General features: G+C 38.6%; 1 protein-coding gene across 2 annotated transcripts; it reads left to right on the top strand.

Annotated features, from left to right (window-relative positions):
* Positions 1–50,901: 50,901 nt before the first annotated feature.
* Positions 50,902–211,596, top strand: CSRNP3 (cysteine and serine rich nuclear protein 3). Of its 2 annotated transcripts, XM_059704237.1 has the most exons (6): positions 50,902–51,045; positions 75,544–75,630; positions 146,170–146,340; positions 199,551–199,810; positions 206,886–207,182; positions 209,239–211,596. In XM_059704237.1, the coding sequence occupies exons 2-6, from the start codon at positions 75,618–75,620 to the stop codon at positions 210,292–210,294; spliced, it is 1,797 nt and encodes a 598-aa protein (XP_059560220.1). In that variant the 5' UTR covers positions 50,902–51,045; positions 75,544–75,617; the 3' UTR covers positions 210,295–211,596. The 2 variants fall into 2 exon arrangements, with proteins under 2 accessions (XP_059560220.1, XP_059560221.1); XM_059704238.1 differs by lacking the exons at positions 50,902–51,045; positions 75,544–75,630 and adding an exon at positions 131,803–131,914.
* Positions 211,597–253,082: the final 41,486 nt, after the last annotated feature.

Raw genomic sequence — 253,082 nt, 5'->3', positions numbered from 1 at the left:
TTTATTAATTGATAAAGCAACATTTGTTGAAGTTGTATCAGGAATAAAATAACTAGACCATAATCTCCCTGAGTTTCTGTGGCCTGGGGTTTTAACAAAATAACTCAGGAAGTATCATGATTCCACATAGGTGGCATATTTCTTTTCAGCTCCAAAACCATTCAATGAGTTACTCTTCCTACAAAGAGAATGTCCACCTTGTACTGTATATAAAAAAACCCATTATAACAGAGAAAAATTAGCCCAGGAAAACATGGTCCCCAAAGTAAATCTGATCCAAAGCATTGTGATTAGTACCATATCCTATCTAATAAAAGAGAAACATGGTAATTGGCGTATGACCGCTACCCTTCCCATTGGCTAATCAGTGAGATATGCAAATTAACTACCAGCCAAGATGGCGGCCAGCAGCCAGGCAGCTTGAAGCTAACATGAGGCTTGCTTGCTTCAGTGACGGAGGAAACCAACGTTCCCCGCCTGCCTTGCCGGCCTCTGAGCTTGCAGTTTAAGAAACATTGTAACATATAGAAGCTAAACAAAACCCCAGAAACCTGTTTTCAGCGAGCTCAGGATCTCAGAGCTGGAGTTGATACAGAGTTTCGATTATAGAACCGAAACAAACCAGATACTTTCTTTCAGCAGCAGAGGCCTCAGAGCTGGAGCCAGAGATAAAGCTGGCCCAGAATAAAAAAGAAAAAAAGGAGCAGTTGGGAGTTTCAGTCGGCCTGAAAACAGCCCTCAGCCCCTCACCCAGACTGGCCAGGCACCCCAGTGGGGACCCCCACCCTGAAGGGTGTGTGACCAGCTGCAAACAGCCATCATCCCCTCACCCAGGCTGGCCAGGCACCCCAGTGGGGACCCCCACCCTGATCCAGGACACCCTTCAGGGCAAACCAGCCAGCCCCCACCCATGCACCAGGCCTCTATTCTATATAGTAAAAGGGTAATATGCCTCCCAGCACCGGGATCAGCAGAGCCGAGAGGCCTCCTGGCACCGGGATCAGCGTGACAGGGGGCAGCGCCCAAACCCCCTGATTGCCCTGTGGCTCTGTGTGTGACAGTGGGCGGGGCCACAACCTCCCTATCCACCCTGCTCTGTTGGTGACAGGGGAAGGTGCCCCAACCTCCTGATCAGCCCTGCTCTGTGCCTGATACGGGGAGCTCCCCAACCCCCTGATCGCACTGCGGCTCTGTGTGTGACAGGGTGCAGCGCCTCAACCCCCTGATCGGCCCTGATCTGTGTGTGACAGGGTGCTGCTCCCCAACCCCCCCACTCCTCCACCCCCCATGGGCCCTGCTCTGTGTGTGATGGGGTAGAGCCATAACCTCCCCATCAGCCCTGCCCTGAGTGTGAGAATGGCGGCGCACCAACCCCCTGATCGGCCCTGCCCTGAGTGTGACAGGGGGCGGTGCCCCAACCCCCCAATTGGCCCTACCCTGAGCATGACTGAGGGTGGCATCGCAACCTCCCAATCTGCCCTGCTCTGTGCATGACAGGGGAAGGCACCCCAACTCCCCAATCAGCCCTGCTCTGAGCCCAACCAGGAGCTGCACCTAAGGATCGGGCCTGCCCTCTGCCACCCAGGAGCAGGCCTAAGCCAGCAGGGCGTTATTTCCCGAGGGGTCCCAGACTGTGCACCGGGCCTCTAGTCCTATATAATAAAAGTATAATATGCAAATCAACTGAACCACCAAACAGCAGAACGAACATCCGGATGACCATCGGGACCACACTGTGACACCCTGGGGCCAGGCCCGGCAAGGCAGGTGCGATGCAATTGGTTAGAGGCCTGGCCATCGCCCCATGATTGCCCCACAGAGGGAGGCTCAGGCCTCTGGCCGGCAGGGTGATCAATCGGGAGGCTCCATGATCACCCCAAAGAGGGAGACCCAGGCCACCTACCAACTGGCTGCTGCAGGCGGGTTGGGCCTCCCTCTGTGAGGGAAGCCCAGGTCATGGGTGCCAGAGGGAAGCTGGTGCTGGCAGCCGGGGGAAGGAAGGCCTACTCTTGTAGAAATTTCGTGCGTCGGGCCTCTAGTAATGGTACCATGGTGTAGTCATTCTTGGGTTAAATTATAAACAGTCGGCATTTTCCAAGGCACACATATCTACTGTATGATTCCACTTACATAGAATTCTATGAAAGGCAAAATTATGACAGAAAGCATAGCACCAGTCACCATCCACTGGAGGGAGAGGGGAAAGGTTTGACTAGAAGGGGCATCATGGAATAGTATGACCCCAGAGGCTCACTGTCCTTTAGACCTTAGCCTTATACCAAACAGCCAAGAGCCAAAGTCTTCTACGGACCATTCAAAAGTTATGAGTTTTATGACTTTATTTTCATTAAAGCCTCTCTGCCAAAAAGAATCAAGATTTGTTTTTTTTATTGAACAACTAATTGAAATTTTTATAGAGTAAGGTTATTTTGAACTGGATTGATGACTATAAACAAGAAACAATGCCTTGAATTCAATGCATAGATGAAAGAATAATACGGAATGCAAGCCCACAGAATGCGTGCCTGCTGTGAAAAGCAGATGGTCTCTAATACTGCACCTCCTGGTGTACATGTGTTATTTAATCCCCTCCTCTTGAGTGTGGACAGGATTAGTGAATATGATGGGAAAGCATTCCAGTGATTAGGTTCCCAATCAATTGACTCTGAGTTAATAAAAATGGAGAGTAATTTTCTTGGATAGGATCTAATCAAGGTGGGCCCTTTAAAAACAGGCGAAGAGATAAGAGAGCCCTTCTTCTGATGGATGAACTCGAAGAACAAGCCCCCATGAAGTCTATAGGTGCAAGGAATGAATTCTACCAACAACCACATCAGCTTGAGAAAGGAGATTCCTGAGACTCCAGCCCTGGCTGACACCTAGATTGCTGCTTCGCTGGTGCCTGGACTTTGATCCTATAGAAACTGGATAATAAATGGATGTTGTTCAAAGCTGCTAAATCTGTGATAATTCGTTACACAGCAGTAGAAAACTAGTTAAGCTGTCTAGAGGAGGTGCTCAAGTTCCATGCTGCTAACTATGATATAAACTTTCAACAAAGCATTTCTTTGCTGTCAGTGCTATTTATTTCTTTGTAGTGGTGAGAACTTGTCTCAATACCCACAGTGTGTGATATTCTTTTCATTCAAGTAAAACAATATGTAGGGTACAGTTTTATCTCTTACCTTTCCAAGTAGATTGTACATTCCATTTGAGGGAAGCATGCGTGGTATATCATTTGTAACCATTTAAAAAGTAATTATATGGTATATTACTATTCAGTGTAAAATAAAAAAAATCAAATGACATATTTTTCACCGGTGAATCTTTCACTGATTTCCCAAAGATGGATAATACAATTTAGTTAAAATATTTATTTAGTTGTTACAGCTTTCAGTTTTATGATTCTGATAAATATCTGCTTAACTATAATAACCTTTTCTGAGACTAAACACCATTTACTCAAAAAAGGAATAATAAATCTCAGTTACTTTTAGCCCAATAATTATGGAATAATTACAATGGTCTTTAACATCTATTATAGGCAGCATTAATACAGTGCTTATAATACCCAGATAATGAATATTCTCATTAATATCATTAAAATAGTACATATGCCTAATTCAATAAGAAAAGAAAGGATTTCCAACTTATTGACTAGATCTGTAAAGAAAAATATTTTCTCTAGTCCAGTTTTTCCAAAGCCTGATCTGTAAATCAGTAAGATATTTCCAAACACCTACCTCCAGTACATGTATAGTTATTTATAAGTTATAAAGAAATATATTCCTATATCCCTTACATTACAAAGATTGCAATGGAATTTTTAAAAAATGAACCAAGAATAATATAGACATTATTTTTATGACTGTTTTAATTTATAAGGTAACAAAATGTCTTTCCTTTTAAAATAAATAATATACATTATGTCATAGGAGATCAAATTAATATTGAATATGCCTCATTATTTATAAAAATAGTTTGGCCTAACACGTTATATTACAGAAATGTGTAGATCTGAATTTAAGCTCAATTTAGAGATACTTGGATTTAGTAGCCTATCTTAGCTGACAAAATAAATGCAGATCTGCCGGAAGCCAGTTCCAGCATTCATAATTGCAAGAGTTTCATCAAAAGGTTGATGGAACTTGGGGACTCAACAAGGGTTGAGTCACATATGTTGTTACCTGTTGGGAATAGCTGAGGGCATTTCCCCAAACCTGAAAAGGATGACTGCTTGCTGCCAGACAGCTAAGGGCATCTTAATCTACATATTATTGCCTCCTACTGGCCAAACACCTGAACAGCCGTAGGCATTTTCCCAAATCTGACAATGTTTCTGTAAAGGAAACCTGACCCTTTGATGTGTATATCTCTGCCTCACCTTAGGACAAAGCCTATCTAATAATAGACAAACAGGGTAATTGACCATTCGTTTGCTACGCCTCCCATTGGCTAGTCAGCATGATATGCAAATTAACTGCCAACAAAGATGGTGGTTAATTTGCATACATAGGCTCCAAGCAAAGACTGAAGATGAGCAGCAAAGATGGAGGACGGAAGGCAGCTCCGGCCAGAGCGAAGGCCTGGGTCCCAGGTGCCGGAGGAAAACCGGTGCAGGCAGCCAGGAGTAGGGAAGGCCTATTGCATGAATCTCTTCGTGCAACAGGCCTCTAGTTGTGTTAATAAAAAGCAAGGAGTCCTGAGACGAGGAGATCTTAGTTTCTTTAACTAGGCTCCTCTGACCCCCAAATGCCTTTCAAAATTATGCTTTGTCTCTGGACTCTTTATTAAGTTACACACAGCCCTTCTCCAGATTGCTGAACCCTTCTAGGTGCTGGAACAAGAACCCTGGCACAGATCCAAATGGGAAAAAAATTTTTAGTTTGCTTACCAAGTCATTCTACTCATTTCTCTATGTTGTTCACTAAAGATTTTTGTTGAAATTCAAGCAAGTTTTAATCTTTCCTCAAATAAAACCTAATCAAGTGTTAATTATATCTTTAAATAATGGTTCAAAACCCACTGAGATCCTGTGAAGATTTTTAATCAAGGTAGAAAATTTGGTTTTCATGTTTTTAAGTGAGCAGATTTTTAGCAACAAAATTATATGAGAATGGAAATATCTATTCTCAAATTGCTCTTTCCATTGCCTGTGTTTCTTTCAGAAAATTGTTATTTTCTTTTTATTGATCAACTTCTTGCATCTTAGCTTATTCTCTTAATTAGGTTGGGAAGCATTTTGCACTGAGAGTAGGAAATGTGTCAGCTGTGCCATTTTCAGGTGGCTCACTTGTGGCTTCATTATTTGTAATGTTCAATCAATCACAATTCTTTTAAGCCACTACTCCATTATCCAAAGGCTTAGGTCAGTGAAAACTAAGGGGGAAAAAATCCATGAGTCCACCTAAGTGATTCCCAATGAACTGCATTATAATACTACTTGAATGAGAATGTTGCCGTCAGCCCCTCCTCCATGTTAAAGTCTCCTCTTCCCTCCCATAGCAGGTGACCCACAACTGCCCCGACCATGGACTCATGGTGAGGTCCAGAGTAAGAGTAAAGCTTAATGTCTTTCTTGGTTTTCAGATAAAAACTAAACCACAGAGAGAGAGTGAGCGTTCTAATATTTTCTTCCCCCATCTTCTACAGATGTCTTGAACAATTCACTTTTTAAAGACTAATGTTTGTTGTCTCCTTCACCAAGTCCTTGTAGTGCCTGATAAAATTTACATTTCTGTGTCCCATCAAGACCCACTGAATCTAAGGAACTGGGGCAATGATCAGAGTTTTCAAACAAGCCTTAGAGGTTATTATTATACACCGAAAAGTGTCAATGTATCTTAAATCAGTGATTCCCAAGCAAAGTAAAGCAGGCTTACATGAGAATTAATTTCGGATGCTTGTTAAAAATATCCAGACACTGGATTCCATCCAAGACCAACTAAAACCAAGTCTCTGAGGGTAGGACCTGGGATTTTGTATTTTTTTAAGTGATTTCTCATGTGGGACCAAGTACAGAAACCTCTGCAGTTTATATCATTGAAGTGAGCTTTGTAGTAAAAACGGACATTTTTCTTACTCCTCTCAACATTCTATTGCCGGCAAGCTTGTCTAGCCCTTTGAGGTTTTTGGTTTAGATCTGTGGTTCTCAAGTTGTGGGTCCCAGGCCAGCAGCAACAGCGCCACTTGGGAACTGGACAGACCAGTTCTCAGACCCCACCCTTAGCTATGGAATCAGACGTGGGGGTGGGAGGGAACTTTATAATAAACAATTTCATAACAAAAAACTTGATCCTTGAAAGCTGTATTATTGACAATGAATAAAACCTCACATTTTCTCTCTGTCTTTCCCTTTATGCTCGGTGCTGCAGATGTTGACAATAATAAAGCACCATTTAAAATGCTTGCATTGGGGGAGTCTGAGATTAGAATTGAGGAAATCTTTTAAGGTGAAATTCTCTCAAGTACTTCCTTCCAAAGACCTTGTGCCAGTCCGTGATTGTGATTTCCTGGCAGATGTTTTCTATTATACTGTTACTGGGTCATGACAGACTCCCCACGGTTTGCAGTTGCCATGACAACCGTGTCTTTTGGTCTGCAGAGCTCAGAGGTGTACGTTTTCTCTTAGCAATGGAAATGTTGATCCATCAAATGAATTGATGAGGTTGACAACTATACACTTGATAAATAAGCAGTGCATTTGAAGGATCATATTTATTACACATGCTCTACCCAGTGGACTGTATGCTGTTTCCACTAAATTTTCTAGATAAATAAAGATTCTGTGGTGAGCACACCAGCCTTTACAACTATAAAAAGCTGGGGGGAAATATTTTATTATTGTTGTAAGCCATATTTTTTATGAGGGAGGAAATGATTTCAGGGAAAAATAGACACAAATTTTAGTGATTCATATTTACTGTTTTGCATTCACATTGAGCTATTTTCCCCCTTGGTCACTTACCACAAAAATGAGAACAGCCAGTGTGGCTCAGTGGCTTGAGTACCAGCCTGCCCACCAGAGGGTCCCAGGTTCAATTCCTGGTCAAGGTCATGTACCTGGGTTTCAGGTTGGATCCCCTCCCTTTTCAGGGTACATGTGGGAGGCAACCAATTGATGTGTCTCTCTCACATTGATGTTTCCCTCTTTCTCCCCTCCATCGCTCCCTCCTTTCCACACTCTCTAAAAATCAATGAAAAAAATATACTCACCCTTCAGGTGAAAATTTAAAAAAAATAAAGAAAGCAAATACTAATTTGCAAAGCAATGATAATGTAATAACATTATAGACTTGAAAACAATGTATGTAGCATCACATTGTTTATAATTTCATTTGGGAACTTATTATCTAGGGTATCATTAGGTTTTACATACATGAAAATGCTATGGCACATTTTTTTCTGAATTAAGGTCCTTTGAGAAATGGACCAATTATCATTTTTAAATTAAATCAAAAGAAAGGGTTTTCTCTCTCTCTCTCTGTCTACCAGTATATGTCTGAACATAATAATTTTTCTCTTAAGTATTAATCATAACATACTGAAATAATTTTCTGGATGGTTTATGGCCTATATGAGAATGGAAATCTTTCAAACAAAGGTATTTTAAATTATGGTAATTATTTTCAGTCCTAGGTCCCATGAAGTCTTGGTCAAAGCATAATATTCATCTAGTAAGCTATGAAATCTAATTCCATTTCTTCTACTACAACAGTGATTAGGAATGGGTTCCCTTTTTACTTTTTTTTTTTTTACCATATTGTATTATTTTTTTGTCTTGGATAACTTTTGATGAAATATAATTATGTATATGCATCACTGATAGGTGATTTTTCCATTTTAATTACTCCTTTATTTTTTGAATTACATTATTTGTTATAACTGAAACATTGAAAATGTGGATGTGTCTTTTTCTTGGAAAATGTGAAATTCTTTATATTCTTTCACTGGAAAGCTTCTGTGAGTTACAGACCTTGAAATTACTATATTTAGTATTTTTCTTTTACCAGTTGTATATTTTTGCTTTTTATCAGTTGTGTATACACTTCTAGTATTTCCTCTTTGTAGATAATGTGCTTCCAGAAGTTCAACATTATTTCTTCAGTTAATCTTGGTATCCCTTTAATTACCTAACATACACATAGGTGCACAATAATTCTTGTTATAATTAATTGAAATAAAATATTTTATCTCCCTGTAGATTAAAACTAAGTGGATGTTAATCTGGTACTGTTTTATACATAACTGAATTTTTCAAACAGGCTAGAATTAACATAGGCTATTTTTATAATCTGTAAGGGAACTAATCTAACTTTTAAAATAACAATGGCATTTGGCAGCAACTTTTCTTCCTCTAATCACCACATCAGCTGGTAAATATGACTGTGGTGTTTGTATGTCTTTCTCACCCACCACTCCTTCTGAAATTATGGATCACAGTTTTTAAGGGATTAAGTCTATTTTTTTATCAAAGAGGATTTATGCATTCACACTCAGAGGGGAAGCCAGAGCCCCACTTCTTCCTCATTCTGTTCTGTCTCTTTCCATCCACCTTCTTTTTTTGTTTGTTTGTGTTTTTTTATTGTCTGAAGTTTTATATGTCTCCTTTTCCCCCAATTGACCCCTCCCCCATCCCTTTCCAGCCCCCACTGCCCCAGTGTCTGTGTCCATTGGTTATGCTAATATGCATGCATATAAGTCCTTTTGTTGTTCTCTAACCCCCCCTCCCCTATGATTTGTCTCTAGATCGATCTATTCTTGTTCATCAAATTATGTTGGTCATTCTATACCACAAATGAGTGAGATCATGTGATATTTATCTTTCCCCAACTGGCTTATTTCGCTTAGCATAATGCTCTCCAGTTCCATCCATGCTGTTGCAAATGGTAAAAGTTCCTTCTTTTTAATAGCGGAATAGTATTCCATTGTGTAGATGTACCACAGTTTTTTCCATCCACCTTCTATCCTCTTCTGCTCCATGTGTTGGCCTTTTGGGAAAAGAAGAAACATAGACTTTCAGAACTGGAAGGGACCTAAGAGACTATTAAACTACAGATTACAATTGCTAAAACTCCTGGAGCCAGGCAGCGCAGCAGTGGGTAAAAAGTGGGCTTGCTGGGGACTGTGTTGCATTAGGAAACACAGATCCACCTATAGGGGGCAGTGCAGCACACTCAGATCCAGTGAATTACTGCCAAGCAAGAATGTAGACCAAATCTGCCAAGAAAACTTAAAATATGGACCTTTTTGTAAACATCCCAAATGTTGGCAACTGATGCACACACATGCACACACAAAATGCACTGCCTGTCAATAGAACACATTTGCAGGCCAAAATTAGGGCATTAGCTGCCAGTCTTCAAAATGTGGTCTCCAAACTCCCATTTCACAGATGAGGAAACTAAAGTGCAGACTGATATGAAAACTTGCCTAAAACCATCCTGAATCTCAGACGATAACTCCAGTGCCCTTTAACCATGCATATTGGTGACTTGATATAAATATTTCCTTTACAAGCCAGAAAAGACATTTGTAAGCATGTCCTCCATGGGGATGAAGTATCTCAGAACAGCCTTATATCTTTGCTCATGGGGCAAAGGGCATTTGTGTTAGTATATTAGGAAGCAGCAAGAAGACTTTGTTTGAGTAAATAGTATGGTCCAACATTTGAGAGGCAGGTAGGGTAATAATATATAATTTTTGTTCCTTTCAATTTGTTTTTACAACTCCAAGCTCTTTTGTGCAGAAAAACATAACAACCTCTGAGTTTCAGCTAGGGTTTTGTTAAATCAAGGAAACTGGTACATTAAATATTACTTCCACTATATTATTATTTTGACTAGGGGCCCGGTGCACGAAATTCATGCACTGGGTGTGTGTGTGGGGGGAGTGTCCCTCAGCCCAGCCTGCCCCCTCTCACATACTGGGAGCCCTCAGGCGTTGACCCCCATCACCCTCCAATCGCAGGATCGGCCCCTTGCCCAGGCCTGACGCCTCTGACAGAGGCGTCAGGCCTGGGCAGGGGACCCTCATTTCCCCCCATCACTGGTTCTGCCCCCAGCCCAGGCCTGATGCCTCTGGCCCAGGCATCAGGCCTGGGCAGGGGACCCCCAGACCCCTCCGATTGCTGGCTCTGCCCCTTGCCCAGGCCTGACGCCTCCGCCAGAGGTGTCAGGCTTGGACAGGGGACCCCCATCTCCCCCTGATCACTGGCTCTGGCCCCCGCCCAGGCCTGAGGCCTCTGGCCCAGGAATCATGCCTGGGCAGGGGACCCCCATCTCCCTCTGATCGCTTGCTCCACCCCCCACCCAAGCCTGACGCCTCTGACCCAGGCTTCAGGCCTGGGCAAGGGGACCATCATATCCCCCCAATCCCCGGCTCCGCCCCCCGCCCAGGCCTGATGCCTCGGCCAGAGGAGTTGACCCTCATCACCCTCCGATCACCAATCACCGGATCGGCCCCTTGACCAGGCCTGAGGCCGCTGGCAGAGGTGTCAGGCCTGGGCAGGGGACCCCCAGCTCCCCGTGGATGCAGGCTCCGTCCCTGCCCAGGCCTAATGCCTCTGGCCTAGGCGTCCGGCCCGGGCAGCGGGGACCCACAGCTGCAGCGGCCCCGCGATCGTGGGCTCCGCTTTAGGCCCAGGCAAGGGACCCCTAGCTCCTGGGACTGCCAGCTTCGACCGTGCCCAGCTCCCATCGCTGGCTCCACCCCTACTTCCTGTTATCACTGGCCAGGGCGGTAAAGGCGCCTGATTCTCCGATCATGGCTGGGGGGCAGGGGCCGCCTTTGCCCTGCCCCCCAGCTCTTAGCTCCCCCCTGGGTTTCCGATCACTGTCAGTGGCAGGGGGCTTCTTCCTGCTTTCCCTTTCACCTCCCTGCATTGTGCCTACATATGCAAATTAGCCGCCATCTTGTTGGCAGTTAACTGCCAATCTTAGTTGGCAGTTAATTTGCATATAGCCCTGATTAGCCAATGAAAAGGGTATTGTCGTACGCCAATTACCATTTTTCTCTTTTATTAGTGTAGATGGATGTCTTAGGGATTACTTGTAATTACTTGAAGAAGGAGAAAATTATCTATGAAAATTTCAAAAATAATATTTGCCCCCAAATTTATATTATTACATTGCATTTTATTTTCTACATTTAAAGTGCCCTTTCTATAAAGCTCAAGAAATTTCCAATAGATCTTTGACTAAACCATTCTTATAAAAAAGTAAGCTTTCTATTTCCTTATATGAAATGGCCATTTATGAGATTTTTATATTCAGATGGCCCCCTTTGCATTGCTCCTTGTTTCATAAACTACACAGGGTTGGAAATAAGATCAACCGGATCAGAAGTGGCTGAAATCTAAATAAGAGAATATGGCTCCAAAGATTAAGGAAGGCCTACATCACAAAAAATATCACAAGACACACTTTGAGTGTTTAGTGAAGATGATTCTCAGCCCACATCATATGGGCAACTTAAAAAAAATACCAGTGCCCAACCAGGGACTCTGATTTTATGGAGCTGGGAGGTGGGCACACCGATATTTCATCCCAGTCAGTCTCCATGTAGTGAATAGTAGTAGCACCTGGTTGAAATAGCAATGGATCCAGAAGTAGGGCAAATTCTCATCTGAATCTCCACATCAATCCCTTACTGCTTCCCAGGATATCCAGAAACAGTACCTGGAAAGGAGTGACAAACCCATCTCAGTTCTGTATTGATCTGCTGACTCCTGAAGAGGCAACCTAGAGCCCTGGTGAGTTGCATCCTAAGTGCTAAAGCTGATTAAGTTCATGATTGCCATTCAGGTTTCAATGTCTCTGGCTAGTGGAGGGACTCCCAGATAAAGTAACCGGTCTCTGTAAAACTTAAGATGCTAAATTCTCTGAAGGCTCAGAAGTAAGCAATAGAGGAGATTGGGACAGTGGTGGAACTAAGCATCGCTTGCTGGACATGCTCAGGCACATGGTCACAGTCGAGTCCACTTAACAAAGGAAGATGTCAGAGCATTCCAGAGGTAGCACCAGAATTTCTGCCTGGGAGATAGAACTTTGGCTGAAAGGAATGGGAATAGCTCTTGGAACTTGCCTTAAAGTGGCATTTGCCTAACAGAAACATTGGTTTTGCCTAGCAGTATGTCTATTTGCAATACAAGAAGTTATAAAGCCATAGGAGGCTGATGGAGATTATAGAGTTAACCGCATATCCAGGCCATCTATTTGTGATGCCCGTGATACCATTGTAAATAGTTAGTTATTAATAATAGGAAAGGAGCAAAAGGGAGGCCAGACATTATAAGCATGACCATCTGGGCAGTTTCACCAGGATGCTGCAACTTTACACTCCACAGGGAACCATTGATCCATTCCATGGAGATTTCCGGGGGAAGGGACAGGACAAAGGGGAGATGGGCACATGTTCAATGAAGTTGAAGTGACATAGGGAAGGTACCTGTCAAGCAAACCTGAGAACCAAGATAATTGACTAGAAGTGGTGGGGCCAATACAAGCCCTTGAAAATTTGGAAATACGTAAACCCCCAGAGGAGCTCTCTCTCTTGGCTCTTGACACTCTTGGCTCTCTAGTTTCTGGATTTGCTCCTGCCGGTGTTCCCTCCATAGCCAGGTTGCCCTCTACATGCAATGGATGGATGGACTATAGCTGGGAACTAAAGCTAAGCTTTCCTGATGCTGGATTGTGGTGTGTCAATATGGAGCAGAAACTCCGGACACTGGCTTTGATCTTAGCCCTGCTCAAAACAAAATAGGACTTTTTCCTTGGTGGGATGAAGGGAAATGGAACCTTGGAAACTCAGGGATTTAATTCCACAAAAATAAAGCTTTCTGCAATATCTCATTCTCCCATGTGAGTCTCAGAAAATTATTTATCTTGTGACATCACAAGAGTCCACTTCCACCAGCAACAGGTGGGGACTAGGAGAGATCCATACTAATAACAAAAGCAATTGTCAAACACAAAGGAAGGGAGGTTTAACCCTCTAGTATGGCCAATGCCACAGGTCTTCTGAATCACACTCAGAGGTGAGTCTACATTGCTGACTAAATGTAATCACAGAGGATACAATTCTTTGTGTTAATTATCTTCAAACTTAACACAGTCAACTCCCAGGGTGCTGAGTCAGTCTTATTCCCAGTGTGTGCCATTATGGACTCACAAACTTCATCTTCTACTTCCTCCTCAATGTTCACTCTAATAGCTATTTTTCTGACCCTCAAAATATCAAAATTGTAATTATCCTTATCTACAATACAGCTGGAACAAATTGCCATGAACTTGCTCTTCCAAGTGAGACTAACCTCAGATTCCATGTTACTTTTCTATGCCAATATTTAAAGAGCTGCCACTTATTGCTTTAAGGAAGACAGAAAACATGGATTTATACATTTATTTACATTTAGGCTTTGAGCAATTCTCTAATTTACGCTTAATCCTTTGAGTGCCTTCAGATTGGGGTTTATACAATAGATAATCAAGTTTTATAAAGTTTAATACTTTAAATTTTGAAAATTTAAGTTTTAATACTTAACCTCAAAAAAGGTCTAGTAGCACAAAACTTTAAATCAGTATTTACCAAACTGTGTTCTGCAGAACTTGAATTTTATGATTTATCAAGAGTTGCCACAAATGTTCATGTGTGCTTGTAAACACAGACATACAAATAAAAACACACACATAGAATTTGCTAGATTGGGAAATGCTATCTTAAACAATCCTAAACTGGCTTATTTATTCTAAAACTTCAAAATGTATTCCAATTAACATTAGGAGAATATATCTGAACATATTTTCAAAATCCTTCAACCACCCTAGGTGGTATGGCTCAGTGAATAGAGTGTTGGTCTGTGGACTGAATGGTCCCAGGTTCAATTCTGGTCAAAGGCACATGCCTGAGTTGCGGGATTGATCCCCTAGTAAGGGGGTCCCTGCAGGCCTCTAGTATATCAATAAATATGAATTTACTCCTCCCCTTGACTTGAGAGTCTCCTCTGATGGCCCTTTAAGCACAGGCATATGTATTTATAGGACCCTAACCAGGTATCACATATGGATCTTTTTCTTACTCACTGATTTATTTATTATAAATATGGGCCCGTATTAACATAGTTCATATAACTTAACAGGCCAGCTATTATTTCATGGTATTAAACACAAGTTTCTTTGGACAATTGCTTATTGTTGGACATTCTAGTTATTTTCAAATTTTCCCTTTCATAAACAGTTTTGTGTGAACAGCTTGGAACAAATTACTTATTTGCTTTTGGATTATTTTCTAGGAGTATATTCCCCAAAGTGAAATTACTAGGTCAAAGGAAAGAAACTGTTATGTAGCTTTAGTCACAAATAGCTCTGCAGAAAATTTAAACCAATTTATTATACCACTTAAAATATATAAGCATACCTTTTTACCTTAACCTGTCACTAATGGATATGTATTGCTTTTGCTAGTTTAATGGGCACATATCAGTGCCTTAAATTTGCTTTAAGGCTATTTTATTTAATCTCCAGAATGCTGTGGTTTTTTAGTATGCTGGTTTACTGCCTTTCTTTTTATGTAAAAGCCTGAGCTGTTTATTCTACTTCTTTGATATTTATTGACTAGAATCTGGATATCCAGGTTATAGGATATCTAGCCAACCTCGTGTTTTAGGCTGACTAGCAAACTTTGTCATGTGACTCCAACCTTTTGCTCCCCCACAACTTTTCTTTTCCTATCCTCCCTCTGAACTTGACAGAGCATAGTGGCCCTGAAATAGCTTTAGGACAAGAATGATATCACAAAATACAGTGTTTAAATCTCTGCTTATGGTTGGCCAAGAGTGTTTGTGATGTCAATGGTTCTCTTAAGCCCTAGCCTGTGTGGCTCAGTTGCTTGGAGCATTGTCCTGTGCATAAGGGTCACAGGTACATACCCAGGTTGCAGGCTTGATCCCTAGTTAATCCCCAGTCGAGGTTTGTGCCGGAGGCAACCAATTGATGTTTCTCTCTCACATCAATGTTTCTGTTTCTCTGTCTCCCTCTCTCTTCCTCTATCTCTAAAATCAATAAAAAAAAAATATCCTTGGGTGAGGATGAGAAAAACTCCTCTCTGAAGAACCATGATCTCAAACTTTTATCAATAATTTTTATGGGCAAGTCTTTAATTGAGATCTTGATAATTTTATATTAACATGGAGGACTAGCTAACTTATACAAGATAATTAGAGGACTACTTCACATAATATCAAGCTCTGCCTCCAGTATTTTTCTCCATTGCCAAGGTCACTTGGTGACTTTCTTCCCTTTTGGACCAATCCTAACTTTAAACTATAGGTTCCATCTCCATAACTATAGTCAAACCTTGGTTCTCCAACATCTCCCATCTGGAACAATTGGTGTGTGTGTGTGTGTGTGTTTAACATATTTTTTTATAGATTTCAGAGAGGAAGGGAGAGGGAGAGAGATTGAAATATCAATGATAAGAGAGAATCATTGATGGGCTACCTTCTGCACGCCCCCTACTAGGGATTGAGCCCACAACCTGGGCATGTGCCCTGACCAGGAATCAAATCCTGGACCCTTCAGTCCTCAGGCTGATGAATCTTTATCCACTGAGCCAAACCAGCTAGTGCTGAAACAATTGGGGTTTTGACCAAGTTGTTCACACACAAAATCTCAGTTGTCAGACAAAAATTTGGTTCTCAACTTCAGGGGGTCTGAAACAGATTAATTCAATTTATATTATTTCTAGTGGGGAAAAATAATTTGGCTTTCACACAAATAGCTTCTCTAACAACCTGGAATGGATTAATCCCTGGTAGGGGGTATGCAGAGGGAACCAATGTTTCTCTCTCTCCTCCCTCTACCATCCTCTCTCTTTCTCTAAAAATCAATAAAAATATCTATTTTTAAAAAGTTACAGGTCCTGCTAATTCAGTCGTGGTCTTTCACATCAGTATTAATAACTAGTTTATCTGTGTTTTTACCCAAGGATTAAGGTACTGCCTGACTTTGCCTCTATTGGCACCCTACAGGGATAGTTGTCTGTTTCCCCAAATTCAAGCTTATCGGTGAGGGGAGAGTTGGTCGGTGAACTGTAGTCTGACTGTAGGCACTCAGTCCGTGCCTGTCCTAAGCAAATATGGCACCAATTCTTAACTGTGAACAGATGTAACACTAGGTGAAACTTAACCCCAAATCTGAAGCTCTACTGTTGTTCTCCAGAGGGAAGAGTGTGTGTTACTCACATGCAAACGGAACAGGCTCTCTTGCCAAGGTGAACACAATGAGGAGTCACTTACAGGCATTCGCATGACTCAAAATTTGCCTTCTCTGTATTCAGGAAACATGCATGCTTTATGAGAGAGCAGATGTCAAAGACTGTGCACTAGGAGAAAAGAGGCAGGAGGGGGGAGCCACAGAAGAGAAAACCAGCAACTGTCTGCAGGAACAGTTCACTAGATGTCCCCACACTTGAGTCAGGATTAATGGTTTTCTTATAGAGCACGCTAGCCGGAAAGGTGCCTTCTGTTTCTTGGCAACAACCAACCAACCAACCAAACAAACAAACAAAAAAACACCTTTTATTTCTCCCCAAACTAAACTGGTGAAATATCTGTGTGTTGAGAATGATTTCAAGTCATAAAGGTAACGTTTGGCTTTAACCACAGAGTTTTTAATGTCCATGAAGTTTTGCCATTTGAGCAATGATGTACTATGCTAACTTATTATGTAACTTTCTATAGTACATAATTATTATATAGAAATTTGAAATGCAAACAAAAGAAAATGAAAAGAAAAAACCTGTATGATATGACTTTACCTCCAGAAAGAAAATTATAAACATTTTGATATATTCTTCTAAAATTCTTCCTTTATATTCTTCTAAAATTCTTCCTACACAAAATAAAATGTTTGATGATAAACTACGTTATGAATTATTTACATGTCAATAAATACATTTTTACTGTGAATATACAATATAACTTAAATGGAATATTAGTATTCTATTATTTATTAATCAGAGCCATATCCTCAAACATTGAAACTATATCCCTGAGAGCCTAATATGTTGAAAAAAAAGTCTTAATGTATTTTTCTCATGTTTTATTTCAATGTGTATGACATCATCAAATCTTAAACCATTTTAATATTTCTCTTTGAAATAATTGTTTAGACTTTTTAAAAGTTTTGACAGTAAGCCAACTTGTATCCAAGTATTCAGTATAGAAATGTGTTTACTAGTAAGTTTTCAATTCTGAGGAAGAAGAATGATGACTTGCTTGATGTGAGTATTCTGTCCGAGGAAGCCTGATATGGCACAGATTTCTCATCTGTTTGAGTGGGGCTGGGAAGATCCGTGAACAACACTTTGCATGTGTGTATGTCTTTTACTGGCAAGAGACGCCATAGATTTCAAGGTTTTTCCAAGATGTTAGTGATATATTTCTGAGAGCCAGATGTTTCTGTGTTTAAATTCCTTCCTGAGTTAGTTCAGGCAATTTATTTAGTTTTTCTGACCTCATTTTCTAACCTGTAAATTGGAGGTCATGATTTCTTCCTTGAAGTCTCATTGGAATTAAATGAGATCATGCTTTTAAAGCTCTTAGGTTCATAAAAGGAGTAGGAGTTTATTTCCTATTTATTTATTTATTTTCAGAAACAGAATCCATGATTCCTCACATCAGTTGAGTGTATGAGTAAATAATACACGTTTGACTTGGTAAAATATTTAAACACATTTTTTGAACTGCACAATTACAAGTAACCCATCTTTGTTGCTATTATTTTCATGTGGCTTTTATCAATATATGCTTTTGATCTGTTAACTTTAAGCACTGTACATCCTCACAATTTTTGTCTTTCTCTGATGTGGTATTGTGTGTGTGTGTGTGTGTGTGTGTGTGTGTTTCTCTTCACTTTTAATCTTTCCCTACCTGGCAGACCAATTAAGTCATTAAGGTCATCCTGAAATAAGCCCTGTTGGGTTACAAATGGCCTATTTCAGTTCTGTTGATATTTGGCATGTGCTTATGGGATACACGGGGTTTTGAAAGAAAATAATCTGATACTCTGGCAACTCATCCTCCACACCCTTTCCATAAATAATGGGAAAGATGTCGTTCTTTGACAAAGCTTTTTGTCATCTAACCAGGTCCGGAAACACAGGTAAGTTAGCACCCACCCAGAAAGTGAAGTAATAAAGCAGGAAAACTCCTTCTATACCTCCTCTGTAACCCCCGTGTGTGCGACACACACACACACACACACACACACACACACACACACACACCTCGTTAACAGTTTTCCTAAGAGAATATTGTGTCCAAGGAATGCTATATTGATCCCTTATATTACTTTTACCAGAAATGTGTGTTTTTCCCCCCAGTCGTATTCACTAAATAAAAAGCTCCACCGTTCTAGACTTAACACAGGAGCAAATGTGTGTGCCTCGTGTATGGGTGTACATGTACATATTTTTACACACAAAAAATTTAGTTCTGTTTCCCTAAATTTCTCCAACTTATAAAAATATTAAGAAAAGAAGCCCCAGCTAGATGAGAATACTAGAGAGTTAAAATCGATTTGTGAGCACTTTTCTTCTACTACCAGGCATTTTCTTTCTTTTTCCTTTCTTCTTTTTCCCTAGGTTGGCTTGTCTGAATGTTTCCAGAAGTTAGTAGGTGGCGACTTTTATCTACGCTTTCTGTGCTCAACATGCCTGCTTTCACCTTGGGTACTGCATAAATGGTGGTGCTCACACTGTTTTGCTATTTCGGGCTGCACTTGCTCAAGCTGTTTTACTGTTCACTGTGCCTGGAACATCAAGACCTAAACATTTAAAAGCTAGGTCAGAATAAACACGGCTTGCTCCTTTACTCAGTGGGAATTTATGGAGTGCTCTATATGCTCCGGACTCTACTTGTGCTATTAAGCGCTTATTTCTGTTTTTAAGTTATTTCTAGTAGATGTGTTTATTCTCACTTTTAGAAAAAGAAAAGCTTTATTTAGACTATTGTATTATATTCAATACATACTTGAATTCAATTGCTGCTCATCGTGTCTGTTTCATGAGGTTTCTTCTGGCCCATCAGGTCTACTGGTTTCTGCCTCTCTGTGAACTTTGACAGAAAAGATGTGAGCATTTGGACTGTTTTCCATCATTTTAAAGCTTTGGAAGGATATATTTTAAGTTTACTAAAGTAGTCAACATAATTATCCCTTTCACCTACCTACTCGCATTGAACAAATTCCCATTTCCTAGAAATTGAGATAAATTGATGGGATTAAAAGTATGTATTTGGTCTTGGACTCGAGTGTAAACTGACATGTTATTTACTTATATTTTGGAACATCTTTTTACACATCTGGCATAGTGATGAGCAATGGAGGCATGAAGATAAATAAAAGTTCCTGTCCTCAGGGAGCTTCCAGGGCTGAGCAACATACTTTCTTCCATCTGGTGAAAGAATGATAGGAATGTCTATGGACTTTCCTTATTATATACTAGAGGCCCGGTGCACGAAATTCGTGCACTGGGTGTGTGTGTGTGTGTGTGTGTGTGTGTGTGTGTGTGTGTGTGTGTAGTGTCCCTCAGCCCAGCCTGCCCCCTCTCACATACTGGGAGCCCTCAGGCGTTGATCCCCATCACCCTCCAATCGCAGGATCGGCCCCTTGCCCAGGCCTGACGCCTCTGACAGAGGGGACCCTCATTTCCCCCCATCACTGGTTCTGCCCCCAGCCCAGGCCTGATGCCTCGGCCAGAGGCGTAGACCCCCATCACCTTCCGATCACCTGATCGGCCCCTTGCCCAGGCTTGACGCCTCCGCCAGAGGTGTCAGGCTTGGACAGGGGACCCCCATCTCCCCCTGATCACTGGCTCTGGCCCCCGCCCTGGCCTGAGGCCTCTGGCCCAGGAATCATGCCTGGGCAGGGGACCCCCATCTCCCTCGGATCGCTGGCTCCACCCCCCGCCCAAGCCTGACGCCTCTGACCCAGGCTTCAGGCCTGGGCAAGGGGACCATCATATCCCCCCAATCCCTGGCTCCGCCCCCCACCCAGGCCTGATGCCTCGGCTAGAGGAGTTGACCCTCATCACCCTCCGATCACCAATCACCGGATCGGCCCCTTGACCAGGCCTGAGGCCTCTGGCAGAGGTGTCAGGCCTGGGCAGGGGACCCCCAGCTCCCCGTGGTTGCAGGCTCCGCCCCTGCCCAGGCCTAACGCCTCTGGCCTAGGCGTCCGGCTCGGGCAGCGGGGACCCACAGCTGCAGCGGCCCCGTGATCGTGGGCTTCGCTTTAGGCCCAGGCAAGGGACCGCTAGCTCCCGGCACTGCCAGCTTCGACTGTGCCCAGCTCCCATCGCTGGCTCCACCCCTACTTCCTGCTATCACTGGCCAGGGCAGAAAAGGCGCCTGATTCTCCGATCATGGCTGGGGGGCAGGGCAAAGGCGGCCCCAGGGCCACCTTGGCCCTGCCCCCCAGCTCTTAGCTCCCCCGTGGGTTTCCGATCACTGTCAGTGGCAGGGGGCTTCTTCCTGCTTTCCCTTTCGCCTCCCTGCATTGTGCCTACATATGCAAATTAACCGCCATCTTGTTGGCAGTTAACTGCCAATCTTAGTTGGCAGTTAACTGCCAATCTTAGTTGGCAGTTAATTTGCATATAGCCCTGATTAGCCAATGAAAAGGGTATCGTCGTACGCCAATTACCATTTTTCTCTTTTATTAGATAGGATGCCCATGGGTTAGGTTACATGCTCAAAACTGGGTTCCTAGGGTTCCTAAACTAAGTATTCATGAACTAAAATCAGCACACTATTATGATGTACTGAAGAATCTATATCAATTTTTTTTATTTATTCTTTCAGCAAAATTTATTTTTTAAATATCTACCATTGTGATATGCATTGTACTAGATATACATAGGTCTATGGGTATTTTAAATGTAAATATTATCTCTTCAAACACAAAAACCACTCTATAAAGAAAAGTAATGAATATTACTATTAATCCCACTATACCAAGAAAGAAACAAAGGCTTAGAGAGGTTTACCTAATAAAGACAGGACTGGAATCAAGGTTCTGGATCTGAAACCATTCTCTAAAAAAAAATCTTTATTGTTGAAATATTACATATGTCCCCTTTTTTCTCCCATTGACCTCTTCTAGCCCACCCCCACCCTCCACCCCAGGCCCTCATCACCCTATTGTCTGTGTCCATGGGTTATGCATATATGCATACAAGGTCTTTGGCTGATCTCTTCCCACCCACCCACTCTCCCATGCTAGAATTCAATTGCCTCTTTCTTTCTTTCTTTCTTTCTTTCTTTCTTTCTTTCTTTCTTTCTTCCTTTGTTTTGGTTAATCCTCACCCGAGGATATTTTCCTCCATTGATTTTTTTAGAGAGGAAGGGAGAGGGAGAGACAGAGAAAGAGAAACATCCACAGGTTGCCTCAGGCATGGGCCCCAACCAGAGCCAGGGATAGCCAGGATTGAGCCAGAATCTAACCTGCAACTGAGATACTTGCCCTTTATCAGAATTGAACCAGTGACCCTTCAATCCACAGGGCTGTGCTTTAACCACTGAGCAAAACCAGCTAGGGCTAGAACCCATGTTTTCTGTTGTTGTTGTTGTTTTGTGGTTTTTTTTTCTGTTTAAAGTATGACATATGTCTCCTTTTTCTCCGATTGAGTGCCCCCACCAGCCGCACCCATCCCCCAGGACAATCCCCCACCGCCCCAGTGTCTGTGTCCATTGGTTATGCTAATATGCATGCATACAAGTCCTTTGGTTGATCTCTTACCAGACCCCCTTCTCTCAGAGGATGGAAGGTCTGTTCAGTGTTTCTTTGTCTCTGGGTCTATTTTTGTTCATCAGTTTATATTGTTCATTATATCCCACATAAGAGTGAGATCATGTGATATTTACCTTTCTCTGACTGGCTTATTTCACTTAGCATAATGCTCTCCAGGTTCATCCATGCTCTTGCAAATGGTAAAAGTTCCTTTTTTTTTTTTTATAGCAACATAGTATTCCATTGTGTAGATGAACCACTGGAACCCATGTTTTAAATGACAAATTGTACCACATGTTGGGGATTGAATTGTGAGCACATCAAACACCTCCCCTGACCTCAGAAACCCTACAGTATAGTTACTGAGACAGATATTAATTAAATCACACAAATGTATAAACACAAATAGTAATATGTACTTGGAAGTGCAAATACAAGCTATTAGAACAAAACTATAATGAAGAACCAGATACAATCTGACAGAGCAAGAAAAAACAGTCCTGAAAGTTAGATTTGAGCTACTTTCTGAAGTGTAAGCAAGCATTATATTGAAGGCTTTAGTGAAAAGGAACTTGGAGAGTAAATGAAGCATTCGTAGATGGAAGGAAAAGCCATGAGGCAGAGTATGGTGGCACAAGAGGAAATCCAAAGTAGCTGTGACCCTCTAGCAAGGAGACTGGCATGAGAACGATAAAGTATTAGAGGCCCAATTGTCCTGGACCATGTAGGCGGTGTTAGGAATGTTTGTCTTTTTCCTAAGAACTTTGAGAATCCACTCGATGATTTTTAAAATATGTTTTTATTGATTTTGTTTTTAGAGAGGGGGAAATGAACAGGGAGAGAGAGAAACATCGACATGAGAAACATCGACTGGTTGCTTCCGGCAAGAACCCCAACTGGGGATTGAACCTGAAACCTGGGTATGTGCCCTGACAGGGAATTGAACCAGAGACCTTTTGCTGCGTGAGAGGACGCTCCACCAACTGAACCACACCCGCTGCTCTACTCAGTGACTTTTAGCTTTTAAAACTTCTATCTACTTCCAAACTCTTGGCAGTTTTGCAGACCTACTGCACATAAACACAAACATATTTGAAATATCTTTAATTTTTGTGAAGAACGTTTTGTTGTAAGTATGTCTTGAGTTGTCTCAGGTTTTTATTTGAAGTTATTTATTACTTTTAATTGCTTCCACTTTCTCTTCATAGCTTATTAGTTGGCTGTAGAATATTTAGCTAAGCCCACACATCTGGAATGTCCAGTGTTTGTCTTAGTCTGTTTGGGCTACTATAACAGGATACCATAGACTGAGTGGCTTATACAAAAAAAAAGAAATGTATTACTCACTGTTCTGGAGGCTGAGAAGTCCAAGATTAAGGCACAAGCCAATTCAGTGTCCGGTGAGAGCTTGTTTCCTGGCTCATAGAAGGCTGTCTTCTTGCTGTGTCCTCTGACCAGGTCTCCACACTTCTGACATAATTACCTCCCCAGGGCTGCACCTCCCAATACCATCACCATGGGAAGTAGGGTTTCAATCTCTAAAGGGGTGGGGGGAGGCACAAACCTTTAGTCTATAACAAATATGTATAATGATGCTTACCCATATTTCTATAGAAAATATGTATGTAATTCCACCCTCAAAATTTTCTTAAAAGGAGTCACTTTATTGTTATAATCAGGTACTGTTTTGTTCTGCATTGAAATGTGGGCAAAAGTAAATGATATCTTTCTTTCAGTGAGTCAAGTTCAAACAATATTTGAGAGCCATATACGTATGCCTTTACTACCTGGGTCATTACTACATAGTAACACCATTTTTATAATGAAGAGTGGTACAAAAAGGTGCAGGCAGAAGGAAAAGAGACACCCCTACATGCCCATCAAGTCTATGTCCCCTTGAGAGAAATAGGAAAGGCTTCAGACCAGGCAGGGTCTGTCTGGTCCAGGGCTCTATGGAGAACTGGAATTTTGCCAGTTTTTTTTTATGGAAAAGGGGAAAGGAAATAAAATGTAGAAAAGCATGGAAATGAGACATAATTACACAGTTGTGATGAACTTAGAATTTCAGAAAATAAAGCCAGGACAGATGATAAGACAGGACCAGTATGCAGCTTGTGAGACTTGGAGATGGAAGTGTGGCATTTGCTGATTTTTGAAATAGACTTTACACAGAGGCAGATTTTATGGCCTCTAACAATGGAGGACCTACAACCAACAGAGGAACCAAGGTCTGCATTCAATCATGAGACGATTTTTTGAGAATGGTAAGTTATTTGACTCTCACGTGAGAAATTACATAAAAATACTGTTATTAATATTGTTACAAGGGAATACACATTGCTGAGACTCATCAAACTTTCTGTTTTTATGGAAATTAGTAGTCAGGAAAAACACACAAAAAGGAGATGATTAATATGTATGTACAGAGATTTGGCTCCTGATAAACACCCATGTGATAACATCAGGTCTACTCAGCACATTAGTAAAATTTGGCAAGAATTGTGAATTGTCTTAGCAACCTCCCCTGGAAATGAAGTTTGGCTGATGCACTGCCATCGTAGGAAAGGCCAGATCTGCATAGCATTAACATTTGTGTTGGTGGGTTCCCAAAAATGGGATAGTCTGACCCAAAATGAGTGTTATAATAAAAACCCCTGCTTGCTATACAGGAGTGAGAAACCATCTGAGGGAGGCAAAAAAAATTAGACATTTCTTCAAGCACAAATGTCTGGTGTCAAAACTAACTGCAATAGTGCTATGCTCAGCAGCTGCACCTGCATGGCAGCTAGGGAGCTCTCTGGCTCTGCATGTTGGTTTCACACATCAGAATTTAAAGCAGAGGGTGGAACTCACTGGGCAACATCTCGTGAAAATGGCGTCGAGTTTTCTTCCTCCCTCTGTAATTTGAGCCTGAAGCCTTAAAACAAGCATAAACCATGACATAACGGTGTTTTATCTGTGGAAAAATGGGGCTAATGGCATTTAAAAAGGAAACATGCCTATTTGGCCACTGACCATTCCCCCATCATAACTATCTTGGAATTTCCTTTTTAAGCAATCTTTCCTAGAGACCCAGTGTTGGCCGAAGACCAATTTACTTGATGCCAAAAGTTATTTCTCAGGCTCAATTATCTAGGAAGCTCATGAAATGTGTGCCTTGGCAGGCTAAGGGAAAAAAAATTAATCAGGTTTTCCAGAGGAACTCTCAGAATTTCCAATCCAAGATCCCATTTTGGTTGAAAGAGGGTACAAAGATAGAAACATTAATAAAGAATAAAAAATGAGGATGTTTATCTGTTGTTCAGCTTTGGCGGATTTGTTCTATCAGGTCCCTCTTAGTAGACATGAAAGAAATGGTTAAAGTGAAGGGGATGATTAAAGGATCTAGAACTTAGGATCTCCTAAAATGCCCATTCACAGCATGACAACATAGGTAACTTTAAGGAAGGACCTAGAAGTTGCAGGCAGGATAAAAGTCTCTTTTTGAAGGCATTTAGGCCAGATGAGTATGTCAAAATCAAAGAGGACCACGAGGTTAGTCTTGGATCCTTATCAGGTGGAGCTCCAGGAGATGAATGGTGACCTAGGACTTAGCTTATTTACACCCGGTTGTCCAGTCATGACACCAGCCAGGTGCTGTTTAAAGAGGCTCCAAACATACCTTCAGCTGTTCAGAAACCCCGCTGGCTCCCTTCACCTCTGCTCCCTTATTGCTATAGCCTCAGAGGAATTCCCTTTCACCCCCAAACCCAAGATCCACTCTCTTCCATTTTTCTCCCTAAGGAAATTGGTACTCCTTTAACAAGGAAAAAAAAATCCAATTTACTTAAAAAGAAATGGGATTTGCTCTTTAGATTTTGCTAAGCTTAGTTCTTGTCATTTATTTTAATTAGCTTCTTCCAATGTCTGCCTTTGAACAAATCTCCCAAACTCCATCACAGAAACCAAAGGCATCCTCTATCTAATTCTACTTAAAGTCCCAGCACATACCTCACCTCTTTCAGGAAAACAATCACAACATACTAGATCTAATCATGTATTGTAAATTCTATATTTAAATATTTAACATTTTATTGATCATCTATCTAATTGACAAAAATTCAAATGTTTGGCAGACTACTGGTGGCAAAGCTGCAAAACACTTTAAATATGGCTACTGGTAATCATACGAAGTATGAAGTTTCTAAGTAAAGAAATTGGTTAAACTTTGGGAAAGTGCATATTCATATAATCTTTAACCCATTAGATCATTATTTTGAAAAATGGTAAAAAAAAAATTATAAAATAAGATTTATCCTGTCTTTCCTATCTGAACTGTTAATCTTCAGTAAATATTGAAGAAATTAAATTTCTTAGTTCTAGTCATTAAATTTACAAGGAATGATAAGATTAGATTATCACTAATCTATATATATGAAAGGCTAAGTGTCCATCCTTCTGACTGGTCACTATGATGCGCACTGACCACCAGGGGGCAGACGCTCAATGCAAGAGCTGTCGTGATGCTCACTGGCCATTTAAAAATAAATGGCACCATGGACATGGCGCGGACAAACCAACACTCAGCTTCCTCCAAGTGGGACACAGGCCATGCCACCACCCTGGAGCAACACCCCACCAAATCACAGCCAACGCTGCCAAGACCCCATGGCACAAAATGCGGCCCACAGCCCAGCCCAGTCCAGGAACGGTGGCTGTGGGCACTGTGTAATGACATCACATAGCAACGCCTGGCTTCCTCTCCCTAGCAACTAGCCTCCTTGCAGTTTCTTCAGCCCAGGAACCCAACTTGGTTTATAGCCAGGTGCAAACATTTTACAGTTTAACCAAATATTTGTGAAGTCTTTTCCTGTGCCTCATCTCATTTGATCCTCACAGAAGTCCTGGAGTAGGTAGATAGGAGAGTCAGTAGAGTACTATTTTCTTTTTATTAACAAGGCACAAATAGCGATATTAAAATATTTCTTCTAACTAATTTCCTTTCAATATGCACGAATCCGTGCATCAGAACACAAGTAAAATAATAAATCTAAGTTGTTAAAAAACAAAATTCAAGTGAGTACATTTTAAAGATTTTGTTGGCTTCCTTTAATGATTCATGAATCAGGCAGCATCCAATCTAGCAGATAGAAAGAAGCTCCAAGGAGCTGTAAAAAGATGGAAGACTTTTATAGGCAGAAGAGAGCATATACAAGGAAGTGCTAGACAAAAAAAATGGATTAAGGAAAGCTCACCTTCTTTAGGGGATAACAAGGGTTTATCAGGCAGATTACCTAACTAGTGCTGATGAGGTGATTTCTTATAGACTGGTTTAAGATTCTGTTTCTGGTAGCGCTGAAACTGTAATTATGTTTGTCTTGTTTGGGTGATGTGGCAGTTAGGGTAAGTGTCTCCATTTTGGTCCTTTTGTATTGTTTTTAACAATTATGAATGCAAAGTATCACACACAAAAAGTCCACCTAAACTTATACTGATAGAAGTACACACAACCGAGGAAGTAAAAGCCTAAAGGTAATCAAACTTCTAGATCTAAGTACAAAAGGAACATGTTAATAACACCACGGGGATGCAATCTTCCAAATTGGAAACTCTTATTGAGTATTCTCATTTTCATGGCAATATAGCTATTTGCATAAATTCAATGAGAATCTCTTCTCCTTATAACAGGACACAACTAGAAATGTTGGGTATGCTACCAAGATTTTGATTGCAATACCATATTTGGGAATGATATTCATAGAATCAGATGTGATCAGACAATTTTAAAGAATAAAGTATCCTGCCAGGCTGGCGTGGTTCAGTGGTTGATCATTGACCTAGGAACCAGGAGGTCATGGCTCAATTCCTGGTTGGGGCACATGCCCAGATTTCAAGCTAAATCCCCAGTGTGGGGCGTGTAGGAGGCAGCCTATCAGTGATTCTCTCTCACCATTGATGTTTCTATCTCTCTCTCCCCCTTCCTTCCTCTCTGAAATATCTCTCTCTCTCTTCAAAAAAAATGCCTGGTCTTTTGCTATCAGGGTTTGTAGAGCCCTTGGAGGTGAATAAGGAAAGTCACTTCCTGGTAGGCTCAGGAACCTCAGGGTTTTGGGGACCTTGAGAAGAGAGGAATTCACCCAAATCTATTTGTATTATAGGTGACATCTGATGGCAAGTCCTTGGCTTGGCTTCTTAGCCTCAAGAGGCTTTTAAAAGTCCAAATTCCAGAAAAGGAGACTTAAAAAGAGCATATATGGTCATCACTATCCTTGCTGTACTTGTGTAAATAATCAGACCAAATTTATTTTGCAAACAAATTAGTGTTACTGTGATTATCTTTGACAGGAATGGGGGTGACTATAGATAGGAAAATATGTTTTCATGGAAAATTATTGAATACCCCTGTGGATATCCGTGTCTAGTCCTGTGCATTGCAGTTGCGGTTTTGTTATCTACCTGTATGCTGTACTGGATCCTGAATTCATTTCCTTTTCTCAAATATCTGGCTGTCATGATCCAAACTAAAGTTTCAAATTTGGCCCACCTTTCTGAAATGAAATAACTAAGTTTATTCTCAATCCTCGCTTTAAATAAGTTCACACTGCAAATGATCTTTATCAATAATAATAGTTTTAAAAAGAGAAATAATAATAATAATTATAAAAAAGAGGAAGAAGAAGAACCTCACAGCATCTACTTTGACAGGATCAAAGCTTAAAATCTTAATGTAATTTTGTTCCCTCAAATGGAGATTTGGAGAAAAACTGGGAGAATGAAGTAACTTCAGAATTATGTGTGTGGGAGTATAAGGAAATGCAGTGATTTAGAGTGAACTGGTTTAAACTGGATGAAAAATCAAACTGCAGTGAAAAATTGGCCAGGCATTCCATTACCCCCTATGGATTGCTTAAGAAGTATCAGAGCTGCAATGGGAACCAGCTGAGGCTTTCTTATACTTCAGGACAAAGGAAAACCAAAAGTTAGTCTTTGCAATTTAACAAAACACAGAAGTAGCTTTGAACTAATTAAGAACACTTCTAAAAACTGTATTAGGATTTTTAGTTTTTAAGGCTATTTTGAGAAAGAGAAAATTCACCTGAAAACATTTTATGCCAAAGTCTGTCAGGATGCTTGCTGCCATTTCAAATATTTGAATTCTATAGGAAACATTGGCCAAAACTCATATTATTGTGTAACCATGGCAAGATTTTCCTTTTTTTTTATTGTTTTGCAAATAAATCGCTTATGTTTACAATGTACAGCTGTAGGTACCATTTATTTCTATAGGAGGACAAAACAAAAGAATTTCAAATTTATTTATAAAACATTATTATTTCAATACTTGCTTCCTTTTACTTTCTAAACATTCATATTTACATATTTTTAAGTAAATTTTAGAAGCAATTTTTTGTCCTCATTTTTATATTTAAGATAAATAATCTTGGATTGCTATAATTTCTTGCTATGATCATTCCAGATTTGTAATAAATATCTGTTTAATGATAAGAATGAGTGCCTACCTACAGTAATATCTGGAAGAAATGCCTCCCTGTGGGTTATGGCTGAGATCAACCTGGAGGTAATAAAATGAGAAAGCATCTTTCATTTCTATCATTCCCTCTGAGATGACGACAGAAGAACAGGATGGATAGTCCTGTAGTGCCCATTGTAAAGATTTACACAAATTGTTCCTTTCTTTCAGATTGCTGCTACTCTCCTCAGTGTTGCATACTGTCATTAAATCCTCCACCCTCACTATTACAGCTTCCATTACCACCCACATGGCACTGAGGCTTTATCCATGGGTGGCAGATGTTATCACCATATGTCATCCGATCAATTTTCCATTCAAGGGTAATGTAATGTTTGGGGGAAAGCCAACTCACACTTTAGTAAAGGCTTTCTCTGTAGTCTTCATGAGCCGTAAATGCAAGCATCCTTTCAACTTCTTGGCTCTGATAGCTAACCAAAAAATCAGCAGGGATCTTAGAGATGCTTTGCATGTTTCTGTGTTAGCCGGGCTCTCTCTCACTGTCACCTGCCAAATTGTTTCCTATTAAGGAGCTTGGCACTATTTTGCTTTTGTCTACTTTCATCTCAGAATATTCCGGACAGAGAATCATTAGATCGATGAATACCCGGGGAGTGTAGCAGTTTCAGGTTCTGGTTCACGAGGCTGTTACTTCTTTTGTATTTCCAGTATCTCTATTTTACCTCCTTATTCCAGACGTTGGCACTGCTCATAGTTGGAAATTCTTACCCCATATAATTATGAAGGGTAGTTGAATTGAAGACCTGATCAATTTATTTGTGCAGTTTTGATTTGTGCATGCTTGCTCGCTCTCTTCTTCTTTCTCCCAACTCTACTCACACTCTTACTTTGGATTTATATCTTTCCACATTTATTGATCTATTATTTGCCAGCTACTGTGTATACTCTGCATACCTAAGTGTTAAATACAATGTCATGCTTCTGAGTTTTTCACATCACAAAGAAAAACCTTAGATTGTTTTGAAACCAGTCTAATCTAAGTCATTGCATTTCCCATCCATGTTGGGTAATTAAGATGTGGAATGTTTGGGAAAAGAGGAAACAATTACTTGTGTGTGTGTTTTGTTTTTAAATATATTTTTATTGATTTCAGAGAGGAAGGGAGCGTCAAGAGAGATAGAAACATCAATGATGAGAGCAGATCATTGATTGACTGCCTCCTGCACGCCTCCTACTGGGGATCAAGCCTGCAACCCAAGCATGTGCTTGCGCCCTTGATCGAAATCGAACCTGGAACTCTTCAGTCCTCAGGCTGGTGCTCTATCCACTGAGCCAAACCAGCTAGGGTAGCAATTACTTGTTTTTATTATCATAAAATGATCTCCCTCTCAGCTGAAGCTGCCTACAATTTGGCATAGAAATTTCTGTTTACATTATCCACAGTCACCAATGATCACTGGACTTGCCTTTCTGCAGATATTTTCTGTTATTTTATGTCTTTCTTGATCTGTGATAACTGAAAGGTTAAAGTTGGTGGTGCACAGGTCAGCTAAATAGCAATTTCAGATGGTGAATAAAGAAAAATGGAATTTATTTAAAGAAAAGGGGATGGGGAATGGGGATAGCCAAAGGGAAGGGCTACATAACACTGAGCCAAAAGGTACTGGGTCCATGATGGCAGCAAAAATATACTTAGGACAGCGAAACAAGGAAGGGCATAGAAGAAGCAATAGGAGAGCCTACGCTGGGCTGCTTTGGCTCACAGGGAAGTCAGAGAAAAAGGGTGCTGGAGGCAGGTTCAGGGGTTAGCCTGGGACCAGCTGCCACTGCCCATTGTTCCCCTGGTTGCAAGTCTCATGGGGTCTCTTAGAGAGGAAGGGAGATGGAGCTGGTGTGCTCCCATTGGGTCCTTTGTCCTGAGCATATTTATCTCTCTCTTGCAGGTAGAAATCTTAGAGGAGGCCTCAGGGGGTTGTCTCAATAGAATATTCATCAGCTTTCCAGGTGTGCTCTTTCAGGCTGTGCTCTGCACTAACTGGTTGGTGCCAGGGCAGGGGCACATTAGTCAAATGTAGCTGGTCCTTAGGCAGCCATGGCATCCCTTGTCTGTTTTTGCTGTTTCCCTGGGCCTGGAGCTGAAATACACCTGAGGCCTAGATGTTATCTGTAGGGAGGAAAGGTCAGGGGTCCAAACCACAGGACCAGCGATATGCTAGGGGAGGAAAGGTCAGGGGTCCAAACCACAGGACCAGCGATATGCTAGGGGAGGAAAGGTCAGGGGTCCAAACCACAGGACCAGCGATATGCTAGGGGAGGAAAGTCACCCTGAGGACAAGGCTCTTGTTTTCCCAGTTTGGGCCCTGGCTAGGCCTCTGGGGCTTTCTGCCCTGGGCCCATCATCTTGCTCTGCTCCTGTCTGTCTAACAATAACCAGTCATTCCGGTGGCATTTCAAGTACAGACATTCTGCACATTTTCATAAAATAAATCACACCTTTGAAAAAATTTCTTACTATGCTTCCAGAAGACAAGTAAGTTTGTGAGTATTTGGGACAGCATGGAATAATGCCTTTAGAACCAAAGTGATATCCATCTTTTAATGAGTTACAACTCATGTTCAAACATCATATAGTTTAAGGTTTAAATTACTTGTTCTTAAATTAAAACTTTATTTTAATTTAAGAAAAGCATCTACTATGTTGTTTATTCATGCTGACCTATAAAGTTTTCTATTGCTTATTCTCATTTATTTTATTAGGCACTCCCTAGGGAATGTGCATAGAAGCAAGACACTTGGATATGTTTTATGTTTCTCAGAAATATTTTATTAATATCACTTGATTGTTATGAAATTAACAACCCTATCTGCAGCTATTTTCAGTATGAATCCCTAAGGAAACCATGTTACCAGTTTTCTTTTGATTGAGAGTATCTCCTTACTAAGAAAAGAAAAAGTGATACATCATTTGATCCACAATCTTCTTCTAACTTAAATGTCATATTTTGTGATAGTTTTGGTGTTGCTCACTTCCTCCACCCCAGGAAGGTCATATATATAGTGGCCAACCTTGAGCAACTGCACTTGCAGAACAGTAGTTTGACATCACCTGGTATTTTCCTATTCCTGGGCCCACGTCCATATACTGTCTCAATATCACTTATATGTGGAATTTTAAAAAGCCGAACTTGTAAAAACAGAGAACAAAATGGTGGTTACCAGAGGGAGGGAGTTGGAGGGGTCAGTACAGATATTGTTTAAGGATACAAACTTACAAACAATAGTAAATAAGCCCTGGATAGCTAATGCACAGCACAGTGAGTATAGACAGCAATACTGTATTATAATCACCAAACTTACTAAGAGATTAGACTTAATTATTCCAACCACTAAAAAGAAAGGACGGTGATGCAACATGATAGAGATGCTAGCCAGTACCACAATAGCTATCATATTGCAATATATAAGTGTATTAAATTAACATATTTTACACCTTAAATTTACACATTGTTATATGTCAAATATATTTCAGTAAAAAAAATAAAATAAAATAAAACTTAAATGTGCATGGGACTCACTTGCGGATCCTGTTGAAATTGTGATTTAGTTTGCTGGCGTAGGACCCAAGATTCTATATCGCAACAAGCCCTAGGGGCCGTTTGACCTCAGTGAGCTGGCAGTGATGGCGAACCTATGACATGCGTGTCAGAGGTGACACGCGAACTCATTTTTTGGTTGATTTTTCTTTGTTAAATGGCATTTAAATATATAAAATAAATACCAAAAATATCAAAAAATTTCTGTATGTGACACGGCACCAGAGTTAAGTTAGGGTTTTTCAAAATGCTGACACACCGAGCTCAAAAGGTTCGCCATCACTGTAAGGCCATAGACCTCGCTGTGACCTTTGATGGGGCCTTTTCTCGAAATTCTCTATTCCTTTGGATTTTGCTACACCAGTTTTTTGGGGGGACTCCCCTCCTTGCTAACTGTTCCTCTTAAGTATCTTTTCTTTATAGGACTTCCTCTGTTTGTTCTTTATGAATGCAAGTCATCCCCAAAGCTTCATCCTCAATTTACTTTTTTTTCTAGAGTAATGATCCCCGAAGTTTAGTACACAAAGAAAGTTAGCTTGGAAATTTATTGAAAATGGAGCTTCCTAAACCCCACTGCAGAGCCTCTGATTCAGTGGTGTGGGGTGGCGTCCTAGTCTGTACTTCTAATTTTTAGAAAGAAGTTTCTTAGGCCACAATTTTGAGAAGATTGGCCCTAAGGACACTCATTCACTTTTCATTGCATTAACCATACCATAATCTCCAAATTGTACCTAGACCTCAGACCTATCCATGATTTCAACTGAGTACATAATATTCTAATCTGGATATTAAAAAAAAAATCAAATGTCCCAACTAAGTTTATCTCCCCCAACTCGACCACCTCTTCTTTTTCCTTTCTCTAAGATAATGGTGCTTTAATCAAACCAGAAATAATCTGGTTAGAGTTTGTGTCCAAGCAACACTTGTCTACTGAGTCGCTGACCTAGAATAGTTGGCATAAAAATCCCCTGGGGTGCTAAGTCACAAACTCCTCAAATGCTAATTCCTTAAGTGGGGGGGGGGCGGGTAACAAATCTGCATTTTTAAATATTTATTTTATTTTTTTATTTCAGAGAGGAAGGGAGAGAATGAAAGACAGAAACATCAATGATGAGAGAGAATCATTAATCAGCCACCTCCTGCACAACACCCCCACACTGGGGATCAAGCCCACACACCCGGCATGTGCCTGACTAGGAGTTGAACCGTGACCGCCTGGTTCATAGGTTGATGCTTAACCACTGAGCCACACCAGCAGGGCAGATCTGCATTTTTAACTTACTTCCCAGCAATGATTCTGATGCAGATGACCCAGGCCCCCACTTTTAGAAATGTTGTTCTAGGGATATTTTCAGCTATTCCTAGCTGTAGGATGACAGGGCCTTTAAAAGCATTTTCTAAGGCAGAGGGCTTAGGATGGAAATAGGGATGGTTTAACTTTCCCCTTATCTCAAGCAGAGCCTTCCAAAGCTACTCCAAATAACTGCGCATACAGTAAAAATCATTACCCTTCTATCTACAGTCAGTTTCAGGTGAAGTTACCAGCCACTCTCTTCCTAACAGTATTGACACCCCTAAACCCTTTCATACAGTTATTTCTAGACTATCAATATTTACCCTCATGACAGTTACTCTTGAGAATATTTCCTTGCTATTTCTCTCTCTTCTTTTTTCTCTTAGTCTTATTTCCTTTCCATATTACTTATTTAAGAAATTAAGTTGCAAAGTCTATACATATCTCAGGTAGGTAGTAGATACCTCTAAGATAGAAATAACATCCATTGTTTAATTTACATCTCCACAAGAAAACATTATCAGACTACCTTGAGAAGCAGAAGCTCAATTAATAGTTCTTTTTATCATAAAGAATTATGGTTTGTATTATATTTTGAATATCTATAATAATAAAAGCATAATATGCTAATTAGACTGGACAGCAGAACAATCTTCTGGATGTTATTCCAGACATCCTTTTAGATGAAGGTGCAGTGGCAGGGGCCAAGGCAGAGGCGGTTAGGGTGATCAGTCAGGCAGGCAAGCAGTTAGAAGCCAGCGGTCCTGGATTGTGAGAGGGTTCAGGCTGGGCTGAAGGACCCCTAACCCACCCCACCATGCACAAATTTTGTGCACTAGACCTCTAGTTAAGAATATACTGTGTAAATGTAGATAGATATATAGATATGGATAATGATATAAATATAGATATATAATTTAGATAAATATAGATATGGATATGGATATGGAGATAGAGATAGAGATAGAGATAGAGATAGAGATAGAGATAGAGATAGAGATAGAGATAGAGATAGAGATAGAGATAGATATAGATGATATAGATATTTTGAATTCTTTGATAGTCTCCACCTAACATCCTTTAAGCTGTGGATGAATTTGTTTTGTTGCCTTAAAGAATTCTAATGTGATGTTTTCCCCCATTGTTCTTTTACACATGTTATGCTTTCTAGTTCAGACATGAGATGATTTTGCCCAAGGTTACTAGAATAAAATTGGAGTTTAATTAGTCACTTTGAGACATGGCAACTAAGTGCTGATTCCTTTTTAATCTTTAACAAGCTCCATTATTTACATAGACAAATTGATGCCAACACTTAAGAAATATGAAGGAATGCAAACCACACAATTTTGAAATATTTGAATATTCTAACATTCAGGATAACATATATTTTTCATACTGATTAGGCTTTGACACTGGTTTTAAATGGAAACAGTGCCAAACAGAGGTTGAAATGCAAATAGTATGATCTATCAATGTACAAGGTCTCAAGTCAGTTTAATTTTATCTCTTTGCAAGACTCTAGATGCATAATATTATCTTGATGTTCAGCCTCAACCTGGTCTATCTGCATATCAAAATGTGCAATGAGGGGATAAATTTTTTCACTGGGAAAAACAGCGGGAGCTGAATTAATAGGCAATTTACCTCAGTTTCACTGTGTTTTGCTTTGATTTCAGCTGAGTGAGGATTGATTGACCCTGTTTTCCTAAATCCAAAGCAAGACATTTTACTTCAGCTGAGTTCACCTACAGATATTTTTCATAGGAGCTGTTCTTTGAAATATCTTTCATCTCTTTATTCCTTTCTTCTCCATATTCTTTTTCTCCACTTCCTTTCTCTCTCCCAGCTGCAAGGATTTGTCTTCCAAAAGAGTGGGGGTGGGAGGGAGTCAGGGAGGGAAACAGAGCGGAGCAGGAACCAGAGAATGCCAGGATCTGGCTTTTGTTATTGGTTGGCTGCTGCCTGATGGATAGAAGAGGGAGGAGTGAAGTCTTCAGTCTGATCTGACGGAGCAGGAGTACAGAAACCATATTTACAGGTAAGGACAAACAAGAAGATAAAATGTTATTTTTATTCAAAAGAAAATGCTTCTCAATTCCCACTAAAAGAATTTTGTAATATGAAAGTCATTCTGAAGACATTTCCTGAAAGTATGTCCTTTTCATTGCTTGAGGGAGCTTTGTAGTGAGTAGTTCTTTCTCCCTGCAGAATCCTTAGCGGATAAAAACACCGGAGGCTTGTCTTATCCCGGGTAACTTTCTAGGCATGCGTTCCTGAAGCAAAATTAATTGATAAAATGAGTCATCGTGTGCCTTTTTTGCTTTTACTTAAGCTTATGTTGTTCGGAATCAAAGGAGAGCTCGGGAAATTCCACAGGTCCTGGGAAAATGGACCTTTCTCTAAATATACAATGTATAATTTCATGTGGTGTCTTCTAATATTTACAATATAGCGAATGGCATAGAAAAATAATTTTTGCTGGCTGTAGACCCTTTCAGCACTAATTTAGAATGAGTGATTTATGTGCATCTAATTCCTTTTAACTTTCTTTATTGATAAATCTTATGCTATTGAGTAGTTGCATCATTTTATTTAGTAAATTGTAAGCGTATGTTATATGTAAACTCTATACTTGTCAATATGCATGGGACTGCTTTCATTTTAAAAGCACAGAAACCTATTTGGGAAAAATTAAACATTACCATAAAAATTACATCATAATAGCCCAGTTTCATTGCTAGTTTCATTTATCAATAAAATATATCTGGATAAGAATTCCATCATAGTATTCATGTTGTTGGGAATATTTCTAGGCAATATTTTTTTAAAGCTCAAAAGTTAAGATTTTACTTTATCAGTGGCTTATATATGTTAATATTGTCTCCCCCCCCACCCCCCTACTTAGGGAAAATAGGAAAGTTCCAGATATGTAGACTGACACACTTACAGTAAATACATTGAAAAATTTTATTCCAAGTTATTTTATTTTATTCTTTTCTTAATTCATAAATATAGGTCAATAGGGTGGGGTAACCTTTGAAACACTGAGCTTTTTTAAAGAAAGATTATTACTGACCTGGGTCCATTGGCAATTAATTAATACTTGTTGATTGGAATAACAAAAATAAAAGTCTTTCAATGATGTAATTGATTACATCATTTCAATGAAGTAATATATTTTTAAAATACTTTTTTTTAATGAATCACAAACTAATAGGAATGAATATAAATAATTTCTAAGGTTTTGGGGGGTCCTGTTTTTGCTTTTTGTAATTTAAAAGATAAGTTTTATCTTTAAATATCAGACAAAAACAACATTTCTTGCAAAATTTTATAAAGGGGAGGGAAACTACTGAATATTGGGTAACAATTATCTAAATAAATGGAGAACTATCTTAAACTTCCTAAATGTACTAAATACAGAGAGTAATACTCTCTGTATTTAATACTCTCTGTATGTAAATACTTACATACTTAAGTGTCATATCGACCCAAGCAAACACTCTTGCATGGTTTATGTTAAACTATTTCTGGATTTCAAAAATTATCATATGGTACTGAGCCATTGCCATGTTTCTCATTATTGATTCTTTTGATCATGGTTTCTAAAACAAAATGATAATAGAAATTAATCTACCCCCTAGGTTGGAATTTAGGATGACATATAAGACCAGATATTCACTGCCTGATATGTGTTAGAGAAAATAAGCCAAGGCAGTTATATTTTTTGGCAATTAAAAATTCCAAGTAAAGCTAACTCCAGGAATGAAGGAGAATTGATGAAAATGAGAGAGCAGAGTTCCACATGCTTTTAAATTATTCTGTTTCCTTGGAAACCAGCTGCTGCAGATGCATGTTGCTTTCTTTGGCTAAAAATATCATCCTTTTAATAATCACTAAGGGAAAGGTTCTGAATAAAACCAGTGTATTGTTGCTGCTTTTTATAATTTCCGTAATGGTTCACATATTTTGGATGAAATGTAGATAAACCCTTTCTCAATAAGCATCTGCTGTTACCACTGGCAGACGCCGGTGTGAGCTATCTCCATGAGATAACTATGGTAGTCTCTACTGCAGAGACTGAGAGAGAGAGAGAGAGAGAGAGAGAGAGCTGAAGTGGAGGCATATTAGATTGAGAATTTTTTTAACTTAAATATTCAGACCATGTTTCATTAATGCAGTTATTTCTTTACCTTTGTGATCCATCTAATATATAAAAAATTACACATTGCAACAATCTAAAAGTGGTTTAATATTATTAAACATCACCTAAGACGATTTTTTGTTATTAAGGTAATATATTTGAAACTTAATTGAAATTATCATAAATTCATATGTGCTCTTTCTTGTTTTATTAGAAGCCTTTTGCTTTTACAGAAATAAAAATTTATTTTATCTAACTTTTCTTTATTGTCATATTTTACCCTAAGCAATTTCTTAAATTAAAACACTTTGATTATATATTGTTATTCTCTCAGTTATTTGGTGAGGAAAGAAAATTATCCTAAAATTATTACTTGTTTCCTATTTTATTGTAATTTAGATGAGATTTCTAACTCTATTTTCTCTTTTGTCAGTTGTTTTTGACATACACTTTATTTTCATAATATTAAACTTAGCCTCTTAGATTTAGTGTCAGCAATGTAGCAAATAAAGTATCATGTAATTAAACCATGTTTTAATGTATTTAGTATTTGGCCAATACATTACTTAAAGTTAAATGAATTTGGTATGTAAGTATGTTATATTTTAAAAAGAGATAGTATAAAGGGAAGTATTCAGTTTTTATCAATTAACATGAGCAAAACACTTTAGTGGCAGTACTTTCAGCATAAATACAGATGACATTAAAGAATATGCTGACAAATTAGGCTAGTAAATGGATTATGCAACCTGTGCAAAGAATCCTCATTTTAAGGCACAATCAAAATTATCAAGTATATTTTAAGCTCCTGAAAATAATGCATTTCATAGTCTTAATCTTAACTGCAGATATTTTTTAATTACTGTTTATTAGTAGTATCTCTTTACTGCTTTATGCTTCTCTATTTGCTAGAAGTAGCTTGCCATATTCATATGTGAATTTACAACGGTCTTTTAAGTTTCACAAAATGTATTCAGGAAAATGAAATATTAATAGCTTCCTCTTTAATATAGCTAGATAACTTAACATCTATAATGAAAATATGCTAGTTTGGCAAGTAACCCTACATTACTGGAAATGGAAGGCTGGGATTTAAAAGAAACAGAAATTATACCAAGGTGGAAAGCTTCGGTCAGGTTTCACACTGTTATGTAGTTAAGGTACAAACTAATGAAAAGGCACATTAACAATTGTACTATGGTAGGTCATAATTGAAAAATATTGATCAGAAGTTATTTTTGACTTAGTACATATTTACTACCTAATAATATAATATAGGGCTTATGTTAAGTATAGAATGGGGATTGGTTCAGAGCAGCACTATTACTCTTTATTTACCATTTTTGTGAATCAAGAAGCAAGTAATGGATTTAATTATCAAGCTAACGATCACATTTGGATGTTTCACACATCTCCTTGAATCAGTTGACAGATCATTGGATTTCTGTCAATTGTTTTGATCTCAGTTATATTAGACTAACTAGTTTGACATGAAAATTGTTGAATACACATACTATGAGAATACAGACTCAATGTAGCTTTTGAAGCATTTAATTCAAGATTATGATGACCTTGATAAATGTGAATACTAATTCTAAGGATCACGCTTTAGCAAGAAATGCACTTGACATGAGATAAAATTTGCCATTCATTTTAGTCTCATGGCTAAAAAAAGTAAATAGTAGCCATATGATTTATTTCCAAAGAGTCTTGTATTCTAGTTAGATCAAGCGCTTAACATATCTTTCAGTATAACAACAAAGGGTGGTGCATACAATATATTACTATATTTCTCCTGACTCACATGCACATTTACAACAATATTATTTTAAACAAAAACATCAACCACCAGGTAAAAGTAATTCTTATGTAAATGTTTGTATCTTTATATAATGACTATAAAGTTTATAAAGTTATTTGGCAAATACTCATTTGATTTTCATTATTTTCCTTTGGATATTTTAGCCTTTCATTACCCTAAGAGCATGGGAGTGGCCTGTAGAGATAATTCCTTCCTGGATTGCTCATTTTCCTATGAAGGAAGTAAGATGCAGCTTCACAGTGATTTTTTAGTGGGAAGCCAGATAATTTGCTTAGGCAAAAATCACAACAGCCAAACACAGGCTCAGTCATCCTACCCTTTTCTTATACCCTCCCAATGACAGACACTCATTATATTTGGATCTAATGCATTCATTACTGGATGAAAGAAAAGCAGAGTTTAGGAGGACTTTGAAAAGTGAAAAATCATGGCGTGGCCAGATGATTCCCAATGCATAACAACACAGGAAATGTGGAGATGTGCAGAACGCTCCCCTTGGTATTCTGTGAGCCTGATCGCTTTGACTTACTGTCATTGTGCCCTTGACCTTCTGTGAGTATGTTGTCAATGTGAAAATGCATTGCAGCTTTGTTTTCTAGTAAGTGTTGATATAGTTAGTTGTCATGTTGTGGATATATCACATTACATTTAATAAATGACACAAATAATTTCCTAAACAGGACTCCTGAATCTATTTACAAAGATTTTCATTTCCTTTTCTATCCCACTTAGGTTGGCCACAGAAAATCAATATTTGTCATTCAACCTCACCCAGGTTATACTGGTTGTAATGCTGTCAGAATATTAGAGCAGAAGGATGATGGGAAAGGCTTTCAAATGTTATTTTAAAAAAATTCTTGCTTTGCTTTCTCAAAATTTCTTTTTTGAAACTCATAAAGCTCATATTTCAAATGTTAGATTGTTTGGCCACTATGATCTGAATCAGTAAAGGGCCACGAGTGGACACTCTCATGCTGGTCCCTGAAGTCCCCTAGGACTGAGTCACATGGGTAACTCTGAGCTTGAGGACTCCAGTATAAGCTTCTATATTCAGAGATCTTCACACATCTTATGGGCTGCGCCAATGAGAGCAGCCTCAGGGTCACCTGAGGCCTTTCCCATGGCCCTTTTGTGTGGTCATTACAAGCACTTCCTTGACCTCTCTATAATCTTTTATTCAGCGATCTCAATTTAATTCTTAGTACTAGCAGCTTCTTTTTCTTTGCATCAGCAACACCTCATATAATGTCTGATACATACTATGTGGTCCCAAATTGTTTTGCTGACTGAATAAATGAGTGAATAATCTTGTCAGTCATCTTACCCTTTTCTTATGCCCTCCCAATGTCAGCCACTCATTACATTCTAAGATAGTCCCTTCCTTTCATGTGCTTCTCTGTTAATGCTCTTCAAAGTGACAACTTCCATGTCACTTAGATGTCATTAGGCCATGGAAAATTTTGTATTGCAGACTTTTTATTGTATGCACTCCATTTGAGCTCTCCTACTTTACAGGGAATTTTGTCCACATTTCATGACTCTCTGCACTGTGCTATTTTGTAATACCACTATTCTCTTTCTGATATACATATACACACCGGTCATCCAATAGTACATCCATGGATTGATTGTATACTAATTATAATTTTTATATTAACTTGTAATATAAATGTTAAATAACACAGTGATATTGTCCAGCTGGTGTTGCTCAGTGGTGGAACATCGACCCAGGAACCAGGAGATAATGGTTCAAATCCTGGTCCAGGCACATATCTGGGTTGCAGGATCTGTCCCCAGTAGGGGGCATGCAGGAGACAGCCGATGAATGATTCTCTCTCATCATTGATGTTTCTATCTTTCTCTCAGTCTCCCTTCCTTTCTCTGAAATCAATAAAAACATATTTTAAAAAAGAAAATATAGTAATATGTATTTTACCTGTCTCTGAGTGTATATATATATATATATATATATATATATATATATATACTCTTATTTATTGAATCCCCACACCTTTGATTAAAATTGTTCAGAAATATTGTTCTGCTCTTCTGCCATTTATATTGTGTTCTGATGAACAATTCCAAGCCATAATGCTTGGCAAGTAACAATGCTGAATCAGGTACAAAGAAGCCAAGAGTATATGCTGAGAGTTAATACAGCTATTTCACTGGAGTTTAATATGTCAGAAGGTAAAGGTAAATGTAAGCAGATAATATGGGACATGAAGAAGTGTCTACCGCAGCCAGGTAGAACTGATAAAAAAAAAAGTGGATATATGCCCTGATTTGATATCTGGGAGTCTGACGACAAAGAGTGATTGCTAATATATCACAAATGTGTTCAGTTCATTTATATGGGAACTGTACTGTGGTATACATTTATACTCTTTAAATGGATGATTCAGTCACCCAGCCAGCATGCCTGTTTCTAAAAATGCTTTTTCTGAGCTAATGGGGTCTTGTAACTTGGCTTACCTATTAGTTCTGTAGGTGGTGCAGCATAATGATTGATGGAATGTGTAATGGACTTTGCAATCATACAGACTGTAGTTCAGCTCCAGACATGGCATCTTACTGCTGGTGTAAATTTGGACAAGTTATTTAAACTATCTGAGCCAGTTTCCTTTTCTATAAAATCAGCTATCTAACTATGTGATATTGTAAAGATTGATAGGTCGGTGTAGAACATTTTTTACCACAGAATTTGGGCGTAGGAATTGCATGCAATTTTAGTTGTTATTGCTAGTTGTCCTTTTTGTTTATAAGCCAAGAATGTGAGAAGCAAAATAATCCTGAAGGTTTTCAATAGCTTCCTAAATATTATTTCTCATTAAGGAATTACAAAAAAAATAAAATAAAATAAAAATAAATAAAAAAATTCTTCTATATTGGCTAGTTTTTCTATTTTTTTCATATTTCTATAGTTAAATCATTGGACATCAACTGACTGGTTAAGTTAGAATTGTATGAGATATTAGAATTGTGGGGGCAATTCTAGTGGTGAAGAGTCAAGAATCAAGGGAAAATGTGCTGATTAAAAGTATGCTCATCAAATGCCAGAATGCCTTAGTTCGAATGCTGCTTGTAGCTATTAGCTGTATGACCTTGGCCTCATTATCTAACTTTTCTGTGCTTCAGTTTTTAATCTGAAAATGGAATGGACCATATGGGCATGATGAAGATTACATGAGTTGATATATGTTGTATTAGTTTTCCACTGCTGTGTAACAAATTACCACAAACTTAGCAACTTAATATGATGCCCACGTATTAGTGTATAGTGCTATAGGTCCTGCGCAGTGTAGCAAAGTTCTTTGCTCAGAGTTTCACATGGCTGAAATTATGGTCAGCTCAACTGACCTTTTGTCTGGTCACTCTGGAGGAAAATCTACTTCCAAGCTCTTTTTGACAAAATTCAGTTCCTTTTGGTCATGGGACTGTGGCCCCTTCCATTGTCAAAGTCAGCCACAGGGTATTGCACTGAATCCTTCTCACCCTTCATATCTGACGCTTAGATTTAACGTGTTCATGTGAATAGGTCAGGCCCACCTGGACAATCTACCAGGTCACTGATTTGGGACCTTAATTACATATGAAGATTTCCTTTGCCATAAAAGGTGTCCAGAATCATGGGAGTGATATCTTACCATATGTGTAATCTTGGGATTAGAAAAAACATGCACACTTAGAGGGTCAGGAATCTTGTATACAGCTTATGCTAGAAAGTTCCTGGCACATAGTAAACACTGTATGTGCATTTGTATCTGAAAAAATAACAGAACTGTTTAAAAATAGCAATGTCAATAGTAATGGCAAGTATATGACAATGTGATATGCCAATCCACCATTAAATATGTAAATTGGTAGAAACTTTCTGCCAGGTAATTTAGCAATGTGTATTGAAAGCTCAGTAATTCCACTTTTAGAATTCATCCTAAAGATATATCAGAGGTATACACAAAGACAACATGAAAGAAAATATTAATATATGATGATTTGTAATAATAAATACTTTAAAAAACCCACACATCTCCTTTAAAGTGTTAGTTGACATTATGGCATGGCTACTCAATAAAATGCTATGTAGCCTTAAGCACAAAAATAAAACTCAAATAAGACAAAAACACATAGTTTTGAAAGTTATTTAATGAGAAGGAAACATGCTCATGTTATAAGTAGAAAAATCCTAGGTTACAAAATTGCATATATGGTGTTAATCAATTCACACTCCTTCCCGGAGTGTGAGGTGGCATTTTGGCAACACAAGGTCACTTGACAAGGGAGGGATCTTACCCTACAAGTCTCCTCAGATTGCTTTAGGTAAAACTGGGCTTCTAGAGACTTCTTAGGGAGCCCCAGCATCCCCATGGAGTTTGAGGTGGGCTTTTGGCAACACAGGATCACCTGACACTGTCCTTCTAGTCATGCTCATTCAGCAAGGGTATCCTCTAAAGACGTTATCTCCCCTAGTTTTCTGTGCTGTTGTCATCCATTCAATGCCTCAAAGTGCAAATAGAGTGTCTGGTCTCTCACTCCTAATTCATAACCCTCCTTTATACTAATCTGGCTAAATTATATTCTCAGCCAAGATTTTAGAGAATTGTTTTTGTTTTGTTTTAGCTATACTGCAAGGCATCTGGAGTATATAATAGGTATCCATGGAGAATGTAGAAGTTAACGATTATTAGGAGAGCACCTGCAGTGCATATTCTAACACTGTAAAACAGCTACTCAAAAATCCCATGTTACAGGTAAGAAAATATGGCTCAGAGAAATTAATTAGCTTGCTGAAGAACTATTTAAGAATTGGTGAAAGCAGGTGTTCAAGCAACTGGCTTCACCCTCTTCACCATTCCAGTGATTCCTGGGACTATATTTTTTTAAATCTCCCTAAGAAATTTTAATGATTAGCCTAGTCTAAGTTTTACAGCATTACACATCACCACTTTCCTATACCTAAAGGCAAATGAGTGGTAACAGTGCAGATTGCTTTTGTCTCCTAAGCTTTTTCTAGCTCCAGCCTCTCAGATCTTAAACTTCTAATTAACCCATGTGCTATTTTTGTTGTTGTTATTAATCCTCACCCAAAGATATCTTTTCCATTGATTTTTAGAGAGTGGAAGGGAGAGGGAGAGACAGAGAGAGAGAGAAAAACATTGATGTGAGAGAGACACATTGATTAGTTTTCTCCCGCACGCACCCCAACTGGCCCTGAGGATTAAACCTGCAACTGAGGTACATGCCCTTGACCAGGATTGAGACCCTTCAGTCCTTGGACCAAACTGGCCAGGGCGATGGATGTGCTTTTAATTAGGGAATGCAGTTAACAACACAAGTTCATATTAAAGCAATTCTTCCCATTTGCCTCTCAACACAAAGGAAGATGTACCAAATTCTCTGAACTTTGGAATGAGCATTTCTCCATAGATATTATAACCCAGGCTCACTTCTCTACCTCTTACTCTTTCTGTGACTAATAAGTTCTTGATAAAAATCAATGCCGAATCTCTCAAGTAACAAAATGTCCATCTTTGGGGAGTTCCCTCCATCCCTTTCTGACTTTCCCCCATGTCCTACTTTCCCCTCCAAATTCCAATGACCATTCAATATACTTTCGCTTTTATTCACTTTTATTCCGCATCCATCACTAGCTTTAATTTCCTGTCCCCATTCTTACTCTAATTTTTACCTATTAACATCTGGTGATCAATCCATATCCATGGGTAACTAATTCTTCATATTAGAAGCAGTATTGAGAAAATTATTTAATATAGCTTTCAAAAAGAATTATTGTATATAGGAGTAGTAATAATACAGTATTCCCATCAGATAAAGAAAATCTGGGAAACACAGAACCCTGTTAAAGGATTCTGAATAGAATTCTAAAACTTTTGACTTCTAACAAATATTGTAATCTTAAGTGCCAAAAAATATAAATATGCCATATGTACTTCGCTATTTGCTAACAGTTTCTTCCAGCCATGTATTCTCAACAGCATTCTGTGTTATAGGGTGACTCTTAATATTGTTTAGAATTTCTTTCACTTGATATGTGGATGGAACAGTCTCAATCAAGGACATTTGCAATAACTGTTTTCTCCCTCAGTCGCTCTCCTTTCCCACCTATTACTGCAGACATCTGAATAGGGGTAGCATCTTAAACTCCCACATTTTAGCTTCTCCTGCCTGATCTCACCAACTGTTGCCATGGCAATAATTGTAGCATTGCAATTTTAGTACTACAACCAGAGTACACGACAGTGAAATCAGATTGGCAAACACAAATGAGGATGAGTCTCTCTCTTCCAACAAGTGTCTATTATACTTTGGGATATTTCTCCCCTACCCTTTCTCTGTGTTTACTCAGATGTCTAATTATATAGTTCAGTCTTTCTCTAATGACTTAGTGCAAGATTCTTCAAGGTCACCAGAAACTAAAAGCATAAATAGGAGCAAATTCATGCACAACTTATTTACATGGATTTCATAACAGCTAAGGAAAATTTTCCAAATAGTTTCCTGTTTCCTTAAAGACTTAAGGTATATCAATATTTTTTAAAAATCTATCAACAGTTCTCAGTCTTTACAAGCAATTATTCTAAAACTTTCTTAAATCAGTTAAAAATAAGAGCAATCTCTTCAACCAAATAATGGTCATATTAGGTCACCAAATGACTTTTTAAATTGGAGATTGTCTGGCTTTCAAATAGGGTTAACCCAGATCCAGGGTCCTAGAACCCTGGCAATAGCAGGTAGTGGCTGTGTATTTGACATTTAAAAAATCTTGAATAAGAAACTTTAGGGAGGATGGTGGGTAAAATAATTATTAACTCTTTGCCTTCATTTTCCTACAAATAAGTAAATCCTTGATAGTGGTCAGTATCCATATATTTGTTCTTATGTACCAAATTAAAAATGTATTCCTTTAGCCCTCTGGGGTGATAAAGGAAAATGTACTTTTTCATTGTTAATGTTATTTTAAAAAAGGAACACCACAGAGTGGTACAATGTATCTGAACGGATCCTATTTGAGACCTAGCTTGTAAGGTGGCCTCCACAACCTATCTAATAATAGGGTAATATGCAAATTGGTTGAGACACCATCACAGCAATGACTAATCAGCAGGCTGCATGAGCAGCAGGCTCGGGTTGGTGGGGCCTTGCAGCGGGAACAGGGGTGGGGCCACAGCGGAGGCCTCCCTCTCTGTGAGCCTGTGGCGGGGGTTAGGCAGGCATGCACAGAGGGAGGCCTCTGCTGTGGTCCTGCCCCTGGGGGTCCACAGGCCTCTACCACGGCATGGCCGCAGGTCTCCCCCGGCTCTGGCCTACCTCTTTGGGGCGGTGGATCACAGGGCTCCCACACTGTGACAGGGCATAGGCCAGGCTGGGGGATCACCCCCCGCCCTGAGTGCACGAATTTTGTGCACTGGGCTACTAGTTATAAAATAATTGGGAAGTCTAGAGACAGATGTGGTTCTAGGTAAAATTAAGTAACCGCATTGCTTTGGGAAGCACGTTGACCTTTCCTCCTCTTCTAACATTTTCCTAAATTATTTCCCCTCAAAAGAAACAAATAACGTTTCCAGCCCTCACACTCATTAGGTTTTCTGACTTTAACTGCTCATCTCAGCCACTAAGTCATATATTTCTTAATTCATTTTTTTTAAATATATTTTATTGATTTTTTTACAGAGAGGAAGGGAAAGGGATAGAGAGATAGAAACATCAATGAGAGAGAAACATTGATCAGCTGCCTCCTTCACACCTCCTACTGAGGATGTGCCCACAACTAAGGTACATGCCCTTGACCGGAATCGAACCTGGGATCCTTGAGTCCACAGGCTGATGCTCTATCCACTGAGCCAAACTGGTTAGGGCTCTTTCTTAATTCTTAATCTTTTTCTTCTCCTGCCAAATTTACCTTTCCCTTTACCACAGGCCTTATGAAACGACAGGCCAATGAGTAGTCCTTTGACATTATAAACCAGGCTGTCACTACTATTTAAGCCCATAGTGACCTCCATCTCATCTAGAGTAATAGCCCAAATCCTCACAGGCTCTACTCACTATAGCCCCAATACCTGTCTAACCTCATTGCCTACTATGCCCAGCCCAGGGCCTTGGTACCGTTCCTTTGACTCTTCCCCCAGATGGCAAAATTGCCAGCTCTCTCACTTCTTCCGTGTCTCAATGCTACTTTCTCACTGTGACATTAGCTCATCAAAAAGTAGAATGTCCTGCCCTGCTGGTGTGGCTCAGTGGTTGAGCATCAACTCATGCACCAAGAGGTCACAGGTTCAATTCCCACTCAGGGCACACACCCAGGTTGCGGGCTTGATTCCCAGTAGTGGGTGTGAAGGAGGCAGCCGATTGATGTTGATGTTTCTCTCTCATTGATGTTTCTTTTTGAACCAAACTGACTAGGCCTTTAAATATTTATTGTTGTTGTTGTTGTTTAATTGGCTTCAGAGAGAGAGGAAGAAAGTGGGAGAGAGAGATAGAAACATGAATGTGGGTTGACGCTTAACCACTGAGCCACATCAGCCAGACTCTCATCCATGTTTCTGTCTTTCCCTCTCCCTTCCTCTCTCTCTAAAATCAATAAACACATAATATATATATATATATATGTATATATATATATATACATATATATATATATATACATATATATATATAGTTCTTTATTGACCAAACTTGTAGTCACTATACCACTTACTTGCTTATTTTTCTCCATAGCATTGATCTCCATATGACATATATTTTAATTTACCTACGTGTTTATTATTTGTTTACCTCTTCACCAAAAAATACCCAGTAAGTGAGCACCATTAGAGAAAGTTTTTTTTTCTGTGTTGTACTTTATTCTCCAGCATCTAAAATAGTCATTGGTACATGATGAAAGCTCAATCAATGTTTACTGAATAAATAATAAATGGCTCCTAAACAAAGGGCACCAGACAAACAAATATTTTTTCTGTTGAATGGCATCAATGACTGAACAACATTTGGATTCCCTTTTGCAACAATCTGAACTGAGATAGACTGAAAGAATGAGTCAATTGGCGTTCAGATTTGAGACTTTCGGGATATATTGAGGTAGAGGCAGGTCTGTCAGAAACCAAAACCATATGAGTGTTAGGAATATGAGGAAGCAGAAAGCATAGAAGGACCCCAACAAATATGTCCCAAGGAAATGTAGCTACCATCATTGAAGGAGACTGTGATCTGGACTTGAGTACAGGTACTCCCTTTGGCCTAGACATGCATCTCTTGTTCACCACAGTTCACACTACTACCACCCACTGTCTCCTTGTTTGTGAGAGCATTCTCTATTGTTCCTGTGCTATGATTCCCCTTAGGGTGTAGAAGTAGTTCTTCATACCTTTGTTACATATAACAGTAGATGAGCCTTAGCTGGTTTGGCTCAGTGGATAGAGTGCTGGCTTGCAGACTGAAAGGTCCTGGGTTTGATTCTAGTCAAGGGCACATGCCTGGGTTGTGGGCTCAATACCCAGTAGGGGGTGTGCAGGATGCAGCTGATTAATGATTCTCTCTCATCATTGATATTTCTCTCTCTCCCTCTCCCTTCCTCTCTGAAATCAATAAAAATATTAAAAAAATAACAGTAGACAAAAGAGAAAACTAAGATGACTGCATGGTTTTATTACATCTGACCCTCTTCACTCATTGAGGTTGCCTGCATTGCAGAGTTTGTGTTTGCAAGTGCTGGTCACCTGAACAGTTACTCTATGGCTATGAAAAAAATTATTCCTCTCAGAGATTTAATGACTCATCTAAATGGATATTAACATTTTTTAATGCAATGGGATACCTCTGCCTAGCTTTCACTGATGTGTTGATACAGAGAGTGAAGAGACTTAAATAAATATTTTACCCAGTAAAATATTTAGGGACTGTGTTTTACCCTATATATATATAATGTATTGCGCTAACCTCCTTGGCATAGGACTCAAGTATTCCCCGTAGCTCTGCTTATTTGACTGGAAACATGATAAGGCATCTAAATTCTGCAGGTATAGCCATTCCTAACAACCAATTTGATTTTTGATGGACAAAGAGGCCCAGGAAAGTAGATGTCTTTGTACCTGAGAAAAAGGAAATTCCAAGTAAGATAGACGTGCCCTAATCAGTATGCTGTGGGTATGACAGCATGCAAGTGAGTGATCTATTTTGTTCTGAACTCTGGCTCTGTCAAAGACAGAACACAGTTTACTAGAACAAATCAAATAAATGTATTTGACTCCTGTTTTGACATTTGAAAACACTAAAACATATTGCCTATGCAACTCTCTGATTCCACATTTTTAATTTTGATTTTTTTCTTATAAAATACCGTTGTCAGATGAGAGTGCAAATAACAATCAGGGTAGAATTGTTTTCAATGCTTTCAAACATTATGGACAGGATAATTTCTGCATAGATATGATAATGTGGTAGATGTAGTTCAAAAAATTATAGCCCCGAAAGATTCATGGACATAGACAACAGTATGGTGATTGCCAGAGGGAAGACAGTAAAGGGGGGGGGGGGGTAAATGGTGATGAAAGGAGACTTGGGATGATAAACACACAGTACAATACATAGTACAATGTATTGTAGAATTGTATTCCTGAAACCTATATAATTTTATTAACCAATGTCATCTCAATGAACTCAACAGCCACCCAAACAATTTGGAAACCATGAGTATGAAATCAGTGGTCAATTATTTCAATGCTCTGTTGTCCCTGTTTGTGTCCCAGGTACATGTGACAGCGCTACAGCTATGAGTGGAATTTTAAGGGGGAAGTGTGAAGAAATTGACAGATCCTATTCCTCTGTGCAGGAATCAGATGATGAAGTTTTCATCTGTGACAGTGCTGACAGTGTTGATAGTGTCAATCCATCCACCTCTAATCATTCACTGGTGAGTATCAGAAGCTGTATTGCAGGTTGTACTTCAAATGGTGGTGTAGGGTTGATTCTTGGAGTTTCTGTATTTATCCACTGGCTTTTATCTGCTCCAAAGTTGTTGTTTGTATCATACTAGACTTATTTCCAAACATTATATCATTTTGGTTAATATAGTCTCAGTAGTATACTTCTGTTCATCTCTATGGAGTAAGTATGAGAGGCAGAAATTAGTTCAATCCAAGGTAAGCAGATAGCAATTGAAAATGATTTCATATGTGCCTTCAGCTTTCTGAAATAGATCCATCCTTTTGAAACCTAATAAATTGAGATCCTTTGAACTTCTAATACTAATCTACTTATATAAAAACCCTGGGTATAACATCACGACCAGAACCGCCACCAACTGGAAGGAAGTCAGTCCTGCAGGGGTCATCTTGGAAACAGCTGTGCCCTCCCCCAGCTGTTTCCTGGAGGGCGAGGATTCAGGCAGGAACGGCCCTCAGGGTGAGGTTTCAGGCACGAACCCGCCCTTAGGGCAAGGTTTCAGGCAGGAACCGGCCCTCAGGGCGTTTTCAGGCAGGAACCTGCCCTTGGAGCAGAGTGTAGAAGTGAAATGATTTGTAATGGATCTATTATTGAAGCTACCTTTGGAAATACTATATCTATAGATCAGTGGTTCTCAACCTTGGCTGCACATTAGAATCACCTGGAAATCTTTTTAAAATCCTGATTTCTGGGCCTCATTCTCCGGACATTCTGTTTCTTCGTTACTAATGTTGTGGCCCCACCCCATAACAAAGAAACAATTTCCGGAGGATAAGGCCCAGAAATCAGGATTTTAAAAAGATTCCCAGGTGATTCTAATGTGCAGCCAAAGTTGAGAACCACTGCTATAGATACTATTAAAAATATATCTAAACGTGCAATTCTTTGTCCAAAAAATGAGCATGTTCAAAAATTAAATGAAGACATTTTGGATATACTCGATGGAGATTTTCACACATATTTGAGTGATGATTCCATTGATTCCACAGATGATGCTGAAAAGGAAAATTTTCCCATCGAATTTCTTAATAGTATTGCTCCTTCAGGAATGCCGTGTCATAAATTAAAATTGAAAGTGGGTGCAATCATCAGGCTATTGAGAAATCTCAATAGTAAATGGGGTCTTTGTAATGGTACTAGATTTATTATCAAAAGATTATTACCTAACGTTATCAAAGCTGAAGTGTTAACAGGATCTGCAGAGGGAAAGGTTGTTCTGATTCCAAAAATTAATTTGTCCCCATCTGACACTGGCCTCCCATTTAAATTGATTCGAAGACTGTTTCCCATGATGCCAGCATTTGTGATGACTACTAATAAATCACAAGGACAAACTCTAGACAAAGTAGGCATATTCCTACCTGAACCCATTTTTGCACATGGTCAGTTATATGTTGCTTTCTCTCGAGTTTGAAGAGCATGTGACGTTACAGTTAAAGTTCTAAATACTTCATCACAAGGGAAATTAGTCAAGCACTCTGAAAGTGTTTTCACTCTTAATGTGTACAGGGAGATATTAGAATAAGTTGAATCACTTTATCAGTCATTGTTTGCATCACTGTTGTTTTTATATCATGTTTCTGTTGTTTTCATATCATGTTTTTGTTGTTTTCATATCATGTTTTTGTTATTTTTATATCATGCCTCTGTTGTTGTTATATCCGTTTGTTACTGTTTATTAATAAATTTATATATTATTTTCATATATATTTTACTAATTTCCTTTCATCTCTCACACTTCTATTATAAAGGGCAAATAGCAATATTAAAATATCTCCACTAATTAATTCCCTTTTTTAAAAAATATATATTTTATTGATTTTTTACAGAGAGGAAGGGAGAGGGATAGAGAGTTAGACACATAGATGAGAGAGAAATATCGATCAGCTGCCTCCTGCACACTCCCCACTGGGGATGTGCCCGCAACCAAGGTACATGCCCTTGACCGGAATCAAACCTGGGACCCTTGAGTCCTCAGGCCGATGCTCTATTTGCTAAAATAGAACTTATTTTTTATGAACTTGTAGAAAGTATAAAAAATAAGAAGCAGATAAAGGAACACTTGGGAGAAAGAGAAAACAGTAGCTGTTTTGAGAACAAGATTTTCTAGTTACATTAAAAAGGCTATTGTCAGTCGGTGGATTTGGGGGAAGAGGGTATAAGTTTTGTTTGAGATGTATCTATAGCCTTCGGCTCCTTCCGCTAACTGACTGTAGGCTTGCAGAGGGCACACATCTTGCTGTCACCAGTGGTGCTTAGAAGAGCACTGAATGATGCTTAGATTTCTTTATTGAGTAAATATATTATTTTTAGATAATTCTCATTTTTACACTTTTATTGACAAATAAAAATTAAACATATTTAAGATGTGCAACATGATGCTTTAATTTAAATTGTATTGTGAAATAATTACCATAAGAAGCTAATTAACACATCCATCACCTCACAGTTACTTTTTTTTTATGGTAGTGGTGAGAAAACTTGAAATCTATGCTTGTGGCAAATTTCAAGTGTACAATACATTATGTTTATAATTTCAGATGATTTAAAAAAAGAAACTGGAAACAACAAGTCCACTGGCTGTTTTTATCCTTAGAAAAGCAACAGTATACATTTAAATCAAGAGCCTCAGGAACACTCTATTCATTGCATTTTCCATGTACCTTGAAGAGCGCTCCTTCTCCAAGCCCAGGAGCATTGCAGGAGCTGCCTAGTATTTTTCAAGTATTTCCCTGTAGCCACTCCTGAAAAACATCATCAATCTAGACTCTGCTGCTTTGAGATACCACCTCAACTAGTGCAGTGCAGCATTTTTCACATACCTGTGGGTTTTTTTGTAACCTCCAGCATGCTTACAACTTCTCGGGTGTCTATGACTCTCCTAAAGTTACGAATTGACTCTGCTGGAAAAATCAATTGCAAGACTTCTCTATGCAAGATGCCTATTGATTTCTATAGCTGTGAGTTCACAAAGTACCTATAATGTTCATTTAAACACCATCAGGTTTTATAATTGTGGCTCAAGATTCTTTCCAGATGAAAGTGATGTTCTGGTGGTTTAAAAAGCTGTAGGTCAGGCGCTTGTAATAAGCACCTGAACAATTCCCTGTAAGGGCAAAAGATGGTGCAGAGAGTGGTTTTATCTTTATAAAATAAACTATTTGATAACTATTTTGATATCTCGTCATAACTTTTTTGGTTCATCACCATTATGAGAGTCTGTGGAGGAGGTGACATCTTGTGTGTATGGAGAAGTCAGGCTAGCAAAGAAAACAGCTGCAACATTTGATTAGCTTTTTCCAGCACTGATGCTAATGTACATTTCTTTGTGAATTTTCAGAGTTTTGAGGGAACCATTTGCTGATACTCCTCTATAAGGAAATGAAGATAAGCATCATTGAGCAACTTGTAATTTAATGTGTGCTCAGAACCGGGACTGGGAATAAACAGTAGGGAGGAAGAGTAAGGAAGAATAGATAGATGAAAAATGTCATCTATGGGGAATTTCTGTGACTGTGGGCTATTCTTAGCCTGATCTCCAATATAAAACCTTATTAATTATTTTATAAAGTTGGACAAATTGAGAAAGAAAACCAATTTAATTATATATTTTGAGAAGATCCAATGCTCTATAAGACAAAGTAAGACAAACAATAGTAAAGCATCAACCCTCATTTTGAATTCGAAGAATGTTAGAGATAGTAAGGCCTTTGAGAAAATCTAAGCTGACTCTTATTTTACAATGTGAAGACCTAGGTCCAGAGAGAGTAACTTGACAAGAATCCAAATGTGAGCTAGCAACAGAGGACTTGATTATAGATCCCTATTGTCTCTGATGGGCCTGTTACACCACTGACTACTAAGTGAAGGGACCCAAGTCATCAATGCCTGTATCTTTTGGCCACCTTTTCTTAGAAAGGGAATGAATGAGTGTATCTTTTGGTAAAGGTAATGGGTATCTTATCTCCTTTTGCCTTTTTTTTTCAGTTGGTTTCCAGTGAAAGTGCTGATATCTCCTGGATGTAATATTGTGCCAGTGATAAGTTGATGAATAAATTCAATGAGCTAAAGAAATAGTAGACAGAGAAATTAATTGAGTGTGAATAAACAATTTGCCTTCCCCTTTCCGTAAGTGACAGGGCAGACTGTTGAGACTTCCCTTGTATGTCACTGACATTGATGGAGATATCTTACAGCAAACATGTTGTTTTACATTTACATGAAGGAAATTGGTTTGTCTTGGTGACATAATGCTACTCGTAATAAAGTGAAAATGTTACAATGAAGGGAAGGTGAGGCGAAGTATGCAACGTGCATCTTTAATAGCAGCTAACAGAGGGTTATTTCATTTGCTTTAAAAGTAAAATGTTTTGTACATTCCACTTTTTGTCTGAGGGGTGAATGGGCATCCTGGACTCTCTGGAAGAACAGATAATGATGTCTTTCCATTCTCTGAACTCCAGGATCCTACTTTACTTGTTCAATAATTCAAGACCTCAGAAACACACTTACCTTGTATTTCGATTAGAGTCACTTAGTCACAGCTTCTGATTGCATGGAGTAATTATATTCCATTTGCTGGCTAAGTACAGAATTGGCTGTTAATGTTTGCTTATTTGCTTTAAGCCATGGAAAACTTAAATTTGGCTTTAACTTAAAAATGTAATTGGATTAAATTTCAAATAAAATTTTATATATCAATATAGTGAATCTAGGAAAACATTTATTGCTTGTGGATTTTTAAAAATATATCTTTATTGATTTCAGAGAAGAAGGGAGAGGGAGAGAGAGATAGAAACACCAATGATGAAAGAGAATCATTGACTGGATGCTTCCTGCATGCCCCACACTGGGGATTCAACTCACAACCCCAGCATGTGCCCTGACCAGGAATCGAACCTTGACCTTCTGGTTCATAGGTCGATGCCCAACCAGTAAACCATCTCAGCTGGACTCAGCTTGTGCTTTTAACTCTCAGCTTCACAAAAGAATAAATATAAAAGTAGTCTTGGTGATGTTAATAATATTGTTTCACACATCATTCAAGGGATAAGGCTCTATTATTATGAAATCTGAAATATATCATAGAAAATCTTCCACTTTCCCACATCTATGATTTACTCAGGATATTCAAGGTGGAATTGATATTGTGGCAGTATTTTATAAAGAACACAAGAATTAAAGTTGTTATTAAATATCAAAGACACCATCTTTACTTTAGTCACCAGAATATTTTCATCTTACAGTGTAATGTATTCACAAATATTCTGAGAGCATTTGCATTTTCTAAACATCTCTATAAGAATCACATTTTTATTTTGGAGTCACCTAGGAGTGGCCATGGCAATAAAGAAATAATTCCCCAACTGCAAAATATCATGACTTGAAAAATGGATCCAAGAGAATTCAGATGATTACAATTCTACTAACCATTTCAAAGTACCATTTGGCTTTGGTTTGAATACCAGAGATTGGTTGGCTTATACTTGTTTATGATAGTGATGATGAAACCATAATGCCTGAAGCAAATGTCCTTGTGTTTCTGAAAAGATTTTAAAATTCATCATGCAGATCAGGCAATCTGATGCTTTCTGACAGCTCAAGGGAAGTATATTTGTAAGATTGTAACACAGGAAAGAATTAAACCAGGTCCTGCTTTAAAGAAAGATAGAGGAAAAGGAGCCAGTTAGTGCTATTTCTGCATTGGCTGCAATGTTTAACCATTTCACTCTGGTAAGTTTGATTATACTCTAAAACTGTTCCTTCTCTTTTGCCTGAGAAGTTAGGGAATTAAAAGGGCCTTGGAATTGTTGTACAATATGTTTTATGTGTTCAGCTATAGTGATGATCTGGCATGAAATTAAATAATTAAAGGTCTCAAATTTACTGAATTCCACTGAGAGTTGGGTTAGGGTTAAAAGTGTAGTTTTTTAAATGTAATGAAGAAAGAACAATCATCATAATATAATAAAATATAAATATTTGCTTTTCTAACACAAGCCTACATGTAAAAACTCGAAAGTCACTTTCTTTAAATGGTATTTAATGTTCAGGTAGGAAAGTGTTGCAGTTAAACCTGAAATGGACACTGAATTTGTTGCATTTGCTTTTATCTTATCTCACAAATATTATACTAAAGGAGCAGTAATAAAGATTGATTTATATAATTTATAATTCTAGGAACTTGAATGAAATATTATGAAACTTGTTTTATACAATGAACTATGAGGTCACTTTAAAATCCTTAAAGTGGATGGTAGCATGACTACCCTTCCTTCCAAAATATATCCCAAACTCTATGAAAACAATCTCCAAAGCACTGTGAAGGCTGGTGAAGGTTGCTAGCCAGAGGGCTTAAAGCATTAGGTATTTCTTACTGAAATGTAACAGTGGGTCCCATTGATTTTGACATTGTGGAGATGTGAAATGAATGTGACACTATACGTATTTATGCCATGATTGGATGATAATGTTAGTGGAAATATTGTAACATGAAAATGTACAGATTTTAGTTTTAAATCATATTAATAAAATTATTTTAAGTATTCACAATAAAAAAATACTTGATATAGTTCATCTTTAAATTTTCTCTAATACTGTAATTTCTATATTATGAAAAATATATATACTCTAAATCTTACCAATGACAGAGTTGGTGGTATTTAATTCCATCTTTGAGGACTTGAATTTGGAAGAAATGATAACTATTAACTTTAAACATAGTTAATTTTTCTAACATAGCCTTTTTTATTTCATGATTTTCCTAAAGATGTCATCCATTATCATGCTGTGATATCTGACTTTCTACTGTTTGCTGTTTGTATGACACCATCATTTTATATGAAATGTGTACTATTCTCTTCAAGCCAAAATGATGGTGTCATACTATATAGTATACATGGTGTCCCCTAAAAATGTATCCATACTTTAACTGCTGATAGCTCAATTGATGTTTCTTTCTTTTCAGATTTAAATCATTGGAATTAATAATTATTCAAAGTGTGTATACATTTTTGGGATACCCTGTAAATTATATGTAATATATATACAAGACATACACACATTTTAAGGATGTTATACTACCAAAAGAATTTATGAGCCAGGCCAGTGTGGCTCAGTGGTTGAATGTTGACCTGTGAAACAGGAGGTCATGGTTTGATTTCCAGTCAGGACACATGCCCCAGTTACAGGCTCGATCCCCTTGGGGGGGGGGGGGCATGCAGGAAGCAGCCGCTCAATGATTCTCTCTTGTCATTGATGTTTCTAGCTCTCTCTCCCTCTTCCTTCCTCTCTGAAATCAATAAAAATATATTTTTTAAAAAACAATAATTGATGATTAGGCTGACAATTGTGGTGGTCACAATCAGTACTAAAATTAAATGTTATGCTAAGATCCTGGCTAATAAGATATGTATCATATATCAGGCCTAGATTTTTTAAAAAATGCATCAAATTGGAGAGACTGCAAAAGAATTCCTAGGGAATAAACTTGAATAAATAATTTATGGACACTAATAAAGAAGCATATATATTATAAAATTCCCCTCAATATGAGATCAGCAAATTGTTTGATGAAAAATCAAATAATAAATGGAATAAAAAAATGGTAAGCACACCATAAATAAACATTTTTATTTTCAACAGAATAGCTCCTCCTTTTTTTATTTTTTAGCATTTACTAGCTTTGCAGCTAGAATATAGAAATGGTTGAAATTTATAATTACAGTTAGTTTAAGCTTCTTGATGACAAGGACTGTGTTCTATATTTCCCCTACATTACTGAATGGTAATAATCATAATAGCCATCTTTACTGTATGCAATAATTTTGTCATCTGCCAGGCATTGTGCTAGATGCTTTAAAAAAATTATTTCATTTGCTTCTCACAACATTAGGTACTAAATAAGTTTATTTTGATTGGCATGTTCATGACTTTTTTTCCAGAAGTTATTTGACTTAATTAATCAAATGATTTTTGTCATCTTAAAAAATGACGAGTGAGCTGAAATAGGATAAATGTATAGAAATTAAAATTGTTGGATACAATTAAAATCTTCAATAGGCACAAATCCAAGGAAAAAACTTTCATGTCAGATATTCATGAAGTTCCCAATTTTTGCATACAATATTGCCAGTATAAATAAAACCACTTTTTAAACTTTCTGCATAGTTTTACCAACCTTTAAATTTATTAAATTAAAATTTAATATTTTAAGAATGGAGCATTGAGATAGGTATTTGAATCAATATATTAACACTCATTTATTACTTTGAAAAGCTAAATGTATCAAAAATTTTAACTATATTGCCTGGCTGGTGTGGTTCAGTGGTTGAGCATTGACCTATGAACCAGGAGGTCATGGTTTGATTCCTGGTCAGGGCACATGCCCAATGGAGGATGTGCAGGAGGCAGCCAATCAATGATTCTCTCTCATCATTAATGTTTCTATCTCTCTCTCTCTCTCTCCCTTCCTCTCTGAAATCAATAAAAATATATTTTTAAAAAATCAACTATAAGGATGAGTGTTTTGCAGTATTTTTTCTTATGATGATAAATTCTATGAAAACCAATACAATAGATTTCTATGTTGCCAATAAAAACAGTTGAGCAAGTGTATCTCTTGCCATAAAAACATGTTCACATTAGTTATATTATAAAATTATATTACAGTATTATCCCATTTGTAGAATCTTATGTATAAGATATAAATGTAATAAGATACAGAAGTACTAGTAAAAAGAGAAACATATTTTCTACAGAAATATAGAAAACAAGAGAAAATTTTTATGGAGAGTAGAAATATGAATAATTTTTGTTATACATATGTTATTCAATATTTCAAATATCTATGTCTTCTCAATTTGTGTTCATATATTTTAGCCTAACAACACTTATCATATCCATTCATTATAAAGCTTTCTAGAATTTTTCACTAATATAATTCTTGCTGCCTATTTCTCTAACAGCTTCTCAGATTACTCTCTCTCTCTCTCTCACTCTCTCTCTCTCTTCCTTCTCTTTCCTAGTTTCTGTGTACATATATATTTTTTATTTGTCTTTTAAATCTATGTTTGCCATAGAAATATGTTTATGTGGTCAAGTATATCATGGATTTGGCCATTAGGAAATGCTTTAGCAGATCTTCTCTGCTCCCAAAAGTAATTGCATACAAATAATCTTTTCTAGAACTTTCATAAGTTTGTATTATATATGTAAATCTTTAGACCATTAGAAAATTATGTTGGCATATTGTGTGAAATAGATTATTTTTCAAATTTTTAAAAAATCATGTATTGAATAATCAAATGTTTTCTACTGATTTGAAATTCTCTTCTTAATCTTAAACTAAATTCTTACATACCATAGAATCAGTGTCTGGTTTCTTTTCTACTTCATGATCTGGATGATTTTCCTAATCTAACAATAGTGTTATATGATGGCTCTCTTGTAAGTTTTATTGGGAATAGGAGTTCCCAATTTTCCTAACCCACTACTACAAATAGAAACACAATACGCTACCATACCCTTTAAAGACTCTATAAGTTATTTTCACATGATTATTTGAAATTTAAAAGAATATTCTCATGTTTCCAAACCATTTCTATGCCATTAGAATTACATTAAGTTTATACTTTATTTGAGCCACAGGGCAGATTGACATCCTTACCATATTACCCTTCCGTTCATGAATGCCAGCTATCTTTCATATTTAACTGATATTTGACCCACAGTAGAGTTTTGTGCTTTTTATTTGCAGTACATTTTCCTTGCTGAGTCCCTAACATTTTATTTTTTATTTTTATTGACTTTTAACGAGAGAGGAGGGGAGAGGGAGAGAGAGAGAAAACTATCAATGTGAGAGTTAAACATTGATCAGCTGCCTCCTGCAATGCCCCCTGCCAGGGATGGAGCCTGCAACCCAGGCATGTACCCTGACTGGGAACCAAACCTGCAACCTTTTGGTGCATGGGACGACACCCAACCAACTGAGCCATGCTGATCAGGGAGAGCCCCTAAGTTTTAAAAATATTTTGTGCCTATTATGAATGATATTTTTTTAAATATGAGTCCTAGCAGATTATATTTGGTACTAGACAAGGCATGTTTTTTTTCATTTCTTTTAATAGAAATGCTTCCTTTAATTTGGCTGTAGGATACCCTTTATCTTACTTAAAGAGCTATCATATTAAGAGTTTTTAGTTGATAATGAATATGAAGTTTCATCAAATTCCTTATTAGTACATATCAGAATAATCCTATTTTTTCTTTGACCTGTTAATGTGATAAACTGAAGAAAATGTTTTCTAATATAAAATGACTATTGCCTTTGACTCTAACACAAAGTAATTTATTTAAGTGCACATGAGGGTCAACTGTGTGTGCATTAAGGGATCCTTAAAAATGTTCAACATTATTTTAAAATCCATTTAAAAATATGCTTCATTAAGAAAGAACAAAGCTGGAGGCATCGCTCATCAGATTTAAAGTATTACAAAGCTATAGCAATTAAAATAGTATGGTTCTGGTATAAATGGAATGGAATAAGCACCCCTGAAATACATTCATGCATATATGGTCAACAATTATTTTAGAAGGGAAATGAAAATGCTCAATGGAGAAAGAAGACACTCTTTTAATAAATTTTATAGGAAAACTGGTTGTCACAAGAAAAAGAATAAAACTGGTCCCCTGTCTTACAACATTCACAAAAATTGACTTGAAATGGATTAAGGACTTAAATGTGATATCTGGAACTGTAAAGCTCCTGTGGATGAAAATAGGGTAAAAACTCATTGATATCTATCTTGGCAATGCGTTCTGATATGACACTAAAAACACAAGAAACAATAGCAAAAAAATAATCAACAAATTCTGCACAGCAAATGAGACCCTCCGCAAAATGAAGAGGCAGCCTACAGAATAGAGGGGATATTTGCAAACCGTATATCTGATAAGGGGTTATTATTCAAAGTATATAAGAATCGTGTGCAACTCTTTAACAAACAATCAATGAGAAAATGGGCAAAGGACCTAAGTAATATAAATTATATGAGAAGATGCTCAACATTACTAATCACCAGAGAAATGCAAATCAAAATGATAACAAGACATCCCCTCACACCTGTCAGAATGGCTATTATAAAAAATACAAGAGATAACAAATGGTGAAAATGTGGAGAAAATGAAACATTTATTAGATATTGCTTGATGTGAAAGAGGGAGAATTTAGAAACATTAGTTTTCAGTACAAATAAATACATGCAGGGTTGATCAGGCCTCCTTTAACTTTTTTGCAAATGGGTTAAAAGGTAATCATCCATTTATTTTAAAAAACACAAAACTTTCCTAGATTGTTGAGGTAGATTAAAAGAGGATAAAACTGCTGTTCACCATTCCACATATTGTAGCTGTAGCTTAACATTAAATACATTTTTGTTTCTTTGTGGCCAATTCTTATTTGATAACCTCCATCTGGCATTGATCTGTAATCTTTGTAGTCTGATTACCAGACATAAATCAAAGAAATCAACTGGCTCCTCTATTTTAAAAGGTTGGGAGAAAGTATTTTATATTTACATTTTTTAATTTAAATTTCCTATTTGAGTTATAAGAGATAGTGTATACATTTCTATGATACATTTCTATGAAATGTACACTTGAAACCTATATGATCTTATTATTAATGTCACCCCAGTAAATGTAATTTAAAAAAAGAGAGAATTTATTCAGTATTATAGTAAACCAAGACCAGTCAACATAACCACATTTGCTTAATTTCTTTTATTGGTAAAACATGAATATACCCATTCTTTCATTTATTTTACTGGTAATACTTGGCATTTGTCCTAGCACTTCTTTAAAATGTTGTTAATGATCAAGGTTATGTTAAGACATTTTTGTTGCAAGTGAAAAAAGCCCTACACAACCTAGCTTAAACAAAAAAGAGATATCTTAGTTCATGTAACTGAGAAAGACAGGGGTGAGGTCATATCAGGCCAAAATAGATCTGGGATTCAAATGATGACTTCAGTGTTCTCCCCACCCCACCCACCCCCGCAGGACTTGGCTCTGCTCTCACTTTGGAAGGCCTCATTTTCTCCTACTGCATATGGAGTTATAGCTTTCCCCAATGATCTGTGGGTGATATCTGCCTCCACATAGTCATATACATCTTCCTAGCTATGTTCTTGAAGTTAAGATGCAGCCTCTTTTATCCCTGGCTCCAACAGGTTAGGTGGTGAAATATCTCCTGCCTTTCTGAGGATTGTCTTAATGTGTCAATTGTGTTCAGATCCAGTCTCTGTCCTTCATCTGAAATTTGCATTTCCTGACTGCCTTGCCTACTGAATTACATGTGGATTCAGCCAATAATAGGCACTGGTAGGACAATGGAGAGCAGGATTAAAAGATAAACCAGAAAATTCCAGCCAGTTCACTCATGCTGCAGGTGGCCACTGCCCCTTTTTCATGGTCCTGGGCCTTGTTGTAAGAATACTGCTTTCGTGGCCCCAATCCCCATGTAACCACCTCCTCACAGGTCTGGCTCCCAATGGAAGCACCAGGTATTGAACTCTAGTGACATCACTCCTTTTTGTGCCTCCAGCTAGAGGGGTGTCAGCATCTTCCTACTGTTGCTAAGCTCTGAGTTCCTTTGTTTTCTCTATTTTGTTTGGCATTTTAGCTCTTAAAAAGCCCTTATAAGTAGTTCACTACATGAAATTTATTCCATTGGACCAGCTAACATTGGCACTGTTTTCTGAGCTGAACCCTTACTGATAACTCTAGCATGGGTCACATGTCCTTCACTGAACCAATCACTGTGGCCAAGGGATAAGGTCCTTTGATTGGCTAAATCTCATTTATTTACCAATTATTGTAATAAAAAAGGAGATACAGAGTGTGTTACCAGAAAAAAAAAATTAGAAGTAGAAAAACATTGCGGCCCTAACTGGTTTGGCTCAGTGGATAGAGCATTGGCCTGCGGACTGAAGGGTCCTGGGTTCGATTCCGGTCAAGGGCATGTACCTTGGTTGCGGGCACATCCCCAGGAGGCGGTGTGCAAGAGGCAGCTGATCAATGTTTCTCTCTCATCGATGTTTCTAACTCTCTATCCCTCTCCCTTCCTCTCTGTAAAAAATCAATAAAATATATTTTAAAAAAAAGAAAAAAAAAAAGAAAAACATTGCGTGGCCAATAATAATGACTATCTTATTAGTAACTGGAGGCCTGGTGCACAAATTCGTGCACCAGTGGGATCCCTTGGCCTGGCCTGTGGGATCAGGCCAAAACCAGCTCTCCGACATCCCTTGAGGGGTCCTGGATTGTGAGAGGGTGAAGGCCAGGCTGAGGGACCCCACCGGTACATGATAAGAGTTGGGGAGGGACACTGGCCAACCTCCTGTGGCCAGGACTCCAGGGCATGTCCTCAATCAGACGGACCCTAGCAGCAAGCTAATCTACCAGTCAGAGTGTCTGCCCCCTGGTGATCAGTGCAGATCATAGCGAGCTGTTGAATGGCCTTAGCATATCATTAGCATATTATACTTTGATTGGTTGGATGGACAAAAGGACAACCGGATGACCAGACACTTAGCATATTAGGCTTTTATTATATAGGATTCCTTTGAATCCATTGTTAATAAATATGAAGATCCAAATTAATTTTTTTAAAAACATCACTGTATAATAAAATTCTTCGTAAGTGAATATCAGGAATAGCTCAAGCCAGTTGTGTTTTAAATTTATAAATATCCTACCACTTCTTTTCTTTTTCTGGTTAATAAAGAGAACTAGTACATTAAAGAACTACTATCAATCACATGTTGTTTTAAATGCCTTTACTTATCTTACTTACAAAATACACAACCTTAGGCTGCTTCATTAAAAGTTTGAGGGTGCAAATGCTGAGATCTTCTTTTAGTCCTCTGTGTGGATATTGCTTTTTTACTTTTTTAGGTTTGATTTCTATTTTCTGAAGCTGAGCATAAAGCACACTGCCTATCATAGTCTGAAATTTAGCTGTGTTCCTAGGACCATCTGTAAGAATTTATGCATTTCTTGGGAATCTGATCAATTCTAGCAGCAATTCTCTATTTTCTCTTTGAGATTAAGGAGCCCTGCAATCAATTTTATATTTAAAAGTTGGTTTCTACATGAGAAAATTGTGGGCCCAGTGTCCAAAAATCATTCTGTGCTTTAAAATTGATTTCCTTAAATAATTCTCCTTCATGAAGACACATGAATTTTTATGTGAGGTCATAAATATCGTATCACAGAATTGGTTTAATGTTTTCTCTCTTTCCCTCCTTCCCGCCTATCTTTATTATATTTTTTTACTTGGCTTTTTCTTTTTTTAACTATTTGTCCTTCATCTACATCTCTTGCTCTGGTAGGGAGCTCTTATTGACCTAATTTATATTCTTTTATGTATTTTTTCAATATCATATAATCATAGACAAACATAATCACGTTCAAAGGCTATTAAATCTCGTTGTTTATCAATATCTTCAGAAAAAAATCACCTCTATTGTCATAGTAAACAACCTGCTCCCCTATTTATAATGGTCTGGCCCTTGAGCAACTTTAGCACAAAACTATAGCTAATTTGCCTACAAATGTCAGGTGGTCATAATAATCTGGCCACTCAGTGTATATACATATTCCCACAAAATTTTTATCAAAAATGGACTGTATCATATACATTTTAGTTCAACTTGATTTGTTTCATTAAACAATAGCTGATGAAAATTATCTACATTATTTGTTATAGCTCTGTTTTCTTCTTCTTCTTTTTTTAATGAGAGAAAGGGAGAGGGATAGAGAGGTAAAAACATCGATGAGAGAGAAACATCATTGATCGGCTACTTCTACATGCCCGCTACTGGGGATCAAGCCCAAAACCAAGCTATGTGCCTTGACCAGAAATCAAACGACCTCTTGGTTGATGGGTCAACTCTCAACTGCTGAGACACACAATCTGGCCTGTTTTATTCTTTGTAATGGCTGCACAATATTCCAAAGTATAAATATATCACATTTTAATCAGTCTTTCCATATAAGTGTTCGTTTGTTTCAGCTTAGTTTTTATGACACTATGGAACAAGGCTATAATACATGTTCTTTTGAAAATGTCCTTACATTCTAGGGCTTTACTTTTTATCGAATAAATTTTTAAAAGTGGGAGAATTAGCTTGCTAGATATTGGTATATTGTTTTTTCAAAAAGGCAGCAAAAGTCATACTTCTACCAGGTTTGGGTATAATTTCACTTTTATCCATAAGTCCCAAGCAATAGGTATTTATTTCCTCATCCATGAGATAAGATCTCTGCCCTCATGATCTTTACGTTAGTAGTCAAGAAGAATAATAAACAAATATGTAAATAATATGATGTCATAAATGGTCATAAATGTACTGTGAAGAAAAATAAAGCAGTTTTAGGATATAGGGGTGGGAATGCCTATTTTTAAATAAGATGGTCATAAGAGGCCCCTCCAAAGAGATTCTATTTTGATAAAGACTTGATGAAGTGAGGGAGTGGGCCATGTGATATCTGGATTGGAAGGAGGTCTCTAGAAAGAAGAGCAAACATGAGATATCAGCAAGGCATCTGACACTGTAAACAGTCAATGGAGAAGGAAAAGAGACCAAGTCAGAGGTTATTGTTTGGTGGTAGAAGTGAGAGATGAGGGGACTTGTTGAGAAGTGGTCAGATACAGAATACATCTTAAAGGTAGAGCTGACAGAAGGTACTGATTGTTTGGATGTGAGCTTTAAGAGGAGATAAACATAAATAATTCATGGGCTTTTTAAATTAAACTTTTATTTCATAAAAATTTTAGATTACTGGAAAAGTTGCAAAAACAGCACACAGTTAATTACCATAGACCCTTTGCTCAGCTTCCCCCAATGTTAACATCCTATCTAATAATAGACAAACATGGTAATTAACTGTAACTTCGCTACCCTTCCCATTGGCTAATCAGCAAGATATGCAAATTAACTGCCAACCAAGATGGCGGCCAGCAGCCAGGCAGCTGAAGCGAACATGAGGCTTGCTTGCTCCAGTGATGGAGGAAGCCAAGGTTCCCCGCCTGCCGCTGCCGGCCTTTGAGCTGCACTCTAAGAAACAATGTTGCAATTATAGAACCTAAACAAACCCCAGAAACCTGCTTTCAGCAGGCCGGGCCTCAGAGCTGGAGTTGCAACAGTGTTTCAATTATAGAAGCCAAACAAACCCAGATACCTGCTTTCAGCAGCAGAGGTCTCAGAGCTGGAGCTGAGCCCCAGAGCTAAAGCTGGCTCTCAGTTCCAATGACAGCCATAGAAGGTAAATAAATCCCAGAATAAAAAAAAAAAGAAAAAAAGAAAAAAAGGAGAGGTTGGGAGCTTTAGTCACCCGCCATCCTGAAAACGGCCCTCAGCCCCTCACCCAGACTGGCCAGGCACCCCAGTGGTGACCCCCACCCTGAAGGGGGTGTGACCAGCTGCAAACAGCCATCATCCCCTCATCCAAGCTGGCCAGGCACCCAGGCGGGACCCCCACCCTGATCCGGGACAACCTTCAGGGCAAACCAGCTGGCCCCACCCATGCACCAGGCCTCTATCCTATATAGTAAAAGGGTAATATGCAAACTGACCCTAACAGCAGAAAGACTAGGAATGACTGGTCACTATGACACACTGACCACCAGGGGGCAGACGCTCAATGCAGGAGCTGCCCTCCGGTGGTCAGGGCGCTGTCACAGGGGGAGCTCTGCTCAGCCACAAGCCAGGCTGATGGCTGCCAGTCCAGCGGTGGTGGTGGGAGCCTCTCCTGCCTCCTCAGCAGCGCTAAGGATGTCTGACTGCAGCTTAGGTCTGCTCCCCGCTGGCAAGTGGACATCCCCTGAGGGTTGCCGGGTTGCCAGAGGGATGTCTGATTGCCATTTTAGGCCCAATCCCCCGGGGAGCGGGCCTAAGCCAGCAGGTGGACATCCTCCGAGGGGTCCCGGACTGCAAGAGGCCATAGGACGGGCTGAGGGACCCCCCTGAGTGCACAAATTTTTGTGCCCCGGGCCTCTAGTCTATAATAATAAAAGCATAATATGCTAATTAGACCGGACAACAAAACGACCTTCCGGACATCATTCTGGATGTCCTTGCAGACAAAGTTGCTGTGGTGGGGGCTGAGGCAGAGGCTGTTAAGGGCAATCAGGCAGGCAGGCAGAGGGGTTAGGGGAAATCAAGTAGGCAGGCAAGTAGTTAGGGGTGATCAGGCAGGCAGGTGAGCAATTAGAGGTGATCAGGCAGGCAGGTGAGCAGTTAGAGGTATCAGGCACACAGGCAGAGGCAGTTAGGGGCGATCAGGCAGGCAGGCGAGTGATTAGGGGTGATTAGGCAGGCAGGCAGAGTGGTTAGGGGTGATCAGACAGGCAGGTGAGTGGTTAAGAGCCAGCGGTCCCAAATTGCGAGAGGGATGTCCTACTGCCAGTTTAGGCTCAATCCCACAGGGATCCCTGCTGGATCAGGCCTAAACCAGCAGTCGGACATCCCCTGAAGGGTCCCAGATTGTGAGAGGGTGCAGTCGGGCTGAGGGACACCCCCCCATCCTGTGCACAAATTTTGTGCACTGGGTCTCTAGTATTACATAAGCATGGTACTTGCCCAAAGAATTTATCATTGGTATATACTAGTAGTACTATTAACCAAACCACAGGCTCTTCAGATTTCATAGTTTATCCATTTCTATCCTCAGATCTACTTAAGCATATCAAGTTTAGTCATGGCTCCTTAGTTTTCTCATCTGTGGCAATTTCTCAGTCTTTCCTTGCTTTTCATGACCAGAACTTTTTTGAAAAGCATAATTAGAATATTCCTCAATTTTGTTGTTCTCTGGTATTTTCTCATTATTAGACTTGAGTTATGGATTTGAAGGAAGAATGCCACAGATGTGAAGTGCTTGCCTTTTTGTATCAAATAATATCAGGGAGTAAATGATATCAGCATGATGCATCACTGGTGATAATAATGTGAGTCATTTAATTAAGATGGTATCTGCCAGGTTTCTCCATTGTAATATTACTATTGTCCTTTTTCCATTATCCTTTGAAAGTAAATTACTAAATGCGGCTCACACGGTGGAGATTGGGGATCAAGTTTCATTTCCAGAAGTGGGGAGAGTATCTACATATATATTTGTAAGTCTTTTGTAAGGAAGCTTTGTTGCTTATCTCTTAATTACTTATTCGGTCATTTATTTATATCAGTATAGACTCATGAATATTTATATTGATTCTTTGGGTTATAATCTAATACTATCATTAATTTTATTGTTTAGATTATTCCAGCTTTGACTATTGAGAGTATTTTCAGGTCAGTTCTTGGGTCCTTTTGACATGACAATACCTATGTTTTTTTCCCTTCTTACTTTCCGTCACTGTAAGATGCTACAGGTTCATCTGGTATTTATCCTGCTGCAATCCTAGAATAAGCCATCTCTCAAGGAGCTAGATCAGTGATGGTGAACCTTTTGAGCTCGGCATGTCAGCATTTTGAAAAACCCTAACTTAACTCTGGTGCCGTGTCACATATAGAAATTTTTTGATATTTGCAACCATAGTAAAACAAAGACTTATATTTTTGATATTTATTTTATTTATTTAAATGCCACTTAACAAAGAAAAATCAACCAAAAAAAATGAGTTCACGGGTCACCTCTGACACGCATGTCATAGGTTCACCATCACTGAGCTAGGTTTTTAATATGAGTCATTGGGTAAGCAATGATGCCATTAACTAAAATGGGAAAGACTGAGTTAGAAGAGAAATTCTAGAGCATGTTATTTCCTTCCTTCCTACTTTCCTTCCATCTTACCTTCCCTCTTTTCATTATTATTATTATTATTTTGTTTTGATATATTAAGCTTGTAAAGCTTAATAACCATTCAAATGGAGCTGTAATGTAGGCAGTGAAGATACGAATATAGCGCTCAGGTGCCCTGGCTGGTGTGGCTCAGTTAATTGGGTGTTGTCCTATGCAGGACAGGTGGCTGGTTCAATTCCCAGTCAGAGCACACACCTAGGTTGTGGACTCAACCCCTGTTGGGGTGTGTAGGAGGCAGCTGACCAATGTTCTGTTCTCACCAGGGTGTTTCTTTCTCTCCCTCTCTCTTCCTTCCTCTCTAAAAATCAGTAAAAAATCTAAAAGAAAAAAAGAATATAAAGCTCAGAGAAGAGGTTCAGATTAGCGATCTAAATTTGGGACTCATAAATAAATGGTGCTATTAAAAGACATAAGATCTGCTTTCCTAGGAAAAGTCAGAGAAGTCTCAGACCTCAGGATTTAGAGGTTAGTAAGAGGGGAAGAAATTAGGCAAGGAGATTGAGAAAGGGCAGCAAATGAGGTAGCAGACAAGCTTACCTCCTGTACGGAATCCTAGAAGCAAGGAAAAGAAATATTTCAAGAAAATGAATGTGATTGTGTCAAACTCTCTTGAGACATTAAGGAAGATAAAGACTAAAAATTTACCATTGGATTTGGCAATATCCAATTTTACCTCTGACCTTGATAGTACTATTTCAGTGGAGCTGTGAAAATGAAATCTAATTTGGGGGAGTTCAACATAGAATTTTATCTGGGGAATGGAGAATGCTCTCTTTTAGAAAGTTGCTATAAAGTACAGTGGAGAAATAAGGTGAAAGTGAGATAGGGAATTGATATAAAGGAATTTTTTTTTAAGTTGGGAGACATTACAATATATTTTCAGACAGATGGGAATTATCCAGTAATATGAAGGGGGAAAAAATGACAATGTAGGAGAGAAAGGGGATTATTGAAGTAACAAAGACCTAAAATTGGTGAGAAAAAATGGAATCCAAGGCTTCAGGGAAAGGGTTGACCTTAGGTTGGAGAGAACAGTTTCGCCTTTACAACAGGATTGAAGGTTGACTACAGGGGTAGAAATATCAAGGATATGTAGGCTATAGTGGTGAGAAGACAAAATTGAATCATGGTTCTTAAATTTTTTTTTAGAAGCAATGTCATAAACAGAGAGAGAGGAGATGGGAAGAAATGTTAAAGAGTGGAAAAGAAGCACAGATGCCTCTTTTAGTAGTATCATAGAGTTGAAGTATGAATTAAGAGAGATATGATAAGATGATCAGGGACGCACTTAAAGGTCTTTATCATATTATCAGTAGTTATGCCAGTAATGCCATAGTCTACATTTTCTCTAGTTGTAATCATCTGTTCAGCTACTAGGAGTAGGTTCATAAAAGGAAGATAGCTGAACTTAACTAGGTTATTTTATTTTTGTCAGACTGATTTGAAGAGAGAGAAAGGCCTCGGAGGTGATTGTATATGTAAAGGAGAGACTACCATGCTGAATGATGGGCCCTAAATTGAGTAAGTGGGGAAGTGTGACAATGAGCAGCATGAGTGAAAAATGTGTAGAAGTCAAGAAGCTTTTTTGTTGGCAAAGTGTATGATCTAAACAATTTGGAGACCATTGTTGCAAAAGTTATTAAAAGCTTCCCTGCCCCCTGCTGATCCTGTTTGTTCTTTCGATGTTCAAACACTTTTCAATCCTTTTAGGATACTCTGTCTAGGCAAGTTTGTACCTCTTCTTGGTCCAGTCTTGCTAATTTACCATTTCTTGATAAATTATATGTTTCTTTGGGTTTTTACATTTTTACTTAAACTTACATCTAAAATTCTTGCAAATTCCCAGTGAAGTCTTTTCGTATGCCTTTACAGAGATATATCTGAACAATTTTGGAGAATTTTTTGCAGTTTCCAGCACAGCTGATTGAGTGGAAGAACAGCATGTGACCACCTGATATATAAATAGCCTAAGGAGGACTGGGTTTAATTTGTTTTAATAACTCCTGTCCACTTACTGAAATAGGATGACTAAGTACTACCATCATTTTAGAAACTTTTTGGGTCATGTGACACTTTTACTATAGTTCAACACATGTTAGGAAAAAATGGAAATTCATTTTTTGTTTGTTAAATAAATAAATTGATTGCTGCATATATTTTTGATGACTGCACTTCAGCATGTATGAAGGTATGAAATTGGAATGGAATTGTTACTAATGAAATAATTCTAAATAGAATCAGTATGATTGTCAGTGGGTTTTATTCCCTTAAAAAATAGGGTCAGACTTTACATTTCAGATTCATCTTTCCTGCTAGATTTGTTTGCTCTAAGTCCTTTGCTTTAGCCAGGAAGCTGTCCTTCAGAGTGAATGATGCTTTTGCTGGTTGCAGGCATAGCAATGATGCAACATTATAGTTTGAGATGCAGTAACAAATGCAATTAAACTATTATACTGAACTTAAAAATCTTCTCACCACTTTAGAAACACTGAACAGCAATTTCACATTTCTTCAGTTACGTTCATAGACTGATGTGAGCCATGTCCAGACATGTAGAAGTGATCAGCTGGGGTGGGGACCCTCAAATTCTGTGATTCTGTAACAAGTTTATACTCAAAACCCCAGCATTTGTCAGGAAAACAAAACAAAACACTAAAGACAGGAAGAAGATAGGAGTGTTTCAAACAAGTTATATTTCCTTAGGGTTAATCATTGAATCATCCATTAAAAACAACACAGCTGAAGTTATAGCTCACTCATGGCTGATGTGACCTTTAATGACCTCAGTGAAGTCTAGCATGACTATTGATTAAGATATACCAACACTGACCTACTAACGGTGCTCTTTGGAGACAATGTTGATAAACATGGAAGAGTGACTTGACCCTTGCCATTGTGCATGGCTGCTGGGACTAAGGGTGATTTGCAGTAATGTCCAGGGGCAACCAGGAAGCCAAGGGGCCTGGAGCAAGAAGTGATGTTCACCTCTCTCTCTCTAGCCCCGCAATATTGCAGGAATTTCTAAAAGTGAAAAACTGGTTTTCAGGGAATTTCTCATTTGAACCCAGATAGCAGAAAAGACCAGATACGAACCATAAGTGTTAGATGGACATTTCTAAATGATAACACAGGTTCGTGTATGTTTTCTTTTTCATAGAATTCATAATCAGAAACTGGGGTTCTTTTGATGAGCACAAAAAAATTTGTGAGGACGAATAACATTACATTTACATTACTGTACATGTTTTTAGTATTTTATAAATGTCACCCTCCTTGAATATTTTTCATAGTATCTGGGATGGTAATATATATCCACAAATCTGTCCCAGATATCACTTGTCACTGTTGAGACGATCCACAGGACCAGGGTCCCACTCAAGTAATGATATAATAGGCTATGCTGGGGATATCCAACTCAGCTTGGGACCACCCCATAAACATGGGTTTCTAGGAAAATGACAGTTTCCACCAATCCTGTGTAATTCTCCACTGATGTGCCCAAAAGGCTTGTAAAGGAAAAGGAAAAGCCCTTAGATCTGGGGATTATACCTCTCCAGAGTTGCCTGGGTCTCAGAGCAAGTGCTAATGACCTAGATATCTTAGCACCACAACTCTTCAAATTCTCTTTCTCACATGTGTACGCAGAACTTCCTCACACAGTTTCACACAGCCAATGCCTCTGAGTTACATTCACAGAACCAAGGTGCTGGGTTGAAATGGTTTCCAGCATCAACTACTATACATTGTGCCAAGTACTAGCGTCGATCCTCACTTCCCCAATACTTGGAACTTTGCATTGACTATGACATGTTCTTTCAGAATTCTTCTTCCTTTGTGATGAACTCCCACCTGGGGGCTTCACTGGCCTCAGTTAGGGTCAGCTCTGTCCATCAGATACATTTTTATGTCTTTGACCTTCCAACAGGTCAGAGTTCGAATCCCTTTTTCCTAACACCAACGGTTCCTTGGCCTCTGTGTAAATTACAGGCTAATTAGAGGTATGTAAATTTAGATCACTAGATTTCTCAATATTTTTGCTTTTCTCAATAGACTACCTTAAATGCCTAAATAAAATATTTATTTGGTGGTAAAATACAATTATTTTTTATTTTAATTTTAAAAGTAGATAATAAAAAATCTTAATTTCTTTCTTGAGATTTAGCTACATGTCACAGATATGTAGTAGTAAGTCTCCTTATTTGTAACATAGGGAAATTGAACTAGTAGCAATTTCCCCATATTTTTATAGCAGCAAAAAATTATTTTGAAGGGATAAAATTTTAAATGATATCTCAGCAGGTGAAAATGATATTTAAATAATAGAATTAATTTTCATTAACAAGAAATGGTTTCAGATTATAAATGACATTGGTAGACATATGTAATGCAGTATGTAATTTATCTTTAGTATTTTGTTGTGATTTTGCAAATAATATTTTAAAGTTTGTATTTAATGGACACATGAGAAGGTAGAGATCTATTAGCATGCTAGTTCATTGATTTTTAATTGCTTGACTTGCAATCTCATGATATGTATCATTAACAGAGAAGGCAGAAAAGTTATATGCTAAACTATTCTTCAAAGTGAGTGCAATAGGTGATATAAGGTATTGCTTCAGTGGTCTTTACATGCCATCATTTGAGGGTAATGTTCTCAAGAGTTTTAAGCTATAAAAGAATAAAGCTGACATCAGTATAAGTTGCTTACTGAGCCTATTTCTTCATTTAAGTAATCGATTTATGGTATTCCTACACCAGCTATTGGTATTGGCTATGATCTGTGATAGTTCATCTCTGAGTATTGTAGAAAGACAATAAATGAACCACATTTTCCAAGGTTCTCTACATCATTTTTAAGGAAAATTTTTACATTGCATATGGACATGACCTAACATATTAGAATGGAAAGTTTATTAATTCTTAAGAAAAACTGATTATATACATTTTAATCTGGGAAAGTAAAAGTGTATAATTACTACCAGGATTTTATCACCTCTTTAAATATTTGCATTAATCATTGTGAATTATGGCACTGCAATTTTAAAAAACAGGATTTTTCTTAAATCGTGTTTATGTTAAAGAATTTTGTGTTTAAATTATGTTATTAAAGTCTAAGTTATCTTAAAACCTGAATATACAAATATTTCAGTTAATTTTAGAATTAAATTCCTTAAGTAATCCCCCCAAAAATATAATAAATATTCATTGTTATTATCATCACCTATATAGCTGTAACATTTTGGTTAATTTTCCTTGATTTTCGTGTGTTTCAAGATATGACTCTTCTAGAGACTTAAATCTAGTGTAATACCGATTAGTAAGATAGAAGGACTTTAACTTTTTGTTCATAGAAATATTTGATTAAATAACAGGTAAGTAAATGAATGAAAATGGTTGTAAATTATTAGAAATTTACTGCATTCTTCTAGAGTGGATATTCTTTCTGCACTAAATTATGTGTAGTACAATTATTCCACACTATATTTAATGCCTTATTTATATTCCAAGATTTCTATTGATTTTCTCTAGGTCATATTTACACTTTGTAGTAAGCTTTACTGTTTGAAAATATAACATATTAAAACAAATCTCCTTTTTTAAGGAAAAAATAAGGATATATCAACAGACTGAAAAAATGTCTTCAGAGGCATAATCTTCAGGAAGATACTGGCATTCATGAGATCTCAAGGTTAGCAGTTCATACATTATTATTTTCATGTTCTTACGGATCTGAGATATAATTGTGTAACTGTTCTAAGTTGTTATTGCTAACATGTAATTATATAATAAGGAAAATGTCCTTATTTAAAATACATATTTTTAACAAAATCTCTTTAAGATTTAAAAAATTCCCTTTATACCATAAATGTATTATTTGTGCAATTAGGGATGGTTAAAAGAAAATACTGTTTTAGTAGAGAACCACATTATAATTTGCTTCACTTATTTGTTAAGAAATCTGCACCTATATAGCAAATTTTACCTTTCTAATGTATCTTTGGCTAAAACACACACATATTGTTTAAAAATAGCTAATCATCAATCCTTCTAAAATTCTTTGAATCAGATTCCATGGCTTTCCCTCAGTACAGCCAAAAAAATTGTTCTTTTGTTGGACATGTGCCTGCAACAAAATGACAATATAAATGAGCAAAAGAATATTTAAGGATCTTTTCAAAGCTGTTTAGAGTCATGTGTCTGAAGAGGAAAACCAAAATAAGCCTTCCCTTATTAAGCAGCTTATAATAATAATAATACACTAATAAAAATATTCATTTGTAAGTTTGGATTATCATTTAGGTTAAAATGGTTCATTCTAATGGATGGCTTGAGAAAGTGGATGATTTCTGACTTCTTTATACTGTGGGACTCAATATCAAAATTTTCATAATTTTAAATGAAAACATTGATGACCTTTGATTTTGATTGCTTTGGTCAAGCTTCTTTTCAGTGTCTGTATCTTTCATCACTGATCCAAAGATGTATTCATTCACATTTGTCTGGAACTTACCATATGCAAGGCAATGGGCTAAGTGTTTGGTTGTTTCAAAATGAGTAAGATATGGTTTTTGTTCTCAAGAATTGTCCAACCATATGTTACTCAGACAAGTTTTATTATTAACACGAGAAACACATAATTAAAAGGACAAGCTAGATATAAAAGTATTCTATGAATTCTAAAACCCAATGGGAATGAGTTGGGGATTATACATTATTTTACAGTATGGCTTTTAGTAGGCTAAAATATTGAGAGTTTATACCAATGGGAGTTTTGCTCTATTATAAGCCACACCTAACTGACTTTCTTTTTTATTTTATTTATCTTATGTTATCTTATGTTATCTTGTCTGAGTGGGAGCCTAAACTCTACCTGAAACAGAATTACACAGCACTGTGCTTCTCACGAAAACCTTTTAAAAAGGTGCTATCTTAAGAAGTTAAAGCAAGTCAACTAATTAAAAATAGTAAAATTTTTTTGTGAAAAGTCACTGAAGACACCCCTTGCTGAAATTGTGCCATTAGACAAGTGGTTGTATTAATTTATATAACCACAATCATTCAACAAGTATCCATCAAGTGCCTACTGTGTGCAAGGGAGCAACAGCATTGAATAAAATATACCAATATCATTGCCTTAGAGGAAATTACATTCTAAGGGGTGGATACACATAAGCAAAACAACAACAACAAAGTTAGTTATGTATTATGTTAGATGGTGATAGTGCTATGAAGAAATAGAAAACAGGAAAGGGAATATAGAGTATAGGAAGGGGTGGAATTTTAAAATAAGCCTAATGATTTAATACTGCAGAATTTACACAAAAGAAATAGATATTACTTTTGTCTGCATAATGACAACTAAAAACAAGTGTGATGAAATATAACACCTACTAGAGGCCTGGTGCACAATATCCGTGCACTGGGCGTGGGGTGGGGGTAGGTTCCTCAGCCAGCCTGCGCCCTCTCCCAGTCCGGGAGCCCTCAGGGGATGTCTGATTGAAGGCTTAGGCCTGTTCCCCATGAGGAATAGGCCTAAGCCAGCAGTCAGACATCCTTAGCACTACTACAGAGGTGAGAGAGCCCCCCCCCCCATTGCTGCTGCACTTGACAGCCATGAGCTGGCTTCTGGCTGAGCGGCGTTCCCCCTGTGGGATGAACTGACCACCAGGGGGCAGCTCCTGCATTGAGCATCTGCCCCTGGTGGTCAGTGCATGTCATAGCAACCAGTCATTTCACCATTCGGTCAATTTGCATATTACCCTTTTATTATATAGGATTGGTATGTTTTCTTCATCATCATTTGTTAAGATGAATGTTGCTAATACATGTACAATAACTAGTGTGTGTCTTTCTCAATTTCACCATAAAGAAAATACATATTTTAAAAGTGATAATACGTTTACTACATGTACATGAAATATTGTCAACATTTTTGAAATAAAGAAATATACAATTGAATCTGGGTTAGTCCATTCACATGCAAAGAGGTTAAAGACTATAGTTATTCTTCTGTGTAGGGGTGGGGGACGGAATTGATTCATTTGTTTTAATTGAATAAATATTATAAACCTAAAATAGTTAAGGATCATTCTGACAATACATACAGATGATACATGGTGCTAGGAGTTTTTCTCTTCTTTGTTTTTGTTTTATCATTAGTCTTATGTTAAGAGAGCACTAAGTAATTGGATTGAAAACAGAAAGGAATTATTTATACTACCTTATTCACATGGTACACTAATTTTTTTAAGGACATATGTCTTCCTTTATATACTAGGTTTACTAGAAGATATATGGAGATTTGGAAATTAAAGCATAGCAATCTGTTTATGATCATCAACAAATGAGTTATCAAGTTTCTTTTTATGATCATCTGGTTGAAATTGTTCTATGAAACACTGGGTGCTGAGTACAGGAGTCTGGAGATGTTTATGGCCCAGAAAACCCTGCTGTTTTGCAGCCAATAGATAAACCCACCATATAAATTGATATTATCTTAAAAGTCATTCAGTTTTGACTAGAATTGAAAAATTTAGCCAATCTGGTAGCAGAAAAAAATAGTTAAATCAATTATTTTTCCACTGTTAATAAGTCAATGAAAAAGAAATATCTAGTCATCCAAATAAACACAATTTGGATTAGGAGGTCTCAATATTGAAATGCCTTCAATCTTTCAGAAGTCAGACATTCTAAATAGTATATTATCTAAAAAAATAAATGTCCAGTATTGGAGTATTAAAAGGATTATAAAGTCAAGCTTACCATTGTTTAGAGGGCCTGTATTAATTAAACCAAAGCAGAGAGTGTTTGTTGCATGTTGTAGCAAAAGAAATGGTCAGCTCTGTATGGTTGACCATAAGAAGTAGTGTCTATTTAGGGAAAACCAAAATAAACTAAAAAATGAGAAACACAGGGATGTGGAGGAGAGTTATGGAGAAAAAGAAAACTTCTCAAGTCATGCCGCTATGGCAGAGCTAGATTTCTTCTAAACCAAAATTAATGCATTCATCTGGAAACTTTGAAGAAAAGGACTAGGAACTCTTGTTTAAGGGCAACTGAAACAAAAGCATATGCTTTCCCTGAAGTGCCCTTGTTTCATCCTCCCTCTATTTGCTTTACAAAACGCTAGCCTCAGGAATAATTTGTGAATTTGTGTCACAATACCATAAACTTTTGCAAACAATGAATCTTCCATTCTCTCACAAGCCATCACCCACAAATAGGTATCTTTGAACCTCACATCACCTGGCATGGTGATGCTCTGGATAGTTCCTCCTTCTCTACCTTTTTCAATGGTTCTCCGGATGATTTATGGCCATTCTCATCCTTCTATCATGTTTATAATGTATCTAAACCAAGGTTCTCGAACTGAGCACTACTGATATTTTGGTCAGATAATCCTGTAGGGGCTGTCCAACACTGTAGGGTGTGCAGCAGCATCCCTGGCACTACACGCCAGTACTACTCCACTCTCCCCAGAATCGTTCCAGACATGGCCCAATGTCCCTTCAGGACAAAATTATCTCAGGATGAGAACCACGTTAAAGCCTAACTCCCACAACCTCAATAAATGTCTACTCCACATCAACCACAAATCCTCCTAACCACCCCCAGCATCTTCCTCTCAATTAAAACTCATCTGAGATGCTTTAAGTTCCAGCCTCCCTTGTTAAATGAAAACTGACATCTGTCTGACCATCTGTGTTTTTAGTTGTCTTTTATTTGCTTATACCTGACCTTGTATCTAAAATGTGTCTTACAAAATAAGAAGAGTGAATATAAAATCAGTTTGAAAAAGGATTAGGGAAAAGGACTAAAAATAAAAACATGAGATTAGGTCAGGAATGGTGTTAGGTTACAAATAAAATTAAATCTTTTTTCTCTCAGGTTTTCTTTGAGATCTTTCTATGTTCTCCAAGTCTTGCTTGGAATTTAGCTTGGGCATGAGCCTTTACATTTCTACAGCCTGTCCTTTCTTACATTATACATTCAACCTTGAATCCAAACTATAGTGAATCTTCTCTTTTTCATATCCAGGCACATTGAATGCTACAGGAGCAAAATATACCAGCCTGCAGACTTAAGGTTCTCTAATCTGAGTTAGCCTCTCAATAACATTCACTAATCCTTTCCCTCTGACTGTGGTCAGCCACTATTTCAAAAGTTTATCACTCCACTTAAGCCATATAGTCTCTCCCTTTCGCTCTCAGTGCACCTGCTATTTTAAAAAGAAAATTGAGGTCATTGTGTGGAAACCATTTGTGCATCCTTGCAATCCTCTCCAGTATCAAATGGCTACATCTAACAACATTCTTACTTTCTTTCCTCTAATCTTAAAGGATCAGGTGCCCTTCCTGCTATTGAAGACAAAGGCTGTGTTTGATTTTATTCCCTCTTCCTGATGCCGAGGCTTTTGCCATTAGTTATTTTTCTTTCTATCCTTTATCTTCAACTTTTCCTTCTTTGCTAGCCCATTTCCTTCAACCTGTACACATTGTTCAAACTTCTATCCAAAAGAGGAAATTGGCAAACAAAAACCAGCTGACCTCTCTCTCCTCTGGATTTCACCGCCTCTACCATTCAATCTCTCTCCTCTCCAACCCATTCAAAGTCTCCAATGCAATCTGCAAGCATTATCTCCAGTTTCTAAAATTCAGTCACCCCCTCAGCATAGTGTGATCTGATTTCTAACCCCATTTAACAGAGCATGCTCTCTCTAAAGGCACAGATGACCCACAGTCCTTATCTTGACTGGCTCTCTCAGGGGTATTTGACACTGTTAACTTCATTTTTCTTCTTTCACTCCCCAGGCTGTTGTGCCACCCCTTCCTCTAGGCTGGCTTCACACCTTGTACACCCTTTTGTAAAGGCCTCTTCCACAGGCTCTTCTTTCTCTGTCCTTTCAGAAAGTCACGAATCACAAACTCAAATACGATGAGGTGGCAATAGGTAATATAAATGAGTGGAGACAGCAAATTGAAAACAATACTCTGTAAGCCAAATAATGTGCCCACAAAAGTTCTTTTACTCAAATGACTTCTGAGAGATCTACCCTAAGCTTATTGCTCATCTATTTTCCCTGCTCTTCCTTGTCAAGTAGAGCCACTCTTACGACTTTATTGTTAACATAGATGGAATGACTCCAACCCTCTTCTTCAATTAAGCTAAGATGTACATATTACAGTACAAAAGTGAGAAGTACAGATATCTATTCCCCACCCACACATATGCATATCTTCCCTCGTTACCAATACCCCCCACCAGAGGAGTATATTTGTTACAATGTATGACATACAGTGACACATCAGAGTTTACTGAGGATTCACTCTTGGTGTTGTACATTCTGTGGGTTTAGACAAATGTATAATGACATGTATCCGTCATTGTAGTATATTATACAGAGTATTTAGACTGCCTTAAAAATCCTTTGTGCTCTACCTATTCAACCCTCCTTTATACACCCTACGTGCTGGCAACCACTGCTCTTTTTATTGTTTCTCTAGTGTTGCCTTTTCCAAAATGTTATATACTTAGAACCATATAGTATACTAGTGGACCAGTGCACAAAATTCGTGCACATTAAAAAGGAATTAATTAGAGGAAACATTTTAATATTGCTATTTGCCCTTTCTCTATAATAGAAGTGTCAGGGATGAAAGAAAATTAGTAAAATGTTTATGAAAGTCTCCTTCCTGTCAGAGTCTGGGGCATGCCATGAGACCCAGAGTCAAGTCCGCACCCACCCACGCGTGCCTCGAAATTGCACGAGACACAGACCCAGCCGGCCCCACCCCCATCAAGCCCCGCCGGGCAGGGGCACAGCCTCAAGTCCCCCGCTCTGGCGCCAGGTGAGGGGCATGGCCACAGGTTCCCCCAGTCCAGCCTCAGATCCGCTGGCCCTGACACCAGGGTGGGGGGGCATGGCCTTAGGTCCCCCGGCCCTGGCGCGAGGGTGCAAGGGCGTGATGACCATTTGCATATTATCTCTTTATTATATAGGATAACCTTCTCAGATTGGCTTCTTTCAATTAGTTATATGCATTGGTTGCTCCATGTCTTTTTGTAGGTTGATAGTCCATTTTGTGTAGTGCTGAAAAATATTTCATTGTCTGGATGTGCCACACTTTATTTATCCATTCATCTACTGAAGAACATCTTGGTAGCTTTAAGTCTTGGCAATTATGAATAAAAATTCTAGAAACGTTTATGTACAGTTTTCACATGGAGATAAGTGTTCAATTCCTTTTAGTGACTACCAAAGAGTGCCATTGGTAAGTCATATGTCAGATTATTTTTAGTTTTGTAAAAAATCACCAAATGTCTTCCACAGTGCCTGTACCATTTTGCATTCCCACTGGCAATGAATAGGAGTTCCTCTTGCTCCACCTTCTCTCCAGCACGTGGTGTTATCAGTGTTTTGGACTTGGGCCATTGTAATCAGTGTGTGGTAGCATCTCATTGTTTAATTTTCATTTTCCAGATGACGTATGATGTGGAATGTCTTTACTTATGCTCATTTTCCATCTGTGTATGTTCTTTGATGAGGTGCCTTTCACCCATTTTTAAATTTTTGTTGAGTTTTAAGAGCTATTCTTTGTGTATTTTATTTTTCCAAATTTTTTACTGAGTTGTTTTACGTTGTTGAGTTTTATGAGTTCTTTATAAATATTCTGGATAAAAATCTTTTGGGAGATGTGCAATTTGCAAACATTTTCTTTCCCATCTGTGGCTTGTTTTTTGTCCTCTTGGTCATTTTCACAGAGTAAGATGAAGTCATATTTATCAAATTATTTCTCTGATGGCTATTGGTTTTCATGTTGTATCTAACAGCTTTTTGCTTAACTCCTCAAGGTCACAAATTTTTCACCTATTTTTCTTCTACATGTTTAATTTTATATTTTACATTTAGGTATGATTCATTTTGAGTACATCTTTGTATAAGGTAAGAGAATGAAGTTCAATATTTTGCATACAGACATCCAATTGTTCCATCACTATTTTTAAAAGATTATCTTCTCTTCATAAAAATTGCCTCGGCACCTTTGTCAAAAATGAGTCATGTTGATGTGGTCTATTTCTGGCCTCTACTTTTTCCCATTATCACACTACCTTGATTACTATAGCTTTAGAGTAAGTTTTGAGATAATAGTGTGCATCCTCTTCTTTTTAAAAATTGCTTTGTTATTCTAATTCCTTTGCCTTGTCTTATAAATTTTAGAATCAGCTTGGTGATATCTCCAAAAAATCTTGTTGGGATTTCAATTGGAAAATTGATGTATATTAAAAGTGCTCCAAATTCAACTTAAATAAGAAAAGACACTTGAGAAAATATTCATTGCATATGTAAGATAAAAGTGGTCAAGATTATTAAAATATAGAATATTAGATATCACTAAGAAAATATACACTTCTGTGGTTAGGCCTTATGGTAACTTCTTATGAAAGAGTTTCTGGTGACCTCTAAACCTGAAAGAAAATACTCAACATAACTAGTAATCAAAAATATTTGATATGTAATCTATAATAATAAAAGCACAATATGCTAATTAGACCAGACAGCCAAACAACCTTCTGGATGACCTTCCGGATGAAGCTGGGGCTGCAAGGACCAAAGCAAGCCACTGTGGCTGTGAGGGCCAGGCCCAATGGACAAATTTCATGCATCGGGCCTCTATTAGTCATATAAACATATAAAACTTGGGGAAATAGCATACTGACAAAGAGCATCATTTTTAAGGTTAGACTGAACTTTTAGTTCATTCTCCAATTCTCTATGAGGATTCAGACAAACTGTTTAAACTCTCTAATGTTGAGATACTTTATTAATAAAGTAGACACAAAGACTGGCCCACTGTCAACACTCACATGTGGATTATTATCATAAATACTAGAGGCCCAGTGCACAAAATTTGTGCATGGGGTGGGAGTCCTTCAATCCAGCCTGCACCATCTCCAATCCAGGACCCCTTGGGGGCTGTCCAACTGCCGGTTTAGGCCCTCTCACAATCCAGAACCGCTGGCTCCTAACTGCTCACCTGCCTGCCTGCCTGATCACCCCTAACCACCTCTGCCTGCAAGCCTGATGCCCCTAACTGCTCCCCTGCTGGCCAGATCTCCCCTAACCACCTCTGCCAGCCTGATCGCCCCCTAACTGCTCCCCCTTCACAGCCTGATCGCATCTAACCACCTCTGCCTCAGCCCCTGCCACTGTGGCTTTGTCTGGAAGGATGCCTGGTCTATTTAGCATATTAACCTTTTATTAGTATAGATGTTCAATGTTGATGAAGAAGTGGGAAGATAAAACATGTCATACTATAAGGATATGCAGGTAATTTGGTTTAACTTTTCTAGAAAGCCACTTGTCATTGTGTATCAAATAACCTTACTCTTTGTATATCCTTTGACCTAAGGGTTCCAAATCTTTAAAACCTTAATGAAATAATCAGTTAATGAACACAAAGCTATGTGTACAAAGATGTTTATTTGAAATGTAAAACAATGAAAATGGGAAACTTCTGCATGACTATGACATAAAAAATAATTAAGTCATTAGAAATCTATTCAGGCCCTGGCCAGTGTTGCTCAGTGGATAGAATGTCAGCCCACTCTGAAGAGTCACAGGTTTGACTCCTGGTCAAGGGCATGTACCTGGGTTACAGGTTGCAGGTTCAATCCCTAGCTCCGTCCTGGTGCCTTGCAGGAGGCAACCAATCGATGTGTCTCTCTCACATTAATGTTTCTCCCTCTCTCCCCACCCACACCCTCCCTTCCACTCTTTCTAAATCAATGGGGGAAATATCCTCAAGTGAGGATTAACAACAACAATAAAATCTATTCAAAGTAACAATCTGAGATAGTTAAAATAAGGGAATTCCAGCAGCATACTCTCAAAGCTATTTTATAGCCTCCCGTTTTACTTACAGAACAGCTTTCACAGTGTGATGCTATTAAATCATGTATATGTATAGAAGGAAGGGGTGATTATTTAATGAATATGTGTGTGTAGATGCATAAAAAAGTGGTTAAGCCTGGGTAGTAAGGTGTAGATTTAATTTATTGCCTTCTTGGTGTTTTCAAGTAGTCTCTAAATTTCCTGAAAACACATCTTGGTTTCATAACTTTGTGCTTTTACATAGATGTTTTTTCTGGTTGAAATGCTCTTCTTTTCATCCTTCCCTACCTTTTATTTGCTTCATTAAACCCTCTTTATTTTTAATTTTTTTAAAAAATATTAAATTTATTGGGATGACATTGATAAATAATAAAATTAAACAGGTTTCAAGTATACAATTCTGTAATACATCATCTGTGTATTGTATTGTGTTCACCACCCAAAATCAAATCTCTCTTTATATTGAAAGGTTTAGAGCCCCCTCCAGAAAGTCTTTTCTGAGCTTTTTTCAGATTTTACCATCTTGTATTTACTATCTATGAGATAATTGATCACTTTATTCAAATTATCTATTTGCATGTTAACCTTCCCTTAAGACCAGAGACCTCCAAAATATAATGCATAAAACCTGTGGGATAAGCAAAGATATCTTTTGAGAAGCATAGTATTTATATTTATGTTTCTTCATCATTTCTAACTTCTATGTTTAAGTGTTCACATAATTTAGATAATTTGTACAGTAATATATATATATATATATATATATATATATATATATATATATATATATATACATATGTAGTAGTGACGTGCATGCAAAAACACTTTGTTACTGGTGAAATGTATAATTTAAAATAGCTGAAGACCATCACACTGAGGTTTCAAAGGAGCAAGAATATGGCATATCACTTTGCTGAACTTAACTGAGATTAAACTTTATTAAACTCCTACCCACCTTTATGAAGTTAGTTGTGAAATGATTTAAAATTTGAATTATGGTGAAAAATACCTTTCTCTCATTTATTAAACTCAATGTGTATGAGAGTTAGAGGGAATTTGAGAGAAAGGAATGGAGGAGAAGTTTATACTAAAGTAACATTCATGATTACTAATGGTTTTAAATGGTGAGGAATAAGAACAGATGCATACTATAGTTTCCCAAAGGTAGCTAAAAATGCAACATTGTCATAAAGTAGAAGATCTATGAGATTTACAAAAGGGAGTATACATTTTCAAAGCTAATGAAATTTTGATGATAGAGTATGTTTGTTGACCTCAATTCTAAAAGCTCATAACTTGCAAGTCCTCTAAAAATTCTCTTCACAAGAAGCTGCCCAATTTATATAGCTTTGGGATATCTGTCAATTAGTTCCACTACCAATCTAATAGAAGGGCCAGAGGTCTAAACCAGTAGAATTCCATTCAAATAACTTGGATTATTTTATAGAGAATGACTCTTCTACTTTTAATAAAATTATAGTTCGTTCCAGTCATCTATAATTTCAGACAAAGAATATAGAAAAAATATAAAAAGTCATATTTATGATTTTAATAAGGAAAGATAGATATACAAATGGAATAAATAAAATTTTTCCAAGCTGTTTTTGTGTTGTTTTTAGGGTAAAGTTGAAAGTATATAGCTAAAAATATCACCGGATGATGGAAAACATTTTCCTTTTCTAATTAGTTTTTTTTTAATGTTATGAGCATGATGAATTAGGAGGCTCTTTTGGATTTCTTTGCGTATAAATTATTATAGCTCAATATTTTTCTGCCCTTTATTTTAAGCAGAGCGTATTTTAATTTAGCTGTTTCTTTAGGCTTTTAATATCAAGCCAAATATAAGCATCTAAAAATTTGTGTTACTTTTGGACAATTTTGTCCTACTCGAAAGCATACATTTCCTGAACAATGTTATTTTTCTCATGATTGCTTTTAAGAATCTAAAGAAATGAATATATGCTATGAGATATTTCTCATATGGCCTGATATATTAAGAAAAAATAAAACTAACAGATGGAACCTACTTCAGAACACCTTTAACTATCTCTTAGTATTAAAGTTATTGTATTTATCAAAATGATTTTTCAAAACAGGATAATATGATATGATTTGAACACAAACACTTAGGAATTGTCTTTAACATAGGTTTGATTTCCAATTGTCAATATTCATATAACCATTTCTTCTACATCCAGCAGTGGTGGTGACTTTATCTTTTTGTTAAATACAATATAAATTATTAATTGTTTAAAAGTTGGCTGCTATTTTATGCTTTATTTTATTTCTAGATATTTTATTTTTTAGTCCTTTAAATACAGAAATATGGCATAAAAAAGTCAACAATACAAAAGTACAATATATGAATAATATAACATAATATAAGAAAAGATATATTTTATTTGGCCATCATAGTTTGGCTCATTTCCAAACTCTCCTTCTTAATTATCATCGCCCTCATCTAAGGCTGACTGAGGAACTATTCTGCTTTAAACTAGATTTTTTTAGTGCTGTCCATAGCAACGGGAATCCCTTACTTAGCCATCTCCACTTGACAGTCTCAGAGGTTAAAGGGCACAGCGAGTGCTAACAGGAGCCAAGCTGCCTCACACTCACATTGTGTTTCATGTATTGAAACTTCTAGAGGTTTATCGATGCAGTGGGACTAGAAAAATAAGAGCTGCACCAATTTTCTCCATGGCCTTCATCCTTTCTCACAGACACATGATAACTACAGTTACCAAAAAGAAGCTAGAATTTGCCTCTTCTGTTTTTTGTCAAGCTAAAATAATGGAATTTCTTTTTTCTTCTCAAGTCTGTCTTACCAGGTTAAATATAAAGTTTAGCAGATTATCGCTTCTATTCAGAACAGGTAATATTCCATTTCTATTTCTCTGTTACTGATATGTGAATAATAAGAGTATTAAATAATATTATCTATCCTATCTAATAAAAGAGCAATATGCAAATTGACCATCACTCCAACACACAAGATGGCTACCCCCATGTGGTCAAAGATGGCCGCCTCCATGTGGGCACAAGATGGCCTGCAGGGGAGGGCAGTTGTGGGCTATCAGGCCAGCAGGGGAGGGCAGCTGGGGGAAGCCAGTCCTGCAAGGGAGGGTAGTCAGGGGTAACTGGGCCTGCAGGGAGGGCAGTTGGGGGTGACCAAGCCTGGAGGGGAGGGCAGTTAGAGGCAATCAGGCCGGCAGGGGAGCAGTTAGGCGTCAATCAGGCCAGCAGGGGAGTGGTTAGGGGGTGATCAGGCTGACATGCAGAAGCAGTTAGGGGCAATCAGACAGGCAGGCAGGCAAGCAGTTGGGAGCCAGCAGTCCTGGATTTTGAGAGGGGTCCCAAATTGGAGAGGGTGCAGGCTAGGCTGAGGGACACACACCTCCCCCCCCTGCCCACCCGTGAGACCATTCAACTGTTTGAATGATAGCTATGATGTGCAATGACTACCAGGGAGCAGATGCTCCGACTGGTAGGTTAGCTTGCTGCTGGGGCCCTGTCAGCCCCGAATCTGGTTCACGTGCACCAGATTCCCTTTCAATGTGCACGAATCCATGCACCAGGCCACTAGTGTTTAAAATAAAAGCCTTTACACTAAAGATAAGTTAGAAATTTGTGTTTATAAATAGGTAAAATAGTAGACAATATTTTTGTTGTTTTCAACATACCTATTATAGATTTGTGTTAATAAAATCAATACAACATACAATGCATCCTAAATCTAGGCAAGAATGATTCTTCTCATAACTGTAGAATTTGAAAAATATATAAAGTAAGAAAATAAGGTGATAATAAGATGTATGTAATAAAAATAAGTATCTCATCAAAGGTTGTACTGCTTTTCCTGGTAAAGGAACATCTGTGTTTTAAAATTGAAGAATGTTTTACATTTAGACAAGGCCTGAAAACTGGCTGCCTGAAAGCTGAAGATATATTTTGTTTAGATATCGTAGTTGTTTCTTTTTTTAAATTACATTTGCTGAATTTCTACTGCTCACTTTCTTACTCTAGCCTATTTAACTTATTTTGTCATCTGTCTGGCCCTGAAGGCATCTGAGTCTGTTGCCCCAGCTTTAAAAAGTTGTTTTTGCATGATTTTAAAAACCTTGACAAGTACATAGGGCAGATTTTCTTATATACTATTTTCTTATATATTATAGACATGTAAATTCTTTGCAATGCTTTAAGGGTGGTACTTGGCAATATTTATTAAAGTATTAATTCCTTTGAATCTTCTATCTCTCTGAAGCTGTTCTACAGAAACACTGATATAGTTGAATAAAGGATGTTCCCTGATTAATTGAGAGTAAAGAAAAATCAGAAGCCTTCCAAAGACTATGTCAGTAGGAATTAGTTTAATAACTTATAGTAAATCCATATAATGGAACATCATAATGCTCTTTAATGATGAAAAAGGCAATCTGGAATGAGATAGTTCTAACAGACACTGACATGGAAAGGCATCAAATAAATATCAAATGAAAAAGAAGGTGACAAAATATTTTTATTTTTCTGTTAAAAACTGTCGCATATTATCTATATATATAAAAGGCTAATATTCTAAGTGTCCATCCAACCGGTTGCTATAATGCACCCTGACCACCAGAAGGCAGAAGCTCACCTCAGGAGCTTCTGTGACACACTGGCCATTTACAGAGAAATGGCACCATGGAACTGGCACCCACAAAGCAACACCCGGCTTCCCCCAAGTGGGACACAGGCCCTGCCAACACCCCAAAGCGACAGCCCACCAAATCGCAGCCAACGCTGCTGAGACCCCATAGCACAAAATTCAGCCCACAGTCCAGCCCAGCCCAGCCCGGAAATGGTTTCTGTTGGCGCCAGGTAATGACATCACATAGTAACGTCCAGCTTCTTCTCCTTAGCGACTAGCCTCCTTGGAGTTTCTTCAGCCCAGGAACACAACTTGCTTTATAGCCAGGTAGAAACATTTTACACTTTAACCAATTGTCTGTGAAGTCTTTTCCCATGCCTCATCTCATTTGATCCTCACAGAAGTCCTAGAATAGGTAGATAGGAGACTCAGTGGAACCCTATTTTCTTTTCATTAGCTGGAAAACAGAGATTTAGAAAGCTTAAAAACTTGACCCAACTGAAAAGAAGTAAGAAATGGTGGAACTTGAAAATGACTTCAGGTTTTCTCACTGCACAGACTATAGTCAAACACTGCTGCAGTTACATATTTTACCCTTTGTTCTCCCTGCGTGCTCTACAATAATAATCTGCTTTGTGTTGATATTTACTGCTGTGTTGCTGACAATTACCTGAAAGAGAAGTTGGGGTGCTTCACTGGGGTGGAGAAAGTTTTGCTAAATCAGAAAGCAGGTCTAATTAAGCAAGTTTATTCTATATATATAAAAGGCTAAGTTGACTCATGCAATTGCGCTACATATAAAGTTCTCGCTGGTGCCAGAACGCACCATGTGTTTCGATCTGTCATTGCCAATTGTGAACTTGGTTGACACTTCTATTATAGATAAAGGGCAAATAGTGATATTAAAATATTTCTGCTAATTAATTTCCTTTTAATGTGCACAAATTTGTGCACCAGGCCACTAGTTAAAATAATAATACATTAGTATATTGCTAATGTATACCAAGCTGGTAAGGGTAACTATCCATTTTGGGGTGGGATTATGGTGTGTTTCTAATATTCTAAACCCATGTTTTCATAACATTTAAATTATTAGAGCAAGCATATATGACACGTAGTTAAAAGCTAAACTGTAGACACCCAAAACACTAAAATATTCTATTAAAAATATTGGTTAAGACACCATTTTTCTATATTTACACCTAAGGCATAGTTTGGCTATTGATACAGTAAGAATAATGATATATAATATGGTTCAAATTGTAAACACTCATTGGATTATGTCTCTTTGGTATTTTTGAGGTTTTTTTAATTTAAATGAAAAAATTCATTTTTAGAAATATAAGTAAATTTTTAAAAATCTAACATCCTTAGGAAGAAGAAAAACACTTAAATATTTAGGCACATATTTTTCATAGACATAAGCAGAGAAACATGTTTGGATAGTTTTACTCTGGGGATCAGGTCTATTCTAAGTGCTTTAGATATCTATTGTTCTGATTCACATTTTAAAAATCTATAATAATCTGTTTGAAAAGTAAGAAAAAGTATATTTCTCTTGCTGTTGAGAAGAAAAATTTGTTATCTCTGCCTTAATCTTGAACCAGACACTGGTTTGCAAAATAAACTTGGCAAAATGTAGATGCCCTGTCCTTGTAGACCATTTGGTCTGCAAATGGACAGATGATATACAAGATGGTCTTCCTGTCATGAAGGAGAGAATCAAGAATGAGGCAAGCTTGCATGCAAGAGAAGACATTTGTATGCTAGCCTTGGAAATGTTTATGTCTGACCTGATTACAATGACAGGTTTATTGCCAAGATGAGAGAGAATTAAAACCTTGCTGGCTTACAGACAAACTTGACAGTAAAGAAAGGACCATAGTCTAGAAAATGAGATCATGGCTTGGACCATTGTCATTATTATCAATAGCAAACATATACGAAGCACCCACCAGATGAGAGGCTTTGAATTGAGTGTGGTGAGGCTGATGTTATAAACCCACATGAGAAGCTGACAGAATGACATATATTTAGGCAGTTGATTTAGTGATATATTTAGTCAGTCTAGACATCACCAGAATTGGTAACATTTGAAAGTTTCTGTTTCCTATGAAACTATGACTCCTCAGAAAAATGCACACAAAAGTTTGTATGTTAAATCAGAGGTTCACTCATCCATAGGTCCCTGGCTTTACTTTAAATTGATTTTCTCATGTTAACACTGGTGACGAAAATGGCAATCTAGTTTGGAACTCCAGGGTATCCGCACATGTGTGTGCCAATAGTATGCTTCCAAAATTCGTTTTAATTAAATCTTAACCAAGTATGTCAGCAACCTTTCTGAGCATTTGTCCATTTAAATGCAAAGTGTCATATATTCTAGCCTGTTAAATGGTGGTGGTATTGTTGTTCTAATGTTAGTTTAGGACAGACAGCTTCAAAGTTTTAGAATGCAAATTCATTTGACCTCACATTACTCATGTTCATTAGTAATCATGATTACACAGTTTCCTTCAAAGTGCATCTGAATATGCATTTTACTTCTTCCCTAAGAGCCAACTGATGCTGATTTCCACAATGTCTCCCTAAGTTTCAGCTGAGTATTGTTTCACATGATTCCATCTGACAGGGAGCCTGCCAGCATCCAATGAACACACGAAAACCATACTTGTCACCTAAAGTATTAGTTTCATCAGGTGAAAAACAGATAATAACTGTCTTTAAGACTTCGTTGTTTTTTTCTAGGTGTTTATGAAATTACACTTAGCATTTGTAGAGTATTTAATGTTCAACATGCATTAAGCCCTTCAGGTCAGTTCAGTGAACAGAACCATGGGTGAGATTATTTGAGCTCGGCCATTGCCACAGAAGCACAGCTACAGATGTAGATTCTGGCAGCATCGGCTCATTCCTTGGAAAGTTACATTTAACCATGATCCGCTACAGATACATAGTGCTTTCATGTAGGACAGTGATTGGACCGACACATTAAATGTTCAGTCACCGGAGTACAGGATTTTAAATAGTTTTTCAATTATAGAGCGAATAAATAGTATGACAATATTAAGCAATCTGTATGAAGATTTGCTATAGGACCATGAGTTGCTACACTGGTTATAGCCATTGTTTTTGTTTCCATGTTGTATGGTAGCCCCAGAAGGGAGATGGGAAACAGGATATATAACCCAGACAACCAAACAGGGAACTCTGCCTTCCCTTTCCTCCCTCTGTCTCAATGGACTCTCCCAAAGAACCATCCACGGCAGGCTCTATCTCTATTTTCCACGTGGCGTTGCTGTCTCTGCTGCCCACGGCAGAAGATAAATCAACTGCTTCAAATGTCAGGAGAGAAGGATGGGACTAACAAGCTCGATGCTACTGACCCATTCAACGCCATGCTGCTCTGTCATGTGTGTGGCGAAGGGAACAGGCAAGGGGGAAAGAAGCTACTCACTGAGGTTCTACAGACCCTGACCCCAGGAACACTCAGCTTTAGGGATTTGTTGGCCACATGGCAAATACATTCAGAGACTAAACAACAGGGGACCCCAAGGCCCTAATGCCAGGAACCTCACCTTGCATTTTCCCCAGTGAGAGTATCCCTGGATCCTAGATATATAATGAATGGCATTTATCTGCTCTTTCATATCAAGGTTGTTTTATGAGTAGCTGTAAGAAAGACTTTTATTATCAATAATCAATACTTTCTGTCAGCATTAGAAGTGTAAATGTGAGGAAAAAATTATTACTAACTTTAAACTCATTTGTTATGAAGTCTTTGCAATTATTCAGCATGCAGCACCTCCTCTTAGGGAACTCATAGGTTGCTGTTTGTTTTGTTTTTTTAACATTTCACTTATGGTGCCTCAAAAGCAATAATCGTGATGTTATTCACTCAGAACTCCCTTTTCTGTGGCCTCTTAATGTTTCCTCACTTCTTTCTTTTGCTTTTCCTTTTCTCCGCCCTCCCCTTTCTGTTTTCTTCTCTTCCGATTGATGTTAGAGTTTCCTTCCCTCGCCTTAATTAAATTTATGACCTAGAACTGCTGTTTGCCTCCCATTCTTATTTTTGATACATTCAATTCAGAAAGCACTTATTACCTCCCATGGGCACAGGCACTGAGAATTCTAAGTGAAGAAGAAATAGCTTCTGCCTTGAGGAAACTACAGATCTCCCCCCCCCCCTTCGGCTCCTGAAAAGGAGTAAGAAAAGCAGAACTAGAATGTTCGAGGATAAAGGAAGAGGATGGAGTTGACCTTTATCTTTAGCATTATTAGCAAGGACCTACTGCCCTAGCAATATTCCCCGCTGTCACGGTGGCTACAATTCCTTCAGAAGACAGAAACTTTCATTCGCTACTATAGGAATGTCTATAAATACAAACAGCCCTGAGAGACATCTAGTTAATTAAGCTCTTCCTATTTTGGAGTCCCATGGTGCATTGCTTAATTTCTTCTATTATTATTATCATCATATACCATCCTGCCTCTAATTGTGCAATTTCACCCAAAACCAGTAGGAGAAAAGTGGGACAGGCCATTTTAAGGCTCTTGGATTCCAACTAGTATTCTTGCTTCTTTGAAGATGGTATTAGCTGCCTCTATTTTCCCATATTCATAAAATAGTTATCTCTGTGTTCTCTGCTACTTGCCCACTGTCCCCATTTCCATTCTATCTCTTCTTTCATGACTCTTAAGGAAGAAAGGGCATACCTAGGCATTCATTATTTCCATATATTCTTTTTTCTTCTTCTTCTTTTATTTTATTTTTTCCCATCACCATTCATCCTCCCTATACTGTCTTCCACCTCACCCACCCTCCTCTCCTCTGCAATCACACATGTTGGAGGAAGGGGGGAAGGGAAAGGCTGAACCAAAAAGAATAGAAAAAGAGAAAGAACTCAAGAACCCATATAGTCGTAAAGAGCCAGTTTGTGAAATTGCTTTTGAAATGGATCATTGACATTTTCAGTGGCATCCTCTTTAATATCTTGTCTTGACATTGTTCTCATTTTTTTTTATAATTATCTCCATGGATAGAAATAGATAATCCAATGCTTATGCTTCAGTTGAAGTGTCCCCCTCCCCTTAATTAAAGAATAATGAAGTGGTTTCTCTTTGCATTGCGTCTTGACACATTTTCTGGAATGTGACAATACAATTGTGAATATTATTTTAGGGACATACTCCTCATTTGTGAAGGATCTGGTGTCTGTCACCATTGCTAGGTACCTGCCTTGCTAGTTTATGAAACAGCAGAAACTGCTCTGTATAACATTTCTATCACTTCTTACTTTATAATAACCCAAATATATTTAGGGTTTTCCCCAAATTTGGTGAAGAAATGTTCTTGCCCTAGCTGGTTTGGCTCAGTGGATAGAGCATCAGCCTGCAGACTGAAGAGTCCCAGGTTCCATTCCGGTCAAGGGCACATGCCAAAATTGAGGGCTCGGTCCCTAGAGTGGGGCGTGCAGGAGGCAGCTAATTAATGATTCTCTCTCATCATTGATATTTCTATCTCTCACTCCCTCTCCCTTGCTCTCTGAAATCAATAAAAATTTATTTTTAAAAAATGTTCTTAATGATGGACTGCAACAAACATGATCATGAGCAAGGTGAGGTGTTATTTAAGCAACCATGACAAAATGCAATTTTTTTGGAGTCTTATCCATTTTCAGACATGGAAGCATGGAACAGACTAATGAATCTCAGAGGGAAGCAGGGGGGGGGTGTTTAACCAAATAATTTATATGCATATGGACACAGGCAATAGTGCAGTGAAGGCTGGGGGCAGAGGGAGGAGCACAACAGTGGGGTAGAGGGGGTCAATGGGGGAAACAGGGAGTATCTTACAACAATAAAGGTAAATTTTTTAAAAAAAGAGAGAAAAAAATAAAATTTATGAAATTTTTGCATTTAACTCCATAGTATATTTACATTTATCGTGCTATGATAGAATGTTTTGATTACTTAAAGCATTTTCTCCAAGTATTTTCAGTAAAACTGACAGATCAATAGGCACAGTTTTTACTCTGGCTTGATGTTAAGTCCAACATGCCTTCCTTGATAGAGAGAAGCAGAAATAGACAAGAATTCATTTTTCTTTCACCCTGTTCTACTAGGACACTGAATTTTCATGGATAACCTACTTGAATTTTTCCCTCATCATGTACATACCCACTTCTCTCTCACTCCTGAGTAAGCTGACATTTCACCTGACATTATACAAAAACCTCACCTGTTTGTTCAAGATCTGATGATTTTCCCCTAAGGCTTGTGTATTTTGAGCATTTTTCATAGCTTGTCTTTCAATGAGAACTCCAAGAAGACAAAAAAGTTGCTGTATAGTATAAGTTACAGCATGACTTACAGAGCTAACGTATAATCAGATGCTTAATAACGGCATTTTGATGATAATTTTAATATTTTTGACACCTGTCTTTATATGACCTTCTTGCTTGAACTATTGTGAATTTATATGGCACTCCAAGTGGTTGCCTCCTAGCAATTTGGTTGACTGTAAGTAAGAAGTAGGCAGTCGCAATGGTAATAGTTGGTATAAAAATGGCATAAATTTTAAACATGAATTTAATATGTACCTAGGCTCTTTTGGTTTTTATGTGAGACTGATTCCTGGTTAGGAATGTCTGTTAGAGTTTATGCTGGAGCAAATGGTAAGAAACTTTCTTGACTTGAAACTAGAAGTGCTGGGAATCAGACTAAATCCACAGGTAAAGCCTCATTCCTAAACTTAAAGAGATCAGAGCTGCTGGTGATATGCCAGTCAACCCAAAGGATGAAATGCCGGAAGTAACTGACCTGTAGACCATCCTCCAAAACAATGTTACATTACAATACTCTCCTGTTCCAGCCTCCACCTATTGCTATTCCTGGAGAGCAAGTGCATTGTCTCACTGAGGTCAGGTGTTGGCTGGCAACCAGTTCTCTTTCTCTTTTTGTTCTAAACAGCATTGAATAAGCTGTTGAACTCGTTTATATTATTTGCTTCAGTGGCTTGCCCTGGCAAATTACTCCCTGCCTTTATTGTTAAACTCAGTGTACTAGGAGTGTTTTAATTTTTAGTTTGTAGGCCAGTGTTTAACATTTCCATTCGTGTAAACAACACTGGATACGTTGATACTCTCTCCAAGACAGAAGCTTATAATGCTCATCGCATTCTCTAGTTAGAAGTCTTTTACTTAGAAAACTTCATTTTTGCATGATCTTAATTCTGTGGGAAGCATAATTAATACCTATGTTCTCATTCTTTGCTCTACTTCTGGGCAAGGCATTCTCTTTATCTCCTTGCAATGCTTAACTGTGCAGTCAGCTCTCACCATCCTGTGATCGCTAAGCCCTGGAGACACATGCAGACTTTCCTCCTCCATTCCATAAGACACCTCATTGATCTTTCCAGCTTTATTGCACCAGTTCATTGTTTTCCACAGGAATCCCTGCTGGCTGGTCGCTACAGTATGCTGGCTGCATTCCCAATTACCTCCTTAGTCTAAACCTCTGAAGCCTGAACTCTGGATTCAAGTAATGTAGAGGAGAGCTCAGCTGCCGGGCCCTGCCTGGGAGGGACAATCTATTTTCTTTGGTTGGTAGTTTGGTAGTTTCTCAGTATTTATTTTAGCATAGTTTCTAGATAATTTGTATAATTTATGCATCTAGAAATAACATCACAGGAACATTTTGCATATATTTGAAAAAAAATCAAATATTTTTGTCTGGCAGGGTTTTCTCTGAAAAGTATGCCTTTCCAAAGAAAATGTTTCATTATAACATCTTGTATCACCCTGATGGCTTAAATTCAAAGTCAGTATTTTATATGCATCTGAAGGGTTAGTTACTTTTCAGAGTTGACATTCTACTGCAATCAGTATCTAGAGCTTCTGGCCTTTATCTCATCAACTGACAAGTTTTCACAAACTCTCCACCAACGGGAAGTTTCAGACAGTGCAGAAGGCCTATGAGGTTTATTTCTTATTGTGTAACTCACATACTAGATATTCTCCATGTTTATAATCTTTATGATGGGCTAAAAGCGGTTGATTGGGTGATGGAATAGAAAATACCGACTTTAAATTCTAGCGGTCAGGACTATACAAGGTATTATAATGAAACATTTTCTTTGGAAAGGCATACTTTTCAGAGAAAAGTATGGACTACAGACAAAAGCCCTTTTGCCTTATTCTCTACCTGATGGTTTTTCACGTCACTTGCAGAAATTGGGCTCTCAGTTGTTATGAGCACTGTAGGGGTGGCCCAGTGGGACGCTCATTGTCCCAAGGCCTCTCTCCTCTGTCTTTAGCCACTTCAGGATGTCCTGAACTTGGAGGTCTGCCTACCACGTAATGGGCTGTACCTGCCACCAAAGTTTTCTGTGCACTTTATGGCACAGATTCCTCTCTTCACACATCTAAAGCACTGGGAGGAACCCAGCCCAAGCGACACCCACCATGGGATGCAAAGATGAATGAGATCATCTAGGTGCAATGTCTGAACTCTCATGTTTGCAATATAGATCTCATACCACTCAGCAGCTTTTTCTACTCCAAGTACGTGGGTCATAACCTGAGCAGCCATATCCATTGCTTCCATTGTGCACTCAGTGACGGCACAGGTCTCCGATCATCCCAGATATGAGGTTAATGCTTATAGTTGCCAAGGTTGTGGAGTATAGAGTCAATTAGTCTCTTCTACAGATTTTGTATTTTTCAAAGTCTTTATATAGTGTCATAAAAGCAAGGTCTCTTGGGAAGTGGGCAATACTGCCTTCTTACCAAGGAGGAAACTGAGACTTTGTGTGGTCAAGTGATTTGTCCAAAGTCTTAGCCAGGTCTAGAACTTGAAAATCTGGTCACTACCGCAGTGTCCTTGCTGAGAGTTTTTAAATGCAGCTATCACAGCTAAGAGCAGTGATCGGAATTTTTGAGGACTATGTTTCACATTTTCCATTCCTTTCCAGAACTTTTGGTACATCATCCTAACACCCCTGGCATTCTGTTCCCTCCTCTGGAACATTGGTTCACCTAATGCAGAATGTCACTGATGGGATTGTTCTGTACAAGTGAGTGGTATAGAGAAAGCAAAGGGTTCATAACCAGCCCTTTGAGAATTAGATGAAGCTTTCTAGGGGGTGGGGGAGAAGCCCATAGGCACAAACGGTTGCATATAATTTTCTTGGACTCATAAGTCTCTTAAAACTCACTATTACTATTGATCCTGTCACTATTAATAAATAAATATATAAGCACATACAGACACACATATGTATTATATAAGATGTATATGCTGTGACATATAATGTGGATATATGCACATAAGTATATAAAAATTCAATGCTCAAAAATGTCCAACAATTCATAATATAATATTAGCTGCTTATTTCAGTTGTTAGTATATTATGAACTTTTTTTCATGTCATCAGATATTGAATAACCTCATAAAAATATGAGTCTACATGTATGGATGTATCCAATGATATGATAAATCCCCTATTTCTAAACAGGAGATTGTTTATATTTTTCTACTATTTAGATTGATCCTTAGACTTAAATTTATATATGTGTGTGTGTGTGTGTGTGATTATTCTCTCTGCATAAATACCTAGAAATTAATTTTAAGACCTTTGTCAAGTAATGCCAAATCAATTGACATTTACCTTGCATATTCTAGTTGCAAAGGATTATAGTATTCTCTCTTAGGAATTGTTTTTTACATTGGAATAGACATTATTAGTTAGGAATATTAATACTCTTTAAGATCTCTGGTGACAAGTTTTTATAGAGTGAGCACCCAAGAGTAAATCCGAATGACATTTTTCTGAATTTACCAAGAGCCTGTGCTTTAGTAAGCAGCAGTGGACCCTCAACTCCTCTGAAATAGATCAAACAACAGTCAGTTCTTATTAGCAGTTGAAATATGTCATGGGGCTGTCTTCTGAAGGGGCTGAGGGTGACAGCTCCCTGGCTTCCTGGGATAGGTGAAACATCAACTGACTCACATTCACTTTGAGGCCTTGGGGTTTTCCCCTACCTTTACCAGACCAGTTTGCCTCATCCGTCTTCCTTAACTATGCCAGACATCTATCTAGATCACAGAGCTATCGTTGCCCTTATCTCTAAGGTCATCCTGGATTCTTATATTTGTTACCATTTTCATTAATAGAATTTTTATTTAATTGTTCTGCTTGTTTTATACATAGAATATAATGCTTATAACAAAAGACATGCAAGTTAAAAATATATTTAGCTAGTAGAGATAGAAATAAATATTTTTTTAAAATAATTTACCTGAGATCTTGTGAACATTTAAGTTGTGTTTCAGTCAGAATTTGAAACTGGATATGTGATTATTACAATATCTTCAATATCACTTAGTTACATCTGAAATGGTCAAATATATTATTTTCTAAATATTTTTTAAAAATCTGATTTACTCAGGAAAGGGGTAGAAACTTCTCAGGCATCAAGCTCAATTCTTTTCTTCCTATTCAGAATTCTGTTGATGTTCTCCTGATGAAGGTAGAAGTTGATTTAAATAATAGCATTTATCTTATTTTGAAGTTACAGTGAATATCAGTGGTTTTAAATCATTAATTCAATAAATATTGATTGAGCTTCTACTATGTGCAAGTTACTATTCTAGTATGCATCAGTAAACCAAAGAGATGAAAGTACCTGCCCTCCCGGGGCTTACTTTCTAGTGAAGGAAGATATACTCTTAGCAATTAATTTAATGCTACGTTATGCTTGTCTATTATATACTAGTATATCATATGTACAGCTTATTTTCGGGTTTTAGAAGTGATATTGAAAAAAGAAAAACAGAACTTGGTTGTGTGGTCTATAATACAGAGTAGGAGGAAGATTGTGGTATTAAATAAAGTAGACAGTTTAGGATTTACAGAGAGAGAAAAAAATTAAATGAAATAGACAGAGGATGGAGCCAAGGGTTACTTGAGTCAATAGTGTTCCAGGCAGAGGGAAGGAGCAGAACAGAGGCCCTCAGGCAGAGCAAGCTCCTATGATCAAAGCACAGCAATGGAGCCATGCGTGTCTGGAATGATTAAGAAGAATGGGCTAAGGAAAGAGTTGTCAGAGATAAACTCACAGAAGTGAAGGGGACTGTTTATGTAGGCCCTTTTGGCTAATCAAAGACTTTATTAGTCCGAGTAAATAGAGAAGCAAGCCTTTGACCACTTTGAGAAGAGGGTGACATCTGACATATATTCAAAAGGACCTGCCAAGTTGCTGTTTAAAAATTGAATGCAAAAAGAAAGGAAGAAGGGAGACCTTTTAGGAGCCTTGAACCAGGGTTATAGCAATGGAGGTGTAAAAAGTGGCCTATTTTTGCATATGTTTTGAAGGTAGTACCAGTGGGATTTATTGTCAGGTTGTGAGCTACAAAAGAGAAAAGATGAAAAATGGAGCAGCTGGGGTCAAAATATTATCAGTAGAGATGGAGAAAGCTCCGGATAGCAGGGCTCAGTGGAAAATCAGTTCAGGTGAGGATATAATTTATACTATCCATTGTTCATTCAAGTGGAGATACTGAAGAGGCAGTTAGGTAGTGGGGAGTGGAGTTCAGGAAAACAATCTGGGCAAAATATAAAGTTGTGGAATCTTCAGAATATAGATGGCATATACTAGTAAACCATGGTAGAGCAGGAGATTAAAAAAAAAAGGGCAATAAATGTAAATACAGAGCAGAGTTAAGAACTGAGACTGGACCTTCTCCAATTTAATTAGGTTGTTGAGGAAGAGTAACCAGCTAAGGAGACTGGGAAGGACCAATCAGTAAAAGTAGGAGGAAATCCAAAAGACACGGTACCAAGTGCAGAATGCTTATCAATGAGAAGTGATCTGTTGTCACTTGTTTCTGATGGATCAAGTAAAAGGCAGACTGAGAATTGCCCATTGTATTTACCACTATGCAGCCCACTGATCGCCTTGATGAGAGCAGTTTACGTGAACCAGTAGGATTAAACCACATTTTAAGTGGGTTCAAGAGTGAATGGATGGAAATTTAGCGTGTATGAGTAAATAATTACTTCAAGAAGTTTTGCTACAAAGGGGAGAAGAGAAAGGAAGCAGTAACTGGAGGGGAAATAGTGTCAGGAGAAGGTTGTCTTTTTTTAAAATGTGAGAAATAACAGCATATTTATATGAAAATGATCCAATGGAGAGTGAAAAACTAAAGATGTGGGAATAGAAAAGAATTCTGCTTCAGTGATCTTGAGCAATCAAGATGGGCTGGGATGGAGTGCATAAAGGAAAAGGAGCATATTGGAGATTTTAATATGTCTTGACACTATCATGGTAGGGTCATTATAAATAGTTCAAGGAGCATAAGATTCAGATTGCAGGTGCGGGTAGGTTTTTGTTACTTCTTTCCAGGTTATTAATTATTAACTCGAGTTCATGAGGATAGCAACCAGAGCAATCTTATCTACCCTGTGTGCCTGGTGCCTAGGATGGGTCGTGGCACAATAAATCAATACAAAAGAAATATTTTCAAATTGACTGATTAGATGAATGAAATATTTTATTTTCTTCTCTTTTACCTGTATTTATTAAATTTAACATAATGAATATTTACTAACTTTTAGTCTGAAAGAGCTCAGTGGATCCAGGAGTCTAGAACTGGTGAAATACAATATTAGAGAAAATCGTCTACCTTGGGTAATTTGCTAAATACTGTATAATTCTGAATCAAAATAAAAATAGTATGTATTGGGTGCCAGGAATGCGGTATGGTTTCACATTTATATAGTAAGATATTATAATTAGCCCCATTTTATAGATTAGAAAATTGAGGCTCAGAGATGAAATCACAATATGAAATGAAAGGCCTGAACTCAGCCTGGGGCTGTCTGTCTGAATCCCTCAATCCCCACTCCCTTTCATTTCCGTACTTCACACATCTCAATTTCACAGTCCTGGTAGCCTGCATAAAAATATTGCCTCAAATCAATATTTTCTTTGAATCAGAGTCTTCCTAAACAGCTTCTTCGCCACATATATTTAGAGCTGTTTTATAAAAGTCTTATCTTGGCTCAAAGAGTAAATTAGTAGCCTTTTAAGAAATATAGAAATACATTTGAATTAGTATTAGTAGAAGAATTTCCTCCAATAACATAATGTGTAGCCAGGTTACTTTTTATAATAAGTTCCTACCTTTTTAACCCAGTGGGAAGAGCAGGAGCTTCCAATATTGAAATCCATTCATAACTTGGGACACTGGAAAACTTTACAAAGCAGAAACTGAATTCCTTGTGCTTTTTTGAAAAATGAAATCCAACTGTCTTTGAGAAAAGTACAAAATTCCGCTTTAGCTTTGTTCTGATTTTTTAAAAAATGAAGTATATTAATAAGCCCTGTAAAAATCTTTTCAAGTAATATTAAATGTACTTAGCAAAAAGTGATGTTTCCTCTATATCTCCCTTTGATTGACTCCCGTCCTAATTGGTAAGCACAGTCACTGCTGACTGTGTCTCCTTTCAAGCCTTTTTCCATGTACAGTAAAAATGTTATCTTGCTGTTCTCCAATTTGGGACATACTGATGAATCATACTCATTTTCACATCTGCAGTTGTGTGCATGTGTCATTACTCATTTAACTATTTCCATATGGAAGGACATTTGAGATTCTTTTCAAATAGCAAACAGTGCTACAGCAAACATCTATGTATTTCCATGAAATATCTTCCTAGACATTGAATTGCTGATTAAAAAAAAATTGGGGCACTTGATAATTTTGACAGATAATGCCAAATTACTGAACAACAACAACAAAAAGCTCTCTCTCTAGTGATGTCAGCAAAAGCCTGCCATCACAGCCCTTTGCCAATACTGGATATTATCTGTCCTAAATTCTGCCAACCTGGTGTGTGTGTGTGTGTGTGTGTGTGTGTGTGTGTGTGTGTGTGTGTGTTCTACTGGTGTCTCTGGGTTTTAATTTGCATTTCCCTGATTATTAGAGGGTTGAGGATTTTTTCAGTTGTATATTGGCAGTTGGAATTTCTTTTTTCTATTAAGTATTTGCATAGAATTTAAAATATTCCCAGTTCTCAATATTTTAAATTTTACTGAAATATTCTACAGGGTACCTGAATTCTAATGAGGAAATAGCACTGTATTTGCAGGTTATTATTTTCCAAATGGAAAGTATTTCTTTTTGTGGGTATGTTTTCCTGACTATACAAGTAAAACATGATAATGGTAAGAGAAAAGGCGGTATGCAGAAAACTATTTAAACAAACATTAAGAACACTATTAAGAAAAATGCTAAAACCACTTACAATGACAGAGGACACAGTATTAACATTTGGGTCCATATATACACTCTACATGGTTTAACAGTATGCTATTTTACAAAAGTGACAAAGGGTTGCACATATTGTTTTGAAGCAGGTATTTAACATTTTTAAGTTTATTTAGTTTTTATTGTAGAATTTACTTTCTTAAAAATTTTGCCTTATTATTTTGGCATCAGACCCATATAGAAAGCCTACTTCAGTGATACTGAAGTGGAAAGTCCCTCAAAATATGCACTAGTTAAAATAATTAAATGTTGAAATTATGCTTTTCCTGAAGTGTCATGGATAAAACATTGCCTTGAAATTTGAAGATGTGATTTGAGTCCCATTTCTGCCATTTACTAATAGTCCAGCATTAAAAACTACTTCACTCCTCCTCAGCTGCAATTGGGATTAGTCACATATAACTCTAAAATACTCTGAGGGTTAAATAACAATAGAGCCTGTCACGTGGGACAGTGTCCAATAAATATAATTTGAATTTGAATTATCCAAACTATTCCATTTAACTATCTTATAAATAGATTTATATGGGAAAAATATTATTTTTCCTTAATTATTTATAACCAAAAATCTTAGTCTAATCACAAACAAGATTTTTTTAAATGTTTAGACATGAAACATAACAGTTTTACTGGGTCATAACATTTATTATTTTGAAACAAGGGAATCTAAATTGTTGGAAATCATTATGTCCTAAAATTTAAGGAAAGGATAAACATGAGCAAGCACATAAAACCTACCAGAGGCCTCTGGGTTTTTTGTTTTTTAGAGCCATTACAGTGACATAATTAATTATAGTATCTCAATACTTCTGTGAAGAGCCTATTGGGTATAAGATAGTCTTTAAAAAGAAATTTTATCCAGAATTATTTTAAAAATTAATGCAATCCATATTCGTGGCATTTTTCAGAACGACTCTTTTAAGAATTTCTATTCCAGTGTAAATAGAAAGGAAATTAGCTTTTTAAAATATTTTTCACTGCTTATTTTTCTATTCTTTTAACGTTTTAAAAATTTGTTTTACTGAGGTAATGTCTGAATTTTTAAATTTTAAGTAGTAAAGACTTTTATGGCTTACTGAAGGAAAACCACTTTTGAATTCTTTGAACCTGGCTGCTTAATGTACTTTCAGTTATGCTGAGATTGCCTGCAAGGCCAGGAAGGAACTTGAGCTGGTGTTTCATATTGTGAAGATGATACTATTTATAATCTGTGCTAATAAAGACTGCATTGTTACAAAGTCTGCCTCTTAGAATCTGATTAAATCTGGTAAATACCAGAAATGGTTGTTATTTTTCAATATGAAAATATAGCTTTACCAAATTTACAATTGAAATCTATTCATTCAATTTGGAGAGTTGACTATCAGGGTAGAAAATATAAATTTTAATTTAAGATACCCACTTAAAAGTTGATACCTATAGTCAATTAATCCAAGTTAATAGCAAGTACTGTTTATGAAACTAGGCTGATACAGAACTTGGGCTCTCTAGCATGGAAAGTGCTGGGGTTCGGTCAGACTTGTGCTTTGTTTAAGCAAAATACCCTCACTACTTGCTCAAGCTTAATTTAGGCTTAAATGTGGTGTCTCTCAATTACATATAGCATTATTGTTCTCAATGAGCTGTTACATTTTTCTTCTATGTTATTTCAATTAAATCTTTACAAAATTGCTGAAAGACATCTTTTCACTAGGACTCAAATTGGAAAGAATTGAAGGGGTGGGGAATATGACACAATTTAGCATGACAAGGAGATGGAGTATTTTTTCCTACCCATTGTAACCCCCCTACAAGGCCACACAAGCTCTAGAGTACAATGAAGATTCATTGTTATGGCAGCCTGGAGGAGTATTCAGTCTTTCTGTAGACCATATGGTACAGATGATGTGTCCTTTCACATCTGTATTGATGTGTAGAGATAATCATCAAAATGACCTTGGAAATGTTCAGAGGAAATAAAAAACGTTCAGACCAGCCCCTGTCTTTCTTGTATCTATGGCTCCTCAGAATCATAACATTTTAGAGTGGGAAGTATATCCAGTCCTTAGCAGTTAAATTGCCATTGTATGTATAGGACCTTGAATAATTTAAGATCTAGCTAAATAACGCTGGCCTTAGTAAGGAATTCAAGATGTAGTAAAGTAATAAATATTATTCCCAGGCCATGCTGATCATTGTTAATGATGTGAGGGCAAAAACAAAGACATCAATGAAAACCCACCAAATTTTCAAGTGTCACTGGCAATGCATAAACAAAAAGGCAAAAGGTTACTTTGATAGTATAGAATATGACTATAAATTATGATGTGGTTCTGTGGGAGAAAGAAAATCAAGGAGGAACAGAGTAGTTGATTTTGAATAGAGTGGGAATGGTATTAACAACTCAAGTAAGTACCAACAGTGCAGAATTAGCTGAGTCATTGTCTTCCTGGGACAAATAAATTCCAGCTATTCTAACATATTTTATGTTTCACATAAATGTGTGCTTTCATTGTTCCTGATGACAACAGAACAAATCAAAAAAGGCTTCACTCGCTGAGTAGAAATTAAATTTACCCATTCCTTGTTTTCTAGAACACAGTCAAGGCACAACTTCTTTTTAAGTTTCTATATTTAGACGAATGTAGATAAATGCTCACTAGAGAAATTTGGCTGGTCTCTCCTGAATGTTTCCCATTCCCTGCTGCCCTACTTTCTCCTCCATCTCCAGTACGCAGTCGCTGGCGGTGCCTTAGGAGGCCATCATCACTCTGTAGGCGAATCATCTTTTCTCATCCGTTCTCTGCACTGGATTTAGGGTGCTGGCAAGAACAGTTGTTTGATAAAAAGACAGTGGCCAGCTTTTCCTCAGAGTTTCTTTATCTTTTTAGTTTTGTCACATAACCTTGCTCTCTCCCCTTCACGTCCTAATGACTTATTTTCTTCCACATCTGAAGTCACTCTTCCAGACTCACCTTTGCTTACCTTTTTCTATCATCTGCTTCCAGACCTAGACAGCTTTAATAGTCCTTCCTCTCCTACCATTCTTTTATTCCGAATCTACCTGAGCTATACATGTAATTCCAAGGTCATTCCCACATGGAGTGTTGAACTCATGTTTTATACGTGCTAAATCAAGCTAATACCCCTAGTCATTTCGTGTCTATTCAGAGCCCTAGGATAGACATACTACTATGCGTTCTTTGCACCCAAAATGAACGCTATACAAGAGTATTGATTCAGACATATAAAAAGTTAACACAGAGATAAAATAAAGTATCCTTCACACCTTAATTCCATCCTGCCTTATCTTGCCCAAAATCTTTTAGTTTCCTCCAAGACCAAAATGAATAGTAGGAATTCTCACTGTCTGTCTGCCTCTCATATTTTTCTTTCTCTGTTGTCCCTAAGTGCTAAACCATAAGTGGAGATGAAGAAGTTGTACGTTGAAAACTTTCACATGTATCCAGCAATGACAGAAGTCAGTTCCAAAAGCCCCTGCAGATCGTGATAATAACTATTCCTTTCTAATTCTAGCTATTCATTGCTAAAATAGAAAACTGTGAGCAGAACAAAGTTGTACTCCCAGAGGAATCTAACCAGTTGTACTTCACAACAAAGAAAAACACGTGTTTACTAAAGTGCTGACTTGCAAGCTTTATGGCTATATCATAAAATATTGGGTTACCACTCTGGATCTGAGAGAAAAACAGGAATACGGATTATTTCAAAAAGAACATACAAGCAGAGCGGATCTGAGAGAAAAACAGAAATATAGATTATTTCAAAAAGAACATACAAGCCCTAACTGGTTTGGCTCAGTGGATAGAGCATCGGCCTGTGGACTGAAGGGTCCCAGGTTGAATTCCAGTCAAGGGCATGTACCTCGGTTGCGGGCATATCCCCAGTAGGGGGTGTGCAGGAGGCAGCTGATCCACGTTTCTCTCTCATTGGTGTTTCTAACTTTCTGTAAAAAAATCAATAAAATATATTTTTTTAAAAAAAGTTCAGAACTCTAAGTTTAGGATGTAATGTCAACCTGTTCTCAAATGAGCCAGATTCATAGAAAGAAATCTTCAGAAAGCATTTTAAGAATCACTAAAGAAATACAAAAATTCAATAAATATAAAAATGTAAAAAAGCATTAATATTTATTTTCAATGAAGAGTCTAGCATTAATTTTCATGACATGATATTAAATCAACCAGGTAGCCTACATCCTTGGTTTATAAAGACTTCAAGAAAAACACCATACTCCAGAGTTTGGAGAAAACGCATTGGTGGGAAGGCCAGTGTTCTGACATAAAATCACTTCCCTTGGCTCAGATCTTTCATTTATAAGCCTGTTAGGTAGGATGGTTCAAGTGGAAATTTAAAAGAGAAAAGAGCTATTTGTTTTTCTGCAAATAGATAGATCATAATTTTATGGAATTCCTTGTTAATATAAGTGGATTATATATTAAAATAGTCTCATCACAGGAATTACACTTCTGGTCCTCTTAAGCCCACCCCCTTCAAGCCCCTATAGCCATTTCAACCAGTAATCTGGATAGAAAACCAAACATCCATTCCAACACAAAGCTCATTCTCAGTCACATTATTAAGGTCAGTTATTCTTTGATGTTGGCAACATAGTTGCCAGCTATAGACATGGTAGGATAATAAATGTTGATGTTTATTGAGTTTACCATAGAGTGTGTACTCTGGTACTCACTTCATATTCATATCTAATTTAATTCTTAGCAACCTGAAAGCTACAAATTATCATTGTTTCCATGTATATTCATCTACAGACCACATATCACCCTCTCCTTCCTTGATGATTTAGTTTGTGTCTCACTGTTACTCTCCCTAATACCACACCTTCACAATTCTTGAACGTTCATGTAGATGATTCTTCCAGTCGTAGTTTTATGACTACTTTTTCTAATAGTGTTATTTTTCACTTTCCTTTGGTGCACAAACAAAATAACTTTCAAACTAATAATTGTAACCTTTCCATAATTTCATTCTCAGGAGTCCATTCTCAAACCACTGCCTTCTATCTTTCTAGCTTCCTCCCCCTAGTAATCTGATTCCTGTCATTCTTCACCCCCACTGGGACCTATGATGTATTGCTATCACCACCTTTTCACTCATGTTTTCTTTTCTTCTGGAAATAAACTAGTTTCCATGTTCATCACTATAATCACTTCCTTAAATTTACCCTCAACTCCCTTTGTCCATCTTTCCTGCTCCGTAGGACATGCCTGGCATGACCCCAGCCCAGGTTCAATCTAACACTCTGCCTATTTTACACTGAGTTCCAGCTGAACATGACTGTGAAAAAAATACAACTATGCAGATGTTCTACTATTTGAATTCATAGCCACTAATTTCAAATGAGCCTTGGTGGTAGCCAGTAATTCTTTCTTATTCCCTGGTCCACTGAGTCTCTCCCTATCCAGAAAACATTCTTTCTCTTCTTACGACAAAACTCCAACACCTCTTCTCAACATCTTCATAATCAATTTACGATCTTGTTTTCTAATTCACTGAGCAAATAATAGCAGAAGAGAATTTTCAGAGGTTCCCCCCCTCCCCCTATATCTCTGCCTTCTATTTGTCATGATAGATAAACTGCTTATGTTCCTATTCAAGGCCAGATACTAAACTTATTCATGTAATCTCATTCCTTGTTGCCTACCCAAAGATATTGCTCCAGTATATATCCTGCTCCTATATCATTAATATTTCACTCTACTATATCATTTCTATCAGCATATAAGTACACTCTTTTTTTGCCTTTAAAGTGAAATTCTTTTTTCCCCTCACTGCCTTCCATTTACTATACCATTTCTATCCACCTCCTTAGCAAAACTCTTTGAAAGAGCTACAAGCATTCAGATCAAGCATTGCCCCCACCACTTCATCAAAACTGTTCATCAAGGTCACAGTGTCCTCTGTGTTTCTAAGCGGAATTATAAATTCTCAGTCTTCCACTAACTTGACCCATCAGTAGCTTTTGAGACAGTTGATCGCAATCCACTGCGTGCTTCCCTATTTGTGTATTTTCTGTTTGTTTTTACTTTGCTGCCAGAAAAACAAAATGCACTCTTCTGGTTTACCTCTGTCAAAATTTCAGAAATAACAGAAGTAAAGCCAATGAATCACCGAAGTGTAGTAATTAGTAAAAGTTTATTGTACCCACATCAAAAGGACAGTTTGTAAACCGGAAGCTCTCAGACCAAATGGCATGAGGCTTGGGGGTAAATTGTTATAAAGCAGCTTCTACAGTGAGAACACAGCGAGTATTCTCTTCACAGTGACTGGTTATAACATTAGAATTTTCAGTGGTTTCCTCATATTAACCTTGGAAACAGTGCAAGATTTGCTTATGATTTCCAGAGGTATAAGCAAGAAAAGACCCAGGTCAAGGTAACCTTGCCAAGTAAGCTAAATTAAGCTTTGCTTATGTGACTAAACTGGATTTGCCTGCTGAGAATTTTTAAGGTTGGCCTCTGTTTTGTTTTTTTTATTTTAGCACCTCTTACAGGGTTTGCTGCCTCTTCTCTGAGTTCTTTGCTCATTCTTCCTCATCTCCCCAGTCATTAGACGCTGAAGTGCACAGGACTGCCTCTGTTCTCTATCTCCAGCCTAGAGGCTTTAAATGTTCCTTTTAATGGAAAATATTTACTGTTAGCTTAAAACCCCTCCATGAACTTCATCCACATAGATAGATAGAACTACCTATTCGCCATCTCCATTTGAATAGACATCTCAAAGCTACTAGTAATTTGACCTTTCCTGAACTTTTGCAATCGGTTCAAGCACAACGTGCTAACACCCACCCTCCTTGTAATCCCTGAAGTGAGACTCCTTGGAGTCAAGGTTGTCTGCTTTCTTTTCCTTCACTCAACATCCATCAGACATTTTTTTATTCTACTCTAAGCCATATTCAGAATAAACCATGTTTTACCACCTTCACCGGATCCATGCCACCACCATCTATTATTCAGATCATTGTAGCAATCTCCTAACTAGTTCCTCTTTCTACCCTCCTCTCCTACACTGTATTTTCAATACAGCAACCAGAACCACCTTTAACTTTATTCAGATCATTCACTCTTCTGCTCAAGACCCACCAATGATTCGCTATTTCACCAGGAGTGAAAGTCAAAGTCCTCACCAGTGGGCTACAAATGACAGCACTGTCTGCTGCTCTTCTCACTCCCCTTCTCAGCTCCTCATTCCTTCCCTTGCTCACTCTTTTCCAACATTTTCACCTCTTTGTTATTCCTAGAACATACCAGTTCCTTTGAATTTGCTATTTCTTCTTTCTTGAATTCTCTTCACCCCAGATCTCCCCCTGGCTCACTTCTTCACCCCCTTTGGGGTTTGCTGAAGTATCATTTTTCAGTGAGGCCTTCTCTAACCACTCTATTTAAGATTTTCCCATCACTGCCTAGGACCCCCTTCACTCCTACGCCCCACATCTATTCTCTGTGCACTTATTGCTAAATGATATACCGTATGTTTTATTTAGTTACTTTCTTTTTCACTTATTTGTTTTCTTTGTTTCTCTACTTCCACTAGAATAAAAGGAACTCTCTTCTGTACCTGGAAGAATACCTGAAACATAGTCTATACTCAACAAGTATTTTTTTCATGACTAAACTGAGTTTTCATTTTAAAGACGAGGCTTAGAATGTACAAGTCCAGAACCATTTAGCAAGTAAGATGTGCTGCTAGGAATGGACCCTGGCAGTCTGACTCCTGTGGCTTGACAAGCACTCTTCACCTAGGCCTGTTTACCAGTTACTGGAGTAAGAGCTGGAGTGGCAATGGCTAACCATACTTTGCGTACTCATTAATGGTGAGCCTGGAATAATTACAAAGGAGGGAAGAGGCATTATCAATAAAACTTGGTCAATAAATAAAGGAAACAACTAGGATAGGGTTTTAGACCAGTCTTATGAATTCAGAAGCTGAATCTTAATGGATGAGTAGGCATTAGCCAGATAAAGAAAAGAGGATATATTTAGATGTTAGGGATAACATGTGCAAAGACATGGAGGTATATAATTGCATTTTATGTTCAGTTCCCTATTACTGGAAATTTTTTAAAAATTACATATGATTTGATAGAAGATCAGACTGAGGCAGGAAGATGATGCAGGGTCTTAGGGCCATGCTAACTATCTGATAGTGAGTCATTCAGGATTTTAGCAGGGGCGTTCCTCATTACATTTGTGTTGTTAGATTGTCCGCCTGGTGGCAGTGTGAAGAGGAAGCCAGTAAATAGACTAGTGTAGTAGTCCAGCTACGCAAAAGCCTTGACTAAAATAGCATTCTTAATGATGCTGCTGAAGAAGCAGAACAAAGAAACTTTTGGAGAAAAACTCAGTGGTTCTTGGTACCTAATCAACTAAAACTAGAAGTGAAGACAGGAAAGTATTGAGTATGATTACAAGCTTCTTGACTTTAGCAACAGCAGTGGTGGTGTTGGACTGTCACTGGATGCAAGGGAAGCATGGCTAGTGGGATGACTACTGGTTCATTGTTTGGCACACTGACTTTGAGATGCCTCAGGGAAATGCATGTGGTGAAATGAGTCTAATGGTCTAGAGCAGGGGTTCTCAACCTGTGGGTCGCAATCCCTTTGGGGGTCGAACAACCCTTTCACAGGGGTCGCCTAAGACCATTGGAAAACACATATATAATTGCATATTGTTTTTGTGATTGATCACTATGCTTTAATTATGTTCAATTTGTAACAATGAAATTGGGGGTCACCACAGCATGAAGAACTGTATTAAAGGGCATTAGGAAGGTTGAGAACCACTGGTCTAGAGCGATGCTATAGTGGAGATGTAGGCACGAAAATCATCTACATAAAAGTTAAAATCAAACCCTTAGGATGGATCAGACTGCCAAGGCAAGAACAGGAGACAGGAGGTAGTGCGTTGAGAACGCTAGGCAATACCACATAAGAATGCTTGCAAGAGGGAGGGACCAGTGAAGAAAAACCTACCATGGGAAGCAAGAGTCAAAAGGCAGAGAGGTGGAAGATAATTAGGAGAATTTAATGCAAGTGACAGAAATAGAAGATTTTAAAAAGGACTGAAAATTTCTTCTAAAGAGGTCAGTTTTAAAGTAATGGTGAGACTAAATGCCTTATTGAAGAATGGATGAAAGATGACAAATTAGAATAATTTTCAAAAAAAGAAAGACAAAAAGAGAAGATAAGATAAGCAATATCAAGATGTCAGTGCAATAGCTTTGTTTTTCAAATGAGATGAGAAGATGTGATCTGGGCTGATAGTTAACCTGTACATACCAACATTGTCCACTAGTTTGTTGATTGGCAGATGTATCTATTCTGAATAGTCAGAATCCAGTCATTAGGCAGCGTAGAGTCATTGCCAAATAATTGTTATAGTCTTCTCAGTGTGATTATAGGCCAAGGGGAAAGAAAGTGGAGCAGGGATGTTTGAAGACATGGAAGAGTGGCAGAGGTCAGTAAATTGGCAGAAGCGTCTAATTTGGCTCACTGCCTCTTTGTTATGGCCCTCAAACACAGAATGGTTTTATGACTTAAATAACTTTAAAAAAAGTTAAAATAGGAAGAACATTTCATGACACATAACAATTTTATGAAATTCAAATTTCAGGGCCCATATATAAAGTTTTATTGGAACAGACACATCTGTTTGTTGACATGTTGTCAACAGTTGCTTTCACATTACAAGAAAGTTGAGCAGCCTTGACAGCTACCATGTGTCTTGCAAAAGTCCAAAATATTTACTAACTGGTCTATTACAGAAGAAGCTTGTTGACCACTGATTTATAGTACAATTTCTGAGAAGAGAGAAGGAGAAGACGGGATCAAGGGCACATGCAGAGGCACTGGCCTCCAACAACAACAACAAAAGGATACTTCATCCTATTAAACCGGAGGAAAAGGTGATGGGACTGTGCAAATATAAACAGCTTTGCAGATGCTGGAGGAGAAAGAGCAGGGAGCTCGGCCCTCACCGCATGCACTCCACACTCCAAGTTAAATGTGTTGGCTGCCACCGATCATGACATTCTAGAGGACAAAAACTGTGTCGTATTCATCTCCATCTCCCCCACAGCTTTCAGCACTGCGCCTTTCTTTCAGCCTCTCTCACTAAATATTTAATTGAATCCCAGGTGAAACTCTATTATAAGCACATTCCTAGAAACCTCTGCCCTTAGGGCCCTGCATTTAATTCTCTTACTACCTGGGCCCACATTTATTAAAGTTTGATGTTATGTTTAGAGGTGTAACGGAAATGGAAACTGGCTTCTTATTTAGTTAATTTTCAGTTCACTAAATGGAGTCACCGTAGTCAGAGCTAATATTCTTATTAAAATTTGCCTGTCTTTCTCTTTTGTTTCACCCTGAATAACTCTATAAGTCACAAAGGGGTTTTGAGAATAATCACTATACAAATAAAAGGCATGAATATTGTTTCATAAAACTACTAACAATGTAAAGAAAAAATGAGAACAAAGAAAGTTGGAAATTTAACAAAGAAAAATGACTATAGAGTAGCGTATATAGCAACTATTATTTTATTTTGCCAGCATGGTGAGTTTTAAGCATGTGAATTTGACATGCTTGGATATATAAACACTACTCTTTAACGGCCTTTGTCACAATTTCTACTGTCTATATTTGCTCATAAATATATATTGCCAACCTGGACCTGAACAGTATTAAATTTGTAATTTCTAACGAATTATCTGAAAGCATAAGAACAGTCCAGATGATCAACTTTAGGTCTACTTTTAGCATGGCTTAAATATATATGTGCTCAGAAATATACATATATTCACCCAGATTACTCAAATCACAGGATATTTCTTGTTTACTTAAAAAGTAATAAGTAATAGCATGGCAGTGATAATCATATTGCAATACATAAATATATCAAACCCATAGGTTGCACACCTTAAAGTTGCACAATATTATATGTCAATTGTATCTAAAATAAGCCCCAGTTTTTAAAAAAGTAACAGCATGTATGTGAAAGTGTCAGTGATCTTACCTACTAATCTATTGTGAATGCAAAAATTAATTTTGCAAGCACTCAATGATCTGGTATTCTTTAATCCCCCCAATAAATCTTTGCATCTCAAAGGGAGCTGTACATGTGATGACTACAAAGATATTCATCTTGGCATGATCATCCTTATCATTAGTCTTCTAGTAAGGAATAGATTGCTGAGAGGAATACTCCAAAGCCGTGGTCGGCAAACTGCGGCTCGCAAGCCACATGCGGCTCTTTGTCCCCTTGAGTGTGGCTCTTCCTAAGCTTTAGGAGTACCCTAATTAAGTTAATAACAATGTACCTACCTATATAGTCTAAGCTTTAAAAATTTGGCTCTCAAAAGAAATTTCAATCGTTGTACTGTTGATATTTGGCTCTGTTGACTAATGAGTTTGCCGACCACTGCTCCAAAGTGACTGATGATAGTGTTATAGTGACCAACGACAGAGAATATGTCTATACAAGCAACATAACAGTATTTGGCAACCTCGAATCTACAACCTAGTCTAATTCAGCTATAGTATAGCACAAACTTACAGTAAAGTGATGTGTCAGAAGCTGTTGAGAGAGAAAGAAGAAAATGTGCAAAGAAAAAAAAAGCAAAATATTTTGTCCTATGGGAATATGGGAGTTTTAGATTCTTCTTTCTGATTGCATTTTCCAACAGACACAAAATTTGGTTTCTTTGCCACTTTCTTTAATAAAGCATTCTGATACCAGAAAAAAAGCAGTGCTCGGTCTGAGAAGGTGAGAAAGACAGCAGTAAAAATAGTCTGCCAACGCTGATCTTTACTGATGGAGGTGTACCTTTAAGGTTCCTTGTTCTAAATGGTATTAAACTTCTCACAGATAGCCCTAGCCAGTTTGGCTTAGTGGATAGAGTGTTGACCTGCGGACTGAAGGGTCCCAGGTTCAAATCCGGTCAGGGGCACATGCCTGCATTGCAGGCTCGATCCCCGGTGTGGGATATGCAGGAGGCAGCCAAAGGAATTTTCTCTCTCATAACTGATGTTTCTATCCCTCTCTTCCTCTCCCTTCCTCTCTGAATCAATAAAAATATGTTAAAAAAAATGAAAGTGACACTTAAAAAAAAAAACTTCTCACAGATAAAGGCTGGGGGAAACAGGATATGGTTGACAGTTAAACATGCTTTCTACTAAGTATCTTATTTTAGCCTTTCTAACTGAACAATATTGAAATGCATTAGATCAAGATCAAGATAACTGGTGGTAAGCTGACTTTTTTTTTTTTTTAATGAACAAAACGGAATTTATTGGCAGACTATTCCTTGAAAGGTGTCCCAGAGTCACCCACCAGTAAAAAGAAGGGATGTGTAATGGAACCAATAATTATTCTAATGAGGGAAATTAGGTTCTATTGTCACCATCTAGCTTTAATACATTAGAATTTGACAATGTAAATTAATAGATCTATAAGAACAAATAAGAAAAATATTAAATTCGTATTTAAGTCATCTTCCTAGTCTCATATTGCTCTTATATTATTTAATTATTCTGTATGTAATACTTTTTAAAAACTGACAGCCAATTTTTTATCCGTCCTTCATCCAAGGACAAAAAGTTACGGTTAGGTTCTATTATTTTCTTAGGAAGCTCACAAACCCTTTTATTATCTCACGTGGAAATTTCCCTCTTGTTAAATGGTGGAATTAGTAGACTCCAGAAATATTTAGAAAGCTGGAATATCAATTTTAAATAGCACAGACATACTACTAGAGGCAGAGGAAATGGCTCAGTGACTTCTGTAGAGCCTTTTTGAAAATGACCCATGGTGCTCATTTGTGTAGTAAGAGGATTGGGTAGTTAAAATCCCTTCTTCGCACTCACCTTGACCAAGCTTTTTATAATTGTTCGTGAACAATCCTTACCTGTCCATCTCTTTTTCCGAATCCTCTTCTATCATGTTACTCTACAGAGCCAACCCAAGCTTTACACTATCTTTTCTTTCTACCCTTAAGACATGTGGTTCTCACTGAGTGATTCCGTCTACGCCCACAGCCTTCTGTCTCCTCTGACATTGTCCAGACAAACCACCGAGAGTTTGATGGCCATATTGCAGCATCGGCTACCAAACTGAGCTTGCTTGCATTTTTCAAGTCACTCTGTTTTTGACACGAAAAAAATGCGACACAGCACTCAGGTGCTAAAGTACTATCTAAAAGCAGAGCTCAGAGTATCTATGTGTAATTTTGTTGACTACTTGATCAGATATGAAATGCAGGTCCATATGTTGAACTTTTCCCCTTTATGCACTTGACTGTCATATGTACTCCATCAGTCATCTGTCTATAATCTCTAAACTGTTGCACTAGTGTTCATGATGTGGTTTGGCTCACTGAAGCTTAAACAATTAAGAGGTTAAAATTGCTATTTTTTATATTTAGTTATAGCTGTCCACTTAACATTCCTTTAAACACTATTTACCTAATATATAAAAGGAAAAATTTGATTTCTCATATTAGTTACTAAGAACTACTACTTGTCAAATAACATTTCTGCACTAAAATAATAAAAAGTCAAAATACTTGAGTGAAAAGAACATTAGTTTAAGCTAAGAAAGTGACCACTTGAAATATGTATGCCTTAGTTTCCCCATTAGTAAAATGGGGTAAAGTTATAAGTGGTCCTTCTACCTTGCATGGTTATTTAAGGATGGAAGAAAAGGTTTCAAACATCTCAGGAGAAAATTCAAGTCCATCAAAAGGTTGAATAAATTCAAATGAGGCAGCACAAACCCCTTTTAAAAGGCCTTATGAAATAGGACTCACAAAGAGAGAATGTTTGAGATCCTTTTTCCTTTATTTCCAATCGTAATTACTTACTTTTCCAATTCAGTAATGATTCTTCTGATTGTTCTTTGTTCTTGATATTCTCCAAAATGTCATTTTCATTTTGGCAATATATTCACTAAGTTCAAAAATGAACTGTTCATTTGGGTTTTCTCCTCTCTGCAAATATTATAAAATTACATTTACTCTCTCTTGTTTAAATTTAATGCCAATGTTTATAAAATACAGGCTACATTATAATCTCTTTTGTCCTAGGAAATTCTCCACAACTACACTGAAATATTACTATTTTCTACAGCAGCTTATGTCCTTTGCTAAAGTGGAAAGAATAGACAAATGTGATGGGCCAAACTTAGAAAAGAATTTTTACTTTGTAAACCCCTTTTCTTTCAGGTCCATCTGTTGTAGGTTTATCGGAGGGGGTAAAAGGTTCACATTATCAATCAATGTCTCAATAAGCATGTCTTATGCTAATGACTATTAAAGTCCAGTGAAATTAATGCTGACTGAATATAAATAAAAAGCTCTTCTATGTGTAATATTAACACATGGACATTTTAGTCTATCTTTACCCAGTTTCGCTTAACATGCCTTAATTGACAGGAAGCTTCTGTTGATAGAAAGAGTATTTGTAGAATGGCTTGCATATTAGCAGATGTGCTGATCCAAAATGTGAAAATGCTTGTGAAGGACTATTAGTGAAGCCTGAACACAATTCTCCTGGGTGTGCAAGTGTCTGTTCTTTAAAAGAAATCTACCTGTGACTTCACAGGGACTGTTCGATAATTGAATACTACATGCAAAATCACAGGGACTGCGCTTGAATGTGAAACAGTTGAATCACATATTTTCTGTATTTGAAAGAAAAGGAGGAAAAGGGGAAAAAAGTGTTGTCAAAGACGGTAGTAATGGTGATTGGTGCTTGAGGAAAAGGCCCGAGAAGTTTTATAAATTGGAGGAATTTTTAACAAGACTGAAAATGTGTTACTCGTTGTGGAGCAGAGAAAATTTCAAGATACCCTGTCTGGTCCAATTCTCATAACCCTGTTGTGAGCGGTGGGTGGAGAAAGGGTGTGCAGTGCTGCTAGCTTTTCATCTGTTTGTTATTTGGACAAGCTCAAAAAGCACAAGCTGGAAGCAGTGTTAAACAATAACCCTGTCCTCTGAATAGCAATCTACATGCTACCAGCATTATTGAACATTCTGAAGACACTGTCCAAAGCTTGTGTCACTTTATGTCTATATTTTAAAAAACACTTTCTCAAGAACTTGTTCAACAACATTGAGCATCTCTCATGTGAAAGGCTTGTCGTAGCCCTTAAGGATATAAATATGAATAAGGTAGAGGCTTTATGTGTGTGATCTCAGCTTACTGGTATCTTTCTAGAAATGCAAACACCTTAATACAGTTTGATGTATAATGTATAGTAGAGCAATAAACAAACAAACAAACAAAAACATGGAAGAGAGAGAAAGAATGACCTTTTCCTGCCCACGTGCAAAGGATATGAATAGGCTTGAAAGGGGGGGAAGGAGATTTTGAGCTGAGACTTAACTAGGGAACAAGAGTTTACTTGATGAAGGGAAGAAGTGATTGTAAGAAATCAGAAAACCATCTTACAGTTAATACTGTGTTATGGGTAGAGAATGGGCTTCTATTCCAGTCTCTCCTATTTCTAGTCAAGTATTTATTGGTCAATACATATTGAAAGTTGCCCTCAAATTGTTGCCTAAGAAACGCTCTCCAGCCATGTTGTGTTTGGTTCTTTTCCAATATACAATTAATAACTCGAACAAAACTCACTGTAGTGTGTTTAGGTTCAGAAGTCTTCAACATCACATCTCTCTGGAATAGCAAGAAAGCAAGAGTTCAACAGCTGGGCGCGTGCATCGCAGGCACCCTCCAGCAAAGGAAGACTTAGTATGAAGACACTAATATTTTCCCAATTAGATGCTTTCACCTCAGGGTTTTCTGCTGTTAAATTTCAGCTGGGACTATATAATGTCTGGCTCCTGGTTGTTGTTTTTTTAACTCTCAAGTTCTTCCCCCAATTTTAACATGTATTACATTCCTCTAGTGTTCTCACAATTTTTTTTTTTTTTGTAAAAATACAATCTCTGTCCTCCAGGCAAGCAAAATAATTAATGGTAATGTAGAGCTCAGCAGCTGGGTCAGAGTCGTATTGCTTACTGACACCTTATTGTGCCACATCCAATCACCCTTTTTGGTCCACTGCCATTTAGAGAAAGAATGAGAGTATATGGAATCTCCTTTTAGCACCTCGAAAGCGAATTAGAAGAACATCATAGTGTGTGGTTGCTTGAAAAAAAAAGTTGAAAAGGTGTCTGTTCATCAATCAAAAGCAAACATGTCTTTAGGGAGCCGAGCACCAAGCAATAAATCCAGCTGAAGGGTGGAGTGTGGAGGCAGAGTTCAACTTCCTTGATTTCTAAAAGCTTGAGCTCACAGCAGTTGGAATTATTTAAATAATATTCTTATTTTTAAATGCCAGTCGGATGGTCACTTAGGCATATATATATATATATATATATATATATATATATATATATCAACACTAATAAAAGAGAAAAATGGTAATTGGCGTACGAGCTACCCTTTTCATTGGCTAATCAGGGCTATATGCAAATTAACTGCCAACTAAGATTGGCAGTTAACTGCCAACAAGATGGCGGTTAATTTGCATATGTAGGCACAATGCAGGGAGGCGAAAGGGAAAGCAGGAAGAAGCCCCCTGCCACTGACAGTGATCGGAAACCCAGGGGGGAGCTAAGAGCTGGGGGGCAGGGCAAAGGCGGCCCTGGGCCGCCTTTGCCCTGCCCCCCAGCCATGATCGGAGAATCAGGTGCCTTTTCCGCCCTGGCCAGTGATAGCAGGAAGTAGGGGTGGAGCCAGCGATGGGAGCTGGGCACGGTCGAAGCTGGCAGTCCCAGGAGCTAGAGGTCCCTTGCCTGGGCCTAAAGCAAAGCCCACGATCGCGGGGCCGCTGCCACTGCGGGTCCCCGCTGCCCGGGCCGGACGCCTCAGCCAGAGGCGTCCGGCCTGGGCAAGGGGCCGATCCTGTGATTGGAGGGTGATGGGGGTCAATGCCTGAGGGCTCCCAGTATGTGAGAGGGGGCAGGCTGGGCTGAGGGACACTCCCCCCCCACACACACCCAGTGCACGAATTTCGTGCACCAGGCCCCTAGTATATATATAATTAGTAACAGGAAACAGAACACTTGCAAAATGTATAAAAATTCAAAGTCAAAAGTCAAAGTCACCTATTACTTAATGTCTAAACGATGATGATCTTAATAATTTTGATACTATATTTCCTATTGTTTTATATTTATATATATTTAAAATATTGAGATCGCAATGTGTATGTTGCTTTACACTCCACATAATCCCTTATTTCCTTTAGTTCCTCTCCAGTCTTCTTCTGTACATATTAGTTGTAATTATATTGTTTATGTTTTTGGTGAAGTTTCTCACTAATTTTGTGAACATTTTTATTTTAATACACTTGTAATGATTCTGATTGTAATGGCTGTCTGATAGTCCACCACACTGATAAATATATTAAATATATTTGGGTGACTTTAAGTTTTAATTATTTTAAGTGTGGTTCTTGAAATACCTTTGTATTTAAAGGCCTCATTCTTTTTGTAGTCCATTAAACCATAAATTTATTGCTGCTATCTAATTCCACAATAACCATAGAATATAGTAAATTAGAGTAATGAGGAAATAGAGTAATGTAGCCATACTTTCCTAGGTAAAAAAAAAAAATACTGTATAAATAAAATGTAACAAGCACATGAAGACAATGTTAAAGTCCCTTTACTGTGAATAGCTGGAAAACAGTAGTAATATAACGTCCATTTTTTCTCTCAGCCATCTTGACTGCACATTCCATGGATAACTATCAGTATGTAAAGAGGCAAAGATCTAAAGCATGCTATGGCCTCCAAAGAGTAGCAATTGCTGTAGTATTCACAATTGTCAGCTAAAGTTATTAAGGGTCATAATATTCCGATAAAATGTGTTTGCACTTCTCTCTATTCTTAATTCCATATGGTTTGCTATTCACATAAGAAATTCTGCCATGACTGGTTTGGCTCAGTGGATAGAGCGTTGGCCTGTGGACTGAAAGGTCCCAGGTTCGATTCCAGTCAAGGGCATGTACCTTGGTTGCGGGCACATCCCCAGTGGGGAGTGTGCAGGAGGCGGCTGATCGATGTTTCTCTCTCATCGATGTTTCTAGCTCTCTGTTCCTCTCCCTTCCTCTCTGTGAGAAATCAATAAAATATATTTTAAAAAAAAAGAAATTCTTAGAATATTTAGATAGAGTTTATTGAGACTGTGATAAAAAAAAAAACAACTAGTTTTTACTAGTTGATTTACAAGACTAAGGGCTTTTCTTCAATGGAATGTTGATATTCTAAACTAAAGCAGGTATAACCACCTGACCACCTAAATTAAATAGCACCACATTCTTATATGAAGGAACACATATGTACTATAATCATAAGTATATGTAATGATCATATCAGTGTAATAATGATGTATAATTTCCTTCCTTCTGTAGGTAAAAATTATAACCAACATGCTTGGATCATGGTTTCATGTAATAGTGCTCTTTGATAAAAATAGACATGAATAATGAATACTAAATAGGAAGCTGACTACATGAACAAGAAAGAAAATGCATGCCTCATTTCAAAGAAGCCAGTCACTAGCATTAGAATCAAGCCATGAGACTAAGCTCATTAAAACATTTGCCTAAAGGAGAAATCAAATTTATTTTTTGTATTTCTTCATGTTGTATGATTCAGAAAAAGCATGGCGGTGGATTTTGTGATCTGGATCATGATTTTAGTCTGCACAGAACACTTTCATATAATTTTCATATCTGAGTATCACAACTTCAATTGGTAGTATTCCTGATTTGAAACTTTATTGTGAAAAAGGTAGTCACTCTTTGTTCTTTCTTAACCTTTAATCAGGTCACTGAGAGAAATTCTATACTCTTAAAAGTAGCTTTGATGTAGGGAATTGTGTATCTGCATACAGATTTTGACTATAAGCTCCTCTACCAGGCATTGAACATTCAGATGCCAAGATGGTATCTTTATATCCTTAGAATCTTATACTCTTACCTGGTGCATGGTAGGGATTCAATATTTACCATTGAATGGTTCCATATCTAAGCTTCCTCTTGTATTTCTAACTTTGGTTAATGGTATCATCCATGCTGTCTCCCAAATTAAAAATCCTAGATTCAGGGTTTTTCCTCTTGGGCTAAGTACCTGTTGATTCATTTCCTCAATATCTTTCTTCTCCATCCCCATGGCTGCCACTGTCTTCATTCAGATCTTTATAACTTTTTTTCTGGGATATTTCAACAGTTTTCTTTGGTCTCCCTTCTTGGTCTTCCCTCCAACTCATTCTCCAGAGTTACCTAATAAAACACAGTTGTAATCAAGTCACTTAAACACCTGCAATGAGTACAAACAAACTCATACAAATGCATAATTCCATTAACATTAAATAACCTCACCGTTTCCACAGTGAAATTTTCATTTCCTACACACACACACATTAGTCAAGCTTCACAATCTGTATATATGCCAACCCTTCTGCTAAAATAGTTTTCTCCTTTTCCACAAAAGAACGCCTATACATCCCTTAAGATTTATTTCCCACATCACCTCTTCTGTGAAGTCCACCATGACTGCCTTAGATAATATGCTGCCAGTAGAGCTACCCTGCATTAAAGCCATAATACCTAAGTTTGGATATTGACTGTTGTTGACAAATCACTTAACTAATTTGTCCCTCAGTTGTCTCATCTATGAAATGGAGATGGTGAAAATAGCTACCTCTTATGCTTGTTGCTGTGGTTATATGAGTTAATTAATACGTGTAAAACACCTCAGTCTTACTAAGTGTTTGATAACTATTTTCTATTTTATATAATACTGGAGGCCCAGTGCCTGAAATTGGTGCACTGGCTGGGGGGGGGGGGCAGAGGAGGCGGGGGGGGGGGGGTCCCTCAGCCCTGCCTGCACCCTCTCGTGTCCAGGAGCCCTTGGGAGATGTCTGACTGACAGCTTGGGCCTGCTCCTCCTGCGGAGGTAGGAGAGGCTCCCACCACCACTGCTGCGCTCGCCAGCCATGAGCCTGGCTTCTGGCTGAGTGGCGCTCCCCCTGTGGGAACACACTGACCACCAGGGTGCAGCTCCTGCATTGAGCGTCTGCCACCTGGTGGTCAGTGCACATCATAGCAACTGGTCATTCAGCAGCTTGTTTGATTTGCATATTAGTCATTTATTATATAGGATTATTCACTCCTGTCTTTATGTTCTTCTATATTCTTATCTCAATCTATTGTGCTGAGATAAGCATAGATCTTCTTATATCTGTCTCTCCTTCTTGGTGGGGAGCCACTTAGCTTGCAGACTGACTTATTCACCTCTTTAACCTATAAGAACACTGAGCCAGTTCTGAACACATGTACTCAGTGAGTGTAAAATGAATAAACGCATGAGTGAATGAATGAATAAACTTAGGCTGTTTCTGTATGTCTCTGTTATACAAATCAAAGTAGATTCAATATATTAGCCAAGTATTTGTAGACTGTGGCTGGTGAAATAAAATATAGGAAACTCTTTTTCTTGTGCTTTGTGTCTCATAAGCCTTTCAGTTATGGTGCAATATTCTCATTCACATGGAAAAGCCACTGGTCCTATTAAATTACTATATTATTCTTCTTATTATTATTATTACTATTGCCTGCTCAGTTCATGTTTTTTTGCATATGCTATTTGACTCATATTTTTGTCCCAGGTTAGAAAGCTAATTTGGATAAGAAGAAATCATTATGAATCAACTTTCATGGTCACTAAGAAATAAATGTATTCTTTGTGTTCTCAGAGGGGAGGCCTGCTTCATTTACTCTTTTCTCTTGATCGATGCTGTTTTCTAATGCCTTTGTGGTGATAAAGAGGCTGAAAGGTGGTGGGAAAATCTGGGTACTTTCGTTTCTGGGTCACGTTCCTTCCTTTACAGCCGTGTGCAGATTGTGTATGTACATATTGTGTTTGCATTATCTGTGTTGTTGTTTTTTATCTTTGTAGAAAGAGGACATGATTGTCTTTCTCCTACATTTTTCCTACTGACATAAGATAACAGGAAGAAATAGAAATACTCTCCCCTATGTGCTTTATTTAAGGAAGGCCCTGTTGTTTAGTCTTTCACAGCCTCCCAAACACAACAATATTTGACATCAATCATTTTTCACCATATTTGAAAGTTGACAATACAAATCAAAATACCTGTGAACTTACTAAAATGTCTAATAAAACTAGTTTAATGCTCTCTACTTGTCATATATAATTGGTAAGTGAATCACAGAACCATTGACTTTTAAGGTTATAACAGATCACAGACCTGTTTATCCAACCACATTTAAATTTTCTTTCTTTCTTTATGACAGATTCCTTTCTCCTCAATCCTGTCACTGCCTTGAATTCAATCCCTCCTATTTCTTCCCATCTCCCCTTCATCAGACTCTCTGCAGCTGCCTCAGGGCTCCACCGGTCGTGTCGCTCCTCAGCTGTCATGGTTGTCTTTAATCATCGCTTTGACCACTCCTCTTTTCTTATCCTTTGGTGGCTTCATAATGTCTTATATGTTGCAAAAATCTCCTCACCTCAGGCTTCAGAGCACTTCAAGGAGAACCACACATCTTTGTTTCTCCTTCACCAACCCAATACATGCCTAAATCTCCTGTCACCCAAATTTCCTCAGTTTCTCTCATTAGTTAGTAAAGCTCGTGCCCTTGATTCTGAGCTTTTCCCAAAGTATCATTTTGCAATTGGGAATCCCCTTTTCTCCCAGCTAATTATGCAAACTCTTAACTATTCATTCAGAGACTCCATTGCTGCAATAGTTTTCTCAGATAATCCTTCTTTACTTTGGATACTGCCTAAATTATTTTGCATCTCTTTTTCAATCTCCAAAGTTGTATTTTCTTTTAATGCACTCATTAAATAATATTCAGTGATTTACTGAATCTGCCTATAAGACTGTCCTTTCATGTACTTTTAGGTTTATTGTGTTGTCTCTATCATACACATGTAAATATTTTCCAGTTATCAATTGCTTAGTAACTAACACAACAACTAGTGGCTTAAGACAGCAACCGTTTTACTGTAATACATTCTATAGGACAAGAATTTGAGAAAAGGTCAGCTAAGCAATTCTTCTTCCCATAGTGACAGCCAGGATTACTTCATGGTGTCCATCTGGTGAGTGGGTAGGTTTGGGGGTTCCAAGATGGCTTTACCAACACGTTAGGCATCAGGAATGGCTATAACACTGGGCCCAGTTGGGACTGTTGACTGGAATGCCTATCTGTGGCTTCACCATGGTAGTTTTAGAGTGGATAATCCTCTGATGTGGCAGCTCCAGGCTTCTGGAGAGAGCATTGCAAGAGGCTCAATTAGAAGCTACAAAGTTTCTTAGGACCTAGTCTTGGAATTTCTAGAACAATACTTCTATAGCCTCTATTGGTTAAGCAAATTATTAAGTCTAGGTTCAAATAAAGGTGAGGGAAATTAGATTCAACCTTTTCATGAGAAGGATAGCATAAAATTAGCAGCCATCCTGATATATATATTTAACATTTTGATATGTGTATATGATTTTTAATATATGATTTTTAATATGATTTTTATAATAATTTCCTGGTTTTAGGAAACAATATTGAAAATAAAGAAACTGTAATTGATTACATAAAATGCATGTTAAGTCAATAAAATATTCAAACTTTTAAAACATGTCCCTACTTTTACCACCCTCTCATAACATTCTCAGCAATTTTTTTTTTTAGCTAGATAGACTGTAATCTTCTTGGAAACAGTATATATTTCATTTTTATATCCCTAGCAACTGTCTTGGAGCTTGGCACATGGCAACTTCTCAGTAAATATTTATTGAATTGAATTAGTCCTAGATTTTGAGGCTGTCATGGCCAACTTACTGACTTCTATGAATATGTTGTAAGGTAGAATGATATGTAGAGAGAAAATCCAGCCTGATCAAGGGTAAATCCAATAGGTGGTACTAGCACATATGCCAGTTAATATAGTTCCAGGAAACACAGGTCATGGTATCAGTAATCTTCTTCGTCTCCCTTCATGCAATAGAATGTTCAAGGGATTATCTATTGAGCATATCTATGCCTAAATTACTACATGAGCTAAATAACAAACATTTTATATTCTGACAAGTATTTGTTATTTTGTAGAAAAGAGGAGCAAACAAAATGATTCTATATGGATCTTTGTCATTAGAGGCAAAATAAGTTAATAGAACCAACAGTAGGAATCAAAATATCTTTTGTTCAATTCACAACTTTTAATATAACAAAGTAAATTAAAATAGCCTTTTAATCTTGGCTGAAATTTGCTTTTTAAGCTGTGATCTTGTGTTTCTCTGTTAATTTCAAATTTAAAGAACTCTTGGCTGATGAAACTGTTATATAAGCACAGGCACTGTTGTTCAATGTGTAATGTTAGAATCAGAAACTCTGCTGCAGTTCTCTTGGAAGGATGGCTATATTTTGTAATTTGTTTTAATCCTGAAGCAATTTCATGAGATATGTCTTAAATTACTAAGTTTATTTCTATTTTTTTTGTATGTATTAGAAAAAAATCAATTCTTGTTTCCAGAAGTCCTAATTATTACATCAGTTTGTCTCTACTATTAGGATAATGCACTTAAAATTATTTTAAACAATCATTACGATTTACATAATTTCTTCTCATTTTACTAATATTACTGGCAATGCTTGGTTAAAGCCAATTTAGAGAACTGAAATTAAAAAAGTATATATAGTGCTATATATTTCCATGACATGTTTTCCAAAGACTTTTCTGTTCCAGTTTTGCTGACTTGAAAACTAAGGCATAAGATGCTAGAATAACTCACCAAGGTCATTTAAACAACAGTAGACCTGGAAAGATTATTACCATTTCATGATCATTCTGCCTCTTCCTAATTTCTCTAGTTCTCTTGTCCACCTTTAAATACCTTTTTCAACATTAATGAACTTAATAGGCTCTTACATTTACTACATTAAATTTGTAGTCTATAATCTTTTCAATGTAGACTCATTATTTTACTGAAAATTTGTTTTAATTGCTAGCTATTTCTATATTCTTTGTATTTATAGTCTTTTCTCATTGTAAATTATTTCTTTACATGCATTCATACAAACTCTAAATATATGTGGTTTTTATTTCCAATATTACACTCCTGGCCCCTCCTTCTCCCTAGAATTTGGAAGTAACTTAGTTTTCTGCTGATTCTTTTCTTCCATTTGGCAACCATTTTATTTCATTGTTTTTGAAGTGATGCACTAAGAGAAAAAATGGCTGCCTTTTGTTTATTTCCTTGTACATTAACATGATGACATCATCAAAGATATTAGCTAGAATGTACATATCTTTAAAAACCCAGAGGTGCACAGTAAGTCAGAAACAGTCTGGTCTTTTTTGTTTCAATGCCCCAAGGTTTTGTAGCTTTGGCGTAGCTTTTGATGCAGAGGGAAAAATGAACATGGACATTTGGGAACAAATACATTACCATTGTGGCATTTAAAACATATCTGAATATGTTACATGTTAAGAACAAACCACCAAAAAGCATTTACTCAAGTTATGAAACATTCTAAATCAATATCTAACCCTGCAAAAATTGTTGTAAAGAATGATATTAAATCATTGTATTTGGAGACTGGACTTTTTAGCCATACTTGCCTACTCTGGCTTAAAATTATTTTTAAAATCTTCAATGGTTATAAATATTTCCAAAAATAGTTTGTTATTGGAAGGCTAACACAGGTATATAAATTTGCTATTTTTGAAATTATTGAATTATTTATAACCACGATTAAAATGTACTGTATATCTAACTATACAGAATATTTGTTTTTTGTCTTCATTTATGGTGCTTCTGACTTTTCTTTGTGTGTTCTTTGTTGCGTTTTGCATTATTTGTCATAAGATTTCCATTGGGATTAACAAACAACAAACTTTCAATTACCAATTCAATTTAGATAAATTATTAAAAATGTAAGAAATATTTTTAAAACTAAATTCCCATAGCTATTTTTTTTTATTTGGAAAACCACAATCCCTTTTCAAATTTTGAGAAATAATTTTAGGTGTTTATTTTTTAAAATATTTTAGAAAGGTCATCTGATTATACACATACATGTTTGTGTGTATCTACATATTAATTTAATATCTACACAGCAGAAAATTCCTGTGTTTGTTGAGTAGTCAGCTCTGAAACTACTTGTTAACATTGAAATCAGATAAGGTAAACCATATGCTTTATGGAGGTAAGCTGTCTAAAATAAGTTCCTGCGATTTTAAGGAATAATATGAACCACATGTTCTTTAGATCTTTAAATTGAAATCTTCATTGTTCTTTTAAGTCAGCTGTTCTAAGGATGTGTCATCTTTTGAGAAGATAAATTAATCATCTGCCTCATTTATATACATCAATAAAAGAGATTCACCCTCTCATCTACTTTGTCAAAAGTAATTAGAAGATCTCTATTTTTATTCACATATAGTATCTATTAGTGACTGAGATTTTCATAGAGGAGAGTTTGAGGGAAACGGCCACTTATCCTTTTGAAAATAACCCCTGCCAAGGAAAAGAAACACCAGCAATCTAACGGTTAAAACATACTGTCAAATCATTCAGTTGAGCAGGGCTCTTTAATAACATTTGTACAAAAGTACTTTCAGAAAGCAGAAGGTAGGAAACAGCTTTTTGCTAGTTCCCCTTCCTTAAATAATTATTCAGCCTCTTATTAAAATAAAATCTAGTTAACTTCTTTTGAATGCTGGCTCAAACATTTTCTATCATGAAAAAAATCTTGTAAAGGGATTTCCATAAGTTGTGTTGCATTAATGACTTAGAGCAGCTTCATAGTCTGTTATTCCTTCCTCCTAGCAGACCTCAGCTGATAAAAATATCCATAGACACAGTGAAGTCAGTGGCATGCCTGGCTTTCTCAGACAAAACTCCCATGTGATCACATATAGGCAGCCTCAGTGAGGCTGATGCCGTGCAGCTAGCAGTAGGTAATGAGTCTTTGTGCAGAGTGAAGCTCTTGTCGCTGAACAATAAAGCATACGGTACCAGCAATAAAACACAGGGCTGGCAAATTTAAGAAGATTCCGCTGAACCAGGAAGAACAGTGCCTTTGGTGATGCTGACACATATTATAAAATGATAATCAATTTCTTTGGGATTCTAATGAATAAAGACTGCAAGGACTAAGACTACAGCTATTTGAACAGGTCAGTGATTTTCTAAATTACTCCAGCACTTCCTTGTGTTTGATTGGATTTAAATTAGAATGGGCTGATGTGTGCTTTGCCTGAAACAAAAACTTTGCAAGATATTTGCAGTGTGTCATATGAAGGATGCACTTGAATTGACCCAATGTGATTAAATTGTTGATATAGTCAGATGTGATAGAGAAATGTTTATATGATTGTAGTAAACTGAAAAGTTATTTATCCTATTTAAAAATTTATGGGTAAGAGAAAAATTCCTCCAATAATTTCTAATCTCTTATATATGCAGGAATAATATAAAGCAGAGTACTACTAATAAATAGCTCAAATAAAAAGCTTCAAATTTATTTTTCCAGTATTAAAAATGTTATATTGAAATACTTTACACATCTTATTAATTGGATGAAATATCATTCAGAATTCATTAATGTCTTTCGGTATACTGCAAGAAGAAGGTTTGGAATATTTAATTATTTCAATAAAAATGTTTTAAATGAGAATTTCGAAATGTTAGTAATGCTATCTATCAGAACAATGTATTTTATATTCAAATATAGCAATATATTATATATCTATATTATTCTCTTGTGTGCCTTTTATTTTTCATGTTATATTTCCTTTGACAAATGGGAAATCTTATTGCATAAAACCTTTGATTTCATAGATATTATTCACTCACTAATGGAAAAAACAAATTAGCTTAATTGTAAAAAGAATAGATTAATTATGTAATGATGCAGAATTCCATTGGCTCACCATTTAAAAAAGATGTGCCTTCATGTGTATTTATAAAAATATGCACACACAGGACCTCCTGTATCTAGAAAATAATCACTTCTTAGGTTTATGAGAAATAGAGAAGTTTGTGTTTTAAATAGAGAGATTGCTGTGTGTAGGAACACAGGGGAAGAAATAACTCTAACAAATAATAGCACAACACTGAACATCTTTGCCAAAGACAAGCATTACTGCTACATGAATCTTTAGATTGAAACACATAGTTTAACTTTGCTCTACATTTTCACTGCGGCATTATTTTAAAGACAGCCCGGCATCTAAATCCTTTATAATTAATTTCTTGGACACCATTTAGGATGATTGTCTTCAAGGCACTGGGGCACATTTAATATTTTATGGAATTATTGTGGTGACATGATGTATTTGCATAATGACTAAAATAAATGTATGCCTGCAAAATGCTGTTTAAACCCACAACCAAAAGAAATACCCAATTTCTCTTGATTATGCGTGCAATTATTCCAGTGGGGGGTGGGGGGGTGGGGGGGAATCAGCTATGTTTCAAAAACAAGGGAAGTCCATGAAAAATTTAAATTGGCCTTCCACATGTATTGCAATGAAGTATTTGACTTATGTGGGTTTCCTTAGTTACCATAGTTGATGTGACACCTTTTGGTGGGGAGCAGGGGAAAGCAGGACACTAAAACAGAGTCAAAAACAAACACTTATCCATTAATAGACCTGGGGGCTGTGATGCTGCCAGCCCGCGAAGCCCGTGCCCACTGCCCCTCGCCCGCTCCAGCCCTCCCGCCAGCGATTCAGGTATTCTGGCAGAACTGCAGCTCCAGCCCTTACCCAGCATTCCGCTTCAGCCGCTGGAGGACTGCCCGAGCCTTATGCAAATGAGCCAGCTCGCCTTATGCAAATGAGCCAGCTCGGAGGCTTTGACTGCAGAAGCAGAGGGGGGGGAGAGGGAGTTCAAAGGTCACTGGGCTGGTGGAGAGCTGGATCCGTCGCCTGAAAGGAAAAAAAACGCACCGGGCTGCTCTGCAGCTGTGTTTTGCAGCAGTTAAATGAAGTGTGCTTTATTTCTCAGAGCGAAGATTTTACAGCGTGTGCCGTAGTCGTTTAAAGTGCACGCAGGTACGGTGACAGATTTGCCGATGCGCCTGATTTTATTTCTGTGGAAGGCACTGCATGAGGATTGGCTATTTTCATTCATTGCGGAGATTAGCAGTGCCTTCCTCCTTGAAGGGTTCCCTTAACTAGTTTATTCTTTAGATCTTGATGTTTTCTGGATTTGAAACGGGTGTTTTGTTCAAATGGAATAATTTCATGAGAGAAAAGATTGGGTTTGAGCGTTAAATAATTACATTTGGGGGAATGTTTTTGATTGCAGAGAGATACCTGGGTTGAAACATCTCGGACTTACAACTTTAGAGGATTTCACACTTGTAAGAAATGTATTTTCAGGAAGAAATGGGCTCCTAGCCTCCTGTTCTTGTGAGGTATCTGGAATTAAATAACTGAGCTCTTTTGTTCCTATCCCAGACAACATCGTGACAGTTTTAATAAGTTATATTTTCATTTCATTTTAGGAGAGGGTGTCAGTTTCGAGAGTCTTTATTCTACATAAATGCCTTATCAGAGAAATAATTTCTTATTTTGGTGTTTCATCTTTTAAGTGCCTCTCTAATTTTCCAAATTATTATTTTGGGGAGGGGGCATTTTAGATTATACTATTTTGAATTCAACATGTTTAACTTCCCATGACATTTTCTTTTAGTTAACTCGGATAGTAAAGTGATCCCCATAAATGTTACAGGCAGGACAAGTCTTTTTTTTTTTTTTTTTTTTTTTTTAATGCACTAAATATCCCACTTTTGTAAAATGTGTGATTACATCATGGTAAGATCTGACCTGTGCCAAACAAATGTGTACTCACTTTTATTGTTGATATTGCTTTTTTATTTCTAAAACATATTTTAAATAAATTTAAAGCATGATTAAAACATGTTTATCCATATCATTAAAATTTTAAAATATATTAATTCAGCAGTTACAATGTTGATGGGAAGTATTGCCCCAAGTCAGCATCTGTCTACATCACAGGTTGTATGTGTATGAAAATATTTTGGAAAAATAAAGAGGCAAAATAATGTTTAGTCATGAAATTACTGTTTTATGTTTTTATATTTGCATAAGACATTTTAAAATGAATCTTATGAAGCTTACATACGAAGAGCTAGCACATGTTTAGATAAACTTAATTACTTTCTTTGCACTGAAGAGTGTTAATTTATTACAATGATTAAGACCCGGTAGTTTGGCAACGATACCTTTTATTTTAAATTAGGAAGGGGGTGTGTATGGTGGATCAAAACAAGGGGTTGACCAATGAAACAGTGAAGGGCAATTATTTCAACTGTCTATGAAATCACTTTGCTGTAGTCATGCAGGTCCAGATTCTCACCCTTTGTCACTCTATGGGATATTATGACATTTATCCAGGATCCTGAGATTAATTTAGGAAAAGGAATTCATGTTCTGTGTGGTTTTTAAAAATGCAAAAACTGCCAATTTTTTCTAAACTTTCTCTTTTGAAACTTTCAATAATGACTGCAGCTAAAAGGGATATATTTCAAATAAATTGTTTTTTTCTTATGTTGATTGCAATATCCTGTCCTCTATTTTAAATAACATATTTGTAAACAATTGTCTTATATATATGTATATATAATTTATAATGAAATATATATACATTTTATACGTCTGTATTACATTATATATAATATATTTTGTATATACCATCTATGCATGTATACATATATATATTTTTCTAAAGGTCAATCATATTTAATTCAACAATATGAAAAAAAAATTTTTTAATTTTACTTAAGTCTTGTCTATGGTTTTTATATAATAACCACTGTGTGTGTTCTAGGCAGAGCACAGGAAGGAGGAAAGAACCAAGTTGAAATTTATTTAGATAGTTCAATATTATTAATTTTGTAAATGCAACCACTACCAGTTAGCACATTCTGAATATGGACATAAAAACAGTGTGGACAAAGAAGGAGGGCCTGCAAAGATTTTTAGAGAAAACATGATTAATAGACACACGTTAAATAAAGAGAATTGTGCTTCTGTGAGCCAGGAGAGAGTTTTATATGTCCTGCAGCAAATTTATGGCTTTGACTACTGTGGATAATTTATGTCTCTATGCAAATTCACTCAAAACTGGGAAGTCTTTTTTGCATTTGCTGGAGCCATACTGCCATACAAATCTCAGCAGCATGTACATACTAAGTTTGTGGTCTGGATATTTAAATGTATATAAAATGTATTTGTATAAATGCACTTAAAACCAAATTGGAAGGTAAAGCTGTAAAAACAAAGCATTAAAGCATATGCAGTTAGTATACCAAGAAATGGTACTATCTCAGACTTCAAAGGAATCATTAAGGACTTTTCAAAAATTAATTTCCTGCATTCTGATTACCAGTCTATCTCTTTCATCACGTGAAACTAGAGACCATATTGTAAGCTTGCAAAAGAGTTTAGGGCAAACATGTTGCACCCAGTCTAGCAGGATGGAGGAGAGTCTAAACTCTACAAATAACTGTTGTCATCTCAAACTTGAAAGCGTATGTTTTAAGCTGTACTATCATTATATGTGTCCTTCTCTTGAACTTTTGGTGTCTATGAAATAGAAAGAATGACACATTACTTATATTAAAAAGAAAATGCTCAAGATAATTGAGTATTCAAAGCAATCACATTTATTTATTTTAACCTGGCAAAACATTGATTGCCTTTTGTATCATTTATTCTGGAATTTACATAGAATTGTATCAGTTTTATTGAAAAGTATAAGCACAAAAAAGTGTAAAATTGTTTTTAAATTTTTATTTTTACTCCATATTATTAGACACATAGCAATGCTATAGTACTACTTTGTCTAGAGCAGTTGGAAAATAATCTGTGCTAAATAAACCTATTCAGATAGATAACTAAAATGTATAATTTTAATGTCTAGGTTTTTTTAATGTTAATTGCTCTCCTATGATTCTGCATTGCTGAACAAAATGGAAATCAGTTTAGGCTTTTCCTCATGGCATAAGAATCATCATTCCCACCATTACACTGACAGTGCGAAAGATAAAACTGTTCTCTAACACCAAGTGGTGATGCTAGTATATGCTTTTTGTATATAATTTTTTATGTTTTATATATGTACCAGGTATATACTTTTTATAATTTTACTCTGTTTTCTCATGTTAATATTTATTTTTAATACAGTTAATAATTTCTCCTTTTCTGAGAACAACTCAAATATTAAGTTTATGCACTATATTTTACATTAATTCTAAATTGCATAATGGGGAAAGGGAAAGAAATAAACATCCCTCCATTCTTCTTCTATGCACTGAACTCCTGATGCAGACACATAATTAGTATATTGAGCATAAGAACATGGAAGATAAACAAAATGCATCTGAGTTCTTATGTTCAGAATTTTGAAAAATCATGTCTGAACTCTACATAAATTAGAAGTTGTTCTGGTTGCTACAGTAAGAATCTGTCATATTATACCATCAACAGGAATTTGACATTATTGTGTATAATAGGGAAATGAGGAATTGCTAACAGGTATACCAAAAAAATACCCCAAAAAACCCATATAGACCAAATTTTTATTTGTAGTAATTGATGTATCATTGATGTCATATACCTGTTCTTACCAATTTTGGGAGTTGTGGTCTATTTCATTGTCAGATCCTGGGGCTTTGAGATTCATCACCTCTCACCACCATGCTAACTAGGAAGAGTTATTACTTAGACAAACCTTCAGCTCCATGTAAGCGTATTCATTTAGAAATGCATGTAGTCATGTGTGTATATGCACACACGTGCACACACTTTAAATCCCCCCCCCCATCACACTGAGTTATCAATCCCTATTGCTTTGAAAATTTACTAATTCAATTGTGTGAAGATAAACAAGGCATCTAATATCATACCCACTAACTAGTAGGTGTACTCATCCATTCTGGAGAACTTTGAAGATCTGCAGGAATGTTGGTTCCATGAACTTAGTGTCAAAAGTTACTCTGTAAGAATGAGAACTAGTCCAAAGTATTGGGGAAAAGCTGCTTACTCTGGACTTCTTTTGTCCAATAGCATTTTACAAAGCTGGGTTATACTGTTAAATACATTAAAACCGTATAAATTTAGGGCAACTCATGAACAACTAAAAATCCAGGAAAATATTGTATAGTGTTTTCCTAATAGGTAAGTGCTCTTATTATGTGTTGGGTATGTGAGTTAATGCTATATAATGAAGTATGAAGAGGCTTAATAGGATAGCAGTGAGGAACTTAGGTTCAAGTTCAAGTTGTAAACCTGTTGTCACGTCCAAGATATGGTTTGCCTCTGAACAATCCATGTGGCCTTGGACATGGTACTTAAGTCTGTAAGCCTCAATGTTTTCATATGCAAAGTGGAGATAATTGTGTTTATATCAAAGATTATTTTTATGAAAATGAAATGGCATAATGCATGCCTGGCACATAATAACAGCATTATAAACAATAGCTATTATTTTTTTTAACCATAGGAATTGATCCCCTGGTGTTGATAAGGCAAGTTCAGCTAAAGCCTAGGGTTAGAGAATCTTGATGAAACAGCTTAGATTTGAATGGATGAGAAAAGGACATGTTTTCCAAAAATAGAAACACAGGAGGAGTATATTGGGGGTCCTATTTAGGTAGTACTGAGTAGCTGATACCTTCTATTCCATGGGACACATAGAGAAGGCAGTCACCATGTAGTCACCAAGGTTCAAACTATATGTAGCTCCCTACATGCCTTTAATTTTTCCAAATGGAAGAACAATGTCCACAGACTCCTCACATATGTGGTAAAGTGTACTTTACCGAGCTCTTATTTTATATCTTTTCTTGCTTTGAAATTTTTCGTCCTTGTGCTTTTGTTCTACTATTTTTCTATTTCCATGTTGACTTTGTATAATTAAGGCATTAGTCATTCATCTCTGCTCTATCTAGAGTCCCTGTCTCATCCATAGACTATGGACTTTTTGATTATAGAGAGAGCCTGGCCCAAAAAAATGTTTGCTGAGCCAATGCTGTTATAGAGCATAATGAGTATAATTTTACCTAATGACTTAGTGCTAATTTGTCTGAATCATGAAACAATCTCTATGTCACAGATATATTGCTATTTTTAAATTTCTCTGTATCAGAATGATGTTTAGAAATATTGCATTAATTAATTTGATCACAAGGATTTTCAAAATGAACTTAAAAATATATTTTGTTAAAATTGTTTTAATAGTAGCATACTTAGTTTTTTTTTTATTATTAATTTACATTGGTAACAAGTTGGATAAATTGGTGTGGAGGAATGTCATGACTCTTTGCTTTTGTGAAATTCAATTTGAATGGAGAAACTTCTCTAAATAGTGGGTTTCTGACCTTTAAAAGATTATATGAGTTTGGTGTGACTTATTTCTATGTAAACCCATTTTAATCTTTGCAAGCAGAACCGTCATTGAAACTTGAAAATCTAGATATCTAATCTTACTCTTTATTATTTTACTAATTGCTGCTTAATGCAATGTCAGGCGACTATGTATTGTCCTCTGCCTTAGGTAGTAAAAAATCTATACCTTGCTTACGGTGGTGATTTATTTTAAAGAATATCCAAAGTACTGTTTTCTACTTATTCTAATTCTAAAATCTTTATTTTCTGCACAGTATTTTTGGCAGGATCCCAGTGCTTAAACGGGAATGGCCCTAAAGCGTGGCCATATTTTATTCTGATGTCCATTTTAGAATACTTTATAAGACAAATGTTTGCAAACGTTCCTTTCCCTTCAGACCATTCTGATGATTCTTCCGAAGGAAAAGGATATCATATCTCTTAAATAACACTTGCTAGTCTACTTTATTATTCAGTCAGAAACTTCATAAAAGACTGAAGTGAAACTTCTTAAGAGCTAAGGAGGGAAAAAAATGTGTAATCTTCCAATGCTGCAGTAATAATTCTAAATTCTTCACGTCTGTGTGGTCTTTTATTCTCTTAATGTGGTAAGTCTTGCCAGTCATCCAAGGAATCAGTCTAAGTACTGTTCTTTAGTCTTAATAGCAAGCATATAAAATAAATTTTTTATTGGTACTTTTGTTGTTAGAGTGGGGAAAATAGGCTTACAACAGGCACTTGATCAATTTTCAACAGTTTTAAAAGCCTTATTATGTTCTCGGTTGACTTTCTCCACTCTTGCTAATTAAAAGAGCTTCCTGAAAGTTACTTTAGGGAAGGACTTTGGACTCCAGTCCATATGTATTTTATTACACTATGTTGCCAAATACCAACTAGTGATCAATGTTTAGAGTTAAGTAGCGTTTTTAAAAAAAACCAGTTGTCTGTTTTTAATGGATATTAATCCCCAGGGAGGTAACAGAAAATTTCTTGGGGTACCCCCAGCCAGAAAGAGTCATAAAGAACCCATTTACCATTAGTAAGTAGAGTAGCCATCCATCCCTATATCAGCAGGGCATAAATTAGTTTAGCCTTTGCAATTTGTACACAGTCAGAGAAGAAGGTTGGGCATTAGAGGCACCAGGAGGCCACTGCTATTATCATTACTCCAGGTACTTGGGACTGCATTACATCAGAACCTGTTCTCATATTTTGATAAGTAGATAAAGAAGAGAGGTATTCCTCTTACTTAAAATCAGGCTACTTGTTAGGAGCTGATCCAAAATTAGACTCCAGATTGATGACCATTCATTCACTGAGCAAGCACTGGAGTACATAGTCAGTCCATGAAGAATCTCACAGTAAAGGGTGAGAAAATGTCACTGAAATTAGCAGTTGTGATACAGTGTAAGAAGTACTGCTAAACGCATCAAGCAGGTGCTATGACTGGAGAGGGGTCACTTAACCCAGTGTGGTGCTGGTCAGAGAATATTTTTTGGAGAAAGTTTGGGTCAGTCAGGCCTCTTGGGCAAATTATCTAGATTTCTGAAACTTCCATTTCTTTGTAAAAACTACCTTATAGGATTTGGGAAAAGATGACAGAGAATAGGTACAAAGTATCCGGCCCTGATGGGTACTCACTTAAAGGCTGACTATATTATTATAAATGGAACAAGGAACCTAAGCTATGTTTTAGGAAAGACAGACACTGTTTTGAGGAAAATGTACTCAACCTAGTACCATTCTAGTCGAGCCTTCACCAAGCCACAGAGTTACAGACAAGGCATTTAGGGCAGCCGAGTGAGCACTGAAGAAAGAAACCCTTGAACATGGTTGGGATGTTCCCATAAGATGCAGTAAGGCCCTTTGGCACACATGGCAGGAGAAACTGAGGGAGCCAGAAAGAAGCCTTCCCTAGGAAGTGGGTAACCCCGGTAGTAAAGGGAACAGGAGGCTACAGATGTCCAAACTTCTGTCGTGCTTTGAACTAACGTGGTCACAGTGAATAATTTCTCCAAGTTCTGGATAGCCACCCAAGCTGGGGCAGTGGTACAAGTCACCCGAGCAGAGGTTCTAAACTGAGAGTATATGGATAGATGGCATGCATTTGTGCTTTTCTGCACTTTTTTTCTAGAGAAAACATTCAGTTTTTAAAATATATTTTTATTGATTTCAGAGGGGGGTGGGAGAGAGAAACATCAATGATGAGAAAGAATCATTGACTGGCTGCCTCCTGCATGATCCACACTGGGGATCGAACCCACAACCTGGGCATGTGCCCCTGACCAGAATTGAACTAGGGACCCTTCAGACCGCAGGCTGACTCTCTATCCACTGAGCCAAACCAGTTAGGGCAAAACATTCATTTCTTTCATCAAATTCTCCAACTACAAATCATCAAGGTGCAAAATAATGAAATCCTAAGCACATAAAGTAATTCAGAACTTTAACTCAAGGTCACAGGCAACTCCAGCACAAGGAACACATACATAATTGGGGAACCCTACAATTATTTCTCAAATAAAAATGCTCATTAGGTACGAGTGCTCCTAGGGTTCTTGGCTTAAGCAGACACCTGGACAAGAGAAGTGTATTTGGCCAACTTGTGCTTTGCTTCTCACATTGGCAAGCGACCAGCAGCATTTTTCACATTGGTGGTTCCCCATTGCACCACCTTGTGGGATTTTACTTTGTGAAATCATTGCCAAATCTTTATCCTCTTGGTGGCAATTATGTTAATTTCTTGCCAAATGGGTTCTAGTAAAAATGGCCCTAGTATTGTGGAAAAATATATCTTTTTGTTGTTTAGAGAAATGCATAAGCATTCTGAGAATGTGTGAACTCATAAGTGTTCGAGGCATTAAAATCTAATGCCAACTTCTTAAAATAATGGTTATCTTATTTTAGCAGGGGCTACATCTTATAGTCAGTGTTTGATAATAGTGTAAGATCAGTAATGGTGTCAGTATTAGGGGAGAACATCACCGATTACTTAAAATCATGGTTTAGAAAAATTAAGGATGAAAGGATTTAATACAAACTAACAGGTAAAATTGTATCTTGATACTTAGGGACACATCTGGATAACTAAAGATATCATACCAAAGAATAAAAATAACACTTTTTTTTTTTTAGCTGAGCTCTCCTTTCTTAAGTATTAGAATAAAACCTATACACCATTGATTGAGCAACTGTCCTCTTCATCCTCTACCTTGGCCAGTAGATAATCTGGTTGATGAAGTGTGACATTGTAAATAATCTTGCTTTTGCCAGCTAAGCTCTTCCCACCTGCTACCACAGATGAGCCACACACCAGTATTTTCATCAACCTGTTGGCAATGCCTTTCATCTCATCATTTGCATTTGGTGACGTCCCAGCCCCTTGGTGATTGAAGCAGTCAGCCTTACCTTATCAAAGTAGTTAGAATAGAAATTTATCATAGTTTGTTAGCGTTTTGTATTTGCTGGAAGAATTTGATGAGAACACAAAATAAGTATTTTGTTCTTTGACAAGTCGTGAAGAAATACCCCCGTGTCAGGTTGTTTAACGTGCCATCTCACCAGGCAGAAGGGTCTTTGTTAATGACCTTGCAGCTAAAGGTCACTCTCATGCTGATTAACTACAAAATTAGCAAGGAAGCATTACAAGAGAATGAAGGTGAACCCAGGGCTCTACCTGCCTCCCTTTGTTCCGGAGAGAGGAGCAGGGAAAGCTCCTGGTTGGGCAACCTCCATGGAATAAGGACTTTCCAGGTAAAATGACCTGGGAACTCACAGCTCACCGCCTGTTTTTTCATCAAGCCCGGGAAGAGACGGCATCTTCCTAAAAAGACATCCCCATTACTATACAAGGAAATTCTCGCCATGACAAAATTACCTCCTTTTAAATATATATTTTCTGCATCAGTGATAGGCCAAGCCTGACCATTACCTATTAACCACCACCCACCTGTCACCTTTTTTGTAAATTCTTTGATAAATTTATAATTTACCCTAATGATTGTAAATGTTTTATTTACTGTGTTTAATCTGATTGGTTAGGGACAAATATTTTTGTATGGTAGTCAGTTGGTAGGTGGCATTTCTTATGTAACTGTATTTGTTGATTTCATAGTCATTCTGTTTTCTCACCAAGAACCAAGAGCACCAGTTAGTGTTGTCAAAAGAAATGCAGGATGCCCAATTAAATCTGAATTTCAGATAAACAACAAATAATAAGTATAAATATATCCCAAATGGTATTTTTTAACCTCAAACTCAAATTTGTCTGGGTGTCATATTTTTATTTGCTAAGTCTGGCAACCCTAAAGTGTTTTTCTGCAAATCAGATGACTTGTTCCTCAGAATTGAGGGATCCATGATATTCTTAAGGCATTTTTCCTGTGGTCATTTTCTTAAAATACATAGCAAAGCATCAGGAAATAGGGGCAAATGTCAGAAGAAAAAAGTATTAAACACTAGATGACTATAAATGGGATAGTAAGAGCTCAATGTGTTACCTATGGAAGCTATGAAATATTTGGGATATCAAAAGAGTGCTACCCAAAGTTTAGCTTCCATTCTTCTTCCAAAGGCATTGAAATGTCCATTTTTATCTAACTTCTTGATTTGGAAACATTTATACTTCTTTACTACTTTTTCATTAAATGTGCTGAGAGGCCCCTGAGCAATGGTTACATCTAATACAAATATGAAATAAGTCTATATGTTAATCAACAACAACAGATATCCAAGATCACAGAGTTTTAAAATAAAGTAGTTATTGATTAAATTTGACAATAGAAAGGGCATGTGGGCACAGGAAAAGAGGAAGCTGTCCAAGTGGTGAAATCAGGGACCATATTAATAAATGAAAAAATAAGATAAATCTTTGTTAGCGAAGGAGAGACTAGTGACTTTGAAATGCAATTGAACTTATTGAAGCCTCTGAGTGAGTCTCTGGAGTATTACCTAATTGGGTGGCTCCCTGCCTACTGGTCATGTAGTTGAACGATCAAAGCCTGGCACCTGACCCAAGGTGGGCTAAAACGTTCTTCACCCCTTGAAACATTAAACTTGAAAGGCAAGACATAGAGAACAGTTGTTGGGCTTAAACTTGGTAATAGTAGCATTTTAGAGAAAAGATCAAGGAATTTCTAGTCAGAATCCTAGAAGCTGTCCTTATTCCTACATTTCCTCAGAGGAAATGCATTCAGGTTTTAGCTCTGTCTCAGATTGCATGAACTAGTTTAGTATCTTTTCAACAGATGTCTTTGTGCATAAGCTAGCTAGAATTGGCTTTTAGGTTGCTTGCAAGCAAAAAATATATATATGACATTTTGAGGTCAATGTTATCTCTCATTTTGACTCTCATTCAATCAAATATACCCAGATACATTGTTAGTCAGGAGAGAGTGTGAATGAGATGAACATGATTTCTGCTTCATGGAGCTTTCAGTCCAGCAAAGACATGAGACACTGATAGAGAAATTGAAGTGTGGAAATGGAAAGGTTTCATTCATTCATCAAACACATATTTATTAATCTGCTATTATATATAAGGCATTGGCTGTGACCCCTGGAACACTAGTAAAGAAAACAAAGATCTTTGCCCTTAAATATTTTAGCTAAAGACAAAAATAATACACAATAAACATTGTTTTTTTTTATGCAGAAACACATAAATAAATAACATGGATTTAGAAAGTGGTGAGTGCCATGGGAAAATATTTTTAAAATGAACCAAGAAAAAGGCCTAGCTGCCAGAGAGAAATGGCAGGGTGGAGAAACTGAGAGATCATTCGAGCAAAAATATTGACAACAGGGTCAGTGGCTCAAAATGAAGATGAAGAGATTAGCCAAAATAGACTGTTAGGGACTTTATAAGCCATTTGAGGATTCAGACTTGATCCTAAGGCAATCCAAAGCCACTTAAGAGTTTTAAACTACAGACTGACATGATCAGATTTGCATGTTAAATTTATCTTTCTGCCAGCAACCTGGAAAACACATTGAAAGCAAACAGTAGTGGATGGGGGAAAAAAATAATTAGGAGGCTTTTGTCCTTGTCCAAGTGAGAAATGGTGATGCCCTTGACTAGCATGTGTTTTTTGAATTAGAAAACGGTAGCTGTGTCAAAAATGGCCGTTATCGGGGTTTAGATTTTCAGCTGCTCACATTTAAAATAAATGAATACCTACCCAGCTTTATCTTCTGCCTAAATTCTTGTATTCTTTTCTTCCCTAGTGAGATAGTATAGATGATGTAGCAGGAAACCGCTCCACTATTAGGTCTAAACCAAGGTTAAGATACTGGTAAGCAGTAGGTTATTTGACCCTCACAATTTGTGATGACATCTTGTTACACTCACATTTTTTTAAAAGGCAGTGAAACCAGATAGATATTATGCTTGGTTGTTGCACAAGTAATTTAGCACTTAACCAATTTCATGGGTATAAGGTTATGCCCTCCTGTAATTACTTAACATTTTTATTTTAAGCATAGGCACTAATTCTACTCTAAGCAGGCAGTGCCTTTTTTTTTTTTTTTCTTTGACATGGGTCTGGCTTGGGCTTTTTCACTCCTGAAAATGTATATAGAAGTTATATCCAACCTTCAACTCCATGGTTTAAACTTTAAAGTCTTGCAGGTTCCAAACGTAATAACAAAGAGGGAAATGACTTTTAATTCTCTTATCACCCCTCCCAAGATTCCCCCTCTCATTCTTGAGGAAGTGACAAAGGTACTCATCTCACCATACTGGAACATGGTTCCCTGTGGCCCAATTTAGTGTCTTGAGGACCCTGCCTTTATAAGGAAGCTGGGGAAGCTTAATGATGTGGTTTTTAACTGTTCCCATTGCCATATTTTATTATAAAAATGTACTTAAAAATAGGTTTTCATCTTGTATTCCTTTGTGTCTTGGAGTTTCTCCCTCATGAATTTCTTTGCATCTTGTTTGAAGTGAACCATTTTAAAATTTATATCCCGTCCTACTTTTATTTTAAGAACTTACTTAAAATATCTTTCTCTTTTCCATGCTCAGATTTGCATACACACTTTATTCATTTCACACTCTTTTAGCTGGAGAAAATAATATACTAATCTGAATAGTGGTAAAATAAGAGTAAGAATAAAGATTTTATTCTCAAAAGTGTGGACAATGCAATATCGTCTTATTGCGATCAGTTTTCTCCATTGTTAATGTAAGTGCAAAAAGACATGGATTACTAGAACAGGCTGCAGAACGTGGATTTGGGAGAGTTCACAATTCGATGGAGCTCAGCATAGCGGATGGGCAAGTAACATATTCTACTCCCTTTTATATCCCCTACTCCACCCAAGGAGTCAAACGTATTCATACCAGTTCCTCAACACGTGTGTAGGTGAGTGGAGTACATTGAAATCAGTGATAGACTTAGGAGACATCTCATACATGTCTAATAATTTCACTAGAAATCACATCACGGGTGGCTTATTGACTAAGAATTGAGCGCAGGGTTATGTGACTCTCTAGGGCTGGTGTGTGGACATACCCAAGAAAGGACAAGTTCAGGGAGAAGCTGCTGGAGAGCAGACTAGAATGAGACAAGTGGTCTTCCAGTTTGAGTGCTCATCAAGATCACCTGGAAGCCTTCCTGAAGCACAGAGTGCTAGGCCCCGCCCTCTGGGAGTTTCTGATTCAGATGAGCTGCAGAGGGGCCTGAGAATTTGCATTCTAACAGTCTCCCTCCTGGGTGATGCAGAGGCTGCTAATCCAAATAGCCCTGTGTGAAAGAAAACTACTGAATTAGGTGTTGAAGAGCTGGCCCAGCTAAGGGGATCTAGGTAAGCTGCTTGCTCTGTGATCTGTGCAGAGGAGGGGTAAGTTCAGAGATTTCTGAGAGCAATAGCTGGATAATGTAACTAAGTGGGCTTCAGAATAGCTTTAAGGGTCTTGCTTCCTCCTGATCAAAGGGCTGATGGCTACGCTCTGGCAGGAGAAGGAGAGAATGGCTTCAAGAACTCAAATGAGAATTCAAATGAGCTGACATATGGGATGGAAGATAGAATGCATGGGATTGACTTAACACACTTTCAGATAAGTTAATCTAATTTAGCAATGTAAAGCCAAGTACATACGTCTAAGCTAATTTATACATAGGTTTTCTCCAAAATATCCTTTCACTGCAAGGAAAGTTTCTGTCCTTTAGCTGACTGTACATACGTCAAGGTAAATGGGGAAGGTGCAGAAAGCCCCAGGAAGAAGGGAAAGCCCATTCATCTTAGAGAAAGGACTTAAGAGAAACCATGCCCTCACCTCACCCATCACCAATTAGTGCTATCTCCCAGCTAAACAGCCTTAGATAATTCCTGAAAGAGTGGCAACAGCTTCAGCAAGCAGGTATCATGGGGACACATTGCACCTTATTGCAATATTGAAATGGAAACTACCTAAAATTTAGAACTGGTTTCATATGCTTCACTGTACTCAGCTAATTAGGTTCTTTCATTTCAAAACTTGAGCATGGCATTTGTGCATACTTATCTGTGTTTCTTCCAGATGAATTTTTTACAAGCAGTAATCATTTAAGACTTTGGGGGACACTGGCATTTATTTTCATTACAGAATTTCATGGACTCTGGTGGATTTTCTTAATTTGCCAACAAAAGGGAATAGAGGTTTTCCAATAAGAAGAACTATGCCCCCCCCCCAAAAAAAATGGTACATTTTGGTAAGCAAATGTTCAAATGCCCATATTTAATGTAAAGTCATTTTTGTTAATTTGAAGATATTTTTTGAGAAAACCTGCTTGGTGATCTTTCCAAGGTAAAGCTCATGTATAAAAAGCCACTTAGACATGACTCCGGGGACCTTGGCTGCACATCCAGCGGTCACATATTTCAACGCTTCGTTGCTCCCATTCCTGTTCCAGGTACATGTGACAGTGCTGCAGCTATGAGTGGAATTTTAAAGAGGAAGTTTGAAGAAGTTGACGGCTCCTCGCCCTGCTCCTCCGTGCGGGAATCTGATGATGAAGTTTCCAGCAGTGAAAGTGCTGACAGTGGGGACAGTGTCAATCCATCCACCTCTAATCATTTCCCCCGTGAGTACAGAATCCGTACCTGAAGCCAATTGTCTGGGTCTGCAGTGAAAATAATTGCATCAACTTGGTCATTTTTTTTAGCCTTCATTACCATTTTTTTTATAATTGATCTAAAAACAAATCATGATTAAGTAAAAATGAAATATGTCGGCGGTAACAGTGGATTCCTTTAGGTTGCTGTTGGCAGTGGATTATTTGGTTTTGTTGACCAACTGATTCAATGGGGAAAAAAAAGACATTTTATTATGACTTTTTGAAGGAAACACTCTACTCTGGGAGTAGATGGGAAAAGACAAGTAAAGGCACAAAATAATTTATCCTCCTATACCTGACAATATTCTGGGGAACTGAAAGTCTAGGTTAGGATGAAAAGGAGCTCAGCCAGCTATGCATTAAGAGAACAAAAAAACAGCAAAAATCTCCCAAGTGTGCAAGTACATGCAGTTTAGTCCTCTTTCCTACTCATCCCTTTATTCTCTCATCCCCAAGAATAATATTTAAAAACCACAAAGAAGAAAAAAAATGTTTGGTTTCTCTTTGATTCCTTTTCTTCCACACTGTAACATCATGTTTTCCTATCAGTCAAGGTATTATGAGGTTTGAAAGAATGATGAGAAAAATTCATAAAGTAATACAACCTACAAGCTAAAGGAAACTTACTAGTAACAGATAAATAATCTCATAAATAGAATTTTTGTTTCTAACAGGCAGATTGTAATATACCATATCATGATAGATAACTAGTCTTAGTTTTTTTTTTCCATTTTTCAATTAAGTGGCTGAGTATGTTAATATGATTCTATAATATAGAATTTATTTTGGAAATATGACAACCCAGAAAACCGAAAGAATTAACCATATTTTTAAGAGGTGATAAGGGACTCAATAAAACTGTTGAACATGAAACAAATATACTAAAATCAACATTGTTCCTTTAAATAAACAAAACTAATAGAAATTATAGTGAAAGAAAGAAATAATAATAAAAAAAAGAAATTATAGTGAAAGAGCAATTTCAACTATTATAATGGGAAAAATCACAAAATATTTAGGGACAAGGTTATTGTGTGATGTAGGTGATTTAAATGCATTTACATATGTTATGAGGATATGATCTTATGTTTCTGATTCAAAAGAATTTTACCAATTTTGTCTTAATATCAATAGTGATAATAACAATGACATTATCAACTAACATGGTTTTGTAAAGATCAACAGAGCAGATGAGATAAAAACACATGAAAGAACTTTGTAAAATGTCAAATTCTAAACACATGCTATAGTAAAATATCATAGCTAACGTTTATCGTATATATGTTATGCTCCAATGGCTTTATATAGCCATCCTAGAAGTACCACTCCCTTCAATGTACATAGGATACATCTGAGGCTCAGAGAAGCTAAACATCTTGCCCCAAATCACACAGGATTTGAACCTAGAGATACATATATTTGTCCCACTCCATAGTCTTCAACTTTTTCATTATCCCATTCTGCCCCTTAATTATATAATATTGAACATATCTTTAAAATATTATCTACACTAAAAAAGAGAAAGATGCAAATTGACCCCACCTTCATGACACCCACCAGCCAATCAGGAGTGAGTATGCAAATTAATCCCCAAAAAAGATGGCGGGTTAAATTGCATACGCAGGTGACAGTGGCTGGGGGCGGGCGGGATGCTGAAGTCATCGCGCAGGCCTTCAGCACCTCTCCAGGCCTCTGCAGCGTGGGAAGGCTGAAAGGCAGCTCCGGCAGGAGCGAAGGTGGTGCTGGCAGCCAGGGGAAGGAAGGCCCATTCTTGCATGAATCTTCATGCATCAGGCCTCTAGTGAGTTATAAAAGAATGCTTGAATTAGTGAAGAGAGGTTACCTTTCTGGTTATTATGATAAGTAAAGCTTTTCACATTAATTTATAAATGTAAGAGTATGATCTCAATAAATTTCTCAACTGGATTTTCTTAGAAGGTGATAGAATGATAAAATCTATTTGGAAAAATAAGCTAATAAGAATAAAGGGATATTTTTTAAAGAATCCATAAATGTTGAAAAGCCATTCTAGACATCAAATCATAGGAGAAAATTATATAATTTAACTTTTTTGATACTGGCTAGATCTAAGAAAGTATGGAAAATCTCAACATGTTATATAAAAGAATTTAATATATAAAAATAGAGCATTATAAAACAATGGGAAGGGAAATGAGTATTTAATAAATTTAATAGAGTTTTAAAATAAAGTAACTTAGATACACATCTCACAACATATACCAAAATACATTCCAGATGGATTAATTAGATAAATTTTCTTAAAAAAAAATAAAAACAAATCATGGGGGAAGGTGCATATTTTCCAGACATTTAGTAAATCATTATATGAGCCTTGAAGTAACAGAAAAATCTCACATTGCAATATACTTAACACATTTAATAATACAAAAATATTAAACTTATCGACTACAAAAACAGCTTAAAAGTAAAACAATCCATATCGGAAAAAAATATTTGCAGTTAATATGATATAGGTTACTTTCTAGATAGAGTTTTAAAAAATACATTTTTTCAATAAATATTAAGACACACACTCTAAAGATAATCTGTATCAGTGATGGCAAACCTTTTGAGCTCGGCATGCCAGCATTTTGAAAAACCCTAACTTAACTCTGGTGCCGTGTCACATATAGAAATTTTTTGATATTTACAACCATAGTAAAACAAAGACTTATATTTTTGATATTTATTTTATATATTTAAATGCCATTTAACAAAGAAAAATCAACCAAAAAAATGAGTTCGCATGTCACCTCTGACACGCGTGTCATAGGTTCACCATCACTGACCTATATAATGGAAAATATGATTAGAAAATATTTTAAGCATCTCATAACAATGGTAATAATACAGATTAAAACAATAATTATGAGCCCTGTCCATGTGGCTCAGTTGGTTGGAGTGCCGTCCCATACACTGAAAGGTTGCAAGTTTGATTCCCGGTCAGGGCACGTTCTGGTGGCAACTGATCAGTGTTTCTCTCTCTCACTCTCCCTTCCTCTCTGTAAAATCAATACAACTCAATAATCATGGAAATTTCACCTCCATGAAATTAGTGCTCCATTATTCAATGAAAAATACTAATACTTAAGTGCTGGTGAAGGTAGCAGTGCAAATCATAGGTACAGATATCGTTGCTGTTGGTGGTAGTGATATTTAGAAAGCACTTGGAAATATAAAAGCCAAAATGTTCATGTCTGTAAGTCTATATTTAAAGTAATTTATCTGCAGGAGGAAACATCACAAATAAAGGGGAAAGACTCATAAATGAAAATGTTGGTGCTTGATAGTAGTACCAAAAATCATGGGTTGAAGGTGGGGATGAAAAAGGTAGCATCTAAGAGTGGGGAAGTGATACATTAAGTTATGGTAACATATATAATTTATTTATTTTCATTATATTTATGAAAACTTTATGACTATTTAAAAACCAAAACTTACCTATAGTGTCAGAAAAGTCTATGGATGCATAAGAACAAAGAATGCTAAGATGCCTTAAAAACTGAAATTGATTTGATTTGTTAAAGTATTAGAATTATGGATTAATTTCCATATTTATTAATTTTTATTTCTGTTACTATTCTGTGCATCCCACAGCAAATAAGTTTTAAGTTTAAACTAAAATTAGTTTAGATTGTGTACATATGCAAATAGCAAATTGAAATGTCATGATCAGCTCAATCATGCAGTACTTTATGATTACTGCATGTAACCCTGTAACTAATAAAGACTTTTGTGTTATGGCCAGCAGAAATTATCTTTCCCATTGAAGAAAATAGATATACTTTAAGATGTCCAAAAAGTTTTTAAAATGTTTGAGCTCATTATTTATTATCAGTGGTAGTTAGTAATGATGAGCTTACTAAATTGCTGATTTAGCTTTGTTTTTGTTTTTTCTTTTCTTTTTTCCCATCACCATTTAGACCCCTATAACCTCTTCCACCTCCACCTCCACCTTTGCTGATTTAACTTTGTATTAAATAAAATCCAACGAGATTTTTCATGATTTTTAAAGATAATTAAATGACTGATTTAATTAAGAGTGTGATTTTTATTTAATAGTCTGCTAAGAATGAAAATATAAAAAAATCTACCTAGAATATTTACTGTAGAAAAGATCTAAGCATGGCCTGGCCAGCGTTGCTCAATGGTTAAGTATGGACCTAAGAAGTGGGAGTTCACAGTTCGATTCCTAGTCAGGGCACATGCCAAGGTCGCAGGCTCAATCCCCAGTGTCGGGTGTGCAGAGGGCAGCTGATCAATGATTCTCTCTCATCATTGATATTTCTATCTCTCTCTCCCTCTCCCTTCCTCTCCGAAATCAATAAAAATATATTTTTAAAAAAGATCTAAGCATGTTAACTAACCAATGTGAGAGGAGCAGTTAAAAGGGTTTTTGTTTCTAGAAATCTATTCATATTATTGCTAGTGCAACGATTTTTGCACACATTTTTAGAAAATGTTTCATTTATTTTTCCATCTAGGTAAAATGTGTACTTACCTGCAGTGGTCTTATCTGTATATAAATCTATGAACATACACTTTTGGAAGTGTTATTATTAAGGAATCCTCTTTGTTTAATATATTTCCCTACTTTCAGAAATAAAATGATGATCTTAGAGGAAAGAAGGATTTTTGATGGCTATGAAATGTGTGTAGCATGAAGAAATCAAATTTACTTTCACATTGAGAGTATTAAAAATATGGTTATTTAAATCTCACTCATCATGAACTCATCTTTCAGATTTAAAATATCCTATGTACTTAGTGCTTTATAAGCACTAACATATTGCATAATGACATTTTGTTATCATCACAGATACAGGAATTGATAAGATTATTTGGAACATGGCAGTAGGCTATCTTAGTAGGAAATGCCATGCTGTTCTAAGCTTTCTGTAAAGATATTCAATTTGCAGCACATCACATTATGATAATGAAAGCTTCAAAATGCAAACCAATAAAGGTTTATGCCTTTTTCCTTGGATTTCTGAGATTTGCCAGACAACCAGCATACCTAAGAGCGATCAACCAAGGTCGTATCTTATACTTCCCTTGAGACAGAAGCGGCTGGATTCTGTATTGCTGTGGAACACTTTGCTTCATCAAATCCCTGTGGAGCTATAGCCAGTCAGCCTATACTTGAGCACTGTCGAAAGGAGAGCTACAGAGAAGCCAGAGAGGACTGATATTTTCTCCTGTCTTCTCGAGGTTCTTGGCACTTCACACGAATAATGAGAAGCTGTGTGATGAAACATCCTTCCAGAGGAACACATTATTTTTCCTGAAATGGAGTGCTTCTACAAATAAATGTATAGTATTTAGGAAGTGACAATATCAAGAAGTAAAAGGACAGATATTCTAAATTGCACCTAAAAGCAAGTATGGATGTCTTACAAAGGGATAAGATTTTCAAATTTATAAATACTTTTATTATCTTGAGCTCATTTGATATCCAAAAATTGTTGTGAATTAGGAGATAATATTGTACTCATTTTATAAAAGTAGGAATTAACATTCAGGTGTATTTATAATATACCCAAGGGCTGAGATTATAACCTATTTTTACCTCACTCCCTCTCTCCCTGCTTCCTTTCTTCTCTTTTCTCTCTAAATACGCTGAGCATAAATATGCTACCATGTGCACCTAAGTCAGAGTCTTCCTCTGGTTACACATTTCATAATGGATTTGGAAATAAATAATCAATAGAAAACAGATTTTGATGTGAAACTATACTGTACTGGAAGTATGACTGAAATATATCTCTTCTCTACTGAGCAGTTAAGATGCCTTGAAGATTTAGATTTGGTTTCAACAAATATAGTGTATCTGTCACAGGCTCAGTGTAGGTGCTTTCAGACAGGTCAAAATGATAAACTACAAATAGTAAATACAACTTGGCGATAACAGTAACAGATCAAGTCTCCCCTGCATTGTGGTGTTAATTTAAGAATTTACTACAGCAAAGACAAATGTAGCGATCTACCCTTGAATTAGTGATTTTTCAATATGTGAGGAGTGTTCAGGCTGAAACTGAGCGCAGTATTTTTAGGGAAAGTCTTTGATTGAGAGGAGGTGGGACCACATGACCCTCCAAAGCTCCTTTCTACTCTGTGAAAGTATAATTCTCAGAACAAGGATCAAATACCATCTTACGTTAGAGCCATGTCCAAATAGGGAAAGATAAGCAAGTTTAAGACACCTCTGAAAAGCTACTATTAAATTAAGAAATTAGACTTTCTGCAGCCCCTTATGTTGAAAAGAACCCAATTATCCAGGCCTTGTCAGATCCGATGGAACCAGTTGGAGATCTTCTACACCAGGTCACATATATAAATACCAGACATGGACCAGTTGAATCATTAGGTGTTGAGTTTGCTTTGCTGGGGATAAGGGAGTTCGGGAGTTCAGATAATTATGAGTGAAGGGAGATAGATATGAGCTGGTGGTCCTTTTAGAAAATACTGTAAAGCCCATTGACTGGAACCATGTAATTGTTTCAGATCATTTCATGCGAGAGATCCATTAATGATGAATCAGAAAGTTAACCATTCCTGCTTCCCCTGACATTACTTAGACCATCCTTCAGGCTTAAAAGTCTTCTCCTCTGCCTCCCAATCTCTCTGACTGTGAACTTCTATATGTACTACAAGGTTCATGTCAAGTATTTCTTGCCCCATGAAATATTTACCAAGTCTCTCATTCTACTCACCCTCTTTGCCATTTTCTCAGAATCCCCTGGTATTTCACCAACATTCAAATAAGTTGGTGATAGTTTTCTATCTCCTTCCATCTTAGTATTCCCCACAAAATCATGATGTCAGCAACCATGTCATGGCTCATTGGACCATCAGTCTCATACTTCCTTGATCACCTCCACCTATTCCGTTCAAGTCCTTGACCACCACTTCACTCAGCTGCTAATGTCCACAGCCTTATCCAGAATATTTTCATAAACTAGAAGAGTTCTACAACTCCAAAATGTCAAATTCCCAACTCAGGCCATACCCCTTTTTCTTCCACTTTCTTCCTCCCCTTATGTACTTTTATTTTTTACCTCCTCCTCTTGTTTTCCCAAACATAGCACCCACTTCTTGTCTTTACATCTTTTTCTACCCTTCACCATTTGCTCCATTATTTCAGGTATTTTTGTTTTGTTTTGTTTTGTTTTAATTTTATCTAAAGGCCAGACTCTTGTATGTTGTTGTTTTGTTTTAACTTTATTAGCTTGGTTTATTTTTCCCTCTCAGAATTATTATTTTATTTATTTATCTTTATTGTTGGAAGTATTACAGATGTCCCCATTTTTCCTTCACTGACTCCCCTCCATCCTGCTCTCTCCCCCTCTCCAGGCCTTCACCGCATTATTGTCTGTGTCCATGGGTTATGCATATATGCAAGGCCAGACTCTTAACCATTTTTCTCCCAAATTCTTCAGTTCATATTTCTTTTTTATTCAAAATACCTGAAAACTTAAAGAAGTTTTGGAGAAAATGAAACCGGCTCTCCGACATCCCCTGAGGGGTCCCAGATTGTGAGAGGGTGCAGGCCAGGCTGAGGGACCCCACTGGTGCATGATCAGGTCCGGGGAGGGGCTGCAGGAGGGCTCCAGCCCCCTCTCACCTAGTCCCGATAGGCCAGACCCCAGCAGCAAGCTAACCTACGGGTCAGAGTGTCTGCCCCCTGGTGGTCAGTGCAAGTCATAGTGATCTGCTGAGTGGTCTTAGCATATCATTAGCATATTATGCTTTGATTAGTTGAATGGCTGACCAGTCAACTGGACACTTAGCATATTAGGTTTTTACATATAAGACTAGAGGCCCGGTGCACAAAAATTTGTGCACTTGGGCGAGAGGGGCGGTCACTCAGCCCGGCCTGTGCCCTCTCGCAGTCTGGGACCCCTCAGGAGATAACGACCTGCTGGCTTAGGCCTGCTCCCGGGTGGCAGAGGGCAGGCCCAATCCTTAGGTGCAGCCCCTGGTCGGGCTCAGAGCAGGGCCAATGGGGGAGTTGGGGCGCTGCCCCCTGTCATGCACAGAGCAGGGCGGATCGGGAGGTTGCGATGCCACCCTCAGTCACGCTCAGGGTAGCGCCAATTGGGGGGTTGGGGAACTGCCCCCGTCACACTCAAGGCAGGGTAGATGGGGAGGTTGCAGCACCACCCCCTGTCACGCATAGAGTAAGGCCAATCAGGGGGTTGGGGCGCTGCCCCCTGTCACTCACAGAGCAGGGCCCATCAGAGGGGTTGAGGCTCCGTACCCTGTCACGCACAGAGCAGGGTCGATCAGGGGGTTGGGGAGCTCCCCCCTGTCACGCACAGAGCAGGGCCCATCAGGGGGTTGGGGAGCTCCCCCCTGTCACGCACAGAGCAGGGCCGATAGGGGAGTTGGGGCACCGCCCCCTGTCACACACAGAGCAGGGCGGATTAGGGGGTTGGGGCGCCACACCCTATCACACTCAGGGCAGGGCCGATGGGGAGGTTATGGCTCTACCCTGTCACATACAGAGCAGGGCCCGTGGGGGGGGGGGCATTGGGGCGCTGCCACTGTCACACTCAGGGCAGGGCCAATCAGGGGGTTGGGGCGCTGCACCCTGTCACACACAGAGCAGGGCCGATCAGGGGGTTGGGGCACCGCAGCCTGTCACACACAGAGCCGCAGGGCAATCAGGGGTTTGGGGAGCTCCCCCCTATGAGGCACAGAGCAGGGCTGATCAGGGGGTTGGGGCGCCTTCCACTGTCAGGAACAGAGCAGGGAGGATAGGGCAGTTGTGGCCCCGCCCCCTGTTACACACAGAGCCGCAGGGCGATCAGGGGGTTTGGGCGCTGCCCCCTGTCACGCTGATCCCGGTGCCGGGAGGCCTTGTGGCTCCGCTGATCCCGGTGCTGGGAGACATGTTACCCTTTTACTATATAGGATAGAGGCCTGGTGCATGGGTGGGGGCCAGCTGGTTTGCCCTGAAGGGTGTCCTGGATCAGGGTGGGGGTCCCCACTGAGGTGCCTGGCCAGTCTGGGTGAGGGGCTGAGGGCTGTTTTCAGGCTGGCGAGTGACTGAAGCTCCCAACCACTCCTTTTTTTCTTTTTTTCTTTTTATTCTGGGCCAGCTTTAGCTCTGAGGCTTGGCTCCAGCTCTGAGGCCTCGGCTGCTGAAAGCAGGTATCTGGTTTGTTTGGGTTCTATAATCGAAACACTGTTTCAACTCCAGCTCTGAGATCCCGGCTGGCTGAAAGCAGATTTCTGGAGTTTGTTTAGCTTCTATATTTGTAACGATGTTTCAAACTGCAAGCTCAGAGACCGGCAGCGGCATGCAGGGAACGTTCGCTTCCTCCGTCACTGAAGCAAGCAAGCCTCATGTTCACTTCAAGTTGCCTGGCTGCCGGCCGCCATCTTGGCTGGCAGTTAATTTGCATATTGCCCTGATTAGCCAATGGGAAGGGTAGCAGAGGTATGGCTAATTACCATGTTTCTCTTTTATTAGATAGGATGAGACATGATCCAGTTCCTATAGAAACTCACAGCCTAATAATCTTTAGCATTCTCCAATGCTTACTGTATTCTGTTTTACGTTGTTATTTGCATACATACCTTATCTTTTTGGAGATTTATAGAGCTTAAGCTCATGTTCTTCTCAGTACTTAAACTGGTGTTGTTCAATTACTATTAAGTACTTGACATATAACACTTAGCTATGTAGAGGATTGTCCTTTGTTTAGTACATCTAAATGATATAAGTGAAAAAAGACACATTTAGTGTAGGACTTTATAATGGCATGAACATTAGTGGAAATAAATACCAATTTACAAGCTAACTTTGTAATTTATGATTGTGATATATCAGAATCCTCATTTATTGATTATTATATTTCCATACATGTAATGCTGAACTGTGTTTTAAATAGGGCCCCACTGTAATTATGTATTCCGAACATGTTCCTTTAAGATTTCATTTGCTTGTATATATAGCTTTCCCAGGCAGAAGCATCACTGTTTACTTGGATGCTGTGCACTCTTTATGCAGTAGCTGTATAACGCACTTGAAGCAATCCAGGTTGCTTTCACCTTCACCATCCTTTGAATCAGCTAGGGAAAAAGGCATTACCAAGTCAGATCACTAACATTATGTAAGTATAGTTCATGTAGTTGTCATTTGGCTTTGTTTAAATTCATGATCAGGACCTTATAAAAGGGAACTTACTAGATTTATCTATTTCAACCTGCTTAGATTTTTTTTTAAAGTTTCTTTGGTCTTCTTATGTATTTGTTTTTTCTCCCACACTCATGTGTTATATAAATATGTCTCGAGCCTGTCTACCTCTCTCCATTTGCTTTGTACCTCCCAATCACATGTAACTTTCATCTCCCCTGCACGGGTACAGGAGCCTCCAGCTGTTCTCTCTGCTTCCTCTCTCAGGAGTCACAGGCTCTTCCCTCTGCAGGAGTTCATGGATCACATCACTTTCTTATTCAAATGTGAGGACTGGTATCTCTAGAGATAAGGGTGTTAAGGATGGGTGGTGCATGCTTTAGCTGTACTTTCTCACTTTTATATGCATTTTTAAAGGAGCCATAAGAGGTGAATATGGCAAAGTATTAGTATCCATTAAGTATGGGTAGTAAGTGCATGTTTTATCTGGAGGTTTGAAATGTTTTATAATTTTTAACACATTTCACATACCTCGCACTTGGGATAAAAGTCTATGTGTCCCCCCCCACCACGCCCACCCATTCTTTTCTTTCATAATACATACCACAGTTTACAGCTATTTTATAGTATATTTGTTCATGTTTCTGTGTTTGTTTTGTATACCACTGTATTCTTAATAGAGAAAGGCAGCAGAGGGCCGTAGCATGTTAGAAACTCTCAGGCCAATTTTAGTCATTAAGTAGAACAAAATTTAGTATAGTCATTCAGAGCCTTCATCTTGTCCACAGTGATAGCCAACCAACATTGTCAACTGTTTTCCTCAGCTCCTTTCATACAAATTTCTTTCTTTTGTTTTTCTTTTTTTTCTCTTTCCTTTTTTAATTTATTTTATTTGTATATACAAAAAGAAGAAATATTACAAACCCTCGTGTTGAGGGCTGACTTTCAATACATCGCAAGGAGGGAGCTGCTCTGCTACGTATAAAACCTTTCACACAGATTTATTACCTAAGTCCTAAAATGTAGGGAGACATATCTTCCTAGCATTAGGCTCAAGGCTGCACAATGACATTTAGGAAAATCAGCAATGGAAATTGCTTCTTGTGCTTATAAAATACAACATATAGCAAGTCCCACATAACGGTTCCCCCCCAGTGGTGTTAGAATAGAATATTGTTTCTCCAGTGGATCATCGGTGAAGTAGTTGCCTGTGTTTAGGAGCCGTCGGGGAAAAAAAATATTTAGATTTGCTATGATTTTTCTTTCCCAAGTGCATCAGCTAAATTTCTGAGAATGGGGCTCTACTGCAAATCCCTTAAGTTTATAATAACTGCAAAGCCCCAATCGAGGAGCCAGAGATCCTCAATCTAGTTTTAGTTCTAAGTAGCTCTGACCATGGTTACATCATTCAAACTGTTTCTTCATTTGGAAAACATGAGAATAGGTATTATAATTTGCATGAGAGTCAAGTAATCCTTCTTCCCTCCAACTATAACATGCCTCCGGTAGTCCTATTTTGCCTGAGTTATGTATAGCTTTATACTTGAGGACGTCTTTGTGTTTTCAGTATTTGTGCTTGTGTACTACCATTGGCATACCAAAGTCCAATAGTATACTTTTAGCTTGTAGATTTACCCAAACAAAACAACAAGGGAAATCACGTGAATTATGTCAATTAATGTCATTTTGGGATGTCTTGATTAAGCAGATAAAGCACTCAAAGTATAGTACATTAGATCTGTAAAAAATGCAGTTTAATAATGTGGGACTAAGTAAAAATAAGTGATGATGGTTAAAGTAAGGAGTTGTGTATGTTGGTTCATTGGCAGTAAAATATTGGAAAAATAAATAGAATATTTATTTACTTAATGATTTTAAAAAGTTATATTAAAAGCTGACTTTAAAATGTGAACGTGAGCACTCTAGAATATCTCATTACAAAAGGAATATTCTAACTTAAAATTTCAAAATAAAGTCACAAAAGAATGAAAAATTAGAAGGAATGATTTATCGGAAACATTTTTAAAATGCATACTAGGTAGCCATTTGATATCATGAAATGTTATTTATAAAGCTAAATGTCTACATTTGTGGTATTTCTGTGCTAATTGTTTTTTAATGTTGGTGAGGTCAACCCTACTTTGTCAACAGAATGTGCAGGCTTTGAGGCAGTATATTTTCAGAGGCTTTTCTGTCCTAAAATATTTTTTTCAACCCCATGACTGAAATTCCCACCATTAATGTAAATCCCTTTGGGATGATTATTAAAACAATCCACATATAGGTGGCCTATCTAGTTCTCTCTATTAGTTAAAAATGTAATGTCTGGACTCCAAATGCATAATTTCTCAAATTCTCATCAAAGATTGTCAATTCAGAGCCAAGTAGTATCTCTGACATTCATTTCCTCATCTATAAATATTGATTAAAAAATAGTACCTGTATTATAAGAGTGATGTTGGCTTCAAAGAGTGAATACAGGCAAAATGATTTACATTGTGCTGGATATTTAGTAAAAGTCCAAAAAGTGTTAGCGATGATGATGATGATGATGATGATGATGATGATGTTTTCAATGAGGGGCAACACACATTTTATTAATAGTTATTCTGCAAAATACATGTACAGAGAGTAGGTCTGTTTTTGGTAGAGTGGGAGAGAAGTCTGGAAAAGATCATGATTAGGGATGCAAATTCAAGTATCTTCAAGTCATAACTGTGAGAAAGTTGCCAGGTGTATGACAAGAAGGTATAGTGGATCTAGGGTGCACCTTCCCCAAGACTTTCTATTCACTGGTAATAGTGATAATAATAATAAGCCTACCTAATCCAATGACATTCTTTTTGAGTCTATATTCAATTTACCAAATATCTCTTCATTGCTCCTGGTGTAGGTAGTGGAAACTTATTCAGGGAACATTCTGAGATTCAGTCACAGTTGCTATGGAAATAAACATTTCCAGCTTATACTCTCCAGTCTTGCTGGAATTATTTCTACAAAAAAATAATAAGGCTTGAGAATAATAGCCATAGCAGTTATAACTGTCATTTATCGACCTTTCATTAAACATTCAGTGCGCGGTACCGCACTTATATTCTATGCGTTATCTTACTTAGCACAGCCTAGGAAGCACCTGATGCTGATTTTAAGAAGCTGCCGAGAATCACAAAGCTAATAAGTAGTGGGGCCAGCTTTAGATCTTTATGTTAGTCTGACTGGAACCTGTATTTTTACATTATATTGTTTCCCATAATTATTGTTGAAAACAGCAACATCACCTATTCTCATTCTAGCATCACTTTTCAGAATTCTGAAAACATCCCCTCACAGTTTGCATCCAATTTGGAAAATATAGTAAAGTCTACTGCTAAAAAAACAAAAAAAAAAACAAAAGACACATAGATTCCACTTTAAATGAGAGAAACTTGATAAATATTAAATGACTTGGGTTCACAGTGAATACGCTGTATTTGCTCACTAGCTCTTTCATGCACACAGCTTTTTGTATTGGAGTCATAAACCTTAGTATTAAAATTCTATGGCTGATGTCAGAACTTTGTTCTCTTAGATTTTTTTGTAAAGCTGAACACTTAGTCTTTTTCTGAGTGGTATTTTTCTTGTGAGAGTAAAAGGAGCAGGAAAGAAGAGCTGCTGACATGTTATGACTGAGGAGGTAAGACTGGGCCTTGTGGTACCTCTCAGCCAGGCCCAGGTTTCTGCAGGAAGTGCTTCAGAGCTGCGGAGAAGGGAGTGTCTTGGCAGCTGCCTCCCCTTTGATTGACCACATCAGGCTTTAAAAATATCCATGGGCTCATTAGCGTGGGCCATTTGCAGAGAGCTGTCTTGTAGACCATCTTAATGGAAGCATGGGAGAGCTTTTAAGAGTGCACTCCAAGATAAGATTTATGGGAAATAGTCACAGCAAATGTTTGATGTCTTTTGGGCTTATTCTCCTGAATTCTAGGCATTATCAGAACATCAATAATGTGACTTTTATGTAAATACCAGGACAGAGAAATAAATGCTGGCACAGGTATTTCTGGAAATTTTTGTATAACATTTATCAAGGACAATTTACTAGAAAAAATAGTAACTTGAAGCTTAAAAGTCTAAGAGAGGGAGGGTAAGGAAGTGGGGAAGAGAAGATAATGCAGGTCGATTGGACTGAGAGTATATACATATATACTCAGAATATGGAATTAGGAAAGGAAAAGGGGAAACGCATTGCAGGGTGGAGGCCTGTGCTTGGCTCCGGCACAAAGCACAGACAACAAGCGAGTGATAAAAATAGGTGTTAGAAAATCAATTGCTACTGTTCCAGTTAGCATCTCTTAAAGTTTCCAGTTAAGAAATGGAATCTATTGCAACATCATAAAAAAAGGGTGGCTTTCTTTTCAAACGGTGAAAGAAATGTGAGATTTTAAAAACGTTTACTACTACACGCTACATGTATTAACACACAATTCTCACAGCAACCCTAGGAAATGGGCATTACTTTTAATCTTAATTTTACAGATAATGAAACTGGGTTTCTGAGGTGGTTGCTGACTTTTCCAGGGTAGTATAAGTGGCAGAACCAGCTTCAAACTCTGGTCATCCTCAGGCCAGCGTTTGCACTCTTATCCATACACCTTTCGCTTGAAGTCTCGAAGAACCTGCTCAATGAAACCTCCTTTTCCTTCTCTGATGTGTAATTTTTAGTCTAGGCTTGATTTTAATACTTACAGAAATCTTTGTGGGTGTGATTTCATTGTCTAAGTATAAAATCAGATCATGGTCATATGATTTAATCAAAGTCTTCATTGTACAGATTTTATTTGTATTGCCTAAAAAGTAAGAACATTGATCATTGCTCTTGCCTTGAACTCTTTATTTCTTATAAAAATTACTTTTATATTGTCTAGGTGATATTTACAAAACCGCAAGATGCTTGCCAAAATGTTAGATGCAATAAGTAAATGAAAACAGATCACAGGAACAGAAAAAACACCGTTCAAAATGTGTGATGCTCAATGATCTTTGTACGCAGACCATAGTCACATATGATATACCAACAAAAATATCCCATCTGTGATTTTTCAACACAGTGGTGGTAGGGCTTTTTGCTGTGTTGTCTTCAAGCAGTTGCTTGAAAAACTATAAGTATCCTTTTTGTTTTACCTCTTGAAAATAGAAGTGTATTATCTCATTAACATAGCTGTCACTGTCATTAACATTAGCTAACATTTAACACCCAAATAGGACGGTCATTTAATTGGGCTCCATGAAATTCACAAAGCTAGGCCACTGCGCTGTTCAGGAGCAATAGCAGTAGAAAGACAATATGAACCAAGAACTAAACAAATTGACGATTTACACAGATTAAACTATTTCATATAATTGCGTAGCCACTACTAGGAGATCTTTGCTATCCCTTCATCTCTTCTTCCTGTCTACAGCCCACACAGAGCAAATTATATATGTGGAAGGATTAGGGGGTTCTAGAAATAATAACCTTCATGGGGATGGAAAATGCTCTGAGATTAATTATAATGGGTTTATCCAGAGAACCAAATTCTGAGTTGGGCTTACAGGATGATTTAGAGGAGCGATTTTTAACCAGTGTGCCACAAGAACTTTTAAAACATGCAATATATGACTATTTAGTCAGGGGCACTGACCTCTTTTCCCTTAGATTGTCAAATAAAATAACAACAGCCAACATAACAATAGCCATACAGTGTGAATGAATCAAAATTATACTTTTTTTGTCAGATTGGCAAAAATATATATTTTGGTATGCTGCAGAGTTTTATACTTAGCTTGTGTGTGCCTTGAGATGAAAAATATTGAAAATTGTTGTATTAGAGGATGGAAAAAGAAGTATATATCAAGGTTATGCTGAATTACCCTGATGAATGTTGTTTATGTGGTATGAGCTCAGGAGGCTGTTCAAAAGTACTGTAACATTTTTTTTTTTCATTTAGACCCCCACTTCCCATTCCTTCTTTTGGAATGATTACTATTAGGGCCTTAAAACCATAAAACTATCAGGTACACCCAAGATAGTGGGAATGACTTTGTCTCTAACAGAAGGGACCTAGGGCCCCCGTAGTGCTCTGCATTGTCTGAATTACAGAACTGTTACAATAAAATCAAGGAAAAGAGCAACAAAATAGAGAATTAAAGCCAAATGCCTTCTAACTTACAATTTTATCTGAAATTGGTCCTAGGAAGATGCAGAGTAGATAAGGGATTTATTATAAGATAATCCCTTCTTCTGTGTCCTAATTTTTCATTTATTGAATTGTGAATTTAAAAATCACAAGGTATTTTTTTCCTCTTACCTAAGCTCCTTTTGAGTCAAATGCACACAACTATGGAATCACATTGAACCACACAATATTTCATTACATTAGTTGTGAGCCTGGGAAGCAAACAGTGCTCATTGGTGAGTTAGGTTTGGGGACCACATGATTTCTGCCCTCAACATTGTACCTCATAGCTACTGGCAAAATCAAGAAGATGGCAGAAATATCGAGAGAGAACATATATTTCTGAATCAATTATGAAGTTCTACATACACAATGAAAAACTATAAAAAAGAGAAGAATTGGAGGCTCAGAAATTCTTGTCTTGTATCCTAGAGTTTATTCACTGGCACATATCCTCATGTAGGTAATTTTGACCTGGGTTATTTCCCTAGTAGTTCAATCTGAGAAAAGTTATTGAATTGCTTATACAACCACCTAAATCAGAAGGACTTAGAAATTACAAGGCTAAAGAGTTTCAAGAGTTCTTTCAAAATTACTAGTGAATTATGAATTGGGCTATGCTTATTACTCTAGTTGGAGGAATAAACTCTTAATAAGAATAAGGCTTGGAAATCCAAGAAAAATTCTCAGATGAAGGTGTATCTATATGAAGTGGGTACCCAAAGAAATGCAACCCCCTTTTTTCTCTTGTTTTTCAGGATTTTATAAGTCACATAAACAAAAGTTAATTTAAAAAGTTTTTTTAAGTAGAATTAAGGGCAGCTTGGTGGTTAGTAATTACTTGTTACATGATTTTCTATAACTGTCACAGCATAAAGCATACAAACACTTATACATTTTACAGGTGTGTTTTTTAATCAATTTGATCCAACTGGAGCTTATGCCTGTATAACCTTCTAAAAATTATCTAAAGTATTTGATCCTCTACTGTTCAAAAATAGAAAAAAAGAAACATTTTACCAATGGACACAGACAGTAGGTGGGTTAGGGCATGTGCTGGGGGGGTGGGAGTGGCTGGGGAAAAGAAGGAATAGGGGAAAAGGAGACTTATGTAATACTTTAAACAATAAAGAATTTTTAAAAAGAAGCATTTTAGAGTGAATAAATATTTTTAATTTTTTTATTTTTTGGAAATCTATGCAGATGCTGTTATAATTAAATAAAGCATATTTACTTACAATAATTACAGGTCCGAAGTGGCTTTTTGCCATATATTACCCAATTAAAAGGTCATGTAGGGAATGGTAAAAATGATATTATAAAGGGAACCTAAGTCATACAATTGAAAGCCCATTGCTTTAAATACTAAACTATGATTTACTCAGAAAGAAGGATATGTCCAATGGGGTTGATATGGTACATCATTCAGCACTTAGTATCTCAGATGTCTCTGTCACTTCCAAATAGATTACTTTTGTTCAAATCAAAACTACATAAATGTTCATTTTGTTTACAAATTGTTCAGCAGGTTAATAAAACAGAAAAGATCTTATTTAAATATTACCATAGAATTCATGAAATATTGTAAGCACATCCTTATAACTTTCCATTGTATTTTGCAATGTTAGCCCATAGTGGGTAGAATAATATTGGTATCCCATAAGTGCAGTGGCTGAAATCTTACATCTGATATTTGTAAAGTGCCTCCTCATTCAAAGGATGCCCACATATTTTCAGAAAAGGAGTTTATCTGAAGGATATTACATTATAATTCCTTTTCTACAACCAAATGTTAATATTGTCTATGGATTAGATGGCCTCAAACTTTGTTTACCACCCTGCATTTTTATCCTCTCTTTCATATATATTTGCGTATGACATATATGATCATATACATAATAATCAGTTCTTTAGCTGACCTCTTTCTAGTATACTTGTCTTCAAATTTATACTTTAGGAGAGAAATTACCACCATATTGTTATCTCACTTCTCTTATTCTATTTTTATTTCTTTCTCGGTTGTAAAAGAACTTAAGAGTATGACCACATTATGACACATCTTAAGCTGGAAATCAAAAGCCAAACTAAATGACTATCAGTTCCTGGTAAGCAGTCTTGGATCATTGTAGTCCTGGGTACTGTGCTGAGTCTTGTTCATCCACAGCTGTTCTTGGCAGCTCTCACTGCAGGCGCCCCACCAAATATTATTATTTGTGCTCTGCCTGCCTCCTTCAATCTTTTCATTGAAATACCATCGATGCCAAGTCTGGCTTTCTTTTCTGGCTTTTCATCTCACTTTCCTCCTAGCAGGCACAATATTCTTCAAGTATTCTTCCATTTGATATGCTAAAAATAGAAGACACACAAAAAATAAAACATGGTCTGGCCCTTAAGGAACTCCCAGGTTTACTGATGGGAAAGGAAGAGGCAAACAATGTGTAGTAGAGAATAAAGTGAATTCGTAGAAATCAGGAACAATGTGCTAAGCAGCACAGAGGCAAAAGATTACTGTTTAAAAAGGATTTGGACCAAGAAAGTCTTACAGATGAGATATTTGAGCTGTTTTGTTTTTAATTGCAAATAACATTTCTTTATTAAAGAGAATTTAGAACAATTTCTTACAATATTTTCTATTTTTTCTTGTTCTTGCACAGTTTGTACCATCGGGGGAAAAAATTCATCCCTTTTAAAGTCTCACCACATTTTAGCCTCATACTTGTATGCACATGCGCGTGTGTGTGCCTCTCCTGCCGTGGCCTCATTTACTCTCTGCTCTTGTTACTGTGACTCCCCACTTGCTATGTCTATGTGTGCTAGTAAATGTTTCTACAGAGAAGAATGTTTATTTTGCTCTTCAGAGCCCTTAGCTTTACCACTTAGAGAATTTTCTTCAGATCATTTAACACGTCCCCCTGCTCTTACAAATCTTGAAAGTCAGGCAGAACTACTCTCTGCTGGTCTTTCTCCTCTATCTTGAAATGTCTCCTTTCTAATAGCCATCTGATTATACCTCTACCATAGTTCCCATATTAAAAAATACTGTCTGAAGTCACTGTGACTGTCAGAAAAGAGAGTATGGCTCAAATTGAACAAAAAGATATAGATAGATAGATAGATAGATAGATAGATAGATAGATAGATAGATAGATAGATACACACACACACACACTAGGGGCCTGGTGCACGAAATTCGTGCACTGGGTGTGTGTGTGGGGGGGGGGAGTGTCCCTCAGCCTAGCCTGCCCCCTCTCACATACTGGGAGCCCTCAGGCGTTGACCCCCATCACCCTCAATCGCAGGATCGGCCCCTTGCCCAGGCCTGACGCCTCTGGCCTAGGCGTCCGGCCCGGGCAGCGGGGACCCACAGCTGCAGCGGCCCCGCGATCGTGGGCTTCGCTTTAGGCCCAGGCAAGGGACCCCTAGCTCCTGGGACTGCCAGCTTCGACCGTGCCCAGCTCCCATCGCTGGCTCCACCCCTACTTCCTGCTATCACTGGCCAGGGCGGAAAAGGCACCTGATTCTCCGATCATGGCCCCAGGGCCGCCTTTGCCCTGCCCCCCAGCTCTTAGCTCCCCCCTGGGTTTCCAATCACTGTCAGTGGCAGGGGGCTTCTTCCTGCTTTCCCTTTCGCCTCCCTGCATTGTGCCTACATATGCAAATTAACCGCCATCTTGTTGGCAGTTAACTGCCAATCTTAGTTGGCAGTTAATTTGCATATAGCCCTGATTAGCCAATGAAAAGGGTATCGTCGTACGCCAATTACCATTTTTCTCTTTTATTAGTATATATATATATATATATATATATATATATATATATATATATATATTTTAAATTCTAGCACCCATTTTCCTTCTTTTATACACATATTTTCTACCATGTTGTTGCCCAGCTAAGCCTTCCTAATTCTCTTTTGGCTTTATAGATCTCTATATGGGTTAGTTCTGAGCCTGTACATTTTTTTAAGAGTCAAAATATGTACTCTTGATAAATAACATATTAAAGAGAAGCCTGTATTTGAATAGTTTTTTTGTTGTTAATCTTCACACAAGGATCTTTTTAAATGTTTTTTATTGATTTCAGAGATAGGAAGGGAGAAGGAGAGATAAACATCAATGATAAGAGAGAATCACCCATTGGTTGCCTCCAGCACAGCCCTGACTGGGGGCAGCAATAGGACCTGCAATCCAGGTATGTGCCCTTGACCATGAATCTAACCAGTGACCCTCCGGTGCACAGACTGCTGCTCTAACCACTGAGCCATGCCAGCCAGGACTAAATAACTTTTTCTTTGGTATGAAAGTATTAATTTGACTGCTATAACAAAATAATAGTAGTTTTAGCTACAGTATACACTGAGTGGCCATATTATTATGACCACCTGACGTTTGTAGTCAAATTAGCTATAATTTCACACTGAAGTTGCTAGAGGGCCAGACCATTATAAATAGGGAAGCAGATTGTTTACCATGACAGTAGAAGTGATTTTTTTCTGAAGATATGGGTAAACAATGCGATTTAACAGCCTTTGAACATGGGATATATATATATATATATATATATATATATATATATATATATATATATGTAGAATAGAGCTTAAGCTTGCTATATACCCTAAAAACAGTACGAAAATCATCCCAGCTACCCTGCGCTGCTGCTGTAGCTCGCGTACCTTGTGTCTTCTGTCATCCTGTGCCCTAAAGAAGATTCAAGAAAACCATTCTGGAATTTTGTGGGGAAAGAAGGACAATAGTCCTTATTTTACATAATTTTGTCCTTTTAATAGAGAAATGTTATGAAATATTTTTACTTCTTTTAAGCATATATATATATATATATATATACACTAGAGGCCCGGTGCACAAAAATTTGTGCACTCAGGGGGTAAGGGGGGTCCCTCAGCCCAGCCTGTGCCCTCTCTAAGTCTGGGACCCCTCGGGAGATACCGACCTGCTGGCTTAGGCCTGCTCCCGGGTGGCAGAGGGCAGGCCCAATCCCTAGGTGCAGCCCCTGGTCAGGCTCAGAGCAGGGCCGATTGGGGAGTTGGGGCACTGCCCCCTGTCATGCACAGAGCAGGGCGGATCGGGAGGTTGCGATGCCACCCCCAGTTACGCTCAGGGTAGGGCCGATTGGGGGGTTGGGGCACCGCCCCGTCACACTCAAGGCAGGGTCAATGGGGAGGTTGCGGCGCCACCCCCTGTCACGCACAGAGCAGAGCCAATCCGGGGCTTGGGGCGCTGACCCCTGTCACGCACAGAGTAGGGCCGATAGGGGAGTTGGGGCACCGCCCCCTGTCACACACAGAGCAGGGCGGATCAGCGGGTTGGGGCGCCACCCTCTATCACCCACAGAGCAGGGCCGATCAGGGGGTTGGGGTGCTGCCACTTTCACACTCAGGGCAGGGCCAATGGGGAGGTTATGGCTCTACCCCGTCACACACAGAGCAGGGTCCGTGGTGGGGGGAGGTTGGGGTGCCGCCCCCTGTCACACACAGAGCAGGGCCGATCAGGTGGTTTGGGCGCTGCCCCCTGTCACGCTGATCCCGGTGCTGGGAGGCATATTACCCTTTTACTATATAGCATAGAGGCCTGGTGCATGGGTGGGGCTGGTGGTTTTCCCTGAAGGGTGTCCTGGATCAGGGTGGGGGTCCCCACTGGGGTGCCTGGCCAGCCTGGGTGAGGGGCTGAGGGCTGTTTTCAGGCTGTCGGCTGACTGAAGCTCCCAACCGCTCCTTTTTTTCTTTTTTTTTTTTTTTTTATTCTGGGCCAGCGTTAGCTGTGGCTCCAGCTCTGCGGCCTCTGCTGCTGGGAAAGCAGAAACCCTCGGGCCCAGACTTGTTTGTGTTCTCCAATCGAAACTCTGTATCAACTCCAGCTCTGAGATCCCGGCTCGCTAATAGCAGGTTTCTGGAGTTTTTTTTAGCTTCTCTATGTTACTATGTTTCAAACTGCCCACTCAGAGGCCTGCAGCGGCAGGCGGGGAACATTGGAGTCCGCTGTCACTGAAGCAAGCAAGCCTCATGTTCAGTTTAAGCTGCCTGGCTGCCGCCATCTTGGCTGTCAGTTAATTTGCATATCTCGCTGATTAGCCAATGGGAAAGGTAGCGGTCGTACGCCAATTACCATGTTTCTCTTTTATTAGTGTAGATATATATATATATATAGAGAGAGAGAGAGAGAGAGAGAGAGAGAGAGAGAGAGAGAGAGAGATCTATCTCTAGAGAGTAAAGAGCTAGAGATAGATATATATCTATCTCTAGATAGATATAGATAGAGATAGATATAAAGAGAGTAAAATAATCTAGAGAGTAAAATAATCTTTCTCAAAACACAGGTCCAGCTTTTGGATTGTGAGTATATGCCCCACCCCGGTTCCGTGATGGAATGAGCAAAGGGCTCCGTGCCTGCTCTATAGCACCACCACGGAGGGCCTTCATGAGGCCAGTACTTTCTTCTTCCTGAAATGTTCTCCAAAGTCAGTCTTTTTTTTTTCTCTTTGATGTAAGCTCATGGTTACCTCATTTTATGGAGTTAAATTACTATAGATGTCTGTAGGTTCATCCGCTTTTTCTCCATGTGGTTTTTTTTCATTGAGATGAAATTCACATAAAATAAAATCAACATTTTAAAAGTGTTTATTTAATTCAGTGTAGGATATTTTAAAATTTTTACTTTGATTTTCTTCATTTTACCATGAAGAATCACGATACATGCTTTTATTTTTAACATATATAAATATATATATATATATGGCATAAAAGATAATGTTTGCTATACATACACATAGTGAAATGATTACTACCATCAAGGTAATGAATGTTTCCATCTCCTCACATAGTTACTCTTTGTTTGGGTGAGGGAGAGAGAGAACACCAGAAATCCACTCTCTCAGTAAATTTCCTGTCTAAAAGACAGTATTATTAACTAAAGCAGCAATTTTCAACCTTTCTTGATGGCACACATAAACTAATCACTAAAAATCTGCAACACACTGAAAAATATATTTTTTGCTGATCTAACAAAAAATAGGTATAATTTTGATTTATTCACCTTTGACAACTATTGTTATGTTGTCTGTTGTCTTTTTTTTAAATTTGACAATGTAAGGGGAAAGAGGTCAGTCCCCTGACTAAATGGCAGGTATTGCGTATTTTAAAATTTCTTGCGGCACACCAGCTGAAAGTCACTGAACTAGAGTCATCATGCTGTACATTATGTCTCTAGACCTAGTCACCCTACAATACTGCAGCTTTGTAAGGGATCCCTCTTGGGGTACATGGTACCTACAGAGCCCTTGCTGGCCAGCTGCTCGCGTCCATTGTTAACTGGGCACCTCATAAATTTCCCCATACAGGCCCTCCCTCTCCACAAAAGCTGTCGAGTTTTCTCCTCTGCACTAAGAAGCCTTCTGTTCATCCGACAGCCCTCGAGGAAAGCCAGAGACCTCACCTTTCCTTCCCTTGCCTCTCTTCATTTCCACCTTCTTCTAGTCACCTCGTTCCTGTATTTATTCTGTCCGCTCCAGTAGTCTCACCTACCATTCACTAGGATTCGCTTAGGTGCCAGAAGTTATACTTGTTAATCTCCACAACCCCTTGGTCTCATTTTACAAAGAGGAAGCAGGCATGGAGAGGCCAGGAAGCCTGGAGAAGGTGGGAAACTAAATAGTGGCTGAGCCAGGATGGAAATCCATCCTGACTTGAAGCCAACACTATGTCCCACTGCCTTTCAGCCAGGTTTGCTGTTTTTAAAGGTGTCATGGAGAATAACTGAAACAGTGTGACAGTCCAAAAGATCCCATTTCAAATCCTGCCTCCACCTTATTGGTTGTATCCTAGGTAAGTCACTAACCCTCCTAGTTCATTTCCTCACCAGTACATTGGAGACAGTGATTCATTCTTTCATTCACTAAATATTTCCTAAGCATTTTCTTCTTGAAAAATATTTTTTTATTGATTTCAGAGAGGAAGGGAGAGGGAGAGAGAGAGAAACATCAATGATGAAAGAGAATCATTGATTGCCTGCCTCCTGCATGCCCCACCCACACTGGGGATTGAGCCCGTAACCCAGGCATGTTCCCTGATCGGGAATGGAACCATGACCTCCTGGTTCATAGGCCAATGCTCCACCCGGGAGCCGTGCCAGCCAAGCCTAAGCATTTAGTATGTGCCAGCCACAGTTCTAGACATTTAGGTTATGGCAGTGAATAAGACCTTTATGACCCACTCTCCCAAGGAACCAACATTTTAGTGGGAGACAGATGATAAATCTACGTATCTTCTAGTTGTAAGTGCTCTAAAGAAAAAAAAGAAGAACAAGGAAGATGAGAAAAGAAAAAAAGGGGGGGGGTGGAGAAAAGGCTTTTCCAAGAAGGTGCAATTTCAGCAGAGTTGCGGAGTAAGGGAAGGAGGCACATGGGTTTCTGGGATAAGAATATTCCAGGCAAAAGGAAAGTGCAAAGCTGGATTTAGTAGTAATGAACGCAAAATCTTGTAATGATTAAGTGAATCTTCATCACATCATATATTGGTGTATTTCAGGTACATAAATGTCTTTGTTCCCCCTTTAAAGTGTCCATGTATTTCTGACACACACTATTCCTGGTGTAAAGCATATCTGAGAGCTGAGCACATCTGAAAACTTGCTATGACGTGGTTCCTGTTGCCACCCCCCACATAAGTCCGCCCAGAGAGCCTCTGCCACCTTCCATGCCACTGCTCCCTCCTCCTTGTACCCAGTGGCCACGGGCCTTCACATCAAAGTGGACCAGTCTCTCCCACAGGTGAAAGCTCTTGGTCCACACTTTTCGACAAAATGATAAAGTTACTTATAATCATTCCCAAATCAGGTTTCCGTTCCCTCAGTTACATCCCATTTCCCCAAAAACACGATGAAAACTTCTTTCCTTTTTCCGTGGCACTTCCTTCACCATTGTGTGGCCTGTGTTGCCAGCCTCCATCTCAGGTGATGTCTTTTCTGGCTTTATGCTTATATGCAACTTAGAGATTACGTTGTCGTGGCTTCCTTTGGACTCCTTCACCTTCTGCTGGTTCTGTCAGAACTATGAATGAGTCTTCTTCCTGCCCAGTATCTGACTACGGTGATCCCTGGCGGGAGCCATTTACCTGGGCTTGATATTTCCCCTCAGTGTTCTCCTCCTACTCCTGGCCTGAGAAGGCATCTACCTCTGACTCAAGTTACCCATCTCCTCTCTTCAGCACGCGCAATACTTTTCCCGCCATTTTTCTTGATTTCTCTATTGTCCATTCTGAGCCAGTTTGTCTTTCCAGCAACTGAAATCCTTTGCCATTTTCCCTGTAAGCTTTTTTTGCACGAGATGCTCTGCCTATTATAGCCACAGGTAGTTTTTCAGAGTTCTTTCCTCCTTCCTTCTGGGCCCTTGAAGTGGGCGTAACTTATCTTTACTGAGAAATGATTTGTGGCCGTCTACTCAAAATAGCCTTTTCTATCTCTTTTGAAAGAACACACTCACAATCTCTTCTTATTGAAGCCCCTCTTATCCCTTCACACTGCACTGATTGCTTGAACCACATACCGACCCATGTTTTTGGTGCCCTCCTCTGTTACTTAGAAACACTCTCTGCCTAAAAGAAAACTCTGCCAAGTCAGTAGCACTTTCTTCCTCTTGACACATGACCTTGCACCTTACTTTTCACAAATGATGCCCCACCTAATATTGGTATATGTGATTGAACAAATGCCTTTATACAATCCTCTCCACACAGAGGAGTAGTCAGGGCATGGCTTTTGTTCTTTCATAGATGAAAAACTATGATCAGAGAAGTCTTGCAATACCCCTACCTCCAGCCCACAGCCAAAGAGCAGAGAGTTGCTACTTGGACCCTTTCTTCTGTAGACTCCTTGTCTCTCCAAGGCCCTACAACACATGGCCCAGCCTATTTTACTGGAGCTGTTAATGCCTTGCAATGCTTGAAGAAACAAATTCTCTTGGAGCCTTTGTTGAATTCCTAAAGAGAATGAATGAGTAGTTTTAGCCTAGGCGTATACAGTGGAATTGCCTCAAAAATGGTTTCTAGCAACCCTACTCTGGTGTCATTTTATATATAAGCCTGGCATTTGATTTCTGGGTGATTTCTCCTATTCTTACTCAGTAGGTTCACATCCCAAGTCAACCCTGAGGGATGCACTCCAGGATCTTCCCTACCACAACCACAAACAGACTGTTATTTCAGATCTACTCTATTCTTGTTATGCCATTTTATGCCCTTACAACACTCCCCCTCCCCAATTCTGCTTCTCTTGTCCTCTTTGCTTACCTGTGTGGTACTGCTTCTCAATTTCTTTCTGTACAGGCTGTCTGCAAAGTTTCTCTTGGGTGACCAGTGGCTCTCAAAGTGTGGTCCCTGAGATAGAAGCACCAGCATCATGGGGGAACTACCGAATCAGAAACACTGAGTGAAGGCCCAGCAAGCTGTGTTTTAGCAAGCCCTTGGGCGGGGGGTTGCGGGGAGCATATTTGAGCCAATGGGAGCTGGTACAGGCACCTTAGCATCTCTTCCTGTGTCCATACTAGTGGTGCTACCTTTGTAGCTCAAAATTGGCCATGTCAGGAATATTTACACAACAGAAATTGGCAAACACTGCAAATCAGAGCTTTATATCCTAGCAAACATTTGTTAAACATTTTTCAGCTCATTGCTGCCTCTAGGTGATTCTGGCACACACTAAAGTTTGAGAACATTTTCATAGGTTATATTTTATACCCTGCTCAGGAGGATTAGTCTATGCTCTGCTTCTTCAGACTCTGACCATGTTGTTCTCCTGACATTTCTTTCACCTTCAAGTTTCAGGTTCCAGGGACAGAGGAAGGACTGCCATGTGTGCTCACTATTTGCCTCCTCTTGTCCCAGTAAATAATATGCAACAACTGCAAATTCTAAAGCCCTTAAACTCTCCCAGACCCATTGTACTTGTAATAGTCATACTTCTTCATTTCCTGGTCCATGCACTTTATTCACACAGGTAAAGCTACCATGATTTTTCTCCAAAATGCTATCAAGTCCAGAGTGCACTTAGGATCCCCCCATCTATGAAGTGGGTCAAAAATCACAGGTATGTGACTTGTCTAAGGTCATCTGGTTACTTGTCAAGACAGGAGAGAGAGTAAAGTAGAAGCAAAGTGTAATCTTCCTCCTCCAGGATCACTTGTGAAATAGTCTACCAAGTGAGACATGAAGATACCTGTAGGCATGTGTGATTCAGAAATCAGGTTAGTAAGTGTTAAATTCCAGAATCATCAAATGACTATGTTTGTGAAAATCTAGCCGCCTAACATAAATCCTATGTGATCGCACTCTTTTTCTCCCTTTAAAAGTTTTCATCTTTATTTATCTTCATTTTGCACTCTACCTTTCATCGATTCCCTTTTTCATTCCCAGGTGCCCTGCGTGCTGCATTCAGCAAGCTATTTCTTCTCTTGGATCTAGATGACTCCAAGCTGATTTCCTGTGGTTCAGTGCTCAACCACTTAAAAGAAAGCTTGCAGCGTTTTCCTTTGTAGTCAGGTGGATTTGATTGTTTAAAACAAGCTTTCTTTCAAAGACTCTCACAGACTATACAAAAGCTTAATCATTGTATCTGTGTGTAGACTAAAATAAGACCTAGGGTGCACCATACAAGGGTGCCTGTTCTTTGATTTTTGAAGGACTAAAAGCTCCTTTTGTCTCCTTTTCGGTCTGACAAATTAAACTCCGGTGTTCTTGGTGAGCAATGAATTAATTCTAAAATTATGCACATGCATTTTGAAATAGTCTTTTCATTTTCTACTGAGACAGCATTTAGAATTGTGAGTTTTATTTCTTCTATACCTAGATCTGACTTCCTTTTCTCCGAGTGTTCATTCGCCCTCTTTATTGCCTTTCCTGCTTTACCCATTTGTAATGCCTTCTTCTTCAACATTTTGAAATCCACCATAGTGTCTCCTATTCGTTAGCCCCCGACCTCCCCCGGGCATTGACTGCGGTGCGTGCGTGGTGGAGACATTCTGGGTGCGCGTGAGGGCCTGCCACGAGCTTGTCCCTTCCGCTGGATACCAGCAACTTTCCCACCGGGTCTCCCCCAAAACTGCTCTCACAGTGCATCTCTTTCTCACCCAGATGGCAGGGGAGAGACAAAGTCGACATTTCACATTTACTGTGTGCGTGGATATAAGTCACTCACTGTGACTTTCAACACCATTTTAGGAAACACTGACCTTGTACAGCTATCCCCTATTGGTAACTTTATCAGAAATTATTTTATTTCTCGTATCATAAAATTGCTAATATTCAACGTGTCCAAAGTCAGCTCTTTGATTCTTCAGAACTGGTGGAACCAAGGCCTGTTGCCCTCATTCATTCAACATTTATCAAAAGCCCGCCCAGGCGCACCCAGGGACATGTGGCTACCCTAGGGAGGTAATTATTGGCTCAACGTTTTCTTATTAAGGCCAGGGTTTTCAATTACTGTGTGCCTTTTTCATTATGTTCAAAATGAGAGATTTATTACCTGCACTAAATATCATGTAACATTCTAACTTAATCGTAATTGCCTTGCTCTTGCAATTTTCTGAACCAGATAACTTCTGAGGAGGCCTATAAGAGGGTTTTAAATTTAAATGATACAATAAATCACATGTTCCCGGTAAACAGCAGCGATGCCGCGCATCCCGCACTTTCAGAATTTCAGCTCTCAGTGATTTCAAGCAACTGAGTAGGGGCTGGGGCAGCGTCTGTGCAGGCAAGTGGCTCTTCCTGCCACTGCACGGAGCAGCTTGTGTGCTCACCATGCATCTCCTCAGCAGATGAGTGGTGTCAGTGAAGGCTTTTTTATATTCTTGCTCATGGGAGCTGTTTACTTTGGTGGGAACTAGTCCAATTTACAAGCTGCCAGTCTCCTGTGGAAGTCAGCCTTCCTGGCACACATCTTTTATTTATTCCAGGGATATTAAGTAACCCGTTATGGAGTTACTTAGAGGAGCCCTTGGCAATTGCTCAGCTATCCTGCCCATGATGTATTAGAAGTTTTAAGGAAAAGCAGGATGCACGCCATGCCCCAGAAGACCTTCATCTAGCAGATGAGACAGACATGGGAACAGGGGAATTACACACCTGAGTGATTAGACAATCAGACTACATCCTTGTGTTTAAATAGTTTTATAACAATAATGAATTTTACCATATCAGATTTCAGTAAACTACAGCCATGGCAGGCCAAACCCATGCTGTTGCCAGTTTTCATAAGCTTGATTGGAGCGCAGCCATGCTCACTCATTCACATTTTGCACAGTGTCTGGGGCTGCTTTTGCACTCTGACAGAGTTAAATAGTTGCAAGAGACCAAATGGCCCACAAAGCCAGGATGTTTACTATCCGGCTCTTGACAGAAAAGGTTGGTTGACCTATGCGATAAAATATGTATAAACCTGTATTAAAGGGATGAGTTCAAACACTATTGCCCTGGAAAGTATCCACTCGAGACTTGCTTGTAGTATTTTCACAATATCTGTGCCGTGTGGCCAGGCCTAGAAATGATAATGAAATATGACCATCATCACACTGACGATCATAGAAAACCATTAAGCATTTTGTAAGTGCTTAGAATATAGCCTAGATATTAATTCTGAATTTAGTAAGAAATTCTTCTTATTTTCTTATCAATGCCACAAATTTATCATCCTATTATGAACAAAAAAGTGAAATAAGAGAAACCAAATGTTCCCTCTCTCTTTTCATTCACAGTCTGTCCCTACACTTGGACTCTAGAACCTTACATTTACATTTAAAAAGTTTTAAGTCTAGACATCAACAAATCTCAATGCATTCATATTTTAGATAAATTCTCCATTAGAATACTCCCTTTTGATTCATAAAAAATAACTTTGATTAAATGAATATTTCTTCATGGGATATTTCCAATAAAGTATGATCATGACATGCCCCACGATTCTTTATTTTGCTGCTGCTTTATCATTACTTTGCACTCTCTAATTTGGTTGAGCAACCTGGACTCAGAGACTTATCAGCTGTCAATTCTGTTTCCTATCTACAAAATAGAAGCCCTTTATCTCCTTTGTAGAGCTGTGCCAAGAGTGAATGAGATAAAACCTGAAAAGCACTTAGCACTGTGGTACACATGTGGAAAGTATTCGTTTTCTTCCCTTTTTGATACATTCTGTAGCATTTGAACATCTTTCATGTCCTACTCAATGCAAATGTTCCTGTCATCCTAAACTGAGCAAAAGGACCACCTGAGTGAAGCACACACTGATTGTGTGGTTAAGCTTGTTTAATGCCTTTAAAGCATTCATCCCAATCATTACCGGATGATACCATTTCAAGATATTTAGACCTAGCGATGCTCTACTCCAAATGGCTGATAATACAATAATATTGTTATAGGAAGGCAGCCAGGACTTCTTTTATTCTTCTATCACCTGGAACTATGTTGAAATGTGAAACATTAACCTCCTGGAGTCTGCAGATTTTGGGTCTCTATCTTTAAGAAAGAATGAAATGGCTTGTCATGAGGCCTCAAATTCTGGCATCAATAATATCTTTATCTTGTTATTTTTCTAGGATTTCTTGTGAATGTGCATGGAAGTATTTGGACATTTTTTAATTGCAAAAAGAAAGCAAACTCTTAAGAAATTGCAGCTTCTTTATCTTGCTCTATTCAACATTCTAATGCCTTCCTTTGTTTTCTACATAATAACTTGAATCCCCCAGCTCGCAAGCTTTCCAAGACTCCCCACTGAGTACAGAATAAAATTCCATTTCCTGATCACAGGATTTAAGCTTAAAATTAAGCTAGCCTATTCCCCTATTTCTTGTTGAATGCTAGGTCTGATTCCTTTGTTCATTTCCTCAGTGCAGAGAATAGTGCCTGGCCCATAGTAGATGCTCACAAAATATCTGTTAAATTTAATAACTGAAGTATGAACAGAACCTCCTCCACAACCACCCACTATTCATGGCTCTCTGAATGTGTTCTGCCCCTTACAACTTGGGGGTACTTTTTAGAACTATTGAAATGCTACCCATACTTTCAAAGCCCTGCTCTGTGAAACCTTTCCTGATCCTTCTGTAACCAATATTAATTTCTTTATTGAATTTTCATAGCACTCCTTACATCCATTACAGTATTAAAGCAATTCACTCATTCAATAAATATTTGTTGTTAGAAAATATCATCTGTAAAAGATGTATTGGACACCTATTCTGCAATATTCTGGGCACGGAGAATACAGTGGTGAACAAGACTGACAAAGGCCCCTTCTTACAAAGCTTATATTCTGATGGTCAAGGTGGATAATACAGACAGATACATAACATCAGGCAATGATATAGATGCAGACAAAAACAAAGGAGGAAAAGGAAATGAAGAATGATGGATGGGTGGCTCTTCTACACAGGGAAGTTAGAGTAGAAGGCATGTGAGCAGAAAGCTGGATTACTCAAAGAAATATGCTAGGCCTTGTGCTAGGGGCTGAGAATATAAAGATCCATGAAACACGCTCCTTGCTCACTCACATCATGAAGAGACCTGCCTGTCAGGTGACAATAATTGCACTCTAGGGTGTGGAAAGTACACGGATACAACCTATGGGGGAGAGCCATTCTAACACTGGTGTGGTTGCCTTGCTCTTTTATGTGCTTCTGTGTGCCTTACTCTATTGTCATCTCACCCAGGAAGGAACCATGTGTTCATCCTGGAATGCTCCAGGGTGCTTAGGGCCCAGTGTATTCCAGACGCAGCGGCTGCTTCTGGGTCTGGAGGGGAGACATCCCAGCACTTCAAGAGGAGCTGGGGAGGAGCCACCTGGAGCTCCCATCTTGGTTCTCAGCAGAGCGAGCTGATTGCTCTCCCCTGTGAATTACTGTCCACACAGAGAGCCGCCATGAGTGGGAGAGCTGCCAAAGCAGTACAGCCAGGCAGGACCCCTGGGGCTCCTGTGCGGTCATCCTCTTCCTTCTGTTTGAGGAGTTTACTGTGAAAGTGGAAATGAATTGGTGGAACCTGGAGAATCTTTTATTGTTTTCTCCCTGAATCATAAAAAATGTACCCAAGACCACACAGGACATCTTGATTCATCTTGGTTAACAAAAGCTTGTCCCTGTTTTACTCCCAGGAAAAGAAGGCATTTTTAAATGGAAAGTTGAAATTCCAAAGTCTTTCAGGGACCCTTATTCTCATTCTCAGAGGCATATCTGAGACATGGTCTCTGAGATAATCAGCTGTTTTGATAAGGACATTGGTGTTCAGTGAGGCAGAAAGAAAGAGCAGTGAGAAAGAAACAGGATAATCTGTGCTCCTGGAGGGACATGCACGGCATACACAGGACAGATACCTATTTTCAATCCCTAATTTTATTATATTATTTGCATAGGAGACAATATTGTCTTTTTTTTTTTTTTTGGCTAATTCTCACCCGAAGATATTTTTCCATTGATTCTTAGAGAGAGTGAAAGAGACAGAGAGAGAAAAACATCGATGTGAGAGAGACACATTGATTGGTTGCCTCCCACACTGTTGGGGCCAGGGAGGGAGCCTGCAACTGAGGCACATGCCCTTGACCGGAATCAAATCTTCCACCTTTCATTCCACAGGCCAACACTCTATCCACTGAGCAAAACCAGCTAGGGCGACGACATTGTCTACATTCAGTATCTTACCTAATGGTAAGATTAGTCTGGACTGGTCTGGATTTTGTGTTAGATGACAGTCAGCATCTGGGTGTTGTGGTCATGGTTTAGTGCAGCTCATCAAGGTCACGCCCAGAATTACATGATTCTGTAGAATTGAAAATCTAGTTCAGAGCCATGGGTAGTCATTATACAACAAAATACATAACCTCCCTCCATCCCCTGGCTCCACTCTTACTCTCTACTTCCACAGTCTCTCCTTTTCTCATGAATTGCTCCCCTGAGAGCTGTAAGTCATCTCCTCCCATTATGCAGAGCCCTTTAGCTTCCTCCAGATTCTACTCCTAAACTCACCTATCCAAACACAGCCTGGGAGTAGCAGACCCAAGGGTAAAGAAACCTCTTTGTTGTAACCCAGTCTTCTAAATCTATGTCAACACATGGCACTGTGTTTTCATAATATTCCTACTAACATTGAGAGGAACAGTGTCTTTCAACTTATTTGTTCTTTTCAGCTGTGGCTGGTGACAAACCATTTATAAGCAGATTAGTGTTTTATGCAAAGCCACTTAGGAATTGCCTGGGTTACAGGTGCTTAATATATATTTATTCAGTGAGTGAATAAATATGAATGCATGCATGTGTAATTTGATGCATGAATCCATGGATAAATTAGGAGTGGATAGGTGAGGAATTCTTTGAAGAAGTGAATAATATAGGAAGATGAACTACGTGATTTTAGAGATCTGTGAATGAGGATAACAGTTCTAACTTCATCAATACTAGTTAGTAGCCTTGTCTTGAGAAGCTTTCCCGGCAACGTTGATGTGTTTGTGTTATTCAAATACATCTCTCCCATTTGGTTCTCATCTCTAATAGCACCAATGTGCAAGATTACTGTGTGTGACCTTGGCATCACTAGAACCCAATTAGCAAATCAACCAGATACCATATTTATCACGAATGGGTGTATGCCTGTGAAAACATGATATATACAAGTATATGATACTTGTATATGTAAATCACATGTGCATTTAAATTCTAGCACAACTTAATTTCTATGGATATTTCTCTATCCATTCCAAAGTTTCACCATGCTAATGCTGCTACACTTTTATTGTTTTTTAAGTAACTACAGTATTAAACCTTGGCTGGATCGCTGGCTTTGAATTTGTTTGGTTTTTACCAGTGCTAAAGCAGAGCACAGTGAGACTGGATTTATGACTGGTTAACCGAGACTGAGGGCAGTCACTGGGAAGTAGGGTTGTCTTTATGTCAGACGACCAGCAGTTCTATTCACAACACGGCGGCTATCATAGCATATGCAATTCTGACCAAGTCAGTCTTTAATTTTCAGCTAAAATATGTGATAAAGTGGAAAGAAGTGTGGCAGAAAACATTGCTGCATCCAATAGGCAGGCCACAGAGCTGTGATTCTAGGTTAATTAAACAAGCCTACAGCAGGAACTCATACAATAGTTTGGAATTAAAGGAACAAGACCAAGCCCTGAGTAGGATGAAAGAGCTAACAAGATTGGACTCTGCTAGGAAAGCTTGAATTCTCACAGGAAAATGGAATCAAATCTAGAACCGAGAATCAGGCTGCTTCACACTGTCTGGGTCTTTACATGGAGATTTGGCAGAAACACTACTATCCAGTGGATTTGAATCTACCTGGAAGGAAAAAAACCAAACTGAGTGTATAGTTGGCATGCTAGTGGAGATGGCGCCATTAATATATTCCCAGGCTCGTTTTCATTGGCTTAGAATTAGGTGGGAGTAGTACTCACAGCAGATTGTGACGGGACCAGCAAGGAATGACAGATTCATAACCACTATGGAGTGGTTTATGCTCTTAAAACTACTTTATGGAATCCTATGAATAAGTACTTGTGCTTATGTTTAATAAAATTTTTGAAAATGTGAAACATATGGCCATAAGTGCTAGGGTATAAGATGACTCATTTATAGTAATGCCACTTCATGATGTATTAAACATTTTTATTGTCTTGTGTTCAGAAAACTATAGAAGTGTTTCTTAAAGTAAAAAATAGAGAATTTGCCATCTTTGTAAGTGTTTTGCTTTTTGTGAGGTTCATTGCATAAAAGTTGGAAAGTTCAAAAGGGTATAAAGAAATGTTTTTCAAATTGTAATGCTATCACCATCAAGACAACCACTATTAGCATTGTGGTTTTTGTCCTACTATTTTTGTGTGTCTTATTGTATAGTTGCCACATATAGTTAAACTTTTTTTTTTTTTAATCTGTTCTGTTTTTTCACTGAACACTATATCGGGCATTTTCTAATTATTAAAAACATCTATAAAATCTTATTAATTTTATTGGCTACAAAAATACCCCTTCATATAGACAGAGCCCCATTTTACTCACCCATTTTCACAGTGCCCAGCATTTAGGTAGTTGTCAATTTGCCAACATAACTTAATGAGGAACAGGTTTGGACATCTATAATTTTCTAAATTTCTGATTATATAATCCTAGATTCAGAATCATTTTTATTCAAAAAGGTAAATATTTTATAGGTTATTGGTATACATTAAGAAGTTGCTTTCTGGAAATGTCATTATTTATATAACAATTAGTAGTATAGAAAAGAACTCATCTCTTTGTACTGTTGTCACAATTTGAGATTATAATAATTTATATTATTTGCTAATTAGATGGGAGAAAATTGTTTTGCTATTGTTTTGGTTTTGCTTTCTTTGATTATTAGTGAGGTCAAACACTTTTTTACCTACTTCAGACATTCTAACATCATTTCTTGTCAGCTTTCTATTTTTTTAAACTTTGATCATCAGTTAATTGTTAGAAAAATATCCCATGTACAGAGAAAAAGGATAGCTGATTCTCATTATTCATGGCAGTTATTTTCCATAAGGTCTCAGTGAACACTAAATTAGCAAATACCAAACCATTGTTCCTAGAGAAATACAGGGTTAGATGTCTGGGAGCCTCTGCTCATAACATTTTCATTCACCGATCAATACAGACCTTGTTTAGTGTGTTTCTGTTTAAAGACACCTTATTTAATATATTATTGATCGATTAACATTAAACTCATGGCCAACAGCACCGTAACTCCTGCCTGAACAAAGCTGATCGGACTGCTGCATGAATTTTCTCTGTAAGGCCCATCACAGCCTTCTTGTCCTTCACAGCACTAGCCAGCACTCCAGCCCTGCGCTTTGGGGCCAGTTTAAACAGCAGAATGACCTACAAAAGAGCAAATCATGTGGCGCTGCACCTACCACGCTAAGGATGCTTTTTACAGGGGGAGAGCTCAAACTAGAGGGCAGGCAGCCACCTTGCTCAGCCTGGGCTGTGAGTGGGAGGCCACTCAAATGTCTCCTAACCCTGCCCATGTCTGTGAGACACTATGAAAGTGCCATGAGTGTGGATTTGGGGTTACCAGTAGTTTAAGAGAGGAGGGGAATTCAGAAATACAAAATCCATGAATAGTGAAGATTGACTAGATCTCCATACTTCAGTGATCTGGCTACAGGTGAATGGGGATAAATATGGATGAGTAAAGAAATGAAGGAATAGACAGATAAAGATAAATTAATTCATTTTAAAGGGAACCTGCAAAATGAAAAATGCTCTTTAAAACCTATCATTTTGAAAAATAGATAGGAGTTGGCATAACTAACTACAGCAAGGAAAGTGCAAAACTGAGAATGACGTAGCCAGTATGCTGACACCTGAGGAGAGGCAGCGACAGGAAATGGAAGGGCCACCAGGTGACGCGGGACAGAGGTGGGTGACTGTGAGTCTCATTTGCCCACTTGTGACATTGGATGAGACCCACTATTTTCTCCGCCACAGCATCAAAGTTAAGGTACTCTCCTTAGACCAAATGGTCCTTACAGTTACGTTTTGCCTCTCATCCACAGTTATAGCCCTAGGACTTTGCATAATTCCCAATATGTTTTGCCAATTATCTATCAGATATATATGTCAGATACTCAATGCCCAAAATATACCAAAAATAAATGTCAGAACAAAAAAAGTACAGAGTTCTGTACATTTAAAGTGCAGAATAAAGCATTTTAATTATAAAACCCATGTCATATAGGACTAGACACTGCCAATAAATAGTTAACACCTATCGATCTCTCTATTTCAAACATTCGGCTGCTTTATATAAATGACTTATGTGGACTCAATTATATGAATGAGTTATTAATTTCTTTATTTTTACTTAACAAAACTTATATAGTACTTACTATGCTCCAAGCGTTGTTTAATGCTTTACAAATATGAATTTATTTAATCCTTGTAACAATACTACATAGTAGGTATTATTATTAAAACCATTTTATGCATGAGGCATAAAGAAAGTAAATTGTCCAAAGTCACAGCAAGTAAATGGTAGACTCAGGATTTGAACTAAGTGCTTTGGCCCCAGAGTTCACGTTTATAAATTAAATTTCGTCACAACATTCCTAGGAGATTTCAGATAAAGGAACAGGGCTTAAGTAACTGACCTAAGGCAGCGATGAACATTCTGGTGTGTCTGACTCCAAAGCCTGTGTCATCACGATTTATAGCTCCAGGTCACCAGCGGTTTGGTAATAAAACAGCAGAGGCTTACAGTGGTTTCCTAAGCTGCTTCCAAGAATAAGGCTACTTGCTTTATCGCTTCCTGTTTTAATAGTGCAGCTAGATTATCATTGCCATAATTCTAGATTGCGTTAGGGTCCTGGAAGCAGGTGCTCATGGAATATCAGAAAGAAGCAGAAAGAGTATCAGACCATTCCAGATCTCAGAAAGGCAGGCAGTATGTTGTCAAGATGAATGGCTTGATCTCTGGACTGCCACTGTCTGCATTCAAATCAGGCTGCTCTGTTACCAGCTGTGAGGTTTTGGTAAATGACTTCACCTCTCTAGACCTCAGTATCATTTGTAAAATTGATACAGTTCTACCTCTTCAAACCATGATTGTACTGATGTGAGGATTCAATAAGTTAATACTTAGAAGACGCTAAGAAAGGTCGTTGGCACATAGTAAACATACAAATAAAACTTCACTAATAAAAACTTCACTAATACATACTTTAAAATTATCCAAATTTGTCTTTTACTCAGTCTCACCTCTTGTGTACCAGTACCTTCAAAATTTTTGTGGCCACACATCTCTATCATTAAAATTAGCAAGCATACCAGTATCCTTATTTTATGTATAAATTATGGAAATGGATTGCTATAGTAATAGATTCCATACAGTTTTAAACTAGACTACAGATACGGTTCACCAAGTCCTAGTTTATCTTTCCCCAGTGCCAGGAGCTTCCCTAGACACCCTGGATCATTGCATCCCCGCTCCGTAAAGAGTTCTTTGCTCAACGGTACCTGTGGCCTCCTCCAGTGACATACTAAAGAAAAAGGGTAACTGCTGAAGAAAAGCAATTATCTCCATTACCATCTGAGAACAACAGTTTCTTCATTCCCTCAATAGTATTCACATATTCAACATTCTGTGTTATCTCTAGTGAGTCCTTTATCAAAGGCCAGAAGTCTGGGGGCCAAGGCCAAGTTTACCTTAAGTTGATTCTGCTTTTCACTCTTTGCCTTTTTCCAACTCTGTGGTGAGGAAATTTGATCAGAGATGAATATTTTGCTTGTGGAAGTCACTGAAAAATCAAATTTAGAGGCATTGAAGACTGTGTACATGAAAAGGAGGGCAGAGAAACTGGTTAATGGAGACTGCTGTGAGCCAAAATTTGGAAGTCTGATTTGCTCTAGATGATAGAACAGAAATCTTGAGAAATGATGCTCTTAAAGATGGAAGAAGTTGAATCCTGCTTTTGTAAAATATAGTATACTCATTCTTCTGCTCATGTTTTCCTCTTCTATCCCAAGGAATAGAAACTCCTTCAATGTAGGGGCAGGAAGGAAAAGAAACCCACTCCTTTATACAGTCCAAACCCAGGGTTACTTTAGCTTTGGGGAAAAAATATGTTTGTAACAACCCATATATCAGAAGAGTAGCATAGAAAAGGGCAAACATATATCCTTTTAGGACTGTTTATATGTATCCAGGAGGTACATGAGGGGGAAAAATATCCATAGATCACAGAGGTGATAGGAGAGCTGTAGCTGATACCACTCCTTGGAACTGCTGAAATCATTCCAAAGGTCTTTGAATTGGTTTTCTCTTTTGGCAACACATCTGCAAAGGGAAATATCCCTGAGCTATGAAGATGAAAGATGCTATACCTCACAGTAATAAAAAATACCTCATTAAGCATTCTTTAGGAACTGTTTTAGTTCATAGTCTCCTTGTAAAGAAAGACTATTTCTTTATGTGTTTTTTGAATATTGCTTTCACATACTAAATAATAGTTATGCATATGTGCTTGTAAAATTAGAATTTTATAAGAATTGCAGTGTTTAATAAGAGTAGAAACATATCAATAAATCACTCACTTATTAAACTATGAATTGAATATTACACAACATTCTATTTCAGATTCCTGGGGTATATGATTGTACAAAATAAAATAAAAATTCCACTGGGAGACACTCCTGCATGGCTTTTCATACTCCTAGCTGTTTTTCTGTGGGTGCCAAGAATGCACTGACCTTGGCCCTCTACCTGAGCCAGTTCTCAGGGTTGTGTTTGTAGCAAGCAACCTTGATGGGTGAGGTAATGTCTCCTTCTGGGACAAAAACAAAACAAAACAGGGTTACTTACTTGCTCACTGAAAAACTGTGGTTTCCTATACTCATTATGCCTTGGATCCAATGCAAACCTACTGTGTGTGTAATATCTATTTGCACACACACACACACGCACACACACACACATATCGCCCCTGTAGAACTTGGGGGACAAGAAATACCAATGGACACATGATGTTCATGACACTTGATATGCTGGGAATAATAAAGCAGTTTGTTCTGACCCATGAGTCTCCTGTCTTTGCCCTCATTCATGAAACATGAACAGGACAACTTTTTAGCTTTAGGGTAAATTCAGTCCCAGACATGACAAATCTCTGCCCTCATTCAATTTTCATTCCAGCCCACATTGTTTCAGTTCTGCCCTATTTTCATATTTCAGTAAAAATGTAAAATCCCCTTTGCTTATTCCTGTACCTTGTCTCAGGGTCTCATCAACTGGGCCTTGTTCTTATGTCTCATCACCAAAAGGAGAAAGTCGTCTGTCGTAGAGCATGCCTGTATGTTATATTTCATCGGAAATGAATTCTTGAGCAGTATGATTTTATTTTTACGGGACAGCCACTGCTCTAAGGCAAAGATGACAATTTAAATACTAAGAGACAGAGTCATTTTGTAGATCCATCACCAATGAATTGCTACAGGCAAGCATTTCAGTCATGTTTTTGCTGTCAGTCAAAACCAATTAGTGATATTTTATAGGCAGGATTTCTCTTTCAAAATCATTTTATAATATTCAGGTAACTGTTCCCCCCAACCACTACTTGATTTTTAGAGATGGATTTACAGGCTCATTGTTGACGGACTGTGGTTTATTATGATGCCGTGGTTGGTTGGTTATGTGAGATCTTCTGGCATGTAAATTATAGCATTTTTCAAGTGGTTTCTAATACAAAAGTTATGTGTGCCCACTAGCCATGAGGGTGATATGTCCTCTTTTCAATACATTTTCTTTCCATTGAAAAGCACCCCAGGAAAATAAAGTGTCTAGAAATTAGTGAGGAAGGAAGCTATGTTGACCATGAGGCTTCAGGGAAAAGCTGTCATATGTCATTTTATCATTTAAAATTAAGAAAAATATATTTAGCAAATGTTTATTGATTTACCCTGTACTTCATATGCTCATTCATGGAACTTAGTTTAACTCTTATCAGGTGAGTTCTAGATGCCCAGCAGTATGCCATTTGCTGAGGGTTCTCCAGGGAGTAAAATTCGGGCCTCCACCCTAGGTCTTGATTGAACGCTAGTAGAGGAGAGACACACACTAATGTGATCAATATCAAGGCAAGGATGCTCTGGAAATGTGCAGACCGAGCTCTCACCTTATCCTAAGAGTTCTATGAAAGGCTTTCTGGAGTTGACACTTGAGCTGAGTGACAATTTTATTTTTCTAGTAGATATTGGGTAACAATTCCATACTAGACATTGTGTATAAATAACTTTTTTATTCGTCGTTTTAAAAAGAATTAAAAACAAACAAATATTATGAAAACTGCACATAAGGTCAACCAAAAAATGGGTATGTTTATAGAAAAATCATAGCTAAAAGTGCGTCTTTTGGGTTTTGACTATTTATTGAATATTCAATGAATATTCATTCAATTATTCATTGACAGCCAAAAAAAGAAAGTACCTGAGTAACCTAGCTGCCCTTCGCCCACCAGCCTTCCCAGCCTCTGCTTTAATCCCAACTCTGAAGCCCTGGATCCTTTTTTAAAATTTAGAATTTCTGACATACGGAGCCAACATTGATTAATTTCTTCCTTCCGTATTTGTTCAATGATTTGTTATTTTTATTTGGGATAAGTATAGTAAAGGTGTTTCAAGCTTAAGGACAAAAACAGAAATCAAGCATCCAGATTTCATCCTTCTGGGCAAAGTTCAAAATTCAAGTGTATAATCTTTGGCCTGCTGTTGCTCTCCAGGATGACTTGATCTTAGGAGAGTTGTGTTGCTCTTATTGTTGAGGATTTTGTTTTGTTGCTGCTGTTAAGTGATGTTCTGACCTGGGTTATTATGATGTGTTAGGCTTAATGGGGCTACGTTGTTGCCCCAGATGGAATACTGTATGGCAAAGTCACTGAGCAGGTGGAAAGTGCTGTGTAATTCTTCTAACAGGAAAGGCTCCTGGTGGTATTGAGAAAATGTCAAAAGCAGCAAAACAGGTTGGGAGAGCTGAAGAATAGCAAATGTCTCCTTCTGTCATTGTGTGAGCCTTTTAATCAAATGGCCTGCCTCATGCAGCTTTATTTTGCATTGAGATATTCCATGTCCCTCCAATATTTCTCCGATGGTGGTAATGAATTGCATTGCCCTCTCGGTTGTAAGAGCGCGGGTGCTCTGCTGAGAAGCCATATGGTTCCCATTTATTTTAATGTGTCTTTGACATCAGGAGAATTGCTGAGACAGCAGAGGGAAGTGCTTACACCTTGGACTGCAGCCAGAACTGCAACTATTTATGTTTAGCAACGACTACCTTTTTCCCCAATAAGAAGCGGTATGGTCTTAAAATGATATCCATATTGAGATTTTCATAAAATGAGAGTATAGGTTTATATATTTTGGAAATAGCTGTTACTTTAGTAGCAGTGAGATATGGTTCTTTAGCATGAAGTTTTAGGGTTTAATTGCACAGATGAGAGATTAAGGAAACAAGCTGGGAAGTAGGTGGTACTTATTTTCTCATGATTTTTATTTGGTTTAACAGCGTCACCAAGATAGTACTCTGCATATGTAATGCTTTCCATCTGTGATTCTTAAGTCATTTCACAAAGGTAATTATTTTTGATAACATAACTATGATGTAGATAAACATAATTCTGAAAATATTAGTGCAGGAACTAAGGAATGCAGCTACTCATTAATATAATCTGTATAATGGATTTTAGCAAGTATTAGAATTCAGATTTTTTATTGATTTTATTATTTCACAATTTATCATTTTCTCAGGACAGAACAATATTTTCTCTAATTCATTATTAATACCAGGATATGCTTCCAATAAAGAAACATTTTATTTTTTAAAAAGTGAAAAGATATTTAGGTACCTCAATAATTATGTATGATCCATATGACTGTAACAATGACTGTAGAAACCTCAAAGATTCCTTGGAAAAGTTTAATGTTACCTAAAGGAATGTACATTGTGTGAAAAGAGAAAAGAGCTGGTAACATTGATCAAAATTCTATAAAATGATTTTACCAATAATAATGTAGAATGGTTAGCTGACTGTATGGAACAGGAAAAAAAATAATTCCAACATCCAGTCTCCTTTGGGCAGAACTGATCAGAATGCAGGGCCTAAATTTAGCAAAATATTTTAATGTCACATTGTGTTTCAAATAATTTTGCTCAAGGATCTTAATGTATAGACTTTAAGTGGTGTGTCATGCAAAGACAAAATTGAGCCAGAAGGAAGACTGTTCCAAACATAGAATTGGAACACCAAAATTCATGATGCCTAGTACTATAAATTTGGTGGACAAATTAATGCAAAAGGAAAATTAGAATGAAAATCAGTAGATTGCTCAGTTACTGGTACTATTTTAATCTATAGTTTCATCTAAATTTGTTTTAGTTTAACAATTCACCATCCCCACTGTTAATGGCATTTTGTGTTGGTGGCTAGGACGTTCTGCAGTCATATCACATTTTCAAGGGAATGTCAACTTAATGTAAGAGGGACGAGGATCAGTGCTAAGTCAATTATATGTTAAGATTATATATAAAAGAGGACGTGTTTTCTTTTTTAACTTTTGCTGTTTCAATTTTATCACATTAAAATGTAACATTTATTCCTTGTATCTTACAAGTATGAGAATAAAACAACCCCCTGCACTCCCGCCCCCCCTTTTTTAAAGATTACTCACAAGCATTAGAAAGTGCAGGGAGCATCTTTAATCAGGAGAATGTGTGGATGAAAAATAGCTAGTTCTGAAAGATGATTACTCTTTGATATTTAATCATTTTAATTATCTATGACATCAAAGCTGGAAGGTCAAAGTTTACACTTAATTTCTATAGGCAGGATTCCGAATGTACATCAAAACCCTGGGTGGTAAACCTTACATTTTTCCAAGCTGAGAATTGCAAATCGACGATTATGCTATTAAGCGACCCCTGTAATGTCAAATGCAGCTAGCCGTGTGCTGGGCAGCCGGGGTGTAGCTGTGTGGAGAGACTGGCGAGAAAGCTGGTTTCCTCCATGCAGATCTCTCGCTTGTGTGGATGTAGCCGACAGACTGAATGGATGACGACGTGACTTGCATGTTTATGATCCAAAACAAAGCTTTAGTCATCCAGCCTCAAGGGTCATCTTTTCATGTTATTTCTAGTCTTGCTAATATTTTTTGTTTAAATGCATGGTGCGGTACTTGTACACCTCTTGATAGGATACTTATTATTTTACATAGTCTTATATGAGAAGGTCTTATTTTTGGTTTTGATTTGATACACTAATGACTTCAAAGCGTCTCATCTTAAATTATTTCACTCAGAAGCTGCGATGCTCGAAATATATTATTAGCCTTGGGGGCAATTCACTGTGAATATTTCTAACTTAATATTGGAATGGAAAATGCAGCTAAATGGTTAAACTACCTAATTTTGTCTAGGAATTATAAAACTATTCCTCCTCTACAGAAGGACTGAAATCAGAATGATGACTGGTTCTTATGTCTGTTTATCGTATTTTATATGGTTCTGTTGACTTGCTGCTTTGCTAACTAGTACATAAGTTGGCTGGTTGGTTTGAGATGGAGAAGAGTGCCATTTAGGGACTGAGGAGAGAGATGTGCTGCAATTTGAAAAGCATTTAGAGCTATCATTCTCACTATAGGGAACCAAATACAAATGTGGACGAGGCATCTCGAGTAGCACTATGGGTGGGACCTATTTTTCTTGGATCTTTTGTTTTTTAATGCTACTTTCATAGTAATAGGGGCAGTAGGAGAAGAAAAAAATGGTTCCTGATTTGTTTCCTATTATCTGGATTCTGACATTTTCTCACATTTGCTGACTCTGTCTCAGTACCTTTTTGGAAATGCAAAGCACTTTAATTCCAAAATATTGGATATACACAATATTGCTTATAATATGTACAGCATTTGGGAGCGTCTCCTTTGTTTGTGATTGTGTGTGTTTTATGCTCTTCATAACCGAGTGTAAAGTAATGTAATATTTGCCATAGATTACTTTACATTACACACTTTAGGTAATTTGTATTTTGTGCGTGGTTGGAAAGAAAATATTCCCAATTAATCTTTACTTTCATTTTTCCTCTCATTCACCCAGGACCCAAGAATATCAATTTTTTGGAGTTTCTCCCACTTGAATGATTTACAACTGCCCTAAAAGCCTTACTTGAACAAAATAACAAAAGACAAAACTAGAGCAACTATATTCAGAAAACTTGAGGATGTAACTTAAAGGAATAAAGGAGGATAATTAAAATAAGTATGAATTGCTTTCTATAGCAGACTATACTTTATTTTCAAAGAAACTATTCCTATACTTCTTGGTTGCTAGATTGATTTTTGCTCCTTACTTATGGTTAAGATTTAAGAACATGTGGGCAACACTCTCATGAAGAGGAACCAACCTTGATAGTCATGTCAAGATGGATAAAAATGTGAGAATATGATCACAGGAAATTTGCAGAAGTCACTTGTAAAGATTAGGACTTATTAAAAAATCTTAATCACTTTAACCATTGAAAATTGATTTAATATCTAAGCTATTAGGCTAATTTCTACATAAAGTATTTCCTGATGAAACAAGATTTTGGGTTTGTAAGCTAGGCTTCCTAACTTCCTAAGTCTGATTTGATCTTAATTTGTTTTTCAAAAGTTACAAAGCAACATGCACACTTTCAGAGCCCCCGATTCATTTGGTCTGTATGTTTTAAAAACTTGCGTTTAATTCCCCAAGATTTACCAAAATAAACAAGTTAACTTCAGCAATTTCACTTTGCTTCTACTAAATTCCCCCCAGATAAATGAAAAATAAACCCAAAGTATAGACTTTCAAATCACCTGATGTTTTCCTTCTGAGCATAGTGCACAAGAGAGAGAAGTGAGCTAATGACTTCAGACCCAAACAGCAGAACTAATATTTTCCAGGGTTTACCCCTTGTTTAACATCACACTGGTCCATGAACTCTCAACTTGCATGTGCCAGATTTAGTGGCAAAATACTTAGGTCTGTTTACTGCTTCCTGCCTTTCCAGCTATACGCAGGCTTTGCTGGTAGTTGCTGGCACAAGGAACAAGCCTGCATTGAGAGGGTGACCGGCTTGCTGTGCCAGCATGAGCTCCAGGATGGCAGCACTATGGTGGTGTCCATGGTCTGGAATCTGGTCTTCCTCTTTGCAGGCCCAGATCCATGATTGAAACCCAAATGCGGGGTGTTTGAGTCAGTTCATTCTCTCGCAAAATTGAAGCATGAAGTCATGGACCAAAACGGTCAGCAGAAGCAAAGTTTATTGAGAGAAGCCAGTCCCGGAAAAGGTGTAGGAGTGCTAGGAGCAGGCCAGTGTGTTCAGAGCTTTCTTCCCATGTTACAGTCAGGTGTTAAAGTCTCATTAGTCCATGTGTAGAGTCCCACATGGCCATAAACCACATGGGTGCAGGGGAGCCATCAACCCTGCCATCAACCCAAGAATCTAGCAGGGAGAGCAGAGAGGAGAGAGGAAGCATGTGCGCTTTTTAATCTAGGGGCAGATGCATATCTTGCTAGGTTTTGATTGGTCCTGTCAAAGAATTCTGCCTTAGCCACATCCTTGGGATTGGTTTATACACCTCACTGCCTTGTGATTGGTTATTTGCAAGCTGCCTGTCTTAGCAACATCCATACATTTTAAAGTTTGTCTGTTGTGTGTGCCCTTCCTTCCCTGCCCAGCTGGGTTTCCTGGTTCTATTTCCCACCCCCCATCATGGTTCCTATCCCTGTCTATCCAGCCTCCCTCTGTCTCCACATGATGGTCTCTGTGCGGGCGGAGAAGGCAATTTCAGATGGCGTGGTATGCGCTAATCACATTCACTACTGGCTAAAGTATAAATTTGAAACAAGTCATTTGCAGTAAGAAACAAAATTGATGTGTCAACTCATTAGTCTTGAAGGTGTATCCAAATTTATATGAACAGGTTGGTTTATGAGTGTGGAAATTAAGCAAAGTCAGTTGAATTTTCTTAGAGACTGATGTGATTCAACTCTGATACCTGATATATTCAACTCCTCTGTGGGATCAGAATATCCAGAATATTGGTCTTATCGGAATACTGTCTCACCCTGGAAACACACTTCCCCAAATGTAGTTTTGACTTCCATTTTTAATCCACTCTGCCCATGAACTAATTATATATTTTGTGATACAGTTTATTTTACTTTATCTAATTAAATTCTTACCCTGGCATTGTGAATGAGTGACTTTCTCATTTTTATTTACCATTCATTTCTAAAGCATTTTTTAGGAAGAATAACCTGCTGATAGCTAATATCATTCTCCCTGAGCTGTTTATTTCTTTAATTTATAGAAATCAACATTATCTCCATAATATGTGATCATTTTATAGTAACACCAATATGCACATTATGATGTGGTTACCATAGTGGTGTTCCCAAGAGCTACGTCCTAGGCAGCATGTGCAGTATTGTTGCATTCAGACACTTCTGCTTTGGGAGGTGGGGGTCAGGGGGATTGGGCGGGAGTTAATTGTAAATGGGATAAAAGAAAAGGAGCTGAAAGACACCAAAAAATTAGAATTGTGCATGAAAACAGACTAATTCTTTTTAAAACAGTAATGAAAGACAGCTTTTCCTGCCTTTTTCTTGCTCTTGACCTCACAGTAGTAAACTGAACACGAAACTCTGTAGTGACACAAAGCTGAGTTCAGGCTTTCTGCAAAGGGCACAAATGACTAGGTAGGTATATCAGGGAGGTTTTAGATTCCCTAAGGCAGATGTGTTGAGTGAATTTGTCTGTTTTTTCCCAGGCTTGAAAAACAGACTCTTTTTTTATGACTTCATTTTGTGATGTTAGTCAAACTGGGGCCTGGAGGCAGGAGATAGCCCATAAAAGCCCGTGCTAGTGCTCCGATGCAATCAGAAGAGACGCGGGTGGCTCCTAAGTTCAGGAAACCCACACTTACAACATCCCTCATACAGCTGATCTTATAGTATTTCAAAGCCTTCCTTTTAAACATACTTTGTAGGCGTTCCAATCATTCTTTTCTCAGTGCTTTTTATAATATGCAAATGCTAAAACAACCATATGCACAGGTGTGACTTGTGAAGGCTTGTGGGACAGAAGCATCACGAATCCTAGCACAATCTGACAATGCTAGTGATGCCAAGAGCCCAGGTGAAGGGACCCTGCTCTCTGTTAGAAAGTCCTTTCTGGACTGACTTTCTGGAAAGGATTATCTGTTTTTTGTTTGTTTGTTTGTTTGTTTGTTTGTTTGTTTTAATTAAATCTTTATTGTTCAGATTATTACATTTGTTCCTCTTTTTTCCCCCCCATAACTCCCCTCCTCCCAGTTCCCGCCCCACCCTCCGCCCTCACTCCCCACCCACTGTCCTCATCCATAGGTGCACTATTTTTGTCCAGTCTCTTCCCGAATCTCCCACACCCCTTTCCCCCCCAAGAATAGTCAGTCCATTCCCTTTCTATGTCCCTGATTCTATTATAATCACCAGTTCATTCTGTTCATCAGATTATTTATTCACTTGATTCTTAGATTCACTTGTTGATAGATGCATATTTGTTGTTCATAATTTGTATCTTTACCTTTTTCTTCCCCTTCCTCTTCTTAAAGGATACCTTTCAGCATTTCATATAATCCTGCTTTGGTGGTGATGAACTCCTTTAGCTTTTCCTTATCTGTGAAGCTCTTTATATGACCTTACGTTCTGAATGATAGCTTTGCTGGATAAAGTAATCTTGGTTGTAGGTTCTTGGTATTCATCACTTTGAATATTTCTTGCCATTCCCTTCTGGCCTGCAAAGTTTCTGTTGAGAAATCAGCTGACAGTCGTATGGGTATTCCCTTGTAGGTAACTCGGTTTCTTTCTCTTGCTGCTTTTAAGATTCTCTCTTTGTCTTTTGCTCTTGGCATTTTAATTATGATGTGTCTTGGTGTGGTCCTCTTTGGATTCCTTTTGTTTGGGGTTCTCTGCGCTTCTTGGACCTGTAAGTCCATTTCTTTCACCAGGTGGGGGAAGTTTTCTGTCATTATTTCTTCAAATAGGTTTTCAATATCTTGGTCTCTCTCATCTTCTGGCACCCCTATAATTCTGATGTTGTTACGCTTGAAGCTGTCCCAGAGGCTCCTTACACTATCCTCGCATTTTTGGATTCTTTTTTCATTTTGCTTTTCCCGTTGGGTGTTTTTTGCTTCCTCGCATTTCAAATCATTGACTTGATTCTTGCGCTCCTCTGGTCTGCTGTCGGGAGTCTGTATAATATTCGTTATTTCAGTCCATGTATGCTTAATTTCTAGTTGGTTCCCCAATATAGCATCGAGGGTCTCATTAGTTTTGTTGTAGATCTCATTAAGTTTATCAGCGGCTTCTAAACAGTTCTTGAGAGACCTTAAAAGTGTGGTTCTGAACTCTATATCTTCCATTGACAATTTTGTCCTGTTTCTTTGTCTCCGCATTTTGTTATGCTTCCTTGGTGCACCCCCTAGTGGTCTTTGTTCGCAGTCTTATAGTTAAACCTTGATTGTTGTAGCTAATCCCAGGGAGGGTTTGACCTCCAGGCCAAGTGGCTATGAGAATCAGCTGTGTCAGCAGTGAGAGAACTTCTGTCCTCTAGGGAGGTGCTAATCTAGCCTTTGCCTGAGGCTATCCGGCAAATGCCTCTGCGCAGGGCTTGGGCAGGGTGGGTCGCACAGGATCAACAGGGTGGGCCGGAGAGAGCAGTTATGGCGGCTCTCAGTCCTGTCCCCAGGGGCTCTGCCTCTCTGAGTCCCAGCACCCGCTGCAAAGCTGGGAGAGAAAGCTGCACTCGCTCTGACCGAAGCCAGACAGTCCCGCTTCTCCCGTTTGAGTCTGGGTCCCTAAAGACTCGCCTGTATCTGGAGCTCAGAGTCTGCGACTCCCTCCCGATTGAAAACGCCAACCGCGCCCTCCACCGCCAGCCCGCTCCGCGCACTCCGCACCTCAGAATTTGACTTCAGCACTGCGCCTCCTCTGAGTGTCCGTATGCGTTTCTCTTTCCTCCTAGTTGTAGGACTTCCACTCAGCCAGCGTTCCTGTGGTTCTGGGTGATGTCCCTTCCGTCTTTTAGTTTTACTTTTGAAGTAGTTGTTCAAAGCAGCAAACTCCTGCGTTAACCTATGCCGCCATCTTGGTTCTTATCTGTTTTTTTAGGAAACGGTGGTACAATATATTCATGCAGAAGATTGAAGAGTTCTTCTTATAATCTAAAAATACAGATTTACAATCTAAATAAATTTTTAAGAAGGAAATTGGTCTAGAGTACCAGAATTGTCTAAGAAGAAACAAGTAATAAAGTTGTCAGAGGTGCTTATAATAATTATCTTAAATTACTACATTAATATTTTTTCTTACCTATAAATGTATGACCTTAAATGATAATGATTTAAGGACATCATTTTTATGATATCAAGGGTGAAAAAGGTTGAAGATTATCACCCCAAAATCAGAAGCTCTAGCCTGCTGTAAGGGGTGACAGATGAGGTTGTCAGATCACCAGGCAGATTGTTGAATTTTGCTTTCTATGGTGATCTTTTACATTTTTACAAATGCTTCTCTTTTTTGAGGTGATTTAAACATACGGTCATGAAGCAGATCAGAGCTTTTAAATCAAAGCTGAAAATTGTCTCTGCAGCCAGGAGTATACGTTGCAGTGAACATACACATAAATAAATGGGGAAATTATGTATGCGTTTGAAAGCATTTGCTTTCTGGCAATCTCCTTTGGAGAAGTATAACAGTAGGGAAGAGGGGAGGTTGGGGAAGCTAAATTCTTGCCCACATGTCCTATTTCTCATACTCTATATTCTTCTGAATCTGTGCATTCTGCCTGAGCTCATCACTGAAAATGAAAGCTTCACGGTCAGGGATCACCATCTGGTTTATTCACCAATGTATCCCATCATCTAGAGCGTTTCCTTGTACATACTAGGTCCTTGGTTAATACTTATTGAATACATAAATCTATGAAATGAGATTAATCATGGCAGCCTCTTTATATTTGGCTTAAATATGTTATTGAGTGGGGTGGGGAATAAGACACACACAAACACTTGAACCCACATGGAAGAAGATTCTATATAAATCCAAAGTGATTCCATACTCTTTCTTTTACATTGCTTATGCAGCCTTCCAAATTAAACTCATCTTGGAGGACAGTAGCAGTTGACATCTCTCAGCCTTGTGCAACTTCCTGGGTGACTTCAGCTCTGGCTGTGACATGATGCTTAAAACCCTGGGCTCAGGGATAATGAATCCCAGCTTCACCACTGGTTGTATCACCTTGGCCATGTTATGTATGTAACTTTTGATGACTTGGTTTCCTCAAAATGGAGACGGAGACAAGGGCAATATCAACCCAAGGAGTTGTCAAGATAAAATAATTCATGTAAAGTTCTTTGCATAATACAGAACTTAGGAAGCACTTCGCAAATGTTAGTTTTTATTAATTTTTGCTATTCAAGGATTTATTCTCAGTGCATTGTTTCTTCCTGTGTGTTGTTCTACTTCAGCATGTGTGTTAGTTTCCTAAAGCTGCTGTTAAAAAAAAATGCCACCAACTCAGTGGCTTGGAACAGAAGTTTCCTGTCTCACAGTTCTGGAGACTCGAGGTGCTGGCAGGGCCATGCTCCTCTGACAGCTGCAGGGGAACGGCCTTTCTTGGCCTTTTCCAGTTTCTGGTGGCCCCAAGCATTCCTTGGCTTTGGCAGCAAAATCCCCGTCTTTCTCCATCTTCACGTGGGCTTCTCCCTGTGTCTGTACATCACCCCTCTGTGCATGTCTGTGCCCAATTGTTCCCTTTTTTATGTGGACACAGTCATATTGGATTAAGACTCGTCCTAAAGACCTTACTGTAACGTGATCACCTCTATAATGACACTATTCCTTAATAAGGTTACATCCAAGGTATGGAGAGTGAGAACTTCAATATATTTTGGGCGTGAGGAGGCACAGTTTAATCCATCGCAGCGTTATTCTATATCTGTCTCTTCAATTCATTGTACCTTTCCTTACCCAATGGAGAAGTGTCATATAATATAGCAACAGACCCGGTGCTTTTGGGTTTAAGATTAGTTTTGCGACTAACTGTCTACACTTAAAGAAGCCACTCAAATTCTGCAAGCCTGAGTCACTTCACTATAAAATAAAAAGAATGGGCTAGATGATGTCTAGCATGTCTTTCAACTCTAAAAGGTCCTGATTAGAATGTGACTTTCTTTCTGTTGACTACATTATGTGTCTCAACCCTCCATGATGCTCTGTGCATTTTGAGTCCCTATCCTATATAATAAAAGGCTAATATGCAAATCAACCGAACTGTGGAATGATTGGTCGCTATGATGCACACTGACCACCAGGAGGCAGATTTTCAACACAGGAGCTGCCCCCTGGTGGTCAGTGTGCTCCCACGGGGCGGGGGGGGGGGGGCACCACTCAGCCAGAAGCTGGGCTCACTGTTTGTCCTACTGAGGGACATCCCCCAAGGGCTCCTGGACTGCAAGAGGTCACAGACCTTGCTGAGGGACCTCACCCTCCCCACCACCCTCCTCCCCGCAATGCACAAATTTCGTGCACCGGGCCTCTAGTAACTAATAATAAAATGTCTCATGGCATTTTCAATGGTCTCAGCATACACTTAGATTAAAATCCCCTGTCCGTAATGCTATTTAGTGAAAGTCATATCAAATAAAAGCTTTGTTAAATTTTTATTATAAAAATACCTAAATATTGCCAGTGAGCCTTTTTTTGTGGATTTTTATTGCTCTTTAGAATTTTCTGAAATTTTTAAGTAGACATATTTTTATGCCAAGGGACTTAGAACAGCAGAAATGCCCTCTATATCAAAATGAGACCCAAAGTGTGAAGGTTTGTAGTATGTCTTTTCTGATTAAAGTCTGATGCAACTCATGTGAAAACCATAAAACAGAAACTTCAGAGGTTTGGGGAAGTGAAAAATTAAATTCTGCTACAGATTCACAGACTATTGGCAACTTTCCTAAAGTTTTGTTTAGACTACTGCTATTTATGGAACTTAAAAGTCTACTCCACCACAGCTAGAGAAAGATTAAAGAAAGGACATAGAAATAGGCGCTAATCCTGAGATATGACCTTTTTTGTGTCTCCCCTCCAAAAAGGATTGACCAAAAGATTCAGGTGGCAGTTTCTAATCCTTGGCCTCATCTAAAACTGCCGCCCCAGGTGTTCACTGTCTTGCTCTTTTCTCTTTCAGCTTCCTCCATCCTCAAAAGGGAGAAGCGGCTGCGGACGAAGAATGTGCATTTCAGCTGCGTCACCGTGTACTACTTCACCAGGAGGCAGGGCTTCACCAGCGTGCCCAGCCAAGGTGGCAGCACTCTGGGCATGTCCAGCCGCCACAACAGCGTGCGCCAGTACACGCTGGGCGAATTCGCCCGGGAGCAGGAGCGGATCCACCGGGAGATGTTAAGAGAACACCTCAGGGAGGAAAAACTGAACTCTTTAAAACTAAAGGTAAACAGCATTTGAAACTCACTTTTTGCAAAACCCCGTGTCTTTTCTTCGATTTAGTTGAGTTAAGCATTTTCATATTTATATCCACAGGCCAAACTGGGCATTTTATACAACAGACTGCCTGCTACGGCTTTTTTTTTTTTTTTTTAAGCAAAAACGGTATAGTGTCTTCGCTGAAAGTAATGAAGTAATGTGGAACATTTACCTGATGTTGTTTATGCATAATTCATTCTATAGGGAGGCCACCGCTGCTGTCACCGTGGTCTTCTCCCTCTTGGCTGCCCTGCTTCTGGCTGTGGGGCTGCTGCTGCAGGTGCGGGAACTGCGGGAGAAGCACCAGGTGGAAGGCATCTACTGGCCCAGAAGTGAGGAGCAGTTCTCCCACGCAACCGCAAGCGGGGCCCAGCCTCGCTAGGACTCCAAGGAGACAGTGCAGGGCTGCCTGCCCATCTAGGTCCCCTTCCTCTATGCCTCTCCCTCCCTCGCTGTGTGAGCTTGGGGGAAGGCTGATCCCTCTCTGGCCTTCAAACTCTGGGCTTAGGAATAAAAGCGGGAAAAGTGCTTCAGAAATCTGCCCCTGAGGGCAAGGAGGGTGGGGATGCTCAATGTGTGTGTGTGTGTGTGTGTGTGTGTGTGTGTGTGTGTGTGTGTGAAATTGGTAGTGAGATATAATGAAACCTTTTTTTGAAAAGGTTTATTTTTTAAAAAAAATACACTTTGAAAAGGTGTATTATTGAGTAATTCTAGATCATAGACCTGTGTTTTGGCTGGGGCTAACTGGTATCAAAAGTAGATATGGTCCCTTTTCTCCTGGAATTTACATATTAATATATTAATAGGAAAGGAAAATATTAATCATGTAGACAAAATAGAGTCACAGCTGTATTAAGTGTTAGGAAGGAGAGTTGCAAGGTGCTGTAAAAGTACATAATAGAGAATTGTGATCTGAAGGTCACAGAAGGTTTCTTCAAGAGAATGACAACTGAACTGAAATCTGAGCAGATAACTAGGCGAAAGGGGTGGCAACATTGGCTCAGGCAGCAGGACGGCCCGGAGCTGCCCTGTGGCAGGAATAAGCTGGGTGAGCACACAGAGACGGGTGTGGCTACAGCAGGGACAGGAAGAGTGGCGTGACATGAAGGAGTTGGGACAGGGCCTTGTAGACCCTGTTAGAGCTTTTTCCTTCCTCTCTTCATCCTAAGGCCATCAGAAGTCATCCAGCAGTTCTCAGCATGGGTTTGGGTTGGTGGGGTAATGTGATCTGGTCATGCTCTGATGTGAGAATATTTTGGGGGTAGGGGGTGGGGACAGCCATGTGAGGGGTTGTGGTATGTGGAGTTAGACCAGGTAAGAGGCTATTGCAACAGTCCAGGAGAAAGATGAGGGTGAGCTAAATTAGATTGATTGTAAGGAAGATGAAAAGAGATAGACAGAGGGAGAAATTTAGGGAGTAAAATCAACAGTCCTTGATAATGGGTGGATTTGGAAGGAAAAGAATGACTCCTGAATTTCTGGCTTACAAAAGTGAGTAAGTTGTGGATGATAGTATCTTCCTCTATGACAAGGATATGACAAGGAATCCAGGAAGAGGTACAGATTGGGGCTGGGTGTGTGTGTGTGTGGGGTGTAAATAATGAGATATTTTTTGGACATACTAATTTTCAGAGGCTTTTGAGTTCTTTAAGACATGTCAGGGAGGTGTCCAGGGGGAGATACCCATTGTTCTGCCACATTAGAGATTAACTGGAGAGAAACACAGCTCAGAAAACTTCTTTCATTGACCAGAGGCTCTTTTTATATCTGCAATGATTCATCAACCTACCAATATATATGAAATGCTCTCCCATCATTATCTAATGACAAAAAAAAAAAAAAAATCCAGGTAATCCAGAGTACTTAATATAAAGGGTTATTCATGAAATAGCTGAAGCACCATAAGCATACCATTATTACCTGTATCTTTAGTTTTTAGTTTCTAGTACAGGGGTGGGCAAACTTTTTGACTTGAGGGCCACAATGGGTTCTTAAACTGGACCGGAGGGCCGGAACAAAATCATGGATGGAGTGTTTGTGTGAACTAATATAAATTCAAAGTAAACATCATTACATAAAAGGGTACGGTCTTTTTTTTTTTTTAGTTTTATTCATTTCAAACGGGCCGGATCCGGCCCGCAGGCCGTAGTTTGCCCACGGCTGTTCTAGTATAAAGTTGGCAGAGATATGATGTGTGTTTCCAAATCCCTTGTTTCTATGCATTTTGCTATTTATATATGTGCTTTGCTACCAACTGCACAAGAAGGCAGGTACTTAAATTAAGCTGGACACAGTCAGCATAGAGCATGTTTCATATTTCCTTTGGAGGTGCTTTTGCCATCTTTCATTAAATGTCCCTTAAGATTTTTTGGTGGCAATCCATTATTGTTGTTGTTCGTGACTGCTTTGCATGTTGTTTAACTTAATAATAATTTGCAGATTTGCTGGTGAAATCTACCCTCTGCCTTTCTAACCCACTACAAACCGACTCTACATCCTACTCAAAAGAGTGAAGTCATTCTTCAAACTCAGTAGTAATGGTTGCCATTCATTCAGTGCTTTTTATTTGTCAGACATTTTATAAACATTACTTACATTAATATTAACAAAGACCCAGTGGAATAGGTAAATTATGAGACCATGTGTACAACTAAAGAAGAAGCAGCACCAAGATGTGATATAGCTGGCTCACTCGGCAGGAAACTGGTCATATGATCTTGTTACTTCCTCTTCTAAAATTAATTGATTATCCCCTATAGACCTTGGGAAAGACAATCTGTGTACCTATAGGGAGCCGTCTCTTTCTGAGGTTTAGTACTGTGTGCAGTGGTTTTTAACAGCTGGGGAACTATAATTCTATCTGAAAACCAGAAGATTTATTGTGAACTTTGAAGCAGATTGTGCATGTGATGGATATTAGGGGGAGCCACACAACTACAGGAACCTTCCTCCACATCAGGCAGTGATATATTCTGACCCTGTCATTTGTATTCAGCTACTTCTATGCCTTTTTTAACAAGCTGAAGAAGAAAAGAAACAAAAAGAGCATTCTATTATTGATTCAAGTTGGAGAGGCAATCATCTGAGTAGGTGGCAAGTCTTGGCTTGTCATTGATAAGCAGAGAGGTGAAAACATGCAGCCTTTTCTTTTGGTGAAGATGCAAACAAAAATCATTTGGGTAGCATAGCTTCTTCCAAATGAATACCAAGCAAAAACGATAATGGGATTCTAAGATGACCTGATTTTAGCCTCACTACACTGAAAGTGTTCAGAAGCTCAGAAACACACATCACATGATCACATGAACCTAATAAGAGATCACAGCAATGTGGACCAGTTTGCTAAAAAAAAAAAAACGAAAACAACTGAGGAGAATTAATGGAGGAAAGCTTGTATATTTTCATTGTGATTCCTCTAGCATACTAACGTTTATGGTTTTTGACATATCACTGACTCTATTGGGATAAGGTTTACCTATTCAAAATCTAAAATTAGCTATTGAAGAACATTAACTGGGAAAAGAAAACATTAACTGTCCAAAAATTTCTCTCTGATACTTGAAATTTTACCTTTAATATTAGCAACATTTGTTTTGAAATAAAAATCCCTCCGAGGTAAGTAGCAAAACAAATGTAGCTAAAGTGATTTTATTATTTTCATTGAGGCAGCAGGAAGGTTTCGGCACAGAAAGGGGTCCAAAGAAGAAAGCCGGGATTGCTGCAAACAAACTTTGCCACTTTGGTTTTGCCTGGAGGTGGTCCTCTGTGAGAGGCAGTGAACCGCCTGTTGAGTAAAGCAGAGAGAAGGCAGCATCTGACAAGACAAACACTTTCCAAAGCTCTCACTACGGAGACCAGATAAACACCACAGGAAACCCACTTGACTTGGAACCGGGCAGTTGTCCTCCTACTTATTTGAGAACCAACAGCCCCAAAGCAGTCAAGAGACATTTTCTCTTTCCTCTGTGCCTCCAACCCAGCGTATTCCATAGCACCTCTTCCAGTGGGGCCTTCATAGTGGAGAAGTAGTGAAAAGAAACATCCACACTTCATAGTGCTTCCTTATAATAAATATGTTGAGGACAAATTAAGAATAGAGATTCGTTTTTCATTATAAAACTTCTTCTAATTTAGTAATTCATCTCAATCAAATTATGACATAGATATATTGAGTAATAATATGTATAATTAGATTTGTAGAAAAAAAACACAATTTTATTTTAAGGGTTCAAGTGTGTCCTTTTTGTTGTTGATGTTCCAAACATTGTCTAAAAACAATTAATAGAGAAAGCTGATTGAATAAAATGCATGGTCCCAGAAGAAATAACTACCTTTAGATTTCTAAATATACAGAGCACAGTTCTTTTTCTCTGTCAAGCGCATTCAAACATGTCATACTCTTCACAGTAATCAATGCAGTCATCTTGATACTATACTCTTTTCCAAATTAAGTGCTTAGATTTCATCATCAGCACCACACTGTTGAACAATTACATTAGCCTTTATTCCCGTTTCACATGTATCTGTAAAATGCAGTAGGCAGCCATTTGAACATTTCAAAAGAGCCTTGGCATTCCAGTTGCCTCTGGGTTATATCTTACTGGATTCTACTACCTTGTTCTAGGAAATTTAATTTAGCTTTCACAGCTTTGACTGGCTTCTTTTCCCAATGTTTTTTCAACCTTGATTGTTCTTCCTCTTCTTCCTGAGATTAGGCCTATCTCCTCTCTGGTACCATTTCCAATGTCGTCCCAGGGTTATACACTTTTCTCAGTTTTCTCTAATACCTTGGTATTTTTTTAACTCCACTTATCCCTACTGAACTTCGCTGTTAAACACTACAGAGATTACTCAAGGGCATACTTCCTGCTTTGCCTCTCCGGAATACATCCCCAAACGGAGGCCTGCTCCAACACCAAATGGAAAACTTTAATATTCCAAATACTTGCCATGTCATATGCACAACCTATTTTGACAAGTACAGAGAAAATATGCCTAACCAAAGTGATGGAGACCGGGAGACTGGCCTTCAGCCCCAGGCAAAGGCAATACCTTTAAGAACATGCTCTTTGCACTTTTGAGGCTGCTGGAGGGCCACCATGGGCATCTGCATCAGCGTCACCTGCGGGGGCCAGATCAGTGCTCCAGGCTTGGGCGGACATGTGTACTACTATTTGTAATACGTTAAACAATAATACAAAATTTTTAAAAAATGAAAAAAAACAAGCATTTTGGAAAAAAAAAAAAGAATATGTTCTTCCAGAATATTTCTGGTATTCGTGTGCCATGGAGTCAGAAGTTTGATGAGGTTCATTTAGGCAAGCCAAGAATCAATGGAAACACATCTAAGTGCCACAGAGGTGACAAGATGAGAAAGGTAACTCTTCCTGTGTGGTAATGCAGCTTTTCCTATCACAGAGAATTGAGTAGATGTTAGGCAATTACACACTTGAATTCCTTAGCAAATCAGATCTTTACAGATAGAAATATGCTTCTGTTTGCAAATAAGAATTAACACAAATGGTAACAGAAACCACTCAAAATAACATCCTAATAGTGGACATCCGGAAACATGAAAACGGCTGAACCAATACCTTTATAAAGGAAAGCCAAGGAAGGAAAAAATTGCAGATCATGCCAAGAAACAAAACCCAATGAAGGGGAATGCACACCTCTGCAAGAAAATAGATTTAAGTTCTAAAATATTCAAAAAGTACAATGTAGTAGTGTTTTTTTAATGCATTTCAGGGACCCTTTGAAATACATTTTAATGTACACTTGCTACTGTATTGTTTCCTCTACTTGAGGGCAAAGACCAGCCTTCTATTCATTTTTCAGTACGTTCAGAGTAATCCAGTTTGGGATTTGGGGCAGTAATTACTATTCTAATCTAAATGTCGGGCCTTTTCTATGAAGTTGAGAGATTGATGTTTGATGTCACCAGAGCATTTTAACTGTGTCATGATTGAGCCATTGTTAAGATCAAATAGCATGGTAATGATTACAATTAGTGACATTTATGAATAAATTTTAAAATTAAAGGATCAAAAAAGCTTCCATATTTAAAACTTTTTTTGAATAATCCCTTACAGAGCTTTGGCATATATTCCTGTGCTACCCCTCAGAATACATGTTTGCTCATAATCAGAGAAAACGTCTCTTTCTAAATGCTTTTTTAAGAAGGAAACAATATGTGGTGGTAGGACAGTCAGAAGTGAAATACTGATACAGGGTTTACTGATGGATGGAATTAATTAGAGAAGAAACATAAATAGCAGCAGAACAGTTATGGGGAGAGGAGACAGTTGTCTACAGGGGCTGTAATGAGGAAGCGCTTGCTTTGGGCACAGGTTCGGGGGATCTCCTTTGAGGGCGAGGTTATTGACTCAGTGCCCACTGGCCAGCTCCTGCCAGCACTGCCCTCTGCTCCTTGTCTTACTGCGGTCACAGCGACCTGACTGATTGCTTCCTATCAAGGGCTCATTGTTGGAATGCTCTGTAGGGTAACCGCGCTCCTAATCCCAGTAGCGCAATGCTGCACGTGTTTATTGCCTAGTACGTGCTGTTGCTGGACTCCCAAAGACAGGGTGGTCATTTCAAGGACAGCGTGTTTGCTGACTTAGGTGGCAGTGGCTCCCACGAAGGTGTTACCATCTCTGAACAAGGGTGAATTTATTCCAACTTCAGAGCTGCCCATCACGAACCAAGTCTAAAGATAGCTGTCACTGATGGGCATCTGTAACCTTTGGTCCTTTTCACACTGCCCTGGCTAAAAGCTCTAACAACTCTAGCTCTCACATTAGGAGGTTAAGAGACCCAATTAACAGTCCTCTGTGCATTTAAAAGCCTGTCATTTCGATGCCTTCATTTTCCTCCCTGTGACTTCTCTAAAGAGGAAAATAAATGGAAGTGATTGGACCCACAAACACTTATTGATTATGGGGACCTGATGCGATGGAATAGTTTCATTGTTCTGAACTGTGGAAGTTAGGATTGTAGCCTCTGCCCTCGCGGTCTCTTATTTGCTGCGTTGTGTTTCTAGATGACGAAGAATGGCACCGTGGAGTCTGAAGAAGCTAGCACTCTGACCGTGGATGACATCTCTGATGATGATATTGATTTAGACAACACAGAGGTAGACGAATACTTCTTCCTACAACCCCTGCCAACAAAAAAGCGACGAGCACTGCTGCGGGCGTCCGGAGTGAAGAAGATCGATGTGGAAGAAAAGCACGAGCTGCGAGCCATCCGCCTGTCGCGCGAGGACTGCGGCTGTGACTGCCGCGTGTTCTGTGACCCGGAAACGTGCACCTGCAGCCTGGCAGGCATTAAGTGTCAGGTAAGGATTTGCATCTCGGGGAATCCAAAGACGGGGGTAACACACCACCCCCTAAAGAGACCGTCGTGTTCCATGTAATGAAGTTTCCCACGGGTGGAAGAAAACGTTGAGTGAGGCAAGACACCTGATTCAAGAAAAGAAGAAATCCCCGTCCAAGGACATGTATGGGCACACATAACATGCTCATCATCTCAGATATAACCCCAGTCGCACAATGCTGCACATCTTTATTGCCTTTATGAAAGGCGACCCAAGCTGTAGCCGAGTTAACTGACATTATTTGCTCTTGGATCCATTGATTAGACTAGTTTACTTTTGCTTTTTACAAGCATTCAGGCAGATCATCACTTCCCTAATATTTGAGTGTCTATTTTCGGATCCATCCAGGGGTTTAAAATGATGACTGGGGAGAGGTGGTATAGACGAGTGGAAAAATCACTAGACTGACACGGAGAAAACTGAGTCCTACTCCTGGCTCTGCTTGTTGCCAGCTACGTGAAATTGGCAGGTCAGGTCAACTTTCTGGGCTCAGTCTCCCCACCTCTAAAGTGAAAGGGCTGAACTTGATCAGGTGTTGGCAAACTCTATAACTCACAGGCCCAATCTGGACTGTCGCCTGTTTTTTTTGTAAATAAAGTTTTGTGGGCACACAGTGTGTGTGTTGTCTGTGACAGCTTTCACCCTTCCACAGCAGAGCCAACTCGTTGCCACAGAGACCTATGACCCATAAAGCCTAAAGTATTTCCTCTTGGACCTTTTACCAAAACAAGTTTGCCAACCCCTGGATTAGATGATTCTCAGGTCCCCATTCATCTATAACAGCACGGATGTTCCATGATTAGTTAGGTGTCATTATTTTAGGCAGAAACTTGGCTTTTTTTAATAAGGATAGCTCCTTAGACAGGCAGAAGGAGAGAATAGTTCTCATCAGCTGAATAGTTGTTTGAGGTAGATTCACAGAAAAAGGATTAATGAGTAAGAAAACAGCTGTCGATTCTGGTTCTGACATCTGCTACTAATTTTTATTGGGCCCAGATGACTGCATGAGAGTCTGCCTTCTCCTCTGTTGCATAAGAAATTCCCCACATTTGGATAAGGTGCTAATAGGGCAAGTTCTTTCTGGTGGCCTGTGCTCTGGTCTGCATATAGGCTAATTGGAGGAATCTGGGACAATTAGCAAATATCTTAGGAGTACCCTTGGATTGCCAAGAATTCCACATATCACTTATTTAAGCATTCAGTCCAACAACACTTGCCGAAACCCACTACTCTGTCCACAGGATCCACTCACTTGAATAATTTTAAGATATTGATGAAATGAGCATCCCCTTTACTTGAGGAACTTGTAGTCTACTGGAGTGGAGTGGTGAAGGAGGGAGCCAGGACCTAAGCACAGGGGTCCACCAGTCAAAGTCATGAATGTGCATATCCATCGCAGCCCTGCAGTCAGCATACATGCAGCGAGCACAGAGGCAAACCAATGGGAACAAATCATCAGGCTACACAATATACTGAGTGGTGTCAATCTGGACACGTTGGACAGAGAAGTTCATCTTATAATAAGCCAAGAAAAAAATAGATGACTAATATGGGAAATGTCATAAAATTTATATTAAAAAATAGCAGGTGGAGATGAGGGTGGCAAGTTTGTTTAAAATTGGACGCATGAGCTGGCATGCAAGGAATGGCATCTTGGGGAAAGGACAGAAACATTTTTAGAAAGGGAGCAAAGTGAATGGGATGAAGAGAAGGAAAAAGGAAGAATGGAGGAAGAAGTAGAGAAAGCACAAGGAGGGGTCAGCAAACTCAAAATATGCAGTATATTTTCAGTATAATACTGTAACTCACTTTTATTTTAAATGTAGGTTTTAAAACTGGTTGACACTTATGTTTTAAGCCTCCATTTCCCTTTTCATTTCTGTGCAATATGATTGTCATTTGGTCTAGCCAAAGTGGAATTAAGTAATCACAGATTCAGAGGGGTTGCTGGAAGGTACTGGACTTGTATTTGGTTTGTAAGAGTTCCATGGGGCTAATCTGTGTCCTTCCTTCCAAGGTGGATCGAATGTCTTTCCCGTGTGGCTGCACTAAAGAAGGATGTAGTAACACAGCAGGTAGAATTGAGTTTAATCCTATCCGTGTCCGGACTCACTTTTTGCACACAATCATGAAACTTGAACTGGAGAAAAACCGAGAGCAGCAGATCCCCACGCTGAACGGCTGCCATGGGGAGATAAGTGCTCACAGTAGTTCCATGGGCCCTGTCGCTCACTCCGTAGAATATTCTATCACAGACAATTTTGAGATTGAAACTGACCCCCAGGCTGCAGTACTGCACTTGCAGTCCGCTGAGGAATTAGATTGCCAAGGAGAGGAGGAGGAAGAGGAGGAGGAGGAGGAGGATGGGAGCAGCTTCTGCAGCGGGGTCACCGATTCCAGTACACAGAGCTTGGCACCCAGTGAGTCAGATGAGGAGGAGGAAGAGGAAGAGGAAGAGGAAGAGGAGGAGGAGGAGGAGGAGAAAGGAGACAGTTTCATGGAAGGTTTGGGTACCCATGCTGAAGTGGTCCCTCTCCCTTCCGTCCTGTGTTATTCTGATGGCACCGCCGTGCATGAAAGCCACGCGAAAAATGCTTCTTTTTATGCCAACTCTTCAACTCTGTATTACCAAATAGATAGCCACATGCCAGGAACTCCTAACCAGATCTCTGAGAACTATGCTGAAAGAGATACTGTCAAAAATGGTACCCTCTCGCTGGTGCCTTACACCATGACCCCAGAGCAGTTCGTTGACTACGCCCGACACGCAGAAGAGGCCTACGGCACCTCCCACTACCCAGCTGCCAACCCCTCTGTCATCGTTTGCTGCTCGTCCTCGGAAAATGACAGCGGTGTGGCCTGCAATAGCTTATATCCCGAACACAGGTCCAGTCACCCTCAAATGGAATTTCACTCATACTTGAAAGGCCCCTCCCAGGAGGGTTTTGTCTCTACATTGAATGGCAGCCACATTTCAGAGCATTCTGCTGAAAATCCTTTGAGCCTCGCAGAAAAGAGCAGACTGCACGAAGAGTGCATCAAATCACCCGTGGTGGAGACCGTCCCTGTCTAGTCGCCTAAGTTATTCTAGGACCAAGTCTTCTATTTAAAGCACGGTATTTAATTGGATTTCCTGGGCTCGTGGTTGTTTAAACTGAGGACCAAGAAAACTTGGACTGTGATGAATCTTCCAGACTGTACTTTGTTTTCCCCTTTCTAGCTGTGTGTCTGTGGCATTGCACAAATACAGTCCCTGTGAGGATTTTAAACGATTTCAGACTGTTTTGATAGAAAATGCTAATTTTAAAAAAGCATAGATCACAATTGCCTACCTGTCAAACTGTGTGAAACCTGCCAAGTTGTGTAGACCAGAGCTCCAAGTTTTGGATTATCGGGCCTGTGCAAAATTGTTAACTAAGACTGGGAGAGAGTAAGATTTAGAGTCCTACTTTTCGATATTATCTGAAGATGATGGTGACTTTTTAATGTAAACCTAATTATTGTAAGAAAAAGATTTAATTGTCCCATGTGTATTTTATTTATGGTAGTTCGAAGTCATGTTTTGACGAAAATGAGCAGCCGCATGTTCTTTTAAGCTGAAGATGCATAGTTAGTACCACCGAGCATGCCCACATGGATTGCATCTGGAATCCATTCACGTTTTTACGATCATAACTGATCAAATTTGCAAATACTTTCTTAAGGGTAAAATAGGCCTATTTTTGCTATTTTGGACAAATAAATGAGTCTATATGTGCAGGTCCTTACACAGTTTTCTCTCCAGTTAAGAGTTAGGACAATCCTTTGGGGAGGGTCTAGTTCATTGCCCTCCCTCAGTTGACTCCAGAGATGGAGGTAGAAGGAATTGCCTTTCTTTTTTAAACAGCATCATCTTGGTTCTTACCTTGGACAGCACTTTTAAACTCGACTCCCCTACATCAAAATGCACTTTAGTGCCCCTTCATGGTAACTTGTGAGGGGTGGGGACTGAGAACTCTTTGAGATGACAAATTTTAAAACAATTTTTTTAAAATCTGTAACTCTGATAAGGTTCATATACTTAATATAGAGGAATCATCCAATGGTACTCTGTGAAGGAAAAATGACCTGTTTTCCTTCGCCGCTCTGAAGACCTAACTCTGTAAACGCAGAAGAGGCTGAGGAACATGGAAGAGACACACCCTCAGCAACCAGCCTTTTCTACAGCGAGACCAATCCATCTCTACAGGATGAGTGTATAATGAGATTTCCATTTAGTGACTAGCTGATCAAAGCGGGGGCCTCTACCCAAATACTCAACTAGGCCTTACTTTTCTGCAGCGTTTTGATTTATCTTGCCTGGGACATTTAACAGAACAGTCCAGAAAGCGTTGAATACTTTCTAATTACCTCACGTTCTCTTGTTAAAGGGGACAGTTAGAAATAAAGCAAGCACTCCCCACCTTTAGATTATCTATACCTGGCTCGTCGGAGGACTTCTAAGACCCTGTTTTCCTGTAAATTAGTTTAGGTAACTAAGTAGCGTGCTTCCCCGTCTTTTTTTCAATACACTATGACCGTGCTAAACCTGTTTCAGATTCTGGACCTATCGTGATCTCATTTCACAGTTTCTGCCTCTTTGAAATGTGGACATGCCTTGCTATTCAGTGACTGCATTGCTACTTATTTTTTCTGTCTTTTAGACGTGGATGTTTAGAAATATGGACATAAATAGGTCGTAGATCTCAGTTCCTTCAAAAATACCATCTTACTTCACTGAACTTGGAAATGTTTGATCTAAAGTCCTCCAGTGGAAAAGTTTCTACTAAAACTTGACTTGGGGAAAATGTGTTTACTTGCAGCTCTCCGCTGTGCGGTTGGTACCTGCCCCTTCTCTACCCACCAATGGGCCAAATTTATAACCATTAATATTAACGCTAAAGGATCTTTGGGTTTATCCTTTATGGAGGTAAAGAAGGCAGGGATATTCCTTTTGAGTGATAAGCCCCTTGGTAATCTGATTGAGGTTTTGCTTGATCAGCAGCATATAGGGTATGTCTACAAAGTTACCGTTTTTCATGTTTGATCCTCAAATTCCGCCCCCCACCCCCACCAATACAATGCAAAGAGCACAGACCCAAAGAGATACTGACGAAAGGCTATTGCTCCTTATTCAAGCACGTAAAAGAATCACATGTGCCATATTTGCTGGACCAGTTGCAAGTCCTTGCAGTATTTACATGGGAAGCACTCAGCTTATTCTTGGAACACAGAGTTCGGCAGAGTGGGGAAGAGGCGACTCTGGCTGGGGCAGAGTTGAAGGGTATAGAATGTCAGTCCACTTCCTGAAAGGATAGATATTTAATTCCGTTCAGCTTCATTTTTCCCAAGAAGGCTGATGCCTACTTGGTTATGTTTCATTGGTCTCTGTTTTGTAGTTTCATTTCCAAAAGGATGCTTAACCTAGGAACAAGCAAACAGACAAACACACACCCCAGAGCTTATTTCCCTATCTGTCCAATTGGGGATAAAAGTCACTGCTACACAGAAGGATTAGCCTTCCAACCATTCCAAGTTTTTATGTACATAACCTAACCCCTAAACATCTCCCATAAGCTGCCTACACAGATTACCTATTAAAAAACCCTTCTCTCTCTCTCTCTCTCTCTCTCTCTCTCTCTCTCTCTCTCTCACACACACACACACACACACACACACACACACACACACTGGAGAACAGTAGATTTTAGGCAATGGCCAATGAGATCTGAATTTTCCCTACCCTAGAATCCGGTTGGGTTTTATGATCTAAAAATGTGATTTGTAAAAAGTATAATTTCTAAAGCTATAGTTTGAAAAGATTGACTCAAAGTTGCAAATAATGTTATTGACGGAATCATTTCATTGTTACTTCCTTTCCCAGAAAAGCTGAGAGAGCACAGTGTTCTATCTGACTTTTTTCCCCCATTAATAGCCCTTCTATTCAACAAATACTGCCCACATACCAGGAAAGCTTTTTAAAATGGGGATCAAGCTAGACACAGACAGTGGGGATACTTAAGATCATTATACCAAGCCACGTTAACCAGACCAGCAGCTCTTTCATTGCTCCCATAGCATTATCTAACCAAATTACAGCCTTTTTTTGACACACAGCTCTTTAGTCATTCACTGTCAAGGGCAAAGCCTCCTGCTTTGGTCCCTGTTGTTTTAGCACCAGCCCTCTACCTTTTATTGGAGCTTAATTCCCAGTTAGAATCCAGGCCAAACTGATTTGCAAGTCAAGTGACTTGGAGCAGCTTTCATTTTCTTTGACATTCTAGGTGTGTGTTTTTTTTATGAGAGAAAGAAGTCAGTGAAAGAGATTCATTTAAGGTCTTCCCCATCTCTTGAACACTGATTATTAAGACATAAGTAAAATCTGCTTGTCTCATGTCTTTTGGTTAATTGAATAATATAGTTACTTTTCAAAAGGCAATCTTTTCTTTGTGATAAAACTATATTTTTCTTATTGTGTGAGCCACATATAAAATGTGAAATTAATACTTATTAAAGTGATAAAATCTTCACAACCATATATAACTCAGCAATAGCCACATTCCCCCTTCCACGCCCCCCCACACACACACACACATATACAACTATGAGTTACAGACACACAGGCCACAAGTTAATCCAGAAGCAAAGAGATTATAAGCGATTATGTTCTTTAAATTTTTACACTCAGCTGACTTCTGGGCAAAAATCTGGTTTGGTTACCATTAAGCAGAAGAGCATATGATATATCACTGATTCTTTAATTAAAGTTCTGATATTGTTGTACAGGTTTATATAACCCTTTGGTCGTGGTATTTAGAATTTATTAAGTAACAATTCTTTCTTTCAACAAATATTTATTGAACATCTGCTGTGTTAGAGATGGTAAAAAACAGGGGGGGAACCGTTACAATTTCTAAAGGTTATGATGATAAAGAGTAGCATGAAATAATCCTTATAATCTTTTTAATTTGTGATTTTATAAAGTGATAGACAGTGGGACATCAATTCTTGTCTAGTTATATGCAAACTGCAGCTTAAAGGAAACTTCTTATTTTCTAAATTAATGAGACTTCCTGTATCCTCCTCCTTTCCTCTTATCTGACATTTATGAATTAAATCTGGACCCAGTGAGAATAACTGAATCGAATGAAAAAGAGATTTTTCAGCTAATTGCTTTTTCAGTGTGAGACCCATATAAGTGATGCTAAATTTATACCAGCAGGCTCCTACTAGACAATTTCAAAGGCGGGTTGACTCATGCATAAGGCAGGAAGCATTTCAGGAAACCTTTGAAACAGCAATAGGGAACGCAATCACACTTCTGTTTATAAACAGCCTATCAAAATAGCAAAGCCCTAGTTCCAAGTTTCAAAGGCATTGCCTTGCAGCCCCTAGAAAACAGAAAGGTCATTCTGCCCTCTCACCTTCGCTGGGGTTACAAACCATCAAATCAGCAGGTGGAAAATTGACGTCGTCAGAAGTCAACAGGAGACCGCCTATTTAGAAGGTGCCACAAAGCCTTCCATTTCTCCAAATATGACTTAATCTTCCTCTTTCAAATGGCATCTGCTCCTTCTCTCTCACAGAGAGTTTAGAGACTCATTATTGTAGTCAGTGTATAAAATACCAAACTCAAACGGGGAGTACTGGCGTGCTTTCAAAGGCAAGATTGTACTGTCATTTGAAACTGGAACTCTCCATAGATCCTGACCACAACCAGCGCCAAAAGTTTAAAGCCTTAATCACTACTCCTGGTTCTAACACAAATTATGACTTCTGATTACATTATTCTTTCTGAGATCTACTAACGTGTGCAAGGGAGACGTAAATGCCTAAGCCAAATGCTCCAGCTTTGCACAAATAGCACAGCTCATCAGATGTGTTATGTAGCATTGGATAATTTAATTGACTAAATTTAACTGAATAATCTGCATTTTGAAACCTCACTAGAATTATGGAAGTGTCAGGGTGGGGTGAGGATGGAATATAAACTTAATAAGTGATGGTGTATCCTTGAAACCATAAGTTTCAGCAGAGATGAAAAACTAAAATGTTACTATAATAGAAAAAAGTAGATTCACAAATGGCAGCCCAGATTCTAGAAGGGCAGTCACAGTGTGGACACTGAACAGCCCTGATGGTGCTCAGCCTGCTGCCCACCGTTCGTATCAATCCCATCTTCCTATCCAAAAATCATTTGATGCTTTAAAAGATAAAAACAGCTGGAACATGCTAAAGAAACCATTTTTAAGATTTAAACACATTTTATATTCAAATGACAGACTATTTGTCAGAAGTAGTATGGAAATAAATGGTAAATAAGGAAATAAAGGAGCTCTTTAATATTTTACTTGCCAATCTGCATATTCAGTGTGACTCTTTAAAACAGTCACTTTTCTAAATTTTATTTTAACTCTTTTCCTATCTTTCAACCGAGACCATGAGATTCCCCCTTCCTAACCAATACAGGTCTTTTGTTTTGTTTTTCTTGTCAGAAATTCAAACTCAAAAGCTGGGTGTTACTGGTGAGCAGTCCTGGGGTTAGTCTAACTGTACTGTCTGGATAGTAAATGTCATGTCTTGAGCTTTGTATCCTGACAGTGGTGACTCAGACAGAAGGATGGGAAGCAGGATTATATAGATTCAAAGCCTAAACAAGTTCATTTTCTGCGTGCAGTTTTTGTAATCTAATTAACAGGTGGCTTGGAATTTCAGTAAATGCAGGTGCTTGTTACATTCATAGAAAATGAGGTAATTTCAAGGACTTAAATCACGTTGTTGACTACTTTCACTTGTGATAAATATATCACTCTACAGGGTAATTTTTTTTTAATTTGATACTTGACATTTATAATTCAAGAAAAGCCAGCTCTAGTGTGTCATTTTATTACATCTCATAAGTTTCTGGCAGAACTAAAGTTTTCAAAGGAATATAAGTTATATTTTGGACAATATTTGTATTCAACATGCTAATGATGCCATTCCTTTCCTTGTGTTACTCATTACCACGGTAATAGTCATGTCAGTTCAATAACTCATTTTTGTGATGTGTGAGGCCAGTTAAATATTTTTAAGATAATGTATATTGATCAGAAGGATTCAGGAGAAGACAAATTTATAGTAGAAATCAGCCTTGCCTTTATTTAAGTTAATTTATGTGACCTCATAGAATGGTTTCAGTTGTAATTTTGGAACGGCTCTTTTTGTTAGGTACCTCTCTCTTTTTCTCTTTTGGCTTTCTTCCAATATTTTTTACCTGGGTTGGGAGTATCTTTAAAGTTATTTATTAATGAATATTTGAAAGAAAATTGGATTGGAAAATAGCTCTTTAAAAATTATTTAGGAATTTCTATCACCAGAGATTTTCATCAAGACTTAGTGCCACTCTAGGTAAAATCAGAAACCCCCTTCTCAGAGGTCTAGCTTCCTTATTTTAAAAGAGAATAAAATTTCTAACTTTATAGCATGATTTATCCAATTTTGTTTGGCTCCTTTTATGTTGGCAACTAAGCTAGTCTCCTTAGCCATAAATAAAGCCAACCATCTTTAAAATAAATTCAAAGATCTATATATTACTTTGAAATTTTACTTAAATATGAAAGAGAAGAAAGAAGTAAAAAAAATTAAACAAACAAACAAAAATCCACCCAAATCTGAATTTTCCTATACAGGAAAACCTAAATATCTATTTTTGCCTAAGGTTAGTTTTTTTGTTTGTTTTTGGTTTTGTTTTGTTTTGTTTCTTGTTTGTTTGTTTTTTGCTTGCTTAGTGTTGTTGATCCTTGGGTGATTTAATAATACCAAAATGATATCTGAACTTGACAGACTTTAAATGTTGGCAGTCGGCAAAGTCATTTCCTTTGTACCATAATCAAATGGGGTCCACTGTCAAAGTTTACTGTCTGAATCTTGATTCATCAGTGCTAGTCATGCCGAAGGGGTATCTCAAAATAGTTTAATCTTTTCAAAGATACTCACAATAGCCAACTGTGTGTGAACAATGGAAAGTTTGAGGTTCTTCTATATTCTTTAAATGTTATAGTCCTAAGACCAGAAGAGATCTCCAGGGGTCATCTGGCTCATCCATCTCCTTCCAAGGAGAACTGTCACTCAGGCATGCACAACAGGAGAGATACCCATCTATTCTTCACATCTCCAGGGAATGCAGTTTCCTCGGCAACACAATCCAGATCTCTTAGGTTTTTCTCACAATAAGAAAATATCTTGGCCAGTCGTTGTGAGCTAGGCACTTGGCAACAGTTGTGGTGATTTGGGCCATTGTACTGGGAGACTTAAAGAAAGTTGGATTTCTCCATCCTTTGATAATTATTATATTTGATGATTCCACAAGTCTCCTAAGAAACTAGATTTTTTAAAATAAAGATGTGGGTATTGAAACAATTATGTCGGGTCAAAAATTATGACCTGCTCTGGAAAATAATGACTTTAGTTAGTTTTTGTGTGTGTGTTTTTTGTTTTTCATCACTGAGATGTCAGGAGACAATTTCAGGAAAAGTGACTGTTTCTGAGAAGTTACAATTACAAAAAATGAGCATTTTTTTTACCTTCTTGCTTCTAAATAAATACCTTCTCATTAAACTCTCTTTACCCTAAAATGACAAGTGAGAATCTCATGGTTTTCCACTTCTTCTGGGGAAGTTGGGACTAGCTTGGGAGAGTCTGATGTGGAATAAAATTACTCCAAAGAATTGCTCACCCTCCATTTGATCCCAGCCTTTCTTCCCATGTTCTATAAACAATAGATGCTCGCCTTCCCAGGGATCAGCAAAATGATTTAAAAATTTATCATCCTGACAAAGCCTGAAAACCAAGGGAGGAGTCCTGTAGGATGGTGACTTTTTTCTGATTGCATCGCTTGACCCAATCACCCCCTGCAGCCAGCTTTCAGAATGTTGCTTTTGTTTTTCTGTTTGCTTAGTTGCTTCCAACTAGGAGTCAGAACTAGCCTATGATGAGGAGCACCCCCAAAAAGTCTCCTTTCGCCATGGGATTTTTAAAATCTCCCCGACTAGGATGCCCTTGTGAAACGCCAGCCACATCAGTGTGGCTGTTCCCCACCAACACCACCAGGGGAAATAACCCTTTTACTAAATAAATAAATAAATAAATAAATAAATAAATAAATAAATAAAGTTATAGAATCTTATGTAAAGAAGGTTGAATGATTTGGCCCATGTTTTAATTGACTTTAGGCACCTCTATGGAAATAAGTCTGAGGCGTAGTTTGTGAAACATGTTTCAAAAGTGTTTGCTGTAAAATAAATGCTAGACATTTACAGTGCAGAAATAGTTTTTAAAAATTAAAAACCTGTAGATGATGACTCTGTTCCTGAGAACCTCAGTCTTTATTGTGTCTTAGTAAAGTTGATCTGCTTTCATTTAGTTTATTGCATTTCTGGTGTAATAATAGCCTCTTGAGGTAGAACTGTTAATACATATGTACTGGTTAATGCCTGTTAATGCAGAAAATGGCACTTTGTTATTTCGGTGTGTTTCCCTCAGTGTCACAGGGTATATCAATTTGATAGGAAAAGATCATTTGACATTGGTCAAAAATGCATTTTCCCCATTTAAAATATATTTGTATAATCCATTGCATAGACAGATGTCACCTTTTGCAGTATCTTGACCTTGATCATAGTCTTAGACATCAACTGTGTCTCCACTTTCCAGCTGCCATAGAAATTTGGTACATTTGCAGATTCTAGTGAAACCTAGTGACCTAAATGAGATGGTGGATCGAATGCTCTAGAGCGCCCGGGCGTTATCCTTCAGTCAATGTTAAACTGTAGGACATTGGGAATGGGCTTTACACAAGGGAAGTCTTTTGAGAGTATTTTGTTTTGCTTTTGTTTGTTTTCACTTCAGGGGAGGGGGAGTAATTTAAAAACTCAGTGAGATAAATTGTAACAATTTTTTAACATTTGACTGGTTTTATCTTTTTGTTGATTTCTGTTATTATTTTTACTCAATTTAAATAGTAATCTAATCAAATGGAAAGGTCAGAAGGGGGAAAAATCAAACTTACAGTTCACACACACAATCACTATACTCTAAGATGTCATGTTATATGTCACAGTTTCTAGACTGATTTCTCTTGTGTATAAGTTATAACATCAAAGATGCCAAAGGGTATATAAAATAAGCTACAATATTATTCAATAAAACTTAACCTGGACCTTATGTTGTAATAATTTATTCATATTAGCTATAATCTTCTGTATTTATATTTTCAGTATTTATTATGAATGACATGGAAATTTGTGTATTTATTGTGGCTTTTTATGGCAATGTGTGTATATATATATACATATATCACAAACAAGCATTTTTAAGTCTTATCCTTAAGTTTCTTTTATTAGTGGCACTTGTATTATGCTGTACTTTTTATTATATATTGTATAATATCTTGTCCATTTGTTTGCAGCAGAGTAAAACTGGTTTCTAAGTTGTATCTACTGTTGCATTTTGTGTAAGCCCTTTGTTCTTACATTCCGAGCTGTCACACACACACACATACTCAAGAAAACCTCCCTCCCTCTGTGTAACAGAGACATTCTTGAAAAGTTGTGAGTGAATCCAGTTCCTGTGAAATGGCTCATTATATTATCATCTCAAAGATGTGTTAACTTTATGATGTTTGATCTCTAAGTGGAGGTGCTTAATAACATTTTTCTTCCTCAGCTATTCAACTCCTTCATCAAGAAATGATGTATACATAAATACAGGGGCCAGAGAGGAAGCCCCCTATTCAAATTAAATAGAGGATGATATTTTTACAAAGACAACTCCAACCCCTTTTAAGTTGCATCCTGTAATTCACCTGTTCAGTAGTATTTGTGTTTTGCCTTGCTTAAAGCAAGATCTGTGTGATTTGGCATTTAGAATACATGTGTACAGATAGGGACATACATATGCCTATCTGTTTAGCAATACTGATTGAAGGTAACCAAACTTACTAGTACTTTTATTAGCAGTAGAATGAAGAAAATGTATATTTCCCAATCTATTATATGCAAGTCACTGTCCTCAAATAACTTACATCTTACATCTGGACACTGGATCTATATTTTGACAGTTAAATAGTAATGTGTGATTGTGTGATTATCCCAAAACTCAAATTTGATCATGTTGATCTGATCACTTACTTACAAACTTCAATAGTGTTCCTTCCTTATTGCCAATAAGATAAAATTCAAACTCTTTGGAATGCCCCACCAGCTCTGGGTACAGCAAACCTCTGTAGCCTAGTTTTGCTTATCAAACTCTCACTGCCTCCCATGGCCTTCCTTACCCACAGAAAAGACTGTTTAGACTTTGCCTGCTGCTCCATTTTTCTCTGCTTCTGTTCAGTATGTCCCCTTTGCCCAGAGTACACACCACACAACTCCATCCTGACAGCACAATTCTAATGATCAGCTACTTATCTTTCAAGAGAAAACTCAAATGTCCTTTTAGGTTCCCTTCTAATTCTCCTGAGAATTGATTACCTGCTCTTTTATGCCCAATCTGAAGACATTTATTAGAGCCTCTCTAGGTCTCACTGCATACACTTATGTATGTGTCTACTCCCTCCGCAGGACTCCCTGAGAACAGAAAATGTGTCTTGTTACTCTCTCTATTGTCCTCCAGCTTAGTACCTGGAACATGGTAGGTGCTTAAAACATGTTTACTGATATATGTGCAGTGCAGAAATGAGAGGTGCGTTTGCAGGCGTGCAGATGAAGGACAGATGGCTGGCTGGCAGAAGGAGGGAGAGTTTCAGCTGGCAGGGGACATTCATGATGGGATGGTGTGAGGAAAGGCTGCGTCACGATTAAGTCACCCCCTTCTGTGTGGGGCAAGAGGAGGTTGCTAAGAGCAGACGATTTACCTTTGGGAACAAATGAGCCATCAGCTGAGGAGAATCGTTTCAAATATTGCAGAGCTTTAAAGAACCAGTCCAAAGAGTCTGCCTTGTATCCTTAGAGACCTACAAATATCCTGAAAGTATTAGAAGAGGAAGTTCAACCAAACAAGAGTGATGTTTAGCCGCGTGGAATCTGATTGCAGTACACAGACAATTTGGGAAGATGGGACTTCCAAAGTAAAAGTCCTCTGATTGCAATCATTATTCATGAGAAAAATAATTGTCCAGGTCCTACTCTGTTTAGGACACTGTGCTAGAGAACCAGAGGGCTGCAGTGAGCAAAACAGACAGGGTCCTCCCAGATAAGCCAGTGTAGGGGTCTGGGTGACTATGGCAAAGAAAGGGTCAGTTATCAGAAGGCCTACTTGAGTGGGAGAGATGAAAGGTAACAAGATTATGAGCTTAAAATACTGTGGGTGGAGTATGGGGAAGGAGTTAACATAGCATTAGAATTGATGCTAGAATACACAATAAAAATAATGGACAAAAAGAAATGTGAGCCTTAGCTTCTTTGGCTCAGTGGATAGAGCATCGGCCTGTGGACTAAGGTGCTCCGGGTTCGATTCCTCAAGGGTACATGCCCAGGTTGTGGGCTCGATCCCCAGTGTGGGGCATGCAGGAGGTGGCCAATGAATGATTCTCTCTCATCATTGATGTTTCTATCTCTGCCTCCCTTTCTCTCTGAAATTAGTAAAAATATATTTTAAAAAAAAAAGAAATGTGAGGAGCTTAGATAAGGATATAAGACTTGCAGTGAGTGAATGTTTTAAGAGGAGACTATAGAGACAGAGAGCATAATGGAGAGAACTGAATCTTTGAAACCTGTCTTCCGCAGAAGAAGATGCTGAGATGGAGTTTAGCAAGCAGAATATTGATTAGGAATCAATACTGTGGAAGCTGGGGAAGGGAGAAATCATACTGTGATGCAGACCCAACAAGCCACACCAGGCCATCCCCACTTGGGTGCCCTGGGGAATAAAGGGCTCTTCAGAGCTGGTGGGCTGAACATGCTGGGCCTTAATAATCGCCCCACGATCAGTCAGTCCTTGGATGCCATCCACCCCAGGAAGGGAGTGCTCTGGGGGGGAGTCGGGGACCTGCAGTAGAGGAGATGCCTGGACAAAGCTGAGAGCTGGAGGCTGCTGACAGCGCTCTCAGAAGCCAGGAAAGTCCTTCCTTGAAGGGAACTCTGACAGGTGGCACTACTCTGTGTCTTCCACAGCCCACCCCTCAATCCACTTCATCTAAATCTCATGGAGAAGGCCCTCCAGGGTTCGGGAAAACTTAGAAAAGCTTGGTTAGTAGAACAAACTATAACGGCTGCCACTCCCGCCAGTCTTAGAACCACAATGAATACTCATCATCTCATCTTTCACTATAAATTCTACATTCTTCTCAGCCTCAGCAATGGCTTTGCTCAACTCAGTGGCTTTACATTGTGGTATGGCCCAGACCCAAGAGGCATCTAAGTGGATATTTCTTCCCATTCCCATTGTCCAACAGTAGATCCATCTCTTTAATTACCTCAAGGTTAGTTACCTCTACCAAAATGGCGACTCTTCTCCCTGCCTCAAATGCCCAGGCAGCAGCAGTAGCTTAAGTTCATGGGGATCTTTAATTCCCTGATAACAGTATTCCTGCTTTGGGAACTAGGACTTTTAACCCAGCAGAGCCTGTATTGTTGTGGGATAGAAGACACAATTTTCCCCAGTGGTTTATGTTAAATGGGGCCACTCCTGCTTTCACCCCCAGGGAAGGAACTCATGAGCTCCTATTGGAAAAATAAAACTACATACTGCATCCTGAAACATGGTACCCATCCTGCAGAGTCCCACCTCCAAACTTGCACTGTAACAGCCACCAGCTTCTGAGTCATGGGCTCATTCCCATACCTTTTTCCTGTAAGTTAACTTACCTGCTCTGATATGATGTTATTATGTGAGGTCCCATATGGATAGATCAAATACACTGTAAGCCCTGCAACTAAGAAAGACAAAATCATACTTAAGATGCATATATATATATATATATATATATATATATATATATATATATATTCTTGTATTATTTGAATTATTGTATTTTCCATCTGAACAACTATAAATCTACTTTTGCCCAATCCTATACATACATCCATTTGTCCTTCAAGGATAGAAGTCTAATGTAACTAATCTGCCAGCAAGTGTCTGGTCAGAATCCAGAAGAGCAGTGCCATATTGAGAGCTCAGCATCAGTCTCTGTTGCTGGCAATCTATGAATTTGGCAGAAGCAGTAGCTTTATTAACCTTGGTAAATGGGAGGCCATGCTCATGGGCCAGGCACAGTCTTTATGTCTCCCACTACCACCTATTCATGTGTCTATCATGGCAGCACTGGAATAGCCAATGGCTGAGACTGGCTGCTGTTGTTTGCCAAGATATTCTGTCTGTATCAATACTTTCCAAACCAAATACAGTGTGAGCCACAAGGGTGAGTTGCATTTTCTAGTAGACATATTAAAAATAGTAGAAAAGTCCTGCTATGTGGCTCAATGGATTGAGCATTGACCTACGCATCAAGAGGTCACTGGTTCAATCCCTGGTCAGGGCACATGCCTGAGTTGTGTGCCCAATCCCCAGTAGGGGGCGTGCAAGAGACAGCTGATCCATGTTCTTCTCAATTCAATGTTTCTATCTCTCCTCCCTTTCTCTTTCTAAGATCAATAAAAACATATTTAAAAATAGGGGGGAGAAAAAAAGAGATGAAATTAATTTCAATATATTTTATTTAACCTAATATAAAAATATTATTTTAACACTAGAGGCCCTGTGCACGAAATTCATGCATTGAGGGGGTCTCCCCTCAGCCTGGCCTGCACCCTCTCCAATCTGGGACCCCTCAGGGGATGTCCAACTCCGGTCCCTTTCACAATCTGGGACCACTGGCTCCTAACTGCTCACCTGCCTGCCTCCCATATCGCCACTAACCCCTTTGTCTGCCTGCCTGATTGCCCCTAACTGCCTCTGCCTGTTGGCCTGATTGTGCCTAACTGCCTCTGCCTGACAGCCTGATCACGCCCTAACTCAGGGGTGGGCAAACTTTTTGACTCGAGGGCCACAATGGGTTCTTAAACTGGACCGGAGGGCCGGAACAAAAGCATGGATGGAGTGTTTGTGTGAACTAATATAAATTCAAAGTAAACATCATTACATAAAAGGGTACAGTTTTTTTTTTGTTTTTTTTAGTTTTATTCATTTCAAACGGGCCGGATCTGGCCCGCAGGCTGTAGTTTGCCCACGGCTGCCCTAACTGCTCCCCTGCAGGCCTGATCACCCCTAACTGCTCCACTGCCTGCCTGATTGCCCCTAACCGCTTTGGCCTCAGCCTCCGCCCCTGTAGCTTTGTTCGGAAGGATGTCCAGAAGGTCGTTTGGCTGTCTGGTCTAATTAGCATATTACGCTTTTATTAGTATAGATGTTATCAATAAAAAAAAATTGTTTTTATTTCCATTACTCTTGAGCCACTAAGTCTTTAAATCCAGTGTATATTTTACACTTAGAGCATTTGGACTAGACAGAGTAAAGGTCCAGGCTGTCCTTTCATAGTAGATGCTCTCTGGTAAGTGCTAACATGTGATACTAAGATCTTCACATTGTGTGTGCACTCCCATATGTCTATCCACATGATCATATCCCAGACCTCCTTTTTCCTAATTGTCTCATATCTCACCTTTCAGGACCCTGACTAGTCAACCAAACCATTCACCTCTGTGCATGAGCATATATAATATATATATATATATATATATATATATATATATATATATATATCCCCGTGCACGAAATTTGTGCACTTGGAGAGGGAGTCCCTCATCCCAGCCTGTGCCCTCTCTCAGTCCAGGAGCCCTTGGGGAATGTCTGACTGATGGCTTAGGCCTGCTCCCCAGAGGGACATCCTTAGCACTGCTGCAGAGGTGGGAGAGGCTCCCACCACCGCAGCTGCGCTCGCCAGCTGTGAGCCCAGCTTCTGGCTAAGCAGTGCTCCCTGCTGTGGGAGCATATTGACCACCAGGGGGAAGATCCTGCATTGAGCATCTGCCCCCTGTTGGTCAGTGTGTGTCATAGCGACCGGTCGTTCCGCTGTTCGGTCTATTTGCATATTGGCCTTTTATTATATAGGAGATATATATATATATATATATATATATATATATATATATATATATATTCAGATAGATGAGAGATAGATAGATAGATTTTTTTAGAGAGAAGGGTGAGAGATAAAGAGATAGAAACATCAATTGGCTTCCTCCTACACACCACCTCTTGGGGATCGAGCCTGCAACCCGGGGATGTTACCTGACCAGGAATCAAACCATGATCTCCTCGTTCATCAGCCAACAGTCAACCACTGAGCTACTCCAGCTAGATACGAGTCCATATATATATTCTAACAGAGCCACACAAAGAGAATGAGTAGGTATACTACCAACACTCTGCCCATTTCAAAGGTTGTCCCTGGCCACTGTCTTTTAAAGCTACCCCTAAGTGAGACTGCAGAGCAGTAGCCACCAATTTTTGGCTGCATTGCAACTGCATCCACTTACCAAAGAAAATTGATGTTTCCTCCTCCCCGTCAGCTGGCCATAGGGAATGCTTCCTGTGGAGTGAGAGGTGAGCTGAGGGAAAGGTGCCGGTCCAAGGGTGGTGGATGACATGGAAGTCAGGGCTATCCGTCCATACATCTTCCTGTGCCTTCCTGCCCTGTTGGTGCTCAATCCCAGTTTTTCTACTTCTGTCTTACAACACAGTGCTGCTATCCCTGTCTTCTCTTCTGATTTAGTGGCTCTGTTAGAACCCAGCTCACGATGCATGCTTCCGGAGGCATGGTCACTTGGCATCCCACATTCAGGCACTTCGTCTCTCCAAGGCCTCTTGGAGAGGCCTCCTAATATAATGAGGAGCTGTTTTTCAAAAGGCGTATACATTGCTGATAAGAATGGCAATGCCTGGATCTCAGGGCCTCTGTGTGATTCTACAACTGGCACTTGCCATAACCTCTACACCGCATCTTTTGCCACCACCAGTACCTCTAATACCATAGTGTCTGTGGGTCATGTGGCGCAAGCAGAAGGGCTTTGAATACCGCAGCCAAGACCTTCTACACCGACCTTGTCTGCTCCATATTCCTCTCAAAGCTGGCAGTCTTTCACGTTGCCCTGTTTATGGCCAGGTGTGAAATGTGCTAAATCCAGAACTTGAAGAGGTTTGCTAGGTATTGTGTTGGTGCAATATGCAGTCATTTATCTTTACTGTGAAGATGTCTGAATTGCCCCAGACCACGGGATCCCTAAAGATTAACGTGATGTAGCAGGCCCTGAATCTTCAAAGGATTTATCTCCCACCCTCCAGAGTGCATGTGTTTTACCAAGGCCTCCGGCATGCTGACAGCTTATTGCTCATCTGCCCCGAGGATCATAATATAAATGGAGTGGTATCCTGTAGGATGTCTAGAGTCTGGATCTCTTTGTAATGTATTATAACAAAATCTCATGTAAATGCATTCGGTTGCCACCTTGATTGGGCAAGGACATTCTGTGTTCCACATACCATTAGATCCTTTTTTCTAACTGGAATAGGAAAGAACGAGTTTGCCAAATCAAGGCCTCACCCATGTCCCTGATATTGGTTAGCCTTCTCTAGCAAAGGTACTATATCTGGCACAGCAACTGCACCCTATGCTACCACTTGGTGAAATTGACAATAATATACTCATTCTCTGGAATTCTTCCTTGTTCTGCAGGGGCTTCTCATTGCACTGAGGTGACTTAAATGGGAATATAATGGGGACCACCACCGCTACATCCTTTAGGTCTTTAAGGGTATCACTCATTTCCACTATTGCCCCTGAAATGCAAACTTGTTTTTTTATTTTACATTGATTGGGGAATGGGGCAGAAACAGTTTCAGAAACTTCCCCACTATTACAGTCTTTATCTCATAGGTCAAAGGTCGACTGAGGGGATTACATACATATATACCAAATATTTCAATCCCAATAATGTACTTGGAAATAGGATAAGTGACTGCTGAATGGGTATAAAACCCCATGGATGTGACCAAGTCTCTGTTTATTACCTGATTCTTATATATTCCCTCTTGAACAGGGAGCTCATGATAAGGCTTCAGTCTTCCAGATAATTGTCAAATCTGATACAGTATCAAACATCCTCTAAATGTTTGGGTATTCCCCTTTTTCTGGTGCACAGTCATCCACATAAATGGCTGTAGGTACCTTTTTGGAAGCACTGCTCAATCACTACCATGTCTACTTGTAGCTGGGTCTTTCCTCCTAAGGACCTGGCCTCTTATTGGGTTAATGGGTCCTGTGTCTGAAAACTAACTCAGGTCTGGAAGTGGGTAAGAGATATTATATTTTATTGGGGTAATTGCCTTCAGGTCCCGGGTCATCCAACCTAATTTCTTGTGATGGTATAAACTGAGAAGTAGCCTTGTTGGCTGTCCATCTATTTTGTCTCTAAATATACCCCTTTCTATTAACCACTGTCATAAATCTCTGTGGGTTAGGACATTCTGGCTGCCACTCTGTTGCTCATTATGATAATTACATCCTTTGGTTTTTAGCAGTTATATGCCACCACCCATCCTCGATTATTTCAGAGTTCTGTCATCCCCACTGGATTGCCACCTTGGGCGAGGAAATTCTGTGTTCCACATACCATCAGTCATGGGGTCCACATTACCAGCCAAGTGGCAAATGCAAATGCAGCTCCAAATGTCATTAACTTCTTTTTTGGACCATTCCTGGTACCAAATGTCAGATTAGGTTTTCTAGAAACAGATTCTGAAATGGAGTTTGATGTGCAGAATATTTATTAGGTATCAATACCTTGTAGAAGCAACAATGAGAAAGCAAATGAACAGAGGGATAAGTTGAACTGTGATGCAGTCTGACAAAGTTTCAGCCCAACCCACAAGGAACCCCAGAGACAATGTGGTCCTTTGGAGTTATCCCCTAGTGAGCAAAAGTGCCACGTCTTTATAGCTTTGCCATGATCAGTCATGGGATGCAAACACTCAGGTAGGTCACACTTTTGAGCAAAGTACCTCTCTGAAGCTGAGGTCATCTCTCAAAGACAGAACAGTCAGCACTAAAAAGACTTTGGGCGGCACATCTCCATCTCCGTCACATCAAAAGAAGAAGTACAGAGATAAATGTGAAGTCTTTAACTTGGGTCTAAAAAACGGACACATATATTCACCAGTACAAGATTTGTCCTTCATGATAGACCCACATGGAGTGCTGAGTTCATTTCTGCTTACTGCAGTTTAAGAGGAATATCCACTTTCTGGATGTGTTCACACATGAGAGCCATCGGAATTGTAAAGGAGTTAAGAAGTAAAACAAAAGAGGACTAGGTGAGAGAATTCACGTTGACACTAAATAGAGGTTTTCTTCAGATACCTAAAGAGGCTGAAATTACTCCCTGTGGAATGAATAGCTAAAAATCTAAGAAGCCAACAGTTGTCATAATATAGGGAGGATCATTTTAATAGTCAAAACCAAGTAGAAAAGCAGTGCAGGACCTTGCTGGTTTGGCTCAATGGATAGAGCATTGGCCTGGGGCCTGAAGGGTTCAGGGTTCAATCCTAGTCAAGGGCACGTACCTCATTTGCAGGCTCAATTCTCCTGCCCTGATTGGGGTGCGTAAGAGAGGCAGTTAATCAATGTGTCTCTCTCACATTGATATTTCTCTCTCTGTCTCTCCCCCTCCTTTATACTCTCTCTAAAACCAATGGAAAAATATCCTCGGGTGAAGATTAACCAAAACAAACAAACAAAAAAAGCAGTGCAGGTGTACCTTAACCAGATAAAGTGGGGAAGGGGCATATCTGATCAAAGCAGCTATCTTAGGCAATTATGTAAAGTGCAGGTTTGCCAAATATAAGACCATGAGAGCGGTAAAGGGGAGAATGAACAATATCATCAGGATTCTTGTATGTCGTACATAAGGCTTTGGCAACAAAGAGCTGCAACAAGCATGGTGTTTGGAAAGGGTAAGTCTGACAGCAAGATAGAATGGATTAGTGAAGGTGTGTAAGATAGTAAGCAGAGAAACTGAGTAAGAGTAACTATGTCTATCTTGCTCATCGTTGTATTTGCAGTACCTGACATTGTATCTGCACATGGAATAGGCTCAAGCAAAATACCAATGGTTTCCTGAACTAAGATAATGGCTGTGGAAACAGCCAGGAGGTAACCTGTTCATGAATGAAGATTAAGAGAGAGAGAGTCAAGGATGATAGATTTCTTGATTTGCACCTAGTGGTACACTTGCTCCAGACTCGATACACTGAAGAAAGAATAGCTGGTGAGCAGGGGAAGATAAAGGGAAGGGGCAGGGAGGGTGAGAGAAAGACTGAATTCTAATGTTTACCTAACCATCTATGATTAGGAGTTATCTTTGTTGAAATTTCTCAACGAAGTCTCCACTAATGTGCTTTCTCATAGATGTTTTCTGTGCAGAAGTTCCCTGTGATTACCCTTAACCTGTCAGCAGGGAACAGCCTCTGCCTCTTTGTCAAGTTTTCACTGGTAACGCAAAGCAGCAAGCCAATTACTGAGATCATTCAGATGAAAATTTTATTTTTGCCTGAATTAGCTAGAGAATTGAAGCATAAATGGACCTTTTCACTTGACTGATTGAGATAATTGCCTTACTTTTCTACGAGAGACCTATAGTTGGGAGGCTGTGTTTGGTCACCAAACCATGTTTATAATATGCATTATTGACTTTTCTTGAAACAACTATGCTTGGCGAGGTGCCACACTCGAAACTTGCCCTCAACTCTTTAAGGGTCTGAAACAGTGCCGAGAATTCCTGTACCTGGGAAACCTCAGTGTGTGAATGCTTTCACTGGGGGCCAGCCTGAAAGCACATCAGTTCAGGCCTCCAGAAGAGGTAAAATGGCACCGAGGGGCGTCTGGGGGGAGGTGGCAAGGCGGGAGGTTGGCTCAGTAGGTAAGATGCAAGAAGTGAGAATTAGCTCCAGGTGCATGGGAGCAAATGGCTTTTCCTGAAAGAAGTGAGTAGGTGGATGTGAAAGAAACATGTAATTTACATTTATTATTGGAGAGGTGAGAGCAGTTAATAAAGATCCTGGAATAGGGGTAGACATGAAAGCAGCAGCGTGACTCAGATCAGAGCCTTTGACCTGGATCCGAAGCAATAGAAGCTTTTTCTAACAGCATGGGACACGGGAAAGGATTTCCAAAGGTATCAATACCTTGTAGAAGCATCTGAGCTTTATACAGCATTTACTGTCCGGTGGCCTGGGGCTACAATAGCTAGGCACGTACAGACAAAGCATGGTGGGTGATGACCTAGAAAATTCACTAGAGAGCAAGGTGTGCATTAGAAAATCCCTCACAAACTTTAATTCTATGAGGGAAATTGTCATGTAAATGTGTCTGTAATTACTTTGTGATGGCTCCCCTTACTGGCCAACTGGCAGAATGTGCTAGACCTGGAGAGAAGTGGGAAGACACATGAAGGAGGCATCCTGCTTAACTTCTAAATTTCCTGCTTTAATAAAATAATAATAATAATAATAATAATAATAATAAAAAATAATAATAGAGTTGCTAAAATGATTTTCTTTTCTGAGTATCAAAGTAAAAGAAAGGAAATCTCATCCTTGGCATTTATAAAATCCACCAGAATTATTTGTTGGTTTTTATATTTATTTATCTTTAGTGGATGTTTAAAGAGTCTATTAGGATATATGATTATAAAATAATATGACTGCTTTCTCATTTTTAAGTTTTTATGTCATATATAATTTTAAAAACTGTTTGAGGTAATGGATAAGATACATACACACACATCAAGATTGATATATCTAAATGCTGCATTTTTTTTGGAAAATACACGCTTACAATAAGCAGGCTCTCGTTGTTCAAAGCAATCTTCAATAATTTTTTTTTTTTGCTTTATTGTTTGGGATATACCTTTAATTATGGGAAGTATTAATACTTTAATATTTGACATTTTGAAACCTCCATTAATCATTGTACTATGCTGAAACAATAATGAACTAGTAGTAAAGTCAAACAATTGTATCTAAAATGATAAAAATAAAACAGATGTCTTTCAGATTGTTCCCTAGGATTCCCCACAAATAATCTTTAAAATGTCAAATAATGTACGAAGTATATATCACCCACCTCTCCCACAAGCTACTTATTTAAATACTAGAGACCTGGTGCACAAAATTTGTGCACGGGAAGGGTCCCTAGACTGGCCAGCAATCAGGGCTGATCTGCGGGGCAACTGGCAGGGCGATCGGGGCGCCCCCACTGGCACCCACCTTGGCTGGCCTGGGGCCTGTGGGCTGGGGGTAGCTCATACATTAAGCATCTGCCCCCTGGTGTCAGTGCATGTCATAGCGACAGGTCATTCCACTGTTCAGTCGATTAGCATATTAGGCTTTTATTATATAGGACTAGAGGCCTGGTGCACTAAATTCGCGTACTTAGGGGGTGATCCCTCAGCCCGGCCTACACCCTCTCGCAGTCAGACATCCTTAGCCGTGGAGGTGGGAGAGGCTCCTGCCACCGCTGCTGCACTCGCCAGCCATGAGCCTGGCTTCTGGCTGAGTGGTGACCACCAGGGGGGCAACTCCTGCAGTGAGCACCTGCCTCCTGGTGGTCAGTGCATGTCATAGCAATTGGTCCTTCAGCCCAGGCTGAAACCAGCTCTCTGACATTCCCTGAGGGCTCCCGGATTGCAAGAGGGCACAGACCAGGCCAAGGAACCCCACCGTTGCACGATCAGGGCCAGGGAAGGATTCAGGAAGTTGGCCAGCTGGGGAGGGGCTGTGGGAGAGGTCTAGGGTGTGTCGGCCCTTCTCACTCAGTCTTGATCGGCTGACCCCAGCAGCAAGCTAACCTACCGGTCAAAGCGTCTGCCCCCTGGTGGTCAGTGCATGTCATAGTGAGCGGTTGAGTGGACTTAGCATATCATTAGCATATTACATTTTGATTGGTTGAATGGCAGACCAGACGACTGGACACTTAGCATATTAGGCTTTTATTATATAAGATAAGAACTGAAATATTTTATTTTAAAATTCATTTTAATATCTCTATATATAGGTGTCATCAAATATTTTTCTGTGTGTTTTGACATCAAGAAGGCTGAGGAGACCATTTAGCCCAGGTGTGGGCAAACTTTTTGACTCGAAGGCCACCATGGGTTCTTAAACTGGACTGGAGGGCCGGAACAAAAGCATGGATGGAGTGTTTGTGTGAACTAATATAAATTCAAAGTAAACATCATTACATAAAAGGGTACGGTCTTTTTTTTTTTTTTTTTTAGTTTTATTCATTTCAAACGGGCCAGATCCGGCCCACGGGCCGTAGTTTGCCCACGGCTGATTTAGTCACTAGTAAAGTCTAATTTTTTGCTTTAATCTAAACCAAGACTATTCTTGATTGGAAGACAAATGATATTGGCATGGGAAAAAAAATCATACCACTAAACTGATTTTTTCTTGAAGCTGATCGTGCAATAAACAGGATACTCTTGGAATTAATAGTTTATATTAAAACTGTTTGTTCTCATCAGATTTTTTCAATCTTTCAGTTTTATTTTTATTTTGGTATTTTCACTGTGTTAGTCAAGAGATGCTAAACTCATCCTGTTTAACAGCACACAAGCTTCTAAATCCCAATGGTCTAAAAATGGTTTCACTTCAGGCTCATCAAATGAGTGAGGTACTCTGCTCTAAGTGGTCCTCATTCAGATATTAAGACTGATGGAGCCTCCACCCTCTGAAACACTGCAGGCAGGGGAGGAAATGGGTGAATTATGCACCACTTCCTAAAGGGTTCTAGCTGGAAGTAACACATGACACCACTACCATTGCATGGGCCAAAATAAATCAATTGTATAGACAGAAATAGAATGCATTTTACTCTGATTGTCTTAATTGATTCCCAACAAAGATACTTTAACCTCTGAAAGGAAAAGTGTTATCCTACTATGTGCTTGGGAAATGGCACCAATAACCATCCCACTGACACTAAATGAGTAAATATATCAATGCAGGAAAGGGGACAGTGCTTCTTAGCAGAGAATCACATATGGCAATAGGATACAGTGAAATTTATATTCTGATTTTGTTATTTTAACAGAAAGAGGCCTAACATTATATTCGCTGGATCAGTTTAATGTCTGAACTTCTTTCCAAGTCTTACGTTTTACTGCAAAAAAAAAAAAGTGTTTAAATTGAGCTCTCTGGGGATTTCGTAGTGATTGACTGATTAGACTGTGGCTAGGGCCATTCAGGATGGATGTGAGGAGTGGGGCAATGGTGCACGAGCAGCTGCTTTTAGGGCTCCAGCCTCAATCTTGAGCGTTGCTATGGTGACAGCTGCCTGTGGGAACCCACTGGGAGCCCAGTAGGCACACTGCCTGCCAGACCTTTGTATCGGACTGTGCACCATCCCCAGCCTTCAGATACCAGAATAAAGAGCTCTTTAGCCAGGGTGTTTCCACTTACAAGAAGAGGAGACAGTCTATTCTTGCTTGAAGTGTCAGTTGCCAGATGTCAATTCAGACAGACATACTCTATTTTCTCTTTCTTTATATATTCTTTCTCTCATTTATTTTCATATAACATCCCACCTTTTGCCCATTTCATAGTTATACTAGAGCAGTGATGGCGAACCTTTTGAGCTCAGCGTGTCAGCATTTTGAAAAACCCTAACTTAACTCTGGTGCCATGTCACATATAAAAATTTTTTGATATTTGCAACCATAGTAAAACAAAGATGTATATTTTTGATATTTATTTTATATATTTAAATTCCATTTAACAAAGAAAAATCAACCAAAAAAATGAGTTCGTGTGTCACCTCTGATACGCGTGTCATAGGTTCGCCATCACTGTACTAGAGACCTGGTGCATGAATTCATGCACAGGTGGGGTCTGGCCAGCCTGCCCAGTTGAGGCCCATTAGGTCTGGCCGGGGGTGGGGAGAGGGGCCATGGGAGGTTGGCCGGCTGGCCCAGGCCCCATCAAGCCAGTTGGCTGGCCACAGTGCTCATCATAGAGACCAGTTGTTCTGGTTGTTCCGGTTGCTTGGCTTTTATATATATAGATAGGGAATAGTTATTAACAGAACAACCTCAATTCACAAATTTAGATATGATGAAAAATCCAAAGAAACAAATATGTATTCTAACACAGCGCTGCCCAATAGAACTTCTGTGATGATAAAATGCTCCTTACCTGTGCTGTTCAATACAGTAGCCATATGCCACATGTGGCTACTCGGCACTTAAAGTGCAGCCAGTACAACTGAGTGACTAAATTTTAAAACGCATTTCATTTTAGTTCCTTTTGATTTTAATTTAAACAGCTACGTGTGGCTAGGACTATTGTACTGAACAGCACGATTCTAGAATCCTGTTGAAGCCCAGGGAGTTGTGTCACCTTGAGCAGGCCAGGGAGGGCCGTTCTCAGCACCGCCCTCTCATTGGTGATAGCATGTTTTGTTTTTTAAATATGTTTTTATTGATTTTTAGAGATAGGGGAAAGGAGAGGGGAAAGGAGAGAGGTAGAGAGATAGAAAAATCAATGAGAGAGAAACATCATTGACTAGCTGCCTCTGCACACCCCTAGCTGGGGATAGAGCCCACAACCCAGGCACCTGCCCTGACTAGGAATTGAACCAGTGACCTCCTGGTGCCTAGGTCGATGCTCAACCACTGAGTCACACTGGCCGGGTGGTAGCATGCTTATTATCTGTTCTAAAGCATATTATTGTTATTGCCACATAAGGTATGCCTTGGCCTGGACTAACTGCCTCTTGTAAATTTAATTATGCAGCTAAAGAGTGAGGGGGGAAAGGAGGCATGATGACTTTGGCTATTACAGCGAATAGACTTCTAGAAGCAAACCTTCCAGGGGCAACATGTTACTGTTTCTAAATAATGTATTAGCCACATCAGTGGATTCTGCAAAAGACCTAGATCAGTGATGGCGAACCTTTTGAGCTCGGCGTGTCAGCATTTTGAAAAACCCTAACTTAACTCTGGTGCCATGTCACATATAGAAATTTTTTGATATTTGCAACCATAGTAAAACAAAGACTTATATTTTTGATATTTATTTTATATATTTAAATTCCATTTAACAAAGAAAAATCAACCAAAAAAATGAGTTCGCGTGTCACCTCTGACCTAGATCCTAGCTACAAACCATCAGTACTAGTTTAATAGTATTGCTTAGGGAAGACACACAGCAGGGTTGGGTTTTTTTCCTGCCTAAACTTTCTCCTCTGTATGGAAAGGGGGGGTAATAATATTTACGGTGTTTACTAATATGATAGGGACTTTTTATACGTTACATTTATTCTTTTTAGCAAAGCTACAAATTATAATCATGCACATTATACAGAGGAGGAAACTGAAGCTTAGGAGGAGTAATTGTTTAAGGTTTCCCAGCTACTAATTGGAAAGAGAAAAAGTCATTCAAACCCAAGTCTCCCTTTCTCCAAAGCCCAAGGTTTTGTTTGTTTGTTTTACTAAATCTCATGAGAATATTTCCAAAATCCTTCTAACCCTTCATTATCACCAAAGTGAGCACCAGCATTTAAACATGGTGAATGAGCTTTGCTTATAAGCTAAAATAGAATCCTTAACTGTACTCCATTTCTAAAAACATGATAATGACTAATTAGACACTTATTAACCTGGACCCACCGAAATGTCTACTTCAGTGGCATTCAACCTTGGCTTTGCATTAGGATGATTTGGAGGGTTTTTCTTAAATACTGATGGCAGAGACACTTCTTCAACCGATGGCAGAATATCCAGGATAGAGGGATAGTTTGTGTTAGGTCCCTCATTTAACTCCAATGTGCAGGTGAGGCCGAGCACTGACGCACCAGATGCGGGGCCACCTGCTAGGACCTCATGACATTGCCTCCTGGAGAAAACCCCTTGGCATCCTGGCTGATGTGTTTCATTTTGAGGACACGTGCTTAGGGAAAGGACAAGCTGAGCTGAGGAAGCCGTCTTATGCACCCCAGCCCCTCCTGAGGACTGACTCACCATGATGCAAGAGGGTTTTTTCATTCTGAGCTTTAGGGCTCAGGAGCCTGTCACGTGACACTAAAGCAAAGTAGTGCAGAGAGGGCAATTATCTGACGGGAAGGAAGGGCTTGCTAACCTCATTTTGATGTTCATTCCATGTGCACAGGTGCTGTAGCAGTGCATGTCCACCGTCAGGTTGCAACAAGATTTTTGAAAGCCTTGCCTGCTGGCAAGTCATTCCCCAGGAAAGCAGGATTCCCCCAAGGAGCAAAGGAGTTTAATAACAAGGATGGCTCATAGACTAGAAAAGCAGGCTTGCCCTAGCCAGTTTGGCTCAGTGGATAGAGTGTTGGCCTGCAGACTGAAGGCTCCCGGGTTTGATTCCAGTCAAGGGCACTTACCTCGGCTGCAGACTCCAGGCCTCATCAGGGGTATGCAGGAAGCAACCAATCAATGTGTCTCTCTCACATCTCAATGTGTTTCTCTCTGTCTCTCACTCTTCCTTCCACTCTCTCTAAAAATCAATGGAAAAAATATCCTTGGATGAGGAGAAAGAAAGAAAGAAAGAAAGAAAGAAAGAAAGAAAGAAAGAAAGAAAGAAAGAAAGAAAGAAAGAAAGAAAGAAAGAAAGAAAGAAAGAAAGAAAGAAAGAAGATCAGGCTTGCTTATATTCTCACTCCTAAATCAACTGCTTTCTTTCTTTCTTTTTTTTAATCCAAATTCTATGCAGAATTTCCTCTTACCATACAAAAAAAGGAGTAACTGTCGACCAAAACTTCAGTAGCCCTCCACACAGCTTAACTCTCACATGGTTTTAAAGATCTCACAGTTTATGTTAAAACACTGTTTTACTAATTTCATTCCTCTACTCATCCTCAGAACTCTTGAGTGACATGCCTTTTCTCAGAGCAGTGATTCTCAAACTTGGAGAAGCTTATTTAAAATGCATATTCCTGCCAAAACCGGTTTGGCTCAGTGGATAGAGCGTTGGCCTGTGGACTGAAAGGTCCCAGGTTCGATTCTGGTCAAGGGCATGTACCTGGGTTGTGGGCACATCCCCAGTGGGAGATGTGCAGGAGGCAGCTGATCGATGTTTCTAACTCTCTATCTCTCTCCCCTTCCTCTCTGTGAAAAATCAATAAAATATATTTTTAAAAAATAATAAAATAAAATAAAATGCATATTCCTGACTCCACTCCTGGAGGTCTGTCTAGGAGGAGACTCTTGTAAACACATATACTTTAAGAATGCCAGTACATGTATAATAGGTGATTGTAATGAGCTGAATAATGGCCCCCAAAGATGTCCACGGTTGTAATCCTCAGAACCTGTGAATAAATTAGCTTAAATGACAAAAGAGACTTGGCAGGTGTGATTAAGTTAAGGATCTTGAGATGGGAAGATTTTTCTGGCATGCAGGTAGGCCAGTGTAATCACAGGGCCCCTATAAGGAGGAGGCAAGAGGGTCAAAGTGGAGAAAAAAAAGATGTGACAATGGGACCAGTGGCTGGGGTGATGTGTCTCTGAAAGCTGGGAAAGGCAAGGAAACAGATTCTCAGGTTGTCTCCTGAAATCTCCAGAAGGAACACTGCTCTGTGACATCTTGATCTTATCCTTCTGATCTCTAGAACTGTAAAATAATAAATTTATGTGTGTGTGTTTGTTTGTTCTTTGTTGTTTTTTTAAAATATGTTTTTATTGATTTCAGAGAGGAAGGGAGAGGGAGAGAGAGATAGAAACATCAATGATGAGAGAGATTCATTGATCGGCTGCCTCCTGCACACTCCTTACTGGGGATCGAGCTCGAAACTCTGTCATGTGCCCTGACCGGGATTGAACCGTGACCTCCTGGTTCATAGGTCAACACTGAACTACTAAGCCAGGCTAAATGTATATTGTTTTAAGCCACTGAGTTTGTGGCTTAAATTGTTACAGCAATAATATTAATCGAGTGAACCATGAAATACAGCATTAACACCAATAAAACACTTTCTGTAGAAACTAACTCCAGTACCTCCCATTATAGAAAAGGAATCTTGAACAGAGAGAGTGAAAAGTAAATTATCCAACTTTACTCGGGGACTTAGGGAAAAGCCAGGACAAACGGGGAATTCTTAGTTTTCTTCTCTTTATCCTGGCATTTAAGCTTTCTTCTTCCCTCTTGTTCAATCTTCCACACATTATCCTATTACTCTTACATCCTTACTCTCCGGAAAACTAATCAACACATTCTCTCCCTCTGACTAAGCCCCATAATTTCTATCTTACTACCTTGGCACTTATCTCTTCCTTCAATCTTTACATTCTTGAGTGTTAATGTTCATTCAAGGCCAAGTGCCGACTCTTACTGAGCTATCAGATGCTCTTTAAAGATCATGATGAAGAATCCCCAGTCAGTCTATGTAGACCTCAGTGCGATTATCTGATTAGCTCTTTAGCTTATTGATACTCTGTAAAGTAATACCAAGGCAGGAATGGATAAGATCTTTAACCAAGTCAAGTGCCTGAATTTTCAAGTTCTACTTCTTTATAAATTACATTTAACTTTTTCACCACCTTTTTCATAATAAATAACTGATGAACTTTGTTTTGTTGGTGTAGATAGATATCTTTCTTGTTCAACAATTAAAATCTTCTCAGTTACTTGATTTATGAAAGACAACCTCAATATTTACATGTCAGGGGAGTAACACAGCTTTATTCAACATATTTCTTAATAAGATATAATTCACATACCATAAAACTCACAATTTTAAGGTTGTTTTTAGTGTATTCACCAAGTTGTATAACCATCACCACTATCCACAAGTAGAACATTTTTATTACCCCCAAAAGAAACCGTTAATACACTCCCCATTCTCCCTTCCCACCTCCACCAAACCAGCCCCCGGAAAACCACTAATCAATGTTCTTTCTCTATGGATTTGCCTATTTCATGTAAATTAAATCATCCAATAAGTGATCCTTTGTGGCTGGTTTCTTATGCTAAGGTTAACGTATTCAAGGTTGATCCATTTTGTAGAATGTATCAGAACCTCATTTCTTTCTACGGTTGAATAATTGTACAGATATACCACATTTTTTATTCATTCATCAGTTGATAGATATTTGGGTTGTTTCCACTTGTTAGTTAATATAAATAATGGTGCTATGAACATTTGTTCACCAATTTTGTGTGTGTGTGTGTGTGTGTGTGAAAATATGTTTTTTATTATATTTAGTCTATGCTTAGGAGTATAATCTTTGGGTTATATGCATAACTTTTTGAAGTACTGCCAAACGGTTTCCCACTGTTTCAGTAACATCATTTTACATTCCCACCAGCAATATATAAGGATTCCAATTTCTCCACATCCTTGCCAACATTTGTTATTTTCCTTTTAATTTTAATGATAGCCATCCTAGTGGGTGTGCGATGGTATCTCATTGTGGTTTTGATTTGCATTTTCCTAATGAATAATGATATTAAACATCTTTTCCTGTGCTTTAATGACCATTTATATATATTTTTTGGAGAATCATCTATTCAAATACTTTACCTGCTTTTGTTTTTTCAAATATGTTTTTATTGATTTCAGAGAGGAAGGGAGAGGGAGAGAGAGATACAAACATCAATGAGAAAGAATCATTGATTGGCTGCCTCCTGCACGTCCCCTACTGGATATCAAGCCCACGACCCAGGCATGTGCCCTGACCAGGAGTCAAACTGTGACCTCGTGGTTCATAGGTCGATGCTCAATCACTGAACCACACTGGCCAGGCCCTTTACCTGTTTTTTAATTGGGTTATGTGTTGTTTTTATTGTAGAGAACACAGCTTCTTAAATTAATGTAGGAACCCAGTAATTATGGTACACTTTCCAGCTGCTACTAGCCAGCATTTTTCCTCTTTTCACAGATTTATTTGGGTAGTTCAGGTCACCAGTCCCACTACAGCATGTCTTCCCTCACAGCTATCAAACATAGGACTTCAAAAGGAAATGGGGGGGAGAGCCCACCCCACCACCCAGCTCCAAAGAAGTTTGGAGGGATGGCTGAGTGTCTGCCTTCTTTTTGCCACTCAGAGCTCTGAGAGTCCTTGCTTGATCATCCAATCCGTGGTACTCGCTTTCTAGTTGTATTATCCTGTTCATTGGTTTTGTATTTTCCATGGCACTCTGATATTTCTCAGCTGTTTGCCTGTTGATTATTTTTGCCCTTTAGAAATGTAAATTCCATGAGGCCAAAACATCACCTTTTATGGTTGTATAACAAATGCTGACACAGTGCCTGACACAGTGCCTGACACATAATAAACGGCAGCTGAAATTCAATTTCCAGAGGTCTTGCTCTTTAGGAAGTGGCATGGGGCGAAGGAAGATGGGTTAAAGGAAGAAGGAAAGTTTGTATTTAGGTAAGAACGTTCTGGAAGGATTGCCAGGTCCTCCAGTATCAGAGCCCCTGGGTAGCTTTTAAATTTCATTTTGTTTTGTGTGTTTTTTAAATATATATATATATTTTATCGATTTTTTACAGAGAGGAAGGGAGAGGGATAGAGAGTTAGAAACATCAATGAGAGAGAATCATAGATCAGCTGTCTCCTGCACACCTCCTACTGGGGATGTGCCCACAACCAAGGTACATCCCCCTGACTGGAATCGAACCCGGGACCCTTCAGTCCTCAGGCTGACACTCTATCCACTGAGCCAAACCAGTCAGGGCTTGTTTTGTGTTTTTAAGGAAATCTGGCAAACTACGAGTATATTCATATTCACTAGTAACTATCAGAAGTAATTCTAGATTCTGGAAACTAATTTAACTCAATGGATGTGGTAAACTAGTTTAGGGTTAATCAGCAAAACAGAACACGAGATGTCTTCCTTCTTCCTGCCATAGCAAATAAAGCATAGCAAATATTTCATGTTTGGTTCTTACATAGTCTCAAGCTTATCATTTGTATAGTAGTCTTATTGCTATCACAGATAGAAAATACAGGATCTGGATGTATATCACTCCCCAGGAAAATGGCATTTTACCAGCACTTACCTAGACAGCACACATTTCTAAATTTAAATTCTAGCTCTTCAACCTGCCATCAGGAGAACTGTGGCCAAGATGTTGAGCTCATCTGAATCCTTCTCCCATTATTGGAAAAATGGGGATAATAAGGATCTAATAGAAGTATTTTGAGGATTCAAAACAATGCTGTATCTAGCACTACATTTCCTGCAATAAATGTTACCTGCTTAATTAGGTAAAACAATTACCTAAATAAAGGACATTGGGAAAAAGAAAATACGGCTCATTATTTATTCGCATACCAGTTAATAAAGCTATTTCTCTGCATGAATGACTTGCATATTTAGTACCATTTGGGAAATTTTCCAATTTCCCTTTTCCATTGGCATTGTTTCCCAAACTTAGCTAAGTAAGGAGCTATTTTTCCTTACTTAGTAAGGAGCTATTACAAATTCCAGATTCTGGAATTTGGTCCAGACCACCAGGTAGGAACCTGGGGATCTATGTCTTAACAAGCTCCTCAAAGATCCTAGTGATTGGCCAGGTATAGAAAATTAATGCTGTACCTTTTATTACCTTACCAGGAAGGCTGAAAAACCTTAAAGTCAAACATTAAAGATAATCAGAATGCAATTGACTTGACTACTGAGGTAGTAATGATGCCAAATAATTTAATAGAAACTTTTGTCAGGACTAAAAAAATGGGTTGCTGGAGACCTATTATATCAAACACAGGGAAGCAAAGATTTGCTGGGGACACACTCTCAGATGCTGTTGTTTATGGGACATGAATAAGAGTCCCAATTTCTCGGCCAAGGTCAGGTTTCCTCCTCTATAGCTGTACTAAATTGAGGCTGTGCAAAACTGAAAATTGTTCTGATTCAAAAGTAAAAATTCATAATGCATTTCTTAGTTTGTAGTCTTTGTTTCTAAAGTTACCATTAAATTAGATGCTTAGAACCACATAAATATCTCTTTAGGAGATGGTTAAGTGGTTAATATGCTTTTATATGTATGTGGCATAGTAATCACAGGAGAAGAGTCATTCAAACACACTTACCTTAAGTTCTGGGAATAGATGGGCATGTGGAGAAGGAAGAATGAAGGCATAAAGAGGCGAGAAAAGGAGAAACAAAGGGAAAATGTGTTTTCTCTTCCTAATGGCAAGGACTACCATAAGGAAAATGTTTTTTTGGATATTTCATTGTCTTTTTTGCACACCTCTCTTTGGCCTGCAGTGACCCCATAGCTATATCATAGGTGGCGGGTCCTACCCCAGTCAAAGTTCCCCTCTATTTAGCAAACAGGTGCCTTGTTCCTCCAGTATAGTGCAAAAATCTCCTTTTTGGAGGAACGCCTTCATAACCCTTTTACCATCTCAACAGAACCTACCTTGTTTTGAGGGGATGTAAAAAAAGTAATGAATAGCCATAACAACAATAAAGTCAGGCTACTGGCAGTAATGCCAGGACCTCTAACTTTATCCCACTTTTCAAAAAAACTTGAGGGGTCCTACTGTTTGTGTTATCTATATTGTTTGAAATGTGAAATTGTCTGTAGAGTCCTAAAAGATTTAGGTTTCCTTTTATTCACAGACTGTTCCGATTCTCTTAAATGGGCAGCATTTAAAACAATTTAAATTTTTAAAAAACCCTCAATAATGCTTAGCATTCAGTAATTTTCAGGTAAAGAAAGATGGGACCAATTCTTTAAATTTTTTGTGTCAGTGTTTTCATTATACTAAGGAAAAAAGTAGGGTTGAAATGGAGATCCACAGTTATTTTGTTATTGTTTTGCTCTGTGTTTATTGCTTGTAAAGCGTGTCCCAAAATTCACGCAAGAAGTAATTTTGTTAGAAAACACAGGCAGGTTTATAATTAAAAATTGTAAATTTTTTATTGATTCATAAAGTATACTGTATAGGATTATGTATGGAATAGTATATTGGGTAAATGGCCTCCACGGCTTTGCTGACACATACGCACTCTTTTGTTGAAATTTTCCATGACCGTTTGCATAAATGTGGCTGAATTTCGTTGATACAGCGCTCAATTTCCTCCTTCAAGGCATGGGTGGTCGTGGGCTTGTTGGCATAAACTTTAGACTTCAAAAAACCCCAAAGAAAAAAGTCCAACAGCGTTAAATCGCATGATCTGGGCAGCCAATTCTGATCACCAAAACAGGAAATTACACGACCAGGAAATGACTCATGCAGTAATTGAATTGTTTCTCGGGCTGTATGGCATGTGGCACCGTCTTGTTGAAACCACATGTCGTCCACATCCATATCTTGCAATTTAGGCACAAAAAACTGGATTATCATGTCGCAATAGCGAGCACCATTAACTGTTATCGCCTGAGCAGCCGCATTTTCGAAGAAGAATGGTCCGATGATGCCTCCAGCCCAAAATCCGCACCAAACAGTGACACGTTGTGGATGCATTTGTTTCTCAACAATCACTCGTGGATTTTCTGAGCCCCAAATGCGACAATTTTGTCGATCAACCAAGCCATCAAGATGAAAATGAGCCTCATCGAAATTCAACCACATTTATGCAAAACGATCATGGAAAATTTCAACAAAAGAGTGCGTATGTGCCAGCAAAGCCATGGAGGCCATTTACCTTATATGCTATTCCATACATAACCCTATACTTTATACTTTATCAATCAATAAAAAATTTACAACTTTTAATTATAAACCTATGTTTTCTATCAAAAGTACTTCTTGCATGAATTTTGGGACACCCTTTAGTTGTTTTCCATTAACTTTTTATTTTTACACTAGAGGCCCAGTGCACAAAACTCATGCATGGGTAGGGTCCCTTGCAGCTGCCAGCCACCTGCCAGAGCCTCCCTTACCCAGTTGCCAGCTGCCAGCCAGGGTCTTCCTTAGTTCTGCATTGCTCCCTGATGGTTAGCGCACATCATAGCGAGCAATGGAACTCGCAGTTGGTCGAACTCCTGAGGGGACACTTTGCATATTAGGCTTTTATATATATAGACTAGAGGCCCGGTGCACAAAAATTTGTGCACTTGGGGCGGGGGGGGAGGGGCCCCTCAGCCTGGCCTGTGCCCTCTCACAGTCTAGGACCCCTCGGGGGATGACCACCTGCTGTCCTAGGCCCACTCCCTGGGGGATTGGGCCTAAGCTGGAAGTCAGACATCACTCTGGCAGCCTGGGAGCCCTTGGGGGATGTCCACTTGCCAGCAGGGAGCAGGCCTAAGCTGCAGTCGGACATCCTTAGCGATGCTGAGGAGGTGGGAGAGGCTCCCACCACCACCGCTGTACTGGCAACCATCAGCTGGCTTGTGGCTGAGCAGAGCTCCCCCTGTGGGAGCTCACTGACCACCAGGGGGCAGCTCCTGCATTTAGCGTCTGCCCCCAGGTGGTCAGTGTGTGTCATAGTGACCAGTCATTCCGAGTCGTTCTGCTGTTAGGGTCAATTTGCATATTACTTTTTTATTATATAGGAGTACCTGGCCAGCCTGAGTGAGGAGCTGATGGCTGTTTGCAGGCTGGCCACGGCCCCCAGCCACCCAAGCACCCAGTGGAGGCTGGCTGGAAGCAGGTGTCTGGGATTTATTTGTCTTCTATAATTGAAACTTGTTGCCATGAGCAGAGGCAACAGCTGGCTCAGGGCAGGCAGGAAGCTTGGCTTCCTCCATTGCCCAGGCAACCAAGCCTCCTGCTTGCTACACCTCCGTGGCTGCCAGCTGCCATCTTGGTTGGGTTAATTTGCATATAGTTGCTCTGATTGGCTGGTGGGCATGGCTTGGGGTGTAGTGAAGGTATGGTCAATTAGCATCTTTGTCTTTTATTAGTGTAGATAATTGCAGATTTGTATAAAAGTTTCAAGAGCGGTATAGATAGGGTTGCAAAGTACAGCATAAGAAATATAGGCAACATAGGCAACAATATTACAATAACTATGTATGGTGAGGTGGGTACTTGAAATATTGGGGGAATATTTTGGAAGGTATATGATTGTCTAACCACTTGCTATACACCTGCAAGTAACACAAAATAATAATGAATGTAAACTGTAATTAAAAAAATAGAATTTAAATAAAAAAGAATGGTACCAAAAAAATTCCATTTTAATCCTCACCTGAGGATAATTTTTATTGATGAGAGAGAGAAACATTGATGTGAGTTGCCTCCCATATGTATTTGCCCCAATTATGGATCGAACCAGCTTTCTAGGTATGTGCCCTGACTGGGAATCAAACCTGGAACTTTTTGGTGTACAGGATGATGCTCCAACCAACTGAGCCACCCAGCCAGGGCCCATGTATTTTTACCCAGATCTCCCAATTGTTAAATTTTACCATCTTTGCTTTAGCTCTCATTTTTTCCTTCTGTATCATTTGACTGTAAGTTGCAGAAATGACACCCTTTCACGACTATATTCTCCAATGTTCCACAATAATTTGGACCCGTGTTGTGTGAGTTTCCAAACCCTCTGAAGCTCACAGGCTGGGGTGTTACAACGCCTCTCTCCCTGGGCTCTCAGATCAGCATTAGACTCAAACTGCTATTGCCTGGAACATCTTGGGAATTCTGAGCCGCTTCTGGAGTTCCCTGACAAAAAGAGGGCAGGACCTACTGTCCTCCCTGTCAGGGCCTTTGCTTTCTAATGCTTTTCGACATCCGAAGCTGCTGCAATATTAATAAAACTGCAGTTCCCCTCCCACCTTAGCTGCTGACCTAATTTAGCTGAACACATCCTATTAAATATTTATTAAACATCAGTTCGTGGAAGCTCTATATCAAATGGGTGCACAAGGGCAATGCTCACTGGGCAGGTTTCCAGCAACCAGAAAGCACAGTTCTGAGTTAGGAGGATGGCTAATGCTCTGAAAAGAGTCGGTGTAACATGAACTTGACTCTGAAAAAATGGTTCCACACGGTGGCAGGAAATATAAAAATACGGGTTAAAAAGCAGAACCAGAAACATTGTAAAAGCAGCATAAAAGAAGCTACATTTCGCCTTCTCCCGTGGATGAGGATAAGCTCCTTCACTTATGGTTCACTGTTCACGTTTGCCGTTGTTCATTTTCCTGGGCTCTGAGGCCGGAGCCAAGTGTTGTGGAGGCTGAAGCTTTTACAACTTAGAGGTTTCTTGTGATGAAAATAAAGCATAAGATGATATACATAGAGCACAAAGGTAAATGCTAGATTGAGAATTTTAATCTCAAAAGATAAATTTTGAAAAGTTAAAAAATATCATAAACATCACAAAATCAAAATTAACACCATAGTTTTGTTCATTGACCCAGCATGCCTCTATAATACCTTTCCTCTATATTTTTTTAGCTGCCTGCATTGTTCCTATGATGATGTTGTAGTATCATTTTCGACGTAGAGAATATAAAAAGAATTCTATCTTACTTCTACTCTGATTAGATACAATTTCTATGAAAAATAAACTGACTTCCGTATTTGGGCCAATTTAAGCAACAGTTTAAACTGCTCCTTATAATTATGTCCAACATAGATGGTGCAGGTCCAAGTTTCCTGGGATGGGCAGCAGCGGGTGTGTGATTATGATGTGAGGTCGTCTCCTGGAGGGACTCATCAGTCTTTCCCAATGTGGAGTCTTTCGCTAGAGTGAGTTTAGAAGAACAAGAGGACTTTGGGATGTGGGGGACGAGAAGGACAATGAAAAGGAACAAGAGCATGGGGGGGGGGAGGGGCGACATCTGTAATACTTTCAACATAAAGATAGATGATAGATAGATGATAGCTAGATAGCTAGATAGCTAGATAGCTAGATAGCTAGATAGCTAGATAGCTAGATAGATAGATAGATAGATAGATAGATAGATAGATAGAAATTGACAAGCTGATCCTAATATTCATGTGGAAACTGAAGAGGTCTCCCACCCCAAAGGAAGCAGAAAACGGGAGAGGATGCTGAAATCGTTAGGCCTTTGGTAACTCTCTTTTCCCGTCACAAAGTGAATTTGAATACCAAGGGGTAGGGGCAGGCACACTTCCATGGTTGAGAAAAACAGACTAAAAGTACGTAACAAGCAGACAAGAATAGGGATAAACATGATGAGCACCCAGGTGTCCGGCTTCTGGTTAGCCATAGAAAGATGTAAGCACAGATGGAGGGGTTAGTTCATCCTTACTGCTACACTTGAAAAATAAAGACCAGAAGTAAAAATGCCGTCAAAAGCTTGACTCTTCTCAAACTGAAAATTTGGGTTTCGTATTTAAAGCTCTGCCCATTTAGAAGAAAAACACATTCATTTGGGTTTTGTGGTTTGGGAGAAGGACTGCCAGAGAGGAGGTGGAAGCCACGGTGGAGCATTCCTGAGCAGTCCACCGCGGGCCGGGGCCATCACCATGCAGGCAGCTCCTGCTCTGTAGCCGACGGAATAGCAGCAGGACCACGAGTCCTTCAAACCCTGAACCATTTTCTTCCCCCAGTTCAAACTCTCCTGCTTCTATCAAATGGCTCCAGCAATCCTGCCTCCTCCACAAAGCCCCTCCTCATTGAAACAGTGGCAACTCCCTTTGAACTTTCTATAAACACAGAATTCCCATGGTTCCCTTATAACTCCATTAAATGCATTTGCTCTCTGGTTGGAACACAATGCAAATCCTTTTATGCTGCATTTGTTCAATGCTGCTAGCTCGGGCTCTACTGCTTTCATATCCTGTAGGCCCTTCTAACGGATTGTAAATTCCACTTCTAATTCACAAAGCACTTTGCTTAGCAAAGCCTCTTGTAAGGTTAAACAAATATCTGTCATTAATTTTTTATAACAAATTAGAGACAACAGGGCTATTGTAGAGAATATAGAGTAAAATAATGGTAGACAAAGAAAGCCACCTCCACATAACCTTATTTCTGCATCATCCTCATGCTCCTGCCTCTTCACATCTTCTTTTTAAAAATATTACCCATGTATACAGGGATATTGAAATATAAATATACATAAAATGAAAATATTCATTTTCAAAAATAATAAAATGAACACCTGAGCATCCACCTTAATAAAATGTACCATAGAGAGTCCTTGTGTGTCCCCTCCCAATCACACTTCTGTCCTCCCACATTCTGAGGTAACCATTATCACAACTTTTGTGCTAATAATTGAATTTCGTGTTAATCCAGATTTTTGCCCTTCTTATTTTTACTCCCTACGATTTATCTCTAACACTAGATCATTTAGTTGTCCACAACTCAGTAGCCATCATAAGCCTGCCTGTGTAAGAAATCAGTATCGCCATTGATAGAGGACATCTTCCAGAAGGTTTTCCATCAGAGATGCTCCATTTCCTAGGGAGTTTATAAAAGTCATTAGTAGGGAAGGAGAGGGAAATAGAGTGGAAAGCTAGGGATCTGGGATGTGCGTCTGGAGCTGCAGGTCTGGCCTTGGGTCAGCATCAGGATCAGGAGGGGGCCAGCTCAGCTGCCTCTGCTTCTAAGTTCACCATGGCCCATCTCCTGCCCTCAAGAGTAGGCGAAAATCACCCTCTTTTACCTTACCCAAAGAATAAACTCCAGGTTACTAGTGGAAAGCTAAAGGACAGTCAAACTGGCTAACTCAAAGTTGCCCTCCAAAGTACAGAGCACAGCCATGCCTGCCAGTAAAACAACCCTGACACTCATCTACATGCCCGCTGATGTGTTCAGGGTCAACCCTTTAACTCCCTTGGCATTCTGCCCTAGCCAGTTTGGCTCAATAGATAGAGCTTCAGCATGCAAACCGAAGGGTCCTGGGATCAACTTCGGTCCAGGGAACATACCCACCTCAGTTGTAGGCTCCTCCCAGGCCCGGCCCCTGGTCGGGACTCTATGCAGGAGGCAACCAATCAATGTGTTTCTCTCACATCTATGTTTCTTTCTGTCTTTCCCTCTTTCTTCCACTCTCTCTAAAAATCACTGGAAAAATATCATCTGGTGAGGATTAAAAAAAAAAAAAAAAAAGGATGTCAACATTTTTTTATGCCTTATATCCTGGTAGATAGAATTATGGCCTCCCAAAAATGTTCACATCCTTGTCCCAAGAACCTCTGAATATGTTATTTCACATGCAAATTAAAATTAAGGTTGCTAATCAACTGACCTTAAAATAGGGAGATGGCCCTGGATTACCCAGTGGACTCAACGTAATTATAAGGATTCTTAGAAGTGGAAAAGCGAGACAGGGGAGGGATCAGACTCAGAGGGAGATTTGAAGATGCTACACTGCTGATTTTAGTGATGGAGAAAGGGAGTCACAAACCAAAAGGATGTGGGTGCCTCTACACTGTAGAGTCTACAGGCTGGGAAGGGCAAGGAAATAGAGTTTCCAGAAGGAACACGGTGCTGCTAACTGCTTGATATTTGACCAGAGAGACCCATTTAGGACTTCTGACCTCTGGAACTGCCAGGTAATACATTTGTGTTGTTTAAAGCCACCAAGTTTGCAGTGATTTGTTATAGTAGCATTAGAAAACAGATATACATGTTGCAAATATTAGTCCAACTTTTTAATGTACAGAACCTTTACAAAGTTATCAAAATGCCCCTTATGATTTGTCCTTTTTTAAAATTTGTTCACTGCATTTCTTCTAGTCTCAGTTACAATAAAATACATGAAATTTGGTCAAACCCATTAGTTTCAATTTTTTTTTCTTTTGTAAGACGTGTGTATAAAAAATAAAAACTTGTTTCCTCTTTTTTCTCCTTCTGTCTCCTCTCCTCTTTCTTTCCCTTCTCATGGAGGTAGTTGGGCTGAGGAGGTTAGAAAGAGGGAGGAAATGGGTGAGGAGGTGATGAGACCAGAGGCCAGGAAGTCTGACGGCATGGTCAGGAGATTACTTCATTAAATAGAAGGAAGATAATGGGAACCAGGGTTCTCACAGTTAGAGAGAGGTTTATGAAAATGGAAATAGAGGTTACAGGATGGGACTGCAACTGAGAGAGATCCAGGAATAGATAAAGATGTGTGTACAAATATATAATTAGGTAACACGTAGATATATATATAAAACATATGTGTCTGCCACCCTTCCCTCCCCCTCCCTTGGCCTTCACCAAACTATTGTCCGTGTCCATGGGGTATGGATATGTGTTCTTTAGCTAATCCCTTCACTGTCTTTATCCAGTTACCCCGCAAGCCCTCCTCCCCTTGAGTACTGGCAAGTGTAAAAAAAAAAAAAAAGAATTACATATTTGCATAGTTTGGAGTATCTCTTAATAAATACCACCTACACAGTGGGAAAAGGTGGACTTATGGTTCAGGAATCTGACAGGCACCAACTTGAACAGGTTATCAAGGTTAACATCTCTAGTGGTAGGAAGGAATAACACTGAAGGACTCTTGATAAATACTATACTATTGTTTCTGTGCTGTTCCTGATAAGAATGAAAATAGCATTGAAGGACTCTTGATGAATACTACAATACTGTTTCTGTGCTGTTCCTGATGAGAATGAATGGCTTCAGTCTGGACAGAAGAAAATATCGCATAGGTTGGTTGACATTCTTTGTACTCTAAAACTGTAAGCTACATGAAAGTCAGGGAAAGACTTTGAAGCTGCTCCAGATTAAAAGAAACCAAAAAATATGAGAACTAAATGTGAGGCATGATCTTAGAGTAGGTCCTGGACCAGGAAGAAAAAAGAGACATTGAAAAAGTTAACGATATTTGAATGAGGTTTTTGGAATGAATTGGATGGTAATGCCACGACCCTTTAACACAGTTCCTCATGTTGGGGTGACCCCCAACCATGAAATTATTTTCGTTGCTACTTCATAACTGTAATTTTGCTACTGATATGAATCGTAATGTAAATATCTGATGTGCAGGATGTATTTTCATTGTTCGCGACCCACAGGTTGAGAACCGATGGTACTGGTTTTGGATGGTTTGTATTAGTATTCTGTAGGAAGTGTCTTTATGTGAATAAACTAAGGAAACAAATACTATCACAGCTAATGTTCAAGAAGGTATTCCATTGTGACCGATATAGTACTCAAGAGATATGTTTGGCCCTAGCAGGTTTAGCTCAGTGGAAAGAGCATTGGCCTGTGGACTGAAGGGTCCCAGGTTCGATTCTGGTCAAGGGCTTGTACCTAGGTTGCAAGCTCAACCACTGGCCCTATCAGACTGCGTGCAGGAAGCAGCCAATCGATGTCTCTCTCTCGCATCAATGTTTTTCTCTCTGTCTCTCCCCTTCCCTTCCACTCTCTCGAAAAATCAATGGAAAAATATCCTCAGGTGAGGAATAACAAAAAAAAATAATTAAATAAAATAGCATCATTATACTTCATTGATAACTACATTACAATACTCTAAAATTCTTGAAGATAGGGATCACTTTGTGCATCATTAGTTTCTGGTGCCTACTGCAATCACTGAAACAAACAAACAAAAATATTTCCTAAATATTGTTGAAAACAAGTTGTTCAAGGGTGGGGGAAAAAAAGGACACATATGTAATACCCTTTGTAATACTTTAAGCAATAAAAAAAAATAGTTTAAAAATAAAATGAAATCTTCCCCATTGCTTGTAAACAAAAAAACAAAAAGAAAACAAGTTGTTGAAGATAGGAGAACAATAGTGTCTAAATATGTGTGGAGGAGAAAAACTCTCCTTCAACACAATTGAGCTGATAGATGAATGATGATTTGAAAAGGGAATTTAAAATTGAAAGCCATAAAAATTGATACATATGAAATATTTTAACTTAAAATACACACACTATGTATATTAATTCCTTCACAAATATTCCATTGTAAGGCGAGCCCTTTTATTTGAGTATGCATTGGTTTATGAGAATTGTGCAACATCTTTCCTATAGTAATAATACTAGAACGCATCATGTGATGCATTCTGCTTTCGTTAAAGCCTATTGTGAAGCAATTTGAGCACAGAATCTTCCTAGATTTTTGTTTTTCTTATCTTTTATAATTCTCATCCACATATAACTTAGCCAAATTTTTAAAAATACTAAGTTTTCACAAAGCATTCAATCCTGTTTTCTTTTGCTATATTTTTATGATTTACATAGTATTTAATTAAATTTTCAACAGCAAGGCCAGTTATCTGGTAACAGAGCAACTTAAAAGTTATCATGATTGGTTGTAGTAATAGTAATTTTAGTGTATTGCTGACTTTCTCCTACAGTTGCGTGGCCATATCCCAGTTTTCAGGGAGCCCACCCATCAGGTTGACCCTAGCAGGTTTGGCAGTGTAGCCTCCCAATCTCGAGTTCCTGGGACTTGGTCCTCTGGAAGAAAGGCAACAGGACAGGTCTTCTGCAGAATTTGCCATGGTAGCTTCAAATTAAGCAAGAGTTCCACAATTTCACACTTGAGTACATTTAAATATCTCAAGTGGATGTCAATCAGGCTGCATAAATAACTTCTATGAGCATTGCTTCAAAATTCAGACTTTTAAAAGTTATTACCTGACCAGAAGGGATAAATCCCTAGTGAAATGAGTTAAATGTCACATGAGCAACAGCCTGGGGCTCCCAAACCAGGTAAGAAAAACTCTCCCTTTGAATGCATTTATCACAGCCATAAAACAATCAACCGAATGAATCTAAGCAGATTTTGGTTGGCTCTTGACATGGCAGCATGTGACTAATACACTGAGAGTACTCAGATTTGTTTGTTTTTAATATGTTTTACTTTAAGTTCATTTATAAAATATCTTTGAGAATTTGTTCTGTTTAATTTTATTTCATACTAGAGGTCTGGTACACAAAATAGTGCACTTGGGGGGGGGGAAGGTCCCTCAGCCGGCCTGCACCCTCTTCGCAGTCTGGGAGCCTTCCGGGGATGTCCGACTGCTG

The sequence above is a fragment of the Myotis daubentonii genome, chromosome 7 (assembly GCF_963259705.1).
Source record: "Myotis daubentonii chromosome 7, mMyoDau2.1, whole genome shotgun sequence".
In the NCBI taxonomy this organism is placed as follows: Eukaryota; Metazoa; Chordata; class Mammalia; order Chiroptera; family Vespertilionidae; genus Myotis; species Myotis daubentonii.
Note: the sequence above shows the minus strand (reverse complement) of the source record. Positions and strands in the feature narration are given on the sequence as shown.

Bases quoted from the DNA above. Each gene is read 5' to 3' on its own strand.
- CSRNP3 (XM_059704237.1), top strand. The intron at 146,341-199,550 runs GTGAGTACAGAA...TTTCTCTTTCAG, and splicing joins CACCTCTAATCATTTCCCCC to CTTCCTCCATCCTCAAAAGG. The intron at 199,811-206,885 runs GTAAACAGCATT...TTGTGTTTCTAG, and splicing joins TGAACTCTTTAAAACTAAAG to ATGACGAAGAATGGCACCGT.